The sequence below is a fragment of the Nesoenas mayeri genome, assembly GCF_963082525.1.
Source record: "Nesoenas mayeri genome assembly, chromosome: 5".
In the NCBI taxonomy this organism is placed as follows: Eukaryota; Metazoa; Chordata; class Aves; order Columbiformes; family Columbidae; genus Nesoenas; species Nesoenas mayeri.
Genome location: NC_137548.1, coordinates 50575252 through 50823936, shown reverse-complemented (window position 1 = coordinate 50823936; position 248685 = coordinate 50575252). Strand labels below are relative to the sequence as shown.

General features: G+C 41.8%; 2 protein-coding genes across 3 annotated transcripts; one reads left to right on the top strand and one right to left on the bottom strand.

The window, feature by feature from the left end:
* Positions 1-55645: 55645 nt before the first annotated feature.
* Positions 55646-223971, bottom strand: LOC308040894 (uncharacterized protein; the record flags this gene model as incomplete). The annotated part of the gene is made up of 5 exons (XM_080345274.1): positions 55646-55746; positions 70505-70581; positions 150832-150925; positions 223169-223694; positions 223743-223971. 5 exons carry the CDS (start codon positions 223969-223971, stop codon positions 55740-55742), a joined length of 933 nt encoding a protein of 310 aa, XP_080201400.1. The 3' UTR covers positions 55646-55739.
* POLR2L (RNA polymerase II, I and III subunit L) lies at positions 223247-227243 on the top strand. 2 transcript variants are annotated; one of them, XM_080344539.1, is made up of 3 exons: positions 223247-223523; positions 224010-224117; positions 226788-227243. In XM_080344539.1, exons 2-3 carry the CDS (start codon positions 224023-224025, stop codon positions 226894-226896), a joined length of 204 nt encoding a protein of 67 aa, XP_080200665.1. In that variant the 5' UTR covers positions 223247-223523; positions 224010-224022; the 3' UTR covers positions 226897-227243. The 2 variants fall into 2 exon arrangements, with proteins under 2 accessions (XP_080200665.1, XP_080200666.1); XM_080344540.1 differs by lacking the exon at positions 223247-223523 and adding an exon at positions 223543-223930.
* The last annotated feature ends 21442 nt before the right edge of the window (positions 227244-248685 follow it).

Genomic DNA, 248685 nt, shown 5'->3' with positions numbered 1-248685 from the left:
GTAATTCTCCCCCATGTATATGCTGCCTTTTTCATTCCTGGTGCTGCAGTGGAAAATATCCGCAGCAGCATTTCTGAACTGCACCCTGGGATTTGCTTACATTCTCCCCTTTCTTTGAGTAGGGGATCTGTTTTCCTGATTCAGTTGAGCTATCTCTGCCAAGACTCGACTCACATAGTTTGTGCTGCTATGGCACAGGTGAGATCCCATTCCCTCAAGCTGTCACCAGCCTCGCTGGAGAATCAGCTGCCAGCTGGGTCTCAGCATCCACAGAGGAACCTCACGTGTCATGATGTTAGACTCCCTCTTGCTTCTCCATCTGGGAGCATGGCTGGCTCCTTTCTCTCTCAAGGCAAGCAGCCAGTAAGGGCCAGAAGTCACTTCACACTGTTATTTGCTACCTGCCAATGCACATACCCAAGCCAGCTTAATTTGAAAATCTGGCTTTTAGATTTTTTTCTTCCTTTCAGGCAAAGGTATATCAGGACACTACTGCTAAATACATGTTTTGTTATAGCCTCCTATTGCTGCTGAATGCCATAGTTTATTCTGTCTCAGACTGTTCATCAGAGCCCTGGTTTATGTTTTCAGTGTTTTTGGAAGAGGCATGGTCTGAATGAAGACTTTCCAGGACAGAGGCATGGTGTGGTACTGCATTTCCCTTAAGCAGATGAGGGAAGACAAGGAGGCAGAACAGCTCCCTGGCATAGGGACCCACACAGCCATAGCAATAAGAAAACAATTGGGATTTATCAGCTCAGCTAGTGTTTGTTCCAAAATTGAAATGTTCTTTTCCTTCTCCTTGTGTGGGCTGATCCAGCACCTGCTAAAGTCAATGGGAGGTCTGCCTATGAGTCTGAAGAGCAGAGGCAACTTTTGAGAAACCTGTTCATTTAAAAATAAAGCCATCTCCCTATAGATATGAAATAGCTAAATATCAGATATCTGTAGCTACTTTACTGACAGCTGCCCTTCTACACTGAGACTGTAGAGTTCAAAAAACTTGATGTGCCTCCTGCTGTGCTGAATGAGAGGATTAGATCTGGCCTTTTACTAGAAGAAGGGAAAGATAGGAGCCAGTCTACTTTGCAGACGAAACAACAAGAACTAAGACTTTGTTTCTCAAAATTAAGTAGGCTTTCAGACTGAAACCAGAAATGAAGTTTCCATTCAACCTCTGACACAGTCCTCCAGTACTGGGTAGGTTATTCAATCCCCATGCTTCAGTTTTGCTCTCCAGCCCTTTTTTTATGTACTGCCTCTCACCATATATTTATATAGAGCTCACAACTTGTTGAGGTTTCTACATATCAGAGCAACACTATTGGTGATGGACATGCTCTATGACAGTAGTAATAACAGCATAATTATAATAAGTAGGAGGTACCCGACAGAAACCTGAAAACTGACTGAACACAAGGAACATGAACATGAAGTCATCAATACATAACGTATGCCAAGATATTTTTTTAATGGTATCAGTGGGTACCAAGAAAGAGCTTTTCTGGGCAAGAAGTCAACGTTACTGTTAGATACCATAACAACAACTACTAGACTTCACTCAATTTTCTTTTTGCTTTTACTAGAAAAACAGTTACATGTGGCTAATAATTTCATTCTGTGCTCTATCATTACACTGTCTGGATGAAATCTCGCTTCAACCAGAACAAGTATTATAGCCTATGTATTGACTTGATTCCTCTAAAGCATGTCTGCAAATGGAAACGGAGTTCACCCACTTTTCTAGCGATCTCAGCATTGTCCTACAGTAGTTCACTTACAAATAGCACTCAGTATAAGTGAGGGAAGACAACACAGAAATGGGGAAGTACAGTATGGACAGGTGGTGGTTGAAAAAGAGAGTGAGACACACTGTCATCATATAGGGAGTATATTAGCTTTGCTTAAAGAAATCACACCTTAAGTACCAAAAGGAGCTACTATCCACACAGCCTGAGACAAGAATTTCATTGGATTTGGACATGCAGTATTGAATAGCTTTGCATTTCCTAATCATACAGCTTTTCTGCAGTGGTAACCACTGCATTCTGACCATGCTGATGCAAAACTATAGCATTGGACTCACTTGTCTGAGTAAATTGCTCCCCTCTTTTTTGCTCCTTGCACAGCAGAGAGCCTCACTCCAAGCCCTGCTCTCCCGTCCCTCTCTCAACAGCCCTTCTCTCAACTTATTCAAGCATGTTTGCAAGAAGGGAACAAGTTGGTTTTCAGCCGCAATGACAAGTCTCCACATAGGAAGAGTTCATGATTTATAGATGACAGATATCTATGCTGAAAAGGTGCTGTCTTGAAACCACCTTTGAAACCATCTAAATGTCAATAATCAAGCTTAGAGGTTCTACAAGTTATATCAGATTAAGTCAATTAATTATTTTATAATGTATTCATGTGGAAGCATAATGCAATGTAGGTAAGTCTTGCAGTACAAACTAACATTCATTAAAAAGCGAGCATTTTCAAATGCTAAAGGAAAGCTAGATAGTTAGCAGATGTTATAGAAAATAAGGTATATAAGGTATATATATCAAGAAATGTACCCTTTAGCTCCTCTTTTTTTACTCTTTGTTACTGACACTTATATTATAAATCAATATCTTCTTGACTCCCAGAAAGATCTTGTTCCATTCACTTTATCAAGACATATTTAATAAATCATATTTGGCAGCATAAATCATATCTTACCACAAACAAGATTTAGAGGAACTAATGTCCAAATGCAGTTGCTTAGCGTATGCAATAAAGAAGCCACCCCTTATATTAATATTCACATCTATAATTATTTAGCATGCATGATAGCAAATAAAGGAACAACAAATAGGTAAACAGTGCATTTTTACACAGCTTAAAAAGTATCTTTCCCCAGTTCGCATTAAAATTTTTCCAAAAAGCTACAAAGCTGAAAGCCTGAATAGCCTCATGTTGCAAGAGCCATATATCGTATTGCAAAGGTGAGAAATGCACTTCAATTGGTTTCACAAGCACATACCACATTTTAGCAGTATACTCTCACTTCCAAAGAAAACTAACAAAGGGTAGTTTCTGACTGGAATGAAGCAGAGCAGGTAGAGTTCAAAGATCTAAGTCCTACTGCCACTTTTCCTCTACTCTGCACTGGTGCAACCTCACCTGGAGCACTGTGTGCAGTTCTGGGTGCCACAGTATTTTAAAAAATACATAAAGCTACTGGCGGGTGTCCAGAAGAGGACTACAAAGTTGGTGAAGGGTTTGGAGGGGAAGCCATAGGAGGAGTGGCTAAAGTCACTTGGTTTGTTCAGCCTGGAGAAGAGGAGACTGAGGCAAGACCTCACCGCAGTCTACAGCTTCCTCACAAGGGGAGGAGGTGGGGGACAGGCGCTGATCGCTTCTCGCTGTCAACCAGTGATGGAACCCGAGGGAATGGCAGGAAGATGTGCCAGGGGAGGTTTAGGTTGCATATTAGGAAAAGGTTCTTCGCTCAGAGGAAGGGAGGTAGTCAGGGCCCCAAGCCTGACAGTATTCAAGAAGCATTTGAACATGGTGTGAACTGTGGGGTTGTCCTATGCAGGGACAGGGCTTGGACTCGATGATCCTCCTGCGTCCCTTCCAACTCAGGACATTCTATGATTCTACGGTTCTATGGTTCTGCTACATGCTTTACTAAAGGCTTTATGCAAAATGCAGTGAAATTTTTCTCTATGTGTACGAGTAGATCTGTTTCCAGCTCTTCAGACCTCAGTCTGTAGAACTGAAACAGAAAGGACCAAACCAGTATCAAGTTTCAATCCTGTCCTCATTTACTAGATGCCTTGAGACTATCTGTCTTTTAAAAATGTCAGTGAAAGCTTCTTCAAGAAAGATGCTGCCAGAGCCTGAATCAAAGCTGATGGATAGAAATCACTTGATCTAAATCCTAGAACAGAAAAGCATTAGTATTAAATGCTATCATGCTTTAATGCCTTTGCCCATTTACTCTATAATCTCAGCTTTAACAACAGCTTTCTCCAAATGTATTGCTGGTGAGACACCTCTATACTGTACCATGTTACATACACCAGTACAAATAACAAAAGCCCTGATCAACAAAAATGCAACTGGACTTTTGGTTATGAATACAAGGAGTTGCTATTTGATCTTTATTTACTATGCCTATATATGCAACTTTCTTGGTACTCAAGACAGAGTATTGGGCTAAAACGGGCACTGCTGAGAACCTTGTGTCAATGACAGTAGGGTAGAGGAGGTATAATTAATATCTAAATATGGCAATTCATATCAAGGATCCAGGTTCCACTTCAGATTGCTGATATAGACATGAAAAACACTGGAAAAAAACAAAGAGAATACAGTGTTTCTTCACTTCCTTCCTCCTGGCTTTTTATCCACCTCACACTCAAGTACTCCTTCCTGATACAAACCAGAGCTTTCTGACTTTCTGGCTCAATACTTCAGCTAACTTGGAAATTACTCAGAAATACATATTTTATTGATGATACTCTGTACATTAACACCACAAACCAGGTTTTGCCTTCACCATATGCTTACACCAACACAGAAGCCACCAACACTGAGCCCATCAGCCTCACACAGAAATTGTACAGGAGCTCTTAACTTGACGGAAGATAAATGAGCAGAAAAGCCAAGTTTCCAAATGCCCTCTGCTGGCACCTGCCAGTATTACGAAGAATTTCAGCCTGTTCCTAACTAGCCTTTTCAGAAAACAAATTCTGAAGGTTTATTACTTTAAGATATCCTGGTTTTATATTTACCTTACTAAGTTATCCTCTTCCAGCTTTGCTGTAATGCCCAAGTTTGCTTGGTTTTAACCAAGCACAACAGAAACCCAAGTGCTGCAGTTCTTCTCATAAACACTATGAGTAGATGGCCTTTTAGTTGGAAAGTATGCCTGAAACGTTTTTCAAATCCACTGACTTCTAGAGATCATCACCTTCATTATTTGTACCTCTCAAGTCTAACAGGACAGCATTTAATATGTTTAAGAAATCTTTGATTAACCTATAAAAAAGCCTTACCAATCAGAAGACTAAAGCTGTTAAATCATAACTGATTAACTGAAATATATATTCAGTAGAACAGATTGTTCTTACTGCTCTGATTGTACAACTAAACAAGGGTTTTAATAACTCTGCCTATGTAGATGGGTGACAGAATAAAGTAGTCTGGGGCTATCCCTTACAGACACAGCCCTTGGTGGAACAGGGCTATTAACATGACATATTTTTTTACAGCTGTCTGTGGGCTGGCAAATTTAATTTCCATGACTTGTCACCTCTGCAGCTCTGATTAACTTAGTTGGAATTTTAGTGTACACAAAAGTCAGCTTAAGTTAACTCAGAAAAGAGGCTTCTAACGGTAAAGGTGGGTCCCATGTTTAGCAACATGGATAAAGCCATAAAAACCATGCTCATGTAATGTATCATGACATGAGTGACTCTCCTGATGACACGTCAATTCCATCTGCCACTGCTTCAGGACCAGGAACCAACTACATCTTTGCAGACTGTGCTTTGTGTTCTTGCAGTTGGTCCGTTTGTAGGGAATGCTGTTTAAAAAACAAAACAAACATACAAGGAAATAACTCAAGCCATCCATGAAAACCTGTTTCAGCCTCGTGTTTATTGTTACTCATTTGGAATAGATACAGTCACTACTGGGTTACCATTTTGATTTTACATTAGTTTGGCATCTGTACAAATGACAGATTTTAATTTTGTCATTCTTTACCATATTTACATTCAAGTGCTTTTTGGATGGGATAGGGAAATAATTCTGTTTGTTCTAGAAACCTGGAGGGCACCTTGCTTCCAGAAGGGAAATCAACTTGACCTTCACATTCTGTTCAAATGGGATCCATAATCATTAGAACGACACAGAAAGACATTTGGTTTTTGACATGGAAAATGTTGGGATGCAAGGGATGGCAGGAGAAGAAGAGGTGGCATATTAACATAGGAACAGCAGCATGCATTTGTTTCAACACTTAAAAAATACATTCCAGTTCAGTAAATACACCAGTGGTAAAGCAGAATAATAACATCCTCTAAAAAAGCCTGCAAAAGAATGCTTTCTACTCAGGGACAAAGCTGCTCCATTGTCAAGTCTTCCTCCCAGCATGGTGATACCTGGAGCTTTCCAAGTTTTACATCACTACAGCAAGACAGGGAGAACCCCTAGGAAAAAGACTGAACTGAGAACTGGAGCACTGAAAAGTCATTTCAAAAGAAGAGTTCAGACAAAGCCCTTCAGAAAATGTTTCCTTAAAGCCTTCTCATCCAAAAGCTAGTTCTAAAGCAGCACCATGGTATTCTCTCACTGATGCTCTTCACGGAATTTCAAATCAAATAGCCTCAGTATGCTAGAAAGGATATTTTACTCCCCAAACCCTGTAAATTCACTGTGGGAGTCCCAAAACTCTAGCTGGGTTCTTTCCTCCTTGCTACCAGATTTCAAGGGATTTGTACAGAAATAGCAGATTAGAATTTAGGAAATAAAGATCAAAATGAACAACAAGTTATACCAAAATATAGCTCACTCCTCTAGTTCAATTTGTTCTGCATTTATAACAAAAGGTGGGGGGGAAAAAAAAAAAAAAAACCAAACAAACAAACACAAAACCCAGAAAACAACCCAAAGCGACAACAAAACAATAAAACCTGACACTGAGATTCAATGCTGTATCTTCACGAAATTTTTACATATTCTGAAAAGCAGGCCCTGTTAAGTAGTGTCACATTAGTCTCCAAATACTGAGAAGCATCAGTTAGGTATTTCCTGATATTGACTTTTGCAGAATGATTAGTAGTGTCTGGAAAATAAAGACTCTAAAATAATTGAGAAAAGAATAATAACAGTTCTGGATATTACAAGAATTTCATAAGCCTTGGATTAAAAATGAAGACGTAAAGAAAATACTGAAAAAAGGAACATGACAGAATAATACTAATATCTTGAAAACAAAGTTCAAAAACCCAAAATACATTTAAGACAATAAACATATAAATACTATCCTATTATATTCTGTATAATTTACCACAGTAAATTATTTTCCAGCCAGCTGGCTGGAAAATGGCTTTATGGAGAAGAACCTAGGGTCCTGGTGGTGCACAAATTAAAAATAAATCAGCAGTTGCCCTCAGGGGTGAAGACCAGCTGTGTACTGGGCTGTATTAAAAGAAAGGAAGCCAGAAGATCAAGGGAAACAATTTGCTTGCTCCACTCAGCACTTGAAAAGCTGTGTCGGCAGCAGTGGGGCCAGTTTAGGGCTCCCCAGTAGAAAAAGGGCATTGACACACTGGAGCAAGACTAACGGAGGGGCACCAGGATGACTAAGAAGCTGAAGCATGTGATAAATGAAAGGCTGAGGACTGGGCTCGAGCAGTCTCAACAGGGGATTAAGAGATGGTATTGCTGACTTCAACTACATAAAGGGAAGATGAAGCCATAGTCTCTGCAGAGCTGCATAGTAATGGGAGGAGTGGCGATGGCCACAATTTGTCATATGGGAAATTCTCAGTAGATACTGGGGGGAGGGAGAAAGAAGGAATAATTGTGAGGTTGTCCAACATTGGAACAGAGGCCCTGAGGAATGGGGAATCTCCATTTTCAGAGATTAAGACAAAACTTAAGATTTAACAAGGGTCTCAGTGATCAGCCCAATATAACTTCAAAGCTGGCCCTGCTTGGCACAAGGGGTCAGACCAGATGACCTCTAGATGTCACTTCCAGTATCAATTATTCTCTGGTTCCGTGATCTAGAGGAAAGATAGGGCTGTGTAGCATGGTGACAAACTCAAGCAGGCTGTATATTGAGAGCAAGGCTGGAGGTGAAATGCTACACGAATCACAGTGTTTTGGAAGAAGAGTGTGAAAAGACAACAGTGCCTGAGAGACAGAAGATGGACATAGTGTGTCTCGGATTGCAACCCAAATGTTAAAAGAGGAATATATTTTTACTGAAAGTAAGTCACCTGGCAGGCAAGAGATACTTTGGCAGACATAAGCAGTAGGGGAAAAGTATACAGAGAGTTTTTACAAAAAACCATAGACATGTGGTTACAAATTATAAGTGGCTTGTCACAGAAGGGACATAGAGAGTTTAATTATGGCCCCACAGGCACAGGTTATTTACAAAGGTATGTTAAAAAAAGAAGATATATGATGGAAACGCTGAACACCCAGAATGTAGGATGAGAGGCCAGGCCCAAAGAACTATCAATCACATTACAAATGGATGTACTTTAGTTGACCTGAGATGTATATAAAGTACAAACTGACAAAGTTAGAAGTATTGTGCACTGATAGCTCTGCAAAAGTATGACCTATAAATAGCTGAGAAGTAATAGCACCACAGATGAGAGAGCTGTAGAGGAGCAGAGCATACAAATATCACAGGATTTTTCAGGCATTTCCACTCCTGAAGCATCTGTAAATGACCAGACACAGTGACCACAGGAAATAGAAGAGAAAGAACATTTTGTTGCAAAATCTCCTCTTATGCTTGATAAGAATAAAGTGATTGAAAACACAAGAAAAGGCCATCAGATGGTGACTGACTGGGTGCCTAAAATCACAATGACAGTTGCTTACAAAGCACTGAAATCTCCTGGGGAAGTATCATGGCAGCACAATAGAAATTGGTATATTATCTGAACTCAAGTCCTCAAAAAAGCACTGTAGGCAGGTCAGCTCTAAAATCCTTCAGAAAGCATCTGAAGTCCCTGATGCTCATCTTTCAGGTACCAACTATATCTTCCCTTCTCTCACTCTTGGCCTGTGGTGAAGAAAATTTTTAAAATGTTTGATCCTACATATGCTCTTCACTGGTATAGCCCAACAAGCTTTAAAACAGAGATTATTATAGTTATTGCCATCTGACAGATAAAGGCACTGAAGCACAAATCAGGAAAGATTACTCAGCAGAGCAATGAGAAAGATATGAATGGAGTTAGTCCCCTGTACCTCAGTGGCATTTCGTACTCATTAGGTCAACACACATTTTATTGTTCATCACTTCATCATTAGTTTAGATCCACAAAGAACACACACTGAAGACAGTTCAACAGCTTACCTTTTCGGCTTGCTAAAGCTGTATTTGTATTTAATCCAATGCATACTGATGACATGTCTGATATGACTAGGCTTTCTCCTCTACTGCTGAACAGGTATTGAAAAGCTCCATAATAGATAAACAACTCCTGATTTTTAGTATTTTTCCTGTAACACATGAACTACATCCACCACAGGATGCTCAACTCTCATTAATCCATAGACAGAACTTGAATATCTCTCTTGATTTGGCTTAGATTCCCATCATCAATGGGAGGAGAAGGAGGGGAAATTATATAGCTGTTTCTGGTGACTAGCAGGAACTACTAGCAGGAAATGCTTTGATGGCAGCAGAGAATAACAGAAAATAGCTTAAGCAAACACTATCACTGTAACAAGAATAAGGCAGGTTTACATACCCGTAAGCTTATCTTTTAATTGCCTTGAAAGCTGAGGCTTGCAGTACAAAAAGTCATTGCGATAAAGATCATCTTGTTCACAGCATATACATCCACCGCATTCTCACTGATTAAATGATGTAAATCAAGGGCAATATATGACTTCTGGAAATAGATGCTGAGCTACAAATTAGTTTACAGAGTCCAGAGAAGGCAAGCTCAAAAACACAGAAGGAAAGGAATGTGGTGCTGTTTCTGACTTCTGGCATTAAGTAAGGAAGCAAACTTGCCAGGCAAGGGTGAAACACTGTGCATCTGCTGCCTGTGACAGGTTTTCTGGTGTTAATACTTGGTGCACAGCTACTTCTTTTAAGAAGCCAAACATATTCCTAGGATCCCCACAAAAGTATAATGTATAATGCAACTGGTTACATTTCAGAGCCACTATTGATGTAAAAAAACATGTAACAAGCAATGTGCCTGGCCTCAGTGTCATCCTCACCGTGGACATTTCTGACGGTCTGTGGCATGAAGGCAGGTTTTGCAGCTAGTTCCTCTCCGGCCAGTGCACGCAGGGGGAAAAAGTTTTTCCAGGATGGCACTTCAGCCAGATGACATGTTCTCATTCCTTAGCAACGGCAAATCAGGTGTTTTCAGATTCATCAGAAATAGTTTCCTTTCTCTTACGTGACTTGCTATCTGCTGTCTGTGCTGCTACTTTGAATCTATTGCTATTGAAAGGCAACAGATTGATATCCTAAACTTTGATTTTTCACAATGCTAACTTCGAACCAACGCAATTCTCCCACCGCAGCAACACGAAGAGGCACCAGATGACAGGAAATTATTGATCTGACCAGCTAACTCAGCTCTGCAGTGCCACTTATTCAAAGTCCTGCTATCCTCTCTGTCTACAATCCATATAGTACAGGCAACCATGGTAGGAAGTTCCTACGCAATGATCTGGCTGTTAAATTGCCTCTGACGTGGTTTATCAAAATCCCTCCTGGTAGAGTAAGCTACATCCAGTTTGATGTAGCCACTGGCATACCTACTAAGCCTGCCACCCATGAAGCCTGATTACACTGGAGCATTTCATGAGGTGGACACCTGATTCACTACAATCAGCTAGAAGCCACAAAATTAATTTCACATCCTCAAAGACCCATCAAATCCAACAACTGATTTGCAGTGGCTTCAAAGCAGCTGAAGTGAAAAGTCTCTGTATTTCATTACAAGCTGCCTAAGCGCATGCATTTCCATCTCTGGCCACACAGCCTTTACTTTGAACTGCACAAATAGATGAAGGTCACTGTCAAAACAATAGGACAATGATGTCACCCTGGATGAGTTGAACAGTGACAGCAAGTAAGCAGTAGCTGCATGGGAGAGAAGACAGCAGCAAGTTACTAAAGGAGAAATCAAACTATTTTTCACAAAGGTGAAAACACCTGATTTCTTAATGCTAAGAACCCCAGTGGTCTGAGATATTTTAGGCAGACGCTAACCAAATGGACAGCATTAAAACTACCTCAGTGTTTGCTGCAGTGGCACAGAATGGCACATAGCAGGGCCCAGCCAGCACAGCTCTGAGCCGTCACCGTCATCACTGCATATTAAAACATGCCAAATAGAGCCAATACCATATAAAAGGAATCTGCCAAGTTTTCTGTACTTGTTTTTGTGCCAACATGGAAAATTATTGGCCAGAGCAGATTATAACAAGGCAAATTGCGACTGCCTAGGACCCTTGCTCTGTGCTTGCGTTACTGTCTCCTGTGCGACCTTCCTGAGTGAAAATCCTGGCCCTTGTGCATTGAAGATTCTACTGCAACGGACACATAGAAATGGCTACAGAAAAAACACAACAGCAACAAATCAAACTTCACTATTAGGCTGCCAAAGCATGATGAAATACAGAAGCAAGATCTGCTTTGACACAGCCACACTCAATTAGCAATTTCATCCCCTCTAAATACCTGGTATGTGTATATAAATAAAGTGTTTGTGAACGTGATGCCTTCCTGATGTTCAGCAACAGCAAGACTTTAGAGTGCACAGAGAGATTTCTACCCAGGTTTGGGTGTTGGAAAGATGCAGCCAGCAGCTGTGATACTATAAACCTCTCTCCTTGTTGAATCCTGCTGCTGTCTATCATGGCCCACGGAGCCATCATAAATGCTTCACATTCCTCCATGTCCAGTTTTATCCCTTCATTTTCTGCTTTATACCTACAGCAGAGGGTGATGGAAGAGTGAGTTCTTCGTAACGTCAACCCAGCTAACTTGTCTCTTTAACTGAAACACTGGAGAAAGCATTGCTTTCAGAAGCTCATTTTAGATGGCAAATAAACAAAAAGGTGTGTTTTCTTCTGCACTTACTGCTTTGTAAATCCCAAACACATTAGTATGATGGCAAATTCTTCTCATTGCCCTTGCACCAAATAATGAATCCAGTAATTTCACAGCCAGATACTCTGGCCAGAGAGTGCAAATGCCTTAGGTGGATAAACCCACATGTGTGTGCATTACCTGTTATATTTGCTACAGAAGATAGATGTCTAACAAAGTAATTCAAGAAGTAACAGAGATGTGAGGTCTGCTCTGTCATAGGAAAATAAAAAAAATTAGCGGTATGCAATGCTTGCAAATATGTGTGAGAATTCCTGCATGGTGTAGTGGGTTAGTCTTTTGTAGCCATATTACTGAGTGAAGTCCACAGACATCTTGGTTCCCAGATATAATTAAGTCTTAATAACTGTGCAGGGCATAGTAACACACTTTCTTGCATGCTAAGCAATATGGCAGGAATCTGCACTGAAGGTTATTTAGAAAAGATCCTGTGAACACAAGTGTTATTCATGACCTGGATCTCAACCAATTATGTCCTCTAGGATTCAAGGTCACAGTCAGGCACAGTCAAAGCCATTAGCAACAGCTAGGAAGTGGGGGGGAAATGAGAGGACAAGAGTCAAAATAGGAAATATATACCCTGTTTTTCAACAGAGAAAACAGCCAAATTTCACAAAGGAACATCACTCTGAGGCAGTGTTGTATATATTTATTTTGGGGGAGGTCAGGGGTTGGGAGGGGAGGGATGGGACGGGACTGGCAGGACTACTTGAAGTGTTCAGGAAACTCAGCAAGCAATGGAGAATGACAGCACAGCACAAACAAGTCTCCTGATTTGCAGGGCTGGTGACGGGAGTGCTAGGGAAAGGGGAACAAAACCACTGCTGCTGGGAAGCCTGTGGGAGAGAGATGAGAGACAGCAGCTTAGTTTGGAGGTAAAAAGCATGGAGAAGAACTGTGAAAGTTGTAAACAGGCCTGTAAGGGACAGAGGGAGATTCTAATGGAAGGTGTCGGAAAGACAAACAAAAAAATACTTTTATCAAAGAACCACACCCTCAAGGCTGATATCAAATTAGCTTAGCACATGGCTCTGTTAATTCTGCCCAAGTATTTTCCATTCAATGACAGACTGAATTGCTGCTCACTGAACCAGGGTTATCTCCCCCATGCATTACCAGCCTGGCAATCAGAAGGGAACCTGGCAAACAGGACTAAGAACAAGGACAAAGTAATCTTCTCTCTGAGGCCTGCTGCCAAGTGACAGAGCTGCCTGCCTGCCAGCAGCAGCACTTTCACCGGAGACTTGGTACAAGAGCTTCTCTTCCCTGCAGGTAAACATGTGTCACCTCGGGGGCAGCCCATCTGCTAACTTCACCACATGACAGCCATGGAGCGAGGTGCAGGAGGGGAACAGCAGGAGTTAAGAAAATAGCCTTTTGGCTTTTCCCTGCCATCAACACTCAGTGATGCACTCCCAAGTGCTGGCATCTTCAAGATAGCAGGCATCGGATGGTATGATAACGTGCTCTCCCTACCCTGCTGCTTCAAGCATCCATCCCATGTTGTAAATTAGACTTAGCACTAAGTTCCCAAGGAAACCAGAGCTCCTTGGTCCTGCTGACTGAGATTTTCCAGTTCATGCAAAGAGGGCAGACCACGTTAGGTCAGACTCTGTAAGAGACCTGATGAAGCACAACCAATTACCAGAACTACTCCCAGGACCCCTAAAGAACTGACAGTGCAATGGCTTGGCCATTATGCTCCCATCTCACTGCTAACTGTGTCATAAGATTTCACTGCTGTCCACCACCTCACAAAAGTGATTAGTTCAAGTACAGCTGTGTGATATTCTAGTGGTGTTTTCCTTTGCTGCTGCACTGTAAGTCCCAGGAAAATATAAGGAGACCGTGCAGTACAGTGAAAAAGCCAGACAGCTGCAAAGAAGATAATAAACGATGGGTGAAATTTCACACAGGACCTCAATTGATATCTGTTCTGTGGGCTCTGAGATTTTCCATGCCAATGTTAGAACGACTCACTAGAGCCTGTCAGAGTCCTCACAGCCATCTCACCACAGGCAAAGGCCCAAACTGTTTCCCAGGACTTAGGAAACTTGCTGCATCCCAGACAGTCAACACTAGACTACCAACTAAATTTCTTTCCAGACTGGGTTATATATTCAGGGATGTTGTGCTAAAGAGTGGGAAGTTTCCTTCTAATGCTCATAATATTTTTAGTTCCTTTCCCACTCTTTTTTTCCACAGCTTCTGGCTGCTTCTTCAGCTTGTGGAGAAAAGTGAATCATGCACATGTTCCTCCAAATCAGGTAGTGTAGGGCAGCACCCCACTTCGAAGTTAGTCACTCAAATACTTATTTAATCATCCGCATGGTAGTTGTGTTAGAGACCTCATCAACATTGGGTTTGCATGCAAGAACAACTTGCTTTCTATATTCTCCCCTCTGCCAAACCCCACTGCCAATTCTTTAAAAGGCAGTATTCTTCACAGCCACTCAAAACATGTAGCATAAGTTGAGAATTTTGCAAAAGATTGTTTTTAGCTTGGAAATTATACTGAATTTAAATTGCTGTTCTAAGTGGTTGCAGAATGTTTTAGCAGCTGCTTTTTGCTTCTACCCTCATTCCCCAATTCTCCCTTCCATCTCAGTCCACTGGGGTCTTTTGGACTCTTTGCTGAATATTCAGCTCAGATAGAGGAATCAAATCAAGTTTTAATCAAGCATTCAAATCACTGCAGGTAGGCTCATTCGACAGCTTCAATAACCAAGCACTCTTGTGACAAAAGCCACCGACGCATGAAACTCACATATGCTGTGCAAAAGCTGAAGTACTAATGCAACACAATCACCAGGGACTCTCCACAGAAGACTACTAACTATACTGTGAAGATAAACTTACTATTAATAACTTCAATGCACCTCAAGAGACACTAAACTGAGGAGGAAGAAGGGGGATGGTACAGAGAATTACCCAGAAGCCCAAGGTCAGTACCTCTTTTCTGTATGCATGAGTAAGTCTCACTGAACTGATTCTTGGAACCACCATCTCCTTTTCGAGCTAGGCAAATAGCTCTTCTCGGCACTGCTGTCCTGCATCTAAGTATTCCATCTGCCAGTCATATTCTGTATCTTCAGATCCTCAGATCTTCTGCAGTTAGCCAAGAGGTACAAAAGCTAAAGATGACCAAGACATAGCAACCATGCAGAACAACTTGGATGAATAAACAAGCTGGTGCTGAGCCCGGACAGCACAGTAACATCAGAGCAAAGTTCACTGTTCTGGAGATCTAAATCTTTCTGATACAAATGAATAAACAAAGTTGTTCTCACATGACAAAAATTTGAAAACAGGTGCCACATGGAAATATTGTCACACAAAAAAGTCTTTCCAGTTTCAGCCAAAAGCCTAACTGTTTCTCTAGTCTAAACTTAACATTGAGAATGCCTCCCCCATTTAGGAAGAGGTGGTATACAACTGGGTTTCTAAGGAGTTAATTTTCTAAAGTACTAAGCACTGACTTAACATTCTCTCTTTGATGTCCACAGGAATTTTACTGCTAACTTCAGTGCAAAAGGAGTTTGGACAACAATGGATGCACTTAAAAATTCTACCTGGAGAGATTTGTTACAGAAATATGAAGACTGCCCTAATGCAGTCTGAACTGAAATGTATGGGTGCTAGCAGCAGAAGAAACATAAGGATGAAGTGCCTGTATTGCTAATGAAAACCACACCAGAGTTGTGGCAGTCACATCCACCACTCCTATCGTCCTTATCCCAGGAGGAAAACAGGCATGGGTGGCAATTTGGTCTAAGATTTACGGAAGATGAAATAAGCAAGGCTCTGCAGGAAAGCAACCACTGTTGAATCCTAAAAGACACAAAATATCTGTCCAAAAACATGTTTGTCACATCAGGAAGAATCCCAGAGACTTGACATCTGGCATCCTTTTTCCTCCATGTCACACACAAGTGATCCTTGCCAGACTACTTGGGTGTACAACTCCCGGTGAGCATGTGGGTATAAGTATACAGATTAATGAAATCTATGGCAAAACGAGTGTCAGCAGGTAAAATCAATGTATTTATTTTTTTTTAAATAAATACTACTTTCACCTTCCATAAGATCTCCCACTTAATTTTGTCTTGCTGATTTCCCTACACATCCACAATTTGTGTGATGTCACTCCTGTTCTTCATTTATGATAAAATAGAAATTACAGTTGGACAGTTAATGAACCACTTCTATATGCCACACAAAGGAGAGATGCTGCAAGCCAAGCATTTTAGTGTCTGAGCCTGTTGGAAAAAAAAGCTTTGTAATTCACACAGTTTAAAATATTTTTTCAAAAATCTACACTAAAAGTAAGAAAAGAAATTTTTATCTGAAATAGGCTGTCCAAAAAAAAATGAAAGGCATCTCTCAGCCTCTGCTGACAAACGTGGAGCACAGAAATTGTATCCAGCTTGTGTTGGAATGATATATTTCCTCTTCCCGCTTTCTTTTCTTGACAAGATTAGTTTCCCTGGGATGAAGGGAAAGGAGAAGCATGTGGCATTGATGCATGCAGTCCTGGTTCTCTGATAAGCAAAGACTGCAAACCCACCACGCTGAATCCTGCCAAACATCTGCTCATGTGAGCTAGATAATGGGACTTTCTATTGGTTGAGTTTTTTATTGAAATTATACCAGGGAAATGAATTTACATCTGTGAATTCTTCTTTCCTTCCTGCATTTCAAATTGTTTATGCCACTTTATTTATCCATAAATTCCATTTAGAAGGAAAAGAAAGTTCCCCAAACTCTGTATTCACATGCCATCTGATATATGATTAGATTGAAACTCAATGAGAATCTTAACAAGAATTTGTAACACATACAACACTTGAAAAGATGAACTTCTGTAAAGCTAAGATTCTACCAGGGGATGGATAAAACCTGTCCCACCTTGTGAATGGGATGAGCTTACCATTAAGGACAGTGTTACTTGCCTTAATAAGACATCCCTACCATTTGATATGCCCTGAGAAGATATTAAGATGTAGATCCTTTTTTGAGTTCAATCTAGTCATTAGTAGAACTTGCAGGAAGGATGGTATATACAAGCACAATGCTATTAAACACAAGACCAACATGTTTGAAGCTCTAAACAGCCTTCATAAAGAATGCTCCACTTTCAGCAAATGATTACTCCCTTCTTGTTCCTCTGCCAAAAGAAGGCACTCTCTCATGGAAAACAACATTTTGAGATTGGACTCCTGGGTCCAAGATCCCACCTATAGGCCACATCGGGAAACAAAACTTTCTCCTGAAAAAGCAACAAAGACTATTATCACTTAGGTAAGCATAAAACCACCTCAAACTGCTTAAAAGTACAAAGAAATGAGGAAGCCAAAGTTTATTCTATGAGGGATCCTGTGCTTCAAACACAGTCACAACTTCATCACAATAATGAAAATACAACTTTTCTAAAATATTGAACAAACTAGAATTCAAATCTTTGTTTCATAAATCCAAGTTATTGTGCTTATAGCCTTTTCACTTCAGGGCATGAAAACATCAATAAACCAAATATTTTTCATACATATTACCCAGACTTCCCAATTTCAAATAGGACCAAGAAAGGTTATACAAATGACAAGGAAAATAACATTGCACTGGCATCACTATAGAATTTAGAAAAAGTTTGCTTATAAACAGCAATTAAACTGGGTTATAGGTTTTAAATCTGGTGCCCTTAGACTAATTTGGTTCCTAATTCAGCTATGGCCTTGCACAGGGAGTATGGCAGAATCACAAGGTGATACTGTTTACATATTTTCTGTGAAGTACAATCTAGTCATACTGCAGGTCCTGAGCTCTTAATTGCATTACTGTATACATGCCTGAGCTTTTTGTGCCATGAAACCCTTTGAGACCTCACTGTTTCATGGTCACTTTTGTCCTACTTTCTGGCTTCAGTTGTTCTCCAAACTACCCAGCATCGCTATTCTGCCGCCAAGCATGTTTAGCTCAAGCTCAGCTTCTCAGATGTTTCACTGCTACTCTTTTCTGTGCATAAAAGTGTTGATGTAAGGAAAAGGCACCTCAGCCCTCTTTTCCATAACACAGATGCTTCTTATGTGTGTGGCTGCATGTTGAGGACACAGCCTCCCAGCTCCTAAACTTGTGTCCATCTTAGCATTATATTCTATAATACCTTGTTTTTGAGCACTGTATACTTCTAACCAAAGGGACTCTCTTTGTATGTACATGGCTCCATTCACGCTTGCATGCTCCATCCTCATTTCCATTCTTGCTGGTGGTAATATCTATTTCTAGGAATTTGTTGTTGTTAATTTGTTCATTGTCTACTTTGCATAATGTTCTTTTCCTCTGCTTACGTTTCCACCCACTTGTGCCACAGAATAACGTTTCTTAGCCATTTATCATTTTAGCACTAGCACATGTGCTCCTGGGGTTTGTTTGCTACAGCTCCAGGCTCCCTCCTCCCAAACTTCCTATCCAGCTACACATACGCAAACTTCTCATTTCCACAGGTTCAGACACAGAATCTCAGTAAATCTTGCTGCTCACCAGCAAGTAGCATCAACAGCTACAGGCAGTAAAGCCAAAAACTTGGTGAGGTAGGCTGGTACAGAGGCCCGTGTGCTGCTTCTAAAGCAGCGTGTGCTGCTTTTAAAGACACCTGCCAAACGAGGAATGCAAATGTCCAGCCTCTGCTGATGGCGTGATTAAGTTGGCAGCATTTCAACTGCAAAAAATCCCTATTCGCTTCTCATCCCTGTCCTTCCTGCAAGTGTATTCCACCCCACCTACCAGATGGTTGCCTTTACCCTGAACTTGTGCTCCCGTCTTCTGCAGACACAAGGTGTCCCACATTAACTCCCCATCACAAGCCTCAGAGAGAACACTCTTTGTATTTTACACTTAATCCTCAACAAAGTAGAGCTGAAAAGTCCACCTTTCCAGCTTGTTTGTCAGCATAGCCTCTTTCCCCTCCCACAGAGTACACAGTTCTTCACACCACCTCCCACAGCAATAAAAAAGAAAGGCTTTAGCATTTCTCAGCAATCACATTAACTTTGATGAATTGTCTGGCAGTGGCACCTGCTGCTAAGGATACAGCTGTACAAGATGAACTAAAAGGCATTTCTTCATAAAGCAGATGATATTGCTGCTGATATGTCACTGTAAAAATACGTATTTTTCCTCTCATCTGACCAATGATTTTTCCTTTGGCATAGGCATCAATAGAACAGCTTTGGGGGATAAACAACTTCAAATAAACTTTGCAGAAATCCTGGTAATGAAACAGAGAATATGAGGAAGAATTTCCTTATGTTTCACTGAGAGAAGCTGTTCTTCATTTTGAGTGGAAATTTGCTGTATTTAAAACATCATTAAATACAGCTCCAGGAAAAAAAAAGAAAACAAACAACGTGACATGTATTTCACTATAATAACTTGAGTGTTATTACAACTGAGTTGTGCTCTGTGGCTACCAACCCATTCAAATGGAAACACATACACATTCAAATTATTAGTTCAATATCAGGAAGGCAAATTCTTCTGCAGGGAAATTCCATTTCAGCAGAGCAGATGAAAAGTTCAGAAGGAATTAGTGTGCAGCAAGTACAACATCCTGCAGAAAAATCTCCCATTCCAGTTGGGACTTCAGAAATAACTACAGTAGAATAGCCATTAGAATATTAATTATAAGGCATATGCAACACTCAGTATATACTGTAGACTCTGAGGGCATATCTGTCACTTCCACAAGGACTGTCAAGGGAGTTAAGGGAGCTAAAAGTGCTGCATAAAAATGATTTTGTATTTTATTTTATTTTTTTAACCTTCTGAGTGAATTTTTTTAAGGTGGGCACATGACAGCACCATAATAGGTCAGTTATTCAGTTCCTCATCTGACCGCTTTGGCTGTTCAGAATACACGAAGCAACTGCAAAGCTGCTCTCAAAACAAGTTGGGAATTTTCCAGGATCGGGCACATTCTGTCCCAGACAGAATCGTTCTGGTATAGATGGTCCAAAATGGATAGAGGGGCTGCTAATAGCAGGGACAGGCAAGGAGAGGCAGGCTGGACACTGGAGGGTGTGCTGTTCAGGTGTCTTGAGCCAAGTAGTCTCTGCTGAGATCCCATTACGGGTACTAATTCAGAAAGCATTAATTTAAATTAGCTTGCAGGCTGCTCTAAATTCTGCAAAGGATAAAAATTCCTCTTGTGGCACATCAGTTTCGGCTATAGTTACACCAGCTGATCATAACCAAGGGCCTTCCTATTCAAGACCTCTGTGGGACTGGACTTCTATATGGCTCATAAGAACGTTCACACTTACATTAAATAGGATTTAAAATTTATTTCTAAAAAATGAAAGAAACTAACCACTAAATGAGAGGTTTCTAAGCTATGCCTTATTGGTCAATGTCTAGATAAGTTGTGTTAATGCTTTGCACTGGTGTAGTAATTTTTTGTCATGCCTACAAAGTACAACCCCTTTTAAAACTTTCGCTGCATTTTAATTCAGAAGACTTACAAAATTATTTGGGAACAATCTGCAGTGAAATCTGCTGAAGAAATGTTAAAAGTGATATTTTCTTTTTTCAATTTCCATTTGAGGAATCTCTTTTTCAGGGTCTGTAGTTTATGGTATGCTTTTGCTTTGTCTTGAAAGGTTTGATGTTAGAAAAATAGGGCAGAGGATCTTGAGACAACATGTAGAAAGACATTAACAAAGTTCTGAGGAAGATTTTGCAAGTATACTATTTTTCATCTTGAAATTATGATTTCCAACCATTACTCTATGCTAAGTAAAACTGCCCTGAAATGCAGCCAACCCTCAAAGGACTCTTGCCTCCTATAGCTTTGTTCCAGACTTATAAAGGTATTTTTAACTTCCTAATAAAAGCACTAAGTACCACAACACCTTTCCAAATCTAAACTCCAGTCTTTTTGGCCACTGATCAAGGAATTGTGCTTTAGAACTAGAAGAGACTCTTCTATACCAGTGGACACATTATTGGGTACAAAATGGCTTGCATTTTGTTGGTCTAAGGCCTTCTCATGTGGACATTATTCTGCCTGATTTCCATTTTGTTATCAATCTGCAAACTGTCAAGAATATTCCCTCTAACAATGTGCTCCAGCAGGCTGACCCATAAACCCCTATTCTATAACAGGCTGAACATGACCAGAGGTGCTTAGCTCTTGTTAGGGCTTTTCCTGGCCTTGTGTTCTTCCACCAGACAGCTTCTGCCATTGCAGTCAATCCTCTTCTGTCAACACTTTGAATTGTTTGCCTCACAGGTAAAATGCATTGCTTACTCTTGTTAACACAGTGGGTTTAGTATTGGCAGAAGAAAGCTGAGAGGCAGAAAAGCACCAAGAGTGCTGTTTTCATGCCACCTCCTGGCATATCAATCCCACATAGTCATGTCCTCAAAACACATAATTCTAACAGAATGGCAGCATGTCAGCTACACAAATTATTTTAGGATCGTTCATAATATCATCCTGCTAAAGACAGGGCAATTTTGTGAGAGAAAAAAATGACACATAGCATTTATGAAGTTTTTATCTGACCTTAACCTCTTGGCTATTTGCAATTCCTCCTATAAGCTGTGCCAAGCTTTGTACTCAGAAATGTCTCTCATGATGGGGCTTCCTAAGTTAACCTTAACAGCAAAGACTTGATACTCCACAGCACAGTTCTGTCTGGAAATAATTGAGGAAGCACATGCCCTGAAATTCCCAGTGAAGACATGAGAACGCTCAATGCCTGGGACTGAATTTTTGCTGCCTCTTCCCACTCCACCCCAGCTGTTCCATTGCACTTCTCGGATTGAAGTGGGAGTGCTGACAGAATACTTCTCAGATGGGAACAGAAGTCATCCTGGTCAGGGCTCTTTTCAGATCCTGACAGGCAAAAGGCTATTTTAAATGTGTTGACTATCAGGCATGTGGATGCCTCCACATGTTATGCATCACAGACTGGAGAAAGAGAAAACCCTCCTTCAATAAATTTTGGACACAGCTCTCCATTCAAACTCTGACAGATCCCACTTGCAGGTCCCAAGAGTATAAGAACAGAGCACAAACATAGTGATAGGCCTCTGTGGTATAAAATCCCAGCCTTCAGCAACATGTGCCTCATGAAATTCATGAGCTGGAACTGGTATATTTATGTCTAAATGCTTTTGACAGATCTGCTGGCATAATATTGTCTAATTGCTTTCTGCACCCAACAGATCTAAAAGCAGTAGGTTCCTCAGGTTAACTAAACATGGTATGGAAAAGTCCTTCCCTGTTTTGCATTTACCATGTGACAATTCAAGTAGCTGTCCTACAGCTTTTGTACCACGAAAAACTGAGAATAACCAGTCACTCCTGAGTCATGTCTCTACGTTGTTTACAACTGCCGAAATATTACATGTACACCCAACTCCTTCCCTCTGCCCAGCTACTATTATCTGTAACAGCATCAGGCTAGCCACAAGAACGGGTTCTCTGGGAGACATTGAACACATTGTCTGCTGCAGAGGATAAAGGACATCCATTTCCAACTCAAAGCATATAATCATGCAGAATTATAGAATCACAGAATTGGGGGAGACTTGAAAAGACCACATGGATGACAGCAGAACAGGTCTATGTCACCCCAGACAGACAGACATTTACTTCATCTATTAACAAACCTGAATCTTCTGTTCTGTGATTGAACCCTATTACTTCTTACCCTACACCTAAAAAGAAGAGCTATTCCCTTCCTCTCTCCAGCAGCCATTTACACATTTGAAAAAAGCTATTAAACATGCTTATCAATCTCTTCTTTACTGAAGAACTCCAATTAATGTTATCTGCCCTTTAGATTTTTTCACCTTGATCATTCTCAATGCACTTGTATCAATTGTCCAGTTGATCCACATCTTTCAACTGCAGCTCCCAGAATCTGAACTATATCCCAGCCAAGACTGTACTGTGCCAAAGAGATGGCTCATTTCACAGATCTCATGGGTGATACCTTCTGGTTTTGCATTGCAAGATGGCTTTGCCTTTTGAAGCAACACAGCATTCCTGACTTAAATTTGAACCAAACTAACCCCCAGATCTTCTCTTACAGTCCTATTTTTAGTTATGTAGTTGAATATTTCTCAGGTGAAATATATTGTATTTATTCATTTTTTTCAGGCTTTATCTCCAATTTGTCAACATCATTTTGGCTACCAAATGCATCTTCTCTACTTCCCACCCCCTCAGAAAATCAAATCAGGACTGAACACTACTTTTAACAAAGTACATAGGGATGTTAAAAACTTTGAGATTCTAAAAGAGTAATTTTTAAACTGAGCTATGAATCAGGGTCTGAACAACATTTCAGATAGCTCCCTCTTAGTATCACAGGTGCAGCTCATCTCTAATGAGGTTTCACAGGATAATTAAATCTGGACAGCTTGGGCTAACATGCAAATTTTCAGTTATTCACCTTTGCTGACAACTCTGGCAGATAGTTTGAAGTGTTGTAATTCCTAACACAAAGGCTGCATAATGTCTAGGACCACTGTTTGAATATTTGAGATACCTCTCATTGCTTTATCCACAGTAGGTGAAAATGGCATTAGATAAAGTGCTGCAGTTAGAAAGGACTTTCTCATGTTCTTGTTATTTTAGGCAGCTCCGCTATTGGTACATTACACCAACAGTTTTGCCCTGTCACTTTTTTAAAATACCCATTCAACTATTCCTGCGCAGTGCTGGTGACGAACCTGATGTCCTGCAATGTATTTCTAACTCTTACTGAACCTCCCTAATGGGGAACATATAGTGAGGCCAGCACACAGGACATGGGTAGGCAAGATTACAGCATCTATTCTTGTCCTCAGACTTCATATCCTTTGAACTATCCACAGCCCATATTCACCCTCTGTAAAATAGCATTAGTGAGAAGAACACAAAACCCTATTTCAGAAGTGGGATGGGCCTCCCGGGGTTGATGCATTGGCAGTTAATCTGGCAGCTCTGAAGGGGTAAAGATTGCATTATCACTCACATTTGTGATAAGTAGATTTTATTCTCATAATACCCCTGTTGCAATAATGTCCTCATTATACAGACTGGGAACTGAAAAGCAAGGAAATTAGGTGACTCAATTCCATAAAAAATGCTGAAATAGAATCCAGGTCCTGCACCCAAGCCCAGTGCCTTACACTCTAAGATGTCTCAAGTAAAATAAAACAAGATAGATTTAAAAATACCTGATGTTTGCTAATCATCCTGTAACTGTACCAAACACCTCACTAACTTAGCTTGCAGCATGGAACTACCTTGACTTCTACAGTTTTACTCCTCGTCTTAGGGCAATATGTTTCTCACTTTACAAAGTTGTTTTGCCACATGAGATTTCCCAAATTCACTTTGGTTATCTGTTACAGATCAGCCTCACAATGTGCAAGCTGTATGAGAAAGCAGTATCCTCTAGTCTGAATATCAGTAATGTTCAGGGAAGTAAGCTGTGCCAGCGCAGCGGAAGAGAAGAAAATGAGACGCACACCGCTTTGGCAGTTGGTTTGCTGAATCAAGATCACTGGTACACAGCGCCATGCTAAGCTATCGGGTTCTTCTAACGCAAAGCTATCCAGCAGGACCTGGGGACAGCACAGCTGTAGGTGCCTTTGTTAGGTGTGAGGTGCCAGCAAAGCAAAAGGCAGGTGTCTGCAGCCATGCCAGGCACGGAGGGGTCACACAGAGCAGATCAGCACAAGCAGATATGCTGAGAGTGTCAGAAAAGCATGCGCAGCTGCATCCCAGGGCCTAGAAAGGAACACATGAATGCACTTGAACACTGTGCCTGGCTGTGAGGTTACCGTGTGTGGATTTGCATAGTTTTGCCCTGGGCACTAATGGAACAGACAGTCTGCACACGCAGCTGGCACGGGTACTCCTAGAAACACAAAATCCAGCAGCTCACTCTGGATGGAGGATCATACACTTATTCAATTCACAGGACATGCCAAAAACTGAAGGAATATAAATTTCTTGAGGTCTTACAAGCAATGTCCTGAAGGATACGTATTTGAAATGTCTGAAGGACAACAACAACCACTACATACTTGTGTTTACTGCTTTCAAAGTTAATGTTGGTCACAAAAACTTTGGCACCATACTAGAAACACCTCCAACAGAAAGTACTGAATGTAAGTACAGAATTCACTCTTTCATGAAATTGTGCCACCTCTTAAAACACTGGAAATAATGATCTTAACTGTCAAATGAAGATTTAAACCTGCATAGATCTCATGCTGCAACACTGACAGAATCTGAAGCTTTAGAGCGATCTTTACGTTAAACATCCATGTTTCATGTGCAATTTTTAAAAAGCTCTATTGCTGGAAGGCTTTGAAAGACTACTGTATCTAGATATATATCTATGTATCCAAATTTCCAGGAATTTCCAGGCTGGAAAATTTCTGGAAAAAAACCTGCCATGCAAAAATCAAGTACAAACACTCATAGAAAACAGCCTTCAGGTGGGAATGAGCAATATGCCCTTCCAATCAAAATATATCATCCCAGGTCTCTGGAATCTTGTAAGGTGTGGACCTACAAGTATCTGTGAAACTGAATTCACACAGAACAAAAACTTTTTAAGAGTCATCTTTGGCTTAGTGGGAAATTTTGCACAGTTCAGTAGACTTTTAATTATTCACACTCAAGTAATTACGCTCCTACTGGAAATCAAAATATTAATGTACAGTACCTCGCGGAGAGTGTACAAGCAACACAAGTCCTTCCCAGAGTATCAGCGGCGCTGGGCTTGGGCTCATCTCAGCTGGCTGCTCCCCTCCTGTGCCTGTCTGCAGAGCTCTCGCAGTTGGGCTCACACAGACCGAGAGCTGAGCCCTGATTCATGATTCCAGGCTCCAGTCACGGAATGCAGCCATTGAAAACCCAGAACTATTTTTGCCCCTGAGCAGCCGCAGCATTTCTGCCCCATAAACACTTCTAAAGCTAATGCCTTACCCTAAACACACATGAACCCTGAACCTAACCAGCTAAGATGCATGGTTCCCTGGCATTCAATGGGGTTTTAAGCTGCGTGGTTGCTATCAACAGGACAAAGCAGCTCAGCCCCTGGCATTATTGTCAGCCTTCAGAAGTCAGACATTTGATCCCAGTTGTCAAAATTAGAAATTCCTCAGAAATGCTTTACTGTAGGAGATAAGATTAGCTCAGAGCAATGACTGTCTATACAGTTTGTCTTGTACACCATCAATCCCAGCCTGCATTTAACAAATATGTAATAACATCTTCAGCTAACTGACAGACTGGAGACACAAATAAAAATCAACACACATTGAACAAAATCAGTACGTTTTAAGGGAAATGACAAAGCCAAGGCAAACCCCCCCAAAACTTCACAAAACAAACAATAATGGCTTTTAATATAGTATATCCAGAAATATGGAATTGTCTTTAATAAATAATTAGCAACAAATCAGAGATAGACACCTGAACTTAGTTTTAAAGATTACACAGAGAATACTGACAACTAGAAACTTTTACAACTGTGCTGTTTTGAACCTATGGGATTCTGTGAGTGTACTTCAGAATAAAGAAAGCAGTCTGGTCTTACTGTGCAGGAATGAAAAACAACAATAAAGACCTAATCAGATTTTTGCATAATCAACTCTCATCAACACAATATACAAGCACTTTGGCAGAGAACAGTCCGTGAGCAAGTGCATAGCTGGACATACATAAAGGGTCCAAATACCTAAGAACCATCAGACTCACCGACGTAACTTGCTCATATGTTGCTTTAGACAATGAAAAATAACTGTAGGCATTGCTCAGAAATACATGGTTAAAACACAAGAATCATGATGCAATACTGACGGAACTACCAACAACAGTCAGTTATTAGTTTGTAACCTGTGGAAGCATGTGAAGGCTTAAGTAAGAATTAAGAGCTCAACAGTATCACGTCCTATATTAAAAAATGGTCCCCCCCAGTCTAGAGTTCACAGGATGTTGAAAGAAATAGAGTGCAAAAGGTGAAACTGCCAAGTTCACAGGAAGACAGTTACAATCACCATTAAGCAGTAGATACCATAACCTACTTCCTAGTGAGTTTTAGGGGCAGCAAGCCCTGTAAGGTCCCTTCAAAGAGCAGCTGCAATGGAACCTATAGTACATCTGTACATCTAGAGTAACTTTAATGCTGCATGTAACTTAAAGACAAATTCTTGACCAGATATATGCAAAGCTGTGGCAACAGGCATTCTGGAGATAATCCATCAATGAAAAAGTAATTGAATAATTACAGGAATATTTTTCTGATCACTCACAACTGAGTACCGCTGGCATCATGCAGGCTGAATCTGCAGCTCTGAAGGATCTGGCCCTTTTAAGCAAGACCTTGTGCTGGGAATCTATCCTTTGCTGTTTCATACTCACAGTGAGTCTTTTAAGAAATGTAGAGAGAGCACAAGGAAAACAGCAATGAAGGAGACCCCTTGGGGAATGAGACAGCAACAGTTAGAGTGTGTAGAAGAACATGAAATACCTTAAGCAGGCCAGATCTGACATCAATGACCTAAAGCTCAAAAAAGGTGTTAAACAAATAAAGGAGCGATACAAGCTTGTAATGTCCAGAAGGCTGAGCCACTTTAGCCTAGTGCTATGGTAAGTAAAGCAGAAGAAATGCTGTTGCTGTAAATTCATGTCTCTATGAGAGATTATTCTCAGTGAACACCCTTCTGCTATTTCTGCAATAGGCTGATTCTCCAGAAGTCTCTTTCATTTGCAGTGAGACACCAGAAACCCCATCAGCTACAAAAAGCCAAGAGAGATTAAGTCTAGCTAACAAAAACCCTGTGCAAGTAGCTTCACAGTTCCTATCACTTTTCACCTAAGAATTACGAAGTACATGTTTCCTACCTGCTAAATTATTACCAGTTCAAGAAAAGACAGTGCCTCAAATTATTTGCTCTCACAAATAACAGAAAGGGTAAAAGACTGGTATAAAGCCCATTTCTGTCCAGGAGAATATTTAAGGTTCTCTTTGCATAGTACCAAATAGAATTCAAAGGAAAAAAAAACCCCAACACCCTACACTAATAGAAACTTGAGGCTGTCTGATAATACCTTCTGCTTTTAATGCCTTATTCAGCAAGCTTTAAACTTTTCAAAAACCAGAAGATGAAGAGCCAAGATAACCTCCATGAAATTTTAACCAGGCTCCTTTGGAGACTGGCAATACCAGATAGGAAACTATTCACCATTCTCCCTGTTGAACTCACTGCTTCATATAGTGATGTCAAGGGATGGTCAGAGGCATGTCTAAAACCGGGAGCAGCAACACGAGGCCATTTGTAAGGGCCTCAACATTTGCTGATTCATTTCTAAATGAAGAGTTTAAAATACGTATTTACACACTTGCTTTTAAACCAATCCTTCCCTCCCTGTCTTTGATTCTATGCCACATGGAAGTGGCTTGAAATCAATGGTCAAAAAGAACAACAAAAACAAACTCTACACAAAGTGCACAAACAGTTTCCAGGTACCAAAAGAAGAAATCACCAGAAGTAATTAGCAGTCACCAAAGAGGCTTTAATATATAAGAATATAGAAGGAAGAAGGAAAGGAAACAAATGAAAAATGTAGCAATTTAGGGTGTCAAGTTCCAACAAATGTTACAGGTTTTATTCTCCCACAAAATCCACACTACTCATTTCATTTTTGAGAATTATCACTGTGCAAGGCATCTTTAAAGACATTTTCAGGCATAATGAAGAAATCCCAAATCACTTTTTCATAAAGATCCTATATGCTTATAGGAGAAGAGCTATAATGAAACTATCAATCACTGGTGTTAAACAGCCCATGCAACTGAAGACCAACAGAAAAAAGAATGTGAAAACAATTCATCAACTCCATAGTTCAAATTTTCAGGGAAAATATACAATTATTATAAATGACAGGTACAATGCAGAAACTCAGAGGCATTTTCAGGTCTTTCTGTTACTCTTCAAGAAGTACAGACAGGCTGTAGATCCTGCTTATACAGAAACTGAAGGGAATGACCTGACAGCTGATATGATTGCTGCCAATTTCCAGCAGCACTCGGAAGAGATTGCACAGGAAGGAAAAGACCCCTAAAAAGGAGGTGTATTTCTAGCTTAGGTTCAAAGCTAACTGCCTGATAAACCTTTTGCAGTTGTATGCAGACAGAAACCAAACATGAAAAGACAACCACAAACATGCATTTCTTTCCTTTTCCTCAGCAGACTCAAATGCTAGTAATCATAAATACTTATCATCGCTATCTATCCAAAACACACCTGCATGAGAGAGACAAATACCAGAACAGCTACCAAGAGCCAGGTTTGCAATCACAGTGTAGAACAGTCGCTAACAGCAGGTTTAGTCTGTGTTCATGTCATTGCAACATTACGCCCAGCACTGTAAGACATCTTACCCACTTCACAGGGCTCAGATGTTTACAGAATGAACCCCACTCAGGAGGCAGAGGCCAAGAACTGATCCACCTGCACTGACGCAACTCCGGACTGCAAACAAGGAAGAGCTCAAGTTGTGACATTTGCACTTACTCCTGTTTCAAAAAGGAAAAATGGAAGTAGTATCTTTCAGCTTTTGCTTAGGGCTTGGACTGATGCAGCCATATTGCCTGATGGCTTCTAAGTACAGCCAGGAAACTCAGGAATTATCACCATATCGTCTTTATTTTACCACTTCCTAAATTGTTTGCTCTGAGCTACTGCTGGAAAAATGTTGCTCTGACTCAAAACTGCCTGCCTTCATGAAGACAACACCTTGCAACACAGCTCTTTGATACATAAAATACCTTAATATGTTGCCAAAAAGAGGTGCAACTATTGAAACTGAATGTGCCTGTAATTTTAAGGGCACTCATCTTTATGTACAAAAGAATTATCTGTCAATGAAATGAAGGCATGGGTTTGGTGCTGTTGCATGTGTTAGCAGGAAAGCTACACAGAAACCAAATTCCCTGCAACAATAAAATGTCCAATCAGCAACAGAAGATGCCAACATTTTAAATTCAGTACTGAAACCCACCTCCTCTGTATTTACCTTTAATTTTGGCTTATTTTCTTGTTATATGTGATTTGTCAGATGATGCAAAATGCATCAAATCAGGGGTTTCTTTCAGAAATTAATGTAGATAATACTCTCGCTAAACTCTTTCTTAGATCACAGCTTAGTTTTTCCATCTTCATTTCTTCCCTAATCCCCTTTCTTTATTTCACTCTCCTATAGCAAGAGCTAAAATGTGAGCAACCTCTGTAAAAAGGTATACAAATAAGGGATGTCATAGCCCCTACTGAAAAAAAAAGAATTAGCTCCTGTGTTTCTACATTTATGTAACTGCTACTAGTCCAATTCCTTAGAATGCAAATTGGGAGGAAATTTGGGACCAAACATAATCATAAAAAGACAGTAACATACATGTTCAGCATTTTAACTTTTCTAAATGGAATCACACATTCTGCATTCAACAGAAAATGAACAAACAAAAAAAAAATTACTCTTCTTCCTCAAGTAGTTCAGTTTTGAACAGTGCACATAAAAAATGTTATTTAGCTTGTATGACTTGTAGCAGGTGCCTTCCTTACCATAAAGTCTCCTTTTATAATTATCAGTGGCTATGCTAAAACATTTTTCAGTACTTCCAAGCTTTCTAGTGAGAAAGATTAAGAAAGTGATATAACTTTTGTATTTCTGCAAATTAGTAATCGATTAAATGTAGCATTTCCATACTTCAACTGCTTCCCAGGTAAATCCATTAGAACATTCCATATTTACCCAGGGCTGCCACACATATGGGAGTCCTAACCATACCCAGCACGCACAGTAAGTAGAGTAGCATTTATTTTTCAGACTAGGCTAGAAGACCAAGGACAGCTGTTACTTTGTTGGCTCAAAGCTGCCACTTTTTTGTGGCGTATCAGCTATGTTTCCAAAACATGAAGCTGAAACCCTCAGTTCTGACTAAAGGGTACCAGAGCAGTAGCTGGTGCAAGATGCTCTTATCTGGGAAAGCTAAATGGTTTATGTACAGCATAGACACAGGGATCAGTAACTGGAGCTGTGACCAAAGGAGACAGCTGAGCCTTGATTATCCACAGCAGGACATCTTCTATCTGATGGGTCAAATCTGGAAAAGCTGTCTCTCCAAGGAGATCCCACCAGTTTCTCAGCAGCACACAATGTTATACTTACTACCTAAGAATGACATCTGAGAGACATATCTAACAGTCAGCAGGACTCCGCAAATATCTCATCACCTGGAGGTGGGATTCAAGACAGATCCAATAGCAGTTTAGGTGATCAAAGGGACAGCTCTTACCTGAAGACACCAGGTCCACGGAAAAGGGCAGCTAGTGAGAGAGGCAGATATTGGAAGGAGTACCTAAAGGTTAATGTCGCTGCATGTACACCACAGGGTTATAGGGCATGACAGTCTTACCTAGGCATACACTGTAGCTACTAGCAAAACAGCATCTTAAATGCTATTCTGACATGTATGTATGTATATGCTCTTGTCTTCCAGGTGTTCACCACCTGCATCAAAGTGTTATTAGGAGACAGTTTCTGAAAGTGCTCATATCTTTATTACTGTCCACCATTTTTTACCCCCTGAAGTTTACTGGTTCTCAGAGATTATCTGTTCTCTCTAAGTGTATCAGTTGATTTACTAAAACATAGCACCCTGCCGTCCAAATCTTCCCTCAGATATGTCTTTGGACCACCAAAGCTACCAAAGGTAAGGTGTAAGTAGTAAACACTATTACTAACAGAGATTGCAAAGGAATTACATGCCTATCTTAAGTATAAACTTTGAAAATGCCACTGACTAAGAGGCAATAAATTACACATCCAGTTTCTTTAGCTTGTGAAGTCATACACCTTCTCTGGAGAAAATACATAATTTTCACAGGAGTGCAGAAAATACTTAATTATTACTGTTATTATTATTTTTTCATAAAAGTAATCTTCACAGAAGGCTATGGACTCAGGTGCTTCAGCATATACTTAACTAAGCAATGGAGTAGCTCCATCTCATACACAACCCTGCAAAACAAGAGGTAAGAATCAAGGGGCTCTTTCTTGCTGTCTGATGAAGCAACCCAAAGCTATGCTGCATTTTTTCCTCAACTGAGACATCCAAAGATAAAAAGCAAGCTATTTCCTGGTACACTGACTAACTGCAAGTGGGAATGCTCCTCTAGATCAAATTACTTTCTTTAGTATGAGATAAACAAGCAACCTCTATTGAGTATTAGCAGTCCACTATTTCTGGGGTGTCCTGCATACTCAGCAACATGCTTTCTACGGTTACGAAGATCATAATGTCACTTTAGGTTCTGTGCATTTCTTAGCCTCAGGAGAAATTAATTATTCTTCTCCTTTTACTTCAGAATACACAAAAATGAAAATAAAGTCTTATTCCTGCAAGACAGCAGAAGAACTTCCAGATATGCATGTTTCTCCCTCCACTTACAAAGCCCATTAGGGATCAATGAAAGCATGCCAACAAATATTCAGCTGCTCCTCTGGAGAAATAAGAAACATAATCAACAATTCATGAAAGCTGGTGCCATCCAATGTTAAAGTTTCTGCTACTGACCCAAGTTTCTGCTACAAACTGAAATCAGAGCTACACAGAGGTTAACACATTTTCCTACTGTGTGGATCACAAATGAACAGAATTTGTCATTTTACCATTCGGAATAAAATACATCTGTGCGTTTTCTTCACTACTATTGTTCTATCTTTATCACAGAGGCTGGTATTTAAATTTTCCCTGAGTTCATTTGCATCTAACAAAATCTGCCAAATGTAACTTCTGGCCCTGCTTCACAGTTCAGCATTAACCCATACATGTTTTATTCCCTGTGAACACTAGTTTTTCCTAAAAGTAGTAATTTGCATCAAAGATGCATTGTTGTGAGTAGTCTTCAAGCACTGCAGGTTGGCACAGCTCCAGCCACTTCTGTGGAGTGCCACAGATTTCTCTGTCCTGAGGAGTCAGCCTGTGTATTTAAAGGCTATGAGGACTGTAGTTTGCATCACACCAGCAACCAAATTCAGCAATCCACAGCCGTACACCGGATCAAGTGTTTCTTGAGAGAGTTAGACACACATAAAGATGACAACAAATGAGCATGGGAGCAATGTCAAGGTTGTGAGTGAAGAATGTGAGTGGATTTCAAAAATGCTGCCTACCTTTTCTTCTGGCACAGATAAAGACTCACTGTCAAGATTTTAGTTTAAAGCTTTACAACCCTAAGATCTGAACGTGCTGGAAACAATCCAGTGCAATGCTTTGGAAAATTGTTAAGCCATAATCATTTTAGCTAAGAACATCGTATTTATTACAGCTCCACCATTTTCATTACAACTTTGGCAAACACAAAAAGCTTTTTACTCCCCATTTAACAGCTATTTTTGTCAAGGCCAGCATCACTATTAATACTACAGTATTAAAGGCCTTGGCTTCATTTTAAAGAGAACTAGTTTCTCCCTTTTTTATTTTAGGCAGAAGCAAAGAGATGTGACCTACCACTTGGTTTGGCTGCTGCTGCTGCTCTGAGTGCACAGAGGGAACACATCTGCATCCACAAGGGCAGCACAAGAAAAAGGCAATTTTATTTCTGGCATTTAATTCATGAATTTTCTTTCAAGGCAACAAAGTATCTAACCAGGTACATGAATCAGGGAAAAACAAAAGGCAGAAAACACAACAATCCTTGACTAAGGTGATACATCTGCTGCAAAACACACCAGACATTTAAGTGGAACTCGGGGTGATGCTGGAGCCCCTGCTACTGTCTGTCTGTAATTTCCTACCTGCAGCTGCATTTTGAGCAGCATCTCTCAACCCAGAGATCCAGCTGTCAAGCAGGTCACACAGTTTTAAGGTTTCCAGAGCCTGAGCTTTGTTAATCACAGTAAAACATTTAGTGTCAACATTGGCATCTCCAGTAGCCCTTCTGGGAACACTTAAATGACAACATATGACTTTAGATCTATGCGGCACACAAAAGGATGATCCCGCATAGTAAAAATCCCTCAAAATTAAATATTTTAAAAGGAAGGAAAAGAGCTAACTGGAACAGCTGTTGTTGATTGCTGCCTAGCTAGAAATTCTTGGTTACATCCATGTTTAAGGCATCAAATGAGTCATCTTCATTTCAATTTGCCCCTACTTATTCCCTTGTTCCCCTTCTCACCTTCTTCAGTGGCTCCTAGTAGCAACTTCGTAGCCTGCCTAACACAAATATAATGCAATACTACAAAGCCTAATAATATAACCAGTTTTAAGATTCCTAATTTGCAAACATAATTCACAACACAGTATTAAGCCTGGAAATATGCTTCTCATTCTACAGTCAGAGAGATTAGCAGCCATGTGACTATGGTTATCCCACTATGTTCTCAGAATTGGTAACAGCTGATCTATATTTTGGCATGCTTTGGTAATACAAGATTTAATGTAACCTGCCCGTTTTATTATATGGGAAGCATCAATTTTCAGATGCCAGGCTGCCTTTGTAAATGTTCTCGAGGAGATGCCTTTCCACCATCCTGGCAAACCACAGTAGAGAAGGTTCCGATAACTATGCATTATCCTAAACAAGCAACAATGCAAAAACAAAATACCGAAATCAAGACAGAATTAGAAAGGCATACATTGTCAAAAGGAAGGGAAAATATTCACCTCTGCTTCTTGTTTATGCCTTCCAATACATTCTATGCAAACCTCTGTAAAAGGATAGGGGGAAAATAAAAAGAACTCTAAGACAAAAAATAAACAATATGCCACATAAACATATATTCAGACCTGTTCGAAATTTTCTTAAGTTTTGTTCACCTGAACATCTACACTGATGTGAGAAGTGCTTAAAAGTTAGGGCCATCTGGACCCAGTCCCCAGTTTGAATTTGAATATCAAATACTGCATTTCCAGCTCTGTTTGAGGATACTTGTAATGACATCCTTTTCTGTGTCCTACAGCTGTAAACAGCTATAGCTTATACCTCAGTGTAGAGCAGGGGAGTCAATACCTCCTTGCCTAATACAGAGGGTGAGAGAAACTAAATGCCATCACCTTTTATGAAGTACCTTTATTTTGGAGCCTCAGTTCATATGGCAAGCCTGAAAGTCTCTTTGGGAAAAATCCTTCTTTCTTCATGAGCTGAACCAGAGATATCCCAAATCAAGGGAACTGGGCAAAGATCATAGAATAATGTAGGTTGGAAAAGACCCTTAAGATTACAGAGTCCAACCATTAACCTAACACTGCCATCATGTCCCTGAGCACCACATCTACACATCTTTTAAACACCTCCAGGGATGGTGACTCAACCACTTCCCTGGGCAGCCTGTTCCAGTGCTTGAGAACACTTTCAGTGAAGAGTTTTTCCTAATATCCAGTCCAAAACTCCTCTGGTACGACTTGAGGCCATTTCCTCTTATCACTTGCTACTTGGGACAAGAGACCAACACCCTCCATGCTTCTTCCAGGTAGTTGTAGACAGTGATAAGGTCTCCCCTCAGCCTCCTTTTCTCCAGGCTGAACAGTTGTAATTCCCCCATCCGCTCATCATAAGACTTGTTCTCCAGACCCTTCACCAGCTTTGTTGCCCTTCTCTGAAGTCTCTCTAGCACCTTGATGGCTTTCTTGTTGCGAGGGGTACAAAAATGAACACAGAATTGGAGGTGTACCAGGGCTGAGTACAGAGGCATGATCACTTCTCTACTCTGCTGGCCACATTATTTCTGATACAAGCCAGAATGCTGTTGGCCTTCTTAGCCACCTGGGCACACTGCTGGCTCACAGTCAGCCAGCTGGCTCCCCTCCCTCAGGAAAGTCTGGTCCCACTGTAGCCAGCCTGTCTGGTGTCTTTAAGTTTCCAGGAACCTTGCTTTCTTAAAGTACAGGAAGCTTTCCTAACCATAGGCCTTAGATACGCCTACACGTATCATGCAAAACAGAGAAAGGGTCTGAAAACCTGTGAGGAGAAAGAGCAAGGCTTGAATGCCACTTCCTTTCACAGAAGTGTTCCTGAGCATATCTGAGGCTTGGACTCCCGTTTTTACTACAAGAATCTATATTTAGTGATAAAAAAGTGCCATTTTGAAACAAACTGTGTCATCTGACTCACTTAGTGGATGAAGGAAAGGCTGTGGATGTTGTGTACTTAGACTTCAGTAAAGCCTTTGACACCATTTCCCACAGCATCCTCCTGGAGAAGCTGGCAGCTCATGGCCTGGATGGGTGTACAGTTCACTGGGTAAAGAACTGGCTGGATGTCCAGGCCCAAAGAGTTGTGGTGAAATGAGTCAAATCCAGTTGATGGCTGGTCACAAGTGGTGTTTCCCAGGGCTCAGTATTGAGGCCAGTTCTGTTTAATCTCTTTATCAATGATCTGGTTGAGGAGATTGAGTGCCCCTTCAGTAAGTTTGCAGATGACACCAAATTGGGTTGGAGTGTTGATCTGCTGGAGGGTAGAAAGGCTCTACAGAGGGATCTGGACCAGCTGGATTGTTGGGCTGAGGCCAGCTGCATGAGGTTCAAAAAGGCCAAGTACTGGGTTCTGCAGTTAAGTCACAACAAGCCCATGCAACACCACAGGCTTGGTGAAGAGTAGCTGAAAAGGTGGCCAGTGGAAAAGAACCTGGGAGTGGCCACCAGGAGAAGCCCATGTACCTTCAGCTTCTGCTAAGGTGGTCCAGGTTGTCCAAGTTAAGCATAATTTAGCTAAGAGATTCCCAGCTCCAGCCTACTGCTATACTATGAACACGTCTGGACAGGAAACAAAAACTCTAACTCATTAGAGCGCACAGGCTTCTTGATCCACAAACATCACCGCAGCAGGGGCCACCTAGCAGGAAGACTTGAAGAACCAGCTTTCTCAGGAGACAAGCTTCCCACTTTATTCCCACATACAAAAAAAAAGCTGATGTCAGAGTTCCACCTGAAATATAGCCTGGTACGTAAATAGCAAAGTGAGAGAAAAAATTCACACCCAAATATATTTAAATCAGCTCAGCCACCTCCAGCAATGTTCCAGCAAGAGGTAGGCAGAGCAAGGCCTGGCCTTCTTTTCAGCCTAGGTGATTCAAGGTTTCCAGTGTTTCTAGAAGTGCAAATTTCTTGATAGCCATAAATTAACTGAAAGAGTGATGACAATTGAAGAAACATAATCTGTCACACTGTGGGGTTTTATTTTACTTGATAATGTATCGATATATATATACACACAAGAAGGAGAAGCATATTTTGACACTTAGAGCCATCCTAGCTTCTCTGTTCCATACAGCCCAAGCTGTCAGAAGACATGTGGGAGGGCTGCAAAGTTTTTAGATAACAACAACTTCTAATTAAAAGATTAAGTTGAATTTTTACCAAATTAGAGCATGCACATCTTCTCTCACACAAACACAAAAACGAAAAACATTTGGCTAAGACTCATTTTTCTGGCCCGTCATTTCCCCAAAGATGCAACTGTGACTGGCCGCAGGCTTTTCTTCTCCGGAACAGCAATCTAGATTTTGTACATGCAAGCAGGCACCTCCCTTTTCCAAGTCAAGTAATGGTGGCTCATCCACTGAGTCAAATCCAGTAATGCTGAATCAGAATGCAACATCTGTTTTTAGATGGAATTTTTGGAACCTGGGGCTGTGTACAGCTGATGGTATTGCTGCTAGATCTTATGCCCCACAGATGTGCAATCACTGTTATCGTCCCTCCAGCTCACAGTCAGGGTAAGCCATAGATGGGGGTAAGCATCAGCAGTTCCAGAAGACTGAGCCAACTTGAATCATCAATGTGAAGAATCTACTCCGCCTTGAGTGAGGGTAGCACCATGCCTGATCTACTGAGCTGTAATGGGCCAGTCGATAGGCTGGTGCAGGTCTGGCTGTCTCACATGAGGCCAGAGGACCTCACAGGGCCCATGCGCTGCTACAGCACCCACAGCAGCAGACATTGGCTCAGTTGGCTCAGGGACTAAGCACTGGATCAGTCTCCCCCATCCAAGTGTTCAAACAACTGACAGGGCTCCAGCAAAGCCAGCCCAGCTCAGTTAGCAGACATGGCATGTCACATCTCGTAAGGTGCTGACTAGTCCTCTCTCTGGAAAAGGAAAGGAAAGGTGGTGATAGTCTGGACCACCACCAGGCCCACTAATTCTCACCATGAAGCCAATGGTCAGGGGACTTTCATCCAGAACTGTGTCTCCTTTAGAGGCTAAAGCACCAGTCTGAGATTCAGGTGCTTATGATTCAAACCCTGGCTCTGACACAAGCCGCTTCTCTAACTTTGGGTAAATCATTTAACTGACACTTATTCTACTTCCAATTTAATCTGTAAATTCATGACAATAAGATTTTCTTTTCTTATACTTTGGGAATGAGGTAGGATAGCTTGGATACCAGAAATTACCTTCAGCAGCAAATAGCTCTCTGGAGGCTAATGTCACCATCCAAAAAGAGCAACTGACATTTTTTGAAGCCACCCGTGCTTTTGTGGACATCTAGTGATGTTCATTGTCCTCAACTGCTACAAGGACTGTCATGAATGGATGGCTCTAACCTTAAGAATTATCAATGTATATATTAATACCCTTAGAAAAGGTATGAAACTTCCGTAGGAGGAAACTGGACCTTTCTTCCAATGTACATTCTCCAAGGATACAAGATGGAGAAAGAACATGGTTCTGTAATATGGATTAGAGAACATGCACAACCACCACATTTCTTAAACTGGAAGCATGAAGTACGTGTATGATAAGAGGAACATTTGCCTGTCCCCTCCAGACAGCAACTGCAGGACCCTGCACAGCTATGGACCATTGCACTCCCTATGGTGGGGGAGAAATAACACTAGCTGCAGTCATGACTGACTATTCCTGTCAGCTGTCATCATCTCCAGTAGAGGCTTAGTTACTAAGGGAAGTACAAACGGTCCTGCAGGTTATTTGCTGCACAATGGAATGATGAGAGGGGGAAAGCAACTACAGCCATGTCCTCCTCTTCTCCCTTTTTACTCTCCTTCTTTCTCAGTGGTTGAAGTGACTGAAAAGTAGCTGCTTTTGTTTCCTGATTCTTCTCCGCATCCCACCAGGGGTTGGGGAGAGATAAGAGAGTAGCACATGGTTTTAGTTGCTGAGGCTAAACTGTGACAGTCACATTGACACAGCTGGTAGGGCAGCAAACAGCAGAGTAGGGCAGGTAAATGCTCAGGTTGGCTTCTTTGTCAATACTGGTATTTATTACAGCTTTTAAAATTCAGAGTTGACTGAAGCCACTTGGACACAGTGACACTTTGGTAAATCAGGAGTCACAGTCTAACCTGCAGACAGTGATTTTGTTCTATGGAAACTGCCCGGCACTTTCAGGAGAGCTGATTTTCACCTCACAATCTCTGCAGCCAGAGAAGATAAAGCTTAGAAAAGGTCTAGATCAGCGGTGTCAAACTCATTTTCACTGGGGCCCAAATCAGCCTCGTGGTTGCCTTCAAAGGGCTGAATGTAATTTAAAAACTGTTCTTTAGGACTGTATGAGTGTAACTACCCCTACATTTATACAGTCCTAAAACTACACTCGGCCATGAGGGTAATGTGGCCCCTGGTGAAAATGTGTTTGACACCCCTAATCCAGACAGTGACAGCAGCGTGTCAAGAAGTCTCCCCTTGTCTCAGTTTAAGCTAGCAGAAAGTAACAAAGCTCTGTTTTGTCATCCATGGGTTGTCTCATTGCAAATTAGCTCACATGAAGAAAGAAGCAAGACAAAATTCCCATGGAGGGATCGGGTGGATTTGTTTTTACAATGGCTTTTGTTCCATGCAGCAATATGGAAACACGAGATAAGGGTTTCTCATTACTCAGGGGCTATAGGGCACATTGCACTCAGAGCACATGTGTAAGTCCTGTTAATGCAACCAGGTGCTAAGCATGCTCAGCCAGAGCAAAACAGTCACTGCATTTTCACGGTGGTGTTTACGAACAGGAAACACTTGCTATCTACTTGTCTTCCAACAACTTTGAGATGATCCATTAATATATTTGCCTGGAGAAAATAAAACAGAACAGAAACACAGGTGCTAATCAGCTGAAACCATTCACATTATACCATCATTCAACAAGTCCCCCTCTGTATCAGTATTAATGCAATGCCTCAGTTAGCCCACCTGAATGCAGCAAGCTGACTGCATTAAGAGGTGATGAAAATTTTGGTTAAAGCTCTACAAAACAAACTTTAAAAAGGACAACAGCAACAAAATAAGTAGTCTAACTTGTACTAATTATAATGGACAAGGGAGTGCAAAACTGGCTGAGAAGAACCAGGAGCATATGTCTTCCGGAGTACAGGACAAGCATTCTCAGCTAGGGCACGAACACATGCCTAAGATACCAGAAAGGCATGGAATAATTCCTGGATGGTTAAGCATTTCATGTGGCATTTGCAGCAGCTCAGCCTGTCCCATGCAATATTTGATGCATGACATCAGGAAGACACTGCTCTCATCCTGCTTTAGCCCTCAGGATCTCACGTACATGTCCATCATGTCTTTCAAATGCCAGAATAAACATCCTTTAAATGCACCCAGAATTAGACATAGACATTCAAACAGATCACAAAAAATAGTCAAACTTACAGGGCCAAGTTCTCATTACATGTATGTTGTAGACCATGTGGTTACATTACTAGCCCAATGTGACTGTCTCATTTACAGTTCAAGTCATTAATTTTCTTGTTGAAGGGATCATTCATTGTTTCTCTTTAGTGATCAGTGACAGAACCCAAGGGAATGGCAGGAAGATGTACCAGGAGAGGTTTAGGCTGGACATTAGGAAAAGGTTCTTCACCCAGAGGGTGAAGCACTGGAACAGGCTCCCCAGGGAGGTGTCACAGCCCCAAGCCTGACAGTGTTCAAGAAGAGACTGGGCAATGCCCTTAGACAGATGGTGTGAACAGTGGGGTTGTCATATGCCGGGACAGGAGTTGGACTCAATGATCCTTATGGGTCCCTTCCAACTCAGGACATTCTATGATTGCATTTAAAGCGTCTCCTCCTATAACCAACTCTGTTTATGAGGGTGATCTCTTCTTGTTCCCCTGAAACCAACCTTCTCTCCTTCTACCTACTCCCTTCATAATACAAATAAACTTTAAATATGCTATAGTCCCTCTCATCTTGAAAAATTCATGCCAAAACACATAAGCCACTCTGAGATCACTACAATAATTCTCTAGCATTCTTTTCAAATAAATCCAGCCTAGAAATATTCTGTTTATGCTCTTACAGTCAATGGAAACACGTTCTAGAAATACCTTTACAACTTCTTAGCCCCTTCAGTAGCTTTGGCCATGCTACTGCTCTTGTGCTAAAGTCAATACCTTAATTTTCTTCCCAAGACTCTCCTGCCCATTCTCTTCTTTCCACATGACTTGTGAATAATAACAGCACCATCCTGTTGCACCAGCTCATAACTTGAGTATCATCTTCATCTTGGAGCTTGCTCTTAATTACTGTATCTTGTATCTAAGCTATATCTCAGCCTGGTAGATGGTTTCCACATAGCATTGCTAATAGACCATCCACAGCATCCTCTCCTCTGCAGAGATAAAACTCTCTTGACAAATAGAATCTTGTTCTACAGCTCTTTATCCAAGATGCTGCTTTAAAGGCCTTTTTCTTAGACCATCTCTTTGGCAATATTATTACTTTATATGCAAGCCTCTGCTCATTCCCTTCTCTAATTCACATCAATAATAAGATACATATCATTGCTAAGATTTCCACAGTTTACCCACAAATCTCTTACTTCTTCAATACTGAAAGATCGATTTCTACCTCTGTTGTAGCCTCAGGGATTCTATCAGGTCTAGTCCAGAGTTTGCAAATGCTTTATACCTCATGGGTGGCTTCTAGCTCCACTGAAGTCTGTGGAATGCGGGGCCCAATATTTTGTCTTATAAATAATTTCTGAAATCAGTTAAATTATTTGCAGTATGTAAAGTTAAGCCTGTGCCTCAGGCAAGGTCTACTTCAGAAATGGTTTGCTGGTATCATTATGCAAGTACAACCCATCTTGGCACAACTGAAGCAGCTAATTCTATCATAGGCACAGCCTCTAGCAATGACATTGTCTTTCGTTGGTATGATTTATGTTAGTGTTAGAATTAAAAAAAAAAAAGTCAAATAATTATTTCAGCATTTCAGCAAAAGCATTTCTGGCAATAGAAATACTAGTGTTTTAAGGCTGTTATTAGTATAGAAAAATTAAAATAAACAAGTAAAGAAATAAATCACAACAAAACTCAATCCAAGAAACTTTTCTGACAATCTCATCTAATCTTTTTCTAGGACTGGGACATGGGTATGAAAAAACAGCCAAATTATAAAAGCTAAACGAAACATATATGTGTATCACCTATATATGTATGCAGATATATAGAGATCCATCTAAAAAATACATAGTTTTTCTTGAAAAGTATTTCTTTCCACTGCTGAAGTTGAAAAATGGACAGTCCAAGACAAAAATCCCATATAACTTCAGACTGCGATTCTTCACAGTATTGCAGAAACACACATTAATCATGGCATTAAAAGATACATCTAGGATTAAAGGAATGCTTAGACATGACATCATCCTTTGGCTTCTCCAGAGACTATCTGGAAGAGTGATGATATCACTTAATGCTTATTGCCAGAATTACTCTTATGGATATAGCAGCAGTGATGGTACATATGTAACAACAGTGTACAAGTGTCTAATTCATCAAGTAGATGCCAGCATTAGATCTCTACAATGCCCAGAATGTGAAGTCACAGTGGTTTTATAGTACTCTAATGTTAAATGTCTTGAATACAAAATATTGTCATTGATGAACCAAAAATACCAAACTTAATGCTCCCACTAAAAGTTTGAGTTGGTAAGTAGGGCCACTATGCTTGCCTCCATTACATTATACTTATGTGATACTTATTTTACAGCACTGCATTGTTACTGATTTCATTAGAATTCTGTTAGTATAAAACATTTGTAACATACTAAAAGGATAAGAATATATTTCCTTTTCCCCACTAAACTAAGAAATCATTGGGAGACAATAAATACAGACCATCTTGCTGTCACTTTCACAGTTACTTCTAAAAAATCAGAGCTCTTCTTTAGAAGCACTTCCTCTGCCTACTAAAATCTTGAGTCTGCATATAAACCAGCATAGCTATTAAACTCGCAAGATACATTTTGTGTTGTATGCACAAGGCAGTGGGAGGGACAGAGTAACTACAGAATGATCAACTACTGCTCTGAAACCAAAAGTATTGCTGATAAAACTGTTCAAAGGACCAGAAATCTGACGTTTCTGGAAGTGAGACAACAATGTAACTAAATGTAGACAGCATCTCCTAACGAGAACTCAGGAAACAGATGTTGCTGAGAGTACATTCATACTTGATGCTTTTTAATAAACGTAGGACACAAGTGGCAAAGTGTGTGTGTATTTCTATAGCATTTTCCAAGGGGCTTTGCAGTTACTTATTGTCTCATATTTATCTTATTCCTAGAGAGAAGCTCTTCTTAAGATTAGTTAAAGTTTCTTTGATCTACTTCAATAGAGTTTTTATGTTCTTGTAAAGCTGGCAAATACGCATTTATGTTCACTAAATGCATTTCTGTTTCTTTATCTACATTAATAGACAGTTTATCCATTCTTCAACAATTTATTGTAAATATTCAAGGCTTCAATATTTACTATTCAGACCTTAAATCCAATACACACACAAGGAGGGTACTCCACCCCACAGGAGACTAGGAACAACACTGTATACTTCATAGAGGATAATCTTTCATTGCAGCAATTCACAAAGCTTTACAAACACCCACAAAGTTCCATGGTTTTGTTTAACATTTTAAGACAGAAGAAGGAGTTATACCTGACTCAAGGAAACAAGCCCTAGCTCTCGGCTTCTCAAGCAACAGATCAGACCACCTCCTAGAAATTATTAGCTCCGTTTATTCTGCAAAGCCCAATGCTGCTGCACATTAGAAAATCAAGAGGGATTTGTACAGCCTTGTGGGCTTTACCCATTTTTAAACCTCATGAAATTAAAGACCCTCCTTTATTTCACAGCAATTGCTTTATGTCTGCATAAAAACCTTATCACTGAATTTTATACGCCTGTTCCTGGATTTGTTAGTACCATAGCAGCTGTAGACTGACAGTCTTCCTCTAGAACATATGCTAAGGGCAGAAACCCCCTAAGACAAATAAGCCAACAGGAGCTAACTTGCCCCCGTATAAATATATACGTCTGATCCAGCACAATTAACTTATTCCTTTCCTAATGTTCACCCACACTCCTCCACGAATATTTTTTCATTGTGACTGAAAGTCATGCTTCACAACTGCCTTCTTTGCTCTGATGTCTCCTGTTACGGTGGATAACAGAAACAGCACTGTTACTCTTTACTCACAAATCCAGCACCCTACAGGCACATAACAGGAGGAGATTTTTGAAACACATCCCAAGGGACATCACCAGTGAGCACAGCATGACTAATTACAGTGATTAGACTAATGGTATAAGATTATCTCATTGAAACAGCAGGACATCTGTCACATTCTACCCACGGGAAAGGCCCACTTCCTATACACTGAGCTGCTGTTTACCTGCCCTGCACAGCTTGTGTCCTGGCACTTCTGCCTGCAAGTGTTCCTGCAGCTGCTCCCTCAGCAGAGAAGACAGAAGAATCCCTGTGAGGCCAGGGTGCTCCAAGATAGGCTATCAAGTAGGTCACAGCTATCAGATGTGTCTTCTGTAGTAAGGTGTTGAACCAGCATCTCCTCTGAAACTCCAGGGAAGACCCAAAGAAGCTTCAGCAGGATACAGTGCAATGCTGGAAATTGATTTAAGCACATTTTCTTCTTCTGCCACGCACTTCCCTGTACATTCCATATATGCAGCTATCTTCCTGGCTCCTCTTGGGTGGCCATGCTGCTTTCAAATGTTTCTTCTGCTCCATGCAGTTCAGCTTTTCCTTTTTCTGCCTAAGCCCAGCCTTGCAAAAAGCTTTTAAAATATAAAGGCTTCCGAAACATCCACTCCTCCTCCATTTTCTTTCCTTTTTTTCCCGTCATCTTGCTCACATCCTGATTTCTTATTGTACTCTGCCTGGATCTCTGTGAACCTCTCTCTGACTAAATCCCAGTTGCTCAAAATGTCATGGGCTATCTCATGCTCACCTACTCCTTTGAAGTCAGACAATGGCTAAACTGAATATCTGTTTAAATTAGTGGGAGAAAGGTATTGGTAAGCACCCCAAATGGTGGTAAGGCAATTATTTTCAAGTCAAAATTATCAGGTCTGTTTAAGTTTGATATGCCCACTCAGCCACCTTATTTCTTACTGATATGCTGTGTCCACACACAGGTCCCTCTGAGATTTTCCTTCTTTCCTTGATGAATCTCAGCTTCCTGATGGTTTATCATTCCACTTGATAAAAATGACAGACCCAGTGTGCTCCACTAGGTAGTTTCCCAGTTCAATGCATAACACTGCTCACAGCTTCCACATGACCCCTAGTCCAGCGATGTGAATCTGAGACCTGCTTTCAGTACATCACTGCACTTACTTAATCTCATTCTTCCCGTTTCTAGAATAAATGCAAGTGCAACAGCTACAGAGGGTTTTATGACTTTGCTTTGTAGTCTCACTTTAGATGTGTGCTAACTTCGCATGTTAACACTGTTTATTTTCTTCCAACCCAGCATGAAGGGTCATGAGTAAAAGTGAAATTATACATTCCCAGAGAGACTTTCTTTTGCGTATTACTTCCCTCTTTTAATGCATTTATTAGAGCTTCTGAATTAATAGTGGCAGATGCAGGCAAAGAAAGAAAATTTTAATTTTACAGATAATAATGGATTACAATACATTAACATTACTGTAAAACCCACGAAGTGGAAGCACTCAAGGGAGGTAGAAGCAATTAATGTAGTTAGTTTATTTACCTAACTCTGACACACTCCTAGGGCATTCAGAAGCAATTGGAATTGTGTTTACACACGCAGAGCTATAAGGATTCTTCAACTGCACAGACAAATATCCTTTTCAGGATTCAGGGGGACATCAGCTGCTTCAGGCAAAGGAAAATATTAAAAGGTCTACTGAAACAGCAACTTTAAACACATCCTTAATACTTGAAAAAGAGATCTTATTCATTAAAAGAGCGGAGATGGTATAAAGACAGTTCTCAGCTCTCAAGAGCTCCATATTTCTGGTATTCTGAGAGATATCTGTACCAGTTACAAATAATCTCTCTTTATTATACACTCTTATCATTCTAAAACAATAATTTTCAGGAAGAAATAAGCCAAAGGTAGGCATAGATGTCTGTTCAAGTTAAAATTGATATATATCACAAGAGTGTACAATTACAGGGAAAAAAAATTCAAACACTTACAACCAAAGCTACCGTTAGGGTTGGGCTATTTCAGCGGTAGTGGAAATATTAGCAAATGTGTCATATAAATGCAATGTCAATGTGTAACTCACAGAGTTGCCTCCTGTGTATTTCCAGTACTGATCAAAAGCCCCAATTCCTGTCCTTTGAACACAGCCACAGTCTATGCATTGGAAATGAAAGTACCTAGTGGCACTGAGTATCCAGCTGTGTTTTATCTTAAGTGGCAAAGGGTGGTAAAGTATGGGAAGAGGTTGCCCAGAGATTTGGCAGATGCCCCATCCCTGGAAATATTCAGGGCCACGCTGGAGAGGGCTCTGAGCTACCTGACCTAGTTGAAGATGTCCCTGGTCATTGCCAGGGGTTGGACTAGATGACCTTTGAAGGTCCCTTTGAACTATTCTATGATCCTATCCTATGATTCAGTCACCATCCAAAAGACAGGTCATCTTTATAGCTCCCAAAATTAAGCTATTCCAAAACATGAGATTCACATGCATGTGGAATTCAGCATGTCCAAATGAAGGCAACAGTGATGCTAAGAATATAGAGTTGCAATTGAAATTATTTAAACTAATGTCAAGTCCAGCCAGGCAGCTTCTGTTGACAGCTGAAGGGATGAATATGCCATCCCATACTAGCAATATACACACTGGGAACCAATTTCCAACAAAATTCCAAAACTTCATCTGATAAAAATAAGCTAGCAAAAAAAATCAAGCCTCTCCAGCAGTAAAAAAGATAAAGCATCTCCTGTTGTGACCAGGGAGTTACATGTCTTGATGGATTTATTATGGAATTTAGTTGATGCAAGAAAATGGTGAAATTGGTCTGGCAAAATGGCCAAGTGAAACCCTTGGATGTCTTGAGAATAACAAAGTACCGCAGAAACCTCCAGCAAGCAGCACCTGCTTCTGATCAGCATGAATAGCCTTCACTAGGCACAGTAACACCAGCAGCAACCAGACACTCCGGAGTAAAACCAGGCAAAAATAGGCTTGAGTGGCAATGTCCTCATTGAGTGTTGGGCAAGAAGTCAGGAGAGAACACAGCTGAGACAGCTGACATTAAGTGACCAAAGGCATATCCCATAGTCCAAGATGTCATGCTCCACAATAAAAGTTCAGGGAAAGGAGGATGAAGGAGGGTCATTTGCTGTTAGGGTGTTCATCTTCCCAAGTAAACATTATGCTGCTGAAGCCTGCCCACCTACAGAAGTGGCTAAACATCTTCCCACTGAGGGGAAGCAGTGAATAATGCCTTATTCCTCTTTGCTTGCACACAGAGTTTTGTTTCATTTATTTTGCTCTCTCAACTTTATCCTCCATCCCGCTGATTGGGGCACAGTGGACAGTGAGCAATCAGCTGGTAGGTGCTTAGTTGCTGGCTGGGGTCAATCCCCCATGTGTTCCCAGGTGTATTAAGGGTAATTGGACTTCAATGAGCAACATACGTTTAATTGACTGGATTTTCTCTTGTAATAAAAGATCACAGACACGCACATAAAAATGCATTTAAAATATTGCCATTAATCTAATCACTCCATCTGCTTTCCTACTGTGAATGTTGCACCTCTTGTTTTAATTCCTACTACAAGCTGATGGTTTCTTTTAATACTATGAACCTGGTTCATATTCATTGATTTTCGTTGCTGGATGCTACAGTGAAACTATGAAATCTTTATTTCTGTTTTTAGTGCTTATATAGACCTAGCTGGAAGTGACTTTAATTTTATTTTTAGATCTCTTTCATTTATATTATTCTACTTTCTATTCAGAGGCTGTGCTACATAGTTTGAGTTGAAATGCAGAAAGAGAAAAGACTCGATTTTTTCAGCTCAACCAATGAAATAAGAAGAAATCCAAACATTTGTTTTAGGCAAAGGGATATGGAAAGCTCATCCACATCCCTGTTTCAGAGATCATATCACTACTCCTCGTTACATTAAAGACGGTTTTCCCATTGGTCTTGAACTTGCAGCTACTATTCTAACCGGATACAATTTTCCCTTCTCCTTTTTCAGAATTGCCTTAGACGTATAATTATCAGAAACAAGTAGAACAGTAACATGTCTCTCTATTCTTCATGCATAGTTTCAAACAGTATAGGGTTCAACTTTCGAAAGTGTTACTTTCCCTTAGAAAATCGGGTCTCGTTAAAAAGATTCAGCCCAAGTGCCAAAATAGCTAGATTTTTTTTTAATCTTATCATTGAGGACCTCACTGACATTTAAGTTTGTTAATTACACAAAATGTCTACTTGCAATTTTACATACTGCAGTATCTTCATAAAGCTGATCCTAAGTGCCTTTGGAAATCTAGCATTAATGCTTATAATTCACATAGCTCATTCAAAACTTTTATCCAGTGAGAATGTTTTCACTCTTTTTAAGCTGCCTTTATAGTGACTGGCTCATGGTAGCCTAGCACTAAAATTTTATTTCTAACTCACATTCGTCCTCCTGTAAAATGTGCCTGCAAATGTATCAGCCAAGTTGCTCATTAGAACTCAGCTCCTGTACAATGACAGGTTTTAAGAAACAAGCAGAACTGAACCAGTGTTTCAATATCAAAATAAAAAACAGATTTAATGGTAACTCTGTGCATTACCCTATACAAAAGTATTAAACCAACTGGATCAGACTTCTTACTGTAGTTATATAGTCACATAAGACACTGGAGAAAACAGCAAGGCCGGTTAGTAGAGCAGAGTCTGCTGGATGTAACTTACCAACCACTACATAGGTTTAATCTCCATTAAGTGCTGGATGTAATTTACCATCCACTACATGAGTTTAATCTCCATTAAGACAACAGGTGCAAGTCAGAAGTGACTCCGAGAAGTCACTCAGTATTAATTGCTGGTGTTATTTTTGTCACTTCCTGTGTAAGCACCATCTCTTGGCTATGATTAAATGTTTGCACCTCTGTTTGCAGCTTCCCCTGGTTTTGGCAATGTTCTGAGCGGATACAGGGAGAAAGTAAGACTGAGATGATCTCGCCCTGCTGTTGAACATTCAGCTCTGCAATTCCGGCAGTAAAACTGCTGAAGTGTTAAGGCACTTACATGATCTTCTATTAACCTAATGTGAAGTCCTGTAATGACTTGATCCACACTGGCCACCTTAATCCTTGCTGAAGAACAGGGAGACTTCTTCCCAGGAAAAACAAATTTGGTTTGTTCATCATTTGTTGATGTATGGATGAATAAGAACAAAGATATTCAGCAGCATTTATCTCAGACATAATGTAAGGGGCTGAAAAGTCAAAACATGCAATGCAAAAATGTCAATCATGCAAGGCACTTATGAGGGCCATAGTCATCCTTTCTCAGTGTAAAATATTCTGGATGTTGCCTCTGTGTTGAAAAGTTTAAATCTTGAGATACATACACATGAAACATTTTTTTCTTTGAAGAGTAGAAGTGTAAGGACAAAATATTTATGCAGGATGTAAATAGATTTTGGATGTAAACATCCCTTGTAATCAGGAACAGAGAAGAGCTTTCCAGCAGATAGCTCAGTCACTAAGTTGATGTAAATAAAATAAGTTTTCTCTGAAAATTCCCTCTTTATTCATATTCTTAAGGTTTTGCTTTTCTCCCATAGGAGATAAGTAAATCCTGCTGACTTCTGTAGAGGAAGGCCAAAGCTTGCAGTAGTTACGATAGCTACATTTTGTTCCCTAGCAATATGAAACTGTCACTCTCTTTAGAAAAGCTGCATTTAAAATGAGTAATCAGAAGTGCAGAAGTCCTGGTTATTGTCCCATAACGTTAAATACAGTGAAATCACAGTACAGCCATCTATTATACACTACAGTGCCTGACATTTTTATTGCTAATGTCACCTACAGCTTAAAGATTTTTTTTCTCCATAAATCAAGCAGGATATTTTTTTCCTCCCTTCAAAAAGAAGTCTAAGGACTATATTTCACAAAACAATGTCATACTTGTCACACACTCACCACAATCGTTTAATAAAAGAGAGAAGATTCTTTGGTCTGTACACAAAAAGCTGATCCTGAGCCATGTGCATCTGCCCCCTCAATAATGACTTTGTACTTATTCACCTTTTTTTTTTTGTGAGCTGGGTTTTCTTTTTACTTCTAGAATACTGCTAATTAAAAACAACAACAATGCCAACAAACACCTGAATAATCCTGAAAAATCTTATTTCCCCTTTATTTTGGATCTCTTTTTGTTTCTGTTTTCGTTTTTTGGGAGTTTTGTTTGTTTGTTTGGGGGTTTCTTTTTGTTTGTTTGTTCATTTGTTTCTTTAAAATAAATTGTAAAACAAAACTGATCACCAGTTAAGGAATTCTTTCTTTTCCCCAAAGCAAGCAAAGAGTGATTAAGGTGTAATGACTCTCCAGCTCCCAGATGACACCATCTCTATTAGACTCCTCCACATATCAATAAGCTTAGGTTTACAAGGCATGGAAGTGTTTTCACATATCAGTCCAATTCTAGCAGATCTTCCCATAAATCTTAATTTACCTCTGTGTTTGCGTTACAATCACTGGATTTTTGGCCTATGCCAAGACAAACAGCAGAGCAAACAATGACCTATAACTCTCCAGAAAATTGATATTAAACTAAGTATTGACGGAGGAGGAAAGGGGAGAGTACAGGGTTTTCTCAGAAACATTTGCTGAACTTATAGGATTAAAAAGGCTCAAATGATACCTTTCTCCAAGAAAGCATGATCTCTCACCTTTCTGTGTTACGCTCAGGACACAGGTCTGGACAATTCATTTATTGTTTTCTCTTCATGTGTGCTTATGCTTTGAAGAAGACTGCCCAGCTGCAGTAAGGCATTTGAGTGACCCTCCAGACAAACAGCATGTTTCAAGGATTAGACTGTATTCTCTCAAACCATTGCTGTGCACTTTGCCTCATCACTTTTGTTTTCTTTTCCCATTTTTGACCATCTTGATGGCGTTTCAAAAAACAGACAGGGCAAGTCTTCTGTCATCTAACTTCTGATGCCTAATCTAAGCTTTTCCCTAATATTCCACTTCCTCTTGTCAGCACTGAGAAATAAGCACCTCTCAGACAATTCATCTGATCTGTCTGGATACTGTCTGTAAGAGGAAAGAGACAGCATCCAAGGGGTACAGAACAGAATAGACTGTTTCAGTTGGAAGGGACCTAAAATGATCATCCAGTCCAACTCCATGACCAATTCAGGGCTGACTAAAAGTAAAAGTATACTATTAAGGGCATTGTCTAAATGCTTCTTAAACACTGACAGGCTTGGGACATCAACCACCTCTCTAGGAAGCTTCTTCCAGTGTTTGACCACCCTCTCAGTAAACAAATGTTTCCTGATGTCCAGTCAAAACCTCCACTGTTACAGTTTTGGACCATTCTCATGCATTCTGTCACTGGATCCCAGGGAGAAGAGATCAGCACCTCCCTCTCCATGTTCCTTTCTCAAGAAGCTGTAGAGAGCAATGATGTCACCCCTCAGCCTCCTTTTCTCCAAACTAAACGAGTCCAAAGTCTTTAGCTGCTCTTCATAGGACAATCCTTCCAGCCCTTTCATCACCTCTGGGTACATTCAAGGACCTTCATCTTCAATTGTGAGTTGCCGAACTGCATACAGTAGCCAAGGTGAGGCCACATCAACACTGGATACAACAGGCTAATCACCCCTTATGCATGGCTGGTTATCCCGTGTTTGATGCACCCCAGGATAAGGTTTTCCCTCTTGGCTGCCAGGGTACACACCACTGACTCATCCTGAGCCTTCTGTCAACCAGCACCTCCAAAACCCTTTTTTGCAGGGCTGGTCTCAAGCCACTCCTCTTCCAATTCATACTTGTGCCTGTCATTGCTCTGTCCTAGGTGCAGAATCCAGTATTTCAACTTGTTAAATTTCATCCCATTAATCATAGCCCAATGCTCCAATCTATCTAGATCCCTCTGCAAGGCCTCTCGTCCCTCAAGAGTCAACAGCACCTCCCAGTTTGGTATCATCAACAGACTTACTAATGGTGCATTCAAATTCTGCACCCAGATCATTGATAAATATACTGAATAGAACTGGACCTGGAGCTGAACCCTGAGGAACACCACTGGTGACCACTCCCCAGCCAGATGTAGACCCATTCACTACAACCCTTTAAACTCTGCCCTTCAGCCACTTCTTCACCTAGCACTCCATGAACCCACTCTTCCCACAGTTGGACAACTTGTCCAGAAGGATGCTGTGAGGGACAGTATCAAAAGCCTTACTAAAATCCAGAAAAATTAAATCCACCACATTTCCTTCATTCACTAGTTAGCTGACCTTACCATAGAAGGATATCAAATTAGTTAAACAGGACTTTCCCTTTGTGAACTCACGTTGACTGAACCTGCACATCCCTGGAAACATTCAAGGCCAGGCTGGATGGGGCTCTGAGCAACTTGATCTAGTTGAAGATGTCACTGCTCATTGCAGCAGGTTTGGACTAGATGACCTTTGAAGGTCCCTTCCAACCCAAACCATTCTATGATTCTACGATGACTGCAGTGTTCTTCAAGTGCCTTTCAATAGTACGCAGTATAATCTTCGTAATTTTTACAGGAACTGAGGTTAGACTAACAGGTCTGTAGTTCCTTGGGTCTTCCCTCATGACCTTTTTGTAGATTAAAATAACAATGGCTAGCTTCCAGTTAGCTAAGACTTCCCCAGACTCCCTGTGGTAGATGACTGAGAGGGGAAACATCTGCCATAACATCCGCCAGTTCCTTCAGTACTTTGGGATGAAGCCCATCAGGCCCCATGGACTTGCAAATATTCAGCTGATGCAACTGGGTCCCTTACATTTTCAGTGTCTACAAATGGAAAGTCACTGATCCCACACCAGTGGTCCTCCAACTCAGGGGGCTGAGCAGACAAGGGTCTATCAGTATTATTAAAGACCCATAGCTTGTAAATGTTTACCAGCACTCACAGGAAACTAGCAAAAGAATGCACAACCACTTCTGAAACCACCTCACATAATCCTCTTTCAAACACATTCCTGTGTATCACAAATTAATAGCTCTTTCCCTCCTTCTCTCGTCCTGTACTGTTAGCCTATTAACAACAAATGCACTTTGTACCTCCTATATTCACATCAAAACTGGAATGAGCTGCCATGCTCAAGAAGATGCACAACATACTAGGTAGTAAAGCAAATTAGAATCCATTGACTATAATCTGATTCTGACAATGAATTTTCTAGGGTGTAATTTCCATCAGAAGGAAGATCAAAGTGGCAGCATACAGGACTGGGGTTGTGCATTTTTACCTAAGTCTACTTGATGAACAGTCTTTTATATCCGTATTTTAAGTCCTGTTTCATGTTTTCAGTCTCATCTGCACCCACAATGATGCTGCATTTAAATTTCCAACTTGAAAGACAGGGCTTGAAAAACACCTTCTACAGTGAGTAGGAGGGTTTTCCTGCTGAAACCAGGAATGTATCAAAATCAAAACATAATCTAAACTTCCACTGAACATCACTTTTTTTCCTCATTTCTCTCTCTTTGAATTTCTTGGCTTTGTTTTGACTTAATTAAAATCTAATATTGAAAAATGACATTTCTAAAGCATTATTGGAATGTGAAATGGAACCACCCGTATTGCAAGTAATTACTCGTTACTTATACACAAGGATATCACTGGGGACAAGACCTCAAGGGAGCACATGCTGGTGCACGATTGCCCTCGGTACAACTATGTAGTGGCCAACCTGGCTTCTTGTATGTGAAACTCCAATTTCATCATAGAAATCAATACTTCAAGGAATGTGACTGGCAGAATTAGCATGCTTGCATGATTTTTTTGAGGCAGATTGTGACTGTTTACTCCGCTCCTACTCAGGTTTTGACTTATCACACAGCTCTTGCCAAGGCTTGGTGCATGCTGAAAGCAGCTCCATTGGGTCAAAGCAAGACCAACATGTCCACAGGACAGAGCGGGCAGGAGAAGATAAGGGCTGTTCTGCAGCTCTTCTTCCCTGCAGTGTGCTATCACCTGCAGCCTTTGTCTCCTGTTTCTCTGTGAAGTCTGGCAGTTTCTTCAAAATCCTCTAACTGATGGAAATTGTACAGACCCATGTTCCAAGATGGGAGGTATAAATGTGTCAGCTAAACCCAAAAGTATCTGGTGCGGGTCCAACACAGCAGCTGGACTGCTGAGTCTTAAAAAAAAAAAAAAAAAAAAGAAAAAAAAAAGTAAGCAAAACCCCACAAACCTCCCCCCCTCCCAAAAAAACCCCCAAACCATGACCAAACAAACAACAAAACCCCACCAAAAGTGGTATCCTTTTTGTAAACCACCATTTCTGCCTGATCTGGCTCAACAAGTTAATAATCTCTCCAAACTTATGGTTTTTTTAATTCTATTAGAATATAGCGCTACATGAAGTCTACAAGAGAGGATACTATATCTCAACACACTATATATTTCTTGACACTCATTTTTTTTCCTCAAACTAAATGGGAAATGTCCTTGAATAGGATGAGGATTTGAACTGAAACATACTACGAAATGTAGACGGAGGTTTTCACAGGAAAAGGAGGAATGTGATCCGTTAAAATTCATTACTCTCCACATTTTGTATTTGTTTCAATATCTACATTGCAAGTTCTCCCTGTAGCAAAGTCAAAATCACTTTTGTGGGTGTCATTATTTTGCTTTAGGAGATAAAAACAACCTTGCCACACAGAGGCCACTCCTCTGCATCATTCAAATATGTGTATCTGACTTTTGGGCTCCAATGAAGCCTCAAGCTTCAAGGCATCTGGTGTTCATTTTGTTCAAAGTTAATGTCACATGTCTGACAGTTGGTAAATTGAGTCTCTTTTGTTTCCTGGGCAGCATCTCTCACTTGTTATCTTTCAGTGCCCTGAAAAAGATTGCTTTCAAAATTGAGCTTGTCAAGTCAACCGGTTCACTTCTGAACAATCTCTAGAATGTGAGCCTTCTGAGTCGATGCATTTTCATTCATTCATTTAGGACACCTTGGACACAATGCAATGAAAGAAAACACTGGTGGCCCACTCCCACAGATGACGGTAACTCATAATGCAACAGAACTGTGTAAGTATTTGTATTTATTCATATATGCATTTAAACACACATATATAGCTATACGACTATGGCTGTCATTACCACATGCAGACCAGGTGTTAGCAAATCTGAAGTGAAACCAGAAAACTAGACCAGTCAATGAGATAACTGGGTGGCATTTCCGTTGTCAAGCCAAGGATATACATGCAGCTTCTGCACCATCCAGAGTACCAAGCACAACAGGACATGTGTCAAATGCAAGAGCTGGGACCTGCCAGTACTTCATTATGCCTGATGGATTCTGTCATTGTAGTCTAAAGCCTACAGTGGAAGATATAAATTAAAAAGCAAAATTAAAAGCAACCACCCCACCCCCCAAACTTTCCCTGCTACCCTACCATTATTCTCTCAGAAATGTAAACTCCTAGAAAAGTATGACTTTTCTTTTAGTAAGAAGTCTTATACTTTCAAGATACTGAATTAGGAGGCGGGGGGGGGGGGGACCAAAAAGGTAAAAATCTGCCCTTCAACTCTTCCTAAAACTGACACAACATTCAAACGGATTTTCAAGCCTAAAAGCATATTCATAAAGTGCCTGTTTTTGTGCTCTGTTAGGGAAGCAGAAGTTTAAACAACAGTTCAAGGTTAAGAAATTGCATATACAGCTTCACTGAAACCCAGATCTGAAGCCAAAGGGATTTCAAAATTGTCTAGAGACTGAGCAACATTAAGTCAAGTGAGCAGTTACCTTGTGGAGGGTACATGAAAGACTGACAAAACCTGCAGAAAGCTTTATTTACTCATTCAGTCAATCTAACTATGCCCAAATGTCTCATCACACCAACAAGTGTAGGTGGACAGAGATGAACAGGAGGTGCACTCTTGGAGGGATCTAAACCCTACTTGAAACTGGAGGTAAGAATTAATACTATATGCAGAGAGAGCAACTCTGCAGCTGGGTCCAAGGGCAAGAACTAACCAGCCAGAATGTGCTATCTGGAACTCTATTTCCCATTAGATCCAGCGCTTTCCCAAGAAGTTAACACTGGAGAGGAGACCAGCATTTACAAGGAAACAGTCCTAGGTTCACCTGGGTTCACCTGTCACCAGGACAGCTAATCCAGACTAGCCAAGGGATTAATTCAATACCATATGATGTCATGGTCAGTATATTTTACATATGCCTCAGGCCAAACCTCTGCTCTGCTAGACATGTAATTACAGGGCAAAATATTTCTCTCTGACACAAAGAGGGACTATAATATAACTGGGGAAGCTGGCCAGGGGAGGGTATCACTGCTCAGGAGCAGGCTGGGCATTGGCAGGTGGTGAGCGATTGTGTTGTGTATTCCTTGCTTGTATATTCTTTTACTGATGTTATTGTTGTTTATCTCTTCCTTTGGTGTCCTGTTAAATTGTTTTTATCCCAACCAGTGGTGGTATTTAGTTGCTGGCTAGGGCTAAATCATGACAAAAACATAATGCAACAAGTCATTAAACACAGTTTTCTTGTTAGTAAATTAGATATAACAGTAGATTACTTCCTCTTCATAGTCCCACTTTGAGAAGCATTTCATATAGGGGAGGATCCCAACTTGCTCAGCCACGTTCAAATTCAGGCTTCAACAGGTCTCCTGAAGACATATACTGCAAAGTATCTTCGTACTTGCTGTGTTCTTCACAGGACTAGAAGATGCTGAGATCTTCCCACTTGGAAAGCAATTCTTCCAAATTGGAAAGAAGGCACAACACTGTCCCATTATTCTGTCATATTGGAGTTTGAACTGCTTTTGACACTAGATTGTGTCAAAAAGAAAAAAAAAAAAGGGGGGGGGCGGGGGGAGCAGGGCACGGGAGGAGGAAACTTAGAGCATCTGCAAAGCTTGGGAACTTTCTCTGAACTCAACTCATCTCATTTAGAAACTATCCCATTACACCACCTGACATTCAGCAAAGAACAGAGGTTCTCAAAAGGAAAGCAGTTGCTGTCAAAGTTAGCCTTTGCTCCTCTTGCACAAAAGAGTATGGGGGAAAAAAGAAATAATACATCCAGAAAACATAGGGCATATGAGCGACCACTGTACTCAAGGTTTCTAAGAAATGAATATGACGTTTTCAGAGTATGCTTTTCTACAGGAATAAAGAGATGTATATACACACATGCATAAATACATATATATTATGAAGAGAGGATGCCTTCGGATATAAACTTTTGCACAATGCTTGCTTGACTACAAATAAGGCTGTAAAGTGTCTTGATTTTTTTGGAGATGTAATATTGAATTAGTCAAAAACTCGGTTTTGTCAGAATTTGCTCTTTCACAGACTTCCCACAGAACGAGGAGACTGAGAAAATACTTCCCATTCTCTCTGTTCAGAATGACTGATCTAGATGAGTACATCCAAAGGTTTTTCTGTGTCCTTATACTAATAAGTGTATTTCTGCTAAAGTGCATCTAACAATGTACCAAAAAAAATATTCTGAAAGAGGTGGTTCAGCTGGCAGTAGCAGCTCGGTGGATTATCATTGCTTTTTTCATTGTCCACATGCACTATGTGAGATGAGACAATCTGCACCCTCCTTCTCATGCTGTATCCTCAGTAACCCCAAGAGCACTATGGAGCTCTCCCATGGCTGGAAAGACTTCCTAGCAGTGAAAGTCTTGCCTTCCATGACCTTTTCTGTGTCATGGAATGAAGCTATGTTATGAAGATAGCCAAAATCAAACACTCCCTGCTAAATAATGCGGCCATCCTTTTGTCTCTTTCCAAAGAAGAGCTATTCCCCTTCCTCAGGTTTGCTGGCAGGCCACTTCATTTTGACCTTAGCAACAAATACTTCTGAAATTATAGAGATTATCCACTGTGGTCAGGAGATAAACATTATTATTTAAGTGGATAGCAAGAGAGGGGCAGAGAATCAGTGACCAACCAATGTAAGTTAATGTCTCCGTGGACATTTCAATTTATGTCCAAGGATATTCCAGATGTACATCAAGGGACATAGCTACCATCTGTCATGAGAATCCCCATTTTCCTATCTCTCCATATTTGTAACAGAACTATACAATGGCAAAATTTCCCGTACTTAGCAAGACCTTGTTACTCAAAGTGCTTTGGAGAACACCCTTTATACACAAGGAGAGCTTCATAACGTGCTTGCAGCCTATTTTCTGTATTTAGGTTTGAAAATTCCATCTTCTACAGGAATACTACCAAAAAAAAAAGAAGAGGTCAGCAACTGTTAAGCAGAATTTCATTTGCTGTCATTTATCATACCAGACTGCTTTTCAAAAAGCAAAATGAAATCAAGCTTGTTTAAATCCATTCATATGATAAATGCCTATTTCCTGTCTTTGCCTCAATTTTATAGTGACATGCCTGCCCTTATTAGATTAAGTATCTGCTGAAGTCAAAAGAAACTTAAAGAAATTCAAAATGGCAAAGAAGATCTAAATATTTGCCACATACACATCCAGATATCCTAAGGGCCGACTAAGCACCAAAAACCAGGACAACCCTTCATCTCAGGTAAGTATATTTCACTTGGACTCTAGCAAAATTTTATAATAAAAATAGTTACCTGAATATTGCTTCAGTCTTCCAGGAAGTTTCTATTAAATGATAACGCAATAGATAGGAATTGGCAAAATTAACAAAAATAAAATCCAAACCCAAAACCAAACCAAACAACATAAAACAAACAAAAAAAACCCCACCAACACATAGCTCAGAGACACTATTATAGAAGCATTACTCAGCTGATATGAAGGAATCACACAGATTTAACCTCAAACTACATTTGAAATAGCTCTATAACAACAGAAAGACATGTTGAGACTGAGCCCATGAACAGACATTGTATCTTTCAAAATCATTACAAACAGCATCTCCACACTTTCAGAAAAGTTAGGCTTAAATTATTAAATTAACAGAAATGCAATATGGACTTGCACTATCAAAAGGACTTCTAGAATGCCATCTTCCTTTCATAATTCCACTGGCAGGAGATAACTAGCTTTTGCATTGATGATATGGAGTATATTACTTGCTCTTGGCTTACTTTTAGTGCCCTCACACTGATATCTCTTAAGGCCATTTTCAGATGAGTGGAGATTTCATTATTATGATACTCAGCATGAAAAAGCAGGGCGTGGTGGGTATATTAAAGTTTAGCTACAATTTACCAGTCATATCAGGAGCTGGTATAAAATTGAATCACTCTAGTAAGGTTGTAGTTCCACATAATTATTTTTACTGACAGCACATGATTTAAGAGGGCTAACTCTCTCCCCTCACTGCAACTCTGCTCACCTCACAGCAAAGTCCACTGCTACCTTACTTAAGCTGATTCAGTTACTTGCATTGCCAAGCTCTAAATTAGAGCTGTGAAATCAGGCAGCTAAAATAATGCAAACATAAACAAACAAAACTGTAATGAAGCTATGGTAACTTCCACCAGTGTCAAATCTGACCCTATGTTGTTCATTAATTGTAACTACTTCTTGATTTCAGGAATTTGTATTTCTGTTGTTTGCATCTGAACAGCAACTGCAGAGAGAGAGCGACATCTAAACAGACCGGTGCCATAGTCTAATATATGTATCATATTTCCCCCTTAGCATAAATTAAAGGTGAGGGTAAACTTACGTCTGTTTGCAGGCAGCTAGGTTCAACCACCTCCTATCCAGCCAAACAGTCCTGAACTAGGGAGACCTTTTGAGGCAATCAGGACCAAACAAGGATTAAAGAATTTCTGTTGACCCCAGAAAAGGGAGCAATGTCAAGCTCTTGGGGCTGACCTGAAGCCAAGATCTCCAGTGAGAGACTAAGTGCACCATTTTCCACCTGGAGTCAAAGCAGATCCTCTGAGAACTGACTACAGGCATTTGCACACAGCCAAGCCAGGTCAGCCCTTGTAAAAGATGCTAGTTCACCAGAACTGCAGGCAACGAACAGAAAGCAAGCAGAACATCAAGAACATAAGAAAGCAGTGGTCCAACAAACCAAAGAACACAAGCTGTTCATGAGCTCCATGCAGAGAAAAGACTTTTTTGATGGAGAAGGAACTGTGCTCACGCAGGCTGAAGATTATCCCTAGCTCTTATTTATTCAGCAGATATTTGCCTTTGGTTTCTTTTCCATTCCTATTGGAAATAGCTGAGCTATCTCACCAAATTTTTGTGAAGCTTCATCCAGACAATGATAAAACTGTAAGGTTCTTGGATGAATGATACCACAGAGGTGAACAGTATTTATTTTTTTCAGTTTTAAATATTGCTACTCTGCCCCCAGCCTTGGCTGCAGCACAGTTCAGGACTGCCCCCTTGCTTTCGAGACCTTGGAGAGAGCTGGAGGAGCCACTTTTGGGCTTTTAGGGGGGGCTGAGACTCCACGATTTGGCCTCCAGCTGAGCTACAGCATCAATCCTGGAGTGACAGCAGAGCTCACACATTTGGCAGTTAGTGCCTTTAGACAGGCACAAATAATGCACAGGCCAGTGGGTGGCTGTGACAGACAGCAAACTCTGAGTGATGGCAGCCAAGTTCTCTGCTGAAGCGAACTGGGGCAGAGTGGCAGAGAAGCCAGCAGAACTCCAGCTCTGAAGAGTGAGGGGCCCAGCCTATCCAAAGTCACCAAGAAATTCTTGTGTACTAACTACTCATTTCAATTTCATCAGGATCTTGCAGCCTTCTCCCTGCATTTTATCCTCTGCTTCCACTCCTTTTACTTTTATTTTTCTCTCCCTCAGTACACTTCCCTTGACATTTTCCAGTCTTTTCCATTAGACATCTCATCCCCTCGTGTCTTGCTTCACATGATGCACTGACCTCCTCCTCTCATTTTCTGAGCCAAACATCCTTCTGTGACTTAAGAGATGTTTTCACATTTAAACTCTACTGTTATGAAAGAGATGGAGGCAAAGGGTGGGAGTTCTGTGGAGTCGACACACAGATACATGGTGCAGTGTTTCAATCTGTGGTACACATTTTTAGATGAAGAACTGAGAAGATTGTTTGCTTCTGCTATTTTAAATAAAATGAAAGGGCACGATTCTGAACCTGACTTATTAATTGGGATATTCTTTGAGCTACTTTAAGCACACAGTGAGGTACAGAAGCAATGCCAACTATAATCACCGTAGGTCCTGGTACGCTTAGAAATTAATCAAAGTAGTTACTACAGAATACTTTCAAGTAGTTTCGGGAGATTAATTTCTTCCTAGATTCTCTTGCTCCAGAACCAATGTCCTCATAGGGGATTATGTCTATACAATTAACCTATAATAGTTTATCCTAGAAGAAGTCCAGGAGTAAATGCATCTTAGCAGAAAGTTTTCCAATCAAATTCACTTTCCATGCAGCTTTGCTTATTTGTTTCAACTTCACGTCTTTACCACCTACTGAATCACAGAATCCTGGAATGGCTGGAGTTGGAAGGGACCTCTGGAGATCCTCTAGTCCAACCCACCTGCTAAAGCAGGTTCACCTAGAGTAGATTACACAGGAATGTGTCCAGGCAGGTTTTGAATGTCTCCAGAGCAGGAGACTCCACAACCTCCCTGGGCAGCCTGTTCCAGTGCTCTGTCACTGTCAAAGTAAAGACTTCTTCATATTCAGATGGAACCTCCTATGCTTCAGTCTATGCCCATTGCCCCTCCTCCTATGGCTGGGCACCACTGAAAAGAGTCTGGTCCCATCCTCTTTACATCCACTCTTGAGATATTTATAAACACTGATGAGATGCCCTCTCAGCCTTCTGTTCTCCAGGCTGAACAGACCCAGTTCTCTCAGTCTCTCCTTATAAGAAAGGTGCTCTAGGCCCCTAATCATCTTTGTAGCCCACCACTGGACTCCCTCCAGTAATTCCTTGTCCTTCTTAAACTGGGGAGCCCAGAACTGGACATAGTACTCCAGATGCAGCCTCACCAGGGCCGAGTACTGAGGTCACTTCCACTACAGCCTGTGCTCTTACAGAAGAAACCAGAGAAGGAAAAGTATCCACTGCACTGGGAAGAAATAGGGATAAGAATAGAGACAGGCAGGGTTATAAAGAATACAGCATTTTCCCCTCCAGTAACCAGTCATAACAGTTTGTGAGTTAAAAACAGGGAAAGATCTCTCATTACACCATGCAAGGAGCTCATGAACATAGCTATGACTCTGTGATGCTAAACATCAGGCAAGCAGAAGATAAAGTATGTATCACTGAAGAGGCACACTCCTGGATAATATTATTTTAAATATCTGGTTTTTTCCAAGTTGGCCAGCCAACAATACTATGAGCTGGACTGAAGGAAACATGTTTGGAGTTTGTTTCAAATCTCTTGGAATAGACAGGGGTCTTTGAATTTAGAGGACTGTGGATCAGGACTTTAGTGTGGTTCCTATCCCTCACTGGGAGTCTACATCCAGCAACCAAGAAGAAAAAACAGAAGCTCTGCCTCTTTACTACCTTGCTCCCTCCTCGCTGTGCCTGGTGAAGTTCTGACCAAACTGACCAAAAAGCTTATCTGCTACTGTAACAGAAGGAAAACATCATATCTCATACTTCTAAAATCCTATTACCTTGAACACCATTGAGAAGTTCTAGCTGCCAATAACTGTCATTTACTTTTAAAGAGGAGTGCAGGCAGTTCATAGTGAAGAGAAGAAGAATTAGTTGCACTGCTAACCACTTTGCATGGCTTGTTTCCACCACAGAGTGTGCTTTTTGCAAACTTCTCTGCTCACAGCAGAGTTCTTTTTCTTCCCTTATCTTTTTGTGAACTCCAGGAAAGACTCCCTACCATCACAAGCTTCTCAGGTTACACTGGCAGATCTCCAGATAGCAAATACGTGATGGTACAAAGCATTCTCAGCCCCTTTGCTTAAAGGAAAAAGTCTTCATGACCCGTCCATTAACTGTAAAGCAGAAAAAAATATAGCAGTGATAACACTGATCAGGTTAAACAATTCACTTGGCTTCCCAAAAGCTCACCAAATATGGAAGCAGAAGAAGATGCATATAAAGCAGAGGCTAGAGGGCTTTTTATTCTGAAATAGATGTTTCGTGTACTGCAATCCTACTTAACTGCCTCAGTAAAACAGGCCACACCTGAAAATCCATCATCTCAGAAATGCTAGAATGTTCCAGAAGTGTTATGTCCATTAGCATCACCTTCATAACCATATTTCTTAGGGAGTCCCCAAGGAGTTTAGAAACAAGCTTGTACCTACGCCAGTGAAGCAGGGCAAAGCCAGCTCAGACAGAAGTCCTCCTTTTAGTACTCTCATGTTGTATCTTTGCAGCCAAATATTTTCAAAACAGCTCTTCACTCAAATTTTCAGAGGAGCTCTGATCTACCACTGAGGGAGCTGAAGAGGGGGAGAGTTTAGAAATGTGCCAGGAGCTCTGCTGCTCCTGAAATGACACCAAATGTCAGACTTTTTCAGTATCCAAGAGAGATGCAGCATCCTAAGCACCTGGAAGATGAGGCCACCCATTGAAGGAATTAGGAACTAAATGAGCTGGAAGTTTTTGCCTCATTCTTCTAGAGCCATAAAACACACCCCCAGTCAGAAAGCAAATATTCAGTACCATCTCTGGCCATATTAAGTTGTTCCTGTTTTCAGTCTCTTGGTGCACTCCAAACCAATCTTGTCACTGTTGCTTTCAGAAGACTGGTTTTACCTTTTTATCACTGCTACTACAAGACAGTTAGATTGCAATGAACTTGTTTATAATGAAATCAGTTGACCCAGAAAAGGAGTGCTAACACTGGTCTAGATTAAAAAACAAATACAAGTAAAAGTTTTCTCTGACTGTAGGCAGTCCATGCGAAAATGCAGTAGCAATACTAGGGACCGACCTGTAAAAGAGGACTGGTACTAAGGTCCCCTGTTTCTGTACTTACGCCAGGTTCCTAAGCTTTCCTAAATTTTCCACAGTTTTAATCATGTGAGTGACCTACTTAAGAAAATGTAATTAAAATAAGTAAGAGAGCAATAGTATTTCCTTCAAGAAGGTCTAAAGTTTCCTGTATTTTTTTCTCAAAAAGCAGATGCTTTCTTGGATGTTGTATATTATTGAGATAAAGCAATTTATTTTTGCAGAGGTCAGTTTTAGACTCCTTTTAGAACTGTGGATATTCATTTACTCACACAAAACGTGCTTAACAGTATGCCCACTCTACTTGCTTGTTTCATTTACCTTACAGTTTCATGTAATATGAAGAAAGTTCCTTCATAAAGGGATGAGAGTTTTGGGTGCCAAGCCCAAGATCTACAGGATTCCAAAAACCCTGTAACAGCACATCTCTTCATCCATGCTTCTATTGATTAGATGCTTTTCATCATCTTTGACTCAAAGTGGCAATGCAAAGTAAAATAGTGTACTCACACAAAGAAAACTGCAAATCCACTCTCAGCTGTCTTTGTTTCTGCTCTGACTCTCTGAGCTTTCTCCTAGCCACTCAAAAAAAACTTCTTACTTATAGTGCCTCCCAAAGACCATAATAAAATCAAATATTTGACTTGTGTTCCCAAGTGGAGAGAGTGTGTGGATGCATGAAAGTGGAAACAGAAAGTCATGAAGCACTGCAGAGAGGACTGGACACTAGAATACCATTACAAAAACAGCCAAAATCCATTAAATTTCAAGCTGATGTCAAGCATGTCAGGACTAGCTGAAGAAGAAACAAGTTCTGTTTAAAAGACAACCATATGAAAATAGCTCTTCCTCCTCTGGTAAACAGATTCTTTGTCAATGTATTACAGTTATAGTTCCCATTACTGACAGTACACATTCAGCAGCAACAACAGTTGGTATTTTAAACTACATCTGTCCTACTGTTTACAGCCAGGTCTGCTCTGGGAGCAGAAGCCCAACTGACTCCAGCACGTCGCTTCCCTGCAGCGCCCGTTCACACTGACTGCAGACACTGGGATGTTCGCAGTGCCAGAGGAAGACAAAGCTCAACCTGAACTTCACATTTGAGAGGCAGGGTGTGCAGGGCTTAAAACTGCTTTGTAGGATGGAAGTATAAGCATCTTACCATAGAAGGTCTGGCATACTGTTTGTAATTAAATCTAAATATCCTGAGGACCATTTTGTCTCAACCATGAGCCCAGATTTCTCCTTTACTGCAGAGCTGACACTCCAGTCTGGGAGCTCACATTTCATAGTAAAATAGTAATGAAAGGAGCTCCAATATTTTCTGTTTAACATTTCAGCCTTCTCAGGGGTAATAAAACAAAATATCCCTACGACAACAGATAAGTCCAACAAATAAAATGTCAAGCTACTTTAGAAATAAGCTTGTTAAGATAATAGAATAAATCTCTTGGGTGGCCATTAATTGCATTATTTTATGCATTTGGCAAAGATGCTTCCAGAAGACGTATGATAGCTAATACAAAAGGATGTGCTATTTTTGTATCTCTTCTTTAAAATGAATTTAGTGCTTACAAAAAAGACATCTGATTGATATCTGAGAAATCTGAAACTTTCCCCACATCCTTAGGAGGAATTATAGCACTGATAGTTCTATTAACAAACCAAAGCAGAGGCTGCACAGTTGGACAGAGGGAGCCCTGTGCTGAGACTCCAGGGCAGGGATCCTCATCCAAGTCCTCCTGCCAGCAAAGTGACCATGGGGGCAAACTTGTTTCTCTGTTGCATATATGCAATGTGAAGTTAACCATACTTCACAGAACATTGAGATCTATCAGGGCAAACCTTGTTGCAAGAGCTCTGTATTTTTATTATAATTGAATTCCCTAGCTGCACTTGTAACATAAAGGGAATAAAAACTTCCATATCAATCAAATAAGCAGCCAAGTTATGCATAAAACAGCAATATGGGATACAACCATATTTGTCCACTTGCATTGCTTCCTGCAAATAAAGATCACAGTAAGATCCCATTCTAATAGTTACCCAACATCACAAAACAAGAACCTATCAGTTAAACTTAACTTTTCCTATTATGCTTTCTGAATGACTTGCCATTGCCACCATAATACGACATGAAAAGTACTGTGCTCCTCGGCCTCTATTTTTAATTAACCAGATGCTCTGAGAATTTCTGTATGGCTTGCTTGCGATTAAATCTATTTGGAAAGAAACAACTCTTTTTCTTCCATAGAAACAATTTACTCGGTTTTAAAAATAAAGTAGACTTGTTAGATTAAAAAGCTGATTCTGATCACTCCTTCTGCATGGAAGTTATTAGTGAAGTTTCCTCATATCCCAGTGGCTCTCACAAGAGTTGGAGAAATTCAGCATCTCTCAGAAGGTGAGTGGCACCTTGGAGAAGATTGCAATATGACAATGAAAGCTCTTGCAGCAAGCCCTGTTTCTGCCCTGAGAGCACAGGGATGTGCTAAGTAAAGATCCATCTTATGAGCTGTCGGAGGAAGGAATTTTTGAAGGCTGTCCGGCACAGAGTGGTTCTCTCCTGCATTGAGGTGCACACAGATGAACAGAGAGAAACTCTTGGTTTGCAAATCTTTTCCCTAGGCTCAGATTCCTGGTCTTCTGCTTTCACAGTTTGGTCTAAAAATCACGATCTCTCCTTATGACTTTTGCTGCCATTTATAGTTGGGCTTCTCAAAGGGAGATTTTTCACTTCTTATTGAATACAGCTGTCACAGGAGCTTGTAGGTTTTCTCCTTCCTGTCAGCCTCAAGGTGTTCAGCATGTCAGACCAGTCTCTCTGTCAGTAGAGAGGCAAGAAACAGGGAGAGCTAAAGAAAAACAAAAACTGGTGGGGAAAGCAAAGCACTACTCCCCTCCACAATGACTCCACTCCTACCATCAGGCACATGGACAAAAAGTATTTTCATGGCACGAAGATAATTTTAAATCCCTCAGAGTTTACAACCTATTTTCATGGCACGAAGATAATTTTAAATCCCTCAGAGTTTACAACCTGACAGCTTCTGGTTTAGACTCCTTGTCTGTATATAAGTACTGCTTAGACACAGGCAGACATTTCCCTCTCTTTCTGCCAGTGAAAGGAAGACAACACTGTGCCATTTTTCCACTGCTCCATCTCCTTGTCTGTACAGAAGTGGCCCTTTTGGCTAAATCTCACCTGCCAGTGACACTGCACTTGAGATGACAATTCATTCTGCCTGATTTCGTGAAATAGTACTTGGGAAACTGATGCTTCTTTGGTATAAAGTACTAACATGCACTATATCCATAATCAAACACATTCACTATCAGCCCAAACAGATGCACTCATTCATGGTGTTTCACCAGAAGCCTTTACACCACAGGAAAAAAAAAAGTTTGTCCTCAGTCTGTAAAGATGATCTTGAAGACTAAATATAAAAATTTTCTGCAGAGAAACAGGTTTTGTTTGGTTTTCTTCCTGCACACTTTATACAGCAGTGTTGTTCATAATGCTGTAAGGATGACAGAGTAAACATGGCCCTACGAGTTGTATCCTCTAAATTACACAGTGATGCTGTGTGAACATATCCAGTAACAAAGGAAACAAAGAAGACTCCTACTCTTCTCCAATCCTTGCCTATTGGAAGCTCTGCTTGAGCTAAATATATAATCACACAAAACCAACAAAATCATCACTGACAATACAAAAAATGGGGTCAGTCCAGGTGCTGAAAGCCTGTGTTTGCTGCACCTCCTTGGCCTAAACCTATAATTCAGCTTGAGAATTGAAAGCAAAGTTGCTTGAGTTTTGACACAGTAGTTCAGAAAACAAAACAAACCCCTAGTCTGATTACAGACTATTAGGTGGTAAATCATAGCCACTCTATCAAATTAATCTGTTCTGTAAAAAACATAGACAGAATAGCCCTTCTGAGAGGCCTGGGACAACAACAGATATTTTGGTCTTCACAGACATCACAAAGGGTGAAAATGTGACAAAATACTTATTCTCTAGAATAAATCACTGAGCTTTGATTGATTAAATTCAATTGACCCAGGGTAATGTTAGCTATATAGCATAGATCTTAATTCCAGTTTTAACTAAGATGAAAATCATAGATACATATAAAAGCAAAGAAGATGCCTTTTCCCACAAGGAACCAGAGAGCTAGGAGCTGGAAAATCAAGCAACATAATAATTCCTGATAGATTTCAGCTTTTGAGTATATGAGAACACCCGAGACAAATGTTAATACAAATTAACAACAGATGCCCAAATTCAGTTCAGGTTCACACCACAGACCTTGGTCAAATCCTCAGTTTGCATCTGTTGCAGAAGTCCAGAGATTTACATGGATCTAAATGAACACCTGCAAGTCCCAGTTAAAGGTGGTGATTGCTTTGCTGAGTGCCTCCAGTAACTTGTCGATGGTGAGTGCTTGCCATTTGCTATCATGTGCTTTTTGTTTCAACTGCAAACCAGAAATTATTTTTCTTTCAAAATTTCTCACAAAATCTGACTTTCAAGTGGAGGTTGGGGCTGGTTACTATGACCACTGTAACTGTTTAAGAAGTAGCAAAGATAAATAAAAGAAAGGGGAGTGACTAACGCTCCGTTTAAACGTTTTGCAGCTTCAGATCCACCCACTTAGAAGTTAGTACAGTGTTTTACTTGTACCTTCATTCTTCAAGAAGATTCAAAAGTATTTTTCCCTCAGAGTATTAGAGGGGACTGAACATAAATGCCGAGGTACCATCTTCTTCCTTTCTCCCTACCTCAGGGACCATGCTCTGTGAGATTATCCTAAATACATCTCAGTGTCTTAGTAATCTGTTGCTGGGTGATCAACTATAATATATACCTACAGCAACTGTGTCAGATGCTGCAACACCTCTTTTTTAATGTTTATCTGTCCTTCTCTTACCACAGTGTGTTCTTCAACACCACCACCATTTTCATATCATGATTGGAAGGACTGGGCTGGTTTTTTTCTCTTCAAAATACACAGACTGTGCACAAGTGACACAGGTTCAAGGAGGAAAGAATGAAGATGGACAGATTCCACACATGACTTTGGTAAACAGGACTTTATTTTTGTCTTCTTTATTTTGTCTTAATCAGTGAAATTTCATAATACATCAGCTTTCATCATAAATGGAAAAAATTGATCTGCTTGAAAAGAACAGATTTTCTTTTTGTATTCAAGTTAAGAGTACCCACATCACTTGAAGTTAGATTAATTTGCCAGTAATACTACGAAAAAAAATATGATCCTGGGAGAACAATTCAATGCCCACTTCAGTGGGCTCAGCACAATGTCTTTCCGGGACCTCCCACTCTGAGGGAAGCAAGGAAACACAGTCCACATTAGCAGCAAGCAACATCTCTGTTACCAGCCTGATCCATTCTATAAATTATAATAGCTTCCGCAGATTGTCATTTCTACTCTTTAAAAAGCCATTCGCTGAGGTCTTAAGTTCACATGCAACTATCCACTCAGAACTTTGTTTTAGATCAATAAATTCCCAGAATCACAGAATGTCAGGGATTGGAAGGGACCTCAAAAGATCATCTAGTCCAATCCCCCTGCTGGAGCAGGAACGCCTAGGTGAGGTTACACAGGAACGTGTCCAGGTGGGTTTTGAATGTCTCCAGAGTAGGAGACTCCACAACCCCCCTAGGCAGCCTGTTCCAGTGCTCTGACACCCTCACTGAGAAGTTTCTTCTCAAATTTAAGTGGAACCTCTTGTGTTTCAGTTTGAACCCATTACCCCTTGTCCTACTGTTGGTTGTCACCGAGAAGAGCCTGGCTCCATCCTCATGACACTCACCCTTTACATATTTATAAACATTAATAAGGTCACCCCTCAGCCTCCTCTTCTCCAGACTAAAGAGATCCAGCTCCCTCAGTATTTCCTCATAAGGGAGATGCTCCACTCCCTTAGTCATGTTTGTGCCTCTGCGCTGGACTCTCTCCAGCAGTTCTCTGTCCTTCTTGAACTGAGGGGCCCAGAACTGGACACAATATTCCAGATGTGGTCTCACCAGGGCAGAGTAGAGGGGAAGGAGAACCTGTCTCGACCTACTAACCACCCACTTCGAATACACCCCAGGATGCCATTCGCCTTCCTGGCCACAAGGGCACAGTGCTGGCTCGTGGTCACATCGGCTCATTGATCACAGTCATTCATGTACCTGATGCAGGAATGGGAGCTCAGAGCACCTGATGTGGTCCCAGATGACAAGGTGGCCACAACCAGCAAACTGGGGACCTGCAAAACAGAAACCTGTGTGTCAGAAGCCACGTATCTTTTGCAAAACACAAGGAAAACAACTCTCTCTAACCATGTCTTTCAGGAAGGACAAAAGAGACTCCCTCATTAACTGGACTAGAATCACTGGATTGAAACCTAATAGGGGAAAACCTGGAAAGGTATAAGAGTTTTCCTTAGTGTGACTGTAAAGGGATGGTGCATAAAACCTGTAGCTTGACTTATGAAGTCATCAGAATTACAACAGCTGCCGACAGCAGCGGGAGCAGAGCGTGGAGGAGACATCATGTTCTCAAGCTGCTGGAACCAAGCTCTTCAGTCTCAATGGGACTTAAGCTCCTTTCTCCCATGGGCACTTCTGAACATCCCACACAGTATATTTCCACTTAGGCCCATGTTCAAGCACTTAATTAGAACAGGGTAGCATTATTGGCTTCTTTGCATAATATGAATCACATTAAAGACTAGATCAGATAGAAGCATTTCATGAACTTGAGACTCAAAAAAGATGCATATTCTACACATCTAAAATATGTAATGTATAAATCCATTATATTTAGAGGAAAAAAAAATTGTTGAAGAACAGAAAATACAAGAAACTAATACTACCAAGTTAATCTGAAGAAAAATCAAACATCAGTTTCCCAAAATCAAAAGGTTTTAATAAAACACTGAGAATTAGAATCTCTTTATTACCTTATATTTTGGTTTTTTTAGAAAGTTATGCTTTTGATCTTTTTCTCTATAACCAGGAAGACTATTTTTCAATTTATATTTTTAAATGAAAGCTGAGATCTCCCAAAATCTCATGCATACAGAAATTGGAGTGGTTTTAATAAAGTAAAAATAAAATTAAAAAAAAAAAAAACATAAACTAAAACTGAATTAAATAAATTATAAACACCAAAAGGTGCTTGGGCCATCTTCTCTAGACTGTGCTTTTGCCAAGAAAGCTTGGACCAGATGATCCTGTGGACCTTCCCAACCTAATATTGTATTCTATTCTATTCTTCTATTAAAGCTTAGCTTCACAGAATCACAGACTGGCTCAGGTTGGAAGGGACCCCTGAAGGTCATCTAGTCCAACCACCCTGTTCAAGCAGGGGCACCTAGAGCCAGTTGCCTGGGATCACATCCAGATAGCTTTTAAAGATCTCCAAGGATGGAGACTCCACAACCTCTTCGGGCAACCTGTGTCAGTGCTTGGTCACCCTCACAGCAAAAAGTGTTTCCTCATGTTCAGACAGAACCTCCTGTGTTTCAGTTTGTGCCCATTGCCTCTTGTCCTATCACGGGGCACCACTAAAAAGAACCTGGCTCCAACCTGATTTGCATGCTCCCTTTAGGTATTATATACATCAATACGATCCCCCCATGACTCTCTTCTTCTCTAAGCTGAGTAGCACCAGCTCTCTCAGCATTTCTTCATATGAGAGATGCTCCAGTTCCTTACTCATCTTCATGGCCCTTCATGCCTGTCACAATATGACTCTCGTACAAATGCATACTGCTTCTAAACTCCAGAAGAAGTCTTCTCAAAGCCTAGAGGGCACTTGGGAGGTGCAAATGTTAGATTCCATTTGAATGCAAACCACCTGGGAATGTTCATCCTGCCAGATTGCTACCAGCAGGTTTTAATAAAAAGGTGGCTTGGTGCCACTTCCCCTCCTCCAGGATCCCAGAGAACTTGAGAACAAATGATTTATCAAGTGCTATGGTTGTGCTCAGCTTTGCCTATGCTCCTCACTCCCTATAACCCCAATTATGGACTGGCTGAAAGGCTTTGAAGAGAAAGCTTTTAAGTGGAGAACATTATAAGCAGAATAAAAGGCGTTTTCATGCCAATGCAATGACTGCTGTAGTTATTGCTTAAGGCAGGATTAGTGCACTTGGAGTGATAGAAACCATCAGGAATGGACAATTAAGAGTTCAGACTAATCCTCAAAGACAAGACGCTTAAAGACCTAATAGTCTGACTGACACTAGTGAGATCAGAGAGTGATTTAACTCTTTCAAAAGGCCTACAAAGCTTTTGATGCTTATTTTCCCAGTAGGCTTTCCTTGCCTTCAGTTAAAAGTTATCCAAAGGGTGAACTTCAAACATCTGTTTCAAGTGAAGAGGACAGCACTGGAGGATGTGTTTTATTCAACCAAACAGATTCTACAAGAACAAACACAGATGTTCACCACTCTCGTCTTTTACTTGGTGAGTAAAAGAAAAAATAAAAGGAAAAAAAATCTGTATGTTCTATTTACCGAATAAACAAGAGAGATCAATTAGATTAGACATAAGAAATACAGCCATTCCTTCCCATTTAGGCATATTCTCAGTTCAGGAGAAGTAAAGAGAAGGAAAATAAATTATCACATAAATTATACAATTTGAAGTCTAACATAAGAATATCTTTCAAGTAAGAAGTAATCCTATAAGAGAAAGGAGACTATGAACCACTGATTGCACTAATGTGTCTTTACCCGCTTTTGAATACTTCTGCTTAAAACAGCATTACTGTATCAGGCATGGAACTTAAAGTACAAAGATACAAAATCTGCTTTTCCACCACAAGTACTCCAATCCAAAGTGCACCCATAGTACAAGAACAGTTTCTTCAAAACTGGAAAAATGTGTCCAAACTCTATTTCCCAGCAGCTCTCAACAGAGGGTTTTATAGAAGTGAGGCATGAATGGGACAACACCTTGGGAGAATTCTACATACTAAAAAGGGCATTATTGGGACAAATGTGCCTTTATTTTCATTTGCAGCTCATTAGAACAAACAGAATTCCATGCTTGTTCCAGTTTCCAGCAAAAACTTGAGTAAAATTAATCTTGGAGGAATTGTTTCTACAGTATACCTATGCAAAGCTGCTGCCTTGTTTCCAGTCCAAGAAACTGCTTGAGTGTCTTATGCATTGCTTGATCTAGCTTGCTTTATATTCTTAGAGGCAGAATTTTCTTGACTTAGATTTTTAGAGACCACCACAACTTTAACTCCTCTGCTGTAAATCGTTTTGCATTGTAGCACTGCGATCTACATAAAAGATATAACTGACCAGACACATAGTTCAGAAATAAATTCTGGACTTTTGCCTGAAGCAGAGGAGCAGCTCTACTGCCCACTTAATGAAACATATCAATAGGGAATGTTACTAAAATGGCTTCTTCCCTTTTCACAGTTTTTAATCACTTTGTTTTATGAACTAATTTTTTCATGTCTACCAGAAAACCAGACTAATAAGGAATGTCAGCATCTATTTTGTTGAAAAATTTTAAAACCATACTGGCTCCATCAAAATATTAACCACAAAGTTCTTCTTTAAACTTTTTCATTTAAATTTAAAATGGTAAAAAAAATGATTGTTTCAATTTCAAGGGGGGAACAATTGACAAAATGCTTTTACCAGCAATGAAGAATCATTAATTCTGACACTTCTGTGGAAAAAAGTAACTATCAAAACAGTCACTTTGGTATAAGAACTTGACTGTTCATTGACAACATACCACGCAACCTCCTCTGTGTTCTTGGAAGAGCCTGCATGGTGCTGCCTTAAGGCAGCATCATCCACAATGCCTACTACTAGAAGACAGCTTAAAGCCTGAGGTATCAAAAGCCAGCTGAATCTGGAATTCCTCAAGGTATGGCACCCTGTAGCCGACTTTCACCTTCTCTGTGCATTCTCTTCTTGCTACCTGCAGATATCCTCGGGGATCATATTTCTTGTTTCTTCTCTGCATCTCCTGGAACCCCAGAGCAGAAGGAGAAAGGGATTGAACTTACTTTCCTTTGACAGAAATACATCTACTGATGGGCTGCATGGTACCAGAATGCTGCAGTCTACTATTCGATAAGAAAAGGCAAGAATTATTAGCTTCACAGGCTCCCAAATCCAACACAGACGCCTAAATCTGTTTTCCCTTGCACTGCATATTAGCTTGGCATATAAATTATTTGTGTCAATGCTGTATACAGATCATTCACAAGTAAATAAGACTGAAGCTGGGGCTGGGAAACTCATTTCACAAATAACAAATTCCAGCAGCTCGAACAGAGATGCCATACCATGGAGAACAGGACAGTATTGATTGACAAGAAGCCACCCAGCTCTACCCTCAAGCAACTAATGTAGCTGAGGTATTCCAAAGCCATATTTGATCTCTTCATATTTCCTCATCAGATATAGTTTAGTAACAGGTATGCCTAAACTGTCCAGAAGCCAGCACAGTCCTGAGGAAAACAAAATCTTACATCAGGCTCCTGAAGGTCACAGGACCAGATACAGAAATGAGACTGCAAAGAAGTGAGGATTTTACTCCCATCCGCAGAGACTCAGCAAACTTCAGAAAAATGACAGGAGCCTTTTGCCATACATCTAAGCTTCAACGTGCAAAACCAGAAAGATTATAAAATGTCAAGACAATTCAATCTTGTGCTTTTGCTTACAAAGAGCAAGCCATTTAGAAGACATTTAAAATAACAATGCAGGGTAAATCCAGCACTCCAGCACATTACTTTAGACTTCTGAGAGCAGGGACAGGTACATAGGCGAGAACAAGGAAGAAATTAGTGTAGGACCAAATATGCCCTCCTCTACAGATTGCACTCACAACTGAACTATTGTAATTAATCCCCAACAGCAGCAGTGGCAAGGGCAACATTACCAGCATCAGTCCCACAATACCCAGCACCACTGCTGCAGAAGGAGTTTTCAGGGAATTTCTCAGCTACAAGGCACTGTGAAACGAAGGAGTTGTGATGTTTTCTGCTTGTCTCTAAGGGGCACCCTTCTGGATGGCCTCCACTCAGCAAGATTGGCAATAAAGATTTCATTCTGCCCAAGTCACTCCAGCTATGCCTGCTTCAGTTGGGCTTTCTTTGCTCTGTAACTAGATACAAGCATTTAAAATACAGAAAATTTCAACCTATGGTTGAAAGCACATTTTTGATTGGCATTACAGTACCATGCCAGAGATCAATACGTTCTTTTCTATGATGATACACAACATTCACAACAATGGGTTAATTAAAATAAACAGGGTTTCGTCATTTGTCTGGCTTTCATAAAGTTGTTTGTTGTTTTGTTTGTTTGTTTATTTTGGGGGGGTTGTTTGTTTGTTGTTTTTGTTTTTTCCAGTTCCAGGCTGAAATTCCAGGTGTAAAAAAAAAAAAGGGAAAAAAACAATCCCTGCCGAGAAGAACCAAAGCCCTGGTAAGTGACATATTCATCTCAGGAACAGAAAGATATTAATTTTGGGAGTAGAAGACAGGGTCAAGCTAAGATCCATGATGAGGACAAGCAGAGTCTTGAATGTGGTTATTTCAGTCCCAGAGAGTGGCCTGGCCCGCTTGCCACCAGCAACATTAGGTGAAAAGGCTGCAGATCTCTTTTTCTATGTGTGAAAACTTTAGAGGGCTGTTGGCTTTTTTTTATTTAATCTGAGAGTCTGGTCATCCATGCTCAAGCTCAGCCCTAGAATGGCATAACTGTAAGCTGAGACTAGACTATTGTGAAACAGCTAAGTCTGAGAAAGTTTTGTGAGAGAACTCCAGCAGGACTCTCACCCATTTGCTATAGAGTTGCTCGAGCCCTTGGGTCTTGCCCGAGTTCACAAAAGCTTGTGCCTGGGCCTCTACCTTGCTGATCCTGACTGCAACACCCTAGCTTGATCCTAGATCTGCCTCATCCCTGTGCATGGGATCACTGCACTCTTGGCCAGCCGTGCTTACCATCACTGGGCTTGTTCAGGTGCAGTGGGACTTGCCAAACTGGTGGTGAAGGCACTGCTCTGCCTGTCTTGCTGTCACCCTCGGCTCCTGGTTCCCCTGCCTTTGTGAAGCAGCACACGCTCAAGACTGGAGCCAAGCACCATGGAACCTGTACCTGAACCTGCCCTGAATCAAGTCTGGCCTTTACCCCAGGCAGTTAAAACTCTTAGAGGGAGCAGTGGAGAGGCTGCACACTGCTGAGGCACTTTGGGCAAATACACAACCTTGTAAGTACATTCAAGTTTTCTAAGCCTTAAAAGCTTCTTGAGACCAAAAACACCCCACAACATACTCTCTTGCAGCTCTCACTATAGTCTGCCATTCAATCTTCCAGGAGTATAAAAAGCTTTCAGCACAAGTCTAGTATGCATCCGTGCATACTGCAAGGAGATCCTTTTTCATTTGAGTTGTTCTGTAACAGTATTTCCCCATGCTTTCTTCTTTGCCACACAGTAAATCACTGAAACTTCTGCTCCAAACCCACAATGGTTAAATTACCAACTTACCTTTCTCTATTATCCAAGTTGTATTAATTATGTTCAGCTTAATGGAAGCAATTATTTAATTAGTAAAAAACGCTGTTCACCTACATACTCCTGTAGAAACATTTTGGGCTACATGCAGGCCAATTACCTGCTGAATTGCACAGCACCTCATCACAAAGCTATTAAAAGTTCAGCAGAAAACTCCCTAGACCAAGAGTGTGAAACTCATGTTCACCGGGGGCCACATCAGCCTCACAGCTGCTTTCAAAAGGCCGAATGTAATTTTAGGACCATATAAATGTAGGAGTAGTTAAATTTATACAGTCTGAAAATTACATTCGGCCCTTTGAAGGCAACCATAAAGCTGATGTGGCCCCTGGTGAAAATGAGTTTGACACCCTTGCCCTAGAGAGTACAAAGATTTCATTTTCAGAAAGCTGTGGTGCCAGTGGAGTGAAACTGACAGGGTTGACACAATCAGCTTTGAAACATCTGCCCTTTCATTAAATGAGTTTAATTGTTTTAAAATCAATAACATATTTCCCACCTCCCCCACCAGCATTAATACTATGACTACTACTAATATGGGCATAGTACTGGGCAGGATGAGATTCCCACTTTGGTGAGAGCTGGCTACCCTTATACATGCACAAACACTCAGAGACAGCACTTTCTCTAACAAGTACACAACTAGATGGCATACACAAAAGACATGAAGAAGGCTAGCCTAAGTGTCTCTCTTAACCTAAGCTTTGACCTTAAGACACTTCAGATACTTGTCTAAAACTCCACAGTATAAATGTGGACCTAAGTGGCTCATTCAGGCTTACAAGGTAGTGTGACTCTGATCCTCGACTCCTAGCTTTCTGCCTTTCTTATGAAATCATCTGGCCAACAGCAAGCGACCCTGCCCAGAGAAGCAGCTCAGCTGCTCCCATAACAGCACATCCTCTTACCTGTACACACCCCTCTGCACTGAGCTTTTCCTGACCAGCTGAGGACAATGGCATATGGGTCAATCACCAGACATCACTGAGGAGGAGCTGGATCATTTCCCTAACAAACAGGGATAGCTGAGCTTGAGGTGCCATTGTCTGTCAGTAGATAGAGAGTTGATGGTGCACTGCCAGCCTGGGAGGAAGCCTGAGTCACAGACCTGGAGCTCCGGAAAGCCAGGTACAGACCTGACAGCCAGCGACACCTAAACTATTGCACTGTTTCCCATGAAGAGGGGTTACAAAAACCCTTAATTTAAGGGAGTAGAGAGGAGTACAGGGGTACATCAAGACCAAGCTATTTGACACGTGGAGATCCCCCTGGAAGGGCCAAGATGTTTATCAAACTTCTCTGCTGACCTCCAGAAAATTTATAAGCAGATCACAAGACACAACTTTCACCTGGTCACAAGGGGAACAAATCCACGTGTAACACTGGTGCTCCCGCCACCCTCCTACAAGGATGGAGCACAGTATACAACGTACAGAGCTGCAATGGGCCTCCTGAGTGACTTGAGAAGTCAATGACAAACGAACCCAGGCCTCAGTTTTTAGAGGGCTGCATGTCAGCTGAGGATGAACTGTGAAGGGACTGCCAAAGGTTAAAAAATAATTCATACTACTAGCTTTGCAAAGCAGCTCCTCACATGTCTACCAGTAACTTCTTATTAGCACTTAGTGTTTTCTCTCTGGGAGCACATGTTTATTTTGCATTGCACATGTGTTGAGCACAAAACTAAAAAAGTCTCAGTTCCAAGGGTCTGTGGCCTGACAAAATGACAACATTGGTGGACTCCCCAGACTGAGGAAGCATTAGATAAAGGGAGAAGGGATGAGATTCCTGATGGAGAACATCAGAAGCACCAGCCACTGGCCCTCCAGACTTAAGCCAACTAATCCACATGACAAACACCAAAAGGCTGCCTCTCCTTTATTTTCTCCTCTTCTGCTTAATTAAAATTATTTCTAGGAATTAGCTGGTCTCCAAGTGTTTGTTTTAAACAGCAACTTCTTTACATTCCTACTAAAAATAAAGAAATACACAAAGCATAAGTGTCATCCTGCACAGAGGGTGCTGAAAAATTAAAATCCTTTTCTTCATCGCTGTGAACCCAAAATATTGTCACATAAAGTGTGGTTCTAAAGACGTAGACAATGTAAGTCGAGTGACATATTCTACTGGGGCGTAACATTTAACAAACTACAGATATATCTGACCTCCAGTTAACTGACTAACAAATCATTGAAAACCTGGGAAATGAAGGCCAGAATGAGGAAATTTCATCTCTCATTTCCTATCACCTTCACCAGTGCATCTTCTAACAGTCCCAGGGTTGCATTTTACAGGATACTAAAAAAGGAAAGGCAGCCACTTTAAAATTTATAAGGAGCCAAGGGAACCTACTGAGTGCCACCTTTTTAGTTTAATTCCTCATGCCACTGGCATAAATTTGGATCACAGTTCCCTCCTTCACTTAACAGCCCTATGTATCTTGCATTCACATATGTCTCCCTGTCTGCTAGATTTTAATACCATTTACCAACATTCATTTCTTCCTAGCTGCCTTTCTCCTCCCTCCAGGCTTCTTATAAGAGAACTCATGAAAATACATATTCTACTATGGCTGTTTATGTTCCCAGGTCCTTAGGAATAGGTGCTGCGCTCATCCTTCCTCAGGCTGAAGAAGACCAAGTGGGACACTCTCCATTACAGGCTAAAATGCTGCTATTTAAACTAGGATGCTTACAGTAACAGAATTGACTTAGTGGTACCATCAAAAGCTCAGGAGCAGAAAAAGAAAGGTTAGGCAAAGCCAAGTTTTTTCCTATACAGGAGTGCTCTACACAGGAATCAGGCCAGTATAAAGATGCAAAAGTGTATCTTCCTGGCAGGTATTTTTTGTATATGTTCTACAGCATTTAAATCTGGCTGTTGGAGCCTCAAAAGCACAAAGGTACCCAATACAATATTCCAACTAAAATCCTGTAAGAAATGCCTCAAAGCCATTTGACTGAATGAAGAAGCAGAAACATTTACCATCAGGTGGCCTTCTCAGCTACAGAAATTTGCACCACAAGCATCAGCACTCTATTGCTATTTGCAAAAGCTAAGGCTGCCGAGGCTGAAAATAACATTCGGGAGCAATAAAAACTACTGAGTGTAGCTTGTAGCGAAGGGAAACTTTTTGGAGAACAACTTCAAGCCATGGTTCAGATGCCTGTATGGAACCAGTCAATACTCAGTGTTTGTTTACAGCTGAGAGACTCCGAGGAGACCTCTCTTTTACAAAGATTTCAAACTTGCTTGAAAAGTAAGACGCCAAACCAAAAGAAAACTGAAGGTCAAGAGAGGTGACCACACAGCTTCCTAAGATAACCAGGACTTGGGACTCTCTGCTAGGTGTTGCATATATAATGTAATGTAATACAAGATGTGGTCAGACGAAGCAGCAAATGAATCTAAGTAGAGTAGTATGCAAAACTTGTTCTGAAACACTTTCTAACCCAAAGGCTAACCTAGACTGAGGTTATGTGACTTGTTAGTACTAATAAGAGAAAGTAAGGACAGATATGGCATTTCCTAGATAATATATATTCACAAAATAACACTTTAAAAATCCTGTTTCCTCAAATAAAGAAAAAATAGAATAGCAAGAGGCAGTTGTTTGGATTCTATCTCAATGTTTTTGTCAGCCTATCCTGTACACAAAAGTTTGTTGTCACCTTTGTCTGGACCCTCGCTACAAGTAATTCCCTGACTGGCCATAGGCCTTTTCGCTAGTGCCAGCTTCAGAGATGCTTCTCACATTTTTCCTCCCTTTTACGCTCTTTCAAATACTCATTCCAGCAACAGATCTCAGACTGTAAGAGGCCTTGCATAAGGAGCAAGGGTGTTGCACCAGGCCAGTTCTGCAGAGTGCTCAGCACACCACCATGATGCCATTCAAAATGCACTTAAATTACTGCAGTAAAGCACATTGAGTCTAGTTTTAACAGAAACGGGAAAAACTGCCAAGTCCCTAAGTAGGTCTCTAATAATAGCAAGATGTAAAATTAAGTCTCAGCAAGGATGCAGATGATGATCCTGGCCTTTAGTGTTACAAACAGTGCTAAGATACTGTGTATCTTCAAAGTATGAAGTTACTCAAGTATTTAACAGCACTTGAAGTAAGCCCTGTTTTGTTAAAAAATAACAATATCTTTAATTGAGCTTTTAAAAAGTGACCAGGATTTTACAAGGGTAGATTCCTAGCATTACTTGAAATTAAGACCTTTTAAATAATTTCATGTTATACATCATTAAGCTGAAGCATTCAAAACTAATCTAGAGAACAAAGCACAAAGAGATAAAGTGATCTGCCAAAGGTCACCCGAAAATTTTTCTTGGAGGCAAGAAAAGAAACTATGTTTTGACAAAACTCTATGCCCTGACCACAAAGACAATCTTTCCTCCAACACAGATCTTGGGGTGATTAAGATCATATGCAGGTACAAATGTGTACTAATGTAAAAGCTAAGTTCCTCCCTGAAAAAAAATGCAAGCAGGTATCTCCTGACTTACCCAAGCAAATGACATACTATAGCAAAAATTGGGTGTGCATAAATCAGAACTGAGCCAGTTTAGTGCTAAGGGTGTGCGCTGTCCCTAAACCAGCATGCATCTTCAGTGGAATAAATGTCCCCATTATATTTATAATGAAGCTAATCAATTTTGAGATTGTAAAATAACCCTGTCCAGAATTTTGATGAATCACATGACATGTCTTCCAAGGACTCTTTTGTTAAAGATGCCTTTTTTACTGGAATTTCAATAATTAATCATGTTTTGGGATAGTTTTATTTCTGTGTGGCTTATCCTTTGATGATCTAATTTACATTTATAATGGTCTATTCCCTTGTGGATTAATTGCTCGTGTTATTTTCTCTATTAATCAGACGTCAACATTTGCATTACAGATGACTGCGTTATTTTCATACCACTAAATCTGGCAGCATGGTACTAATGATAAATACTTTCTTCAGTTCTATGGGTGAATTAGTGTCTCAGTCCTTTTAAACAAAGGCATTATTAGGATCCTACCACTCTTCTGAAGTAGGCTGGTGGTTCTGTAGTATTATCCATATATATTTATTATGTATAAGTATTTTTTTTCTGCAAACGATAAATGCACATATATTTAGTTCACCCATTGCTGTCAAAAAAAGCCCTGAGCAAAGGGCAGAGAGTTATGAATCTGAGGCCATCACAGACTTCTCTCCTAGGTCCCCATGTACCTCTAGAAGAGTTTCACACCTTCCAGCTATGCACTGGAATTCCTTTCTGGATGCTATGACCCACAGTGCTGCCTGAAAAGCTGTTTTTGTCAAAACTGCTTACTTGCATTGAGGAAAAATAAATTTCCAGTAGTAGTATTAAACAGTACAAATTGTCAACCTGATCTAGGCCACATGATTGTGCCTGGAGTAGATAAGGGAGTACCCACACACACTTCTCTGTCCACAGACCAGGGAGGCAGTAACCTTTGGCAGGTGGCAGTGGACAGTCACCTCCTTCCCAGCACGGCAAGGTCCAAAGGAACATGCCTGGGCCCTGGAGGAACTGCAGTTCACACCCCTATTTCCGGATAGGTGGCATTACATCTAGCCCTGATGGGTTGCCCACAATCCTTTCCCCAGATGTGACTCAGTCATGCAGGCCAACAGGGAGAAGAGGAAGAGCCTGGTTACCCCACTCCTCCCACTGTACTGCTGCATCCTCACCTACTTGTAGGGCATAGGAAGCAATAGCAGCTCCAGTGATGCTCTCCCTGGGCTGCTACTCTGACATGGAGGTTTGGGCATAGTACTATTATATTTGTTCTTTTCATAGAAGCTCTTCACAAATCCCTAGCACTCTCACATTGGACAGTCAAGGTCATACTACATCAGATTATTAAGAGACATGCTTGCTGCTACCTAGAAGTATCCCTGGGCTCTGTGGGTCAGCAGCTTCAACAACAGACTTGGTATCCTCTGAGTAAAGACTTGCTAAGACCTGGTGGTTTCCACTTGTACAATGGCAGAGAACAAACTGGACGTGTAAAATACACTAATGTCGAAAGCATAAACAAATGGCACATCACAAGCAAATGTGATACACCATGCTTTTTATAGCACAAGGAAAAATTCCCAGAAGGTCTATTATGCACATCTGAAACTCCCCAGCTGTGAGCTCTCCTTTCTCCTCAGTGTCCTTTAACCAGCACTACAACTGCTGCCTTGAACTCTATCACGGACTAAGGAGCTCTGTGCTTGCCACAGAGGTTTCCAAGCCATTTATTTCATTCTGGGATGGTTAGCTTTTCCTCCATGTGACTCTAGTGAGACCAGAAGGGGTAAATACTACCTCTGCCCACTCCCACATGGGAATCTTTTCCCACACTGCACTGTCTGCACAAGCAGGACTGTCAGTTGTGGAGTCCAAGAACAGGTGATTCTTGAGGAGCTATCTGGAACCTGCACAGCAACACTGGCAGGCTGTCTTACAAAGAAAGACAAATTGAAGGAGGTCTATTACATCTTAAAGTGATGAAGCATGAACGCCTTTCTAATGCTTGTTTAGTTCCTTACTCAGTTCCTGCCCTAAGGCTAAACTACAATCTATTCAATTCCAAAACAGCATTATTTTTGTCTGCAGACATAAGGAGGGCTGCTTATGGTGTAACATATGTTTTAGGTAGGTAAATGTCTCCAGGTGGTCGTCAGTGAGAAAACCTTCACATCGACCAGCTCAGCATAAGGCATCTACTACAAGACATGAAGTATTAAAGTACTGGCTGCTAGAGGCTCAACTCAGCAAAAACTGAGAAAGTTATTTCAATAACACATTCATGGAATGCCCTCTTTTTCTAAACCATGAAAACGGCCCTCCCTTGACTTCATGGTCTGGTTAGTAAAGCTGAGCAATTCTATTCATTTTGGACACAAACAATACTTTCACATCAGGTGGTAGATGTTGTGCAGAAGGCTTCTCATTTCACAACATAACGCTTTTCATACATGTCTCATGCCTTATAGCATCTTGGTGGATTATGTCATTCCCAGAATTCAGTTCTTCCTCATTTCCTCATACCCTCTAAATTACACTGTTGGTCTTGCATCACATTCCTGGGGTTATTAAGTACCTGAACTGTAAACATGCTTATTCTCTGCCAGAAGAGATCAGGGAGAAAATTGTGCAAGGCAGGTCAGAGTAGCCTCCTCTAACAAGAAATGAAAGTCTGGACTTGTGTGCAGCTCTGAAACTTGTGCTATTGAGCTGCCATAATGACATACTGCATCCCATTAATCTGCAATTACACACTGACAGGGACTGTCAATCTAGTACCGTATCCATTCAGCAGAACTAAATGTACCATTTCTGTCTCCAACATTGTTCCTATGACTCTTCAAAATAAAGTTAAATGTGGGATTTAATGGAGCAGAGAAGAGTCCAAAATCTGAATTAAGGAGGAGAGAGATTAGAGTATTTATAGCCTCACCACATCTGTGACTGCAAAGCCTGAGAAAACAAAATAACTGAAGGAATATGTGGAAGAATAGAAATCACCTGCTAACGACCATAGTAAACTCGTAGTTTTTTCTCACAAATCCCCCTGCTACAACCAATATTTTGTTATCTATATGTGCTCTCTACATCTGAGAGAGGCAGTCCTCCTCTGAGCTATCCCATCTGCAGTCCCCCTTGGTATCTATTACATCTCCCCCAACACACACCATGCTCCCTGATGTTCCGTCTTACTCAGCTTGGCAGGAAAAGAGAGGTCAGCACTCTATCGCATGTCCACAGCTGAGAGACAACAGTGTTTTAACATCACTGGAGGCTTAAGATGAGACATAGACTAGAAAACAGCACAGTCCAGCGGATGGAAGCCAGGCTGAGACTCCCTGTCTCCTCCATTCAGATGGCAGACAGACATTTCCTTTACACTGTGGCACTGTAGTGTCACTGAAGTTAATGTCCAGTGGCTGCTGCCTCCTTTCTGCTGGTGGAAGCATTCATGCAAGCACTGCTGGGTCTGCTTTGGGTAAAATCCATCAGGACAGATCAAACCAAAAGCTGCAAATTGTTTACAATAAACCAGCTTCCCACAGACCACCCTGCTGTCAGATCCCTGAGGGATCATCACCAGCCCTGAGAAGCAGCGACAGGTAGTGACATCTGAGCTGACACAGCCAGAGCTGGAAGGGGACATCTGGTAAGAGCTGGAGGCCTCATTCCAGGAAAACATGCCTGCTCGAGTGGAAGAGATGGAGGTCCCCAAGTGCTGTTATGAGTGGAAATTGTATCAATCAAGAGCACACAAACGCTGTCTTAAATGACACCATGAGGCTGTGGAGCTGCCCCAGGGCTGAAGTCAGGCACAGCATCCAAACCAGTTCTCTACGTACCCTGCAGCCAATGAAGACAGACATCATCTGAGCATGACTTATCCACCCTAAAACAGGCACCCAAAATAGATGGACTGAAGCACTTTCTGGCCTATATGCTATAAGTTTAGACAGCTAGAGACTGATGAGGTAAATTCCACTTTGATGAACTGACCCCTGCCATAATGGGATTCAGCACGCATGGCCACAGTAAGATATCTACACCTACTGAGTGACTTCAGGTTTCCTTCCCAAAGCTGTTTTAAAATGTATTACAATGTTCAGTTTCAGTGCAACTCAACAACTTGCAGAGCTGTTTATATTTTGAAAGTATTAAAGAATTTTAAAATTCCAAACAAAATACAGAACAATGAACACACAAATGACCACAATGTTCATTATAATGTTCTCCTACAGCATTACAAAGCAGAGAAGCTACTCCTGAAGAGTATGGAACGCCTAGATATTGTACATTCTGTTTTTGAAAACTGTCTCTTGCCCTTCCTACTCTCATACAGCTGGTAATTCTGGGCTCCCATGCCCAGGTGAGAATTCAGTAGAAACTGTTTCCTGTGATAGGACTGTCACTTTGCCGATAGCACAAATACAGCTACAGGTAAAATTAACCCCAGTAAATGAGTTTGCTGAGTACACCTGGTTATCTAAACAACTATGTTCCTTCTCTCTTTTAATTAGCTTTTAATTAGAACTCTTTTCTCTTTTTTTTTTTTTTTCCCCTCAGTATTCACAGAAAGAACATAAATGCAAGGAGTTTAGGGCTTACAAAAGCACCTGCAATACTTGGCAAGCAAATTTTCACACTCTTAGGATGCTTGCAACTGTCTGCTCACTTCAAGTGCTGTGGTCAGAATTCAGAATCTACTAAACTCCTAACAAATAATGAAGAACCTGACATGCAGTTCTGCCAGATATGGGCATTCAAGTCTGTGGCATCCAAATTTATCCACTATTCATAAGTCTGAGTCAGGGAGTGGATGTTTAGAGGGGGTCTCTACAACAGGGTCTGGCAAGAGCTGGACACATTGCCTGAGAGAACAGAGTCTGCAGTACCAGACACCTACCCGCAAAGAGAGACTTGTTAAAGAATGAGAGACAGTGCTGCCAAGTGCATAAGGACCATAACAGCAGACACCTGGCTACTCTGTATTTTCTCCACCTTACACCAGAGATAGCCAAGACTTGATATCTAATCCAAAGTTTTCTCACTTGCAAGCTCCCTTGTCAATCTGCATGGTGTGGAGGTACCCTCCATTTCCCTTGCTGTACTGGCTTCACAGCACAGAGTGGCTGATTGCCAGCAGTCTCACCACAGCAGTTTCTGCTCCCCAGGTACACAATGTTAAGGCCACCTATATCCTTGACCAGCCTCTTTTGGAGTAGTTGACAAAATATATGCTCATCTCCACTTGTTTGGTTTGTTGTTATAGAAGGAAAGTAAAGATGTTAAACCAAAAGGCCTTGATACTCCTTCTGCAACAGACTATTAAATTTCTGTGAGATCACACAGCACTGGATGCTAAAAGAGAACATCAAGGAAACTGACACCATTTGCTTAGTCTCCAGGAAAGGCAATGCTTATAAAGTGCTAAGAGGCAAAATATTTTATTTCTCTATATATACATGTTGAGACTACATTTTATAACAAGCTGGCTGACTTTTATGTCCTTAAAGAACGAAAGAGCTACAATATAGAAAATGAGGATGTGGAACCCAAAGAGATATGCTTTCTTCCCTTCTCATACCAACTCTCTACTTCTAAAGATGTAATTTCATTTCATTTTTGTCTCACAAAAAAAACCCCACAGATGTGTAGTGTTTGGCTGCCAAGGAGGTTTTAAGCCATTCAGATCTTCCTAGGTATTATAGTCATAGCCAAGCATCCCAAGAGGGTGAGTGGCATAGAAACCTGCTAGAATAATATTCAAAAGTTATGTTCGCCAATGTGAAAGATATTTTAAAATATCTTAAAAAAAAAAATCATAATAAAAAAATCTGATGACCATTAGACCTACTGGAAGCCTGCAGAGCACTTTCTCCTATATATGAACCTTAACACTGGAAACTTCAAATTTCCTAATTTACTACACATAATCACCTATATAGGATTATGATTTCCAGTAATAGAAAGAAACTGTTAAAATAGCAGAAAAGGCACACTGAGAACCATTCAAGCTAAAGCTAGGCAAAATGCAAACTGAAGAAAAGCCGAAAAATTTGTTACAAAAAGTAATTAACCACTGCCAAAAAATGAACAAACTGCACAGTACTTTGTCTATCACTTAAAATCCTCGACAAAAGCAGTATGTTTTCTGACAATGCACTCCAGCAGAGGTTAAAAATTAAGGGCTAGACACAGGAACTGTGAAATGAGGGTCTTCAGCCCAAGTTAAGCAGGAAGCCGAGGTGATCCTAATGCTTCCTCCTGGAAATCTATGAAGCCTCCTTGTATTTATTAGATGATAGAGATGGTCTACTTCTACTAAAAGAAGTAAATCCTGCCAAATAAACCAGTACATTATTAATAGGACAACTGACCTGTCTTAATATACAGAAAATAAGGAACCAGCCTACAATGACCCTGATTTCCGGCCTACAAACAATATCAAAGGTCATCCAAGTCCTAACACAATGTCATGCTGTATGCATTAGCAATAAGGACACAGATATCTAAATAAACATATTTTTAGAATTAGCAAACTGTTCTAATTGAGTGCATATTTTGCAAAATCAATATAATTCACCAGAAAATAAAAAGCTGTGTTTGGATGTGGATCATGTACATGGTTACTTTCTCCTGACAGCAGGGTCACAGCTGGAAGGTGTGGTAGGAAGTACAGAGACCATGACTAATATAATCACATAACAGCATTGCCAGCTCTCACAAATAAATAATAGATCACAGTATTTAGCACTTACAGGACATTGCAAGTGTCCTTGATGTGAAGTGAGTAGTTTCTTCAGCTCTATTATTTTTAGGCCTGCTAATTCAAGCAGAGTTCTGTGTAGCACCCTGATGCAAAATACTCCCCAGTTATCTGATTTGGGATTTTTTTTCTTTACAAGGGACTGACAAAGATCTTTTCCTCCATCTTAAGGTGCACCTGTGCCTATCGCATTCAAGCCCTGTTATTTCTTCTTATGCAGCTTCTGTACTGTTCTCAGTTTTCCTCCAGCATAATTTTTTATTCCACATAACAAAGGGCTATACAGGATAGGAAGTGCAAAGGCGGGAGAGGAAAAACTCAAGATCATAAGGAAGGTGGGTGGCGCTTACTTTAGCAGTGAAGAAATAATAATGGAGGAGTCACTGTCTCAGCACACAGGGGAAGACTATGAAAGTGAATGCATTTTTATGTGCACTCACAACCACATTATTGAACTTCTCCTGTAAACACAGCTTAAAAGACAAACGAGAAATTAAATTCAATATAAATTTGCTTGGTCTTTTAAGAATTATTTTATTTAAGAATCTCATTATATAGCTTGATTTGATCTCTTGAGATCAGCAATGCTGTAAGGAACCCAATTCCTGTCTCCATGCAGCCAAGGATAGCTTCTACTCTCCTTTATATCAAAGAGGGCATCTTATCAAAATATGTCTGAGACACGCATCCCTTCAGATTGCAACTAAGCCAGCAAGCTCCTCTCTTCTATTTGCAAGTGCAAAAGACTACAAGTCTCCCATTTGTATCCACCATAAGGCCTTTGCAAGAAATACATTTGCATGTACATGGTAGAATACCATATGGAAGGTGCAGTGAGAAATATTTTGCATTAGCCGGGGAGGGGGGGGGGAGGGAAAGAAGGGAGAACGGGCAGGCTGCTTTCATTAAAAACTGTCTTAGGATGCTGGACAAGCAACCAGGTGAAGTCATGATCCAGCACTGAGCCTGACGTTGCTGCAGTTGCTTGTGTAGATGAGCCAGCTTAGCTACAGCTGCAGTGCGGAACAGTCTACAAGTGTGAGACCTGCTTAGGTTGATATTAAACCCCTTGCCCGCTGTGGTGGATTAGCCTTGCTAAGAGCCAAACGCCCACCCAGGCGCTCATACCTTCCCTCTTCTCAGCAGGATGTGGAGAAAATGTAAGAATAAGAATGAGAAAGGTTGTAGGGCAACACAAAGACAGAGACTGCTTATCAATTATCATTGCAGGCAAAACAGACATGACTTGAAGAAAATAACTTATTGCCAAGTAAAATAGATTCAGGTAGTGAGAAACAAAAAGACAAACATTAAAACACTACCTTTCCTCTCCCAGGATCCACTTCACCCCTCTTCTCCAGACTCCACCCCCACCCCAAGCAGAACAAGGGAATGGGGGCTATGGTCACAGAATCATAGAACGGTTTGGTTTGGAAGGGGCCTTCAAAGGTCATCTAGTCCAACCACCCTGCAGTGAGCAGGGACATCTTCAACTAGATCATGCTTTTTCTCAGCATTATGCTAAGAATTTACTGTCAAATGTTAAAAACCCTGAGCCCTGATACATTGAGCCAATAAACACGACCAAAGATCTGAATTTCACCCTGTGAAATAAATAAAAACTACTACCCTGTTTGCATTTGGCAGATCACGACTATAACTCTAGGATATTCAATTAACCAATAGCTTTGAACAGGCATTAGCACCTGAAACAGAACACCACAAAAACCACCACCATAAAGCTGATTTTATGGTCAGTAATTTTTTGATCAAAGATGACAACAACATAAAAGTGGCTCTTGATAGCAGATTCTATCTGTGACACTAGGAAAAGAATCTCAACATCTCACCTGTAGTCAGCAAGCCAAAAGAACTAGGTTGCAAACTGTCTTTGAATTGTTTAACCATCATGAGCCATGGCAATGATTCTGGAGTAACACTGAATCCCTGCTGTTCAGAGTGTGTTCTAGGTCCCCTCATATTCACAAAAGACAGAAGGTAATTCCAGCTCTTTCAGTTTGTGAATCTTTGGGCTTTGTGTTTTTTCCTCCCGCAAAAATTATGTGCAATACACAGTCTCTATGGCTCAAAGCAGAGGCTCTCATTAAGCACTGGAGTTCAAATTCTGGTGTCAGCCAAGTGGATATTCCCCAACCAACAAGAGTGTGAACAAAGCTCCTTCGAGCAGCTTGCTAACCCTGAAACATAAAGATTTCTGTTTAAACATAAGCAAGAAGAATATGAATGCTGACACAGCCTTCAAAAGAAAGAAGAGCCAGGGCAGAACAAAGCTAGATTATATATCATGAAGATCTGACATACCAAGAGTGGCTCCTCCCTGTAGCATCTCAAGCTGTGGGTGGAGGTAGGGACAGAATAAAGACAGCACTAATATCCTGTTTCCACAGATTTTGTGTGGCCTTTGGTAGATCCCAGCAGACATCTCTCATGTTTGCCCTGGATTCAATGTGCCTTTTCTGTCTCCAAGACAGCCAGGCAGGGACAAAAGCAGAAGTCAAAACATCTGTCAGCCTGTGCTACCTACAGAAAAGAGTGGCTTTTTGCTTGAGACACCACAGCACTGCAAAAGCATTGGCAAGAGACCTAGATCTGCCAGGCTCTGTAGTTGGCTGAATGGGAGGGACAGATCTGACAAGGGCAAACATTTCAAGGACACTAGCTGCAAGCACATAAATGGGCTTAGGGACAAAAACCAGTCGCCCAGGAATTGCACTGAGCAATAGGGCAACAACTCTGAAAGGGAAAGATGAAGCTGTGGCAAGATGAAAGGGAGCAGGACAGCTGGAGCTATGCAAGTGCAAGGCTGGCAGCGTATCTAGGATTTAAAATTAGGCTTATGCTGATCTAACCAGCCTTGACTGCATTTCAGTTCTCACACAAACACCCTGGACGTGCTGGGCCAAGGACAACTCCTGCTGTGGGCATGTAAATCAGACAGCAGCACTGCCCCCACCTTCTCCTCCTGCCTGCCACCCTGCAGCCATCAGTCCCTATGCAGGGCCCAACACACATCAGCTCCTGCTAGAAGAGATACCCAGAAGCAAGAGTGACCAGAGATGACGCTGGGGACAAGAGGGCTGGCAAGTATCTGCCTTATGCTCCTTTGTCCAGGGTACACTCTCACTCCTTTATTGATTACTCACATAAATTTAGTTTAATTGTTGATTAGTAAATATAAGTAATATCCCCCACATGCCCTTCTACCTTCCCCTGCCAGCCAAGATCACAAACCAACCTTGTTTGCGTGGGACAAGCAGCCAACCAGGCCACAATGCATTCATGAGTCCATGTCAGCTCTTGTACACAGAAAGCACTGCTACCTAACAATAGGAATAAAATTAAGATTGACCTGTATATGCAAGGAATAAAACACTGAGACAGCAATTTTAAGGCAGCAATGCGCCCTCTTCCCTCCCTTTTCCCTCCTCCAGTCCTGTTCCTGTTGTACTTTCATGTGCCTATCACTGCAAATAAAAGATATATACCAAGCTAATGAAATGTCTGAGCTGTGGTATGTGGGTGTATAAATGAGCCAGCACGGCCTCTGTGTGCATGGAGTAGCTGCAGGGAACACATTTCCAGACCTGTCAAGATCCATTTCTTTTAGAAGGAATAAAAGATAGCTGACTTATTTTTCTCCTTCAAGCAAGCAAGGAAAAGAAAAGGAAAAAAAAAAAAAAGGAGGGGGAGAGAGAGAGAGGAAAAATGTATTAATAGCTAAAAAGTAAGGATAAATTTCTGACAGGTGCCCTCCTTCCTATCATTATTAGTGTGGTGGATGTGCTGGGAGACCCCAGCTGCTCGTACAACCTGGTGCTGTACAGAGGACACGATGCAGTCACCTCCTGGCAGTAAGACAGGAACAAACAAGAGAGAAAAGAAACATCCAGGGGGATAAAGAGATCTGCCTGAGGCACCACGACAGATCTGCAGCAGAGCCAGAGATCCTAGCCACAGGAAATCCAGATTTCAAGATATATTTCCAGATATATAGGTGCTTTGATGTTGCAGCTGTGAGATGCTCTGCTTTCCTGGAGTATTCTCCATCAGCTGCCTGATCTCCTCCTCACAAAAGCTGCCCAAGCCCCTGATAACATTGCAGAAGGTGAGAAAGCAAACATCCAAGACATGGAGGCCCAGGTATGTTCCCCAATTCACCTGTAAAAGCAAATGACTTGGCAGGCTCAACTATCATTTACAAGACCCATGCACCCTCTTCCTCAGTGCTCACTGGCCACCAAGCATTTTGAGAGGTAGATACTTTCATAGACTCATAGAATCATCAGGTTGGAAAAGACCCTTAAGATCAGTGAGTCCAGTCCAATACTGCCAAGTCCACCAATAAACCATGTTCTAAGCAGCACATCTACATGTCTCTTAAATATCTCCAGGGATGGTGACTCAACCACATCTCTGGGCAGCCTGTTCCAGTGCTTTATAACCCTTTCCATGGAAAGTTTTTTCCTAATATCCAATCCAAACCTCCCCTGGTGCAACTTGAGGCCATTTCCTCTTCTTCTATCACTTGTTACTTAGGAGAAGAGACCAACACCCTCCATGCTACAACCTCCTTTCAGGTAGTTGTAGACAGTGATAAGGTCTCTCCTTGGCCTCCTTTTCTCCAGGTTGAACAGCCCCAGCTCCCTCAGCTGCTCCTCACAGGACTTGCCCTCCAGGACCCTTCACCAGCTTCATTGTCCTTCTCTGCACTCTCTCCAGCACCTCAATGTCTTTCCTGTAGTGAGGGGCCCAAAACTCAACACAGTACAGGAGGATGATCACTTCCCTGATCCTGCTGGCCACACTATTCCTGATACAAGCCAGGATGTTGTTGGTCTTTTTGGCCACGTGGGCACACTGCTGACTGATATTCAGCCGGCTGTCAATCAACACCCCCAGATCCTTTTCTGCCAGGCAGCTTTCCAGCCACTCTTCCCCAAGCCTGTAGCGCTGCCTGGGGTTGTTGTGACCCAAGTGCAGGACCCGGCACTTGGCCATGTTAAACCTCCTACAGTTTGCCTCAGCCCATTGATCCAGCCGATCCAGATCCTTCTGTAGAGCCTTCTTACCCTCAAGCAGATTAACTCTCCCATGAAACTTGGTGTCAGGTGCAAACTTACCAAGGGTGCACTCGATCCCCTCATCCAGATCATTGATAAAGAGATTAAACAGAACTGGCCCCAATACTGAGCCACGGGGAACACCACTCATGACTGGTTGCCAACTGGATTTGACTGCAATCACCACAACACTTTGGGCCCAGCCACACAGCCAGTCATTTTACCAAGCAAACATTATATTCATCCATAACTCATCTTAATTGGCCATAAGCACCTCTAATCCCCTTGGAAAGCACTGCAACTTTCCAGTGCACCTTCTGCTGTTTCAGGGCCCAAAAGATCCCATCATCACTCATAAGTCCAACACTCCTGCTTTAAACTTTCTGCATGTGGTCAGAGCACACATGTCAGGGCTAAGGAATGAACTGTCACCACACCAGCTACACTTTGGCTTAGACAGAAACAATTCCTGACTTCCAGCTCAAAGGGCTCAGGTCAGCATCTGCTCCACCACAAAGTAGTGGCACCCAGGATGATGAAGGTTTGAAAGTTTATTATGCAATCAATTCTGAGATACAAATGAAATGCCACATTGTGGGTCGCTGTTTTTCTTTAGGGTGTAGTCTGACCACAGACACTTGCAAGCCTCTAGCTAATACACACATATTCATTTAGCACAAGCAGTGCAGATTTGTTCCTTTTGATCCAGAGCTCCCATGTTTATTTCCCAGGGACACCCCTGTTCAAGTCTGTGTCCTTTTTTAGGAAAAAGCAGAACTTACAAAGATCACAACCATCCATATTTTATGAAGATCACCTACTTACCAGAGCTGTGCAAAGTAGACGTCAACTGGAAGATAATTTCTCTACTGTATTAATTTCATGAGGCCGCAGGATTCTTTTTCAGTGCCTTAAAATGTCAGGTTGGAATTCTTGTTGGGTCTCTGATAACTGAGCAGATCACAGTACTTGTCAGACCTAGGCTTAAAGCAAGAAAGAGCTAGGGTAGCCCCAGCACAAGTTGATGAAATCAGACAGTACTGATCTGCAGAAGTGCCCGATCCCCGTATTCTGGGTTACTCAGGTAGAGCTGCACATGCATTTTTCACTGTGGACTTACTGAAGTCATGTACAATTACATCCCTATGTATTTGGGATGCTCAGGGATTCATGTTCAGTATGGATTCACGGATAAACACGGATCTGTGCACTGCCATTTGAAGCCTCTGATCTTTAAGCCTAATGACTAGTAGACCCTCCTGCTCCCTTTTAAGTCATCACTGATGCTAGAAGTTGTCTTCCAAGATGTAGCATGAAATCCCTTGGATTTTTTTCAAGGCTAGGACTGAAAGCTGGGGAGCCACTCAGTAGCCTTTTGCTCCCTTGCTGGGGTTTTCCATGGGTTGCAGGGGACTGGTTTACAAAAGCCTCCTTACCTAACTTAAATGAGGAATACAACATAAGCACCTTGGGAGTGGACAGACATATTTACTGGCTTAGACAAAAGCTTTTATCTTTAGATAATACCTTAATCATCCTGTGCCCCACCAAGTTGAGTAGTACCACTTTCCTCATCTCATTCCTGGCAACCTGAAGCTCAGAGAGGCTATTTGACTTATTCAAGGCCATATGGGAAAACCTGAGACAATGTAAAAATGTCAGACTGGGGTTCATGCCTCACCAACACTGCAATTGTTCTCCTGAGGCTGTTCTCTCTATTAAGTAACTCCCACAAAAGCACTCCCTAGTAGTAAAGCTCTACGTAAGAAAGAGGATCTATTTAAAGTGCAGCATAAACACAGGACTTCCATCCAAGTGATAAATTTCCAATGACAGGATGATGCTGCACATTCTCCAGTAGGAAGCCCTCAAAGGAGGTTTCTTCAACACTCACACAACATCAGCCAGGGTTTTCCAACAATCTTCACAGAGGATAGTTATGCAGCTCTTCCCAGATCATAGAAAAACACAGTCTAAAACAAGCTAATACATTATTTACCCTGTATAATGTGGTTCTGTCTTCTTTTTACATCTGTTACACATTGGTGATGCAAATAGAAAAGAAAAAGAATAGAGAACAAGATGTTTTTTATTTATATCAGCTGATAAGGATTCATTTTTGGAACACTTTCAGGGTAAAATTTTGGCTATCAGAGTAAAGAACACAACCAAAGCTACACAATTCTCATCTACCTCTTACTCTTTCCCCTCCTTTTTCAATTCACTGATTGCAGATTTAGGGAAACAACTGTTCTTTCTTTATTAGAGCAGTACCTGGAGGACTCAGCCGAGATCACAGCACTGTCACACAGTGTACAGGCAGGGCGCGATGTTGGTATGTCACTGAGAGAGGAGGCAAGAGAATGCATGGCCCTGTGCTCTCTTATCCTCAGGGCTGTGCTACCTCACCAAAAATCTCTGTTCTTCAATTATGTAATTCACGTACTTCCTATCACGCATACATTTTCCCACTATCTTCTGCACTGAGAACAAACTTGTCCTCTTCTGCCACCATTCTCCCATAATTCTCATTCGCCTTTCTCACTTTCTCCCCAGTAATTGCCTTATTTCCTGTCTCTTCTGGTCAACTTTGATCCTATGTTGCTCTATGCACTCCAAATGGCCTCAGAAAGCTTGCCAGTACTCCACACTCTTGAGGCTGTTTCTTCTGTGTAATGTTATGCATAATGCAACATGTCTTTTAAGAAAGATCAATGGGTCTAACATAACCAACTGTACAACATGTTTTGCTTTTCAAGAGTCTGATTTGCAGAACACCTACCACTATTCCTGCAGGTTTTCATGGGACCTAGTGAGTGCTAAGTGCTCCAGAAAAAAAAAAAAAAAAAAAAAGATTTATGTGTGTTCGACTGCATAAGGAAGGGCAGAGCACAGCTTAATAGTTTCATTAAGGCTAATTTCTGTCTGCATACTTGACTAGGAGGTCAGAGCTCCCATTCACTTCCTACCTTTGTCAATGACTTCCTGATTCTGGTTAAGCACCCAAACTTTTTTTCCTCAGTTTCATTTGTAAAACAGAGGTAATTGCATCTCTGTCACAGAATTGCTGCAGATTTAACTCATCTGAGTTCACAGTGCTCTTTGAGGTCTTCAGATCTAAGGTGCTGTAAAGCACACAGTGCTACCGTTACAGGAGACATGCTCTTGCATGACTGCGTGCTGAAAAGCAACCAGTCATCAAGGGAAATGGTGCTTTCCTGACACTCCTGTCCTTTAACATTTTCCACTGTGAGCACAGTCTTGTTCACATTTTATTTCTATCCTCTGATTTCCCTCTCTTTCTGTCGGAAGCAAGCATCTAGGTACAGCCTCTTCTGATGAAAGCAAAGAAAAAATCCTCATTTCACAATGACCTACTATCCCAGACAGCCTTTGCTAGCAAGGCAATATCTGAGGAAATGTGGGAAAGCGCTGCTTGTGTCACTGCTGTCAGGGAAATAAGCACCAGAGATGACAGCCCTGCAAACAAATTAAACTACAGTTTCCACGGTACACATTCAATGGAACATGCAAGGCAATGAGAGTACTCAGAAGTCTAAAGTTACTATCATGCATAACTAACCCCCTTCAGCTTTGGTATTGTACTGATTCCTACAAGGCTGCTTCTTTCCTATATATGCAGAGAAAACAAAACACAAACCAGGCTTACCTGCTTGTCCCTATACCTCATCCTCTGCAAATTCAAGAACAGCTTCCATCAACACATAGAAGTCCATACACATGTCCCAAATGTATTTCTGGCCTGAAAAGTGACACTTAGTATGTTCTACCTCGCTTATACTCAGCATCTCCAATCAAGTTCAAGATTCTGTTCTGCTAGGCACAATATAGGCACATCCAGTAAGAGACAATTTCTGTACGTGGGAACTTGTGAGAATCCGTCCAGTTCCTATGAGGTAAGGCCTCAGCATGCTGGTGACAGAAAATGAGTTTTTTTCTCTTCCTGCCTAAGAATAAAGGATAGCTTGCAGTGCCCAGGGCTGACCAACCAACCCACTAATCTGGGGAACAACTCACTGCTCCATCTGTATGCAGAACCAAGCCCTGAATACATCAGGGAAAAGAGAAGATAAAGGCAGAAGCTGAAACGTTGAAAAGGGGTAGTAAGAAAACAGAAAAAGCACAAAACCCAAACAGGCACAGCATTCTGGTTGTTGGATTAAAAAAAAAAAAAAGGCCAGGCTTCTTCCTAGCTGCCTTCTTTTGATTAACTTCACCTGGACTAGTTTCTGTGCCTTTCTCCTCTTCTGCTGCTTATAACAGCAGACTATGATGAGCTGAACCCCCTCTTTGATGCAGATAAGGCTTCATTTCTGTGTCAGTTAAGGTCACTCGCATCTGCTCAGTCTGGTATTTCAAGGGCTTCAATTCATCATTGCCAACTCAGCCAGGGACTGGGATCATCCGTTTGCAATGGCTGTGAGTCTGGTTCAGAATCTCAATGCAGGCAAACGCTTGCCAAGCTTTCCCCTTGTGCACATGCAGAAAGGACTAGAGAAATATCCAGGCTCAGGCACATTCATGATCACTGCCCATACATGTCCAGCAAGGCCAATGTTTTTATTCTAAATCTTCACTGAGATGCTAATTCCTCTCTGCTGTGTATTAAACTGTACTATACAGGAAGGAGGTAGGGTGTTGTGGGGCTGATTACACTTGATTTGCAACAGCAAATTGCTCTGTCGTGCCATATGCTGAGAGCACATGATGGATTTTGTGCTGCATGACTTGCTTCAAAGGCTGGATTTTATGGCCAGATAGAAAGCGGCCAGAGAGTCTTCTGCAGGTTGATTCAGAAACAATGAGCTTCAACATGGAAATTTAGGTGCCTAAAACATCCACATTTGAGCAGGCAAATCCCTCTCTTTGATTTATTTATTTTTTTTTTTTAAAGTGGCAAGGATCCATTCCTCTCTTTGGTGTGAATTCTTCAAGACTTCATCAACCAAGATGGAAAATGCTGCTCAAAGCCGTCAGGTTACAACATATGTTCATCCTTAGTAGATTAACGCCACTCCCTTGAAGCAAGTTTCTCTATTCAGCGCCTAGTACTGAAGATTTCAAAACCCGGTCAGCTGTTTTAATGCACTGTCCAGACATACAAAGCAGCACAAGACAATTCCACAGATTTCAACACTCGCTATTTAAGAATTAATATTAACTTTGTTGATCAGCATGGTTACAAGGGACAGAGAAGGAAAGAGGGGAGAGGAAGCAAAAGTGTGGAGAAAGTGAGAGTATGGTAAAGCTGATTAATGTTCCTGTTTTGGAAAAAAAGCATGCATCAAAAGTAAAGAAAGTCACAGAGGGGAAGGGAAGGCTGAGGTCTCTCAGCTAGCTGTCCCTCTTCCTCAGACAGCCTCTGCGGTCAGCACAGAGTATGGAGCTGCAGTAGATTCATACTCTGAACAGAGGAGCCCTTCTCGCTCAACCAGCAAAGGGAGGCAAGGGAGATGTGGTGGCTGACTTACCTGGCTAATCCAAGAGACCTAAACTGGGTATCCCTCAAAAGAACAACAAAGAAACAAAACAGAGAACAAAGCCCTAACCTAGTCACAAGCAAGCAGTTGCAGATACAGCATTTCCAAGAAGGAAGCAAGAAAATTGCCTCTAAGTAGCAATTTAGTAAACACCAATGCAGTAGAATCCACTCATCATTTGCCTCACTTTCACAGAAAGAAAAGCTATGCTTGAAGAAGAGGCAGGATGATAGTTCAAATGAAAAAAAGAAAATTAAAACCCAAGGCAAGTAGACAGTGAATAATCTGTCCCTCTGTGAGGTACAGTAATCCCTTTGAAAAGCACATCTGTAATCTGACACATCTGCAGTGGCTTTCTGAAAGCAAAAAGAGGAGGAAAGATACTTGAAGAATTCTTTGTGCGATGTCATCATGAAAAGCTACTGTTGGAAAAGACACTTGATAGAAATTAGTTGGTGCTGCCTTAATTCTCAGCAGATCTGGAGTGAGCCCCTGAACTTCACACTCCCCACACAGTGCTGCCCCACATCCTTCCTGTGCCCTCTGCTGCTGTGCAACACACATGCTTCTCATGATGATTTTTTCTCTTCAAGAAGCCTCAACAAGAAAAAAACAAGAAGACTTCCACAAAAGCTGTCAACAAAGTACCCTGACTACTCTCTATCCCTGGCACTGAAGCACTACCAACACTTACACAAGTTACCAAATTAGGCTTTCGTTTCCCAGTACAATTCACTGCTTTTTGAAAATGCTGTCTTGAAACCGTTCCACCTCTTATCCCACCCTACAGGTATGCCTGCCCTCGGCCCAGCCCACTCCTCTCAGTGAGTGCCAGGTGAGCTCTTCACAAAGCCAGGTAGTCAACCGGACCAGGCAACTGAGGCAGCTTTAGAAAAACTATCCTCTTACTACCTCCCTCCCCAAAATATGTTTTCTGTTATTTGTTCTCTATAAAGTTGAGCCAGTTTGGCACCCTGAGTAGGGTGGAAGCATGTGCAGTTGCACAGAGCAATGGATGGAGATGCTGCTGTCCCTTAGGGGTGCAAGGTAGTGGTGGCAGTCAATAAAACAGGTATTGCTGTCAAAAAACCCGTATCACAGAAACACAGCCTTAATAAAGTAGTGGTTTACACTCATTTTGCAAAGGGTTTGATGACTAAACAAGTGGCAAGAGCAGATACAAAGACTACTTGTCCTCCTTTGTCATGATGATTAATGATAATGTTAAAGTTAATGGTACTTTATTCACCCATCAAAATATTATCCCTCCCAGGAGGGTACAATGTGGCAAAGATAAATGAAGAAATGAGAAGTCCAGCACTGTATATTTCCTCCTGAAGTCTCCTGATTTATGCTGCACAGGAGGCATGCCTAGCACTGAGCTGGTGTGCGGCAGTCATGCATCTGTTCAGTTATTTCAAATACCTCAAAGACAACTGCCTGCTTCATCAAAAGAGCTCATGTGTGCACTAAGAGTGTGATAGGTCACAGATATATGAAAAAAGTGCCTAAAAAGTATCTGTTAATGGTACCGCATCAGGTACAGATTATTTTGTGAACACAGGAGTCTGGAGTAAGCATGATTATTAGGATTTAAAATTATTGGTCACATTTTTCACTAGTCATCAGCAATTAGAAGCACCAGAGTTTTTACAGAACCGTAAAAGAGTCATTCATGTTAAAATCCAAAAAAACCTTCCCCACTAATATTGCCATGAAATGAGAATTAAAGGAGAGAAAGAGATGAAGTGTAAGCAGAGTTCTCCACTGCTTGGGAAGTACTCATTAGCTGATGCCTCCCAACACTTTCTTCACCTCCCCATCCCAGTGGATTTGAGGAGCTATGGGAACATCAGCAGCCAGCCTACTGGAACTAATCATTTCCAAGATTATTTTCATTATAAAGAGAGGTACACTTGCAACACCTATATTGCTAGTATCTCCTACACTGAGGAGCTAGGTTAGTCTTAAATGGTGTCAACTGCAAAACCAGCTACTGAACCACATATGTAGTTGTACCACAACCCTGGTCAAAGTTGGTAAAGAAACTCAACAAATCCTTATTTACAGTAGTTTTTGCACCTTAGATAAGTGTTGATTAACTTATTTTGGACAATAATAACTATGAGAAGGAACAACATAGAAAAAAGAGAATGAAAGATCTATAAGAGATGCCTTAAGGCAAAGAAAAATGCAGTCTGTGTCAACTATTCAAACAGATCCAGTCCTCATCACTCAGCAGCCAGAAGGGCCCATTTATCTTGCATTCAGTTTTTATGGTATGCTTTTGCCTTGAGCAGAATTTTTGAGCTGTGGCTATCTGAATGGAGAAGATTAAAGTTTAAAGAAGAGAGTGATTGTAAATGTGCTATTTGAGCACTTTACAAACGTAATTGCAAAAGGTAATGCAATTTGGAAGCTGCCTCTTTTCAGTTAGTACAGAAGCTAGAAATCAGGCAAGCCCACCTCTCTGTTTTGAAGCTTTGGTATAGCAAGCAGGGGAGCACCCCTCCATAAAGCACAGTATGTAAAACAGAAGCCCTAGGTTGCCTATCCACAAGTTCACCCATTGCTGTCCTTACTGGAGTTGTCCAGGGACATCTCAAACGAGTCAAGTATAATGTGTGCTCTAGTGTGCGTAAGACTAGATTTGACAACACAAAGTGCATAAATAAGATTTGTGTTGACTTTTAGTGCTTAAGACACCTGTAGGTGTTTCAGCCATTTGCTATGCCCCAAAACTGAGATTATCAGCTCTTTGGGGCACCTCAGAGTTGGCTTTTCAAAACTCCAAGCTGATATACGTATTTTCCACATGCAGTATATACAGGGCACTTGTCGGAAAGAGATGGGACTGATCCCTAATTAGCAGTTAGCTTATTAATAGTGGCAATAACAGAAATAATTCCCTGGGAAATAAGTGCTCCATGATAGAGGATATATAGTAAGTCCGAATCATGACACACATGGAATAGGTGGATATGTCCACACTATTTTTATTGTAAAAAGCCACACATTAAATCTGTCACACATGCCCTAAGCCTTCAAAATGGCTGCAAATCAAGAACTAAAAACAGCACTTGCTTTCCCTAATTTCAATTGCACTGCTGATGATAAAACTATGCATCAGTGCTAGAAACCATCCCTGCTAAATGTCCCATTTCATGCCAGAGGGGCAGCACATGTTTTCTCTCTCTAAGCCCAGGAGACAGCGGGCTAGTAAATAGCGCTGGGTATAAAGACAAAGAATACCAGAAGGCATCACAGGAAAAATACATGGGCAGGGTCCAGGTGTGTTGGTCCCGCATGTGTGATAAAGCTCTGGCTGCTGCAATAGACAGTGCTGAGAGCCTGTCACAAACAAAAGGTGTCAGTCCCATGACTTGATTTGCTTTCCAAGTACCAGTCCCCGCCTTCTGTTTTCTATTTAATAAGGGCATTTTGGTGGTTACACATCTCAAGAGAGAGACAAGGCAAGGTAATACATCAGTCCTGCTGCTGAACCACACCAACAAAGCATTAGCATCTGGAGGACTGCAAAATCTCAACATGTGTTAGACTGTTTAATGTCTCTGCTAAAGACACTCCAAGAAAAAATATCTATGATGGGGAGCTCTCAAGAAACTGCAGAATCAGCTGAGAGGGAATTTGCTGTGATCATTACCTGAAAACAGCTATTGAAGGCAACCCAAAAGTACGTGAAGACATCAACTATCCTTTGAGATCATTCCCTTTGAACAAAAGCACCTCCTTTGCCTTTCAGTGAAGGTTGTTCTAGTTCTTCTTCCCCTTCTCCAAAATGAAAGATCACTGACTGCTACCACAGCTTGTATCAGTGAAGCCAAACTGCTTTATACCAGTTAGACACAGAGGAAGTGCTCCTGTAGAGTGACTCCTAGCATATGATTATTCTGTGATCTTCACTTTCCATACCTTAAAATATCCCAAACCTTCTATTCCATCTCAGTTTATGTGGACATAAACATAGATCAGCCAAAAAATACCAAATCTTCTCAGACTTAGGAAAAGTCAGGTTAAATATACTATACATTTTTACCAAGAAACCTGTGTTTGAGAATTTAAATCAAGTGCAGCATGCAGCTGGAGATGTGAATTCATATCTTCAGTTCTTGGTATGGTACAATATGACAGACATTTCTCCATTTGTAATTCAACACTGCAAAAATGCAAAACTAAGCAGCAGACTATCTATTTGGGATTGACAGCCTTGTAGGAGACAGTAACCCCCTTTCCTACTCCTTCCTATCCCCAAAACCCTTACTCTGCAACAGTCAAGTATGCTGCCCATATTCCAGAACAGAAACCAAGAACATGGAGAGTGATTCTACCATTCATCTCAAAGGGGAATCCTTTGCCCCAGAATCTTCCACAAAGACAGCACATCACAGACTGCACACACCAGCCCCAAAACGATGCCAGATTTCCCACAACTCTTTATCAAACAAGTGCCTTCTGTCCACATGTGCTCTGTGTTCACGGGCTGGCATATTTCCCATCTGATGTTCTAGACATCAGAGCAACTTAATTTTCTGATGGCAAGTTTGGGAAAAAATTTTCTACCTCTTTTGCTTTCTGGTCAATGTTTAAATATCCAGGTATGCTGTATCAGTGATAAGACTCTGCGTCATAGGAATGACAGAACTAGCGTGGACTGGGAACAATACCCTGGGTTACACCAATGGATAAGCAAGGAAAACAAAAAGTAGGATCACCTACAAAGTCTGAGAAACAGGTGACCTCTCTCCTAACTCATATGTGCTTATACTTATTGTCAAGATACACTGTCATACACACACTATCCCCCACATATACACACACTTTTAAAAACCACTTGTATGTTTAAAATGCTGCCCATTGTCCATATGTTTCTTCCCAGGAAAGACTTATCTATTGAGCAGATATATACAGATTGCATCATCATCATGCCATGCACCTGCAGGGCTCCCATGAACAATGTCACACTTTTCTACTCTTCAGTGCAAAGTACAATTTGGCACCATTGCCAGTGTTAAGAGCATAGGTCAGTCCAGCACAGACTGTTCCAAGCTTAGGAGGCATTAGATCAGTGCAGTTACCCAACACCACTCTAGGACGATCTTCCATGCACCAGTTGTGCTGCCAGCATAGGGTAAGTTGAGGTAGCCATTAGCACAGCTCTGAGAAAAAGAAGGAGCTTCCTTTGCATGACAAAAAAAACTAAAGAGACCATGGTGAGATATAACATGGATGCAGACAAGTCCATCTGACCTGATCCAAATAAGATGAAGGGGAACAACATCCCTTAACTGACTGAAATGCATGCAATAGTACCAAACACCCCAGATATCCAAAGTCCCTCTCAGATATCCTGTCGTAGAAAAGCTTTATACAGTGAATTCAGCTGTGGCCACCAAGGATTTGCAGGCTCATATAGTACCACAGTACACTAGTCCTAGGAAAACACCATGCAGATGTGCTATATACATCATCTTCTCTTTGCTACTCTCAAGGGACCATAGCAAAGTCCTCTGCTGAAAAGAAGGTTGCAGCAAAGGAGCTTCTCCCTGTGAAGAGAGAGGTGTTAGCAGGGGGTAAGGCTACTGGCCCAAAAAGGAGTAATAAGGCATGCAAGAAGGAATGAATTTGATGTGAGGCAGGATATTCTCAGCCTATTATGCACTTGCAATCAAAAGGAAAGGATTCACTAGACCTAGGCAAAGGCGGCTTGCAATAAAGAGAAGCAAAATGAAAGGACCATATTAAAGTGAGATGGGGAAAGGCATAGATGAATCAGAGACAAAGGCAGCTATGGGAAGCAATCTGTAGTATGAAGAAACAGGACAGGGGAAAGGAGCAGTTGAAGGCCACAATAAGCAGAAAAGTATGTAGACTTGGAAGAAGATACTCATCCTGCAGAGACAGCAAACTGGCAAGTGAACACTATCGAAAAGACTATTTGAGAGATTCTTTGCTTCTATAGACTTGATGATAAGACAAGTTCTTTGCAGATGTCTGAAGCAACAAAACCATTATTTCTTCTACTGTCCAATCTTTGTGCTGAAACATCAACATGCACTTCAGAGCTACCTCTACTTTATCTCGTCCTTCTCTTTTTTCCTTGTTAAGCACCTTGGAGAAACAATGAACGGCTCAAAAGTGATGAGTTAGGAATGATATTTAACCCAAGAGTCATTAAACATTGGTACACCGAACAATGCTCCTTGAAACAAGAAGCCATAATTATTTTCCTCCTTTGAATAAGTCACAGCAAATAAAGATGAAAGGCTTACTGCATTTTCAGGAAATTTATTGCTACTTACTTAGTGCACAACTTAAGGCATTGAAAATGGCTAGAGTCAGGAAGTTTTAAAGTCTTTGCTCTCAAAAGCAGAGACACTTAAAACTGTCTTTCACATATTTAGGACTAAAATAAAAGTGCACTGAATGGGCTATTGATTTATCCTGGCCAACTGCAACTTTAGAGAACACATCTCATTATAAAATGCTCGTGGATGTTTTCCTAGTTCGTGGTTCATTTACAGATGATTATAGCACTGTTTTTTCATACATCAGTGCTTTGTAATAAACAAAAGCCTTGCCCTGGAGAGACTTCAGTTTAATTGACATTTCTTCCAGTCATGTTCTGTTTGAAGATGGTAAGAAACAAGGGCGATAGGCTTATAGGGATAACCATATTAATTTTATGAAAGCCCACACATCAGTTTGTCCACATAAGGTGAAGTGGTGAGTTCTCCTCCCAGTAAGAGGACTTGCAAGGCTACAGTGTCTCAGCATATACCTATTTCTTTGAAAACTAAGATTTACAGGGTAATTTTGAGCGCACAAATGGCTAAAAGTGAAACATCCCATTTGACAAATATCAAATCACCAGCACATTTGACCTGAGCTCCTGAACCGACCAGCTTTGTGGTTCACAAGTTCTAGAGATTATTCTCCCTAAAAAATGTTAAGCTTTTTCACACAGTGCAGGGTACTGCTGGAGACTAAGGAGCTCTAACGCTTTTTATCTGGTAGAGATCGCCATTGAGAGCTACCACACAGCACCAGTGTGTGATTCGTATTCCTGCATCTTGGGGTGCCAGGAGTGGTGCTGGCATGTGTCATCTGTCCTTAACACAGCAGGGAGATAAGGTCCAGAGAGAATTTACCTGAGGTTATCAATTGTAGCCGGGATGGACCGCATGTCCCCAGTGAAAGAGCCACCCCCGTTGACACGCTCTGTGATCTAGGGCAAGACACCTCTTTGTAAGATTAAACAACTTGATCACGTTTTAAGTGTTTTTACAGCCTGAGACAATAGGCACTACATAAATATGAAGAATTCATTCTATAACAGATGCTCTGTCCTATAAAAGCACTTTATACCACTAAGAGCTTAAAGAAGGCACCAGTACAATTATTTTTACATCACTGTAGGGTTTTAAAATTTTATCTTGTTTAATTTCCAGTGAAAGCATTCCTTCCATACACAATCTCTATTTAATTTTAGTTGTGGTCTAAGTGCTATTTCTAAGATTTGAAAGTTAAGTGGCTCCCTACCATACAACAGCATAATGCATGTAAAAAAATCAGCCAAACAAAATAATAAATTCCAAATGACCCAGTTGGAAATCACAGTTCAAAACAGAACACGGGACACCCTCACAGGTCTCTACAGACTCCTCCATCAGAACCACAGCATATACGCACATATCTTATGGAACAACACAAATGGTAGCTTGCAATACAAATGCCAGACAGCAAAGTCCCCAAACTCCTAATTTTCTTCAATGATCCAACTGCTGCAGCCAGCTCCAGAGGGAAGAGTTTAGATTGGAATGCAAAAAACTGCGGGAAAAGAAACAATGAAAACTACCATCAAATTACAAAGTGGCGAAGCTCTTGTTCTTCAAGCCTCTTTGGGAGCTTTCCCAAATTACTCACATGGCCACCTGTCTGAAAGACAGAGATTTTTTAACCATTCACCCACCTCAAAGCTCTCTCTCTAAATGCGGTTTAGCAAAAGCGGATACATGCAGGCCAGTTCCACAACTGCCTAAGCTGTATTACATCCAAAATCAGCTAGGAGTAGCATTCAAGAAAGTCAGGAGAAAACATCAATTTTTATTCAAAGCTCTCCACAGCTTTTGTATCAAATCAATATACAGTTGACATATACGTGCACGCACACTCAAAGCATTACTGAAGGTGGGGGTTGTAAGGGTCTCAAGATTTTTTCTGTTCAGTCCTTCAACAATGTAAACACAGGTACATGTGACAAAACATATACTAAAATTGTACCTTCAAATAGCAGCAACAGCAAATGCTTGTCCTGGAACACCATCAAAGAACTTCAAGTACCTCTTGTACTTCGCTTTAAGTTTCTAAAATTGGGCACCAGAAATCATGGCCCCAGACATCACCATTGTACACATTCACTATGCCTGAGCCTTTTATGTACACATTTAATATAATCTCTAGCAACATGCAGATGCATTATATGCATTAACAACAACCTATTTTTGAAGAAATGGAACAAATTGAAAATTTTATAGAAATGCCTTCTTCCTATGCATCAAATTTTCTCATGAGTCCATATCTTCACACTCACTCTACTATGGTTGGATTCAAGTAGTTTAAACACAGCTTCCAGTGATGCCACTTCATGTGCCAAGTGTCACACTGAGTAACCAGTACCAAAGATGTAAAGAGGAGGCAAAGGAGGAGATGCCACTTGGTTAGAAAATGAGCCAGGAATCAGAAGCCAGCCAGGGAAACAAATTGACTTCTGCTAAAGAGGGGTGTTTTTTTTTATGAAAATATTAAAAAAGCAGATTGACTGAAAAATGAACAGGTGGTGACTCTACTTAAATTATTTTTTTGAAGCACAGCCCAGGATCAAGAACGAGTAGAAATGATTGCTGAACTGTAAAAACATATCATCCTCACCACCAGTTATACTCATCAAAATAACAGCTTACTGTGAGGCTTCACCTTATAGTTGCACCAAGACACGGTGATGCGAGGAAGGCTGTTGCAGCAGACAGATGTCTATAAAGAAAATCACAGACAATGACAGGTTGTGGCCTGATGGTAAATTTCACTGTGCTGGTCTCTATGAATTCAAATGGGCCTTAAAGAAAATCTCTTTCCAAAACTCTCTGTATGGAGTGAGGGATGGGAGATCAGTGCCTGTGCTTTTCTTCAAACAGGACAATACTATAGATCAGACTAGCAGTGGGGAAATTTAAATGGCAAAGTGATGATACAAACATCCAACAGTGAGATTTAAGTGTCCTGCCCAAAACCTCCATTAAAAAACTAAGATTCCATGCAAACTGGACTTGCTAGTCAAGAGTTTTGTCTTAAAACATCAGTCTGATCAGTTACGGAATAAGATGCCCAATGCTTTAGCCAATGCCCATAATATTCAGGATCTCAGGAGACACATATACAGGTTGAATAAGGGACGGCTATGCATGGCAGACCAGCAGGCACTGAGTCTTTCTAACCACCAAGGGTCACTGTTGATTCATTTAGCTGAGGAAACAGTGGGAAAAGTATTTTTGTTATAGTAACAAGGAACTGACTTGGACTGAAAAGGCCGTCAAATCCTGAAGACGTCTGTCAAGGCTTGATGATGCTCTTCTAGGGTACTTTCCATGATAATATCACTCCAGACTGCAGCACAAAGCCACTGCAGCCACAAAGACCGCATGCAAGTTGGTTGCAGATGCCCTTCAATCATAAATTTCTCCTCAATCATCTACATCTCAATCCTAACCAAAGCATGCTAACAAGTTCCTTAACTTACACATGCCCATGAAAACCAACAGCAACTTGGACATCTCACCTGTCATCTTCAAGGCACATATTATCCATTAGCAAATCTCAATCTGGAATCTCTAATCTTTCATCTTTCTTTGTATAGGCTAATGAGGGGTCATAGGACCCTCCTCTCTCTGTTCCCACAGATAAGGACAATTCTCTATTTTTTTTCTTAACAATACCTTTCTTGTTGGTTTCTGACATCCTTCTTTTAGGACAGTTCTCAGAGCTCTGTCCACTTGGCTAATGTCAGCTGATTTTACTACTCAGCCTTACATTATCTTCCTTCTTGTTCAAAAATTGCTATCATATCATTATCTTATTTAACAAAGGGGGAAAAGATTATTTTAAGCACCAATTTACTGTATCTCAGGCCCTCTGTCTTCAAATACCAGGTGGAAAGAAAGGATTTCATTGTTAACAAGACAATGTGCTAATGCACACACTAGAGTGCTGCATTACCTCAGAAGGTGGCAGTATATCTTACATATACGTAGCATTTCAGTTGGTTTTTTTTCTTTTTAAAAAGGAACAGTGCACAGCCAGAAATCACCAAATATGACTAATTGATACACTCTGGAATAATCTAGCTGCTATACTACAGCTTCCCACCTACAATTGTGTGCTTCAGTCTGCACGAGCTCTGCAAACATTCATTAGGCTTTAGGATATCTCACACGTACAAGGAGTCCAGCTGCTGTGAGCTCACACCCAGCGGGGGAACTGGGCAGGATGTTCTGCAGCAGCAGCTCCGAGTTGAGCCGTACTTGGGTCTTGACACTGCACAAGTAGAAGAAGCATACACCAGGACTCTGAGCTCTCCCTGCTGTCACTAAGGCAGAGAAAGTGGCACATGAAGCAGGGAAAGGAGTCAAGAACCAGCCATGGGGGGAGACAGGCAGGTGAATGGAGACACAAATATTTTTAAAACCATGTACAGGGCAGAGAGGATTAGAGGAAAAGCAAACCAAGATTTAAGTAAAAAGAAGGGAGCAGGAAATTGCAACTGGCTGGGCAAAGGCAGGGAAACTGGTATGAAAACACAATATTTGATGGGGTCAGGAGAGAAACTGTAGGTTGAAAGTCTACAAAAGTAGCTAAGTGATCAAGGACACAGGGACTAAAGCAGAGCTACAGGGAAGGGGCTTGACAATGGCCGTAGGGCCACACTCAGAAAAGACAGGCTTGGAAAAAGAATAATCTAGAAAAAAGAGGTCACTCTTGGGAAAATAGACACATGCATAAATCTTGTGGTCCAGAGAATATGCACCTCCTGACCAGGGTGAATGCTTCCTGAGTCTTGTTGCTTCTCTGCTGTCAACAAACTTCCATGCAACCTGCTGGCAGAGAGGCACAAAAAGAGCACTCAGCTATATAAAGATGAAGAAATTACTGCATTTGCGTCTTGAACTTTTACCAATGTGAAGTCGCTCATATGGGCCTCCATCTCCAACAAAGGACAAGTGGCTGCTTAGCTACAGATAAAGGCAGGCAGCATCAGTGTTTAGGAAAACTGCTGCAGAAATTAGTGTTATTGTTTATGCAGCCACCTCAGATTGTCAGTCAATCAGCAAGATTGGCTGGATGTATATTCAAAACCCAGTACTCAGAGGACAGCAGGTAACCTAGCCTCTTTTGCTGTAAATCTTCAGAAGGAATATGAAGGCAGGAAACTTTCTTTAACTCTTCCCATTACATTACATATTAATTAACTACATTAAATATTCCCTCCACATTTTAACTATAATTTACCTCATTTATTTGCATCCCTGTTGAATTAGGGGACAACTCACTTATAAGTCAGGCACAAAAATCCCATTTATGGGCATGATAGAACCTTCACTTGAGATTATCCCTTATGAAAAGGTGAGGCATGCTAACTCTGGGGCTACAGCACACAGCAAGTCCTAGAATCACAGAATCATTTCAGTTGGAAAAGACCCCCAGGATCACAGAGTCCAACCATAACCTAACCTAATTCTAGCACTAAACCATGTCCCTAAGAACCTTGTCTAAATGCCTGTTAAACACCTCCACCACTTCCCTGGGCAGCCTGTTCCAATGTCTGACAAACCTTTCCCTGAATAATTTTTTCCTAATATCTAATCTAAACCTCTCCTGGCTCAACTTGAGGCCATTTCCTCTTGTCCTATCACTCGCTACTTGGGAGAAGAGACCAACACCCTCTATGCTACAGCCTCCTTTCAGGCAGTCGTAGACAGCAATAAGGTCTCCCCTCAATCTCCTTTTTCTCCAGGCTGAACAGCCCCAGGTCCCTCAGCTGCTCCTCATAAGACTCGTGCTCCAGGCCCCTCACCAGCTTTGTCATCCTCCCCTGCACTTCAACACCTCAATGTCCTTCTTATGATGAGAGGCCCAAAACTGAACACAGTATTCCAGGTGGGGCCTCACCAGTGCTGAGTACAGTGGCACAATCACTTCTGTAGTCCTGCTGGCCACACTATTCCTGATACAAGCCAGGATGCTCTTGGCCCTGCCCTCCACACATTCACGTGCTGTTTTAATACCAAGATCCTCTATGGCTATTAACGGAACTGCTTGTGAGAGAAAAGCAGACCCATGAGTATGAATCATATTGAAGCTTAGCTGAGGAAAATAAGGATTCTTAAAAGGGGCCTATAAGAAAGATGGTGACAGCCTTTTTAGCGGGGCCTGTTGCAATGGGACAAGGAGTAATGGTTTTAAACTAAAAAAATGGGATACTCAGGCTAATCAAAGTGAAGAAACTTTTCACAGTGAGGGTGGTAAAAAACTGGAACAGGTTGCTCAGAAAGGTGGTAGATGTCCCATCCCTGGAGACATTCAAGGCCAGGCTGAATGGGGCTCTGAGCGACCTGACCTAGTTGAAGATGTCCCTGCTCATTGCAGGGAGGCAGGACTTGATGACTTCTGAAAGTCCCTTCCAAACTATTCTATGATGCTACAATTCTAAGGATGAGTCCTTGGGAGTTAAGGCCAAGCAATTGCATGATAAAACAAATACAGAAGTATAGTCTTGAAGATCAGTTTCTCATACAGACTCACACCTGCAGTGTATTACAAGTTCCCTCTCCAGCGAGAGACAGCTGGCTACAACCTCATGTCCAGAAACTGAGGGAGGAGCTGTGGGTCAGCAGATCTTCTCTCTGAACTGCTGTGGCACCTGGTCAGCATTGCATGCACAACTGCAAAACTCCTGGTCTGCAATTCAGAATTGCTCAGTAGCAAAACAGTTCTTGAAAAAGATCTCTGAGCCTGACAGTTCATCATATAGATAATAAATCTTATTTTAAGAAAAAAACAAAATAAAATGTGAGCTAGGAAAAGCAAAGGCTTAGTTCATTTGTATCCATTTACTAATAGTAGACTATTGACACCATGCCAGGAGCCTTCCTTCCATTTAACAGTACAAGAAAAGCAGAGTATTTCTGACCAGCTGATGAGGTTTTAGGTGAGCTCAAGCAAAACTGACCTAAGAAAAGGAAGGGAGAAATATTACTGTGGTTGTTACCACAAAGACTTGAAAGGTCATAGGCAGCAGAACAGCAATACTCTGAAACGTATGCTACAGAGGGACTGTCACCATAAAGGTTTCAGCTGTAAATATTGTCTCTGCAGTAGCAGAAACAGAAGATGTTTTGTGTTCATCCTCCAAATTGAATTTAAAAACCCCACAATCAAATATCAACCAGTCAGGCTATATAGATATACACACAAACATGCACACAAATCTTTCGTCAGTTGGGAATGTTTCCAGCTTTTGATGCTGTATCTTGAATTAATATTGCAGTTTCTCTCTGAGTTACCTCAAAGCTCTAATCACTTGTGCAGTGCTTGTATTAGCACTCACCCGGAATGAATAGAAGGGGAAGGTGGTGAGAGAAAGACAGCAAGTAGCATAGCAGGTTTAGGTAATAAAATAGAAAGCAACTGACTCTGTCACAAACTGCTACCACTCAACTTTAGCACAAGACTGAACTAAATTCTGCCTTTGTAATCACACATGCACAACTCACCATCTCCACTGTGAATGGTTCACATGTGCATGAGGACAAAATTGAGCCCAAAGTGATACAAAATGGCTGTACCAGGCACTCAAAGAAATGCGTAGGCACATAGTGCTGAAAGCTACATTTGAAAAACACATCAGCTGCCCCGACCTAGCTGCCATTATCCATCCAGTCCTCTAATGTCATGATCAGCTGGTCTGTAACTGGCTGAAACCTGCCATGAGTTGGTTCTCAAAACAGCTGAAAACAGAAGATCAGTGAAGACACAGAGTCAGCAGCTTCTGCCTCTGCACCAACATTCAGCAGCTGGAGGGAGGAAATGCACAATAGTCAGTTTGTATAATAGAAAGAGTCACCTTAACAAAGCTTTGTCACAGCATCCATGTCCCTTGCTATTAAAATAAACACTGACAGTCTGAATGTCCTTTATATAGCTACAGAGACATCAGCCTCTTACAATATTTGATTCTGCTAATGCTGTTTCTTAAGCTTATTTTGGATTTCACAACACATCTACATTAGATATAGAAGTACCTAGCAACATTATCAGCTGTTCTGGTGTACACTACCATGATGCTTTCTATGGAAGGAAAGGAGGAAGGAAAGAAGTCCCAGGAATGACATTTGCTTTAAGGCTCTGCAGCAGTTGGGCAATCTTCTGATAAAAGCTAGTAAAATGAGCATCTACTTGGAAGAATGAAGGCTCAAGTCCCCAGCTCCCAGTGCAGACTACTTATAAAATCATATGCTGGCATTTATTTATTTGTAGTAATATGAGAGCGTTGAAATAGAAAGCAATGGAAGAGTTCTGCCTAACTTCAAGATCAAATAAGTATTTTCTAAGGTTCCAGGAGAAAAACAAACAAACAAACTCCACTAGACTCCAGTCACACACCCTTCCCTGCTTCTGTATGATTTTGTACAAACAACTCAGTAGTGTTTATAGGCAATAGTTCACCATATCAAATACAGAAAACTGCTCATTGTCTAGAAAAACAGAGCACAAGTAGCATCTCTCTACTATTCTGTTGCAGCATGTCTGCATCTTTCCTTCTGTAAGATGTTTCTCCAGGGTAAATCAAACTCTAAGCTCCATTCAGCTCATGAACCTTCCCATAAAATCATCAGCAAAGGCTTATGCATAACATAAGCCATCTTAACTAGTGGATCATGCCTGCTTTAGGACCACAAAACTGCTACTTGTATTCCTAATGCATCTCCACGTGATTAAGATAAAGAAACAAGGAAGAGCCTCTTACTGAAATCCCTGTGAGAAACAAACATACTGACTACTCATTCATTAATTCAGAGCCCCATGATGCAGACGTGCCCTTTCTAAATAAAAAGATCACTAAACGTGTTCATGAAGACCTTGTATCAGCCACTGGGAACTGATAACTCTAAAATGTTTAAAGGTAAAATGCATCTGAACAAGAGAAATTTGAGAGAAAAATCTGTTGCCTGCTAAGCACGAATCCCTGTTTCCCAGGCAGAGTGTTTAGTGTTGCTTGAGGAAATGCCTATACACACTAAGGTGGGCAAATGTCTATGCTTACTGAGTGCCTGTCAGAAAAACTTACTGCTGGTTATCTCCTGGGCCGAATTCTGATTTGAAGAACTACAAAGCAAAAGTGAGTGGTCAGTATCCCAGAAGATCTGCAAATGAGGCGATTATAAATCCAGATAGACCTGGGGGAGCCATGTAAATGTATTACAAGCACCAAGATTTATATTAATGCCTGGAGCTGACAAGGTCTGTCTTCTTATTTAATTCCCTGCTCGTGACTAAGTTAAGTGAGTCCATGCGGGACCATGAGGTAAAGATGAGTGGCTCTGTCTTAGCCTCAGCACTGAATGCAATACAACACTAATATAAAGAACAAATCTCTCAAGCACAGATCACTATATTATCAAGCATTTGCTGACAGCTAGAATAATTCAATTTAGGGCAGAAATACACCTTGCAGCGCACAGACAGACTGGTCTGCGAGCTAATCTGGCAACGATCTTGCTAGGAAATTTGCTACTGAAATCTCTTCTGCTCCTCTCTTCTCTTGATAAATGCAATGTTGTACTACTTACATTTGTTTAAAATGCTGCTGTAGAGAGACAGAGATTCTTCCCCAGTTTAAAGCTACAATCACAATAAGTCCTCTGATTCTCTCCACCTGCTCTCAGTTGTTTGTTTTAATGCTGAGCTTCCTGGCTTCTCACCACACTTCATCACACACTGATCTCCCAGCTCCACTATAACAAAATCAATCTGTATCGGCCATCTGTAAAGGTTTTCAGGAACCAGTTTTGTCCTTTCCTCTTCCCTGGTAGTGCTTGTACATATGAATACCTGTTATAAGTCTTCATGGCCTTCTGGCATCAGAGATCTCGTCAGGTAGGAAGGCCAAAAAGCAACCACAAAGATCAAAATGTGAGTGGTTGGGCAGCTATATATATACATGGTGTACTACACTGCCATATTCTCCCCATTCTCTCATGTTATTCATATCCATTTATTGCCTCTGACATGACTGCAAGTTCTTTAGGGCAAGGACTCCTGAATAATAAGCCTTTGTGTAATACATTATTGATGTCCATGTGGGCTTCTAGGCACAACTGTGATACAAATCCTAAATGACAGTGGTAAGACAACTACTGGCATGAGCTTAAAAGCCAGGCAGAGCCCTTTAGAAAAGTCTGGCTTCAGTGATAAATTTAGGTTTTTAAATAATCCATAGTCCCAGAGCATTCAAGTGACTCATCTACACGAATTAATTTATTCTTACAACACCTAGGCTAGACAGGGAAATTTAAGCTCCCTCACTTTATGACTTTGGGATACTGAAGGATGTGCAAAGAGAGTGACTAAAAGCAAGATCTGCAGCCTTTGATCTTAACCACAGATTATAATGTCTCTCTTTGGGAACTACAGCCTGACTCCTGATCTCAACTCACTCAACTTCATGCTTAACACACTGTCCTGATAATTAATAAGTAGAATGAGCAAGCTGCCTCCAAAAAGCAACATCCCTCCTTACACTTATGAAACAAAGTCAAAGTAAGTTGAAATAAGTAGGTGTTGCTGTGTGCAATCCAAAAGGGATAATACATTTAAAATGTGTGTTACTTAAATCATAAATGGATAGGTATGAGCAAAAACTTCAGATATGAAGTGTGGCAGATGCACTCCCCCCTCCTCCAACCTGAAAGCAACAGAAACATCTATACCAATGGACTGCTATGGTCATGCACATGTCCCTTGGTCAACAGACAGGGCCCTTGACTAAGGAAATGCCTTGGTTGAGAGAAGTTTATGGAACACTACAATTAAAAAAACGCAGCTCAGGTTCAACTAGGGTATAAATAGAGCCATTAGAGACACCTACTGAGTTGATCTTCCTTAGAGCAGTGGGTCTGCAGTCAAAGACTCTCCTCCTTAGACTGGCCATCAAATGAACATTCCTTGAAGGCTGAGACACCTTACCAAACTGGCAAGTGATCTGGTACCCTTGAGAGTCTTTACTTTGTAAGACTGGGAAGATGCACATTATGAATCACCACTCTGGAGTTTTGGGATCTGATCCCTTGAGTTTGAATCAGCTGTGTAGCAACTGAACTCCTAACCGGTACACAAACCTGTGTTTTATAATGTTGTCTGAATGCTGAATAACTTTAGATTAACCTTGTTTCTAGGTGATGTTCTGCTGAACAGTTCTGGTTAGAATAAAGTCTGTTTGGAGCTTATCATCTGCCTAAAGTGACTTTTGGGGTGCCTCCATGACACAAACTATATGTGTAAAACTGGGAGAGAGGGAGGAAAGAAAGATCAGACCTGAAGTATTTATTTTCATCTTTAAACCATATTAACTCTCTTCCTGACACAGCAGAAAAGAAATGAACCTCTTAATTTATTCACGCAGCACAGTATTAAACAGGAAAGTTTTAGCTCTTCTTTACAGATGAAAAACTGACATATATTGATTTAACTAAACATAAAAGAGTGAAACATCCAGAATATCAAACAGCCCATCTGGCTGAGTGCTTTGTGAAGCTTTGTAACACGATGAAAAAGCACATCAGGGAAATGCCTATCTCAGAACAGCCAGGAGCTCTGTGCAAAGGATGGGCAGCCTTAACCCTCCGCCCTTCGCTCAAGACTTAGAGCTGGGTGCAGGTGCCACTTTCCCACAGACCTGACCTGAACCTACCACTTTTAGTGATATACTTTTAATATAAATCTTCTAAACAAGTCTGAAGAAATACAATGAAGTCATTTATTGTAAGCAGATTCTTCACAGAGCAGAGTTAAAAATTAGAAATCATGAGCATTCACTCAAAAATGTATAATTTTACATGACTGTATAACAAGCAACAACAAGTGCCTGGTATATGTATATATGAAACTGCACATTAGTGCTGTCCTTTCCTTGAACACAATGAACACACTGGAAAAGGAAAAATAACTCAGACATAAAACAGAGTTCCCCTTTACTGGCAAAATCCATGTGAAAAATGGACTCTGGGACAGAAGAGAGTTTCCCCTCCTCCAGAGAGCTCCAGCTGGTACCATAAGATTAAAATAACTTAAATCCAGAAATAACACAAACTATAAGAAACAACAGAGTCATTCATTCATTATTTATTTACAGCATTTGGACACTAAAGGTACTGAAATGGTTAACCTTGTGCAAAATGGACTCCTCTTGGAAAGTTTCAGAATGTTTGACTATACAGAAATAACACACAGAGATTATTTTTCGTTTTAAGTATATTCTAGTGGGGCTGAAAATTGCCATTGTAGAGACCCTCTTTGAAGAGGCTTCAGACTCAGCTCAGCCATGATGCTGAAGAAGTGAATGAAACTGGTGGACTTGAGTGGGGTTCATTTTCATTTATTTCTAGAACTGATATCATTCCTGCCTCCTGCTGACTTACGCTCATTGCATTTGGAATTCATAGTGAAAGAACAAAGCCCAACAGAACAGGAAAGAGGAAAAAAGATATGTAACAGAAGTGGCATTCAAAGCAAAGCCTAAAGAAACCCAAATAAAATCACTTTATCCAGTGCCTCAAAAACAAAGGGCTTCAGCTTAGCATAACCTTGAATCATTCACCTGAAATCCTCATCTCAGCAAAGTTCACTGTGGTTTTGTCAATTACATCCACAGGGTCAGGATTAGCTTCTCTGCATGTTGAAACACAATAACCTTATTGAGACACTCTTCATTGTAAGGATTCCAGTTAGCATTGTGAAAATCTAATCTAAATTCTGCCTCTGTGTAACAATAATGTTGTAGTAGCAACAGCAACAACAGAAAAACACAGCATTTCAAAAGACCCACACTCATCAAAACAAGTATTTCTGCTGAAATCTTAGTATTTAATGAAATCAAAACAATGTTGACAATATTAAAAAACAATAAAAATACAGGATACAAGTCATTCCCCCCCACAACATTTTCAGAAGGAAGAGGGTTTTGCTCACTTTTCATTTTTAAATTACTTTCCCTTTGGTATAAAATCCATACTTGTTTCTGCATATTACATTTACACTTCAGATATCAGAATATAAATGAAATATTTCAGTTTTGAAATTTGAAACAGAAAAATACAGACTGTAAATCAAATATCTCTCTATACACACAGGTGAGGCTACAGAGTTTTCCTTTGTGGAGTCTTTCAAGATTTTTAGGTTTTGCTCCAAGTCAGTAAGGAATCAGAATCATTCACAAATTTCCAAATGTCAGAGGAAACTGGCCATCTGCCCTCCACATGCTATTTCCACATCCCTTCACATCACCTGATTTTAAATGAGGATCAAGAGAAACAAAGGCAGTTATGGAGAAATTCCAGAAATCCAAAATTTAAAGGTGATTTTTTTTAACTAACAGTATAACTGAACTCATACAGTCAGCACTACAAAGACACTTCATACTGATGAGTAGCATCCAAGGCTCCAGAGACAGAGCATGCAGCTTCCTTGAGTTGAGCAGCCTGTGAAGCCTCCAAGGGGTAACATCGCATTTAACAAAATAAACAGAGCTGGCAACTGTGAAATGAGAATGCTTCACATTCAATAACAAAAAATTATTTTTTTTTTTTTTTAAAAAAAAAAGGTTAATCAACTACATTTAAAGTTTGGTGTTACATTGCAAGTGGTCTGTCTCAGAGATGACTGTTTGCATCAGGTGTTGAGTAATTATGACTTCAGCAGCTGCTGCTTTGTCCAGATACACATTGTATAAATGTCCACAGAGAAACAAACATGGCAGTGTTATCACAAGCTGCCTGTCTGAAAACACCACACCTACGCAGTCACTGCTCCCATTCAGACATGGATTATAGCAACACAGATTGACAAGTGATCTCAGTACACAGTGCAAGATAGCACATTGTGCTGGTAAGTCAGCAGAGCTACAGCTAGAGCCAGTCCAAAGTAAATATCCCTAAAACATATACAAATGTGGATGTTGAGTCTTTTGGCATTGTTTTGAAGTTGCTCTATTTTATTTTATATATATAAAAGCATATATATATCCTTCAATAAATATCTAAAGAGTAGAGGAAAGGCACTGTGGGAACCATCTAACATGAGACCTTGAAAGCTGGAATTCACTGTGCTTATGTGATTGTGATTCATAAAAATGCAGTGAAAATCATTAATCACTTTTATCATAGAATCATTCCAGTTGAAAGAGACCCTCAAGACCATCAAGTCCAACCACAGCCTAACTCTAGCACTAAACCACGTCCCTATGAACCTCGTCTATACTCCTTTTAAACACCTCCAAGGATGATGACTCCACCACTTCCCTGGGTAGCCTGTTCCAGTGCTTCACTAACCTTTGCATGAACAATTTTTTCCTAATATCCAATCTGAAAGTTTGCAACAACTCTTTCTTACTAAACCTTAGTACATGAAACTAATCCTTTTTTTCTCAGTGTATGAGCTTTAGTCATAGAAAATACATAATAATACAGATTATTTATTAATCCCTTCTCAACATGTACATTACCTGAAAAATCTGGCATTTTTCTCTCTTAATCAACACAGTTCCCACAAGCTTGGTGGTTTAAACACAGTTATTTTAAATAACTACAACTGTCAACACCAAATCATGTTTTGTGCCTTTAGATGGCTGCAAATATGATTACTAGAGACAATCCAGCAATTGCTAACCCCTGAATGTGTCTATTGAGACACAGAAAGGACATACATTCCTCTGCTCTTCGCCATCTTCTGCATACTTACAGTGTTCTGCAGGACTGCTGCAAAAGAGACATCACAAGACATAAAGTCATCTGCTTTATACAACTCTTAGTGGGCAGCATGGGAACAGACTAAGCAAGAACAGTCTTCTTTCTATTTCATGTCAGGCAATAAACTACTGACAAAGTGATCGCATGCTAGAAGAATGCCTTTTGTATTTTAATTTCTAGTACCAGAGATCAAGGACTAAGGGAAGAAGGATGAACTTTTATTTTTCTCCACAAGAAAAGGTTCCCTATAGGTCTTGGAACTGTGACCATGGTTCACAAGACAATCTAGTGTATTTCTTTTTTATACATTTCCAGTCCAGTGTTACAAGCAGACCTCAGCCCCTGAATTGCACTAACTTACCATTTTTTCCAGTTCAAGGCACAAAGCAAGAAAGGCAACCAGACTGGAGAAATGCTGTGGAATGGTCTGGTACGCAAAGGGCAATAACAAAGAGCTACACATTTCAAATTGGACTGGGGCTTTATGCTGGGTCAGCTGAGACAGGGTTAATGTCCACAGGTAGCTGAGGCGATGACACAGCCAGGACAGCTGACCCAAAACTATCAAAAGGGGTACTCCATACCATAGAAGGTCATGCTCAGCTATAAAAGGAGGACTGGCTGGGGAGAGTGGTCCAGGATGCCCTTTGTTCTCTCTGGACCATGCAGTTTGGTGCTGTTGTGTTTCAGGATGAGCTGCTCTCCAGGATGGGGGGAAGTTTAGGCACAGGCTACAGTTGGGAATCCATGATTGCTGCTTCAGAGGAGGTGAGCTGCAGTGTTGGGACTGACACACGGTGAGAGATTGTGCTGTGTATACATTGCTTTGTATATTCTTTCACTATTGTTATTGCTTATTTATTTGGGATTATTTTTTTCCTTTTTTCGCTGTTCTGTTAAACTGTTCTTATCACAACCCCCTAGAGTTTCGCCTCTTGTCTCCTGATTCTTCCGCCTATCCCACCAGAGCAAGCGGCACGTGGCTTCAGCTGCTGGCTGCGGGTGGGGAGCTGGAGCTAGACTACAACAGGCTTTCAGGGCTACACTGGGGACTTCAACCCCAAGGCACTCTGGCACAAGAGCAGTGGCTCACTGAGCAACCAGAAAGCAAGTATGGCAACAGGAGGAAAATGGGAGAGAAGGCAGGGCTTGTTTAAAAGCAGGTCACATGCTAGAATAAAAAGTAGGTACCGTTCCAGAGCAGAGAGGTTAGGAGCTATATGACACTGGCTCTGTGACCACAGGTGATGTGCAACAGTCAGAGTCCTGCATTTGCATGAATCCTAGCAGGGTGCTAGGCAGCGCAATATTCAGCATCTATAGTAGCAACAGGAGTGCTCTCTACCTCTTGCTTTCATAGACAAAAAGTTCTCTCATGTAGCAAAAAGCTGCAGTGCTTTCTAAAGCTCCTCCTGTGGGGACTTGCGCTGGCCTTTCTGTTACACGCAACAAAAAGCATTTTCTCACCTCTGACACTGAAATGAGTCCTATTTCTAAAACAGCTGCCCAGTACCAATTGTCGCTTAAGAGAAAGCCCTGAATAAATTGACCTGTGGCTAAGAAAAATGTTGCTAAGACACACAGCTTAATTGCATCTGTCAAAAATGCTCACTACAAGCACACTACACCTGATCAATCATCACCACTTTCTGACTGCCAGACTGAACTCTTTAAGGACAACAGAAGTCTTGGAACTCAGCTACCTAGAAATCTTTAAATAAAAGTCTATAAATAGTAACAAATATATCATACTGGTCTTCATGCAGGTATCTTGGACAAATTCCTTGTCATGGCACTAAAACTATTGTGCTTACAGTCTTCCTGAACTTTTACATAAGGGTCTTACCAGTTCCTCTTCCCACTCTCCAAACTTGTATTGTGTCATCCAAAACAGTTACCACAGCTCCCTGCCCCAGCTGCATTTCAGCTGGAAGTTAATTTCATTGGTTAGTATTTATTTTGTTTCAGGTTCAGTTAATACTTTGCAGTATATAATCAGTGATTTCATCTGCAGGAATAGGAAAATACAACATATCATCTTAGAAATAAACTTCATTTCAGAGCCTTTAGGATGAACTTTCTTGTGGGGGAAAAAAAAGAGCCAACTTAATGTTTAAAATAAGGCGATTCTATGAATCTTGCAATGGTGCTGCAATGGAGTTTTGCACACATAGAGCTCAGGAAAAGGAAAACCATGCACGTATTTCTCAGCTGCTTCGTCTAAATGTTTTAGTCATCACAGAAGAACCACAGGTTACTTCTCTAAGCATGATCTGATTTTCTAGGTACAGCTTTGTAAGCAGGATACCAGAACACCAGCATACCAGAACACACTGAAGTTGCAGGGACTTTTGTTAAAATTCAGCACTTCCATAATTTTTTCTTCTCCCTTCAATCTCATCACAGTTTGACTGTAGTCTTTCAGAGACTATATCAATCTGTTGACCTTTCTAATGCCTCCCCCAGCATCCCACTTAAGCTGAAAGGCAGGTTCTAGCTACAAGTTTTCACAGGTTTATGTGAAATGCAATTACGTTTCCATGAAGGTGAAGGAGTCTTATGTTCCACTTGAAATGCTTCACAATGTGCAGCAATTATTCCATTAATTTCAACCAGATTTTTGTCAAGCTACACTTTATTACTGATCTGACTGCTTTCAAGTATCCTGTTCCTGCAATAAGCCTTTTCATACAGTATGTTGATATGGTTTACATGCTAAGTAAGGCTCAGGCCTGTATTTTAGAAGTGGCCTTATACTCTTGATTTAGGAATAATTTATTTCTCTAAGAATCAACCCGCAGTACTGCTCTTTTACTGAAGAAAAATCTGTGCAAGGAAGTGAATTTACAGCCACAGCTCCTTTCACAACAGCATAAGACTGTTCACTTCTTTCTGAGAAAGCCACTTGATCTCTCCTTGATTGACAAGTTCCTAAAACTCATATTCCACCTACAGCAGGTAAGACTTTGGTCTAGCAGCTGTAATAACTGTGACTGCATGTATGGAAAGACCTCTAACATTAATGTTAAAAACCTGATCAGAGAACTCTGCTTTGGTTTATTGCATATAACTAGGGAGAGTCATTTGACTCTTGTATACTAGTCTCTGTAAAATGGGAGGTATTGATGTTTACCTCCTCATAAGAAAGTCAAAAGCTTGTTAAGTACTTAAAAAATGCTGGACGGCAGATACTAAGTATTTTCAGTAGGATTTCACATCATCAAGATTTTAATTACTGCAGTTCCTCATTTGCTAGATTCCCTGATGAACTGATAGGCAGACTCTCATTTATTCACAGCTGAATACCCAAAATGTCAACATGTTTGAGAGTGTTGTACACAACTTCAACCCTGAAGTGTACTACATAACTTGGGTTTTTTGCAGACGCATACAAAGACAGTAGATCATCTCTGCTTCTCTGAGTGCCCCCATATGAGATTGATCACCATGAGTTATTCACCCAAATTATATCACCCTCATCACAATGCCTTGAACTAAGCTACTTACATGGGTCTTATGGTTAACGCTAACCTTTGCAAAAGCAGAATGTTTTAGGTGCATCAATCAAGGAGATACAGGTTCATTCTACTGAGAGTCTAACTACAGCATATGAAGACACACTTTCATTTGACTAATCCTGCAGCGGTGCCCTATCAAACTAAATAAACCTCCAGTGTACTGGAGAAGCTGGTAAAACTCCCTCAATGCTACTGCAACTTCGCAAGCTTCTCTCACTTTGCTATGGTTATCCAGATGCTGTCTCTGCATGGACCTTGTTTGGAAAACTTAAATACTCTTCAAAGTGATCCTCAAGCTTTAGATTTAGTTAAGGAGCTTCACTTCAGACATACTCTCAACTGAAGTTGTTTGGTTTAGCATGTACTTTATTCTTCATGTTACAGTGACATGGGAATTTTTCACTTGAGCTCAGGGTCTGGTTGTGGTAGAAACAAATTTTGTGCAACTGTTGAAATGAAGAGTCAGTGACTGAGATGAAGGACCTCCCTTTCAGGCCAAATTACACCTGTGCCACAGGGTGTACTAACTCAGCCCCTGAAGTTCTGGTCTTCGCAGCAGCACCCCTCTCTCATACACATGCAGGCAGGCTGGTGTTAATTGTCTTGTGTGTTGTAATGCATTGCTCCCTGTCTCAGACTTTTTGCCACCACAGGAGACATGACATAAGCACCTAAGAAGTCACCGTCTGGCACCTCTGATTTTATTGCAAAATGGCTTGGATCAAAGAACCCATCAAATTCGCTAACAAAGATTCTGAGCTGTGCAGCATAAACCATGAAAATTGTCACTTTATGAGTGCTATGATTATCTCCAGGCTAGACTGCTCCATCCTCAGGAACTTGTTTCCTAGGCATAGTATAAATTTGGGTGCCTACCTTTTGCCCCACAGCTTCCTCAAAGCTGGCCGAGGTGACAGTGGAGCAGCAAACATCATCATCTGATATTTTCTTACATTAGTGAAAATCTCCTTGCCAAGGCAACAGCTACCAAAAGCTTTCACAGATGCTGCTTGTGCAGGATAACTAAACCACTTCCTGAACAATATCCTTAATAAGGAATGGTGAGACTTAATTAAAGCATAAAATAATTAAAAGGCAATTAAGAACAATAAGAAGTTTCTGATCATTTTCCTCTACATTTATAAAGATACAGAGGAGGGGATTGCCCAATCGCCATGTTTTTCAAATGGCGTTTAGAAAATGAAAGAATGAAGAAAATATTAGAAAATTATGTATAATACAGGTTTCAAAGCAGCAATCAAATTATGGACTGATATAGAGATAAAAAGGCACATGTTTCTCATGCAAATAAAAATCTCCGTCACACTTAACTCAGTATATAAATTAAATATAGTAAGTCCTGGGATACAAATGCATAAACGTGCTGCCCATCAGTTTCAAATAATCACTTGTTCCCTTGACATCCCTTTTGATGTCCTGGCTCACAGCATTTCCGAAACATAATTATTTCAAAGGAAATGGGTAGCTGAGGCAGGAAACATTCTCTAACCTTGAAGAAACACCTTGAGAGCAATCCAGTTTGAGCTGATTTTCTTTCTTCCTTTTCAAAAGGAGAAGAGAGAAGGGATTGAACAATACTTTCTATTAAATTTTATCACACTAACTCAGCACAATATTTTTACTGTTACAATGAACAAGTTATTAAAAAACAAATCCTTTCAGTCTCATTACATTAAGAAAGGGAATTTTGACGAAAATAAAGTATTTTTATTTAAATCCTGAAAAATGGGAGGGGTTTCATTTTGTGAGGTAGAGGAGGTTGGTTGTGGGGGTTTTAGGTTTGGTTTGTGATTTTTGTGGCACAGTTTTTTTTGTTTGGGTTTTAGGTTTTTTGGTCTTGTGTTTGTTTTGGTTTAGTGTATCTTTTTCTTTTCCTTCGGGCACTGCTTTACCTAACCACTTAAGCACCAAGAGACTGGAAACAGCAACTGATTTGCAGAAACAAGTGTATGTCAGACCTTTCCAGTCACACAGTGCAGGCTGCTTTGCTCTGTATTCCATCCTTGCTACCTCTGCAAATGGTAGAGTGCATAACTTACAAACAAAGTGAGCATGTGAGAGGAGGGTAGAGAACATCCTAATTGCTCTTGCTCGCAGATTCCACCATTGACTACTACCTCACATACATTCACTGAAGCCAAAGCATGTAGAGACCGGAATGCTTTTTCCTTATGAGCCTACCAAGCAGGCAACTCCTTTTCTGTCTTCTTCCACAGAGCAAAGAGAGCCCATAATGGCTGCACTGCTGATACAGCTCTCCTGACAGTGATAATCTGCATCATCCCCAGGTATTCTTAGCCAGGTTTATGCTTGCACTTCTTTGTGGAGTAGGGCGGGCCAAACACAAGACTGGCAGAAGAGAAAAATCACAAGACAGGCTTGCCAGCCATCAAAACAATGGGCAACAAAACATTTTTGCTAAAATAATGAGAAAATAAAAGACTGAATTGTGGTGTGTGCATTTTCCTGTGATTTACTCAGACTGCAAACTCTTCAAGACAATCAGCATCTCTCCCTTCCTAACTTCACAGCATCAAGCCTCAACTGGTATAGAACATTATTTGTTAAACACAACATTAGCTCTAACACAAACAATAAAATATGTGCTCTGAATATGAGCCTGTGACACACTGAGCTAAAGATGGAAAAATAAGATGCTTATCAAGTTTATAAAATTTATTATTTTTCTCAGACTCATACTGGCTTCGAATAAAAGTACCAAAGAAATAAAAGCAGGCAAAACATGCACTTGTAAAACAGCTTACATTCACACTAAATAAGCACTTGGATTTTTAGCCAAAAGAAGACAGAGAAAGGAAATCATCCTGGGAATAACCTGCATAACACCTCTACAGAGCCACTTCCTCCTCATCAGTGCTTTTACCACACTCCTTTTCAGTCCTGCTAATTTCCACCCAGGAAAACTGTGATGAAAAACTAAACCAAAGCTGACTGAGGTATTGATGTAGCCTTTTCATTCTTCTGTAACTTCTCCTCCTGAAGGGAAGATGTCCATTGAGATCAGCACCTTTCCAGAGAGAGGAGCTATCATGCAGTATTCAGACAGCAGCTGACACAGCAGGGCCCAGACTAGTCTGGGCCTTGGACAACATGCTGCTAAGAACAATTATTCAGAAAGCCAAAACCCACAGAACAACACTTGCAGAGGCTGCCATCTCTTGGATTTAAACTGATTCTTATCACCATGTTTCAGAATGACTCCATGGCAAAATTTGTCTCAGATATTTGTTATTTGGGGTCCAAGACATCATTTTTACAGAAGCTAAAAGAGCTCCAATTGGTCTTGAAGTCAGCTATAAAATAGGGATTGAGTGACAACTAGTGGTGATTTCCGTAAGTGCATCTGTGTGGATTTCTCCGCACGATGTAATCTGCATCAAGAGCTTATTTCATTGAAATAACACAGACGCATTCCAATTATGTAGAAAAGCTTTCCAGAAGAAAAAAGTATGTACATATATATGAAGATATGGGAAACGTGAACCTGCTCACTTGACTCTAAGTAGTTTCTTACCAACCTAGTAAAGCTGCTTAGATAGACAGACTTACACAAATCAAGTAACTAGAAACAGAAGCCAGCCCCACAGGAACACATAAGCGTAATCAGCCCAACATCCACTCCCAAGTAAAGAATAGGTGGGAGTGAATATGGAAGGAGTCAGAAATTAGAAGTGGCCTGACCTTCCTCCTGGTACATCCCTTTCCTTATAGTGTTCCAGCTGAATATTAGAAGCTTACAGCTCCTCAGCTAGAGACTGGGATTGAACCATTCTATTACATAGCCCATGCTTCTCTCCTCCATTAATTTCTCTAGTCATGTATGCTTTTAGCCTCAACAGCATGATGTAGTGGTGAGCTCCACAGTTCTGTTCTGTGTTGCAGGAAAATATATTTTCATTTACTTAAAAACTACTACGTATTTCATCAGATGGTTTCTAATGCCTCATTTATGAGAAGGTGAACAATTATTCCCTAATTTATCTTCTGTCCCTTCTTCATGATTTCATTAGTCTTCTCCCGCGACCTCTCATTTACCTCTTTTCCAGGCTGACGAGTCTAGAAATTGATGAATTCATGCACAGTAGGGAAAAAAAAATATCTTCCCTTTTATTTGCCTCCTTAATTATCTCTGAACATGAAGCTAATGCTTCCAAAGACTTAACAGGAGCAACTTGTGCAAAGCAGCCTTACTTGAGGTATGATTCATCACTGCCCTCAAATACTTTGTGGGGTTTTTGGTAGGGAAAGAAAGGTGGTTATTTTCTTTCACATGCATTACTTTGCATTCATTGGCAACACATTTTAACTATCATTTCATTACCTGGTCACTTAGTATTGAGAAAACCCCTCCAACACTTCAAACTGCTTTTAAATCAGGCTACCCTGATTACTTTTATATCAGCATAATGTTTTATTAGTATCAGGGCCTAGTACAGTACTACAGCTCTAACACAGCCACCAAAATATTAGGAAAATAAATGGCTAGAATTAAACGAGGATAAGAAACTGCAACAGGGCCTTTGAGGAAGTTTTTGAATTTACCCTGCTCAGTTTTTCCGTCCAAAGTCCTGTGGTCCTGGTGCATGGACACTGAGAAAGCAGTGGCTGCTGTTTAGATTCTAATAACTTCTGAATTTGGTAAAGGGAAAAAAAAAAAGAAAGTTAAAGATGGAAGAAAAAGTGCCGACTATACATCTGTTCCAAGAATCCTCAATTAACATTATTCATTGCTTGTCACAGGGAGCTGTTTCTTTACGGTACTTTAGATCACAGCTGAAAGAATACAGAGGAAGTTGTAGATCCATCAACTTTTACTATGTCTCCTCTCGAGCGTAAGTGCACTGTCTTTAAAAAAGGTACAAAAATAAGGTTCTGCTCCTGACTGTGGAAGAAAGCCTGGCAATACTAACCCCAAACATTTATAAGGACAAATTAAAAACAAAACCCAGCACTGTGAAATAACCTCATGATATTAAAAAAAAAAATCTTGTGCTTTTGAAGGTATGACTCATCATTTGACTGCTTGTGGATTGGCTGTATCATTACAATGAGACTAGCAAATGTGTCAATTAATTTATTAATATTTGCAGTTTCAATTTTCATGACTGGCAGAGAGATATGAAATACTGAACAAGAAAACAGTTTAATCTCTCTCCAGAACACTTCATGTTTTTAAATCATCTCTCCATTCAATTGACATACTGAATGCAGCCTGCTCAATCCATAAACGCAATAAATTAATGTGGGCTACAGATAAGATTCAGATTCTGCAGAAGCTCAGCTTCCTCAGGAAATAATAAAGACTTCTTAGCTGCTCTCTGAGATGCTCAGAAATGTTTTCCAGACATGACTCTAAGCGGCACAACAATGCCATGTTGTTCCGTTCAACAAAACCACAGAAAATGGGCACACAGGCCTGATCAGCCCTTCCAGAAGGTAATGAAGTCACTATGAAGTCTCAGTGGAGATACCAAGGATCAGGTACCACTAAGGCTAGGTTTGTGATGTGGGGTGGTCACTCAGGCATTGATAGGGGGATTTCCCAACACAGAGGAATTACAAAAACAGATTTGGAAGATGTAATGGCCACAGCCACTGCCATTCCACCAGGAGCAGCACACTAGATTATCTGAAGATGATTTGTTTGCTCAGGTAAAGGCATTTGTGTTCAGGGATTGGGACAGAAAGTTTGCAGAGTTCCAGAAAGTGTCCTGCAGCTCAGGTCAGCACATAACTAGTTGCTTTTCACACTTATAGTTTTGCAACCTAGACTGTTAACTAGAAGTAGAGGGTTATGTGAGTGAGGGTCTAGTGTCCAAAACAAGAGTAAGGACCTTGCAAAAAAGCCATGAAGCACATCTTGCTGGATCTTGGTTCTGCATCATTACTTTTGGCCTAGTTGCTTGGTTCCTCATTCTCACCAGGATGTAGTCAACGCTCACCTAAACAAGTGCCTGAATTGTGACATTAGTGAATCAACCTGATAAAAAAATCCTGATCCTGCAATCTTCCTCCTGACTGCCAGGGAAGACCAAGCTAATGATCTTTATCTAGCTGGATGCACACCCAAAGCACCCACTGAGCTCCACAGAGAAAGGCCAGCTGCCGTACAGAAGATAAAAACAAGCCATAAACCACCAAAAAACAATGTAGAAAGTAACACTTACATAGTTGGGAGTAGAAAGCACTGGAGGAAGAAAAAAAAAAAAAAAAAAAAAAAAAATTGCAAAAATACCAGTGGGACACAAGGTAGGAGCACAGAGAAAAACCACAATAGTAACCAGGAATTGACAAGGAAGGACCATAAAACAGGGGCAAGATAAGCAAAGGACAGAGGACACATCATCCCTCCACAAAAATAATATTGTGCGAGTTTTGATGCAGACAGAGGGTAGCCATAGTCACCGGTTTATACCCTGGCCAAGAGGAACATGCAAGCCCCATGGGCACAAGGGTTCTGCACTACAGCAGCTTTGTCTCCAAGGCACAGCTAATGCTGCAGCACTTATTAGCATCAGGTTGCTAAAATATAAAGTGACCGTTGTGCAGGTGAGAAAACGTAAGACTCCTGGGAATACATCTCACCGAGAAACAAAACGATCCTTATCTCACTCATCAAGCAAAGTAAACAGAGCAGCACAGATTCACCAAGAATGATAGGCAATTAGAGGTACAGTCAAAACCTATTGAAAAATCAATAGAAAGATTCACAGTCCCATGCAGATTCTCCATCAGACCCTTAGTTGTGATGCACATATATCAATAACAGAGCTGGATATATCGTTTTGCCACACTAAAAGGAATAACTCCCAGGTTAGAACAGAACTACAGTCAGCTAAACAAAAGGCATTAGAAGCGGATTCTGGCTCTCCTGGAGGAGTGCAAGCATTTGGAGGCGGTATAATACACTGTGTCCTGTAAACAAAGATTTAAAAAAAAAAAATCCGTGTGAAGTCAGCCATGAAAACACATGGGTGCAACATTAGGGTGTTTATTCAATAATTCTACTTTAGACGCTTTATAAAGTATACAAACAACTGAGGCATATAAAACATAATGAGATAAAAATAAGTCTATAAAATTGTCTGCCAAGGGAGAGGGAGAAATATTCTCTTCTAGGAAGGCTTCGGTTGCTATTAATATTGAAACCACAGCTGGCACTATTTCCCTCATTGATGAGGAAACATGCACTCCCTCTTTTGCAAAATTTAAATTTCACTGTGCTTTTCAGGGTAAGAGAGGAGGACAGAGCTGAATCAAGCACATAGTGGTCAACAGTTGAAGTACTGAAGGAATTGTTGAGCATTTAAACCACAGCAGCACCTCAGAGTTCCTGCATACTTTGCTAAGCACCTTATCAAACACGGTGGGCACAGAGTTATGGGGACATCGTCCCTGCCTCAAAAGGCTTGTCATCCAGGTCCCCAGGAGAGGAACAGATTCAGACAGCTGTGAAAGAGATGTATGAAAGAGATTGTCATGATGGCATCACTTGCCAGCTCAAAGCTTCTTAGCAAGGCAGCCCTTACTCAACACTGAGGAGGGGCTGAGGCAGCCTGGAGCTGCTGGAGGAACAGGAGCAGAGCAGCTCAACAGGATCCACGCCAGATCTGGCAGGCAGAGCTCTCCCACCCTGCACACCCCCTCCTCCCTGGGCAGCAACAGGGTACTGCCACGGACAAAGAAACTGGAACATGGATGGCTACTCTGTCACCCACAGCAGCTTCTCCCTTGAGCAACTGCTTCCAGGTACATGCCTGGAGCTGGCTCCACAGGTATTCCCCATGCAGCAGGTGTCTCATCATCTTCTTGTTGCTGGCAGAGGAGAGAGCTAAGGAAAGACTGAGAATGAGAAAAATCATCAGCTTTGTTGACCTTTAACCAGGACTCTCTTGGATGCCAGATGTGGCATGGAAGAAAACATGAAGGCGGCTTTATGGAAATGCATGACAAATGAGCACTCGGGCAGATGGGGCTGATGTCTCAGTGCTGCACTGGACAAGAGATGAGGGGCAGGGGTAGAATATGAAGTGTTGACAATGAAGATGAATGCTTTGCACTTGGGTGGTGGAAGAAAAGATGTTCAAAGCAATAAGCCAGAAATACTCTATTTGTAACCACATTCTTGGAACAGGGAAAAAACATGCAGCTCTGACAGATAATGAACTGTCTCAGGAGCCACACAGACTAGAATGAACTGCACAGCTAGAAATTTTGCAGATCACTGTAGCAGAACTGTGCCCTGGAGCCTTAACTTCAGAAAACCTAAGAGGACTGCATTTTAAGTTATGTCTGATCTTGCAAGCCAACCAGTCACAATGGACCAGAAGGGCACAGCTGCCTTCCAGGCAGTCAGCGACAGCATTTAAAGTTTTTTGTTATCCCTCCCAGACACAGAAAATAAACCAACCTACTTTCTTCTAATTTGCAACAATAGAGTACAGTCCTCACAGCTCAAGTTCTGGCCACTATTCCCCCATGCTCCCCATTCATTTGCCAAGCCACCCAGGGCTGCACAGAGCAAGGCTTAGGAACTAAATCATCTAACTCTAAACTTGAGAGTCCTTGGTGAGGATGAGATATTGCTCAAGAAGCATAAGAACAGCACCCAAAAAAAAAAAAAAAAAGCCTTTCCTGCTGTTCATTAATAGTGACATAACTACCATATCTTTGGATCTCTTCAGCCAAAGATCCACAGATCACAGGTTGCATGGCAGCCCAGCTAACAATCCTATTCCAGAACACAGAGACCTCCAGCTTCCAAATACCAACCTCAGAAGTCCTCTCCTTGCTGGCCACAAGCACATCATACTATTTCATAACAAATCTGCAGCCAATTGAAAATATTCAAAACAAAGCATGACTATATTTTAATAAAAAAGCAGTTCTACCCACTGGAACTTAGTGCTTACTCCATACCTCATTCTTCCTGCAAAACCACTACAAAACTGCTAGTTTTCACAGTAGTCCCAGGGCTTCAACACAATACAGATGTGACTGGCCAAGGGATATATGTCACTGTGTCATATCCATTAGCAAATTACAGCAAATTGAGCAGGTTACAGTGTGCTATCTGAGTCATAGTACCTTACAGCAGTTTTTCCGTATGTCCTCTCAACCTGCTGCAACCACAGGAGATTTAAGCAATGTAGCTATGGACTCCTACAGCTGGGCAGACCAACAAATTTGTTACCACATCTCTGCCCACCACATACCCAGGGTCAAAGTCAGAGGCTGCATTTTACTCCTCTTTGCGCCTCTTGAGGCTTTGACTAAATACCATGTAACAATGCCACACCATAAATTATGTGGACTATGAATTCAACAAAAGACATGAGCACAAGTTATTAATTCACTATTCCTATTCACAATTATTGATGACAAAACATTTATCCTAATAAGCACAAGGAACACAGGTTAACTCCACACAGATGCATGGAAACCCCACAAATACATCTATAGAATGAGTGAAAAAAGCAATAAGCGTGAGGATGAAGGGGGAAATACACAAAACATCCTACACTTTACCTCAACAAGTATAAATGCTAAGGTGGATACTTTGCTTCAGGACAAAAATCAGCCATTATATCAGATCATGTGCCTTCTAAGTTTAATTTACAATAGTGATGCTGGGAGAAGACTTTATCAGTCTCTGGTTAAAAAGAAGTTGTACAGAATAAAGAAAATGGGCCACAATTAAAAAATCAGCCTCAGCAATTGAAAAAGGTACATTTTCTGAGTAGCAAAGTGATAGCAGCTTTCTTCCTTCCAAGCATTTAGAGAAAATTAAATTTAACCTCAAGCTCTCTCTTTCATACCTCTTTAGCAGCCAGCCTCAGTAACCGGCAAAGGCAAGCGCAAGTCTTCTCCCCAGGAGTCCTGAGAATACACATTGCAAGCTCCTATACCTTACCTGGAAAGGACACCGAAACTCTGAAACAAATAAAGGTGGGGTTTTTTCCGCAGAATGTTTAAATGAAGTGGACATGAAAGAAAGGAACTTGACTCAGAAGCAAATTTTACAAGTCTCAAATAATTGCGTGGTTCTGATATTTTGAAATGCTGGGGAATAGTTATTAGTTTACTAGTCCTTCAGCCATCATTGTCTCTTTCAAAGAAGTATCTGCTTTCTGTGCCCTATTTAACCATTGTATGATGAAAAAGTCACAAGCAAAATATTTGTTTTCTCTTACAAATCAAATTTAAGATTATAATCCATCCTGACACCAGGACAAGGAGTTCATTTTCAAGTTTAAGGCAATTCACCACTGAACTAGGATCTGAGCTGCACTAAGAACAAATGTGTTTCAAAAATATGTAGGTGCAAGTCTTTACACAGCCATTTGAAATGTCTAATGTGATCACGTAGTCCTGCGGTTTGCTTTCTCTATAAAAGCTTTTCTATTTACATTAATCTCTGGGAATTATCCTAAGCCACTAAAAACCACGGAGCGTTCAGATTATTGATTTGACCACACACTACTTTGATCTGCAGACTCCGACTTTTGACTATGTGCTTGAGGAGAAACCTCTGTATTCTGACATAGGGCAATAATCATTCTGAGACGAAAGCCCCAACTGAGAGCATGTCCCCACTGTTTCAAAAGTAAATTCTCAGGAGAAATCCCTGACATCTTTACACAGTCAGGCTGGGACGTGAAAAGATGAGGTAGTATTTTATTGATTTTGCAAATGAAGAACTGAAGCTGGTAGAATTTTGAAATACAAAGCCATGCAGACACCTAATCTTCTTGAAAGTAGCTGGAGTTAGAGATCTAAATGACTTTTGCAGATTTGGCCACAATAGATATGTCCAGAGTCACACCAATGAGATCTGTTTTCCTGGGCAGTTGGGGGATCACCCTTGAGCCTCAGCCCCAAATCCCTTACTCTCAAGCTCTGGCTTCCATCTTAAGAAAGCAGATGGCTCCAACGGCTGGGAAATTCCACCAGTACAGAAGGAGCAGCTTGTGCTATTGTTCTGCCCATCTCTGCAACATGGACAACTAACCACTCCCTGGCTTTCAGTTGACAAAGGTGCATAAGTTGCCAAAAATCTGTATCAGAGCCTCCAAACCCTTGACTGGGAACTTACACACCCTATTGTCGTACACATTTTGGTAAGCTGCAGGGAACTGCCCCTTTGTCAGACAGGCCGCAGAAACCTAGCTACCTTCCTTACTCTGAAAGGGGAGGAAGAATAGTTCTAGGTCCAGATTAGGCATATGGGCAGACTAATGTGGGGGGAAACTGCCTTGTTACCATCCATTACATTAGCTGTGCCAACTTTCCCCATTTTATCTAACTTGACACTAAGCACCTAAGCTTTTCAAGAGAGATCATTATACAACATATACAATAATCACTCTTTTATTGGAGGTTATGTTTTAGATTACATTTTTGGCCTTCATGTTTGTAAAGAAAAACTAAGTGTGACCTTGAATACGTTTTAATGCATGAAGACCTGGAGATAGCAGCATATGGTGATCTTCTGAGGCATATAATATCAGATTTGGGGATACTCAGGGACAACAAGAGTGGGACAGAGGGCTTCAGCCTCAGAGATATCTAAAAAAAAGTCAGGCACATAAAAGAACACAAGAGGCAGAGTTCAAATCATCAGGCTATCTTAGCAGGACTTCTTGTCTTGGGCACTGTGTGTGCATGCAGTAAGTCAACCACGATGGTTTACTACACCTCGTGCACAATGAAAGCAGGTTCAGTACATACAAACATTCTTAGCCATCCAGTTCTTGTGACATTGCAGAAGATCATATCAAAACATTAAGATTAGAATTTAAATAGTCTTGATAGCAATATTACATGATTCTGATAGCAAAGGCCATTTAAAAAATTCAGGAAAAAAACCAAAATTCTCATGGCAATGGTAAACATAACATATGCAGCATGTGGATATGTTAATGTGCTGTCTTTCAGCCTCACAGGCTGGGAGATAGCAGGGGTATTTTTTTGTGTATGCTTCAAGAATAGTTATTACCTTAATAATAACACTTGCTCACTCAATATCCAGAGTTCACACTTAGGATTTCCTGTCTCAAATAATACGTTGTTAAGGTTGTTATGCTACCAGTGAAAGGTGCTGCCTCCACAGCGCTGTAAATTGAAATCCTCCCTACTGTAGCTTCAGCTGAACCACTGTAATACACTGCCCTTCAACCACTCTTTGGCCTGATTTAGCATCACAGGTGATTTGGCTCTTCCTAAGGACCATTAAACTATTGACCCATTAAACTTCACACCCTGTGTGGCAGTGCCAGCTGCAACACAACGTGCCAACCAGCAGGCCCTGGCATCACAGCACTTCATTAAAGCCATTGAAGAGCTAGGACATGTCAGCGTTAGATAGCAATGTCATGTTAACAAGAAACAACACTGACTTTTAGGACTGGAAATGAGAATAGATGCATGAGTTTTTCTGGAAAGTATGTTGTCACTAAACAATAAAGCATGGCACAAGAATGGGCTGATTTTATATTGTAGTGTTTAACTCTGCCACTTCCAGAGGATCTGTTCCCCCTCCAGCCTGGCACAGCATAATACAAAGCCCTGAGAATCTCCACACTGATAAAGGGTGTCTCAGTGGCAGGTTTACATCCTAGACACTCCACCACACTCTAACCTTACTGAGCAGCTGTGAAACTTCCCCTGAATCTCCTCATCTGCATGCCTGATCTGTGCTACAGAAAAGGTCTCTGCACAGCATTCGGCCCTGGTTTGATTGAACGACAAAGGCAGTTTTGACTGTAGGTACTACTCTGTTATGAAGTGGATGGCAGCAGACAGCCAAACAACAACAGGCAGCAGTAATGTCTGAAAAGTACCACACTAGTCCTCATACTGGCCAGGTACTGAATATTTAACAACTATGTGGCTGGGTCTTTAATTGCTCTTATTCAACACAGCTCTGAAGAACTAGTACTGCATTGCTTAACCTCAGTTGAAGCTTCGTCCCAAAGTCCTCAGTACATATAAAAGCCACAGTTTGATTTAAGTACCCTTCCCAAGCCAAGATTCATCATTTCCAGCTAAAGCGAAGGACAGTATATTTGTTCTGTGCTGAAGCCCCTGGGACTCAGAAGACAAGATGAAATGGAAATTTTCTGCCTTTTTTTTTTTTTTTTAAACCAGGTTTATATGACTGGCATGGGTCAGATGAGACAAGATGGGTTCTTAGGAGGCTAGGTCCCCTGGTACAGAGCACAGACTGAATGTTATCAAGACTGTACATGCCAGTCATTAGGATGCTAATTGGCCCTGACAGGGCTCTGGTGACTGAAGTGAACATCCTAACTGTCACTACCTGGAAGCATTGCTGCAGGGAACAGCTCCAAGGAGCCCAGACGAAAGAAGTAGGTGTGAGGAAGGAGGGAGATTGGGGATGTTTATAGCTCTCTACAGTTGTCTGCATCACATATTTAAACTTGAAGAAAAATACTTATATCTTTCCACACCATGCTGCTAAAAATTCCACTAAAAAATCACTTTGGGTAATTTACATTTAAATGGACTTTGCACATGAACCAGGTTATTTTGCTAGTCATGTTTACAATTACTTTTCCTCCCCCTTTCCCAGGACACCATGACTCTTGTCTTCAGCACCATCTTTTCTTTCCCTGTCTCCCATCCTATCAAACTAAAACATGAAAACCAAATTAACTTGTCAGATTTCCCCCCACCAACTCTTTCCTACTGCTCTCTTCCTATCAGAGCTTTACTTTGTCTTGAAAAATTCTGGTGTGTTGCGTGTTTTTGTTTGTTTGCTTAGGTGGCCGCATTTGCCATCTATGTACTAGATTTCCAGCACTTCAAAGCAGAGAATCAAAACTTCCTGAACAGCTCACTGGTCACAAACAGTGGCCATTTCCAGTTTTGGTTGGACGGCATTCTTGTAAGGCTGGGAAAACAACAACAGGGAAAGGCAAAACAGACTGTATTATCTAAACATTAAAGAGAAGGCTGGAAATGGTCAAAATGTGGTTTTCTGGAAAATAAATGTTATTTGAAGTTGTGTTTTGTACTTCACTACTGAGTGAAGTGCCTAAATGAGTGACCTGAATGAGACAAGTCAGCTGTATCTTTTAAGAGACCAGCTATGAACAAGATAACTCTGCTAACAAGATGCCAGAACAGACACTTACAACACTGGACCTCAACCCTGAATCACAGGTCAACATTTCATCCAGGTCCTGTACACAAGATGAAACCCAGAGAAGCTACAATCAAATTTAATCTATGACAAAAGCAAGTGGGATCTGGAGTAATATTCATAGACAAACAAAAATGAATGTTTCTTCTGACAGCCGCAATCAGCTGTCCGCTTTTCTTAATCCCTCACTACCATAATACCAGGCAACTCCATCTATTATCTCTGTAGAACTTCAGGAGGTGCAGACCAGAAACAAAGTAGCAGGGAAGATCCTTCTCTCCATCCTAGCAAACCACACAGGTGCTCCTGCACAGCCTATTACCCCACATAAACATCAGTGCTGCGGTCCAAAAATCTGCTGGGGATGAGAGTATCCTGGCAGAAACTAAATAAGAGCTCAGTGTCCACATTTGAATACGCTGATAAATACTTGCAATGCAAGTAGGTAATTTCTACCTTTCTAAAACATGCATATGATAAGACCATGTCAAGACTATATGCCTAAGTTGATGAGGTGAGGGAAAGGGAGAATAGTACCATGACAACTAAATTCACAGTTACTGGAACTCCACCAGTGCCTCCTAAAATGACTGTAGAATGCATTGGGAAGGAAAAAAAAAAAGGGCCAGGGGGAGAGAATCGGGAAGCCAGTCTCCATGTACTATCTTTTGTACTGCCACTGCAGGAATAGAGTTTCTTCTTGAAATAGTTTGCCATGCAAGCAGATAAAGAATGGTGCAGGGCAAAAGAGACACAGAGGTGACAAAGCAGCTGGAATTTCCACTCCTCTGGCTCCAGGGGAGAGAACTGGACCACAGTTCATCACCCTCTCTGCTCAACTAAACCCCTTCTAGCTAGCCCCAGCACAACCCTCCCCAGGCAGGCTGTAGAAGAGGAATCTGAACACTGCCAGAAGGATTCTGGAGAGCCACAGAATTTGTGCCTCTCTGCTGCATGCTAGACCTCATCTATAAAACAAACATGCCTCAAGAGTCTGTGCTTCATATTGTCATTTCCGCCAAGCTCCTGCAACCAGCTTCGCTTTCCTTTGTAAATAGGTTTCGTTGCTTCATAAAATAGATGTATTAGTCATGAATAAAAAACCAAAAAATTACTGGGGAGGGAAGCAATACTCAATGTACCACAGCCAATAAAAGACCAAAGAAAAGAAAAATATTAGCTGGAGAGTTCCAAGAAGGTTAGTGTTACAAAGAAACAAAATATTGGCTCTGACACAGGAAAAAGCTCTTCTGAATACCAATGTCTCCATACAGCAACAAAGCAGCTATACTTACCTCAAAGGAGATTAAGTAATATACCATAGCACCTGAGGAAAGGGAGGAAGGTAGAAACAAGAAGCAAGAAAGCATTAGCGCAAAGAGAATAAGGTCCCTGAAGTGTGTTTCATACAGCTTCTTCTCCTTCACGAAGGAGATTTATATTTTTTCCTTGGAAATTCAGCATTCAGGAAAGTGGACTTAGAAGTATAACTCCATAATAAAACCCTATTTTCCAGTCCCCAGGAAACTATAATACTGATTTACTGGTCAAAGAAATAAATGTGCCTCAGAGCTCCATACAAGGCACTTCTGCCTTTCTGAAGTTAATCCAGCTCTAAGATGGATAAGCAAAAAGCAAACACTAGTGGAAAAATACCACGGAAAGCATTTGTGTAGATAAAAGGAGCTTTCTGAAGGCCAGTATTCCTGCCATGATGGAATAATTTTCATTCTCTAGATAAAGAGCTGGAGAATAAAAGTAGAAAAAATAGAAAAAGCACACAACTCGCTCCGCAGGCATCAGGTTATGTTTGCTGGTTGGGGACTATGCTTTACTGAAAATGCTTTATCAGTTATATTTAAAGCTGGAAATATTTCATATGGGATTCTTTTGAGCAAACATTGACATCAACATCTGCACTAGTTTCCCAAACTGCCACTACAGTTGATGGAGAGAAACAGGCACCTGTTTCTAAAGCAGTTGTCTACAACAGGGTCAGATGAACTTTGTCCTAAAATATCTATTTCTCTTTACTGACTGGAAGGAGAGTCTATATAACCCAGTCAGATGCAGACAGCTAGTTTGTAGGCGTCTGAAGCTAATGGTGGACACACTTCAATAACCATCAAAATTATTATTGCAGCACTTCACTCGAGAGTCAAGTACAGACACGGGGTTTGCAAAAATGAGTCTGCTTTCTTCTCACTATGAAATCTTACTGGAAATCTTACTCCGGAGAATGCAAATATAAGTCCCAAGCCGCTATACAGGCTATGTCACCAATTACAATGAATCAAGATGCAGCCCTTGTAGTTGCAGAAATAGCCTTTTAAATGCAAGAAAAATGCAAGTGGGAGAAACACTATATTCCTGTGTCTGCAGATTGATAAAAACAGGACTTCAGTGATGCTTAAGAGCATGAAAAGAGCCATTGGACAAAAATTCACAAGACTGACAATTTTGCTTTTACAAAATAATTCTCCCTTAGATTCATGTCAACAGAGCTGTCCCTCAGCTCCTAATCCTGGGTTTAAAGGTAACTTCCAGAAGCAGAGGTGAAGATGATAGACCCCATATTTCTGTTAAAACAACTTCTTGTTGTTGTTGTTGGTAAACAAGGCAAATGCATCCTAAAACAGAACTTAATGATGCAGAACTAAAGCGTTCAAATCCATGGCCTGGCAGAAGAGCTCATACAGCCCTAACTGGCCAGACTCTGACAGAATGGGAGCCCTAAGCTGTTCTCTTACCCCTCTCCTGACAGGTGCTGTTTTGTCACATAACACAGGTGGCTGAGAGCAGGTTGCAAGAACAATCCACACAGGCCACAGCTCCTCTCCCTGTCCATTTGCAAGGGGTTCTCTGGGAAAAGCATGGGCAGGACGAGGTGACCTTCACCAGGACACCAGCAGCCCACTGGTGGTCACCATCTTTCTCCACATGGTACTCCAGAAGAGAAGCATCCTGTGTGCATGTTCATATCTGGGAAACACTAGACAACTACTGTAGATAGACCAACTGTACTTCACATGCAAGAAGTGCAGCTCTCACCAGGCTGTAGTATAAACTGTGTGTTCCCCTCCATCGAGGTGGCTGGGCACAGCCAGGATGAAGTCTCTATTCAGGCAGAAGCACTTACTAATGCAGTGGTCATTTATCCCACATGGGCTGAAAAACCTTTGATTATCAATCATTTCCTTGTCCTGCAGTCATACAGTGTTTACAAAGCATGAGTTGCCAGTTGGGGCTCATGAACACTGATGTGGAACAAACAAACAAAATTAGCCTTATTCAGACTAAATTCCAAAGCATAGGCTGTTTGCTTGCCCACATTCAAGATTAAATACGGAGGGTTGGGCCAACCTCTCAATTCAAAGTGAATCAGACACTGACCTTCTCCTTTGGCAAGGACAAATGGCTATAGGGGAGCTGCTTCAGGACTCAGAAGCAGTCATTTATTAAAACTGAGAAATTACTCCTATCAATGAAGGGCAAGGGGACTCCAGAAACATTTCCTGCAGCAAACATGAGAAAACGTCCAGTCTTAACCTCCATTTCAAATGCTAATTACTTTCCAGAATACTAACCTGATTTTTTCCTCGCTTCCACAGAGGATAAAAAAATAGTCTGGTACAAAGTTCTTCATCTTTCCCTTTCTAAATTTATATAAATTACGTAATTGCACTTTTAAAGGACAAGTAGCTAGAAGAGAACTGCACAATGAACTAACACTACATGTGACAGATCAGGAAAAGAATACTTTTAAAAGCAGGAAAGCACTTTCTTCTCCAAAGCACTTGAAAAGAGAAAGTAGAAGGCACTATAATTGCATATGTGAAAAATTATTCAAGGACAATGGGATGTACAGCATGTTATTTTATTTTCTGACTTTATTATATACTTTAAATGATGTAAAGGATGTCCAGAACACAAGGATTGCCGCCAGAAGATGAATGCATGTAAAGATTTGTGTTTCCTTAACATACATATCTGATAAATTATCCATGTGTGCCAGTAGTGCAATCTAGGAGGAGGGGTTCACAGGCAAAAGCTTGTCATTGTGAAAGGATTTATTAATTATTATAAATAAAATTATGATCATGGAATTTAAATGTCTGAAAGCATTTTTGCCAAAATGATTTAGCTCTGGACTAAAATTCCAAGAGAAGAGGAAGGAAAGAGCAATTCATTTTCTCATGGTGGGTTTTCAGTTAAAATCCAGAAGGCAGCTTCCATTGATATTTGGGTTTTGGTTTGTTTGGTTTTTTTTGTTTGTTTGTTTGTTTTTTGTTTGTTTGGGGGGTTTTTGTTTGTTTGTTTGTTTTGTTTTGTTGTTGTTGTTTTGGGTTTTTTTTAAAGAAGTATTGGGCATTTACTCAATCGATTTTAAGACAACTGTATTTGTATCACTACACCTTTAATCAAGACTTCAGTGTTAGACACTGTGAAGCAGAAGAAAAACAGTCCTTATGCTAAGAGTAACACAATGGTTCCCTAGCAGCAGCTCATAGGGCCATGATAAATGCTTGCAATCTCTCCAATACACAAAATTAAGTGCATCCTGAATGCAAGAACAGCAAAGTATGATAAACAAGGAGCTCAGTTTGCCAGAAACTTCGCGTCTGGCAACAGTCCATTGTTCCAAAAAGGTTAGAAGCCACTGAATTAGAGTATATTACAAGAGACAGTGTGGAACAAAAAACAGAGACTGGAAGAGCATGAGGAACAAAAAATAAAACCACAGCCAGCATCTTAATGTGAGCACTCCCAACACTGAGACAGTTAAGCTCAGGTAGATCATCATTTCAATCAGGTTTTGGGGACCATGAGCTGATCCTCACTAGGAGCCCTGTGCTACCATCACTGTAAGTCCAATAGCCACTAAGCAGTCAGAGAGTGTGTCATCAGAAGAGTCTAGGAAAGCACAAGAGCTCAGCTGGGCCAAGCAACATGTCATTGCCCCCCAGTTTAAAGGCAGACTGGTTGTGCAGTTCACTGACGGACAGGCAGAGCACCTGCAGCACAGCCCAGTAACAAACCCTGACTTTGTGCACGGTGGGCTGTGCCTTGCTCGCAGCCGTGTCCCACTATTCTACAGTGCCAGTAGAAGGAAAATGGCACTGCACCAAACAGTGGGAGAAATTCCTCAAATCATCATGATATATAAAGCCTAAAGGAATGCACATTATAGAAAGACTCAGTTTGCTGGCTTGGAATCAAACATGTAAGCCAAAGATTGTTCACAAAGATCAAGACAACCTTCAAAGAAGCCAGAAATCCAGGGGGAGGCAATGTATTTCCAAGTAATTCCACTTTCCTCACACAAGCCAAGGAAACTCAGAGAGAAGGTCATAAATAATGGACTTTATTTTCATTCTTTGCATATACTTTTGCTGGTGAAGTGCCCAGTGTCATCTGGAGATGGAAGCTGATAGCGAGCCATTTTTGGATACTCAGATACCATAAAAGGGACCTTCTAATGGAACAGGAATGCTCAGTTTCTGAAATTAAAGCTCTTGTAATTTACTAATTGTTTTACATAGTCTACAATTATAGAACTTCTAAGAAAAATCAGATTTCTGAGAATAAAAGCCTCTGTAAAGTAAAAAAAAAAGGCATTTCAAGATGCAGTTGCTAAAGGCAGCCTATTCAAATTAAGGTACCTATTTAGACATCAGATTATCCCCTAGAACAGAAAGAGTCACCATTGCTTTATGTCTTCAAAACAAGACCAGAGGATCCTTCTCAAACACATGATCTAGCTTAAGCCACAGTTAATGGTTAGATGTTGAAATTGGTGTTAATGAAAAGCCCCTTCCCAGGCACTCTTATTGCAAGCAGTTCTGGTTATATGAAAATTCAAAGATGATTAACTGAATCAAGAATAGGTGCATGGAAGTGCTGGTAAGAATAACAGCCTATCTCAGGAAAGCCTGGCTTATTTAAGGTGTCAAAACACAGCCTAATAAGGGACAGGATCACTGCCTGCCTGCAGAGCAGCAAAAAACTAGAAGAGCCGTTTAAACCATAGGATTATCTTGGTCCAGAAATCAGCCAACCATCAACACTTCTAGGCTGGAGGTCAGAAAAACCTGAGTATGGAACAGGTGTGATCTGGAGCAGCCTCCTAATGGGAGAATTGGAAAAGGAGAAGAAAATAGAGAAAGAGAGAACCTGAGACTCCACAGAAAGGGCTCCTGCCCCATGTTGATCCCTCACCAGCAGGGAGTCTTCCCTGGGACTGAGGCTTGAAAGGTCAGGTTGTCCTTTCCAGCTCTGAGCTCATATACAGAGTTCAATAACTTCATAACCAGTTATTCCTGGAACAGAATAATTTACTTGTGGTTTTTTACTGTTTATTTCTAAACCAGAAAGGTTTTCATTTTCTTTAGACACAAAGGTAACCTCTGTTTTTCATCAGCTCTCCAGCAGATCAGGAGAACACACAGCAGGAGCAAAGTGTGAGAAGAAGAGATCATTTAGGATCCGACCTTAAGCACCCTGTGCAATCAGACAGGACAGCATAAGAAACTTTCTATCCCTTCACCACCAATGGTGAACTTTACACCTGTTCTATTGTAAAGATCCTTCAGCTCTTACCAACAGAGGGTGGGGAAACTAATACGTACTGAAGAACCAACAGTAAAATTAAAGCCCAATGGCTTTAATGAAACAAAAAAGCAGCAGTGCTCTGCAGTGGCTAGGCAGCAGTGCTGCTGGGTTGTCATCAAAGTGTGTATCCTTCTTTCTACAGACTAGATCCACAGACCCTGGATCCAGCAACCCTTTCTGCAGCATGCTGAAGTCAGTGATCATATCAAAGTTAAAGCCAAAGTCACATCAACCTAGTAAGGAAGCTGTTGGACTTACTCTCTCTATTTCAGAAGCAGCTTACCATAAAACCATCAAAACATATATACTAGGACTCAAGGAGAGCTTCGTTACCCTTCTGACAGTTCACTTCCTACCTTAGTCTCTCGTCTTTAGGTCAGGTTCCCTGTGTACATCTGGTAAGAGATAGATCTCAGAGAGAACATATATCATTAGTGGCTTAGCAACATCTAAATGGCCTTCCTGCTTATACCAGAATCCTTCCCTTCCTCTTGCAATACGAGGCATTTGCTGGGAACTGGAAGCTGTGAGAACAAATTATCACCAAGTCACACCTTTCCTTGGAAATAACAGACTAACCCTAACAGAAGCAACCAGAAAAAAAATATTCAGGAAGGAAAAGTCATAAGCTTTCCATAACTGCTTCATTGTCTCAGAGCCTCTCACTCTCCTCCTCTGTGCACAAAGCTGGAAAGTGTAAAGAGACTCTTGTGTGCTCAGAACTGTAATGTGAAAACAAAATTGTGTGTTGATGATCTTGAAGAGGATTTAATGAAGCAGTTTCAATTCCACCCTTCCTTCCTCCCAACTCCACCCTCTCCGCCAAGAGGGAAATTTGTTTTGGTTAATACAGAGAAAAAAAGAGCAAGCTAAAAATAGCCTCCTTTTTGCCTTAAAAAAGTTAAAGTTATGAATAAACAGCCTGAAACAGGAATGCAATTAATCTGCCCACAAAATTCCTACACTGCTTGCTTGTTGACTTTTTCAAAACATTTTCATAAGGATCAATTACAGAGACTTATTTCTGCAGAGCCAGTGGTATCCCAGAACTGCCTGCTTCCTTGCAGGTAACTGGTTTGGGCATGAGGAGGAACAGGTTATGAGACTGGATGAGCCAAAGATATAATCCAAGATTGTTAAATACTAGAATATTTGAGCAATATCCTTGCATCATAGGAATAAAAAAAAAAAAAAAAAAAAAAAAGGCACGAACACAAAAACACTTCTGTTGTTTTGCTTTATTGTGGAATAGACAAACTGTACTATCTCCTGAAATCTACCTTCCCACTAAAAAGCACTCACACCATCCCCATGTTAGACCCAAGTCACATCTGTCCCTGACAGCAATAGCTGTCAACACTGGAAGAGAAGGGTGATCAGCCATCCTTTTCACCCTGGGCTGGGAGCCAAAGCAAAGTTGGCTTGTATATTTGCAGTGTAGAGCCAAACTTTTTTAATCTATTCTGTTCCCTATGCTACACCATCAGCAAGCAAGCAGATCAAACCCCAGGGAGTATCCTTGCAATCTGAATATTTGAACCCTAACTTAATTTTACCCTATTCCTTTTCCACTCTATCACCAGTGAGATTCAGGTAATGCCATAATAGTCATATGTACTATCCTATCAATGCAGACAGAAGCCTATCGGCAGACTTGCCTTTCATTCCCATATTCCCAGTTTCCCATAGCATGAGCCATCACAGCATGCTGCCGTGGAGTGCTATAGACGCTGCTATGATACCTGATATGAGTTACATTTTAAAAAAGAAAACCACCTCCCTCCTCTTATAGCAGATGAACCCTTTGGAAGGAGAAAGGAAGAGCCTCACTTTCATCTTGGAGTTCAGAGGGAATGTTTTATACCTGTCAATCCTACCAAGAACCTATTCACTTACACACCAGGGACAGCAACTATTTGGAGGTAGGCTGTGCGGCTCCAAAATAGCCAGGCTCTGAAAAGAACTCTGCCCGGTGACATTTGAAAAGCAAGGTAAAAGACATTCCTGTGACCCTAAGGTAAATGCTGAAAACCAACACACCGCAGGCAGGCCAGCTGAGTTAAGCAGATGTGACCACATAAGGCAAAGCCACATAAGCAACAAAGTTGCACCTGCTACTGGAACCCCAGACAAGGAACATGAACCCCAGCTGTTTGCAACCACTGGTGACCCAGGTCCAAGCAAGCACTTTCACTTGGAGAGGTAAGACACCATCAGTGATTGGACTGGGACAGTGGACGCTGGGATGTCATGCTCACACCTCTTTATCACTTGCATTGTAGACAACCTTCCCCCAGTGTTTCCCATCCATACACAGCGCTTATCATCCCTTTTTGACTGCTAAAACAACTCCAAGGATAGTATTCGGGCTATGCAGAAATATTAGAGAAAGACATCCTGGTCCATACTTATATTACCACTTCAACCACCATATTGGAGCATTCACTGGGTCTATGTTTACCATCAATTCCCATCCAATGTGGGAAGCATCCTTTAACAGAAAGGAACCTGGCACAGAAACCAAGTCATGCTACTGAATTCTCAGAGGGAATCTGCAAGCAGACAAGAGAGCTGAAACTGGATTTGCAAAACTCTAAATTAGCTACCAGATCATTCTGCTTTCAACAGGCGTACCAGTCAGCATGCACTTGTGCAGCCTACTCAGAAAGTCTTGTGGCTAAACAAAAGAACAAGCAAGACAGAGCAGAAAGCCAAGGGTGGTGTGGGTCAAGGTTAGAAGCAACTGCATCAGCAGGGCTGCCAGTGCAGCATCTACTGTGCATCCAGCATCACACCACGGCTGACCTGCTCCCCAGGGAGCCTTACTCAAGCAAGCACAACCGCAGACTCCTGCCTTCTCAAGGGTGCAGTAGCCAAATGTTAGAGCACAGAAAAGGCCTTTGACATCACTCATCTGCAACCTCACCCTTTCCTGCCAGCTAGTTTTAACAGATGCAAGTGAAGGTGGCTTCCATGGGTTCAATAGGGATTCCGCTTTCTCAGGGCACTGCAAAGAAACAAGGGAATGGCCATTGACTCAAGAGAAACAGAAAACAGGTTTAAGCATGTGGAAACAATCCTGCTTTTGATCTGAAAGCCAAAAACTTCAAAATGCAGCCTAGGCTGTTTCTTTACAAAAACACAAAGTCTAGGGCTCCATTACAGCACTCAGCTCAGTGTACCTCAGATTGTGCGTACAGTCACTGTTCCCAGTGACACCCCATGACAATGACTCTCTTAAGAAAACACCCACAATGACTACAGATGATTTGTCAGGAATGCTAATTGATATAAACTGGCATGACTTTGCCACAGTCAGTAGATTCAGACAAAAATCTGTCCATACGCCAAGAAGCTTCTGCTTTGAGCAGTGTTCTCTGTTGGCTGACCCCTGACACATCTCACATGAATCCTTTCTCCTTCCTGCATTTTAGCCAGCCAAAATTCATGGTCCATAGTAAGATCTATCCATCAGGGAAAATGTCTGCAGGCAAGATCAAGGATCTAAGTGATTAACAGGGGAGATGGGTGTGTGGGGAGAAATCATATGCTGCCTCTATGACAAGATCATGCTGCCTTCAGCAGAGGCAAAGCTCACTTGCAGGTTCACTAGAAGACTTCAGAGAAGAGTACAAAGAAAAAGCTCCCCATGGCTTTTCTGCTTTTTTGTAATTGAAACAGTCATTTCTGCACAATACTAAATCAGAAGGAAAGATGAGCCAAGCTAACCACCTCATAAAATTCTGAGTTCCCCATCACACTAGCACCAAGCGCTTTGTACTTGGCCACAGAGAAAGGAGTGGAATTCAAAAGAGTTAAGAAATCTTGATCACAATGATCAGGAAGAACAGTGGTAATGCAAGATACCATTGATCAGTATTCCTTATACATAAAATATGCATCTCAGGGCATGCCTGCAGCACTGGAAGCAGTCTTCCAGCTGAGCAGTCGCTTCTTCCTTCAGTTCTCTCCATGATTTTTCATTACCTCTTTCCATTATTTTTTAATGCTCTTGGGAATCTGGAGAGGTCCAAGATGACTGGAAGTTGGCAAATGTTGTCCCAATCTGCAAGAAGGGCAAAAGAGATGGCCCTGATACCTATAGGCCTGTCAGTCTCACTTCTGTGCCTAGCAAAACTATGGAGAAGATTATTCTGGGAGCTACCGAAAAACACCTGAAAGACAATGCAGTCATTGGTCCCAGCCAGCACAGGTTCATGAGAAGAAGGTCTTGCTTAACACACTTAATTTCTTTCTATGACAAGGGTACACATCTAGTTGACCAAGGGATGCCAGTTGACGTGATCTTTTTGGATATCAGTAAAGCCTTTTATACTGTCTCTCACAGTATCCTCCTGGACAAGATGTCCAGCACACAGATGGATAAACACACAGTGCAGTGGGTGAGCAATTGGCTGACGGGCCAGGCTCAAAGGGTTCTAGTAAATGGGGTTACTAGCGGGGTTCTGCAGGGATGCATCTCAGTGCCAGTACTCTTTAACATCTTCATAAATGACTTGGATGCAGGACTTGATGGAATACTAAGTTTGCTGATGACATAAAACTGGGAGGAGCTGTTGACACTCTCAAGGGCAGAGAGGCCCTGCAGAGGGATTTGGACAAATTGTAGAACTGAGCAATCACCAACCACACGAAGTTCAACAAGAGCAAGTGCTGGATTTTGCACCTGAGACAAGGCAACCCTGGCTGTACCTACAGACTGAGAGACAAGATGCTGGAAAGCAGCTCTGCAGAGAGGGATCTGGGGGTTCTGGCCGATGGCAAGTTGAATATGAGCCAAGTGTCCCTGGTAGCCAAGAGGGCCAACTGTGTCCTGGGTGCATCAAGCACAGCATTGCCAGCCGAGCGAGGGAGGTGATTGTCCCACTCTGCTCTGGTGCGGCCTCACCTGGAGCACTGTGTGCAGTTCTGGGTGCCACAGGATAAAAAGGATATAAAGATACTGGAGGGTATCCAGAAGAGGCCATGATTTGGAAAAGGGTTTAGACTGAAAGCTGTATGAGGAGCAGCTGAGGTCACTTGGTTTGTTCAGCTTTGAGAAGAGGAGACTAAGGGGAGACCTCATCACAGTCAACAGCTTCCTCACAAGGGGAGAAGGAGGTGCTGATCTCTCTGGAGACCAAAGACAGAACCTGAGGGAATGGCAGGAAGATGTGCCAGGGGAGGTTTAGAATGGATATTAGTAAAACGTTCTTCACCCAAATGATTCTATGACTCAGGCTCACTTTTAGCTATTTTTCCTTAAAACAATTACTTTTACTCAATATTCAATTTCTGACAGGTATTATTCTCTACATATGCTGTAAGCAGCTCTCTAGAAGCAACCTTTCTTATTTTATGAATAATTTGTAATTTACGCATCTGCAATATTGACAAAGGTTAGAAATACACATTGTGTCCAATTCTCTTTCCTATAACCTTGCAACACAGAGCTTGAGGCCTTTTCCTTTTAAAGCACTACTTTCTCCTGCTATTGCCATTAGTTCTTGGGAGAATCAGTTACCTGAACACAATTGCTTCCCTCATGCCAACCCCATATCCCAAACATCTACACCATGTCAACATTCAATTCCACTTAATTGTACAAGCATCCTACACTCCCTTAAGCACTTATTATTTTTTGTTCATTAAGTTATCTTCAAATAAAACACTTGCACCTACGTAGACTTGCTCCTGCCCTTCTAGTCTTGCAGATGGTTTCCACACAGGAGATACACAACTGACATATTCAGCTTCCCCAGACAGCACGAGACAGGAAAACACTTGTCTGAAAACCAGAGATGGCTTTTCAAGCAATTGTTATGCCATTGCTTTGAAGGGTACAAAATATCAAAATCACCTCAGTGATTTATTGAGCTATTGGCGGAAGAGAACTATTGACAAAAGAATCACAGGCAAGTTACATGAACATTCACTGATAGCTGGTAGGGGTAGGGAAGCATGTTCTTCACTGTATTTGTTTCAGGTAGAAATTAAAAGAGTTTGAGGGAATTAGATTTTTCCAGAGTTTTCATTTGGTATCTAAATAGCACTGAATTAGCTAGCTCTCTTACACTGCTGGGAAAATTCCAGTCTCTCATTTTAAGTGCTTACCTAGAAACAGATTCAGTAACATTCCAGCACTGAGAAACCCTCTCCTTTCACCTGCCTATGACTACATGCCACACATGTATGATGGGTTCAATTTCTGGCCTTCTGAATTAGTCAAGAAGTTTAATCTTCTTTGCACAAGGAATAATTTTTTCTCCTCTTTTTACTTAAATTTGTTTTTCTTTCTGAAACTGTTCTCAGGAACAAAGTTTTTCATCTAATTCTCTTCTTGGCCATTGGATGAAAAACTAGAAAACACAATGTGCGTATTCTTCCATCATCCCCCACCACAAACCTCAGCACAAGGTACGGGTGGCCAGAAGAGTTTGCAATGCTGAGCTTCCAGTATGAGCTCTTGGGGTGGGGGGAAAGGTATGTATCCATTTGGCTTGAGACTGGTAAATCCATTTTGCTTTTTGCACTAGTAGGTAAACTGACCAAGTATAGATAGAGAAAAATATTATTGTCACATATTATAGCTAACAAATCCTTACTGGGGAAAACAGAGTGTGTAGGAGAAACTCACTGTCACTGGTGGTTGTCCAGATGACACACAAGATGCAGTTGGAAGAAGCTTTTGATGTCCCACAGCAATAACAGCCAGCACTTCAGTGATGGCACTGCAAGACACAAAACAACAGACCCATGAGTAAAACAGGCAGATGGTCATCAGGGGTCACTTCAGGAACAGACTTTCTAATCCAGGATTACAGGTCCCTGTTTCACTATCCCCTTCCCCTCCCCTCTGTACTTCCCCACACACTCTTCAACCTCAATTAATTTTGTTATTAAAATGAAACTTAGGTCACCAAATAAAGACTGACTTACTGGAGAAGATCTCTTCTTGCACATTTCCAATACAGGATTTTAAAAAACATCTAAATGAGGAGACATTAACTCATTGAATCCATATGCAAACTAATAAAGTAAGAGTGAAGATGCAATGGCATGCTGGGCATGCATAGAAAAATCCATGTAAAGACTGCCTATAGAACAGCACCCTGTAATTTATGATCCACCAGCATCCCAAGAAACAAGCTTTGTTGTTCCCAGGGAAAAATGCACAGAAAGCATTTGTAAGAGAGCACAAGCCTATGTATCCTATGCAGGGAGGAGGCCACAATAAGGGAGAGTAAAATTGATAAATATTTCTAACCATTCCAGTTTCTGAGATTGACAAATGCCAACAAAGCAAGGTCAGCTGGTAGAAGCAAAGGCCCACAAATGAAAAGCACCTTCTGCTGGGAGTGGTAACATTGCACGAAAATGGTGCTGCAGAGGGAAAAGTAACCTCGTAGCTGTACTCAAATGCATAGCAATATTCAAATACATAACCAACCAACACTTTAGTTCTACCTACAGAAATACCAGTAATGTCTGTATTGTAGACAAACGCTTCTGAAAGAAATTAAGCCCTTCCTTTTCCACTACAGCTTTATCGTTATAGTGGATCATGAATTACACTACTGTTTCATGCCACAAGATTTCTGCTAGTATATACATCTCATTAGCATTAAGTTTGGAACTGCAGAGAGGTTGTAGTTAAGTACAACACAATTAGCCCCACTGTAAATTACTTCGAGTTAGAAAGCCAGCCCTGACAAAAGAACTATGATATTGCTGCTGACCACAGACAACCAAGACTGTAGATTATTTACCCACTTGGAAGACATTAGGTCCGTAGACCAACTGTGCCTGTTTGCCACAGTGTAACTCCTAGTTTTTGTCGCGGGGTTTTTTGGTTGGGATTTTTGTGTTTGTGGTGTAGGGTTGGTTTGTTTGTTTAATCTTGCTATTTTAGGTGCTTAATGCCACTCATTTCCAGATCGTCTAAAAACCTGGTACAAACAGAAAGCAGACTACATCCCTGTCATGTGCAGGAGTGCTGCTGTCTGACATTTCACTGCCACATAAATCAAACAGGCTCCAAAGGAGAATCAGCAATGCATTCCCTAAATAATACTTTATTTTGTTGTTTCTTTTTTTTTTTTCTAAAACACAGAACTAAGGAAGCAGATATTAAGTGCTTATTGAGGAGAGCTACCTGATGATTTTTAGATGGTATTTTTTCTAAACTTGACAAATACCAGAAGCAACATCAGCTTTTTAGGCAAAAGGCATCTGAAAGCAAAATCCTTCTTTTAAACTAGAGTCACTCATAACAGAAAATATGCTTCCTAGAAAAACAAATTCAATCATGAAGCAAGAACAAGCTAGAAGACTTAGTAATAACAATGCAAATGAATCCTTCTTTCTCCATGACTTTTGTGGACTGGCGTTGGCTGGTTCTGCTGGTTCTTGGCTACTGTGAAAAAGAGAACAAGCTAGACAGACTACTGGCTTGACCCAGTCTTACCATCCATTTGCATTCCCAGAGAGTACAGTGCAGTAAACACAAGCACAGATGCACAAGAACACATTTCATGCCTTATTCTTTCTACAGGAATGCATGGGGAAGTATGTAGCTAAAGCTTTATCTACACTGCAGTGACACATGCTTTCAATACAGTCAACAATCAGCTCAAGAGGTCAGTCAGAGAAGACATAGAAGCACACACACAACATTGCCTCCAGTGAGGCTGGGTAGCTGTGTATAACCCAGTACCACCATATCATTAACATCATGCCTGTTAAACAGTGTTAATGAAAGCTAGGTCACGTATGGCTGTTTAGGCTGCAAAGCTGCCTCCTGAAACAGAGGTTGTCCCTGACACCAGAAGCAGCAGCTTTACACTAATAAGAAGGTGTGATCTCAGTAGGCTGCATCTAAGACTACTACTCAAGTCTAGAAGACATCCAAAATCCTCCTCTTTTGAGTATCATAGTAATTACACAGATTTCCCTTGAATCACAGAACAGCTGGGTTTGGGAGATCTCTGGAGATCCACTAGTCCAATGCAGCTGCTAAAGCAGGTTCATCTAGAGCAGGTTGCACAGGAATGCATCCAGGCAGTTTGTGAATATCTACAAAAAAAGAGACTCCACAACCTCTCTGTGGACTTTCCAAAACATAAGCCCAGGTAACTACAGTTTCAGGGCAGAAGGTGCTGGCACCACCTGCAGAGAGAACAGTGCTCCACTTCCCTCTGCACAAAACCTCAAGCAAAACATTTTGTCTGCTTTGTGTCCTCCTTTCATTCCTGAGTATCTGGTTTTGTTCTTTGTCTCCTCTTTTGACCATGGACTACCTTTGACAAGATGTTTACGTCTGTTTACCATGCATTGCTGAGCACAACAGGGCCTCTAAGCATTAACATTAATAACAACAGGAATGTCAGCTGCAGTGTAACCCCAATCAGCGCTACAGGCTCTCCTGAAACGCAGCTACACCAGACTGCTCCAGAGACCAGAGGGTTGTGTTTAATCTTTCTATCCTGGCTTGTGTCAAACACTTCCTGGCTCCCTGGCATGTACCACAGAACCTGGAGTCCATCTAAAGAGAAGTCTCTGACATCTCCCAACCATTTAGATTTTTTTTCAGGCAAACTTCACAGGGGAAACTACAGCCTAGCAAGAGCAGGTAGATACAGTCTTAATGCCTAAATTCAAACTCTCCAATTAAAAACCTGTCAAGGACAGCTCAGCTTTCCAGGAACTTGGACACCCTGACCTAGACCAGAGTCCTGCTCTCTGATTTTTTTGCTTTGAAATGCCTATACTTGCTCTCTCCACTCTTGCATCCTTCTCTGGAAATTGTTCTCAGAGACAAAGATCAAGGTGACTTTCTGCTGTTCCTTATATTTGTCTGCACATTGGTCAAGGAATCTGGTTTCTAGATGTAGGACACCTCTCAGCATCCTAGTACTGTCCTGAGCTTGCTGCTACTTCTTAGAATTATAGAACGGTTTGGGTTGGAAGGGACCTTAAAGATCATCTAGCTGCAACTCCCTTGCCATGGGCAGGTACACCTTCCACTAGATCAGGTTGCTCAAAATCCCATACAATCTGACCTTGGACACTTCCAGGGACAGAGTATTCACAACTTCTCCAGGAAACCTGTTCCACTGTCTCACCACGCTCACAGTAAAGAATTTCATCCTAATATCTAATCAAAATCTATCCTCTTCTAGTGTAAAACCGTTAACCCTCCTCCTATCACTCCACTCCCCAATAAAGAGCTCCTGGCCATGTTTCTTGTAGGCCCCTTTTAAGTACTGAAAGGCTGCAGCAAGGTCTCTCCGGAGCCTTCTCTTCTCCAGGCTAAACAACACCAACTTTCTCAGCCTTTCCTCATGAGCAAGGCAGCCCAGCCCCCTGATCATCTTCTGGCCCTCCTCTGGACCTGCTTGAGCAGGTCCATGTCTTTCTTATGTTGGGGGCCCCAGAGCTGGATGCTGTACTCCAGGTGGTGTCTCACAAGAGCAGAGTAGAGGGGCAGAATCACCTCCCTCGACCTGCTGGTCTCACTTCTTTTCATGCAGCCCAGGATACGGTTGGCTTTCTGGGCTGTGAGTGCACAAACTCATATTCAGGTTTTCATCCATCAATACCCCAAAGTCCTTTTCCACAGGGCTGCTCTCAACCCACTCATTCTTTAGCCTGTATCTATGTTTGGGATTGCCCCAACTCATGCAGACTTTGCACTTGGCTTTGTTGAACTTCATGAGGTTCCCACAGTCTCTGTTCTGCTTTCAACTACTGCAACTGTATCAGGAAACTTACTGACTGCCTGTATTCTTGCATTAGCAGATAGTGCCTATAAAATAAAAAAAAGCTATTCTGTGAAGTCCTACCAAACACAAGAGGCTGTGAAATTTCTATTTTAAAAATAAAAGCAGCATTCATATCTGCTTTAAGATAAAAATAACAAAAAGAAACGTCAGCAAGTTTCATCTCTGTACCACCACACACCGGTCTCCCACCCACCCCCACTTTTTTCCTTTTTTTTTTTTGTTTGTTTGTTTGTTTTAAGGTAATGTTGTATTTCTTGCCTGCACGCTCTTCCCTCAAACAAAACTCCACCTGACATCTTAGAATCATCATGCTTATTTGAAATCTCTTCCTTCAATTCATTGCTTGATGCAAGACATCTCCTTGCTCTCACAAAAGATTACAACTCTCCTGCCGTGCCCATACCATCATCATGTACTCAAATGCAGCAGATTTGCCAGACGAGCTACCTCCAGCTAATATCTGTGCAAGCTTCGATACTTGAACTACCCTTTTGGATTCCCCTACGGTTTGCATATATATATATATAAAAATATATATATATATATATATGCATATATATATTCCGTAGGGGAATATATAAATTGATACAACCTTCCCACTCCTATTTTAGGATTTCCTGAACTCTATGCTATTCTTATATCAGCATTAACCCTGACAACCCTATTCCTGCAACATGTGTTTCACTCTTGTCTTAGAAAATGACTGGATTGATTCTGCTCTTTAGAGTTACTCTTTACAAAGTCCAGAATATGGGACTGTAGCACACTTGCATATCAGCTCTTAAACTGATGAGCACATGAGCTCTTCAGTAAACACTTAATCAAATAAAGCTCCAGCTCATAGCTACGTGCCCTATACTAGAAAATGGTAGAGAGCTGCAAACATTACTGATGAACTGTGATCCTGTGTGCTTGAGACACATGTACAACTTATAACTATAGACATCTCTTCTCTGTTCAAGATTAAGGGTCCAAGGGATATTCTTTTACCGAACTACACTTAAAAAACTAGACCATCGCTCCTGCTAATTCAGAAGTGACTGATCCTGAGCACAGCTACATGTCTGGCAGACTGTAAGATATCTGACCTCTTTCTACTCTATTGTATGTATTACTGTAATACTGGACACTGTCCAGTACTGTATTAAACAACATAACCATCTGTCACGTGTTGTTTAATCTTTTAGCAACATTCCAGAGAGAATTGCATGGCCTGGAATATTCTCTTAACAAGGCTTTGTTAAATATTTGCGCTGTGTTCCTGCTTGCAAGGATATCTGTGCTCAGCACTTAGCACTGAAAGCTGCAAGATCTGTGATCCTCCTTAGGCTGCTCTCAAGTCTCAGCCTGACCCGTGAGAAAGTTCCCTCTTCTCCTGCAGGGGAACTCTCATTTTTATTGCTTTTATTCTCAAATACAGAGCAGAAAGATGAGGCTTTAAGCTCTTATGTACCCTGGGCATTCTAGATGAAATCAGCAACATGAACAACGCACGCTTTGGGAGGATGAGGCTGTCCCAGTGCAGCCTGAGAAGGCAGTTACTCTTCAAAGCAGGTAAACCTACAAGGGAGGCTGAAATGTGGCAGATTCCTGAGGGTCTCTCTGCATCAGCCCATGTTTTCCATCATGGTCATCCAACTCTACATGTCTGCCTTTGTATGTAGTGTAACTAGATCCCAAGGAGATGTGTGCTATACAGTTATAGAAAACAAACAAATTCCAGAGTGTTGTGCTAGGCAATTTATTTAGATTGCCAGACATCACCACTCAGACATTATTGTGATGTGCACTCACAGTTTAACAGTTTCAATATTCATAATTAAATCAAAGTGATTAGAAGTTCAAAATATGAAACCCTGATTAAGGTCAGCAGCTTTAAACTTGGTTTCTATTTTTAGCTGTTATGCTTGAAAAAGGGCTGATTCGCCTTGCTTAGTAACTATAAAAAACATATATATATCTAGAAAGAAATACCCCATACACTAAAGTTAAGCACGCAAATTTGTTAAGGAAGGTTCATCACCATTCATTTAACTACGTAGTTATACAAGAAATGATACATATATTCAAGTTTCAATTTTTGCTATTTTTAGATGAATGCATAATGGATTTCCTTTCTACTAAAGTTGGAGTTGGATTTGTTTTGTTTGTTTGTTTTGTTGAAGTTTTTTTATTGTTTAACTTTTACTATGTCATGCTGTCCTTGGAGGAAAATTGAAACCAAATTAAAATCTGCAGAAATAGCATTTATTTACTACCTAAACTGTCCCAAACTTGATGGTTCATGAAGAAAGTAGGTTTATCAAAACAAACTTTACCTTTAAAACTATTTTTAAAATAGCATTGCCTACAGTGAGAGAAAGAAAAAGTAAATGGTTCTACTAGAATAAAGAGAATATCTCCCCATCTTTCATTTAGTCTTTAATCCTTCTCTGGTGCAAGCTATATAACATTCTCAACTCTAAATCAAGTCTCACAACTTCACGAGTTACCTGTTGTGGAACTGATACTGCTGAGAAATTTAAGTGACAAATATTCTCCCTACTCCTGCAGAATAGGCTATTTCTCTCACAGGTTATCCTGGCACTGTAGTGAACTCTTTTTCCAGACAATTAAGCCATTGATTTCCTGTGGTTTGAGCCCCTCCATTTTCCTTTAAAGCCCTAGCCAAACTTGCACTAGTAAATACTTTTTTAATTTAAGTGCTATTAAATGGTTTGGAAAAGTTTAAGTCTTAACCCGATTTGTCATTATTTCAAATTCACCATTGAAGAGGTTTCTTTTCAGATAATTCATTTCATTTCATCTATGAGATTATACACATACACAAATACAGATATAGCACTGTTGAAATGCATTGATTCCAGTACTCGGCCAGTGATTCTTAAAAATGTTTTAGGTTTTTCTGAAACATACGGTGCTATTAAAATATGACAGGTACTCAGTTCCTGAAATATATTCTCAGTGGACACAGCCAACTATTTCTCACAGTAAGCCTTTAAGTAGAGATCATAGGTATTTTCTAAAGAAAGGAGAAAGGAGTTACTCCAGTTCCCAGAGAGCTGACTCATCTCTTAGAGCATCACAAGATTGCATGTATTTGTCCCTCTATCATCTTTAAAAGCACAAGGACTAACCTTCCCATGCTGTGACAGGTGTGGACCTGACACACTATGAGGAAGGCAGCACCGGCGACAGCAGGATCCTGCCCGCTCTCCAAGCGCTCTCTGAGCAAGGGCAGCACAGCACTGCCTGAGATAACTGATGGTTTACCAGCTAGGCCCAGGGTCACAGCACACTCTTTCAGAAACCCACATAATATTGTGGCATATCCTATCTTTGCCCTTTATGGTAACTTTACAGAGTAAAACCAACACATTCTCAGTTTTAAGGAAAGACTAGATCTTTTTTTCTCCTAAACCAACTATCCAAAACACACAAAACAAATAAGTTTTCCATCTCGGGTTGTAGCAACCCCTTCAGCTCTGATCTTCCATCAGAGCAACTGGATCTGGCCACAGGTCCCTGTGCTGGCAGAGCTGTGTAGCATCCGCTGTGAGCACATCAGGCAGCTGTTACACATTAACACGCTTTTTTGTTGGGCCAGAATTGCTGCACCTATGGCAGGCACTTTGTCGTAAATGAAGAGCTTCTGTGCAGTAACTGAAGTGTGCTGCTGTCTGGCAATGGTGAGAGCACTGGATGCCACCCAGTCAGTGAGTGAAGTAAAGCACAACTCATATCTATCTGGGCCAGGATAGCTGCATTCACATTGTCCAAAGGGTTCTTCATTTTGACAAGTGTTGTTCTACGCAACTTTCTGACAGTCTTAACCACTAGATTTCCCCAGAGACTTGTAAGCTTACCCCTTCTGTCTGGGGTGAGCACTCACATTCAGTTTGCTTCCAGCCAAACCCCTTTAGAAATACATTTATGTTTCCTTGTCACAAAGCATCCTCAAGACTTCACAACTTGCTGCCCTGCCCTTCTCAAGTCCTGCAAAAATTTGGATGCCTTGGGTAACACCCACAAGTACATAGTCCCAGTGACAAGAGGCTCATTATAGGATAACTGCACAAAACACAATGAAAATTTATTTGTGGTATACAGAGGAGTGAAATCATCACCTTTCAAGCAGAACCTGTAATAGTCTCCAACACACACTTATTTGTGAAGTCTAGAAAGCACCTAAACCAGTACCTACATACTAGGTCTCTATATCAAAAATACTAAACAACTATACACATTGCTGGTACCTCAAACACGTTTATAGGGTTGTTAGCATCACTAGGTCTCAGCAAAACCAAACCAATATTGTTTTCTGTGTTTGCTTTAAGTCCCACTATAGAAATGAAGGTTAGCTTATAGCTTCAGAATCAACATCTTTAAACTATTTGGATGCATTTGAAAGTTTTGTGCTGAGTCAGTTACTGTAATGCCACATCATACCATATTAGTTAAAGCAACTTGATGCAGACACCATTCTTTATGTCCTTGCTAGATCCCTGTTATACAGGCAAAGCAATTATGAAAGGGACTTGAGTCTTTCTTCTCTGCCCCTCAGTTCTCACACACAACAGAGAGAACACTCCAACTAACTGGTCCATCTGCCCTTTGATAGCAGAAATCGCCTCTCACGATACCTATTTACTATGTCCAGCTCTGGGAATTTCTGGGTTTGTTTGGGGCAGACTGGGCAGTACAGCATACAAATAATTACCTGTTTATACTTAACAAAAAAGAGGAAAAGAGGAAAAAATACATACATACATATATATATATATATTTATATATATAAAAAGCTCCATACAAGCTTATCACTAGGTAGAAAGTCCATCTTGAAGCTTCAGAAAAGTATAGACAGCAAAAAGGAAAATCCAAATTTAAAGTATTTCCATTTGATTGTCCTTCTGTCTTGCAGTTTGGTACAATCAGACAAGAGTGGGTCAGGTAAACTAAAAGCTACTGGTAGAGATTAGACTTGCAGGGATAGCAGCTGTTCACTGGTATTCTAACAGCATTTCTTGTTAGAACCACACCAGGCCCACAAGTCAATAACAACTGTAATGTCTGTCTTTACCTTTCCCCAGCAGTTTCTGCCATCTGCCTTTGCTCTTCTGTCTCATCTTCAGTCTGGCACAGTCTAAAATTGCTCTCTAGTTTATACTTCATATGCATGTTGTTATTCACTTTGAACAGCTAGTGTTGTACTCTGTTGCAAACGCAATGCTTGGCTGATGCCCATCCATTACAATTAGCATGCACTACCCTAATGCAAACAAAACACCTCCCAACTCAGAACCCATGCAAGCAGGCCCCTTATGGAATGCCTGCTCATACAGCACTGTAAGCATCTGGCATTGTTTGGGGCCTGTGAGTTATCTGGTCCTGGCCCTGAGCAGATGGCTAACCAAAGCAAGTATTTAATTTTCAACTATGAGAAATGCTGCTGTGGCTACCTACAGTGAGACTATACTTAAGAAATGTGGCTGTATCAAAACTTTGTATCACTTAAGATGCAAGTAAACTCCTGCTATGAAAATAACATCCTCTTGCTTCTGGTTTGCTTTAACATTAGGCAGTCCACGAGAGATAAGTCAGAGGGATGACACCTCACAGCTGGATGGGAACAAGAGCCAAAAGCCAGCCACAGAAGTCAAGCAAAGTCTAGAACCAGCTGGGAAAAAAGCAGTTCCTCATTATGAGCAGGCTCTGAAGTATAAGCTGATAAAAGTTGCTCATGCTCTACAGAGCAGGAGAGAAAGTTAAGAAACAACATACAAACATAGAAATAGAAGTTGTTTCTTGTACCTGGTCCATGCTTTCCATGACATGCCAATGCCATAATATTTACAACACTAAGGCAGATAAACAATTTCATCACCAGTCAACGCAAGTCCAGCCAGCAGTTCCACACTATGTCCTTTCTATACCTTAATCACTCAATGTAGGTGACATAAACAGTTACAGTTTTATCACAGTATCACAGTATGTTTGGCATTGGAAGGGACCTCAAAAGATCATCTAGTCCAATCCCCCTGCTGGAGCAGGAACGCCTAGGTGAGGTCGCACAGGAACATGTCCAGGCGGGTTTTGAATGTCTCCAGAGAAGGAGACTCCACAACCTCCCTGGGCAGCCTGTTCCAGTGCTCTGTCACCCTTACTGAGAAGAAGTTTTTTCTCAAATTTAAGTGGAACCTCTTGTGTTCCAGCTTGATCCCATTACCCCTTGTCCTATCATTGTTTGCCACCGAGAAGAGCCTGGCTCCATCCTCATGGCACTCACCCTTTATATATTTATAAGTATTAATAAGGTCACCCCTCAGTCTCCTCTTCTCCAAACTAAAGAGACCCAGCTCCCTCAGCCTTTCCTCATAAGGGAGGTGCTCCACTCCCTTCATCATCTTTGTTGCCCTACGCTGGACCCTCTCCAGCAGTTCCCTGTCCTTCTTGAAATGAGGGGCCCAGAACTGGACACAATATTCCAGATGTGGTCTCACCAGGGCAGAGTAGAGGGGAAGGAGGACCTCTCTCAATCTACTAACCATCGCCCTTCTAATACACCCCGGGATGCCATTGGCCTTCCTGGCCACAAGGGCACAGTGCTGGCTCATGGTCATCTTGTTGTCCACCAGAACCCCCAGGTCCCTTTCCCCTACACTGCTCTCTAATATGTAATTTCCCAACCTATACTGGAACCTGGGGTTGTTCCTGCCCAGATGCAGGACTCTACACTTTTCCTTGTTAAATTTCATTAGGTTATTCCCCGCCCAACTCTCCAGCCTGTCCAGGTCTCGCTGGATGGCAGCACAGCCTTCTGGAGTGTCAGCCACTCCTCCCAGCTTAGTGTCATCAGCAAACTTGCTGATAGTACACTCTATTCCCTCGTCTAAATCGTTAATGAATATATTGAATAATATTGGCCCCAGTATAGACCCCTGAGGCACTCCACTAGATACTGGCCTCCAACTAGACTCCGCACCATTGACTACCACTCTCTGGCTTCTCTCCTTAAGCCAGTTTGCAACCCACCTCACTACTCTACTGTCTAGACCACACCTCCTCAACTTAGCTGTGAGGATGCTGTGGGAGACTGTGTCAAAGGCTTTACTGAAGTCAAGGTAGACCACATCCACCGCTCTGCCATCATCTACCCACCTTGTTACATTCTCATAAAAGGCTATGAGGTTGGTCAAGCATGACTTACCCTTGGTAAAGCCATGCTGACTGCCCCTAATAACCCTCTTATCCTTGATATGCCTTGAGATGGCACCAAGGATAAGCTGTTCCATTACTTTCCCAGGGACAGAGGTGAGGCTGACCGGTCTATAATTACCCAGGTCCTCCTTCTTGCCCTTTTTGAAGACTGGAGTGACATTTGCTTTCCTCCAATCCTCGGGCACCAATCCCTTTCCCAAGACTTGGCAAAGACAATGGAGAGCGGTCCCACAATGACTTCAGCCAGCTCCCTCAGCACTCGCAGATGCATCCCATCTGGACCCATGGATTTATGGATGTCCAGACTATTTAATTGCTCCCTAACCCAGTCCTCATCGACTAAAGCAAACTCCTCCATTGACCTGGCTTCATCCAGGGTCTCAGGGGTACAGGGCTCCCCAGGACAGACTCCAGCAGAGTAGACAGAGACAAAGAAGGCATTCAGTAATTCTGCCTTCTCTGTATCTTCCGCCACCAGGGCACCCACCCCATTCATCAGTGGGCCTACATTGCCTCTGGTATGTTTTATCCGCTATGTATTTGAAAAAGTTCTTTTTGCTGTCCTTGACCCCTCTCGCCAGCTGTAATTCTAAGGAGGCCTTGGCTATCCTAGCTGCCTTCCTACATCCTCTAACAGCAGCCTTATATTCTTCCCAAGTGGCCAGCCCCTGCTTCCATGACCAGTAAACTCTCCTCTTTTGCTTGAGCATTCCCAACAGATCCCTATTCAACCACACAGGCCTCCTGGCTCCCTTCCTTGACTTCCTATGTGTGGGGATGCTCTGATCCTGAGCGTGGAAGAAGCAATCTCTGAATGCAATCCAGCTCTCTTGGGCCCCTTTTCCTTCAAGCAGTCTTGCCCATGGGATTTCACCCAGCAATTGCTTGAAAAGGCCAAAGTTAGCCCTGCTAAAGTCCAGGGTTGCAATTCTACTTGCTATTCTGTTCCTGCCACACAAGATGCTGAACTCCACCATCTCCTGGTCACTGCAGCCCAGGCAGCCCTCAACCTTTACTGCTTCCACCAGACCCTCCTTGTTAGTGAGGATGAGATCCAGCAGTGCACCTCTCCTAGTCGGCTCCTCCGCCATCTGCATGAGGAAGTTATCATCAATGCACTGGAGGAACCTCCTGGACTGTGGCTGGCTGGCTGAATGGTCCTTCCAGCAAACATCAGGGAAGTTAAAATCACCCACAACAACCTGGGCCTGTGACTGTGAGGCCACTCTCAGCTGCCCATAGAAGGCCTCATCAACTTCCTCAGTCTGATCTGGTGGCCTGTAACAGATGCCCACAACAGTGTCACCCCTGCCAGCCTGCCCCTTGATCCTGACCCATACACTCTCAACTCGCTCATCATCCACTCCTGGGCAGAATTTAGTACATTGTAGTTGCTCTCTCACATAGAGAGCAACTCCACCACCACGCCTGGCTGGCCTGTCTTTTCTGAAAAGGTCATAGCCATCCATGACCACATTCCAGTCATGTGAACTGTCCCACCATGTTTCTGTAATTGACACCAGATCATAATCTCTTGACCAAATATAGGATTCTAACTCCTCCTGCTCATTCCCCATGCTGTGCGCATTGGTGTACAGGCATTTCAGGGAGCGAGCAGAGCACACCAATTTCTCCCTAGGGGCATAGGAGGCCACCCGGCCCTCACCAGTTTTAGAATGCTGCCCCACTGGTGCAAGCCCAGCTACAACCCCATCCCCCTTCGAGCCTAGTTTAAAGCTCTCCAACATCTCCATCTACAACAAGAGGTATGTCCTGTTCATACTGATGTCCTCTCGACTACTGTAAGAAATTCCCTTACAAAAACACCCCAGTGGAGTCCAAGACTAATTTCCCTGACTCTTCACCTTGTGAATTAATGGATTTGTATGCATACATGGAATACATGTATGTATACATGGAACTTTAGTGTTCTGCAAGTTTCTACTCCCTAGGTTTCACTAAGCAGAGACTCAGCAATGGATTCCAGAAATTCTTCTTAAATAAATAATTTATTTATAACGTAGAGCATAGAGCAGCCCAAGCTGGGTGCTTCCAGTAGAGGGACCTTAAATAAAGGAAACCTTGGGCAGTAATATCCTTACAATCTAATTTTTCTACCCCTTGCATGTCAGCTTAGGCAAATTGTAAAATTAGAGTCTGAGGCCTCCTGTTCTTCATTGGATCTCTTCATTTTTGTCAGATGGGTCACTTCTTATCTTTGCAGGTAGTTGTTTGTCTTTTTACAGACCAGACTAGATGTCAATCAAAATCCTGAACTTTAGTTGCTATTTTGCACCTGCAGCTGGAGAGCAAAATAAATTTTAAGGACAGAGAAAGTTCAAAAGTTCACAGCAAACTTAGTTACTTATGCTAAGTAGTTCTACATAAGCAGTTTCTAAACCAGTTCTATAAGATGCAGTACACCAAATAATACAAGAAGCTAAGTCAGCCATTCCCTAACATTAGGAACATAAAAAGAACTAGCAAAAGTAATTACTGCAGACCCATTCCTCCTGGAAACTCCTTCAATTGTGTCTGCAAGATAAAATAAACCAAGAGCATACAGCTGAGGAAAGGGGATGGGTGAGTGGGAAAAGAGCACAGCAAAACAATCTGAAAAAGCCCTGCATTCATGCCCTCATGGAATCCACCTGAAGGAGCCCAGGGCTGATACTTTTTTGAGCAGAAGAATCAAGCAAGAAAAAAGCAAGCCCAAAACCCACAGCCACTTGGGTAATAATGCTGATGGAACGCTAGCAGGAGGCTGGTCTCACCAGCTCACGACAGCTCTTCCCATCCTGTGATCTCACAGCACAGAAACAAGATCATGAGACTAGTGCAATGGTTCATGTCTTCCACACCCTAATCCTCACTGTGGCAGAAAATGGATACTCTAAAGGCCTAAATCCTGTGCTATAAAGCTATAGTTGCAAGGCAGCCTGCTACAAGAAAGAGGAAGTGATTCAAATTACAGCTCTGATGCCTTCACTCCTGCACTTGCAAGTTAAGTTTAAAGAATCTGCTTTACTGGTCATGCCTTTGCCACAGTACACAAAAGCCACCCCACTTTGTATTCTGAGCTAGCCAAGCAGTACATCCTTCATCGCAATACCCAGGAGCCTCTCAGCAACTCTACCTGGCCATGAGTACATGTAAACTTCTGCAGAGAGCATGACAGGCACTTGGGAAATGGGAATGAAGTTAGCAAATTATCAAACTTGAGGACAACTTCCATAACCTCCCAGTTAGTATCTGTTGTACAATGTAAGAAATACAATGTGCTTCTTCAGAGTCTTTCCCTTTTCTAGGGGCTTTGTCAGAGTAACATTCCACACACACCCCCTGAATCACCAACCGGAGACAATTCACATGACTCAGTTCTACCCTCATATCAACAACTTCAGCCTAAAAGCCAGAGCAGAGACAGAGAAAGAACACTGGAAACAAATTACCAAGTTCCTCCCATCTCTCACTTGCTAGATGGAACAATATTGACATTGGTCAGCAGCTTCTGTCAGGAATAAATACAAAAGCAAGCATTGTTTTGGCTAATGTATTGTGTAACAAGGATATTTTCTGAAGAAATACCTCACTCACCCTATTAGTTGCACCCATCTAGTCACTATGCCAGTAAAGGCAGGCAAATGACTCTCTTCAATAAGGAGAGTCACATGAATGAAACAAAATGGCTGCAATGGGTGCGATAAATAGCCCTTCCAAAAAAGCATCAATATATTTAAATAAAGATACTAGCTCAACAAGAGCAAACAAACTGCAGTATTTCCCTTCAGATAAAAAGTAAGCCATGTTTAATCAAGGTGGTCATTTTGGATTGGTAGAGCCAGTCCATCTACTGAAAAAATAACATTTTACTGAAAAAAATCTTTCCAACCACTAGGGTTATTAGCCCAGAATAAGAATGCTTGATACTGGTATAGTTTGTACTCCTACAAAGGCAATTTAGAGTAGAACATTTATACTATGTAACATTTACTATCCCTATTAACAATCTATTCAGTAAAGTATTTGCCCTCCCCTTCAGTCACAGTTGTGATCACATACTGTGAGATAGTCCCACTGCTAGGCAAGGCAATAATAAACCATGTGGATCTAAAGAGCTGGATTCCACAAAAGGACTGCCCAATGTGAGAGAAGAAATCATGCTTTATCTCCTTTTTCTTTTTCAGAGGTACACAACTTCTGTGGACCTTGCTATTGGGCATATTTTGTACGGCAGAAAGTCATTCCATTATAGATTTCTCTCTCTCTTCTGCTAACACTTTCTTTGTAAGATCAGCAAGTAAAGTTTCTGTAAGGTCAAAATTGGCTTTTTACCCTCTAGAGACCTAACTGGTCTTTTCAAGCAGTTTAACAGCCTTTATCTCCTGAAAACATTTCAGTAGTGTGGGTGGCTCCTCTAATTCCCCTTGTATTATAAATGTATCTGCAAGCCCGGCAGACAGTATCTGGTACGCATCATACAGCATAGTCACCAAGTGACATTATTCTGTTGAATACACACAGATTACAGGAGCACATGCCAAAGATAATATCTATCCTCTAATGCCTATCACAGCTAAGGAGACTTCGAACCATCTCACAAGGCAGCCAGGTTGATTCTGTGACAGTATCCACGTGGCTGTCAGCTTTGCTCTCCCTTTGGATATACCACAGCACATTTTCCAAGCCTGTTACACTGCTTTTCAGCCTCTGCTTAGGAGTACCAAAGGGCTTCTCAACTAAATAAAACTTTTACTTCAGAGGAAGTAAAGTTCTCCAAGTCCAGCAATTAAAGACTTCTGCTGTATATATGGGGTGCAACATGCTCCAACAAGATCAGCTTCTAACAGAGCTTATAACCAGTCCTCAGTCTACAATACCTCACTTATAGCAGTGAAGAAAGTAGGCAGAACAGTGTGGAAATGTGAACTGACAGTGTGCATGTTCATGTGTATACCTGTACACACACATTGTTATAATCTTTTATTTATTACAGGTATTACATAGAAGATCAGTATCAAAAAACAACATTACTCCTTCACACAGGGCACAGTGCCTGTCCACCTTTAACATGCACAGTTTAGTTTATACATGCCTCAGCCACAAGCTATGATTTTTTTACATCTTAGTCTTTACTGCATGTTTTCTCACCTGTGAGACACAGGTTCTCATCATTACAAAGACCAGAAAATACAGATATATTGATACATTCACATTAGCTCAAGGTTCAGCCTCAGAGTAGAGCACTCACTCTAATTACTTACACTGCCTGCAATGCTGGTTTGCAACACTAGTTTGTTGGTAAAAATCATCAAAACAATCAGTCTGAACCACATACTTCAACAAGTTCAGATGTAGTTGGGTACAGCTGAGAGCATAAAGACACAGCCAGGAGAGCCTGGGCCTGAAGCAGTTCCATGTTCACTTTAATTGATGTGTAGGATAATGCTGAAAATGGCAATCTGACTCACACTGCACTCCGCCTGCCTGCTCTTTACCTGTCTCCTCTCTCATGCTGACACCAGCATTCAGAATCAGCTGTGAATTTGGTAACTCTGCAGAAAATAATAATAGTAACAGAAAAATCTAGCATAAGGAAAAGAGTGAGGAAAACGCGGCCACAGGCAAGAGGAAGTCAGGACCACCCCTTTCTGCAGTATTCTAGATGTGCATTGCAGAAGCATCTTAAGTCCATTACAAAAAGCAATCCCAAGAGATAAAATCCAAACACATTTTCAAGTGTCATATGAGTCCTAGACAGAGCATATATGAAGCTTCACATAAGGCTCTTTTACCTGGGTTAACACACCTACACCTTATACAGTAAAGAAAAATAATCACAATCCCTAATATATAAAGTTGACAACCCCAGCACCCAGACATAAGATTATACGAGTATTCAGTGAAGACAATAAACTCACTATCTGAACTATAAGTCAAAGTACTTCTTCAGATTCAAAGCTGGTGCTACACTGTGCTTTGTTTTTGTCATTGCCACTACTTGAGATTTCAAAAAAATCCACGTGTGTGCTCACTGTCTTCAGGAATTAATCAAACATTTTGGAACATACTAACAATAATTTAAGAAGTGGGACAACCTTTTCACTTGACAGCCCTGCCAGCATCCTTTTAATCAACATCAATAACTACTGGACACAGTAGCAACTGTAAAATAATGACCTAACCATGTTTAATTCCGGACATGTATGATAGTAACATGATTTTGATGGATGCATTTAGCATTAATCATGCCATTGGTCATTAATTCAGCTAAAAAATTTCCTTTTGGAACTCATTATTGAACATACCAATGGATAATTATAATCTTGAATTATTACTGACTTTTCCTACACTAAAGCTTACAATTGAACTGTAAGAAAACTGAACTTTCTGGCAGGTAGAAAGGGAATAGCATGAAAATTTTGTTTCACCTAAGCCTTAAAATATCATGCAAAATAAGACAAAAAAAAGCTGTAGTGAAATGGGAGAAAAATGTGTGTCTTCAGTTAATCTATAAAATGAGGAAGCCCTTAAAAGCTCTGAATAAGATATGCAACCTGGGTTCAACTCTTGCAGTCTTTACTTCCGTTAATAATTTCATTATTGTATGAGCTGGACACAGACCCTTGTGTGCCCTCCAGGTTCCTACACATGAGCTGCCAGAAGGAAGACTGAAATCTGTGCCCATACATGGAAATAATACTCTCTGTGATCTCTTTGCTGATGAACTCCCTCTGCTGCTGCAAAGCCAAGTACCCCACCAACCCAGCCTCTTTGCAAATAACTCCACTAATTCCTTAGTTCTCTTATTCGCATTTTATTCATACATTAGGGATAAGTTCTGCCTCCTTTTCACATCTTTCTCTGCTTAAACTGTATATTGCCTTGGGGAAGGGACTGGTCCTTCTACATGTGGCACTTCAGACCTGTTAAGCACTCCTGCAATTCAAATGACAAGAGCTTAAAAACCATTAGCAAAATAAATGAATGACAAGTCTAACCCACAGTTTATGAGCTGCACATGGCTAATAGAGCATGCTGCTGGGGCCCACAAGTGCTCCCAGAAGGGGTAATTTAGAAATTAAATCCAAAATGTTAGTAACTCCAGAGCAAGCACAGCACAATCATGGCACATGCAGTGCCCAAACAGTCCTGGCAGGAGCCTGCTCCTCCAGCTGATTCCTGCATCTCATGTCTTAGGTTGAAAACTGTAAGTGAATTACTCTTAAGGGAAGGTCACATACTGTTAAACTTAGTGTATTAAATCCATTCCATGCCAAGAGAAATTGCTTACTGCAAGAGCAGCTGAGGGCACACAGCACCTTGTGGGTAGCTCTGGATCATGAACTCTCTGCACTAGCTATATCTGACCAAGGCAGAAGATCCGTCTTTCTGCAGTTCTGCCTACCACCACTTCCATTACACAGGAACATTTCTGAAAAGAGGGGTGAAAAGGTTAGATTTTGACACACAGGATCAAAGACTCTGATAATTTAAGTTAGCAAATTAAATTCATTTTGTACAATTTCATGCACCTAGTGAATGAAATTTTTTTCAAACACAATCTGGATTGTAAGTCTTGAAAATACACAGCACACCTTGTATGCTGGTACAAAAGGAAGAGCCTGTTGTTTTTCCAAAGCCTCTCTCAATTATCCTTTTTATTGCTATACATTGCTAATGCCAAAAGGCAGGTTCATAATCCCCAGTTAACATGCAGAAAAAAAGGGGGGGAGGGGGAAAAAAATTTTTTTACTAAGCAGACATCAGTTATGCAAAGGAGGACATGAGATCTTCCTGATTGAGATTTTTCTGTTACCAGGTCCAACATCTCAGAGACTTCAACATTACAGAAAATCCCAAACCACTCCACTGGCAAGTTAATGGCAAAATATTGTGATACAACAAAACAATCTTTAAGAGACCTATAGAACAGCAGTACAAGATACTTCTGCACATTACATCCTGCTACAGCTATTATGCATGAAGTTCTGTAAGTATATTACAAGAAAATATTTGTCCCTGCTGGTGTGGCTTTGATTTTCCCCTACACACCTTAATGGAGTCAAAAAAGTACAAATCAGCTTCTCCCAAGCTTATTTGGGTGTTGAGTATTTAAAGCTCTAGGTAGCTCAAAACTTTAAATACAGCAAAACTAGTTGAGTGCTGTCACCTCACTTAACTTTGCTGACCGCAGAAAAATATCCTAGAAAGCTGTTTTCTCACTCAGCTAATTCATCTTTCCCACATGGCCATAAACCAACAGAACAGTGTACCAGCAAAAGGCACTGATGCACTGGCTTTTACTGTTGATTTCATATAACTGGTTGGAGTGACAGAGGCATTTGTTATTCCTTCTCCTCCAAGCTTGTAACGAAACACAAACCAACAAGGTCTTCACTGTAAGATCAATAAAAAGCAGTTAGTTTATTTCCTTAGAGCAAGATGAAGTATCTTTACTTAATTCTTATTTTTAGAATGCAAACCTAGTTTTAAATTTAAGAGGATTTTTAAAAAGTAATTTTGTTACAGCCTAATTCTTTCATATTCTACTAAGGACATTCAAATAACCTTTTGAGTATTTCAGAGAAAACTGTCCACCCCAAATTTCAGTATTAGAAGCTTCCTTTTAAAGTTGCACACATAATAGAGCTTTGACTTTTGTGGTTAACTCAAGCTTTAGAAATATAACACAGTGTCAAGCACTGCTTTCAGTAAGTACCAAGGAGTGAATGCTCTTATTTGCATTTTTCCCCAAATGTCAATACTTCACTTGAAAAATAGCGTGTTGAAAATCAGGATATTTTGTTTCTCTTTCTGCTCTACAGCTACAAACAAGGGAAAAGTCAGGTATCTACTTGTTCTAGAAGTGCAAGTGTCAGAGGACCTGTCTTTTCTTTAAACTAGTGCCTAGCTGCACCTTCTAGCAACAAAATATTTTTTGAAAGCCAAGCTCCCAGTGACCAGAAACAACCACCTTGCAGTACCTCTGTTTAAAAATTTAGCTAATGTTATATACAGGATACATTATGATAAATCCACCTTCCTCCCTGCGCTCTTTTAACTTGCATTCAAAATATGGAAGATGGGAGGTAGGGAAAATAAGTTAAACTAAAATTAAAGGACTGTATAGCTGTTACTTCAGTCTCTATTCAAATGTATTCAAATCGTCAGTAATCAATTTGGCTATGGCAACCGATGACAAAGCTAACTGAAAAAAGTGTACAACACAAGATGTAAAGAGGTTGTTGAAGCTTTCTGTTTGCCAACACAGATCACAGTCACCATCAGCGATCTGTGTCTGTGGCCTGAAACATTATCTTCAGCTCCACACTGCAGCCTTATGTTTCACATTAAAACAAAGGGCAACCAAAAGCCCTGGAAGGATCAGACACAGTTATATTTTCAAAATCATGAACTCACCCCATGGTTGACTAACTAAGCACAAACAGACCTCTGCTTCCCCATGACTTCCTTGCTGCCACTAGCATCTGACAGCATTCCCAAGATGAACGCAATAAGAAACAAATGCAGCATCTCAAAATAATGGAAAGTAAATTTTATCTCCAAGTCTGGCAATGCAGAGGAGTATGATAGGTGAACTGGCTCCCACCCTGCAAGCAGTTTGGTTTTATCAGACACTAGTGATTTGGCAACCTCTATTTGTTACCACAGACCTCCACCGGTTCAGGATTATTGTTGACCTATTGAGAAATACTTAATGAGTACCACATGTTCCCAAAGCATTCTGGGATGTAACGCAGAACAACAGAAAAACAAGAGAGCTATACAGGCAGCTAAATAAATGGCAATACAAGCATTCTGACTTCTGTGTGCACCTTGCAGTAAAACATTCAGTGACCCATGTTCTCTGCCAGCTTTGGAGAGCCTCTGCCATGAACTTGACTGATAGCATTGCCAAGAGTAAATCTATCACCCCAGCTGGGATTAAACACTCCCATCTTTTCAGCTGGAGTCCTCATGTGCAGCTGGATTAAGATACACAAATCTCTCTCTGATGTTGCAAGCCACATGCAGAATTTCTGAGCATACTACGAACATATTATGCATCTGCATCTAAAGACTTGACATCAACATGAAGATAGGTAGCATAAGAGGAACACTATCAGAGGGTGCCATTTTCAAAGATTTAGTAAAAAAAAAAAAAAAGACCAGCAACAACACTGATTAAAGAATTTTCAAATCAGGTGTTAAAAAAAAAAAATTACATTGAAAGAGAGCAAGCATCCTACACAGAACAAGTTAGCAGCAGAGCTCCAAGTCTCCTCAGTCCTGCAAACCACCATTCTCACTGCTACAGCTGCAGTTACGCAGAAGATATACACAGCCATATGTATTTACAGCATTACACAATAAGCAAACATAAAAATCAATGCTAAGTTATATTGTGAGAAGTGTCATCCAGATGGCAGGCAGATCTCGAGTTACTGCTGCAGGCAGCCAAGAAAAAGACCCTGGATGGAGGGACACTGCACTGGCAGGCAGATGAACCAGAATAGCAGCTTTTAATCAGCAACACGGCCCTCTTCAGCAAGGTCCCGATGTAGTAGAGATGAGATACTGGTGTTGTGTTCCTGGCACTAGGATTTGAAGGCATCTCTGCATAATAGTTCAAGGTAGAAAGAAGGGGATTCCACCAGTGAGGTGGGATGGAAAATCACCACACTTTTTCACCAGAAAGGGTACAGGAAACATGGGAACCATTGGGCAGGAGGATCTGACCAGCTCTCCTCTACCAAAAAGAGAGCTCCCAGAGAAAGCAATCCCTTTGCACACGCACCAGAGCAACCTGCTTATCTGTGTCTCAGGAACACCACCACCTACAAGCAACCTGACATTATGCAGTACCACATCACCCTTAAGACACAAATATCCACTCAAAAAATCAACAGATCTGACCAAGCTGGCCCAACATTCCCATGTTCTCTTACACTCCCTCCGTTGCCCCACATGTACTGCCCCTGGCAATCAGACAGACATTTTTCCAGCCTCACCACACTGTAAAAGATTCAGTTGCTGTCACAGTTAAGCATAGCACAGCTCCTGAGACAGCACAAGTCTAAGTGGCACAGAATCCTTTCAAAGCGAGGATTTAATCCCACCTTGCACAACAATTGAGGAACAAGTGCAGTAGTCCCACCACAGGCCGCTTCCATGGCCTAATGCGAGGCTCAGCAGAGGAAGGGGTCAATGGAACATTCCAGTTGTTCAAGAACTTTCATATTTTTTTCAAAGCTGTCAAAATAAACTGTCACCAACTTTCAAAAAGTCCCAGTATCAGATACTACAGGTAAGAACCATCATGCAATAATGGAAGTGGAGAAATGAATACAATGAAAGAGAGAGACAGAGAACTTCAGAAGTAAAATAGGCTACAGCATCACTAAATTCAGCCTCCAAAAGTTTAATCATCTACTGCATACTTCAGGCAAGCAAAGCACTACTTTTTACTGCTAGCTGGATGAGGGTAATTCCATTTTCTACAAGAAGAACCCATAAGACATGATAGAGCAAATGTCAGGAACAAAATCACTAGTGTATGGTACAAACTCCAGAGATTATTATTTCCCAGTAATCATTTCATCATTGCCAAGGTTTTACTGCTTTGGATTAATAGTCATCTTTTTATTACATAAACAGAGACCTGCAAAATGCAAAAAGAAAAGACAATCACTGGAAAAAAGTAACAACCTAACTGGCTGTCAAAACAAAACTTAATTGGCAGATTAGCTTTTTCAAGGAGATTCATCCACACGATGCTTCCCTTTTTCACTGTTAAGGACTCTTAGCATTTCCACTTCAAAATTAAAATTCACACTGCAGACTACAAGTGGAGATACTTTTTTTACTAAATTAGTAAGTTCGCTAAAATTTCCTCTACTGGTCGTTTGATATCTTCCTCATACTCATTTTCCAAAGGGTGAAAAAAAGAAATGGCAATAAGAAACACCAGAGACAACTTCTAACATGAGAAGCATCTTCCTTAAAGCAGCAGACCAGTTTCCCACCTATCACACCAAACCTCATTCCATTCAGTGCTCGACATGCAGTATTTCTTGCACATTTATTTTGGTGCTCTGTTTCACAGTTTACTGGAGCTAATGGGCTCCAAAACTAGGTTTTAAAATGGGGTCAGGTCCTAAAATGAGCATCCAAACATAAGTTATTCAAACTGAACACACTGTGGGAAAGAAACTATCAATATTTTGTTGTGGCTGAAACTTAAGAGCTCTCTTCCTGTACCACTTGGAGATGTTGCCACAACAGGACCTATTTCAGCTCTGAACCATGGAAGAACATTTTTTAATAATCTCAGTGTGCATGCTGGATTTCAAGGATAAATTACTGCACTTTTTTGCACTATTTCTGCCACATCCATCTCCTAGTAAGTTATTCAGTCACCAGGCAAGAAACAGAGATATAAACACTAAGGTGAATCTCTCCTACTAAAATATACATCTGTTTACAAGCACATTTCCATTGGCAGGAGAAAGTGAGGTTGTACTTGTGTGCAAGCTGCATGATGCTATAAATCAGAGTAAGTATATTTTAACATGCAAGTAACTTCTCTTTTATACAAACTTTGTTTGAAAAAGGGATTTTCTCAGAGAATGAGAGCAGAATCCCCTCTTTGCAACAGGATGGATGCCGATTACAAAATCCACAAGCCCTCTGCATCTACAAAAATTATTCTGAGAACATAATATAGCTGCACTATTGAGGGTCAGATTTAAAACTGGGACCCATTTGCATTTACTGCCAGCATGCAAGTCTCCCAGCTGCAACAAATATGCCAACAAAAGTATGGACAGAAGGCAGAGACTCCACATGTTGTTCAGCTCCTGAATGCTGAACAGGCGCTAAGGATTTGCAAATTTATCAAGGAGATTAAAGGCACACAAACACCTAAAGGGATTTTCAAAAGCACCTAAGCAAGTTAAAAGCCTTTGAAAATTTTACTAAGCATCTGTTCACATCTTTAGAAACTTAAATACATTTGAAATCCAACCTCAAGAGCATATTAAAGGCAAATTCAATCTGGGGAATTTAACAAGCATACTAGATCTCGTATTCTCCAAAAACTGTGTTTATTCACACTTGTCTTATTTGACAAATGCTTTTTAGATGTCTCTCTTCGAGACTGCCTGGCATGAGAAAACAGGAAAAATTGTGCATGTGAATGAGTGATGAATCCAAGAACAAGAAAAGACAGGCTGGTCTAGGCGACAGCATGCTTAGCAGGGGCTCAGAAGAAATGCAGTCATGCAACGTGACCTGGACAGTCATTTCTCCAATCTGAGCCATAGTCTTCCCAACATTTTTCAGCTGAGTTTACATGCTTTTTGGGTCAGAGAATCTCTCTTACAATATGCCTATACAATAGTACATAGCAATTGTGACCTCTGTCAACACCCCTAAGCACTGCTATAACTCAGATACATAAAACCTGATTTCTAGAGAATGGCCAAAACTCCCCAGTTCTAGACCCATTTTCTGACGGGAATAAGGTATAAAATTTAGAACAACTTCAGCCTAGCACTGGCTGCATTTTTTTCCATGTATGTCTGTATATATTAATAATGTCACTGTTCAAATTAAAGGGTCCTTAAATACCTAAAACATGCTTCAACATGTTTTAATGTACCTTTCTTTATATACACTTTTGTGTTTAATATATATAGACACAGAAGAATGCAAACAGCAGGCTCTTGGGAATGTAATTGGCATTTTATAAAGGTCACCTTTTCGTGCAGAAAGAAACACAGCTGAAGGTTAATTCAATTAAATTTATCCAAACTCTCCAAAGCAAGGCCTTTAATAACATCTTAAATAACAGCCAGCATTTTTAAAATAATTTTGAAGACATGATGATCAGGTAAGTCTTGGATAAAGAGAGAATCAACTGCATTGTACATGTTTTCCTTCTCAATTTTCTTAGAGAAGTTTGTTGTGTTGGGGGGTGGCTTTTGTTTTGGCTTTTTTTGGCTTTTTTTGCTGTTTTTTTTTGTTTTGGTGATGGTAGTTGGTTTTGTCTGGGTTGGTTTTGGTTTGGTTTTGTTTGTGGGCATTTTGTTTTGCTTTGTTTTTTAAATGAAAAAAAGAAAAAAAAGTTGGGATAGCTTACTGCTTCTGAGCTTCTGCTGTTTCCATTCTATGACTTGCGTCTAACAATAACCATTTACAATGTAGCCTGTGTGGGTCTTGGGAGGGCAATGACAGCCTTTCAGTCAGGACCTTTGTGCGGATGTGTGTTAGCACAAAACCTAGCAGAAGAAAATACAACAACCGAAAGCCCGTCAAAAGACGAAGCAATTTCAACCATCACGTTTCTGTGTGCTTGCTGTGGAGCACATAACAAAATACAAATAGGGTGAAGCATGGCAGAACTTCTCACTCTCTTGAATTCAAGACAGTGCATAACATATACAGTTGTGGCCTCACCTGAAGCACTGTGTGCAGTTTTGGGCACCACAGTGTAAAAAGGATATAAAGCTACCAGACAGTGTCCAGAAGAGGACTACAAAGTTGGTGAAGGGTTTGGAGGGGAAGCTGTATGAGGAACAGCTAAAGTCACTCAGTTTGTTCAGCCTGGAGAAGAGGAGACTGAGAGGAGACCTCATCATAGTCTACAGCTTCCTCACAAGGGGAAGAGAAAGGGTAAGTGCCAATCTCTTCTCTCTGGTGACCAACAATAGAACCCGAGGGAGTGACAGGAAGACGTTCCAGGGGAGGTTTAGGTTGGACATTAGGGAAAGGTTCTTCCCCCAGAGGGTGGTGGAGCACTGGAACAGGCTCCCCAGGGAGGAGTCACAGCCCCAAGCCTGACAGTGTTCAAGAAGAGACTGGACAACACCCTCAGACACATGGTGTGAACTGTGGGGTTGTCCTGTGCAGGGACAGGAGTTGGACTCGATGACCATTGTGGGTCCCTTCCAACTCAGGACATGCTATGATTCTATGATTTTGTATTCTTACTCCTAACAGAGCAGGAATTACAGGGCCAGCATCAGATTTATAAGACACAGAGAATAAACATGCGTCCCAACCTCATTAGTATACTCTGTCCTGTACATGCCTATTTGGCCCTACGGCTGGCATGCCCTCTGGACAGGGTTCTCTTATTCCTGTGAATTCACATGACAAAGAGAAGAAAGAATGGTTGGAAAAGAAACTCTGCAGTGGCATCTGCTTCCACCAGGCCAGCAGAGCAGGAGGATGAGCTCTCATACTAGTAAGTACAAATGGTTACCAGACTCCCAGTTGGAAAGGTTAGAAGATATTGCCACTTCTCCCATGTCCTATAAATCACCTGCTACAAGTTAACATTAGACAGCCATAATTTTTCATCAGTCTTTATTATATAACACCAATTCTGATGCATTTGCTATCACCAGATCTGCAAAATGACACAAGGAGACATTCCCCTGCACTGACATCAATACAAGAAGAGAATCTACAAATGTAGCTTTTCAACCTTGCAATTTAAACACATTGCTCACAGAAACAGAATGAAAGAAAGGTAACAGCCCTGTGCAAAGGACAACTAGCACATCAGAGAACTCGTCATTCTTCAGGAAATAATGTTGCAAAGTTCCTTGCTCTGGACAACCCTGACAGGCAACCTAGAAACTGAAGAGTGAGCAATAACCAGTCACCCACTTCAGGGTACCCTCTCCAACCCACAATGCTGGGTCAACCTGTAGAGAAGCAGTGGCCAAGGTGGCCAGTGAGCCAGGAGAACAACATTCACCTCTTCAGATTTTCTTATGAATAAGCATACAACAGGGTCTGTTCCATACCAAGCTTCGGAGGAATCAGGTGGAACAGGGACAGCCTTTTACCACCTAGAGAAACCCTGGTAACAAATTGTGGCCTCGGATACCCAGGCGTTCTCATGTAATAAACATACACAAAAAGCTCATCAGGGTCTATGCTCTGTACACAGGGCTCAGAACATTTAAATTATTATTACAGCAGCATGGTTAAAAATAGACTACTTATAAATAACGTTTCCCTACAACAGATTTCATTAGCAGCAGACATACTAGCAGAATCAGATATCTACTGTCCAGACCAATTAAAGCAATTAAAAACTCTGTTTCTGAGAAGAGGAACTACATAATCTCTACAAAGCAGAACACCTTCTGTTCATAGATCCAGTGAGGCCAGATCCTATTATATGAATTTTTAGAGGGTTACCGATTTTATTGGGAATCTGCCCATTTACACCAAAAAGACGGCAGGGGAAGTCTCTCATTTCCCATGTTGCTGCAAACACTTCTATCCTCCCACTAGCTCTACACATTTAATTAGATACTTCACCATGGTGAAGGAATTCACTGCAATTCATAGAACTATGTGACCAAGATACCAACATCTGCTCCTGTTTGCAACAGAAGACAACAGTCGCTTCCAAAATCTATTCCCTAGGATCTACCCTTCCTCAAATGCTCTTTGTAATCTGTTGTTGTCTGCCAGATTTTTTTGGCATATGAAAGATTCCTTGTAAATGCAGGGAAGAGGGCGGGAGAGAAATCAGAAATAATCCACATATGTCCCAATACATAATGCGTACACATTGAAATCTTCATGAATACCTTGTGATTTGCAAGGAGTGGAAGATGATTCATTATGCTAGTCGGTTAGATTGAAATTGGTAAAGAGATAAACAGGACACAGAGATGTAGTCTTTGTGCTCCGCCCAGCCTAAAGTCTTCAGCTATGGGTCAGTATGGCTGGGCAAACTATGTAACTTCATCATCAGGCACTGACTCCTGAAAATATACACACTTCCTGCAGTTTTCAAATGCTGAAAATACAGTCTGGATTAGTTCATTAGACAGGGCTGAATTCCACAGAAATTTGTAAGGGTTTATTTTTATATAATAAAAACCAAGAGTATTTGTAAAGAAATGGGAAATGGTTATCGACCTACTATACCACTTAGACATGCTTAAGTCTATGGAGCCAGATGGGATCCACCCAAGGGTGCTGAAGGAGCTGGCAGAAGTGCTCACCAAGCCACTTTCAATTATTTATCAGCAATCCTGGCTAACCAGGGAGGTCCCAGTTGACTCACGACTGGCAAACGTGACACTCATCTACAAACGTGATGCCCTTCTACAAGAAGGGATAGAAGAACAATTTGGGGAATGTCAGCCTAACCTTGGTGCCAGGGAAGATGACAGAGCAGATCATCCTGAGCGTCATCACATGGCACATGCACAACCACCAAGAAATCAGGCCCAGTCAACATAGGTTTACGAAAGACAGGTCCTGCTTGACCACCTTGATCTCCTCCTAAAAAAAAAAAATGGATGAGAGAAAGGCTGTGGATGTTGTCTACCTAGAGTTTAGAAAAGCCTTTGACACTTTTTTCCACAGCATTCTCCTGAAGAATCTGGATGTTCATGGCTTGGACTGGCATGCTCTTCACTGAGTGGATGGACAGGCCCAAGGAGTTGTGGTGAATGGAGTCAAATCCAGTTGGTGGCCAGTCACAAGCTGTGTTCCTCAGGGCTCAGTACTGGGGCCAGTTCTATTTAATATATTTATCAATGATATGGACAAAGGAATTAAGTGCACCCTCAGTAAGTTTTCAGATGACACCAAGTTGGGTGAGAGTGTTGATCTGCTTGAGGAAATGGTCTCAAGTTGTGCCAGGGGAGGTTTAGAATAGAATCACAGAATCATTTCAGTTGGAAGAGACCTCAGGATCATAGAGTCCAACCATAACCTAACCTAACTCTAGCACTGAACCATGTCCCTAAGAACCTTGTCTAAATGCCTTTTAAACACCTCCAGGGATGGTGACTCCACCACTTCCCTGGGCAGCCTGTTCCAGTGCCTGACAACCCTTTCCGTGAAGAATGTTTTCCCTAATATCCAATCTAAACCTCCCCTGGCTCAACTTGAGGCTATTTCCTCTTGTTCTATCACTTGCTACTTGGGAGAAGAGACCAACACCCTCCATACTGCAACTTCCTTTCAGGTAGTTTTAAACAGCGATGAGGTCTCCCCTCAGCCACCTTTTCTCCAGGCTAAACACTCCCAGCTCGCTTAACCACTCCTCATCACGCTTATGCTCCAGGCCTCTCACCAACTTCGTCACCCTCCTCTGCACTCTCTCTAGTACCTCAATGTCCTTCTTATGATGAGGGGCCCAAAACCAAACACAGTATTTAAGGTGGGGCCTCACCAGCACCAAGCACAGTGGCACAATTACTTCCCTAGTCTTGCTGGCCACATTATTCCTGATACAAGCCAGGATGCTGTTGGCCTTTTAGGCCACCTGGGCACACTGCTGGCTCATAGTGAGCGGGCTGTTGATGAACGCCCCCAGGTCCTCTTCTTGCAGGCAGCTTTCCGGCCACACTTTCCTGAGCCTTTAGCACTGCCTGGGGTTGTTGTGACCCAAGTGCAGGACCTGGCACTTGGCCTTGTTAAACCTCATACAATTGGCCTCAGCTCAGCAATCCAGCCACTCCAGATCCCTCTGTATATCCTTCCTACCCTCCAGCAGATCAACACTCCCACTCAATTTGGTGTCGTCTGCAAACTTACTAAGGGTGCACTCAATCCCTTCATCCAGATCACTGATAAAGAGATTAAACAGAACTGGCCCCAATACCGAGCCCCCTAGGGAACAGCACTCGTGACGGGCCGCCAACTGGATTTGGCTCCATTCACCATAACTCTTTGGGCCTGACCATCCAGCCAGTTCTTTACCCAGTGAAGAGTACATCCATCCAGGCCATGAACTGCCAGCTTCTCCAGGAGGATGCTGTGGGATATGGTGTCAATGGCTTTACTGAAGTCTAAGTACACAATATCCACAGCCTTTCTCTCCTCTACTAAACAGGGCACCTTGTCATAGAAGGAGATCAGGTTGGTCAAACAGGACCTGTCTTTCATAAACCCATGTTGAGTGGGCCTGATCATATGGTTCTCTTGTATGTGCCATGTGATGTTACTCAAGATCATCTGCTCCATGACCTTCCCCAGTAATGAGGTCAGACTGACAGGTCTGTAGTTCCCTGAATCCTCCTTCCAGCCCTTCTTGTAGATGGGCATCATGTTAGCCAACTTCCAGTAAACTGGGACCTCCCCAGTTAGCCAGGATTGCTGATAGATAATGGAAAGTGGCTTAGTAATTCACTTCCGCCAGTTACCTCAGCACCCTTGGGTGTATCCTGTCTGGCCCCATAGACCTGTGGGTGCCCAAGAGGTGTAAGCAGGTCGCTAACCATTTCCCCTTGGATTATTGGGGCTTCATACTGCTTCCCATCCCTGTCTTCTGGCTCAGGGGGCTGGGTACCTGAAGCACAGCTGTTCTGACTATTAAAGACTGAGGTGAAGAAGGCATTTAGCACCTCAGCTTTTCCCACATCTTCTGTCACCATGTTTTCCCCCAGAATCCATCAGGGGATGGACATTCTCCTTAGCCCTCCTTTTGTTGTTGAAACATTTATGGAAACATTTATTGTTGCTTTTCACAGCAGTAGCCACGCCCAACTCAAGCTGGGCTCTGGCCCTTCTAATTTTCTCCATGCATAACCTCACAGAATTCTTGTATTCCTCTTGAGTAGCCTCCCCCTCATTCCAAAGGTTATAAATTCTCTTTTTATTCCTAAATTCAAGCCACAGCTCTCTATTCAGCCAGGTCAGCCTTCTTCCCTGCTGGCTTGCCTTCCAGCACATGGAGACAGCCTGCTCCTGTGCCTCTAAGATCACCTTCTTTTAGAGAGACCAGCCTTCCTGGACAACTTTGTCCTTCAGGACTGCCTACCAAGGGACTCTGTCAACCAGCCTTCCTAAGAGGTTTAGACTGGATATTAAGAAAAATTTCTTCATGAAATGGGGTGTCAGGTATTGGAACAGGCTGCCCAGGGAAGTGGTTGAATCACCATCCCTGCAAGTGTTTAAAAGACACGTAGACAAGGTTCTTAGGGACATGGTTTAGTGACAGCATTAGGCTAACAGTTGGACTCAATGATCTTGAGGGTCTTTTCCAATCAAAATGATTCTACAAAAGAGAAAACCTTCCCTAATATTTTCTAACATATACATATCAGGAATAAAAAATAATATATACATCCATTAAGTTTACAATTGTATTACCTTTCACATTTCTGTGCACATTTGTCAATCCCTTTACTTGCCTGGAAAAGTTAGCTTTAGACTCTTCTCTCCTGAAGAAAACAAATTGCCTCAGAGGACTCTTGTCAGAAGCTAAGGATGAGAATCCTTGTTATTCCTACTAATTCCCCTTCTGCTTGTCTTCTTGGAACCCCTCTCCAGAGAACTAAAAAGACAGCATAATCTCTCAAGTTTTAGGCAAACAATGTTTCCACCAAAATAAGGTGGTGAAAAAAACACCTGACTAACTCCAAAGCATTAATGCATTTAGGTCTGCCAGGCTTTGTTGGCTGAGAACAAACAAGGCCTGGGCAACAGAGCCTCCCACTCTGTTCCTATCCTATTTCTCTGTTCCTCATAGTCCGATTCTCAAGCATCTCAAAGACGGAGCTCAAGCTGATGCTTTTCCCACAGCCAGGACAGTCATAACATCTAGGTCAAATCCCACCCATATCAACACAGAGCAGATATTTGAGACAGAGTCTCCCACAATTCAGTACATTAACAACTGGGCAGTTTGGAGCAAGCCTCACATTTTTTCCTAGAAGAATTGTGCTCAATGACATCAACAATTCTATACTTGGTGGCCAGAGAAAACAGGAGAAAAAGAAGAACATGAGTGCTTGGCCAGCCATCAGGATGTTCATCTGCATGGTAAGAATCCATGTTGCAATCTTTGACATATATGACCACTCTAATGCAGAGGCAGATGTCATTTATGCAGCTCTAGTCATGCTTCTATTAGAATTCAAATTGAATTTGCAGTGCCAGATCCTCACATTAAAAAAAAAAATAAAATAAAATAAAATACACTCATTTGATTCAATAGTGCAAAATAAACACTTAACACAAAATTTGTGGTTGTTTGCTTGGCTAAACCAAGAGTGTGTCTCTCTTCTCTGGAGCTCTGGGTATTTACAATGCTTAAGCAGTTGACCCCTCATTTTCTTCTTGGGTCAAAGAAAATCTCTTAAATATATCAACTGGAGTAAAGCCACATTACTCTTAGACACAGAAGAGAAAACAATGTTATCTCTGATGTTTACTGTTTATCTACATGACCTAAGATATAAGATAAACTCCCAAATTTATGCTACTTATTGGGAATCCTAATATTACTCCCTTGAAAGCACTTCTTCACTAATAATAAATGCTTCCCAATGACTTGTGAAAAGACACTGATTTTAGAGGGATTGCCAATCACTAGCATTTGGCACAAGACTGGTTTGTTTGTTATTAACTAAAACACACACAGAGGAAAAAAAGGGAACAAACTGCATCAAGCTGCCTGTTAAACCATGCCACTTAACATGCTAGGGCATGCTCAGATACTATACTGACAAGGAAGAAATACCAAACAATAATGCAATTATTTTAAATAAACAACTATCAGGGAAATCCCAGACACACAAACTTCAGCAGAGCCACTATTTCATCCAACATCTTCATTTTCTTCAAATACATCTGCCCTTAATATAAAGAGCAACCTTTTCTCCTTACTCAAGACATCAGTAAAACTCAACAGTTAGCAGAGTACTCCAATTACGCTCCAAATGAGTAAAAGACATTTAATTCTCCCTTTAAAGACACACATTTAATCATTCTTCTTTCTAGACACAAATGAAATCAATCCTTGTGGCATTTTATAGAGGTTTTTTTTGAGTGGGATTTTTTTTAATGCAGTTATAGGAGTTACATCATTAGCGTAAAAACATATATGAAATAATATTAGAGTGGAAGGGGGAGAGGGACACACACAGGAGATGGAATGAACACAGAGAACACCATGTGGCCAAACAAGGTTTATTGTCTGAAAAGAGAAAAATACAGAAGTAAACAATAGAATAGTTCTTAAAAGCTTTTTAAATAACAGAAAGAGCCTTTAAGCACTAATGAGTTCAAATGCTTCAAAAGATATGAGTCATTGGGGGACAGAATCTCAATACATCGCCTTTAATTTTGACAGTATTTTGTTAAGCTCATAGCTTGACATTGTGCCTGCTATAGTATGGCTTCCCAGCTTTTAACTTCCACTGGAAACTTAACTATGAAACAACATTTGTTACTTAGCAATGGTACTTCTGAGATTTTTTTTTTTTAATCTAACTACAAGAACTTTAGTATGGTTTCATTCACCTGGTTAATATCCAAGCACTGAACAAAAGAGAATACTAACAAAGCATGCACCTTGTTCTCAAATTAAGGATAATCCAGAAAATATACTACACAGTTATGTAGTTCATCATCTCAGTTCCATCCAAACAGCGGATCATAATAACAGCCTTGCTAACCACCACGATGTTCCATGCTGAGGCTTCACTGGCAAGGAAACAGATGTACATGGTGAATGGTTAGAGAGGAAGGAAGGGAAACTTTCTAGCACTGTATAGTTTAATTTATGTCTAGACTATAAGTCTTTGAAAGCATAATATTGTCCTTAAAGAGAAGGGCTATTCATATAGTGAATAATACTTGGGAGGAGGGAAGGAAAATAACCCCCCAAAAATCTCACCCAGTGCAATCCTGTGTACTTCTCTCAATCATCTTTCTCATACTAAAGAGAAGAAATCCATTTGCTGGTACTAGAAGCCACAGTTGGCAGTTTTCTCAATGTACACAAAATACCAAGTGATCCACTACCTGAAAGAGCAATTTATCGAAGCAGCTTCCATGTGTCCATAGTACAACAAGCAGGAATCTGATACTCTCAGTTCTACTCATGGCTGAGCCATCAACTCACCTTGACCCTGGAACAGTCACCAAGAAAAAATGACAAAAACACTCTGCCACAGCTCGCAGCACAGCTTGTGGAGGCCCAGGAGGAATCAGTTCTCAGAAATTTGCATGGGTAAAGGCAGTTAGAAAATGAGGCCAAAAGGAAGAACAGGAGCAGCACTGTTGTGTGTGCCAATTCTGTTCGTAGGAGCACACGTCCATTAGAAAGGGCTTCTGATCTTCTATGCTGTCACCTCCCATGTGTCTCCAGATATCAGTTTATTTTTGCTTCTACTGACTAGGCAAAAAGATATCAAAAGCATGAAGGATCAGAGGCATCTTGCCAGCTAGGTACAAATGGATTTAATAAATAAATCCATTAAGAGAAAAAAAATTGGGAGGCCAGTACTAATTACACAGCTACTAAAAGTATGAGTCCTAGAAAAGCACAGATGCATCTCTGCCATTTCAGAAAGCCCCTCCTCACAATGATGTTTTTCCACCACCCACACAGCACTTCTGGACACAATACAGAGTACAGCATACACAGTGGTGTGTGCTCACAGCAGCCATTGTAAGAGCTTCACAGTGGCACTGTGGATGGTATGGATGGATTCTCTCAACCAGACATCCAAAACATATCCTGAAGAAAAACTAGCTGCTAGGCAGTATGGCGCTTCTGTGACCAGATCAGGTCACTGGCACTAAGTATCTTGCAAACTTACCAGCACTTACCTGGATCAAGATACATATCAACTCAAATGTCTGGTACACTCTTTGTCCTTGCATTGTCTCCCTACAAGTGTGGTACTTCCAAGATGGAAGAAGCATAAAATTAAGTTCTACAGTGGAGAACCTCTTAAATATAATACTTTGTATTTTCAGACCCAAGTTCACAGGCACTGCTTGGTGGGCCATGCTATTGGAAACAGGCACAGAGGAGCCTCACCACCGTCAGAAGAAAGCACTTCTAGAATACCGAGAGGTGCGTATAGGCAGCTGAGCTTATTCTCTCATTCAAGAGGGCAGAAGACAACACATGCAAGCAACTGGGTGCTCTGCAGATCTGCACCATAACCACTGCCTGCAGAAAGCTATCGGGAACTCAGTCATGCAGTGGCTGCTTGGCAAATCCCATCTACCTTCCTTCCTACTGGCCAAACAGGTCGCAAGATCTTTTGGTCCAACAGCACCTCCTTCTTTCTGTAGTTACCACAATTCAAGGCCACCACAGGACAAAGAGCATCACTCTACACAAACAGAACTGCACAGTACCAAAGGACCTTTGCCACTGTTTTTGTATTGGGGGTGGAGAGGAGCAAAAGTCAGCAGGAGATATGTATGAAGGAAGCAGGGAAACTGCACAAGTGAGATGAACCTACTCTCTGATAGCCTGACTGTAAAAAGTCAAACAAGGCTGGAAGTCAAGTGAGCTCAGGTAGAAGGAGCAGCCACAGGCTCCCCTCTTTGAAGGCTTTCAGTGTTGCACAGCAGCAACACGGGCAAGCAAAAAAAGGTCTTCCTGCAGGTAATGTGCAGCTGGTAATCCTCAGAGAACGTGGAAGCTATGAGCAGATTGGGAACCACACAGACCTACTCTCTGTCCTCCCCTCCCCAGCTGAACACCACAACTGCATTTATAGCCTCCTCCCTCTCTCACAGAACAACTGCAGCTTGAGTTCTCAATGAAGGCTCAGCAGCCAGAGCAAATCAAATGCATTTCCAGGTTTGTTGTCCTTTACGCTCAGAGGAAAATATATAGACTGCTGATGACAGCACTCATACAGTTCTGTGAAGAGTCATCCCTTATATAAATAACCAGCACAACTATTTCTACATATGCTGGGTGCTGGACTTTCAGCATGTTATCCCATTGCATACATCCCCCAAGTATGTGTACAAAATTCTGGGCTCACAGGTGCCCTTTACTTCTCCCATTCAGGGTTTTTTATTCAAAGCAGAAAAACATGGAGCCAGCATTCTCCGCCTCACCTTTGTTTGTTCTTCAGTTCTACAATCTTTTTACCTTCTTTTCCTTTGGAGGGGAGGAGGTAGGTTACATACAGTCGCTACACAAAAATGCATTACTCTAAAGCAAGCCTCAGGGTGACAAGTGCTTGCTTGTGCACATATATACATGTGCAACATATAAATACTGTACCCACTGGAGTGTGCAAAGAGTTCAGGACTGCCTTGCTCATCTCACTTTCACAAGTTGTGTATGAAGTTTATTTCACAAGCAGGCCTTGGTAGACCACTGCCTCACTCCTCTCCTCCAGACTGACTTCTAGTCTGAGTTACTGAACCTGTAAACTGGGAACAACAAACGGTAAGATAAAGTTATCAGGCACGTAGCACCACGTTGAAATCCTGCATGACAAAACTGAAAAGCTCAGATCTGATGCTTTGAAATTCCAACCTCAGGAAGTTTACCCTCTACAGAAAAGGAGCTTTCTTTGCATTGTCATTTCATCCAAACACAAGACAGTGTGTACAAGCCATCAGACTGCCTGAACAGATTCAACAGGTCCAAAAGGAGCAATACTGCGCAACAGCCAGTACATGTCTGGGCAGCTACATAACACTTCAGGCTGAACCAAACTAAGGTGCAGAGTAATGACAGCCTCTTCAGAAAGGCAGACAGTCTCTGAGAAACCTGCTGGCTGCATTGTCCATTGACGGCACCGCACATGCCACCTGATGACAACAGGCAGAAGAGCGCAGCAGGACCTATTAGGTGTTACAGTAACAGACAAGACATAGTCAGGGACAAAGTACTGTTCTGTCCTGAGTTTTAAAGCTATTAGTTTAAGTAGATGCTCGTTACCACTAAACTGAATGATGTATCCGAGAAGGTGACCAGTGGCTTTTTAAGCCAAGGTAATAGATGAATTTACAATAGCTACTATATAGATCCTATTTCCATTTATTACTCACAGGGTACATGAACTCTGTTACTTTCATTTGTACAGTTGCATTGCTAATGGTAAACACAGCAGACAAACAATACTTCATGATCCTTCTCTCACACAAAAACCCCTTGCTTTCCTTTCATGTGCTTGACAGTAAAGAGTAAGCTCCAAGAAGAAATGCTCCATTTTGCTGTTTTGTTTAGGTTTACTACATTTTAGACAAACAGATTAAATCTGTCTTTGTAAAGATCTTAGAAATAGCTGAATTCCTTCAAAGGCAGATGTGTGGATAACTTTCTCCTCTCCCTACATCTGTGAATGGCATCTTGTGGTGACATAATGCATTTATTCTTAACTTTAATGGACAGTCACACCAACTTGTTCCAGCTGAAAATACATTACCTAACATGATATAGAGAAGTCTGAAAAATGACATCTGCAGGAACAAGGCATAGAAAAAGCCTGCATCTGTACAGAACAAGCTCCTGGGGGCTGAAAGAGTGATGCACTGTTCACACACCTTTCTACCAGAGGAAATTGATGGCATTTGGTTGACCTAGAGAACCAGTCAATCAAAAGTCAGTAGAGCAAAAGCAGAGAGAAATGAAGCTTGAGCTGCAGCAGCCATTTGCAGAGAGAATTACGGTTGAGAAGATGGTCTGATCTTTTGGGGATGCCTGCCACAAGCTGGCTTGGGGCAGTGCTGTGGGCCATTCTCTGTTCCACATCACAGAAATCTCTCCCTCTTAGAGGAAAAGGCATCAGCTCATAGGCAAAGCATCAACCTGTGCACACGTGTGCAAGAAAAATGGAACAGGACTGGCTTGTGGGACAGATCTGGCCCAACTGCTGATACAGTTAAACCTCTGAATTACATCACTAGTTCACGCATATGTTTGTTACACCCTTCCTATCTCTAGCTGATTCCCTGGTCTTCACATTACAATATTCATTTTTAAAAATATATGTATTAATACCTACCAAATTACAGCTCAGAGTTTAATATATTAATCTCTTCTCTCTAAAAACTTGTTGCAAAAACCCTGCTGTATTATCTGGAGCTGTATGCTTCATTAGGAACGGCTATCACATGCACCATGACCACACATTGAATATTGAAATATGCAGAAAGATGAGACAACAGGATCACAAGAATAAAAAAATGCAGCTGTTAAATACCTCGTCAGTATGCTTCCCCTCGCCCTCCCTCACCATGATAGTTTGCTGCTTTTCAACAATTGATGAAGACCTGCAAAACGCCTACTACACAGGCAGCTGAACACCATGGCAGTAAGTCAGATATCAGAACCTGAAATATACTGAAATCCAATGACTGATCACCACCAACTCCAGTAAGGCTTGGATCAAACCCAACCTCCAAGTCTCATTAAGCTCATTTTTATATAAAAATCAATAGCCCTTTTGCCTCCTACCTCAGCTGGGAGGGAAACTGCAGAAGCACTTGTTACAATCAGATTTACATGTTATGCAGGCTAAAAGAATAAAGAGCTCCACAATGAGATTAATCAAAGTGAAGGAGTTATAATAGGCTTATAAATGAAAGCACATTAATAACTGTTCCCCTGTGGTAAACAGAGCTGGTAATCAAGCACAGGTTCAACAGAACTCCTTAACCATCACTGAAGCAGAATTAGCTCTGTGGCAACAAGAATGAGCCAACTGACAACCCTGGACAGTCACTGGCCAGGGTGAAAAGGCCCTGTAGAAATTCAATTCATTCATCAAAAACCCACAAGAAGAGAAGGACGCTCTTCTTTTAGAAAAGAGATCACATTGGTTGGCCATTTCAGCGCAAAGCTCAGGTTTCTCTGTCCACCATCAAGACACTTTGCACTGCCAGAACCTAGTACAGCAAGGATGACATGACAGTCCCTGAAAGCAATCCTTTCTCCACTATTACTCCAGGCCCAGCACTGGATCCCGGGCTCCATCTGGAAAGAGCTGTGCTTCTTCAGAGCAACTCATTTATGAAGACCAATTGATAGGTGTCCAGTTTTCTTCTTCTGTTCCTGTGACAAAAATGTATCCTGACAGTTCTTTGCTGCCTTTCTCTTGGGTCAGGAAATGTGCCTGGAGAAACTCACTCTCCTACTAATCTTTTGTCAGCTTAGCAGCCTACAATGCCATGATGATCTTTGAAATTTAACAGAAAAAGCAAAACAAATGAATTCCCATCTCTATTGAAAGTTATAGTTTCTCAGTGTAACATTTTCAGAACTTTCAAGCTAAAACACTGAAGTGGGAAAAGAGAAGAGAAAGCAAGATTGGCAGTATGCAACTTTTCATCAGATGTTCTGATTACGCAGAAACATGCAATCTCTTCCCCTTCTCCATCCTCCTATGGGCACTCCATATATGCACTCAAAATACGTACTGTACTCATCTTCAGAAGGCCCTTGGAGATAGCTCTCTTCATTTCACAGACAGGTAAGTGGTCTGACAGCCAAGTTGGCTTAATCAAAGTCAAACAGCAAGTCTGCAGCTCAGCACTGAACTGCACAAGATTGAGATTTGCTTTTATTTATCTACCAGTTTTAGCATTGTTTAAATTCATTTGAGGAAAAAAGTTGGATGAGAGGAAAGGAAAACCACACCATTATGAGAGAAGGAAAAGCCCACACACTAGGGGCTACAAAGCCCTTGTGAACCTGCTGGAGTCTTTACAGCAGGGCTTCTCATGCACTCTTTAACCAGCTCCAGGACACAAGACTTGAAGTGAGAACATACCCACGTTGAAAAAAAATGGCAGAACAGCTATAAAACCTCCCACTCCCACAGCTGATTTTCCAGATCAATGACAAGCTACCAGGAAGAATGTCAGCCAGACACTGAAAGCTCTGTAAATGTTGGACAACAGTAGAATTATCCAGTGAATTCAGGAAAAGAATACACACTCCAAAACACAGAGTTGACTCCCAGCTGCAAAACTTTTGATTTTATAAGCTTCTATTTCAAAAAGCCCATTTTTCACTAAAGATATGTTCCCTCTCTTTATTATGAAAATTTTGTTATGCCATGCTGACAAAAGCCACTCTTCTTCATTACTGCTGTTAGTGGTTAACTGTCCAAGCAAACAGACTGGGCACCTATCAAGCACATTGTGAAGTCTTTGCAGATGGACTCTGCCTGTCCAACAGGAGAAGCAGGTCCTGAAGCTGCGTTTCCTTCACATGATTGCCATCACATTCAACTAAATACATGTAAGCTACCAGAATGAGAACCCCAAAAATTGCGCATCAGCCTCTGAAGTACAATGTCTCTGGTTATAAATGCTGCATGATCTCAAGGCACAGCCTCTGTAACAAAGTCAGTTGTTGCTCTAAGGACTATGCTTGGGATTCAAATCACACACACAAACACCTATATACAACTTAAGCCATTTAATTGCCAGATGCAGGGACATCTTGGCTCCCTGTACAGCCAAAGGAAAGAAACAGCAACTCCACTATATACCATCTTGAGGTAAGCCCTATTTGAGATGGGTGAACCTCCCTCCCTAAATTGCCTTTCTCTTTCTTTTCCCCTGTTGTCTGTAGAAGGACGCTCTAAATGACTGGTTCTGAGTTTCATTTTTAGACAGCTTTAGTTACAGAGAATTAACACAAGCTAAATGTTTTAGTCTTGACCAGAAAAAACTGTTCCACAACTGGAACAGTCCCTGTAGCAGCCAAGCATCTCCTTTACAGGAAAAATAAACTTGTTGACTTTAAAAATAAAAATTAAAAAAAACCCACCAAACCCACACAACACAACAACACACATCCCACCACAAAACACCCACATGTCACAGGCAAAATACAGCTTTAGGCTCTAAACAGAAAGAGACTATTCTCAATAAGCAGACGGTTACCCCCGCTCCTCTTCCCCAGTGCAGTTTCCAGACTTAGATTCAGAACATTAAAATAAAGGTCTGGGCCAATTATAAATATGATGTAAAGCATGGAGTTTCCTTCATCTTCAGAGATTTTACTTATTACCTGAATTGCCTTATTTGTCTGATTCACACGACAAAGGTTTTCAAAACACCGCTTTGTTCTTAAGTGATAAAAAAGCAATCACTATAAACAACATCTCCAAGTGTTATTTCATCTACTGACTAAGATTAGATGCCAATTCAGATCACAAGAAGCTGTAACATTTCAATTTCTGTGAACTACGATATTTTTACTAGGTTGCAAAGATTACCTACATAATTCTGTCTTCATTTTTTAAACCATAAAACTGTCTGCTGTCATTTTTATGTGATGCCTTGAACAAAGCTTTTCAAAACTAAGCTACTGGAGGTTATTCACACTGCACTTTGTCTCATTGCTCCTGTCATTTTTATGTTGCCCCTCCAGAGCAGCTCAGAAGATCATATAGCGTCCCAATTCAAATGCATGACTGTGACCCCTGAAGAAGGGTTTCCATAAAACAGGGTCAAACAAAACAGAAAGAAGGTAAGAATTATACTGCTGCCTTGTTTCTGCACACAGGACAGGAAAATAAAAGCAGGGGAATTTATCCAAGAAAAAAATATCTCCAGGTAATTGTCAGTTCAAAGACATTATCATATTTTATGACAGTACTAGCTTCAGGCCCCCAACAGACATAAAATTCCCTTTGAAGAAGATATATGGAGAACCCTATCTTAGACCAGAAAGCAGCACAAGAACATGCCCAAAGTGCTAACATACAGTGCTCATGCAGACATAGCGTTTTTAAAGATCAAGTTTCTTAAGTCAGAACAGTGCTTTTAAAGTTTGGTCTTTCATGGCTAGGAATATAAAGTTCTCTATCAGCAGACCCTTTTTGAAACAAATTCAAAAGGCAATACACCAGATTGAAAAGAGTAGCTTTGTTATGGGGGGGGAAAGAGAGATGGAAAAGAAAAGTCACAGTCTTAAAGTCCTTCCTGCTGTCCAAAAACTAGGTAACTACATTTCAGAGTAAGCATGTGAATTTTACATAAAAAATAGTGACCAAGAACCTGGTATATAAGGCACATACTCCCTGACAACCCTTGCACTTTACACCGGAAGCCCCTGCTATAGTCTACCCTGTAGGCATTATGGAGACAACCCTTTTTTCCCCCGTATAAACAGCTGACACATAAGCAAACCATTTCTCTCACTTGCCTACAAGGCCTCATGAAATGCTTACACAGAACTGCCAGCATCTTCAGAAGGATGCCCCAGGTGCTCTCCAGATAGCCTCAGAGAATCAATGCTCATGCTCCAAGGAAAGTCAGTGACAAATAGGTTCCTAAATCCCAAATTTTTTTGAAAAATCCTATCCATAAAAATAAATAAGTTGTATTGCATTAGTTCATGGCTTCATGCTTTCTTGCTCAGCAGGCAGCACAAAGATGGCAGGAGCTTGGCAGCTATGCTGAGGTGAGTCTTCCTGGCAGAGATGGCTTGCCTCAATCTTAAAAAGAGCTACATCCTACTTTCTTGCATTTGCTCGAGCCAGAAGGTGCTCTAGCTGTATTTACAGTGTAGTTCAGGGCTGTGGAACAAAACGTCTTTTGGTTGAGGTGCCTAAACATAGCTGTGCTCTAGGGAAATACTGCAGTGAACATCAAACACATATAAACTGCTGGCACAGACACTTTCTCTTCAGTGCTGCATCTCTTCTGACACTGACTGTATCACTGTTGTATTCAAGTGCCTCCCAGCAGTGCACTATGTGTTGCAGCTAACACCTGATGCTGAGTTCATTCTCTCTCTTCCCTGAGGGAGAATCATGTGCACAACAGTATGAATTGTTTTAAGAGGGTACAGGTTTAAACCAGGTACAAACAGCTTATTTTTGAAGCCAAATGCATGTGCCCTGAATGAAAGGTGCTCAGGCACCTCATGCACAGTAAAAGTTCATTTCACAGACTAGGACCAATATCCTCCACTCCCTTCCATTAAAGCAGTCTCTCCTGCAAATAATCACTTTGTCCTTTTAGAACAATACTCTCCTCAACCAAAAGCCAAATCAAAACACCCATGGAAATTTTTATGAGACATATTAGTGCTTAAGTACATAATGACTGTACAACCAAATCACTCACCGATGCTTGTAAAGTATTTTGGAATCTTTGAATAAGGGGAACTCTCAGTCTATCCAATACCAGCCTTTGTTTCCTCTGGTTTGCAGTCTCTCTCATTTTCATGTCACCTCCACCAAATGCTTATACTCTTATTGAACTAGAACTCTTTTCCAGTTCCTTAGCAATATTCTGCTTCTCACTCTAATTTGGCTTCCTTATCTGTGCACATCTTTATGCTTACATCTGATTCCTGAAACAGACCTGCATAGAATATTTGATAAAATCTGAATGAAATTGCCTGAATAGTAATGTTGTTATGAAAATGCCTTATCTCTAGGCAATGACACAGTAAAGTTTCCCTAATAGCTTGTGCGCTTGATGGACAGAAAACACTTCCTACTCATAAAAGAGGAAATAGATTAAACAATTCCAATAACACTGGAACAAAGAATTAGATTTTTCAATGCAGAACTTTCGCATAGGACAAGAATGGTTTCCAGAGGTGTTTGAATGTTTTGTTATTGTTTTTTGACAAGTCATCAAAATCTACAGGCCTTAATACTAAAAATTCTTGTTCACAGACCAGAATTTTTTCTATACTGAGAAAAAGAAGAAAAAAACCCACAACAATGAAAGAAAAAAAAACCACACAAGAACAATTTAAAAGATTCCTACAGAGAGGGTATAAGGTAAAACTAATCAGTTCTGCTCAAAAAGAGCTTTCCTATAATTCCCCAATGGACCTACAAACAGCAACCAATAATATAGCTCCTAACTCTCCACCTGTTGATGTTGTTTTCTTCTCCATGAAGATCGAAAGCCTACACTAGCAGGAAAAAAAGAAAAAGTTACAAGAGACATGAAAACAACATCCCTAACATGCCCATAGTCTTAATACTATTTCAGATTTTCAACAATAAAAATTATTCTAAAAGACAGAAAGTAATACTTGAGTCCCATATGTAGGTCAGAGACGAACTGCTCTTTCTAAGAGAAATTAGCAATTAAAATTAAGAGATTTGATTTAACTTCACACAAAAAAGTTTCCAAAGAAGCACATCTGCCATCTCTGCTGTGCTGGTGGACTGAGATGCTGTGAGTGCTAAAAGCACTGTCAGCACAGGAACCTGGAGATCCTGGAGGTCTAGAGCTCAGCCCCCAAGCTGTTAAGTCCAAAGTCACTGACGAAGTTCTGGTGACAAGCAGATGTTTTGAACTGTAGGGGTCCAGCATGAATAACCATCTGATTTTCATGGATGAAAAAACAAGTCCAAGGTGCACAGCACATTGCACTTACTACACTAGTATTTTCTAGAACAAGTATCTCCAAGTCTGAGCAGAGGTCTTTTCTCAAGTATTGTAGCAAGTCAAAGTGTCAGCCAATGCAAGCAGTGCAATGGAAAGGATGGAGATATAAATATGTAAGGAAAAAAAATTCTTCCTGGATCTTGATTAGTGCATTATATGAATGGAATCAAGTAACTCAAAAACACTACAACCAAACAGAACAACAATTCCTAGGGAAAACTTGTATACAGAGTAAAAATTCTTCTATCTGTAAACCTACTTTACGCTGTCTGGCTTGCTCTCTGTCACATAGACAGTTTGATTTCAGAAACGCTTAACACACAGAACAGTTATATCTCCATGTAAATAATATAGTTTTCTTGCAAGAAATCTGCACGCGTCTTCAGTTCTGATGGCAGGACAATCCACTTTGAATTGGCTCCCATGGTAACTGCAACATTAAGGTCCCCAGAGAGCCACCTCACACACAAAAACACACAAGATTGGAAGGGATGTGTCTGTAGCTTTGCAGTTAAAGAGATGGAACACAAACTAGATTCAATGCAGGGAGTCTCTCCACAACAGTACCCTCCTTTCAGCCAACAGGGTTCAGAAAGACACCATTTCTTTCCCTTAGGAATGGGATCCAGCTCTCATGTCATCTCCAAGACTAGAGCACAAACTTCTCTTTAGGAACTGACCATTGCTATCCTCTTCCCTCACACCCCAATGCAGCCTAACTGTAACACACGTACTTACATCATTGCACTAGGAGTTTTTTGTTCCTCAACAACACCCTGCTTTGTAATTTTTTTAGTTGGGTTGGTGGAAGCCCAAGGAAGGCAAGAAACAAAGCTCTGCATATTTTTCAGTTAACTGGAGAGCCAGCTGCTCTAGCGAAACACTGCAGTGTGGTCAGCCCAGATGTGCAGCCCAGGGAGAGTCCCATTCCCCTCCTTTCTTTGCCATACAGATGGCTCCAACACTCCTGAAAGCAAAGGCAACCTTTGCTCACTCATATTTCATCAAATTTCCCTTTCCAAGGTCATACCTCATACTGCAGTTTCAGTTCCCTCACTAATGATTCTTCTTAACTGGCCAGTGTAAGCTCCTGCAGGATGACACAACGTCATGCTCCCACAGCACACTTCGATTCAGGAGCAGGGGAATCAAGTACATTCCTCCCACTTTGTCAGATTGAGATGGAGCAGTAATGGCTACACAGCAAGCAATGAGGCAGCACTTACTGTTGCACCACATCACAGTGCCATTCACTGCCACACACACATAAAGTCTGTCTCCTTCTCATTTCCACCTGCTAGCAACTGCATTTCATGCAGGCCTTAGTCTAATAGGAACTCAGAGATCCCCAAGAAAGGGAGATGATTTAAAAACTAAACAAAACATCATATTTAACATTGTCAGTACCTTTCTGACCTCTAGCTTGCCATGGGGTACACACTATGACAGGCATGGCAGATTTTTAATGCAAATGTGTGTTTGTGTAAGGAATATTTATCATCCTTTTCATGGAACACCTCTTAAAAATTCAGATAAACAGGCCTAGAATAGGCACTTCCATAACATCCTACTAACAGACACAACTCCATTAGGGTCCCTTCTTTCCAGGCCACTGTAATTTATTACAGTGTCATAATATGCAAACTCATACTCTAACAAAACAGAAGGAGGCAGAAAAGTAGTTTGAGCAAGACTTATAACAATGAGATGGAATGTTTTTCAGGAGAAAGACCAGAAAGTGATAGTCCACTCTTTGCCCCCAAAGAGGTTATGCCTCTCAGCAAATCAAACCCTTTTGTTCATCTTCCAAACATATTTTGGCTGATCTTCCAACTTCTAGAAGAGGCAGGAAATAGCAAATGAATTACAGTATAATTAAAATGATAGTGGTCTAGTAGTTTAAACAGCTTCTATTTAAGACTTCTGTTGAAACTAAAGATTTTTGTCTATAATTTTCTGAAATTGTTCTACTTAACTTTTATTGAACTCCAGTTATTTGTAGATAAAAACAATGCACACTATCTAATGGGGATTACTTTTATAGTACTCTTCCTTTGGGAAAGTATCTTAAGTAGATGAGCCAGAGGTACTTACGCAAGCAACGGGTATTTTTTATTCAGTTTCTCAGAAGTGAGAAACAGGAGAGAATTTAAAATTCCTGCCCATTTGGCAGAGCACGGGGTTCTTTCTGCCTTCTCTCTCTGAGCCATGACATGGTAATTCACAAGGTAAATTCAAGTTCTGAATATATCTGCTATTTTACATCTGGTTCCTGTTATTTTAACCTCAGAAGCAAACTGGGGAAAAAAAAAAAAAAAAAAAATCCGATTTCTGCTGATAGCTTATACTTTCCTAAAATTCCCTTCCTTTGTTCTATCAGCCAGGTTATTTAGAGGATATTACCCTAATCCAACAAAGAACTTAAGAATATGAATATTTCCAGTGAATGCAAAGGCTCTAATGGATTGAAATGCTTTATTTATTAGAGTTCATCAGCTCCTGCTTCATATCCTAACTAATATCCTAACATAATAACTTATCACTAGTATGACAGGCATAATAACGATAAGTCAGGCATAGAGCATGTACACTCAACTTGGGAGTTCAGTTCTACCTTCCACAAGGCAACTTTTCATACATCAGCTATCAGATTCTTCTTCCTCTAAACTTTTACCACAGTTATTAACAATAGACCCTGGGCCAGTTGCCTCTGAAGAACGAGTGGTCAGAGTGCATATGCAACAACATCCTGTCTGCCTCAGGGAATAACCAGAAAATTATTTTTGTATAAAAATCAGCCAGTCTGCTGCTGCTCTCTGTCCTCAGTGCAGTCATGATCGCCCAAAGCAGATTTACCAGCAGATAAGACAGGACCAGGCTCTCCTCAGTTACACTGTGGCAGTCCTACTCAGTTCACTGGGATTCACTCATTTAAATCAGAATCGCATGAAACATTGTATGACTACAGACTTAGCCAACGCAGTTAGAGAGCAAGATGCAGCAAGCAAGTTAATGAGTTTGTAAGGGCATGTTAGTCACTAAAATAAACCCTGCTCAAGGAAATTCCTGCTGCTTCATACCTTGTATCTTGTATTGCCTGACAGATCACATGAATTAGGAACAAATGGCATCAGCATTGCAACACTCAAGAATTCAAGAGAAGTGCACTATCAACAGAAGAGTTGTTCCTGCATCACTGTTTGCTCGCTGTGTTTGACACCAGCTGTCAGTACTTCCAGTGAACCTGCTCTATTCTACTCCTGCTCTCTCCTGTACCAGTTACCTGGCAGGCAGGAAACATCACCTCTGAAATAGAGAAGAGAGAAGGAGGGCAGGAGGAGATACTACATAGTCCTCTAGCACCTTCTTTCTCAAAGTCATATTGCAATACCTCCACAGTAGCTTCTGCTTCTTGATCTCCTTTAAAAAAAAAAAAAAACAAACAACAAACACAAAACCCACAAGTATTGCCTTTGTTTATTTCTTTGACATCCATAGGCAATCTTAAAGCTCAAGAGAAGGAAGAATCACCCTCACTTGGAGCTCCCTGTAGTCAATCCTATAGGAATGGGAGTGTAGCTATAATAGCACTAGCCAGCTGCTACTACTGCTGGAGCCTGGGTCGCCTTTACCAGCTCTTCACAACAGACACACGCCACCCAGACGTGGCTGCGGCAGGTTTCAGGTATCAATGCAGTCACCACTGCTATCCAAAGCAGAGACCCTTCCTTCCCTTACTGCACCTCACTCCTGCTCCCAGAACCACTCCCTGGTGGTTGATGTGTTCCTATTTTGTTAAAATAAGAACCTTCTCCAGAAGAAAACTCCAGAAAAAGGACCTTGGTAAAGAAATAATCACCCACTAACATGGGACAACCTGACAAGGGCAGGAAGGATACATCTCCCCCATGGTGCATCTTCTAAAGCCAGACTGCAAGTTCACAAGTCAGCAGCAACACACAGATACCCCCAGAGCTACCAAACATCTGCCTCTTCTCATAGTTCTCAGGTTCCACTACATTTCCGGCTACAAAGTTGTACAAAGGATCTTATTTTCTCACAAGGAAGAGAAGTCCAGAAATTGAATGGACATGTTAGTACAAAAAAATTTCAATGGCTTTCTTTGGATGACAGATACAGAATTCAGGTATTGGTGATGGAATGACAAGGTACCAAAAAATATCAGTGCTCATCAGAATGCAGGAAGACAGCACTCATCCTCTTTAGTCCAGCTTGTTCATTTAATCCTAGGCAAACAGGAACTTTAGACATTGTTCAAGCATTTCATAAAGTAACAGAAATAAAGTATCTTGGTAAGGAAGCTGGTTTATATTAAATGGGGAAAAAAAATAAAAAAACAAAACCAAACCACACAGCCTGAACTTCCAAGGAAAATGATTTAAATATGCAAGTAAGGGGGTGGGGGAGGGCAAGAAATGGGATGTCACATACTGCAAAGGAGGAAAACCACTACATATTTAATGAAGAACAAGATTTTTATTTGTAAACACATCAGATTCTGAAAGCCTAATCATCTTTCTTCCCTTCTTTCCTTACCACTTCCCTCTGTGACACAAGGTAGATGGACACCCTACAACCCCTTCCACTCCCAGAAAGGCTGCATTTCTTTTTCCAGGAGGACTGTATCCCAATTCTACAATAACATACCCTGCAGTTTATTAAGCTCTTCTCATCCCGAAACACCAAAACCAACCCAAAATCCCACACTTGGCCAAAGCAACAAATTTTTCCCATGTTACAGTCTGTATTCCTGTGTGTTTCATGAAGCTTGCAAGGGAACAGACCTGTCTACACTAGGAAACATGCAGATTCTGCAACTCCCGAACTGTTTGATTTGCTTCACTGATCTTGCCTCAGTGTCGGACTACACAGGTTGTCTGTTGTTTCATGGCCATACCAGCCAGTAGTCTGCAAGAAAGGAAAGTGGCAGTTGACATCCATGAAAATTGGAGAATGTTCTTTATCTCAAGGAAAGAGAAAGAACTTTATTCGAGGCAGTGCAAGAGAGATGGTGTCACTCAAGAAAATAGCTTGCAAACTTCATCAGTTAAGGCACACAGTTTGATCCTGGTATAAGTTTTGAATAATAACATTTTTACAGTCTAAAATTTCTTGTGTGGTAAAGACAAGAAAACAAAGTTAAAATGCTGACACAAGTGTTGCTTGAGAGCTCCAATTACCTGCAGCCTCAGACCTCTCCCTACAGCCAGGGCTGTATTTTGAAAAGGAAGGAGAAGGGGAAAAAAAAAAGAAATCACACCACATATTCACAGAGCATGATTCTGATCTGTCTGAAGGGAGGACAAACTTTGAGTCTATCATACGCAAAACAGACAAGGACACTTATACCTATTAGTTGTACTATGCTAGCATCACTGTACTAAATGCAACTCTTTGCAAACCTGAAGGACACAAGAAGGGTACTTGGTTGAGAAGGTGGGACCTCCATCTTCCAACAAATTTGATTAAAATTGGCTGACAGGGTCAAACATTATCAGCATGGGGTGACTGTCTGCATGTGCCTGACAAGCTCACACATAGCGTGACCACGTAAACTCATTTTTGCAAGTGTAGTTTCCTAAGGAAACATGGGAGGGAAAGGCATTTTCTCTGACACTCCAAGCAAAAGCAGAGTTTAATCACAGAACAGTTTGGGACCTTCGAAGGTCATCTAGTCGAAGGCCCTTGCAATGAGCATGGACATCTGGCACCTTTCTCAAGTCCTCAATTACTTTCCAATTCAAGAACAGAAAATAACAAATGAATTGACCAGCAAAGTCTTACAAGCCTGGTACTTTGCCATCAAATGGAAATGAGGAGAATCAGCCTACAAACAGCCCTGCTGCAGGCGTCAAAGCCCTCATCTGCCAACATTTCTCCCAGAGGATAACTTTGGTTCTTAGCAAAAGAGCCAACCTAGTAATTGCAAGAAAGAGTAATTTGGATGCATGTACCAAGAGAATTTCCAACAGTCAAAATACACACACACAAAGCCAGTGAGCTGACATACACAAACAGATCAGACTATCAAGTGGTCTAGTCTACACAAACGTTAACCAAAGCACAAGTCAGTAGTATAACATGCTGAACAGAAGTGGATGGACAAAAAAGCTGCCTTCCGAGATAGTTCCACCTTTACACAGGAGGTTAATTAGAATGAGTAAGCAAGAAAATGTTTTCATTTCTGTGTGTGCAACATTCCCCAATGGTTTAGTCATTACAGTGAGAACCCAAGCCTTTAAAGACAGATCTGCCTAAGAAGTTAAACACTTCAAAGAGCAAAATTAACTTGGTGGTTAGCTTTCCTTCACAAAGAATTGTATTAGACAATTATCTACAAAGTCAAAATCAGGCCAACATTTAAGGGCCACAAGGGGAATAATACAATGATTGCAAAGGAAAAAAAGCAAACAATTGCTAGGTGCTCATATTAGTTTGAGTCATATACACAGTGGCATTCATAATGAATACCAATTTTGAGTTCTACTTTATAAGGCATATTTCTAAAAGGAACTTATTTTCTAATTAAGAGCTCCAGTGACCACGCACATTAAACAATGAAAACAAATGGCAGTGACGGTCCCATTATCTTTCAAGCAATGCATGAAGATAAAACTCTTTGCCATCTTCATTGGCAAAATTGACTTCAAAAGTCAATTTTACTCAAGTTCCTAGAGCTGTCAGTTTACTCCCCCTCTATCCATACCGAAAGGAGGCAATTAGAGAAAACTGAATTAAAGATTAAAATTCTTCCTTACCAAGAATATCTACAGTTTAGAGATCGTGTCCTTAAAGTGCTTGTCCTAGCTTCTCAAAAGTGAAAACCCAAAATAATCACCCTCAAAGAGATCGAGCAATAACTGAATTTTTTTCCTTCATGATGCTGAACTCCTAAGGCAGGCATGTCCAACTCATTTTCACCAGGGGCCACATCAGCCTCGCGGTTGCCTTCAAAGGGCCAAATGTAACTACTCCTACATTTATACAATCCTAAAATGAGAATGAGTTGGACACCGCAGTTCTAAGGGATTCCCTGCTCACTGTCCCTGTTAAAAATGCAATCTTCTACATTACCTGTTCTGCAAGCACATGAGACATTGCTATTTTGCCACACAGCACCTTAAGGCATCTAACAGTTCTCCTTTACCCCTCCAAGAGCCTTCACTGGCAAACACAGCAGTACTTCATTTCTCAGCTGAAGGCTTTAAGAATTATTTTCTAGGCATCACCTCAAGGCTCAGCTGAGTCCAACAAGCAACAGCAGAAGTTTGGTCCTCAAGACCCCAGCTTCCTAGACAGAGTATTATTTCCTATTTTACTAGATGCATTAAGCAAGAATGAGAGAGGCATGACCATTTCCAAAGAGATTCACGAACAGCTTCAACCTTGGAGCAGGTGAATTTCCAAACCAAACGATATTACCGAGAGCAAGAAAATACCACCTGATTTAGAAGCCACAGGAAAGTTAAAAATGTGCAGCCTATGGTAAAATTGAAACACCTACTTGTAATACAAAATCATGTTGTTACTTAATTGTTTTCTGCCTGCTGCATTACCGCTCTCCCAATACCACAACTGATTCCGGACAGACATTAAGCCCATAAACAGAACAAAAGCCCAGAGGTTTCAGAGGAGGTAAAACCGACTGGTTTATCAATGGTATAACCTATCGGTATTTCCTAATGTGGCTTTTATCTTAAATATGCAATAACTGACACAATACAACCTTCACAGGGCTGGAATAAAAAACAAAAAAAGCTACAAGACCGGACAGAGAAATTAGAGGCTTCTCCCAGGACAGTCATATGGACAATGAAGAGTTATGTTTGGAAGACATTCGAGTTATCCCCACGCAGTACAAACAAGAGACCAGCACTGAGGGAACAGCATCTCATTTCAACTGGGGAATCAGAACTGCTCAGTTACTCCTTGTGGCAGTTGCATATCCCCCAATGAGATCTGGAGCTTCCAACTGGGCAGTTGATGGCTCTTTAGCACCTTTTGTGCTCCACTGTCCCCATGTACAAACCCAGGTTGGTGCCAAGGTGCCCACAGTCACATCCTCCTCCACCCCAGGGCACAGTGACTCCTCATGCTCACAGAGGCCTCTTGTTCTGGTCTTTGTGAGTGAATACATCCTGTGGATCCTCATTATTCTTATAATATCCTCAACTGGTATCTGAACCTGTGTTTTATAATGTTGTCAGAGTGCTAAATAATTTGCATAAACCCTATTTCTAGTTTATTTCTTTGCTTAACAGTTCTCACTAGAATAAAGTCTGTTTGGAGCTTGTTGCCTGCCTAAATTGACTTTTGGGGTGCCTCGGTGACACTCCTCAATATCCCAAATGTTAAAGATTAACCTCTAGCAAGTTTTCCAGTGATTATACAGAACAGACTTTCAAGGACAATAGTATGTGATGTTCAGAGACAGTATGTATGTTCAGAGACAAGACTGTGTAAGACTTTTTGCTTTCTATGCACTGTTGCATCTTCTCAGTAGGGGTAAAAGATGCAAGGTGGCCCTCACCATAGTCTGAATTTGTGAACAGAGACACAAATAGCGGCAATACAGGCATACACTTAAAACCAGGATTCCTACATCGATTCACATTGAAGCTAGGACAGAGAATGACACGTTCCATCCAATTTACATTTCTTTTAATAAAAATAGATCTGCTTTATTCAGAATTGCTGCTATTCCTATTATAGTTTGTAAGAAGTGCAAATTCCCAGAAGAAAAATGCATTATTCACTTCCACTATGTGAATCAAGAAAGATTTGCATATATTAGGCTGACTCAGAGGTGAGTTCAACTAATGCCAATCACAAGAAAAAATAACCATAACATCTACTCATTACACAAGAGCAGTGACTGACATCATGTAGCTAGAGAAATACTTGACACATCATATGACATTCCCAACATACAAGGATGTATTTTTCTGTGTGAGTGCATAAGTGTAACCTAGCAACAGCCAGAGTCTGTACCATCCTTCACATGCATCTGACCTCAATAAAGCACATCTTTTGTCCCAAACCCAAAAAGGTTTTTCCAGCAGAAAGTAGTAAAAGAACAGTGTACCAAAGAAAATTATGAACTACACATAAACATTAAAAAGGAGTAATATATTCTAGTAGATTAAAGGTTTTGCCAATTTAGTTTTTAGTCTAATGTTCTGTTTGTGCCCAATATATATAGCCAAAACCCTGCTTAGTTCCAGGAAGGTTTACTGGCACTTCATTTCAAGTCCAGGAGTGTGATCCTGCATTTTGTCTTGTTTACTCCACTCAGGATCCTGAGCTCCATCACATGGTCACTGTGGCCAAGGCTGTACCCAGCCTTCATATCCCCAGCCTTCCTTGTTTTTCAGTATGTATGTAAGCAGAACGCTTGCAACTTTTGTTCTACACACTGCTTGTTCACAGGACTTTCTCTCCCCTCACACCACCCAGATGAGCACCACCAGCCTTACACAAGTTATTCCCATCAGCAGATGGAAGCTGTCTGAATGCAGGCCCTTAGGAACACACTTGTAAAGCAAATAAGCAGTTCCCAAGGGCCCCCATCACCCACACCCTTAGCATTTTGGGATAAGGTACTTCAGACTAGACTTTGAGCATAATATGTGTTCCTGCGACACAGCTTCCAGTTTAGTTTTATCCAAAAAACAATCAAACACTCTAAGGCTACTCTAATATTCAAATTTAAGTGCACTAAGGTGAGACAATCGGGACAATTAGCTTCAAAAATGCACTCCTAATGCAGATTAACCATTCAACATCCGTGCACACACAGTGTCATCTAATTCACACTGCATTTGTTGCAAATGCTCAGTACTACACACTTGAAAGACACACAATGCTCTGCAGAAAGCAATGTGGGCCAACCTGAACCCAAGGAAATCTTGTCCTAACTCCCAGAAGTTAGGTATCTGTTCAAAACCCCTAAAACACAATCTCTTTCAAAATGCTTCTTTAAAAATGACTGATTGGGGGAAAAAACCCAAAACCAAACCAAAACAAAAAAGTAGTATATAGTATATTTTAATTGTTCTACTTCGGTGTAATCTGAATTATTTTCATTGTTAACACACAGAAGTACTTGTTTTTGAAACACATTAAAGGCACACAACAAGGTTAGAAATAAACAGGCACATTAAGCAGAAGTCAGGCTGAATAAAGATAAATCATTTGCCACTAGTCCAGTGTTTTACTTGCAGTTTTAGGCAACACTTTGGCAAGCACTCTCTCTCCTTGTGCACTGCCTTAATGCTACAGCATCTCTGGTAAACAGCAATGCAGAGATGAGTTTCCCTCCTCTTCATGCCTGTAACAGGAACAAGCTAACACAAAACTGCAAGCCATCAGTAACTGTAAATAAGAAAGAAAAAATGCATAATTGAGGCAAATTAGATTTGGAAGAAAACATTGAAAGGAAAGGAATAAAACAGCAGTCTTCACCAGCCGAGACATCACTTAGTCATGATCTGAAGTGCTCACACCTGCTCCGCTCTGTCGCCAGCTCCCACAGCTCTGAAACGCACTGCTGCAGCACCCCGACACCACTCCTTCTGCCAAGCCTATGCAGCGTAACAGGATCATTTTATTATTCAAGCTCCCATTTAGTTAATCACTGTAACACCTTCAAATCTCTACAGCGTATTTCACACAGAACGTCTGCATAAAGTACAGCAGCCTTGTGGGTCTGTCTCCAACAGCCCAGTGCAAACTCCAGAGCTGCTGAACACACAGGTGATCTTGCCACTAGGCAGCAGTGGGCTTGGGTCACCGGCACAGCAGGCATCGTTATTTATCTGCATGCTTACACAGTCATTTGGGCCTACTAACAACCCTGTTCTGGTCACCATTTCCCATCATTCTTTTTAGATCTTTTATATCATGAAGGCCTCAGTTCAAAGAAGTACTTTGACATGTGCTGTTCTGCCGTGGCTAAGACAGACTGATGCAAGATGCGTCTTGGAGCCAAAGTGTTCAAGGAAAAAGTCTAACAAGGACCTAGGAGGAAATTCTCCACAGACTCTGTAAGGACAGGGCATCTATAACACATACATTTTGAAAGTCCTTTGAAGTGCTGCTCTCTGTGCCTTCAATAGGATTGAAACCCTTTGGAAATGCACCTCAGAATACTTAGCTGAATAGGGTTGTCAGTACTTTGCTCAATAGGGACCCAGATTACAGAAGAATAAATGATACAGGATCTTCATTTTCTGCACCTTGAAAATTCCTTCCCAGTTTCCCTTTCTTTTAGCCATAGCAGTGGCTATTTATCTGCATTAAATCCATGTGAACCTGTTTATGGTTCAGCTCCTACTCCCTTACCGTGGGTTTGGCAAGCGATACAAGGAATGTTTTGCTGTTGTGATAAACATTCTTTGCAATGATGTGATATTTTCAACTACCTAAACAAAAAAAAGTTTATATTGCATCTTCCAATAGCCAAACCAGTCCTGTATTTGAGACACAGTGGTGACAAGAAAATTCAGCAGCATAACCTTTCCTTCCCGATTAGAGCTGCAGCCAGCCACAGGGTTTGGTGCCAGTAAAATGTAAGCTTCTGCGTCCATGGAAGTGAAATAACCTCTACAGACTGAAAATGGAGAAGGAATAAAGTGAAACCAGTGTCAGATCTTGTAACTCATATTGGTGCCTGCATGTGTTGAAAGTTTCCAAGGCAAGAAAAAGGGTAGATTTTAAAACATCTTTTTGAAAATGCAGATTTAAAATCATCTTCTTGAAAACGCAATACAATTGCCAGAGTCATGGTTTTCAACCCTAACTGTTCCAGAAGTCTTGGGTTCCCCATCTTATTTGGTCAGACATCCTCCTCTGACTCAATAGTATGGAAGTTCATTGTCATGATTCCCAGATCCTGGTGTTCTGCCACAGACTGTGAATCTCAATCTGACATCCAAATGGTCTGGGCAAGCACAGAACATTATCATTATCTCTACATATCAACTTGTAACAATGAAAGTTACAGAACAAGTAAGTGATGGGACCGAACAATGTGTCCAGCTGCTGGCAAGTTTACCTGTTCAATGACAAAACACCATTCAGCATAACCAGGTACCCACTCAAAGCCAGGTCAGCAGGAAAGAGCTCCTGGGATGAGTCAGTTGTTTCACCAGCTATTACACTGCAAATCTTTCCTCAGGTAAGTTAATAACAGCAAAGAAAGCTGCACCATGGATACCATTACCCATGAACCACTGAGATGTCAACACTCCTAAATGGCTGTAAGATGCAAAGAAAGGAAGAACTACCCTACAGCAATAGACATTTGTATTTTGTGAGTTTGGGGATTTTTTGTTTGTTTGGGTTTTGTTTGGTTAGGGATTTTTGGTTGCTTGTTGGTTTTTGTTGTTATTGTCTGGGTTTTTTTGTGTGGTTTTGTTGTATGGGGTTTTTTTCCTCACTTAAGTCTATGAAGGAATTAATTCAACTACCTTTCTATACTACTGATTAATAACTGAAAATACTACTGATTAACCATCCAAGCACAAAATGCCGGCTATAACACTTCTTTCTCTTTCAAAAGATATTAGCCACAACTCAGATACTTAAAGGTATAAATTCAGGTAGGCATGTTTAATGAAAGCTTTACCTCCTATCACAGCATTTCTTGAAGTAGAGAATAGGGTGTATTTTACCCTTCTAGCATCATAATGAATAAGTCTTTCTACAGAATTGAAGAAAATACTGTGGCTGGCAGAGCCCCGTTGAGAGACACATTAATTATCTACTTGAGTGTGCATGCAAGAGTAAGTTTGTCACAGCTAAGAGAAAAAGAGAAAAAACAATCAATTAGGGAAAGGTAGCAAGGCTGCTGTGCTAACTTTCTCTTTCCTTAGACCTTCTGCATGGCTCGGTGTTCAGAAACAGCAATAAAGCCAAATCAGGCTGGGGAATTCGCTGCCCTTTGGACAGGACAGGTGCTACTTACAGCCCACAATGCTGCCTTGCCACACAGTGCCACTCCACTCCATTTTCAAGAGTGGAGAAGCCACATCCTGAGTGGCTAACCTAGAAGGGAACAGCCTTCAAAACAAGAACAAAACAGCGAACACAAACTGCGGCCTAAAACCAGCCTACCCAAGTGCCAGCTTTCTAGAGACTAGGTGTTGCCCTGAGCCCTGCATAGCCCAGAGACACCACATGGTAGAATCATACATCACAAGTATGGATGATTAATGGGAAGGTTAAGGAGAGCATCCTCCCAGTTCATTTATTTACTATAATCTCAGATTGACGTTTCCCTGAGCTCTCAGATTCCAAGTGGGGACAGATAGGCAGGTCTAAGGGAGAGACCTGATTCTGAATGAATGACAAATGGCAAGAAAGCTCAGGGAAAGAAGGAATCTGCAACATTTCAAACCAAGCTTTATCTTGCACCTGTAGGTGTTACCAACATCCTCTGACCCCTTCTGCACTCTGCCATTCCTGCCTGAGGAAGGCCCTGCAGGCAAGGGTCTGGATTATTTGAGGTCTCTGGCTGAGTCTGGGTAACCATTACCTGCAATCCAAGATAGGGACAAGTGCTATGCCACATTGATGGCAGCTATAATAAATGCTCCTTGTTGAGCTGCTACAGCTGCCAGCAGCAGCTACGCTTCCTGGCTTAAATGAGACCTAATGACCCACAACCACCAGTCATGATACATGTGCAAAATGAAAGTAAGGCTTGACTCTTCACATTTTACTAGAAAACGAGGGAAGGAAAATACATCCAACTGGAACAAGCTCTAGCAGCAACAAAGTACAAGGAAAGTTTCCTTGAACACCAGTAGCAGCAAAGTTGCCAAAGGTGGCATGCACAATGGGTCTTCCATGCACTGCATGGGTTCTCCAACACTAGGCTTGACTCCATCCAACCCAGCTTTAGGCACTTGTGAAATACCCAAGTTAGGTGAATCATCATAGCCACTTTCCTCTAAGGTCAATGAGATAGATAGACAGATCTTCCCAGTAAGATGGAAGTCATCATCTAGACATAAGTGTCTCTCCAGCTCTTATTTTAGACCCATGAATTAAGTGGCATTAATCCAAGCCAAGGCATATTAGAAACATCTGGATTACACAGGACCAACTAAACAGGATTAATATTATGCTCCTTCACTTGGTCTGCACTATGGTTAAATCTGAGTAGCAATGCTCAGTTCAGATGAAAGTAAATGGTGCAATGACAGTAGCCTCCAGAGAGACATAGAACTGCATATTTTAAGCCTCTTTGCAGCTCCTTCTGCAAAACAGCAGGGCAAACTTTGTTTACAACCCATACCACATGCACAAAGACAAATGCACCTTCAGCCAAGTTTCAGCAAAAACAACTCTTCTTTTTTCTAGAATTCAGTTGACATTTTTCTAAGGAAATGGTGTTTTGGGGAAATAGAAACTATATTGTAGCAAGGGACGAACATCAGGGACAAGTAATGGGTCAAGTCCATGAATGGGTGACCTTAGTATCATCATTCTACTTGATCTTCAGAATACTTTGAGACTTCAGAATACTTTCATTCCCTGACAGAACGCTCAGAAATGCAACAGCACCAGTAACCCAGAAACACTACGGTGACTGACATGTGTTCAGCAAAGAATCAATTTGGATGCTCAGGGGAAACAACTGAAGCATCAAGCAGGACACAGGCTAGCCAAGTGGATGCAACATGGCAGCATAACCATAGCCATAGCTCCTTCCACTAACTTGCTGGGCACCTCACTTTCTGCCTCACTTCTCACATCCCATAAAATAAGCCCTCTTTTAGCAGAGGTTTGACCTACAGGTGAACATTACTGATAACCAGCTGCTGTTCTCAGAATACAAACTGATCATGTCATACTGATGACAAAGAAAACAGTACGAAGAGATTTCATGTTCCAACACCCCCGACTCTAATACACATGCTGAATGCAGAAAAGAAGTGAGGGAAACATCCCAAGTATTGCAGGAAAACTTGCAGATAGAGCAGGTGTATAAACCTGAGAAAACAAAGAGCAGACAAGGCTGATCACCGGGAACAGCAGATGACATGTTAAATGAGAGAGCACAAACAAGCTTGGAAAGCTCGAGGTCTTGTTGCAAGCAGAGGGCAGCATTCGGAATCCTGCTAGCCCCTTAAATCACACACTGTATCTGCTCTTGGGCTCTGCTATCAGAACTGGGGAGAAAGAAAAAATTACAACAAAAAAACAAATAGGTAATGACCAGAGCTAGGTCAGCTGGAGTCCCCATTCTCTCAGAGCTCCATCTTCCAGTATTTGCTTCTCTCCTTCAGCCCTGCCCATGCAACCCCCTTTCAGCTATCCCCCAGATGACTCAAATTTGAAGCACTTGCTCCACACCACTGTGCTTAGAGAGACTGACACTCACACCATATTCATCAGTGACACATAAGTAGCAAAAAAAAAAAAAAAAAAAAAAAAAAGAGAAGATTCCTTCTCCCTTCCTCCTCCTCCTCCATCATTAGAGCCTCATATTTTGCTCTGGAAAGCTTTTAAAAAGATAAAACATCTGAAAAGAAACTGGAGGGGTGTAAAAGTGTCTGGAATAAAATACCATATGTGCAATGCCTCCTCTCCTGTTCTGTGAGCTGCAAAAGAAAACAGCACCTTCCCTGACAGAAGTGACATGGTTGTCTTACATAACTGGGGGGTGGGGGGAAAGCAAAAGGGCAAGAAAAACACATACTGTCCACAGTTCAGATAAGAGCCCTTTTCAGCAGTCATGACTGAAAGTTGCAGAAGTGACTGCTTTGCTGCTTTCCCTGCCCAGCTGGCTCTCCAACCTGCCTAGAAGCAGCATCCAACACCACAGGAAGGGCTGGCCTTGTTTTCAACCCTGTTGATGGGTGGCATTATACACAGGATTACAGAACACTGCTTTCCTCACAAGTTATGATGGGGTAATTTATTTTCATTGGCACAAGCGGAGAAGCAGAGCCAGTCTGATCCACTCTGCAGCAGCAGGACACTGTGAAAGGAAATTTTACATGTGTAAGTCATACAGTTATAACACAGTATGCACATTCCACACACTCTGTCTTAGAAGAAAACCTTTCAAGAGAGACCTTTGACTTCTGAATGTAACCCGAAGCATCTACAGTCAGAATCTTCAACCTTCAATCCTCATCATCCATGTGCTGCTACAAAGTTAAACACTGTTTTGACATCCTTCATGACTTTCAACTCCTCATTCCCTCATATTTCCACAGCAGTCTGCCCTACAAAGTCACAAGAAGATTTTCCCACCCTCTTGACATCATCTCCAGCTTGTTACACCCAGTCCAGTCCATGGCACTCAGCACAAGCTGCAGGCTGAGTGCTGGGTAAACACTACCAGATCCATCACACTCTAGTGACCCTTGCTGACACTAAGGCTCACAGGCAGCTATTGTAAGTCAAGGCCAGACTAGTGAGCAGCAACTTTCTGTGCGTCTGTGGTGATGCAAACTGTTCCACGGTAAATGTAGAAACTACAGTCACACTCTGTTCTCATAATCTTCACGCACACACACACTCAACAAGTCTTACATACTCACCTGGCGTTTTGTAACCTCTATGACTTCTTCCCTCCACAGTCCTTCAAATCTGTTGTGTCCACTCTGATCCTGCAGACTTACTAAACAGTAAGGCAGCCTGGCATATCAGATTTCAGAAAAGCTTCTTTTGCCCTCCAATACTTCCAGTTTTCAGTCAGTCCCTTACATCCTAGCTCTTCCAAACTGTGGCTCAGATACATGTCCCCTGGCTTGTTTGCCAATACCCATGCAGCTGATTAAATGCCTAGCTCTACTGTAGTGCTATCTTATGAAAATCTTTAAATCGCAATGAGATGTTCCAAACTAAAAAAAAAAAAAAAAAAAGAAAAAAAAAGAAAATGCACCACCACACACAAACAACTTAAATGACTGCTAAAATCATCAATATATCAGCCGCAATAGCAACATTTTAGAGAATATTTTTCTGGAACTTATTATATCTGCAGAAGGCAAGCTAAGAAAATAAGAAAATACAGAAATAGATGGAACCAAGCCCTGCATCCGAGCAAATGCTAGCAAATGCAGACACATTTCAGGGCTGGCAGAACATCGTGCTGAAATTAAGTAGTGTGGGTTCTGAGGGCAACACAATTTTTCAGATCTGGTATGAAATCTGTAATGCATGCCACTGAATAAAAGCATCCATAGGCTGTACAGCAGCACCTAAATATTTGTCCTACTGCTGTTCATCCGTAGCTGGCACACACTCAGAGACTGAAAAGACAAAGCCAAACCAAAGCTCAGACTGACTTTTCTGCCTCCAATTTGCATTGCACTTTTCCCTCTAGGGATCTCTTGTGGTTTGGTTTGGATTCCGTTCCAGCTCAGTCTCAAATAGAGAGATGTAGCAAACAAATTCAATGCATCAACACATTTAATTTTAAAATTCAGTATTTGCAATTACTTTGAATGTACATTCTTGGCATTTCAATACTGTTCTGGATAACTTTTCAATCCACACATTTTTTATTAAGTGGTTAGAGTGTAGGGCAATTGAACTAAACTAAAAACAGAAGAAGACCGCACTAAAGCAGACATCCACGGAATGAAAGCTGTTTGGGTAGAGTACCACTTTCCCATGGGAAATGAAAACTTCATCACTAGCTATTCAAAATTCAGTTGCACCAAAAACTGTCCACCATGAAGCAGGACAAAGCCATGAGCCAGCAGCAAAAAAAAGGAAACTCCATGAGGCAAATAAGCTAGTTCTGACTTTGACCCATTTCATTGTAGAGGCAGATAAGTGGACAACAAACTGCTAAACACCTTGAGGATGTCAGGCAAGTATGTAGAGTCAGAGACAGCTCTACAACTTATAGAAAAGCCTGCCCACAGAACTAGCCATTAACAGGCAAAGGCAGGGTTAATACGTACATTCTGTGTGCGTGTATGCATGTATATAGTTACACATACACTAAGGAAAACATCATCAAAACCACTTTCCTCACTGTACCAAATTACTTAGGCAGCAATAAGGGGCAGTCGGCTCATCCACAGCAGCACTTCCCATCAGAATTAGTACTGTGCATGGCATATGGGGCTTCCAGTTGCCAAAAGCCACAGCGTGCAAAAGCAGTCTGACAGGTAAACTGGGTGCATGGAGAAAGATCCCCAGGGGAAAACAAAACAAAAACAAAAACAGGCTTATTAAACTGTAAATGCCTTGATAGAGACAATCTTGTGTGTTCTTACATTGACCACAACAACAGTCCAGAACTGTTTCTCCTTTCATAATACAGTACAAAGAAACCTGAGACCATTTCTATCTAGTAGTGGCTCATCATGGGTTCCTTGAATAAAGTACTTGGCAACATCCCAGCAGCCACAAGGCTTATGACAGCTTATGAGAATCTGACTTCTTTCCAATAACTCCCTTAGGCTCCCAGAGGGATCTCCAAACAGCTTTTCAAACCCTAAGAGTCAGGCCAGTTGACAGCAAAGAGGATACTCAAAAGGCACTGCAACGACAATCCCACAGCAGAGAAGGCATGCAGGCAAGCAATAAAACTGATGCTAAGTAGGTACACAATAAACTGGCCCTAACCATAATCTAAACAGTAGGACACCACCCAAATGAAATAGTCTTTTACTGACAGAGAAAGCAAAGAAACATAAAACTCCAATAGAACAGTAAGAGATCAAAGACACCTTTCCAAAACCAAATGCTTCTCAAGCCTGCCACTGCATCTAGATGAAGAAATCTCTTCTACTTCTGAGTGTAGCTCTCTGCATCCTCACCTCTAGCAGGGGAGCAGGATCTTCTGGGCAGTTCTTGCTTTCTGGTATAAAGGCATTCTATTATCCATTCTCCAAGTAAAAGATTTTCTTTTACTTGTGTGTGTGACAGAAGAGTCCTAGTCATTCCACAATCCCTTTCCTCCAGGTGTCTCAATTCCCTCTGACAAAGGCAGAATGCCTAAGCAGCAGCAGCACAGGCAGAGCCACTGCAGCACAGCCGTAGCCCACTACCACTGTGGCTGAAGCTGGGACTGCTTGAAAGAGGGCATCGAACTGGTACTTCTGTACAGCAGCAATAGCTCTTCTGTGCTCCACAAACCTTCCCTTGATCCATGAAGTGGCTGCACATGTGCTGGGGAAAAAACATTTTTTCACACACACACCAGTTATTCTGCAGGATAGAAGGGAAAGTGCGTTTTTCAGCACGCATTTAAAGAAGAAAGAGCATCTCTGCTTTTAAAATGACCACACACACTGGGGACATAGTTCAATAGAGAAGCAGAAAAAATGCACCTCCTTTGCAGAAATGTAAGTACCTCCAAATACAACTGTGGCCCAGATGCAGACAGGTGTCATCTTTTGTATGACACTGTGCATGACTAACATTCACCCACATTACATATAAATCACTGCACAATTCAGTTATTACAGAGCTCAGCAGAATACACATACACATTCATCTTCAAAAGTTTCTCAATACAAACTGAAAAAGCTATCTTTCACAGAACGGAGATACCTTCCTAATATTAAGCTTTTTAGCCTCTCTACCGAGAATGGCAAATGTCATAAATCAAGAAAAGAAGTGAAACAGCTTAACAAGGTCATACAGGAGACCTGCGAGAAAAAGCCTCAGCTGGGATGACATCCCAGGGAAGAGAACCATGTCCATTCACTCAGCATGTCACTCATCAAGCCAGGGGGGTGCAAGTGTGAAAGGTGGAAAGATGTCTTTGTTTTATGCCTACTTGGGAGAGAGACAGTTTAGAGGAATCAAAATCATTTGGGAGTCCTCAAAATACACAGCATACCCTAAAGGAGATGGAAAAAATGCTCTCCAAATAGTTTTGGGGATAGCAGATGTATATACAGTTAAGTCCCATTTTATATCAGGCAGGGATCTGAAGGCAAGCTGCAGACAAACCTGTAATCTTGATCTCACTGTTCTTTTTACTTAGGCCAAAAATGAATGCAAAACCCCAAGCAAACCCCTCAGTCCCTGGGGGCAGCTCAAGCTGCCTATTGTTCTGAGAAGACATATCAATCGCTACAGACAACTCTCTCTGATCAGGTCATCTGATTGAAGGCTTTACTTTGTTATTCCCTCACAGCACCACCAAGCAAAGCAGCAGCAGCATATCAGATCAGACAAAGGAACTGCTGCCCTTCAGAACAGACTCTTGAATAACTGCTCCCTGATGTGCATGTGTGTGTGATTTAGCTGTGTGCAGTGGGAATGCAAGAGTAACATGCCACCTGTGCCATTACTTATTGAGTTTAAAGAGGCAACACAACCGAATACAACCAGGACATTCAGAAGTCCAGTTGGCCTTGTATCTCAAATTTATTAAAGCTTCATTACAATTAATATATAACCCAGTATCATGCAGCATTCCCAAGTCCTATACACATGCTGAAGAGTGCTAGAACTGCTGGCTAGAGGCAAATGATGGAAAAGTCAGTGAAAGTTATTAATAGCTCTCCAAATGTTGGTCCCGGCCCCAACGCATCAGCACGTAGGCCTCAGGGTTTCTCTGTAGGAAGCCAGAGATGCGCCCTCAGCTTTTAGTTCTGGGACTACTACATCCCACAGTTTCCCAACCATCTACTACTCCAGTGCAACTGTGTTGTGATTAAAATGCTGAAACCAGCTCTCGAATGAAAGAATTTCACCTGCAAGCAAAACTGCTCCAAAATCCACATTCATAAAGAATAAGGAATGGAGAGGCTTCCCCGCCTTTACCCACTGAAACATTACAGTTCTTGGTCTTTCACACAAAACCTGCTGTAATTTCTTTCTTTCCTGCAGAGCAGTCACTGTGCCTGTGTCTACCACCGTATTACCTCAATATTTTTTTCAAGAAGCACTTCTCTAACAAAAAGGAATTACCTCATACAAAGCAAACTGTATTGCTTCTGCAAAATTTCATTTGAGAATCCACAGTTAAAGTGCAGGACCCCTACGGTTACCAGTTCTGCAGTATGATAGCTTCAGCATCCCTTGTGAGATGAAGCATGTCACTGTAATGCATCCTTAAGGTGAGAGAACAACCAAGCTGATTGGCTTCATCACCCTAAGGACACACAAAGTGACACACTTAATCTGATGAGAGACACTAAAGCAGTGCCTCTTAATATTTTATGAAACATTTGGCTGTTTTTAATTTTAAAAACAGCAGCTCAATAAACAAAGCAATGGAAGGTTCCCTGTGGATGGCACAATGATAGGTGCACAGCAGCCCCCCTCATCTGAGTGATAACATGATATCCTATCCATCGACTCTGTGCTCCTGCCCACACCAACACTAGAAGCTCCATACACTGGGAGATGTCAGGCTCTGCACACCAACAGTCTTTCACCAGGATGCAGCACATAGCAGGGGCAGCTTTGGAGCTGGTTTAGGACATCTAGCTTCCATACAGCACGTTAATCTGGACACAACAGGCTGACATGCTCAAGCTGAGTAAGTGGTTTTAATCAGAAAAACTGCATTTTCTTCCCAACCTGGTCAGTTCTGGAACAAGACTACAGTTACAGACTTTTATGAAACATAAAATGCAAGCATCCCACTGTATTACTACTGCACAGTTGCTTCAAGCTTACCTGCTTCCTTAAGTAGCCATTACTGGCCAGTCAGAGGCAAGGTATTCAGCAAGACAGATCTTTGCTCCTACTTAGAAGAACCATCTTCTACTCGCAGTCCCATGAAGGCTTGCATGATGCAAGACTGGCCAGAAAACCGACCGAAGGAAAAGCGAAAGCATCAAGTTTAAATACAGACATAAGCATCCCCAAAAGGCCCAAAGAATAGCCTTCAGCAGAGCTTGCTCTTTAAGTCCTTGTTCCAAACACATCTATCATCACTTATAAGAGCCTCAGAGATAAAACTTCAAAAATAAGTTAGAAAAGCTTCCCATTCCTTTACATTGGAGTTCAAAGACTGATAGATGCCAGGTTAAACTACTACAAGATGACTAGCTTGCTGCAATCTCTTTGAACAGAGATACATCTTGACGGGAAAGGACCTGGTTATACATCCATAGAAAAAAGTTCCCAGTCAAAAGCAGGAAGTACATCAGAGACAAAAGCACATCCATGAGCTCAACGGGAATCTACATACTGCTTTCACCATAGAAGAACACCACCTTGGGGCTCCTCCCTCCAAGCATTAATAATTGACAAGTCCTAGTCTCACCTCAACTTCACAGTCCAACCTTTACTCTGGAAGGAAAGATTCTGCAGAAATGAAAAGTATTATCCCAAGAAAGGGGATAATTTTGTCATCTGAGGACACTTGCATGGAAGACCTGATGGGCAGCTCCTGTGATCTTTCTGATTAAAATGCTGCCTCGGGACATTACTCTTGCCCCTCCCCTTTCCCCCCCCCGCCCATGAAACAGTCACAGATGTCTGTGATATATGCATGTAATAAAGGCTTTTGCTTATAAAACATGTCAATCCAAGACTGGCAAACATTATACTTTTGCCTTGAAGTGACCTTACTGAGAACAAACATAGGAGACAAAACCAGTCCTAAGCTAGTTAAATACAGACATCTGAGGAAGCAGAGACGGGAGTAGACAAGTGTTTTTTCCTAATCCTACCTCAGGGGCAAGGATGATAAACCATTTCTGTGAAGGGCTGTCTTACATTTTCATTATTACTTTTATATACAAGTACAAGTACTTTTATATACATATGTACACATGCACACATAAACAAAGCTACACTCACCTGCCACCTACAGCAACCTCTACAGGTACAATAGCATATTAAACTGAACAGTGCAAAATTCTGCTCATGGCATCAGACACAGTGGTATCTGATGATCATCATGATGACCATCAACAGACAATTCTGAAACCAGCCTCTTACACTAAGAAAACTTATACCATATTTATAAAGTCATTATTAAAACAAGAACTGACTTTGTAGAGCACCCATCCCTAGCCAGAAGCACATCTCAGCTCTCACTTCTACACACAACCACGATCACCCTGAAAATACTGATGGTCCAGATATGCTTGTCCACAGCAATGACCTCCAAGGGCCTCATGTGAATGAGAGGACACTTGAAATAGCACTAACATACACATGAAGCAGGGAAGGCTCCATAAACCCTAGAAAGCTACTAAACACCAGCATTGCTCACCATCTCCTCCAAGTTTGTTAGCAGGAGCAATCGCTAGATACACCACGGAGATCATTAAAGATAACTTTATGAATCCATGTATGCCGTCAGAGTCCCAAGTACAGTGCAACATCACAGCATCCTAACTCCTCTCCAGTGAAGCAGAACAAGTCTCATCTCTGCCCCACAGAAAAAGCAAGATAAAGTCTCTACCCCCTTCTGAAGTAACAGGCAGTGATCTTTATGTCTAACACAAGGATACCTTAAAATGTTTTATGCAAAAACATTTGCATTTTTGAACACATCTATAGGACTTCCTCATACACTCTATTTAGCAGACATATACACATATATATGCTTTTTTTTTAAATCCCACCCTCCAAATCCTTTCTATCTGCTGTCACTAATGAAGCTTTGTGTGCAAAACCAAGTGCATTCTGCCCCCATTAGGAAGCCAATTACAGCAGGAAAAACAAGCAATTAACAAGGTGTAAAATAAACATCCTGCCACCTGCCTTTTAATAGCAACACCACTTCAAACAAGTCACAGTCTCAGCACAGATTTCAGAATTGGCAGCTGATATCATATATGTATTTATGCAGCAGCTGCTCTTCATTGCAACAAATATTACAGGCTTACCAGATAAGGTCAGCATATTTAAAAAAATATATAGCAACTATTAAACCCTGCTTTGAAGCCCCAAATATTGCTTTTAATGAAATCAGCAGCATCAGGCTTGTCTGGTATTACAGCAAAGCTGCAGTCACATCCCCAGCTTAGAGAGGTTTCTCTTCATTTTTACGCGCTTAGCAGCTTCTGTATTTGTTTCACTAAATCCAGGGGCCTGAGCAGCTATTAAACAGCATGCAGGGCAGCTAAATAATGCAAAGCGCTACAGAGTAGACAAGTCTTTCCTCCTTCCATCACCGCTGCCTCTCCTTCTTGGCTTTCTCCACCTCCTTACCATCACATATTAAGCTATATCTAATTCTGAGAGGGAGCAGAAAGGCACAAGTGGGGCAGAAAACCATTCAAAAAGAAATTGAGATGAAAACAAATCCAGATTCCAGCTTAATCTTTGCTCCTTGAGTCTGCAAGCTTTTGAGGAAAAGGAAGGAAGTCCTTCCTCAGTCACACTAGCTAGCTCCAGTGTGAGCCACTTCCCTTTCCGTTTTGCGGAACAGGATGAGTGACACACTTCTGAGAAGTTAACCAGGACTAGAGAAAGCCCAACAGTAAATTTGCAGGATCTCACAGATTTGGAGTGGAGAATGTGCCTGAGGAAACTGCAGCCAACCTTTGTCTTGCATGGTTGGGTTTTTTTTTATCTTCTTCTCTCGCTCTCTCTATTGCTATTTCTTTATTTGTAAAGTTTTCCATGTCATATTTCAGTTTCTGACTAACGTCCTATTTAATCACTTATTTCAAGACAGATGCAAGTCTTTTTCTCTTAAGGTTCTTCTCTCCCTGGCTTTGTTGAGATCTGAGGATTACAAAAGTGAATATGCTACCACGGGCTTGCAACCATGTACGTGATTCTGAGATGGAGTGAAAGCTGGTAACATCCTTTCTCTAAATGATCACAGGAAGCAACAGCAAATAGCCCTGATAGCTCTGTTTGGAGTTAGAAGCTCTACTCACAGGTTTATAGAAGGTTGCAAGTCATGATCAACAGCACCAAAACAATCTTTCACTGAAAAGTTATTCTAAGAATTCTTGAATTTAAATAACAATTCACTACCCTTGAATATAACTGCTAATTAACTGACAAATCAGATCTTGAAAGACCCATCTTCAGCTCTGGTTATGTACATCTTCAGCTCTGTATATCTTTGCAGAAACAAGCCAACTCAGAAGAAGGGGAACAACTACAGTAAGAGAAAAAGCAGTCAAAGGTGAAAACTCTTTTCTCACACTACCACAATGCAGAGATCCCACAACTCCTTCCTATAGCCCTAATTACAGAGACAAGGTCACAAGAGACGCAATTTGCCAGCATGAGCTGCAGGAGGTCATATAGCCACTCAAGCTATCAAAGTATTTTAAGAGTAGTTCACTCAGTCAGGTCATTTAACTGACTTCTTGGAGGTTTGGTTTTTAAACAAGCAGCAATATTTTCCCATATATTTTGTGTATGGAAGAATAGGAAGCAGGATCTAATTCTTAGTCACCAGTCTAGGATTTCATTACTCACCACTAACAATGCCACGAAGTGGTGATGCCCAGCTGCATTTTGTAGGACTGAATCCACAAAAAAATGGCAGGAACGTGCCTCAATCCAACAACGATGGTGGGACACAACAACTTTCAAAAGTTGTTCTATCACAGGAAGAAGTCCTGTACTGCATTAATAGAGAAGTGGGATGTATTATCTGCACAACAAAGCTTCACATGACAGAAGCACATCAGGAAAACAGTCCACAGTTCTCAAACTTACTTCAACTTGATTAGTACTCGGGAAGTCTCTTACTCTGCAGAGTCACCCTAATCAGCATGAGCTACAGCCCATAAAACACTGACTGATTCCTAACAAGTCACATGTATGCACATCCCCCCCCAAACTCTTTTAAACTGGCTTTTGTGGTTTGGCAAACAGTCAGATTAAGCAGAGGATACAAGAAGTTAAGCAGAGAACATTCTCAGTATGTAGCAGTCTCTCCAAGCCATAGATCATAAAAAACCTTACATTTTCTAGGATCAAAGAAGCTACAGCCATAAAAGACCTATTAGTTCATTAAGCCCATCACCCAGCCAAAGAAGGTTATCCAGAAAAGATATAACAAAGTTGAAAGAATACTATGAGAACAAGCCAAGTAAATTTTTCTTTGAAAAAAGATGTTAAGTAAAGCCAGATATGAGAACTACGTCTGAAAGTTAAAATTCAGTTTTGTTATTAAGAAATAAGCAAGCACATTTCTACAAGGCAGCTATAAGACACTAACCGACATCTAATGATGTGGCTCTGCCATGAGGCCCCTGTGACAGCATCTCTTTCTCACTCCCAATTGCAAATTTCCATCTCCAAATGCAAATGCCTTACACTGCACAGTTCAGTAAGAAAATTACTTTGGAGCCCTGGTCTTGAAAAGGCATCAAGGCACAATCTCTGAATTCTCACCACACGCACCCTGCCCCACCCCCACCCCCTCCCCCCCCCAAAAAAGAAATCAAAGGAGAAAAAGAAAATACAGTTTGGCTCCCACTGGCCTATAATAACAATAATAATCTAGAGATCACAGGAGGTTCATCTACCCTCCACACCAATTCATGCTGTTCACAACTGCATTTAATTGTTCCTGAGACTGCAGAAATTACTGTCTTTTCTCTAGCAGTCAGAATTGTAAAAATGCTTTCAAACGACCTCAAACCCTCATCTGTTAAAACAAAACTATTTGCTCTTTTACGGTTCAAGTTAGGTCTGTCATTTCTGTGCATAGGGTCAATAATCCAGTCGCTCAAAAAATAGTCACAAAAGACGCATTAACATAAGCTGTGCATTAAGACACAATTATTTATATGCCTGACAGTAATGGCTCTGTGCACTGTATCAACTCACAGATACTTTAGCAGGAAAATAAAACACTTTTGGATAATGCCTGCTGTGCCCAAGGACAATTCGCATAACGCTACCTCTCTGTAACGAGAACAACAAGGAATGACAGTGTTCAGACTATTGCTTCATCCCAGAGTCTCCAGAACAGCAGTGTCTGTCCTTAAAGTTTCCAGCCATCACAGCATGCTTCCCTCTGCTAAGCACACACGGTCCGTGCCTAATGCTTGCCCAATCCTTAGATTAACGAAATGCAAGTAAACAGCTTCAAGATGCATTATCTTCTGCTAACAAACCTCCCCGGCTTGGCGTACCCTATAAAATCGTTTGCTTTCCCCGCAGCCAGCCATTGCCTCCCGAGACGGGGGAACTTCCCTTGGCCCTCAGATAGCGGGGTAAGCGTTGCTGTTCCCGCAGGCTGGGTCTGTACCCCACGGGCAGCGCATCGCTCCGCTGAACCGCTTCATTGTTACGGCAAGATGGAGCAACGATAAAAGTTACACGGGACAGCGTCAAGTCCAACCTGACAGTTTAAAAACTCTCGGCAAACCTGTCGGCACGATAGCGCCCACAACTTGACCGCGACTCGCGGGCGTGTTTGCCTTCCAAGAAATTAACGCTGTCTGGGGTGTGCAGAACAATGGGAAAACCAAAAAAAACAATGACCCGTCGGGAGGGTCAGCGAGAAAGCGGGGCGGGTTACACCCGCGGGCGGCAGCGGCTCCTGCCTCCTCCCGCCTCAGGCAGTACGGAAAAAAGCGCCGAAAGAGCCCCAAGAGGGGCCGCGGGGCCGCACTTCCAGAGACGCGACACGGCGACGAGCGGCGCCGCAAGCAGAGCACTGGCGGTCCCAGCCGCCGCCGCCTTTTCCCCCACGGGTCCCCGTACGCCCTCCCCCGGCCGGGAGCTGCTCAGCCCCGGCGGCGCGGACAGGCTCTCTCGCCGCGGAGACACCGCGGGCACCACGACAACGGCGGCCCTGCCCATGAGGAAGGGGAGCGGCGGGCGAGCTGCCGCGGGGTACCCGGCTCCGTCCCACGACGCCCGCCGGACAGGGCTGGCGGGTGGCGGGCTGCAGCCACCAGTTGCGCTTCCCGCCCCAGACGGTTCCGGTACCTCAGCCAGGACGGGATGAGAAGTCTCGTCGCTGCAAAAGCCCTCTCGCAATGCAACAAGTGCCCACCCGCCCGAGAACGAGGAGGAGAAGCGGGAGCGGCGCCGCGCTCTGTCGCTGGCACGGCCGGTGCCGGTGCCGCCGCTCTCCGCTCCCGGCGCCCCAGCTGCCACTCAGCACGCGAAACGCGAAAACAAGCCCGCCCCGCTCGCGCACTCTCTTGAGCCGCTCGGGACGCCGTACGCTCGGCCGCTACCATCCCGCCACCCTCCGCAGGAACAGGGGTGGGCCGCAGCACCGCCCCGGCCCGCCTTCCTCCGCCTGGCCGCAGTGGTAGCGCCCCGGCAGCCGTGTCCGGTAGGAACCGTGTCCGGTAGAAGCCGCGGGCCCCTCGGTGCCGGCGGGGCAGCACCTCCCTCGCCGCCTCGGGCTGGGGGTCGCGGGCGAGCTGAGGCCCGTCTCCTCCGGGGAGGCCTTGCCCGGCGAGCGAGGCCTCAGCCTGGGGCTCCCCTCGTCCTGCAGCCGCCTCTTACGGCACGTCTTGGCCTGTTTGTGCCGGCCAGGGGCGGGCCTGACCCGCTGCTGTGCTCGGGCCGGTGTGCCCAGCCCGGGGTGCTGCGTGTCCAGCCCCCGGCAGAGCCGCGGCCGTAACTGCCCCGCCTGGGGGCGGCGCACGTCTGTGCTGAGGCGCGTTCATTCGGCACCTCCGCGCCGCGGCCTCTCGCTCGCGGTCGTGGAGCCGGACGGTCTGCGGCTGGAGACTTGTAATCTGAGTTTCCTGTATTTCAGTATAGTACTTGGTCATTTTGCTGAGGTGTGATACTGTATTTTTTAATATTACAGCTACAGCGCAAAAATGATCATCCCAGTCAGATGTTTCACTTGCGGCAAAATAGTTGGAAACAAGTGGGAAGCCTATCTTGGCCTTCTGCAAGCAGAATATACAGAAGGGTGGGTATTATTTCTGTACATTCTTTGACTCAGATTTGAGATGAGATTGCACAGTGCATAAGATATCTAACTGCAGGATCATGGCATTATGAAATAGCTGTGAAGAGGCTATAGGTAAATTCTGAGGCTAACTATGTAACAGAGGTTAGAAATTATAATAGGTAAGAAAGTACTCATTTACCTACAGAATCTTTCTGGGTAGTAGTATGGAAGTTGCCATGTCATAACCTTTACACCCAAAATGGTCTCAAATATGGAACAGGAAGGAAAGAAACAAGCAGTACAGTCAATTTTGACACTATTGCGTTTTGGTTTTTTTTTTTTTTAAAGAGAAGATAAGTTACAAGTGTAAGAAGTAATTAACACTGTTAACAATGTATACCACTTTTAGCTTTTCTTAAAAGCTTTTCATACTCACAACCCAGAATTGCTAACCTTATTTGAAAGCAGTGGTTTGCTGGGGGGAAGGAGAGGTTTAACTTCTCTACATACCTGACCGATACTCCTAACAATTGTGTTTTAAGAAGTCTGCACATGCTTTATATAGTCAGAATTGTGTTTTAATTGTTCAAGGAGGATCTGTCTGTGATGGGAGTGCTTCAAGAGGGTTTGAGAACGCAAGTCTTCAGAAATATTTCACTGTCATCAAGTTTTAAGTATGATGAAAAACAAACAAACAAACCCACAATGTTTGCAATTCAAAGAAGTGAAAAAAATGTTAGAAGTTTGAGAGACTTCCTGAAGTGGTGTTGAAACTATCAAGTAGAAAGAAAAGAGTATTTGCTTTGTATTCAAGTGGTTATGGTTCCGAAAGGGTGTTTAAATGGACTTACTTACATCTATGAACTATCAGAAGAATGTATAGTAACAACACAGATTTCACTTACTAAAGTAAATCTGAAAACATTCTTGTGGTTTAGGATACTATTTTGCCAAATGTTGAACAGTTGTGATTAATGTTAGTATTTTCCATTTCTGATAACTGCACTTGAAAGATCAGAACTGTCTAGATATCTCTTTAAACTTACATATCAACAGACATGAGATGCTTTTATTTCAAATGGTTTAGAACATTTAGATATCATGTGGCATTATTTATAAACATTCTTTCAGAAAAAAAAATACACTGTTCATATACTTCTCTTAAATAACTTTTGCAAGTTCTAGTCCTAAAATGAGTAGCCCTGCTGTTTAAGCTCTAGAGGAACTGTTGTTAGGTACTTGTTACTGCTTGAAGCTAAAGAACTTTTTGTCATGTTCCACCTTATGCAGAGGCTTCCTTTCAGTGATCTGTACTTTAAAAAAGTATGTATCAGCTTCTTCCTAGAGTAAAATTACAGTTAATTTGTTTTAAGCAAATGCCGGTTGTTGCATCAAATAGATCTAAAGACCTGAGATCAGTCCTATTTCATGATAGTCAAATTAAGAAGGAGTATCACACTGGCTTTATGGTTAGTAGATTGATGCTTGGATAGTGTCACTTATTTTTTAAGGGGTCTGATAGCGATAGCCATTGAAGACATATACAGTGGTTTAGGCTAGGATGAATCATACATTCTCTACCCAACCATAAGAATCCTCGAGCAGTCACTCAGAGGGAATTAAGTGGAAAGACTGTAAAACACAAATTTCTTGTTGAGCAGTCTGCACTTCATTATTGTGTATTTGTAGGGAACAGGTTGTAAAACTGAATGCCTTCTTACATGGGAACTGGAAAGGATTTTAGCCTTCCTCAGAATTAGCATCCTATCCCTATATGGGGTACTTTGCACTTTCAGTTACTTTGGTTTCTCTTTATCTCTCACCCATTTAACGTGGCTTAGATCACAAATTTCATCTTGTGAAGTAGGCATGTATCATCCTCAGTTTACAGAAACATTGTGTTATGCTGGTGCTTGGAGATGCAGACAATAACATGGCTAACCATGCTTAGAGATGCTATTCCTTATTCCTGTCAGGACTGTCTAGTGCTTTCATGCTGCCTTCTACGATACAGCTTGCAGGAGCTGTAGCCAGCACAGGTAATTATGGCGTGTCCAGGATTTTAGGAGTGTTGGAAATGACTTCCCATGTTTCAGAGCTCTGTTCCTGTTACTGTGTTCACACCTCTTGAGTGATCAGATTTTTAACCAGATCAGCTCCTCTCTTTTCTATAGACTGTAAAAGGAAGACTGAATTACTATAACTAAATAATTGAGGTTAGAAGTGTACCATATTTCACGTTTCCTTCTGCCTGTGGTGACTGAAATTTTATTTCCAAAACCAAAATATTTGCATGTCACTTAACCTTGCTGTTTCATAAGCAAATATGCCCTCATGAGTGGAATAGTTCAGAAGAGGAAATTCATAAGAGTTAGTCTGTTATAGCTCTGTTCCTATGGGAGTTCTGCGGCCTTACCTTTGGAAGTTCAGTTGACACATCAGTTAGACAATCTTCAACAGAAGATCATGTGCTCTCGCAGGCCAGAGAACAGCCAGGCACCCTGTCAACAGCAGTAAATGGAAAAGAACTTCAACAGCACGTGCTATATTTCTTAGTTTGAACTGCAAACAAGTTTTCCTCTATGACTAAGCTCAAAGTAATCAGTATGTTGCTTAGGAACACTTACAAGTGGTTCTGACTCACTTAATCCTTTTTTTTTTTTAATTGTTTTTCTTGTTCATTAATAGAGATGCCCTTGATGCCCTTGGTTTGAAGAGATACTGCTGCCGCAGAATGCTTCTAGCCCACGTGGATCTGATTGAGAAGCTTCTGAATTATGCACCCCTGGAGAAATGAGATTTAAAAAGTACCATGCTGCAAGCCATGTGGAACATATCTCTAATTCTAAACTTGAAACTGGACTTCAGGCAGTGAAAGATGAAAGACACCTGTAGTGCAACCACTGAGAGATGTTTACCTTCTGGAGAAAACACTGTGCCAAGCCACTAGCCTCTTCCAAGAAAATGAAGTCCACTTAACCAAAATTTGGAGATTAAATTACAAGTTTGGATGCTTCTTTTTAAATCTGTGCTTGGCGTTCTTTTGTGAACTTTTAGATGCTTCTGCCAGCAAAAATAAATGTTTGTTCATGTAGAAAAATATTATTTCATAATAATGTTTAAATAAAGGAGGTCTTTCCTACACTTTCTGGATGGAGTTAAGTGTATTCTTGGATCTTGCCATTTGTGTGTGCTAGTTACTTTGAGGTTAGGAGTACTATTAAGTAATCAGTTTAATGTTTTGTCCTAGGCAGGGGAGGTTAGAAACATGGGACTGAAGCTCAGGGTTCCAGCAACAGGGAAGTGGGTAATTTTGTTTAGTAAGAATGGGATGTTACTCCTGAAAGCACCTGGAGCTAGCAGAGCGCACTTTCCACTGCAGTTATAGTCAACTTGTGGTCTCTACCCCAGTTCTTATAAAACACAGGGGCTGCTGTATTTAAAAAAATCACGAATCCAATGGTGCAGTGCCCTTCATTTAAGCAAAACACGTCTGAGTGTTCCCACGGAAAGCACTGGATGTGAGAATTTACACATGCTGTGAACAGGATCAAACTCTTGATCTTGCCAAGCACCTGCACCACTCTGTAGCGGGTACACAGGCAAGATTTCCACTTGTTAGTCATTTCATTGACTTCACGTTGTGCTGTGTGTGTGGTGTGGTACTGCCTGGCCAAACAGAGTGCTCTGTGCTCTCCTGGTGGAGCAAAACAAGGAGATGAGGTCTACATGCAGGGCCCGTGGAGACAGGCACTGACCCTACCACAAGTTTTCACCTTCCCATCACACTATTGGCTCAAAAGCTTGGCCACATTTCACACATGCAGAAAATACATCATTCTAGGTGGTATGTGCACAAAGAGGTGCACCCACCTCACCTGAAAATGAAGGAGGCCAATTCTGAGATCTATGCGTGCTCAGAATTCTCTTCAAATGCAGGATTAGCCTATACACAAATATAGGACAAATCATTGTTAGAGCATCCTTGTAGAAAGTGGGCTGGAACGGATTATAATATCTTAGTTTGCAGTCTATTATTCCTTGGTACAGTTAAACTTTTGACACTCACTTATCAGTTGCTGGGTAAGAAGTCTCTCTGTGGATTCTTTTCCATAGTTGAAGAATTACAAAGAAATTGGTTTGAACAAAACCTGGGTTTCCAGAGATAATAATTATTTAATGTGCTTGCTGGGTCAAACTTGTATTCACAAAGCTTAAAACTAGATTGTCTCACAGTTAAGTTGCAGGATAGCTTGCCTTTGGCTATCACTCTGCCAATTTTTACACTTGAACTTGCTTTTCAGTTTAGTACAAGGCAATGGTAGATGTTTTCCACATTCAGCAGTTCTTCACTGAAGATACTTTAAAACCATATGCTTTATCCTAATGCAAAGAGAATTAAGCAATTAATTCTAGAACTTGTTTCATAGTTGGTTGGATAGCTTATGTTCTGCATGCCTTCTGTATTAGTCAGCTAAATGCACTTAAATAAAACACTTCTCTTTCAGGCTATTTTTTAAAAGGGACACGATGAAAAATAAGATAACCTTTCCAAACTGAAATCCCGTAGGACAATTTTCCATGTTACAGTGGAGCATTACATGGAGCTACGTGCCAGCTTGTTCACAGAAGGATCAAAATGCCAGGCCCAGTGCTCGTTCTATGAGCTGTACTGAGAAAGCGCAGCAGCCCAGGCTGGTACGTCTGGCAGAGGCAGTCATGCATTATGCCGTGTGGAAAGCTGTCCCGCGCTGATGCCAAAGAACTGGATGAGATGAGCTGACAGGACTTTGTTTCTATCTGCAAAATAAATTTTCTAATCTAGTTTTCTGCTTTAGAATAACACGTTTCTTTTCAAAGCTGATGCCAAGTTAACTGATACAGAAATCTATGGCTCTTTAATACTTACAACGAAGATACAATTTGTGAAAAAAACAGCAGGCCTCGTTCAAAATTTCAAAGGGAAAAGAAAAAACACCTTGGTGGCCTCATTACTGTTTCTCAGACAGAAAACAGGGTGCAGCAGAAGCCAATGACAGTCTGGCATCGCACCATCAGGCAGATGTTACACAAGAAGCAGCAAAAAAACCCTAGTAGCAAGATTAAGTCACAGGAGGCATTAATATTAGCTCTGCAGCACATGACAACCTGCCCGCATCACAGCTCTTCCTTGGGAGTTTGCAAACATGGCATTGACCAAAAATGCCATTCTGTAACGTGGCAAAGGAAGTGGTTTATCATGTTCATATGACAGCTTGTCTATATGGTTGGAGTCGATGATCTCAAGGGTCTCTTCCAACCAAAATGATTCTATGATTCTCAAGAGTTTTATCCTTAGGAGGGTTAGGAGAAAACCAGAGCTTAAATCTTTTTCCATAAAGACTCAATGAATTTTTCAATGGATTTCTATAAATCCCAGCTTTTGCCCCCACTCTTTTTTAACTACTTTAAGTCATTCCGTTTTTGCTGTAATTTCTCCTGTGCTTGCTTCTGCAGCTGTTAATAACAGAAGTGTATTGAATCTGCTTTCTAACCTGCCGGATCTCTTTGAGAAAAGCCATTAAATAGGCTCACAACAACCATACTTTTTAAACCAAATGTAAAAGCCACATGCATACACACACACACAAAGAACCTTGTTTTTCCCTGAATCTTAATAAAAATGAGCCCTTATCAGAATAATCAGATAGTCAGAAGTAGCAAAAAAAGAAAAATTGTACTGAATATGTGGCCCTTAACTATATGCAGAAATCTGTCAATTAGAAGAGTGGGGCGGGGGGGGGCGGAATCCCACCACTCCTCTGCAGTGGTTTGTTGACTTTATATACAAAGCATTTTGGAAAATTTTCAAGTTTGTTTTGAAAGAATCACTCTAACCTGGTATTGGAAAAGTAAGCAAGCACCATCAGAAGTGTAACAGAACAACCCCTGTCATCCAGGCTGTTCCTTGGGGCCAGGGTGGCCTCAGGAAAGACTTTCACACATCACTACCATATCATAATAATGAAGTAGTACCTGAGAAGCACATGATGGGAATTGAGGTCATGAAAGTCCAGAGGAATCTGCTTGTAGAGTCCATCATCCTGCTTCCACGTGGGGCATAAGCACCAAGGTACGTATGTACTTGGAAAGCTTTACATTCCTTGAAATGACAGTTTCAAACAACAATAACAAAACCACCTCTTGATCACAATTCTGAGTCCATGTGCAGGAAGGAAGTGAAGGGCTCTCATGCCTATCCATAGTGAGCCTCAAGCCCTATATTTCAAAAGGAGTTTTGCTCTGAAAAAGCACCTTTTGTGAGGGTCTCGCTCCAGGGTGATTTACTGAGAGATGTGTGCTGGGTTTTTGTTCTTCCCATGACCTTTCCCCAAAAGCAGTTTGGAATTGGATACTGAAGTCTGTCTTCATGTATATGCTTCTTGTCTATATGAAGAAAAATGAAAACTCTGAAAACCCTGGTTACAACCAGAGCACAAAGCCCGCAGCTGTATGTTTATATGGAGGTGACTAACTAGCCCTGTGGCTACAAAACCATTTGTCATAAACTATGAGGATCCAGAATATGAGCTATATCTTTCGCTGCAAATAGCTCTACAGGAAAAAAACCAATTCCCTGACACGCTCAAAAAAACCCAAACCAAACCCGCACACAGAATAAAAACCAACACCAAAACCAAATAGCCTATTTACCTCCAAAGTAATTTAATTCCGAATAGTTTCAAACTTCAGTAGTCATCCTGGTAAGAAAATAGCACTTCTACATAATCCCACCTCTGAGAAGATGCATATAGATATATATCTATTTCAGCCTCATTAGCTAGCAAGATCTTCTTACTCATGGAACTTCTGGGTTGAGACATCTCAAAAATCATGTTTCCACCTGGCTCTGATTGCCTGAATGATGAACACAGCTTTGATTTCTCCTCCAGCACATTTGCACCATGACTTACATTGTGGCTTTGTTTTCAGATCCAATTTTTATTCAATTCCTCCAGCCAGTAAGAAAGCATTTTTAATTGTTCAATAGGGACAACACAACAGAGAAGTTTGAAAACCAAGGACAGGCAGCACGTGGCTAAGGCTTGGGTTTTGCCATGCTGCACAGTTTGATTTGCCATCCACTGCAGTCTGTGGGAGTCTTTTCATTAACTTCAATGTGACTTAAAATGTCCTGGTAGTTTGTGGTGCCTTACAACACTCAAGTGTCCAGGATTAATTCATTTTGTTAAGTTCTGCTAAGAGAAGCTGTTTGAGGTGCCCAAGCCTTTGATATTGAAAGAGCTTTCAGATCTTACTGCAGATTTCAGCCACATGCAAATCCAGCAAATAAGGCCAAAAAAATAATAAAATAAAATAAAATAAAATAAAAACAAACAAACAAACAAAAAAGTAAGAAGATACCTTTGGCTTCAGCAATTCCAGACACCTAGGGGGAGCTGCAAGACAACAGGCTTCACTTCGGGCTAGTGCTTGGAAACAGCACAATATTTACATGGAAGTAGGTCTCATTTAAACCCTCCTCTCTTTCTCCTTGACATTCCCTTACAGAAATATATAGGGGATATACAGCCAGGACACACAGAGTGCATTAGGTTTCACACCCCCAATCTTAATTCTCCTCCACAAATGCACATCTTCCAGACTTTGTCAGTTGCCCATTTTGGTGACATATACGTTGTCTTGTGCTTGTAGGTCTCACACAGCTGGGGTGAAGCCATGGAGCTCCCAAGCACTGCATGAGTTGCCCCACAATTTCCTTCCTGATGCATCTTCTCCTTTATCAAACATTATGTCTTGTAACAGCCAAGCTAGAAAATTCATGAAGGAAAGTCCTTCTTTTATCTCTCTCAAATATGAAACATTTTAATAAATGGGTTTGTTATTTCATTCTTTCAGGAGCTGAAAACATGGTGATCAAAGAAAGGCATGGAGCAGCAGACAAAAAGCTAAAAGCCCATATACTTTGGGGACTGCAAGAAACCAGCAGTTAACAGCAAACTTCAAAGCAAGTGACAAAAGGCTGTGGCACATGCCACACCCCACAGGCTGGATTTGGAGTTAGGACGAATGAATACTGAATACCTGCTCTTTGGGAATCAGACATTCTTCTTTTCAAAGCGGGTCTACTTGGAGCACTCCAAGAAATTAACTGCTTTTGAAACCATCTGAAATAAATCAGTGCCAGCAGTAAGCCAGCTGTGCTCAGCACCCACCTTTAGGTGCTGACCTTTCTTGAGCTGCTCCTTTCCATTTTTTCTAGTGGTTCAGCACAGCAGTATCCACAAGCTTTGAATTACTTCAGAGATTAACCTAAATGTCACTGTCCTTAGCAACAGCCCTCCAGAGACCTGATCCAAGTGCATGAAGCTCAATAGGAATCTTTCCTCCAATGCCATTGTACTTTCTGTCCATCCCATTCCACCCTCTCTTTGGTTTCTTCATGCTGGTCACATCAGCAACAGAGAATCCCTTTGCCCATCTCCATGTAAAATCATAGCTCATGTCTTTCAAGACAGAAAAACTCTTCACCTTAAGGTGTATATTTAGGGACAGGACTTGACAAGAACAAATAGGCTCATTACGCAAGCCTTGGGCAAACCACCAGTGCAGTGCCTCAGCTTCCCTGCCTGTAGCTCTGAGATGGCACTCATCACACCCTTCAGAAACCACCAGAGATGTGCAACAAGGAGAAAATTTCACCCAGTTGCCTCCTTCTTATCAAGGACCCCTATCATATACTGCTTTGAAATCCTAATGGAATATTTTTAGATTTTAAAAGTGCTTTTTGGTTGTGAGCAGAGCCCAGTGTAGGAACTGCTGATACAAAGCTTGTGCCCTGAGCTTGCGCAGCAATTCAAATATTGGCACTGTCACTGTCCCCAGCAATCTTGAAGGTATGAGAACACAGCTAAAGCCCAATTATCTCCAGCTATTTACTCTCAGCTGCCTTAAAGTCCTTGTCCCCCTCACCCCCCCGCCCTTTTTTTTTCTTTTTAACTAAGACTTCCCTATAGTAGCTTGTGTGAAATTGTGCTCCTTCCAGACAGTGCTAGACAAGGGAAGGGAGAAAACATCCACTTAACGGAACAACAGGGTAAATGATGACCAGAGCAGTGTCAACTACTCCTGGTTAAAGGCTTCACTGATGAAACAGGATGTTTCTTCTACCAGCATTGATCAGCCACTACCCACCAGCTGACAGGCTCTGCCCAGTGCTTGATCAGTACTGTAACAGTTTGCAATACAATCAAGCCCTCAAACCTCCTGTTTCCAAAAAAGTGGAAATGCAGAACTTTTATAATTGAGTTTATACATTTATATGCAGCAATGGAATAGCTAAAGCTTGGGCTGGAGGTTTTGTTGAAATTCGCCCTGAAAAATTTAAAAACAAGAAGATGAGTGCTGCTCTCAGCTGTAGGCCTTTCCTTGTAATGAGGTGTGCAGCTGAAGCAATTACTAATTTTAGATTTTTAAAGGAGCAACAGCAGTTTGACTAGGAGGTCTTCCTCCAGGAAGGAGCTAGTAAATGAAAGCATTAAGTTAATAAGGGCTTGAGTGCTTCAGATCATAATAGAGATGGCCTACAGCTCCACACTTCACCAACTTGATTTTTTAAAATTATTATTATTGTCAAAACAGCTTGAAGAAAACACCTTTTGGATCCACCAAGCATTAAATGCAGCCTAGACAAATGGCTGCTTTTCTCCATTAAGCATAATTTTTAAAAGGCAAAAATGAATAATTACACTGATTAATAAATATTTCTAATAAATAAAGAGAAACAAATACCATTGGCATCAGCAGCTTTCATGTCAGCTACCTGAGCTGCTACTGAACCAAATGGATATTGTGTGCTGCAATAGCTAGGAGCAGCAACATAGAGAAACTCCCTTCTCAGCTAGAGCAGGAGACATCTCAAGTCACAGCTCTTGATAGGTGAACAACATCCAGAGCAGCCAGTGCCATCCACTCCACAGCCCCAAGCTGAGCACAGTTAAAGCCATTTTATATTACCCTTGTCTCAAACCACAGATAGGCAAACCTAGTTTGGGTCAGGTCCAGGATCTCTGTTGCCCAGAACAAAGCTGGAGCCTCCACCCAGGATCAAGGTGATCACGGACTGTCTGAATGAAGGTCTTTCACGGAGGCTGTGGCCATATGGCCCAGACCCACCAAGACAGCAGCATTTAGCCTCATTCCCTGCCAGTGCAGAATGCCCAGGAGGCCAACAAACTGCAACTGCTTCCACAGCTCAACCCAGAGCAGATTTTCAGAAAAGACAGTAACTCCACCAGGGGACACTTGGTCAGTGGAGCTCTTCCTTCTATTGGAGCCTTCTTATAGATTATCCTCATCTCTTTTCCCTCTCAACCCACCTCCCCCAGGCATGTTCCTAACTCAAAACATCTGAAACTTATTCTAAACTCTGAATGTGATCAGCTGAATGGAAACAGAGAGAGCTTCAGGCCATCACTACCTTCTGCAACATCTGCCTCCAGGGGGCTTCTCTGGCACAAGTGGGCAAGTCATACTCCATGTGAGTTTACCACAATAGCACAAACTTAATCTGGTTATTTCTTTCTTCTTTATTTTAAAAGCTACAATATTCAGGTAGCTCAGGGAAAAACAACCTTTGGATTTTGTCTGCTCATAAATCCATCACAACAGCTTGGGGGGAAACAGTAAATAAGATATTGAAAGAAGAGCACAAGAGGCCAAAAGACGAGTATCTGCCTCTGGATATGCTGTTTGCAACTGAAGCCAGGTACCAGGCTGCAATATTAGTATGTGGTATTGATTTGTTCTTAATCCAGAGAAATGCCCCTGTAATGAACTCTGCTGTGCCCTTAATGATTTCATATAGAAGGATGTTAGGTGCCTTGCTCATAACAGAATAACAGCAATTCCAAAAATAGCAAGCCTCATAATAAAATGTTATTGAGGAACCTGAATTTCAATATAAAAGGGACTCCGCTGTACTCAAGGGCTTACTAGATACAAATGCATACTTTAAGAAGTTGTATTAAAGTCATGTTGGCACCTGAGCTACAGAAGTAATGTGAGATGCTACTCCAGGGAACAGCTGAGCCCCAGGTCCCCAGGAAACTTTTAGGCAGATGTGATATAGGCTGGATTTAATCCCACCATATGACTGGGGCTAGGTGCCTAGAAAGCACTGAGATGCTTTTGAGAGCTGCCCATGGGGGCAGGAGAGTACAGCCACAGTGCTCCTCAGCAACAAACAGGGGTGGCACATGAACAGGGTGCTGGACTGTTAGAGCGAGATAAGGACTAAGCAAAACAAGTCGATTCAATGTGAATCACGCTAAGCCATTTATTGCAGAAACAAGTCTCCTTATATACGTAACTATATTCTAATCACGCGTCCACGCTCCAAGCATGGATTCGTTAAATGAGTATCGTGGGCTGTCCGTGCTCTGGAGTCTCACTGATGATACGTCTGATGATTCATGCCATGCCAGGACCCCGGTGACTGAGGAACGCCCCTCTTTCTCACAGCAGACTCTGCCCTCAGCTCTCCGAAGTGGCCTTGAGGTTGCTTTGAGCCTGACTAATTCAGCAACAGATCTTTATCAAAACCCCTCCACACTGGACCAGATGCCACATGTCTGATCCTGACCCTGCCACGCACTGCTCAGCCTTGGTCAGGAGCCTCCCAGAGAGCCACCAGCAAGGTGCCACTGCAACTGGTGCATGCAGGCAGGTGAGAGAGGGCAGCCACCGCTGGCTTACCAGTGGGAAGAAGACAGCATCCCCACCATGCCCAGGGCTACCTCAAAGAGCTCAGAGTTGGGAGCACCGGGTCTAAGGTTGACCTCACTTTCAGGTGATTCCTCAGCCTTAGGTTTGTCAGTGCAGCAAACAGGAGCCCCAAATTAAGCGTGCCACGAGGGCTCCCCAGCTTCTATCATCACCGACCTCGCCCTGCAGGTTGTCCCAGTTGATAGGACCCCAGCAGCTGGGGAGGATGGTGGTTGCTATCTCCCATCACATGCTAAGGCAGCATGGAGCAGTGGCTGATGTACAACTTGGTGTCAAGGTTCTACAGTTGGCAGTGGGTGTGAGTTACTGGATGTATGCATGCATAAAAGCAACACACCAGCAGCTGTGGTGAGGAAGAAGGCATCTTTCCAGCTTCAGGAGGCTGGGTGACCTCTCCAAAGCAAGGGCTGAATGATCTCAGGGGGCTTGGCTCAAAACACAGAGATGTCTGTCTGCACCTAACTATCCAGTGAAGTGCCTCAAGGGTCAGTACTGGGGCCATCACTATTCAATATATTCATCAACGACTGGGATGAGGTAATAGAGTGCACTGTCAGAAGGTTTGCTGATGACACCAAGCTGGGAGGAGTGGCTGACACACCAGAAGGCTGTGCTGCCATCCAGTGAGACCTGGACAGGATGGAGAGTTGGGGGGGAGAAATTTAATGAAATATAACAAGGGCAAGTGTAGAGCCTTGCATCTGGGTAGGAACAACCCCAGCTTCCATTATAAATTGGGGAATGACCTATTAGAGAGCAGTGCAGGGGAAAGGGACCTGGGAGTCCTGCTGGACAGCAGGATGACCATGAGCCAGCACTGTGCCCTTGTGGCCAGGAAGGCCAATGGCATCCTGAGGTGTATTAGAAGGGGGGTGGTTTGTAGGTCGAGAGAGGTTCTCCTTCTCCTCTACTCTGCCCTGGTGAGACCACACCTGGAATACCGTGTCCAGTTCTGGCCCCCTCATTTCAAGAAGCTCAGGGAACTGCTGGAGAGAGTCCAGCGCAGGGCAACAAAGATGATTAAGGGAGAGGAGCATCTCCCTTATGAGGAAAGGCTGAGGGAGCTGGGTCTCTTTAGCTTGGAGGAGGCTGAGGGGTGACCTCATTGATGTTTAAAAATATATAAAGGGTGAGTGTCACGAGGATGGAGCCAGGCTCTTCTCAGTGACAACCAATGATAAGACAAGGGGCAATGGGTGCAAACTGGAACACAAGAGGTTCCACTTAAATATGAGAAGAAACTTCTTCACAATGAGGGTAACAGAACAGTAGAACAGGCTGCCATGGGGGGCTGTGGAGTCTCCTTCTCTGGAGACATTCAAAACCCTCCTGGACACCTTCCTGTGTAATCTCATCTGGGTGTTCCTGCTCCAGCAGGGGGATTGGACTAGATGATCCTTCGAGGTCCCTTCCAGTCCCTAACATTGTGTGATTCTGTGATTCTGTAACTACACACCTGACCTTGGGGGAGTCTTCTGGCCTAGAAGAGGTCTGAGATATGGGCTGTGCCACCCAATTTCATACCCAGCTGTAGTGAAGGGCACTACCAGGACCCATTTGCGTCTTAAGCCTTGCTTACACTCCTGCTACCTGGATACCACCTATTTCTATTGGTTTATTCCTGCCCATAATTTGAGGCTGCTGAAGCCCAGGCTGAAAAGCAAGTGGTCCCCAAGGTATCCAGCAATGACAGGAGGGAAACACAGACAAGGGGACAGCACTCCTCCTGTTTGAGAGGAGACCCCACTCTTGCCTCAGCATGGCCACCCCCTTTTCAACTCACTTTTTCCTTTTGCCCTTTTCCAATCCACTTTACCCAGAGCTGTTTGAAGCAGCATGCCTCAGTGTGTGAGAACACGAGATGAGGTCTCCTCTCTCCAAGTAGCATCAGAGATTTTCTCATCATTAAGTGTGGTGGGAAGAATGAGTCTCATAGGTAGGCAAATGCTCAACAGCAAGTTCAAGTGGACATTTTCAGCCTGGATGCAGAAGAGGCCAGCTGCAAGAAGTCATCACAGAGACAGGCACAGCTCCATAAAATGGCTAGAGAAAAAAAACATCTCCCTATTTCTTACCCCTTCATTTCTGTATCATTTACCCAGCAGGAGTGATATTTACTCTGGCCCTGAGACCATCTCTTGCTTCCTTCATTCTGGTGTCAGAGACATTCAAATTAGCACTTATCTGCATAACAGTGGGGTTGGGTTTGCTCCTGGAAATAAAAACAGCTGAGAGGACATGACATTTGATATGTTCACTACAGGGTTTATTTAACCTCAGCACACAGGATGCATTCCCCATCCCCATGTACCTGGCTCATCCCACAGCTCCTGCATAGGAAAGAGCTTGTTGTGGAGCTGCTGGAGTTAAAGCCAGTGGTGCAGCCATTCCACTGCTGCCCCTTACCCTCTGCACTGTAGAGGGTGAGCTCAGGCCACCCACAGCACTGCAGCCCCCTCCAACTAAATACATACACACTCCTTTTCCCCTGAGCAGGGACAGGGATGCTGCAATGGCTGGGATGTGCCAGGCAGGGCCAGACACGCATCTCACCAGGGCAAGGCACCAGGGAACATGCTGCTCCTGCCCTCAGCTGTGTGAGCTGGCTGATGGTGGCACCATGTCATGGATATGCCACTGGCTTTCTGCTAGCGCTCCTGCAGCATAGAATGAGCAGTAACAAAAAAACACATGCAGTTTCATTTCTCCTATCCTGCAGCCTTTTCCTTCAGTATGCAGCCCTGCACCCAGCTCTTGGTCTGGACTGCTCTCATGTCAAAGCACATCTCCTCTGCAAGCAGCTCAGCCACCATGCAGAGAGCAGTGCTGCCGGGCTCTGTCCCAACACATCTCTTTTGGCTGTTGCTAGAGCCCCTCTCCTGGGCTAGAGGTGCAGAGAGGAAGACCCAGCCCTGCAAAGAATCACCTGGGAGCCCCTTCAGGCCTTAAAATAACCCTCGTGCACCAACCGGCTTCATTAAAAGCAACTGGGGGCATCTCCTGCCACCCCTTGTGGGACAGAGACAGGATTAATTAGCTGGAGGGGAAAAAGTGGTGAAGATTTTCCTCCTACAAGTCCTAAAAGGGACCTCAGAGCTTGACTCATAGGTTATCCAGGAGAAGGGATGCAGACTGGGGAAAAAAAAGCCATTAGCTCAATTATACCTAATTAAAGGCATAATTGCGTCAATTATAGCCTGTTGTTTCTAACCGTTGCTCAGGATGTGCTGTCAGCAGGGCTGCCCTCACCTGCAGGATCAGCACACAGGTCAGAAGGAGGCACCTGAGGGGGCTGTGACTCTAGGCACCCTCCATCAAGGACCCTTTCCTGGGGAAAAGTACCATTAAAACTGAGCCGGAAAAGTGAACTTGTTCCCCTGAGCTCATTCTAAGAGGAAGAAACAGGAATTACTGACCTCTCCACAGATCACATCCTCCCCCTGGAAACATTCAACACCAGGCTGGATGGGACTCTGAGCAACCTGACGTAATTGAAGATGTCCGTGCTTCCCGCAGGGGTGTTGGGACTCAATGACTTTAGAAGGTCCATTCCAACCAAAACTATTTGATGATTCTTTCCTTCTAACTTTGTTCTTGCCTGTAATAAACCCAGAGGCTAGCAGCAAGTGGTCACGCCCAGGAGACAACAAGCATCCTTGTATCCTCTATCCACGAAGAACTCTGAATCCAATAGAAGTGAAACAAGAGTCACCTTCAGAAAGTTGGAATCCAGATGAGCTCCAAGGCCCAAAAGGGACATCCCAGCCCGGGAGAGGGGCCAAAGCAGGTCCCTGGGGCGGCACCACAATGGACACAGGCAGGTTCAGCATACCCGGAGCTACGACTCCTCAAGAAGGAGACAGCAGCGGAGTGGGGCTTGGGTTGCTGCTTGTGATGAGGGCCGAGCTCCAAGACCCAAACGGGATGTTCCGGCCTCCTTGGGAAGGAGCGAGCACCGCTGGCGGGCAGGCTGGGATTCCTCCCAGGACAGCCATGCCACAAGGAGCTGATCCCGGTGGAGGTCCCTCAGCATGCAAGGCTGAGCTCAGTGGCAGCACTCTTGGGCCCACTGCAGCAGGCAGCAGTGAGGGAGCAGGGACAGGGAGCATCCTTGGGTCTCCTTGGGGCAGGGAGGTGCTGATTATATTGGGCCATGATTTTGGATGCTCTTTCAAAGTCCAGCCTGAGGTTTAAGGCTTTCCTCAGGCCTCTGACAAATCTGCTTGCTTGTGCCTCCTGTTTCCTTTTCATAAGAAGGCAAAAGTCATACTGTCCTTCTTACCCACTGCTTTCCTTGCACACCCAACTCCTTGCAGTAGAACTATTTGGATCTCTGCCCTTTGCAGTAGGGATTGCATGTGTCGTAGTTTAACCCCAGCTGGCAACTAAGGACCACAGAACTGCTCACTCACTCCCCGCAGTGAGGTGCGGGAAAGAATCGGAAGGGTAAAAGTGAGAAAACTTGTGTGTTGAGATAAAGACACTTTAATAGGTAAGCACAAGCCGCGCACACAAGCAAAGCAAAACAAGGAAGTTATTCACTGCTTCCCATCAGCAGGCTGGTGTTCAGCCACCTGCAGGAAAGCAGAGTGCCATCTCATGGAACAGTGACTTCGGAAGACAAATGCCATGACGCCGAAAATCCCCCCCTTCCTTCTTCTTTCCCCACATTTATGTACTGAGCATGACAACATATGGGATGGAAAATTCCTTTGGTCACCTGGGGTGATCTGTCCTAGCTGTGTCTCCTCCCAGCTCTTTGTGCACTCCCCGCCTTCTCATTGGCAGGCCAGCATGAGAAGCTGGAAAGTCCATGACTGCTCAGCAACAACTAAGACATCAGTGTGTTATCAACATTATTCTTATCCTAAATCCAAAACACAGCACTATACTGGCTAGTAGGAAGAAAATGAACTCTATCACAGCCAAAACCAGGACAGCATGTCATTGGGCACTACCCTACTGTCTGCCACAAGCAGATTGGAGCTCCAGCTTTCATCATAGTACAGACCATTTGGTGGACATTGCTGAAGATGCTGAGCAAGTACGGATAGCTGTTTACCTTCCAGACAATATAGCTCTATGAACTAATAAAAAGTGGTGTCTTTGGTTCTCCAGCAATGTAAACATACATCCAATCTAAACCTACCCTTGGACTCCAGGCAGGATGACCCTTTTGGGCCTTGGAGCTCAACCCTCATCACGAGCAGTGTGCCGAGCTCTGCTCCACTGCCCCCTCCTGCGTCTTGAGGAGTCATAGCCCTGGACATGGTGGGCCTGCCCATGGCTATCATGGTGCTGCCTTGCAGATTCCAGCTTTTAAGAGGTGGCCTGTAGCTGGAGACAGAGCCGTACCACAGGTCCCAGGTCCCACACCACCTCTTTGCCCTCCATCAGACCTGGGGAAGGGGAGTGGCAAGACAGCAGAGGGGCTGAGGGTCTCCACCACACCATCCTGGGGCACACAGGAGCTTGGTGCTGAGCTCTGGAGTTTGTATTCCAAGGTGGGCATTGATCCTATCTGTCTACATCATACTCCGTTAGAGATAGTCCTCTGCTTAATCAAGTTTGTTTTTCTCCCACAGAAACCTGCTTCCAACAAACCTGGAATTTACCCAATTATCCTCAAAGTTGGGCTCTTGCTACCAAAGACTGCCCTGGAGGACCATAAACACAGCATCAGGGGAGAGGAGGAGGTAGCTTTTAGCACATTTGATGTCCGTGCACATGAATAGAGCCATAATATTTAGTTTTCCCTTTTTTCTCTAAATGCAAAACATCCCATCTGGTTTAAGTTGATGTTCATTTATGTCCTATTCCAGAAAATCCACTCTCTCAACAAGGCAGCATCTTTGCACATGGCGCCAGGGACCTGGAAATGCTGGATTTGCCCACCTAAATGTACATACACAAACTTTTCACTAGAAAAACCCAGGAAAGATACAGAACAACATCATTTGTGAATACATGTTTGTTCCAAAGCTGTATTTCCACTATTTTAGCATAACAGCGAATAATAAGACATAAAAACAATTTATGCTGAAATTACCCAAAAAAAAAAAAAAAAAAGTCTTAGAAAAGTGCAAATAAGTTGAAATACTCTCAAGGAAAAGTGAGCACATTTGGCCAGCAGTGGTCTGGAAAAGGTCAACTGTCCAAAAGCTGTGGCAGTTTGCAAATTTAAGAGGTCTCTGCAAAAAACAGCACCTCTGCAAGAGAAATTTAGCACTTGGAGGATTAACCAGGACGTACCGCTAGCTGCACCGAGCAAACCATGAGGCTGAAGCGACAAGCAAGCAATGACAGAGAAGATCGGGAAGTCTGGTTTACATCTGTAAATGACAGTATCCATCCATGCAAGCAGGAGAGGCCAAAGTTGGCAAGTGCAAGGCTTCCTGAAGTGCAGTGTGAAAAGATGATGCAGTGGCCTTCATTTGACTGGAACTGGGATCATCCATGCCTGCAGCAGTGCATGGAGAGAAGCTATTTGCATTCACCTTCCAGAAACCTCCGCCTGCAAGAGCAGAACCAAATTTACTTGAAGCTTCAGGCCATGCAAAACTAGACAAAAATTTTGATGCTAAACCAAAGGCTGCAGTTTGACACCAATTTGCATGTCCTATTGTTGGTTTTAGAAAAGAAGTGCCACCAGAGTTCAGCAGTTTTGTAGGGTCATAGCTCCTTTGGAGCAATACTTTTATTGTTACTGAGATTACAGGCAGAATTAAGTAGTGCAGCTGCAATCAGGGCTGCATGGAGCTTGGCACAGCTTGTACAGACACTGAAAGGAAGTTTTCAATCTAAGAGGACAAGGAAAAGGAAATATGATTAGAGGGGGGAAAAAAACCCTGATAGGAATGCATTTGTCTGCTGTGCATAGCAGCCTCTGGCAGTGGCGTTGCAGGTGCAGAGGAGCTCAGCTCTCACTGAGGCAGGCTCAGGATGGACTTCTGTGCTGCTGTGTGCTCATCTGCTCCTGCTCAGTATCGATAACATCTGAGTATCTCGTCACTTTGCTAAAGCGGTCATTGAGCTCTCCCAAAAACCCCAATGTAGGAGGTGTTCTCAAACCTACAGGCAAACTGGCGATGCAACACAAAGCTCCTGTATTCCCAGTCAGAATCTTAACTGCACCCCCAACAACCCACCACTCTGCTTGGGAAATGCTGCCTCTTTCTTGCCCACGTTTCTTTAAATTCAGTTCACTTCCAGAAGGCAGCATTGTTTTTTGGTTTTGTTTTTTGTGGTTTGCTTTTTTTGTTTGGTTGGTTGGATTGAGGTTTGTGTTTGTTTGTGGGTTGCAATTTTGTTTTTGTTGTTGTTTGGTTTGGTTTTGTGGATTTTTCTTTCATTTTGTTTGTTTGATTTGGTTCTTTTTGCAAAGATGGCACCAAGAGACCACATTTGTTGGAACTGTGATTTTAATAACTTCATCTAGTGCTATTAACTATTGTAAGTCAACATTTGGCTTTGGGTTTTTTGTTGAAAAACATGTAATATATATATATATACAGCCTTCTTTTCTGTCTTATAATCTAGGGCTCCATTCCATGTTCCGGGGTTCAGAAATGTTTACTTAGTGTAATTCTGCCACAGTTGCCTGCTAGAGCCTAAACAACTGAATCATTCCTGAGCCCATCCAAAGAGCAGGAGGCAGTCAGCAAAGAAAGAGCAGGTCAGCCTTCAACTGACTATTAAAAACGTTAATGAAAATCCTGGAAGAGAGCAGTGGGAGAGGGAGAAAGGAGGAAAAAGAAATAAATTATAATGTTGATCACATCTATTGATTGATGGAGGAGGAGGAATGGAATACACAAGGAAGGACAAAATGTGAATTTGCCTGGGATACCTTAGAGAGTCAGACATGTTTAAGTGGGCCAAGATTTAATTTATATAAACATAAAATAGTACCTGAAAATGCTCAGCACGTAACAGAGGAATAACATACAAGAGAGGTGCTGTAAGAGCTGGGTGTAGAGGAATGTGCCTTCAGATGTTATTTTGTAGCTATATTGTTATTTTGGTCCAAGGGCAACTGAGCTGACATGCTTCAGGTATGGAGATATCAATTGAAGTCCTCATCCCAAACCCTGAGCCTGGTGCCCCACATCTCAGGTCATCATTGCTTAACTCTGCATCCCAGAAAGGGCAGCAAAAGTGTGTAAAACAACCTGGGGAAACAACTAGTCAGTGATGACTGCACAGGAGGGTTGAAAGGCAATTAAATGGGAAGCTCTTCCAGGAAAGAGGAGACTTTGCCAATGCTTAAAATATGTGCTCCAGTGTGCTATGTGTACAGTGTGCTACTGAGTGTGGCACAGGCAGCTTCATGCCATAGGTCCCCCCAGCATCCATCACATACTTGCTGTATGAGTGTGGATGAAACACTTAGTTTCTCCTGTAAAACAAAGCAAAGGGCTTAAACTTTTTGGTAGTGCCCTGTGTTCCCTCGAGGATGATGGCCATGCACTGATGCAGGCATCTGCCTCTTGCCATCAGCCAGGTGCTGTTATGCAGACACCTGTTTATTTATAGCCAGTGGCAGGCAGAAGACATGCAGCCGAATGTTGACAGGGCACTGTTTGTTTAGCAAGAAAGCCATTTGCTGCGTGGTACAAGAGTTTGCCTGATCCCTTGCTAATCTGAGGCTGGGGAGCCCTTTAGAAGAGGGGAGGCCAAGGCTGTGACTGCTGGCAGGTAGGGAGCACCCCTGGCTGCAGGCTGGTCAGCAGGGAGAGGACATCCCTCCTCTGGGAAAGGAGTGGGACCATGACTCTGCAAGAACCAAGTACATTTCTGTGGTGGCAGGTTTATGGGGTAAAGGGGTTCCAGCATTTCTGAGCAAAAAAAGAAATAGAAACCTCACCTGTAAATGTTACTGCAGGCAGTAGAAATTCTCCAGCATGACAGAAGGAGATACAGCTATTTGTACATACAGACATGGTGAAAGTTGTGTGAGCCAACACAGGCAGGTCACTAGAACAACCAGAGGGCACGAATGCAATTCAAAGAGCAAATTTATTTTGGTTACCTTGCTACTGGGGGATCTCCAAAGCAGCACTTAAGCTCCTGGGCAAAGGGGACACAGGCGGAGATACAGGGACTGCAGAATTCAGCCCTGGTAGAAGATCACGGAGCCCGCTCATTTCCGCCTGTATATAGGGGTTCACACAGGGGCAGTTTACCACACTGCTTTGATCTTTGCCTGCAGGAATCTCAAGGACATATAAGGTGCCTTTACCACTCATTTCACAAGCTTGTTATCTAAACACAGAGGTTCTACTTGTGATTTATGTGTTTTTCTACACCCCAGCTGCAGTCGCTTGAGCATATTTACAATTATCCTCCTCACTATTCTTGGGCTATTACCACACAGTTGTGTAGCGTTGCTGCACACAGCCTGCACCCTGGGGTCAATGCCTCTAACCACAGAGGGGTACAAGGGGCTCAGTGTGACCCTCATGCTGCCCCCATAGCTGTCGGAGATACATGCTGCAGCCATGGAAGCCACCTCTGGGACTGCAAGGGGAAAGGGGTGGGTTTTGCTGTCCCAATGTGGGGACACAGCAACTGTTGGCAGGATCAGACTCTGCTAGGGCACTGGGCTCTGTCTACACTTCACTACTCAAAAAAATGAAGCCTGGAAATGCCTGATGTTCAGCAGCTCCTTTTCCGCCGGCAGGAGCAGCAATCAGAAGACAGAAAGCTGCTGATCTTGATGGCCTCAGCACGCGTAGCATCCTCTCTGCTAATGCAGGCAGCTGAGAAAGCAAGAGGAGCAGCCTGCTTTGCAGGGAATAAGATGACTGCAAAAACTTGGTGTGCCTGATGATCTGCTGTGCTGCAATGAGTCACTGAATCAATTTGGTGGCCACCAGCACCCCTGCTGTTCATGTGATTATAGCTCATTTGAGAGCATCATGCTCTCTCCCAGCAAAGAATTTGTCATTTCTGAAGGCACCACAGGAATCTGCTCCTTGTTGCCTCCTTGGCCAGCTGGGTGGTGCCACTGGTGCAAGCGCCACCCCTCCTCCTGACCAGACCTTGGCACAGAGAAGCAGCAAGCAGACATGTTCCTACTGCAGAGGCAGCTTGCCAGGGAGACACGGTGCAGCAGGGCCAGCAGCCCCAAGAGTCAGTCCTTAATAGCACAGGACCAAGCCCATGACTCCCACAGCAAAACCAGACATTGCAGGAGAAGCTGTCAATCTCTGTTCATGCACCCATGCCCAAATCAGCAACAGTGCTGCTTGAGGCATCTCTTGTCACTGCTTGGTGCTGTGTGATTAAGAGTGGTACAGAGCACACATCACCTTCTCTCAGGGGTGCAAGCACACACAAACGCATACACGCGGCAACTGGGGAGGTTTCACGGCAGGAAAGAAGAGAGCATTCCCCTTTGCAATTTCCCAAGCAGGGTGTGTTTGTCATAGCTTGCCAGGGAGGATATCACTGCCGGCTCCTCTTCTTGCTCTCTCCACTGCTGCAGCCCTGCTCAGCCCCAGCCCAGCAGGAAAAAAAGGTGTATTGAGTTTGCACAGGAAGGTTGTGGTAGCTACGGGGGTGCTACGGGGCTACAGGGGTACCTTCTGTGAGAAGCTGCTAGAACCTTCCCCTATGCCTGATAGAGCCAATGCCACTGGCTCCAAGACGGATCAGTTGCTGGCCAAGGCTGAGCCCATCAGCAACAGTGGTATTGCCTCTGGGGTACCATATTTAAGAAGGGGGAAAAAACCTGCACAAGTGCAGCTGAAGAGAGGAGTGAGAATATGTGAGAGAGATGAGTTTGTGGATACCAAGGTCAGTGAAGGAGAGGGAGGAGGTGCTGCAGGCACTGGAGGAGAGACTCCCCTGCAGCCTCTGGTGCAGACCATGGTGAGGTCAGCTGTAGCCCTGCACACCATGGAGGTCCACAGTGGAACAGATACCAACCTGCAGCCCATAGAGCCCATGCTAGAGCAGATGGATGCCCAAAAGAGGCTGTGACCCCGTGGGAAGCCCACAGTGGAACAGGCTCCTGGCAGGACCTGTGGAGAGAGAATCCCAGGCTGGAGCAGATTTGCTGACAGTACTCGTGACCCCATGGGGGACACACACTGGAACAGTCTGTTCCTGAAGGACTGTACCCCATGGAAAGGACCCACACAGACCAGTTCATGAAGAACTGTAACCCATGTGATGGACTCACATTGGAGAAGTTAATGGAGGACTCTTTCCCATGGGAGGGACCCCACACTGGAGAAGCAAGAGTGTGAGGAGTCCTCCCCTGAGGAGGAAGTAGCAGCAGAGACAACGTGATGAACTAACCTCAACCCCTGCTCCTCATCCCCTTGCACCGCTGTGGGGGAGGAGGTAGAGAAGATTGTGAGTCAAGCTGAATCCAGGAAGAAGGGAGGGGTGCAGGGAAGGTGTTTTAAGATTTGGTTTTATTTCCCATTACCCTAGTCTGATTTGATTGGTAATAAATTAACCTAATTTCCTCGAGTCTGGCTTGCCACTGACAGTAAATTGTGAGTGATCTCTCCTTGTCCTTCTCTTGATCCACAAGCTTTTATTTTTGTCTCCCCTGCTCAGCTGCAGAAAAGGAGTGAGCATCTTGGTGTGCACCTGGCATCCAGCCAGGATCAGCCCACCACACAAGAACATTACAACTGCAACCACAGGGAGGCTTTATAAATGGCCAAAGAAAGGGGCATCAAGGCCTCCCTGGGAGGAAATTTCTCCCAGTTAAACGGCAGGAGCATGTTTGTGAACTGGTTTGGGGTTAGAAGCAGCTCTGCAGGGGAGCATGAAATACTTGTGCCTTGTTTGAAACTGCAGGAACAGGGTAACTGCCCCAAAGCTGGACCCCTGCAGAAACTATTTACCGCTACATCTGCTTTTCCTTTTATTCCTGAGCAAAGTGTACTGACCATCCAGACACCCCAAGAGAGCAGACCACCAGCTGAGCTAATAGCTACAAAGGACAGTTATCACAGCCCAAAGCTCCAGGTCCAGAGGGAGAGAAATCCATGATCCTACCTCGAGAAAGGAGGCAGTACCCCAAGACTTGAGGCTGTGTGGTCTGCAGGGATGCTTTCAGATGGTAATTGCACCTTGATCACAGACACTGCAAAAGAAGCCAATTCAAACATGAGAAATTGCTTTTAAGCAATTGCTTCATGCTGAAAGACACTGTGTTACAGATTCCACAGACTCCACCCCATGACAGTCTTGCAGAAGGGGGGCTAATCTTCCCTTGAGAGTAGGAAAGGGTGACTGGAGCCACACTGCAGCCCTAATGACAAAGAGGGGAACTGGACAAGCCACGAGGGGGGGAGTTGCAGCCATTTCTCTTTCTGCCAAGGCAGAACAGGCAAGGCAGCCTCATGGCTGTTTGGAACACACTGTTAACATGGAGCCATCCATGCCACCTCCTGCGCACCCATTGCAAGTGTGCGGTCAGAAGCCCAGCCTGCCCTGCTGGTCCAGCCCCACCTCTGCAAACAACCCTCCAGGACAAGCCCTCCCTTCCTCCTTCATGCTCCACCTTCACCTCACCGCTCCTGAAGGCAGGCGGCCAGAGCTGCACACAGGTCTTGGGACAACATCTCATAAATGGACGTGACTCCATACCTGTCTTACCTGGTGCATCTCAGCAGTGCTTCTGCCCTCCCACAGTGGGACTGTAGCAGCAGCTGGCACACCACTGAGCCACCCAGGTTTGTCTCCTCAGCATACACCAACACATTTGTGGGTTTTTTTAGTAGAAGACCCTGTCCTGAGCTGAGTGCAGGCCAGGTCAAGCCCTCAGCCTCAG

What these genes read in the sequence shown, in the direction of transcription:
- POLR2L (XM_080344539.1), top strand. Translation starts at nt 224,023, where the DNA reads ATGATCATCCCAGTCAGATGTTTCACTTGCGGCAAAATAGTTGGAAAC. An exon ending in CAAGCAGAATATACAGAAGG is followed by an intron (nt 224,118 to 226,787) that starts GTGGGTATTATT and finishes GTTCATTAATAG; the next exon opens with AGATGCCCTTGATGCCCTTG.